The following is a 288,358-nucleotide window of genomic DNA, read 5'->3' as shown; positions in this document are numbered from 1 at the left end:
TAAACAAATTACACGACACATCAAAATAATACACATCATTTTAAAATCCACCTTTTATTCAATAGAAGCCCATTTACTGATTTATGAAAAGGAATATTTCAAAAATACTGGAAATATCAGTTACTCTATTTATTTCCATTGCATTTAAAGATTATTCAGCTGGCAGTTGCTAAGGGAACAGCCTTCATTTGTTTCAAGTGTTATCAGAACCAGAATGCTGCTCTGCAAGAGGTAAGCCTACAAAAAAAATAATAACATTAGATCTAAATAAATGAACAATATACATATATATATATATCTGATAACCTTTTATTGTCTTACTGAATTTTAAACAACCACATGGCAGTACCCCAGGGGTTTTATTTGTAGTGGTGTTCAAATCACACTCTACAACCAACTTACAATGTAAATATTTTATAAGCCATACTAAGAACCCTTTTAATGACACTGTATACTCTACCTGTTGGCATCATTTCTCCTATTTATATATACAAAATTGCAATTTTTCTTTTAAGGTAGTCTCCTTCCAGAAATAAGAGATTACACATATTGATTCCACACACATAATATAGATATATATAAATAATGATTTAAAAATATGAATTTTTTGATGGTAAGTATTAATAAAGAGGTATTAAGGACAACAGGGTAAAATTTTAAAATGAAGAGGAGATCTAGATTAGATGTTAGGAAGAAATTCTTTACTCAGAGGGTGGTGAGGCCCTGGCACAGGATGCCCAGAGAGCTGTGGTGCCTCATCCCTGGAGATTTTCAAGACCAGGCTGGATGGGGCCCCGGGAAGCTGATCTGGTGAGAGGCAACCAGCCCATGGCAGGGCATAAGAACTGGGTGGCCTTTAAGGTCCCTTCCAACCCAAACCATTCTATGATTCTGTAATTATTGCACCTATCTTTAGGTATGAAAAATTATTACAGAGTTTACTCAAGAAGGATTTCATGCCTGTATATTAAATAAAATTCCGTATTAATATTACAACTAAGAGAAATTTCATAGAATCATAGACTCCTTAGAGTTGGAAGGGAACTTCAAAGGTCATCTAGTCCAGCTCCCCTGCAATGAAGGGGGACATCTTACAGCTAGATCAGGTTGCTCAGAGCCTGGTCCAGCCTGGCCTTGAAAGTCTCCAGGGATGGGGCATCCACCACATCTCTGGGCAATCTGCTTCAGTGCCCCACCACTCTCACTGTAAAATACTTTTTCCTAATATCCAAACAAAATCTCCCCTCTTTAAGTTTGAAAAAAGTTTCCTCTTGCTATGTCTGATTCCAGTTCTACATCATATTATCGTTCCTGTCTAAATTACAGTGAAGTGCTATTACTCTAACTAAAAGTTCTACAATCTTTTGTTTTGCTCGGTGAATATACAAGCTGTGGCTTCCTCCAGAAAGTTCAGCAAAGTTGAGTCTGTAGCATAAAAATGCAAGGGAAGACTGAAAAATGCCAATATGTTATAACTCTGTTTCACAGCATTAATTCCTGGTTTGGGGATTACACAATTCTTGTCATAAAGAGTAATCTGTGGTCTATTTGTGTTAAACATTTTCTATACTCCGTAGTTGGCTTTACTGTCAGGAATTAATTAGGTCTACTTTCCAGGCAGATAATCTTTTTCAATCACCCATAAAATACAAATATGTCCCCTGCAGTAACAAAGAATGAACAAACGAGGAAGGAAAAATAAGAAAAAATTACAAATATAAGCTATACCTTCCTCACAGGAATCATATTTAAACACTGATAATGTCAAACATGGTCATGAAAATGCTCAGTGCACTTGCATTTGACAGTGTTGATGTTTCTGATGACAGTGAGATACAACCCCTAGAGAGTATTTCTGTAAAATGACAAACTTGTAGCCTTCACATGTACTGCTGTATTATGTGTTGTTCTTGTAAATGCATTTGTACTTTATAATTGATCCAGTGGTTTTAAGTGGGTTCCTCAGATATATTTTTTCATCTACATAAATAGAAAATAGCGAATTCAAAAAAATTAGTTCATAAAGTTAATTCCCTGCAAGGTAAAAAATATGAATAGAGCAAATGGATGATGTTAAAATGGAATTAAATTTGAAATTTTCTATAATTTAGAAAGTGAAGACTTCCTTACTATTCAAATTAACTCCTGTGTTAAGCTCTCTGAAGTGACTGCATTATTGCTCCATTTGTATTGATGTTCTTTGAGAGGTGGATCTTTTTCCACTATTAAAAAGACTGGAAACACTAATTCCAGTTCTTCAGGCATCACATATTGATATCTGCTTTGCTACACTGAATTACCATTCTATTTTTCACATTCTGGACTTTATTTACATCATAATTTATATAATTCATATCAAAACTATTCAACTGTTATTATTTAGAATTGACATTTCAGTTGCTCTGAGGCTTCCTTTGGGATTACAGTCTTATTCTGCTTCTTAGTATCAAAGCTAAGACAAAGGCATATCTTCAGATCATCATGCGTAGAATCATAGAATGGCTTGGGTTAGAAGGGACCTAAAGGATCATCATGCTTCAACCCCCCTGCTGCAGGCAGGGCTGCCAACCTCCATATCTAATACTAGACCTGTCTGCCCAGAGCCCCATCCAACCTGGCTTTGAACACCTCCAGGGATGGGGCATCCACAATCTCTCTGGGTAGCCTGTTTCAGCCCCGCACCACTCTCATAGTAAAGAACTTCCCCCTGATATCCAACCTAAATCTTTCCTCCTTCAACTTAAAATCATTTCCCCTTGTCCTGCCATTACCTACCCTTTCAAAGAGTTGACTTCCCTCCTGTTTGTAGGCTCCCTTTCGGTAGTGGAAGGTTGCAATGAGATTACCCCGCAACCTTCTCTTCTCCAGATCTAGACCACCTGTATCTAAAGCATAATATGTAACCTAGTACATAAAAAAATTAGCCACTGCATCCCAGAGTCCTAAGCAAGCTGACTGATGTGGTTGCCGAGCTGCCCTCTGTCATATTTGAAAAGTCATGGCTGTCAGGCAAAGTCCCCGGTGACTGGAAAAAGGGAAACATCAATCTCATTTGTAAGAAAGGAAGGAACGAAGATCCAGGGAACTACAGGCCAGTGAGCCTTGCCTCTGTGTTTGGGAGAATATGGAACATATCCTCCTGGAAGACATGCTAAGGTACATGAGGGACAAGTAGATGATCCAAGACAGCCAGTATGGCTTCACCAAGGGAAGGTCATGCCTGACCAATCCTGTTGGCCTTCCAAGATGGAGTGACAGCACTGGTGGACAAAGGGAAGGCAACTAATGTCAGCTACCTGGACTTCTGTAAGTCCTTTAACATGGTCCCCTCTCTAAATTGGAGAGATATGGATTTGAAGGGTGGACTATTCGGTGGATAAGGAAGTGGTTGGAAGGTCACAGCCAGAGGGTTGTGGTCAATGGCTTTATGTCCAGGTGGAGGCCAGTGATGAGCGGTGTCCCCCAGGGATCTGTCTTTGTCTGTCTTAGTTCAGGAAAGTCAGGGAACTTCTAGAGAGAGTCCAGGGGAGGGCTACAAAGGTGCATCTCCCTTGTAAGGAAAGGCTGAGAGACCGGAGACTGTTTAGCATCAAGAAGAGAAGACTGAGAAGGGAATCTCATCAACACTTATAAATATCCAAAGGCTGGGAGTCAAGTGGGTGGCGCCAGACTCTTTTCAGCAGCGGCCAGCAACAGAACAAGAGGCAATGGACAAGAACTGGAACACAGGAAGTTCCATACAAACATGAGAAAGAACTTCTTTTCTTTCAGGGTGACAAAGCAATGGAACATGCTGTCCAGAGACACTGTGGAGTCATCTCCTCTGGAGATACTCAAGACCCACCTGAACTCTTCCCTGTGTGACCTGTTTTAGGGAACCTGCTTTAGCAGGGGATTGGACTAGGTGGTGTCCAGGGGTCCCTTCCAATCCCTACAATTCTGTGATTCTGTGACAATCCAGACCACATTATGTAGGAGACAAAGGGAATTAGCATTTTAGTCTGGACTAAACTAACACTTCTGAAGCAAATCTTTATCATGCTAATATAATGCTCTTCAGTTTTCATCCTGGGGCAGTCTCAAAGCTCCCTAGTTAAACTAGTCTCCAGTGTAACTAAACCAGAATTTTCACTCCAGGACTAACCCAAATACTCTCCCTCTGCTGATGTGTATACAGGCCATGTGACCAAATTTAGAGCTACTCAAGCATAAAAAAAATATTCTCTAATCTTTTTCGCTCTAATCTCTCCCTGCAGAGTCATCCAGCAAAATCAACTTCCCTTTTGCCTGCTTCTTTATTAGGTTTCTAGGACTCACGTTCCTGGTTATATGGTTATTTACAATAACCATAACTCTGATTTACAGTGTCCCACTGCATTAGAGTCAGGTTCCTCCTTCTTTCCTCCCCCTCCTAAGCAACAATGTTCAGTGTCTGTTGCTATAATTTTTAACTACAGACTGACAGTTCTTCAGATCTGGGGAGGCTGCAGGTAGAATGCACAACTAAATTCTCATAATTACAGAGGATGTACTAGACCTGGTCCAGTACAGAAAAGCCTAGAAGAGACATGATACATAAATACAATGAAATGTAGCATGTTTTTTTGCAAAGGCTGCAGGGGCAATAGTTGGTCCATTGTTTGTAAGTGCTACCTGTTTTTGAAAAAGTATTTAAGTGGATATGTAATAGAAAATTGGAAGAGCAGGTATGTCATCAGGCTTTTCTTGTGCACATAGTTAAAGATCTAATTCCCACACATAAGAACAACATATACAATTGCCTATTATCAACTTTCAGGTAATCTTTTCAACACCAAGAAAATAGATCTGAAATTCAGCTGGCTGTGTTTTTTGGATAATGCTCTGCTTTACTTCCTGCTTCCTATGATAATATTTTGTCATTTAGTTTCATAGGAAACAACATGAAGCCAACTGTTGTCAGTGTAAAGAGCATTAAACATTCAACTTCATTACTATGCTTTGTGATAATACATTTCCAAAGCCAGTAAAATAGCTTCACGGAAATAATGCCTTGTCAGATGTTGCAAATGCCACAATAACTAGAGTAGAAAGACACTGAGAGAGAAAAAAAGACATCAAGCATCCCTGGGGAATGGAAAAAAAAAAAAACTACATTAAATGAGAGCTGAAACAGTAAAATCTAAAATAAAGTCAAAAGGGCATAAAGAGGCATCCAAGGGAATAAGCTAGCAAGCAGGAGTGTGAAATGAAAGACATTGACTTGGCAGGCTCTGGAAGAAGGCATCAAAACAGGCATCTGCCTTGTGGATGTATACAGTACAGCTTTAGGTGGCTCAAACACCGAAGAATTAGAACAGATCAGATAGACCAAGATTAGTGATATCGAACAGATTCATGTGTATGTATATTTATATATAAGTCTGCACAGAAGAACAAAAAATCCACTCAGTGTTTCATGTTTTAAATGAGAATGTTCTTATAACATGTCAAAGATTCTGATGTCCTGGTGTGTCTCCTTTGAAAGCACGATCCCTGTGGTTTATGACCATCTCACAGATAAACTGGCTTTTTTACTTCAGTTCTTTAATCTGTGCTTTTTGAATTGGAGGTCTAAGTTAAGTTCTAATTAAAATCTATCATATCAATGTTTCAGCTATTCGTGGATAGAATAATTGAGTCTTTAACCTCAGTGCGCCATCACAGATTTAATCATTTGTTCAAGATGTCAAAGGTAGCAATGCATGCAACAATGTATTTTGATAGAATTTTATAACACAAGTATTTATGTGACAATTACCCATCCTGCATTGGCAAGGACGGGAAAAAATGGAAAGACGGACAAGTCTTTGTCACACAGAGTGCCCAGTGTAATTATACGTAAAGCAGAAATTAAAAATTACCAATCAACAAATCTGTACCCAAAACTGCATGTAAACTTCATGCCCAGAATAAGAAAATATGAGAAAACATTTAAGAAATACGCTAGTTTATAAAGCATATTTTACTGCACGGAGTTGAAAATATATGAACTCCTATCTGCAGTAGGGACAAGGTATTGACATAAGAAAGGAATACATGGTTTTACTTAGGTGATTCTGTATACAGTTTTAGCATATTGCCATAACTCCTGATGGAGTCTGAAAAGAGTTATAACACAAAATAAACTTTAGACCCATCACATTTACACTCTGCTCCCCGTGTTGTCTGAGTGTACAGCTACAATCTATTCTTGCTCAGGAAAGTTTTCTGTAATCTTGGAAGTTAAGGTGATCACATACTTGACTTTTTTTAGTTTTGTTGTTGTTTTCTGATGCCTTGAAAAGCTAATTAAACTCATCAGTCTGCTTTTAGTTTCAGCTGCTGATGGTTATGTGTTGTCTGCCCCAAACACTTAAGCTGTCAGACAGTGCCGATTTTATTCTTTCCCTTTGTCTCTCATGTTAGCTGAATCAAAAATAGCTCCTTATTTTCATTGTTACTGTCAGAGAGGGGGCTGAATTTTGGTGATATCAAGTCAACCTTAAGGGTAACAAGCGTAACGCTACGTAGCAAGGAGAGATGTAACAACAGTATTTGAAAGAAAATCCTTCAAAAATTATCTTAATGAGGACACAGTGAGACAATTTTTCTAATGAACAGATGATACACTGACAGTGTTACACACAGAGCGGAGTTTACTAGAGAATAACTCAAAACCAGATGAACTAAAATTGTAGAACAAGACTGTCATTTCTTAACTATTTTTTTATTTCTCTTAGATTTAAGTTACTTACAGTATTGCTCTGGAAAAGGTTAATGTCCTAGAACAATATAAAGTACTATTGGCTACAAATGATGATGCAAGAAAGATAAATATATTTTTTAAGTATGTGAGTGGTGGGGAGAATGGAGGAGACAACTATGTCACTGTTAAAAAAGCAAAAGTTAACTGAAGTGAAAGGAAATTGAGGAAGAAATGTTAGATAATTAAACAACTGTGGTTGTATGACAACACTACTATGATATTAACTAACCTGGAAACATACAGGACAGTAGCCACTGAGTAAGAATTACTGATATGAGCTCTGTTCTCTACTAGTAGTTGCCAGATAGCTTGTGCATAAATAAAAGGGATATATGTTACCATAGGTCTTATGGTTTTATAGGATAGAACCATGGACAGTAGTTCTTAACATCAGATAGCGGTATCTATTCACTAGTGTACCTTATAATAGCTTCCTTGTGTAGCCAAAATTTCAGAGGTTGTAGTCTATTTTACTTATCAATGCTATAAAAAAATAAAAATAAAGGCATATATCTGGTAGATTAGAAAGTCCACAGTAATCTGACATAAGCATTCATCTCAAATAGGTGTTCCCAGATTGATTTTAATCACCATGAAGGCTGAATAGAGAACCTCTAATTCATTCATCTAAGCACATTCCCCATGCATAAGCATATAGACGCTACATCATTTGAGAAATAATCACCAGTAAGTAAAGCCCAGCAATAAATATAGGGATGTTATCACTCCCAATAGAATCCTGTTGTTTATAGCATATATATGTTCCTTTCACACAGTTGAATGTTCCTGTCCCACCAAATGTTTTTGCACATGTAAAATGAATCAAGGTTTTTCCTGATGATTCTTTATAACCATTAGAAAATTAAATATATATATTCTCACAACCTTTATATAATCACTTAAAACAGCAGAGAAAGTTCCTGATTCTCATTTGTGAAGAGGCCAATCACTTTCACCAACTGAACAGCAGATCACACACTTTACGTATCTCACAGTGCTTGACTGTGAGTAAGTAACTGGCAGTTTAAATTATGGACAGAGAAATAAATTTGAATGAGTGAGACTCCAGAAAAATGACAATTAGCCATTAAAGACATTAACAATCATAAAACAATTTCACAGCAAGAAAATATTGAGGGACTAATACACTTTACAATTTGAGAGGCATATCATAAAAATATTTATGGCTTAATTCCTATCTTGTACATCTTAGTTTTTTATCTGATAAAATTGTATGAAAGTGCTGTACGGGTACCAAAAACTGGTACAAGAAAAAAAGAAATAAAAGCTTGAATAAATGTTTTATTTTCATTGAAAATACATCTCAGTTTTTGATACAAGGATTCTATGATTCTGTGATTCTATAATTAGAGCTCCAAAGTTTTACAGGTTCTAAAATTCTGCTACAAATCCACACATTCTAAAGCCTTTTAGTGTCTCTGAGGCTGAATTTTTTTTCCTCAGTTTTCTTCCATGTGCTTCATCAAGACACAGAAACAGACTCCTATGCTGGAACGATCTCTAGAGGAGCTGTACAAAAAGATTATGTTCCTACATTAAATACATAAAGCTAAATGCATAAAGTTGATACTGTGAATCCATCTGCATTTTTGGAGTGACTCAGTTCTGCAGAAGAGGCGAAGACTCATTACGTCTAGAGAGAACTGCATGAGGGAGCAGAATTCTGCACCTTCAGGACCAGATTATTGCCAAGGAGGAAGAAAATATTTTTTCTCCATTAAGCACAGCAAATTCACTGATGAAGATGAGAACCTTCACCATTTTCCCCCACAGATTATTAACCTCTTGGCTAACAAGAACCTAATTAGGTTCTGAAAGGAAAGCACTTGAACCACAATTTGCTACGTTGTGAGTATGTGCAATGATTGCAATAGTCACTGAGCACTGACTCCCACAGTAGATAGGAAAGGCAGATGACAGCACTGCAGAAGGTGCTTGAAATAGGGAAGGGATGACGTAGCCTTGTCCTCAGCTTTCTTTTTATTAACTTTGGTTAGATAACAATCCCTCCCACCCATTATACTGACTTAAAGTAGTTCCCTTAATCTCTTCTGCATCTGACTTGAAACTTCAATTTTCCTATTTTCTATAAAAAGCCCATTTACACATTACAAATAAGTGCTGCCTGCAAATAGTTACATCCCACTAAATAGAGAGCTGAAAAGCTGAAGTCCTTTGAAATGCAAATCCTGGCAAGTTGTCGGTGAGACTGATGCCCCAGTTTCAGTCACATCTTTTAGCATTAGGGATTTGCTTATACTCCCCGGTTTCCATTTTCTTAGTATTTCTTATATGCTTGATAGAAATAATTTCCATTCATTTTAAAGTAGTTCTAACAAGGGTTACACTTTATGGCCTGAAACAGCTGATGGACATTTAGAGAACAGAAAGAAATATACCACATTCACAATTTACCACGCTCACACTGTATGAGGATTTCTCAGGGCCACTTTCAGACAAGAAAGACTTTCTGAGTAATAACAAGGAAAGTCAGTGAAACATGAGAACTTCACGCCCACTGTGTTCTTCTGAACATATTTTGAGAAGTTAAATTCAGCTTTGATAAAAATGCCTGAAGCTCTCCCTACTTTCACCTGCAAACACTAAGGTGAGTTTGTTTCAGTGTTCTGAAAACTAAACAAACAAAAATCAACTTTTTTATGTTTAAAATAATAATGTAGTCTTTAGACAGCAACCTGCATGAAGGCTCAGCAAACCTCTATTGCATCAGAATTTGGAAGATTTGACATTTCAGGGGAGTAGCCTTTTTCTTGAAATTTGTTTGTAAAAGAGGAAGAAATGATCTCTGATATTCTCCGTGGGCACCAGTACCTCCAAGCTCCTCTGCCTTCTGACACATAAAGGGAATAGCTTCCTCCACCTGCTGAACAGAGCCAGGGGGTTGCAATAGGTTCTTCCATGGGATCTCCCTCCACAAAAATACGCAAGTACAAATAAAATCATCCATGTGACACATCCAGATATTCACTCAGGCAACCATCTCAGACTCAGTCATATACATTAATACATTTGCATCAACTGCAAAAGAACCTTTATGGAGGAAAAATCATTTCCAAAAAATAAGTTGTTATTTTTTTTAAGGGCTGCACAGAAATATATGGGGAGAAACAGTCCACAGACTTCTGAATAAAATCTAGTATTAACGTATCATAACTCTGACATTCTCACAGACATGCAGATTGCACTTTGTAAAGAAATATAACTACCTGAGTGAGCATTACCCAACTGCCAACTTTTTCAAACTTCAAAAGGAAGATTTTGTTCCTTTTCCTGTTGTATTACAGTACAATGAAACAACTAGGCAAGAAGTTTTCTGCAGAGAGGTGGTTGGGTTCTGACAGGTTTTAAGGAGTGTGGAGTCTTTTCCATGGTGCCATGAAAGTCACAAGTGCTCACAAAGGAAAGTAAAACCTGGCAGGCCCTGCATTTTTTATTTTGAGGGATAAATATATATATAAGTAAAGAAGGAATAATGAAGTAGACCCTGTAGCTGAGCACATTTTATTTCCTGTAGAAGTTTCTCTGCTGTTGGAATCAAAGAGTGAGAAAGTAATAATATTTTCTCTTCCTGATTACGATAAAACTTCATATACCAGTGAACAACCTTTAGACAACACAAGTCACAGGATTTTCTAGATGAAATGAAAGATAATGATTGGAAAATGCAGTCATGCATCACATTAATTTAACACTTGCTCACAAGCTGGTTTTACTAGTGTTCCAGTTTCTTTTAGATTAGTTTACCAGATTTCTGAGAAGCCTAATTGTTGTGTATATCTTTTTAAGGTTCCACAAACCACAGTGAGTCATCTGCCACATGATAGAAGGCGTCTCAGAATAGGAAAACCATATTAATGTGATCTTTTCCAAAATAACTTTCTATTAAAGTAAAAATGTCACTGTGTAAATTTACTGCAATTCAAAACTTATTACTTAAAAAATTCCATAGCAATCCCTGAGTTGTAAGTAAAACCTATGACTTTCAGTAGCAGAGCAATCAAAGGTTTAATATGTATTAAATGTAAAATTACATTAATTCCAGTCAAAATGTAATTGTAGACCTCAAACTTGAACGAACCAACAATATACTCTTTCACTGTGAAAAATCCAAAGACCTGTAAGAAATAAGTAGCGAGATTTTTTTATTATATTTTCACTACTAGGGTTAAAAATAAATGTTAGGTTAAGTTGTGTAAATGTAAGAATGGGATGTATAAGTTAATATTTCTTAAGGATAAGCAATTCCAAAGGAACAGTAATTGAAGATGCGATCGGACAATTAAATTCAGATTCATTCCGTGTCTTGATTCCCATGTGTCTTCCTTTCTCATGTGTCAAAAATATGTAGTCTTAAACAAAAAGTTTTGTTCATAGACGTACTGACTTATTTCTTACTTACCCAGTCCTTCTGGAGTTCTATTTAACATTCCATAGAAAACTGACTTTCACTGCTTATCAACACAAGATTAGTCTCATGTATTTTCAAAAACATATTGTGCAGTTAAGACAATCTGCACCCTTCAATACTGCTATTCTTTGCAAATACATCAAGATACCATAGAAAAGAGAATTAGGGACCTGCCAAATCCCAAGCATGGAATTACAGAGGAGACCACAGAAATGAAACACTTTGCATTCTAATGTCTTGGCGTGAACAGAACATACATTGCTGCTGAATGTCAGGTTTTTGTATGGTGGGTTTACCAGCTGTGCATGTGAAAATGTGAATATGTTGTGAAATTATGTGGTAAAAAAAGAAATAAAACATAACTTTTAGTCAGCAGGAATACATCATGTCTACCACAGTGCACTACTAAATGTGACATACTTAATTATATGAGCAGTTCCTCAAACCTGTTTGATTAACTGTGTGTTAACCTTGATTTTTTTTAAGTATCTTCAGGTTTTCAATAGATTTAATTTTCTTAACCCAGAGACTTGTTGAAGAAACTGAGGGTTTGAAGCTATGAGAAAGCCAATGGGAAAATGAAGTTTTTCACAGATTTTTCATTGTATGAAAGAAGATCAGCAAATTAAGTTGATCTGAATGTCATGCAAACATTCCCTCTGCCATAAAAGCAAGCAAATTTCACAACTTGTCCATATATTATGATAGCTCAGAGAGAATTCTTTTATAGCAAGCAGCCTTTTCTGTACCAATTTTGGCAATGCAGATAATCATCTCTCTGAATAATCTCCTTGCTTGGGGAAAACAGCCTGATTAATTAAAAATGACAACAGTTGTCTCCCAGTGAATCCAGCTTCAAATGCAGACACAAAAGCCAACATACAAAAATGATGTAGACCTGCCTAAAAGCTTACACATACCAGTGTATAACCTGTCACAGTTTGGCCCAGGGGGTAACTGTTTCAGAAAGTCAGATAATTTTATATTTGAACATTTAAATGCTGTGAATCAGTCATAACATATATAAATTAGAGTATCCAACATGTACTTAGATATAAATTTCAAAATAATTTATCTATTCTTGATTTTGGAGGCACTCAAGATTAGCAAAAGTAAATTAATGCATTTATCCTGATTTTATCTCCCAGAAATAGGAAGGTTTGGTAGCTCACTAGATGTAAGATTTTTAAAGTTCATCATAGGCATAGCTATATATTATTGCACAAAATCTAAGATACCATTTAGTTTTTTCACTATGCTATAAATAATTTTTTTACTGTGAGACTAATTGCCAAACTAATGTGGCTCAATTACAGTGCTCAGTAGACCTTAACACTCAAAATAAAAATGCTCATATTTGAGCATCCTATATACAAAACTGCTCCTGGAGTACCAAATTTATATCTGCTACATCTCCACTGAAGCTATTGCATGAGATGGCTTTCTGCCAGGAGTCCTACACAGCTCCTTCACTTATAAATTAGGCTTTAATGGTTCATAGTCACTGACCATGTCAGTTTTGCTTTTCCACAAAGCCAAACAGATGCTGATTATCTCACAGCATTTGAGGAAAGGAACTTGTATTCTGACTGGCAAGTTCTAGAAGACTTCAGCAGATTAAGCTGGTTTGTATTCGTGTCCTAAGACCATGAATTGGAAGAGGTGAACCCATCCAGTTTGCTGCCCTGCTGTCTAGATAGTTTCATCTGGCAGAATGGCAAGTTGGATAACTGGAGTGATAACATCTTAAATCATCACAACTATATTTGTTCAAGATCAGTTATCAGAAATTGCATTACTCTCTTGAATCACAGAATCACATAACTGTAGGGGTTGCAAGGGACCTCAAGAGACATAGAGTTCAAATCCTCAGCTAAAGCGCGTACCCTACAATAGGGCACACAGGTAAGTGGCCAGAAGGGTCTTGAATATCTCCGTAGAAGGAGACTCCACAACTTCTCTGGGTGACCTGTTCCAGTGCTCTGTCACCATTATAATAAAGGAGTTCTTCTGCATGTTAGTATGGAGCTTCCTATGCTCAAGTTTTAGGCCATCGCTCCTCATCCTATCACTACACACCACCAAGAAGAGGCTTGGCCTCATCCATTTGTCTTCCACCTCCCTCTAGATATTTATGAACATTTATCAGATCCCCTGTTATGATGTGGAATACTGATAACAAAAATCACAAAACCACAATAGAAATGTTAATAATCCCAAGGAAAGATCCTGGATCATATTTTCACTGATACATCTATTCATAATTTCTTACTTGTTGGGCTGCGTAATATGAGATATATGTGTCATTAAAAACCAAGTGATGATGAATTAACTTTTAAGTCATCCAGGCCAGTTCCCAGACACAGCTTCCTAAAATAACATTGCCATTTGCCCTGAAGGACTGCAGGACTTCAAAGTATAGTTTTTACCAAGAGTTCCTATGAATACATATTATGGTTCCACTTAAATGATTGGAATGATTCAATACGTTATATTTATCCTGTGGGTATATTATATACTTAGGATAATTTCACTATTCATTGTCCTCTTATGAATATTAAAGGAAGTAAACTGATAAATATCGCAAAACTACAAAATTCAAACTTGCTCTTAGAATAATAGCCAGCAGTGCTGCTGAGTGGTAAAGTTTCTCTGGCCTTTTCCAGTGCTTCTCCATTATTTTGCTTGACAAACTCTTCTAGAAAATATAACCATAAATAACTAGGAGAAGTAACTAAGACCAGAGCAGTGGCATCAGTATAAGTTGTAGGATATATTTTTCTGATTAGCTATATTTTACGTATTACACATATACATATTCATATACTTTATTATTTTTATATATTTTATATATTTTTTCTGTATGATTCAAAGCAGTTTAAAAGTATTACTGAAAACAACATCTTTACTTCGTGTTATAAGCATTAATATTATGTCATTTTTCAGCTAACAAAAGCAAAGCACAGAGTTGTAAAGCTAAATATTTAGAACCGACATTTATACTCGGGTCAGAGGCCTAGAATGATACTCAGACATCATTTAAGTATTTGCTTTTCATTTGTATTACCACATCTCCCCCTGAATTTGGGAGCAACCAATATGTCTCAAAATCAGCCTTTTATTTATCTACCTACAACTAAGAATTTGGACCAGAAGTGACTTATGTAAGGTCACCTAGCAACTTCACGGTAGTGCAAAGAGTAAAGCAACATTTTAAAGTTCTGATCTTTAAGAGAGTCTAGACTGCTGCAGCCCACAAGGTAAATATCTAGCTCTCACAAATGAATGCACTGGATAGCTTCGTCCCACACATATAAACATATGCACATGCGTTTATAGACACTTTTCTTTCTCTGCTTCTTTGTATTTTACACATAAGAGTGGTAAGCATAATAGGTCATTGTTTCCTTTACTTGTAGCACTCAAGAACAACCAAAGTCCAAAACTATCATGCTCATGACCTATCAATTTTGTTGAATTGTACAGAGTATATGGTAGATTTAAGAAAGCAATGATACAGCCTTTTGTCTGATTTGAGATTAGGTGTCTCAGGAGACTTACACCAGTCCTTTTGAAAGTGAAGATGGATGACTAACAGAAATGAGAAAACAAGCTGAACAACTTCTTGCCAGTTCACTGATCAGAAAGAGACTGATATTTAAAATGTTTTTGGTGGGGTTTTTTTTGGCCATAGATTTGTCATTGCATGAATCAGTATGTCAAATGCCAAGCTAATCTCAAATCAGTGGAAAAAAAAAGACATTGTGAAGGATGGTAAGCAAATATAAATTAACTTTCTGTGATAGACTTACAGAAATAAGCTAGTATCTATTGCTCAGAGGATGGACAAGACTAGTTAAAACTGCAGCTCATGTTCAGCAGATTCTGTGACACAAACAAATTGTTGCAGCTTTTTTTTGTGAAACAAACTCATTTAAAGCATAATATAATATGTACTAAAGGTGGAGTTTTGTTGGTTAAATTCAGTGCAGTTGTATACTTTGAGTTTTTCATGGTTGTATATTTTCTTCCCTTTTTGTAAGCAACATCTTCCTACAAAGTATCTCATCTTTTCACAAAATAACAGAAGTAGTTTTCTGTTTTGTAACAATCGATATTGTTCTTTCAGCCTGTAGAATTTTAAACACACTAAAACCTTAATTCAGGTTCTGTGCCTCCTACTCCCAGAATATAATCTGAACTTTAATTTTAATTTACACCAAAGAATTGCATCCTTTGGCTTATCCACAAAATCTTTACTTTTTAACTATTATGCCATACTCAAAGAGAGAAAGAGTTATACCTTCTTTCTGGTGGATAAGTTTTGGCTAAGACCCAGATTTCCATGCAGCTGCTCACTCACTCCACAGTCTCAAAGGACACAAGGAAGGTGTGGGATGAAAAAGGTCATTTACTAACACAGGCAAAACAGTCTTAACATGGTGGAAATGAATATGATTTATCGCCAATTAAAATAGATTTTCGTAGTGAGAAAAAAGACAGAAGAACACTCCCTTTTCCCAGTTTCAACTTCACTTCTTCCAGCCTTCCCAAATCTTGAACATCCTCAAACCCTAGCAGCAAAGAGGTGATGGGATGGAGAGTTGTGGCCAGTCCAGAACAGTCCCTTTCTGACATTCATTCACCCTCACGCTTCTGCTCTGCTTCTGTGTGGGCTCTCTATTGGCCACAGCCCCCAGATGCTATGCCACATTCTTTCTTCTTAGTCTAAAAAATAACATCCTTACAGTTTTTTACTCTACCTTCCTAAGCTCTTGATGCCCGCAATACTCAGAAAAAGAAACAAAGGCATATCTGAGTGAAGAGAGGCTATTTAACCTAAAACATTACCATATTTAATAAGATAGCGAGCAACTGAAGAATATTCATAATGTCTTAGTTATAAAACACTATCAAACAATATTATCATCTATAAAGACCTAATTTTAAAGATGCTTATTGTTTTTATTTGAGTATAAAAATGTCTAGACAACTAACTCAGATACAGATGTTTAGACATTAGATGTCTAAATGCACAAGTTGACCTCAGTGTTATGAACACCACTCTCTGATTTTTCCTCCAGAGACAGTATCTTTGGTTTTAGAGGAAAGGTTTTTGAAGGCAAGAGCTCACTAACCATTTGTTAAAATTATACTTCACAAGAAAGATAATAGAATTTCCTCTAGAAGGAAATGAATGAAAGATTCATGATTAAATAGCAAAAGTAGTTAAAGGCAAAAAAGAGGTTAAGATCAGGTGTTTGACATCCAGATAAAATCAGAGCATCAGTAATGTACAGCATAGCCTCCTAATGGAAGCTAATGTATGTTAGCAGAACTTTGCCCTTCGTTTAAGAGTTACTACAGCTGAAATAAATGGGCCATGCCAGTGCTCACTCCCAGAAAATTAGCCTAGTTCCTTGGGTTATGTATGAGTGATGAATTGCTAACACTGAACTTGAGTATTCCCAGTTTCAAGAAATGCTTTGAACTCTTCATAGGTAAATTGAGTGAAAAATCCTTTCAGATTCAAAAATAATTTTAAATGACTTGAGAATATTTTTCATGAATCTTTCACAAAACTTATAGGTAATACGTCATGCTACAGTTTCTGAATTTGATCTAGGACTACTCAAACAACATACTTTTGAACTAAGGAAAATTCCTTTTTGCTTCAGGGGAAAGACTTTCTGTTTCGTGTTTTGTATAGTGATGTTCTGGGTAGTAATATGTGAATATTCTCAAAATGGAACTCTTTGTTATGAGTTAAACTAAATTAGATGTATTTTCCCCTCAGTTTTATCACTAAAAAAGCAGAATTGGAGACAGAAAACAGGCTGACTGTCTAGAGGGATCATCCAGAGCAGCTTGTTTCCTCCTTGGAGTATTTTAGTGCCTGAATTCTGTCATCAAGCTGTCACTAAGATGGGTTCAGACCTGATGTCCAAAGGCAGCCATGCACTCAGGCACATCCCATTAAAGTCACCAACATACCATGCATCTTCTGACACTGTACCAGTGCACATACCCTGGCCATCTATCTGCTCTCATCATTGTTAAATCTGAGCATCTAACAGTCTTCATGTATCAATGTTTACTTTGTCAGCTCAGACAATAATGTTACTTCATTTTACAAATGAGTTTACAAATGAGGAACAGGCAAACATACACAGAGGCAGAGCTCATTTCAAAACGTAACATCATCTAACTTACTGGACCATACCAAGTTCAGTGCAACTCTAAGACGCACCTTGTTTTTGGGGTTTTTTTGTTTTGTTTTGTTTTGCTTTGCTTTTGGCTTCACGTTGACTTAGAGGTGGAGATGATGTGTGAAGAATTGCAATATGAATCCAATTTTGAAAGTTTATAGATATCATGCAGGGCATTAAAAGGAAAAAAATGGCATTTATGTTCAGAATGTAACATACAAATACATTCCATATAATATGATAGCAGAATTTTATGTTTAATGTTATACTGGAGAAGATATTAAGGTATATATTCAGAAAAATATCACATTCCAAGCATAAGAATTAACTGACATGCTCTTGGTAGGTGTTTTCCATTTCCAAATGTCTCATTTACCATCCAATTTTGTTGTCAGTGTCTTGTTTCTTTTCTTTCTTCCCAAACTCTGTCTCTTTCCTTTTTATGACTGTTTCTTAGTATCATCCATTTGTTCTTTCTTCCCCACCATACAATACTATCATAGAACAATTACAGTGAAATAGTATTCCTTCCTTCCAAACCTCATGTGTAGAATAATTCTTCATTTGTAATGCAGGAATAGCAATGTTACTGACTTCGAAACAGGTGACACTGGCACAAAGGATAAGAACATCAAAACTATGTGGATTCTGTTAACAGTTTGCAAAGAGTAACAGTGAATTCCAATATGGAAACAATACATTCTGCTATCTGTGTTAAAAGGAGACAAAACAGTTGCTTTGATGCAAATCAAAGGTACAGAGTACTGAGAATTAAAATAATTTCATAGCAAATATCCAGTGTTAGTTTCTAGCTGTCTGATGGATCTTTACAAACTGTGTTCAATACATAATTTAAAAACAAATGATAAAATACTTTAGTAAACAATTTTGTAAAAGGCAGAAAGACAGTACTGCTAGACTTTACTAAAATCATGTCTGAACTTGGTTCTTTTGTAATAAATCTTCTAGTTACAGGTACAGCACCTATGTCTGAGAAGCAAAATAACACAGGTAGTAAAGACAACAAGGATTATAGAATCATTAAGGTTGGAAAAGACCACTAAGATCATCTAGTCCAACCATCAACCCATCACTACCATGCTCACTGAGTCATGTACCTCAATCCCACATCTGCCCTTTTCTTGAAAACCTCCAGGGACGGTGACTTCACCACCCTGGGCAGCCTGTGCCAACGCCTCACCACTCTTTCTGAGAATAGATTTTTCCTTATATCCAAGCTAAAAAAAAAACCTCATCAGAGTACTAGTGGTAGTAGTGTCTTCATCAGTATATGATTTGAAAGGTTGGCAATTGTACAACAGAATAAAGACAATTATTTGTCCATAGCAGAACAAGCCTTCATCCAGAAGAACCAAATATTTACACTTCACACCTATATCCAAGAAGACACTTATTCATGCATTTGTCTTTGATTACATCCTTTCAATTCATAAAATTAAGGGAAAAGGGAACATGCAATGTAACATGACCACTACTGGGTTTCCTGCTGTTTTCAGCAAAACTCAAGTGGTTGATTTAGAAAGATATCTAACACTGATCTGAAGATTACAAATGTTGGAGCACTCCCTCATCCCTAGGTGTTTCAATGATTAATCATCTCTACTGTTTAAATGGATACCTCGGTTCAAGTCAGGATTTGTCTGAAACAAGCTTCCAGCTGTGGGATTTTGTTACACTTCCAGTTTACAGATTAAAGAGACTACTAAAAAGACAGCAGTCTTCTTTACTCCACATATTTATTTTTAGGCTATCAAGACACAGACACATTTTAACTTTTCCTTCAACAACTTAGACAGGCAAAGGTACAATTTAATGTTAATCAGACACTTAAACACTTTCTTCAGCAATGACATTTTCCTAGAATGATTGCTGAATTTTCTAGCAGAAGAATAAACAGTGAATCAACCGCTATGAACACCATATCCAATCACTGTGTTATGTGGAAAGAGAAACTTAACATCTGTCATATACACAATCATATGTTTCTCTACGAACAATGCTGTTAAGTAGTGTAATAGACAATCCTACTTCTTTCCACGCTGCGGGTAATTAGAAAAGGAACCATTTGCATTTTCAGGGAAATCAGGAAGGAAAAGGAAAAAGTCATTTCAGAACAGGGTGCAGAAAAGGTGATTTTTTGGGGAGAGGGGGGCAGTAATTTGGAGGCCAGATTATGTTATGTGATTAAAACTGATACTGTAGTAGGAGATATAAACTGTAATATGGGCACTTATTCTGAAATTTGTCCATGTACTCTAGATGAACATGTTTTCATTCCCAGAAAAACTTAGAAATTACAAAACACAGTATGTAACAGCGGCCTATCATTTTATCTACATCAAAGAAAGACAATTTGCTCCTGGCTGACTGGGCTTCTCAGGGACGTCATGAGGCACTGCCTGGCCTTGGAGTAGTGTTAACAGCAGAAGGCATCCTTCATTTGTGTCCAGAGAAGGGTAATGAAGCTGGTGAAGAGTCTGGATTGAGTTACTAGAGATAGGATGAAAGGTAACAGCCTGAAGTTGCACCAAGGGATGTTCAGGCTGGATATCAGGAAAAATTTCTTCAAGAAAGAGTGGTAATGCATTGGAATGGGCTGCCCAAGGAGGTGGTAGAGCCACTGACCCTGGAGATTTTCAAGAAACTTGTAGGTATGGCTGGAATAGAGTTAGTTTTCTTCTCAGTACCTTCCATGGTGCTGTTTTGGATTTGTTGACCAAAGTAGAGGTAGTAACACCAATAGTCTAGTTGTTGCTGAGCAGTGCTGCACAGAGCCAATGACTTTTCTACTTCCTATGCTGCCCTGCCAGAAAGCAGGCTGATTGTGCATAAGGAGCTGGGAGGGGACAGAATCAGACCCAAACTGACCAAATCTCAGTGTAGGGGAATGACCAAGAAGCTGTGTGAAGTTTAGCTACTTGCAAGGGTTAAACAATAACAAAACCTTACTGTGGTCATCTAGGAATACCCTTAGCAAAGATATTCACGCTATTTGATTTCTTCAATAATAAAACAATATTAAGGTCTTTTTGGGGGTCAGGACACAACACAACCTTCCTATTTTCTCCTCTCCAACAAAGGCTTCTACTTTTTATCTTGTGTTATAAAAAGTACAGAAACAAAGCTGAAGGGTGATTTATATTTCCATTGGAACAGAAATCCTGTTTTAATTTATATCATTAGAATTATTAGTAAAGTACCACTATATATAACTTTAAGTATTATAATATATGTGCATGTACATTTTTAAAGTCTGATTAAAAGCATTGTTTATAATTCCATTTCATTACTTTTATTAAAAAGGAAAAACTATGGATAAAATACCTCCTATAAAAACAGACATAAGACTCTTACTGAGTCACAAATTTTAATTAAAAAAAAAAAAAAAAGCCTGTGAAATACATCTAGACACTTCCTGTTAAAAATCTTCCACTACTATTCTAGCTTCATCTGACCTTATTCACAGATGCAAAGTCCAGAATGGTGGTGGTGTGAAATTTGCTCTTGAGGAGAGCTGCAGAGTCTGACTTACTCTATGTCATGGTTTTGTGATTTTTTTTTTTTTTGGTTGTCGGTATTCCACATCATAACATCATGTAAAGCACAGGCAGTTAAAGAGTTAATGCCCCAGTATTTCTGGGGACTGCCTTTTTTGGGTGTTTTTGTTCTCTAAGGGGCAGGAGAGGAGCTGCACTGCCCAGGGGTCTTTGTGTCTGGAAGGGCTGGTGGAGCTGCCTGGTGGAGCTGCCTGGAAGACCGAGCTCTCTCTCTCTTCCTTCCTACCCGGCGGCGAAGCACATGGTCCCTGCAGCTTACGGTGCAAGAATCTCAGCTTGTAACTCTCTCTGTTTGATGTATTGGCCTCAAATTTGATGTAATATTTAGTAAATTAACGTTCCTCCTCAGATTGGTGCCGCTGTTTTGTTTTACATCCGTCTACGAGTTCTTTACCTTTCCCCTTTCCCCTTTGTTTTCCCCAGGGCGGGTCCGCCAGTCCCCTGCCGCATTACTCGCTGGACCAGTTCGGGCCGGCCCCTAAATCGCTGGCAGTTTTTTTTCCTTCTTTCTTTTTTTTTTCCCGGGCCTGTCGTCCCCCCTGTCATGGACACAGATCCTTAGATAACGCCGTGACACTCTATCACAGAATCAAAGATTCATAGAATGGTTTGGTTGGAAGGGACCTTTGAGATCATTGAGTTCCAACCCCCCTGCTACAGGCAGGGTCAGCTCCCACTAGACCAGGTTTTTCACAGCTCCATCCAGCCTGGCCTTGAACGCTTCCCACAAGCTCTCTGGGCAACCTGTTCCAGTGTCTCACCACCCTCACAGTAAAGAACTTCTTCCTAATATCTAGTCTAAATCTACCCTCTTCCACTTTAAAGCCATTTCCCCTTATCCTGTCACTACATACACTTATAAAAAGTCCCTCCCCAACTTTCCTGTAGGTCCCCTTCAGGTACAGGAAGGCTGCTGTAAGGTCCCCCCCGGAGCCTCCTCTTCTCTAGCAGAGGAGCCCCAACTCTCAGCCTGTCGCAGCTGGGGAGGTGCTCCAGCTCTCTGATCATCTTCATGGCCCTCCTCTGGACATGTAGCGACAGCTCGATGTTGGAGGATAGCCCAGGGATATAAAGAACACATTTCAGCTTGAAGTAACTATGTAACATGTATTCAGTATTTGAAGTTCAATCTGATATACAAAATTCGTGCACACTCTTGAGGGTAAAAAATGAAGCCCTAAGATTTATTAATGATTTACAGTCGTTAGGAAGATTAGTAGACCTTCTCAAAGAGTAGAAGTAATGGCATGCTGAATTTCAGAAATCTAATCCAGTATCCTAACTCCAACACCTACCAGTATTGGCAATTTCACAGGAAAATCCGTAACAAAATTTTCTTTATTCAGCAACTACTCAGTTACTGAGAAATCTATATACTGCATAATTTTCCTTCTCTATACCAGCTGTACTTAGGAAGCAGCACATCTATTAGGGGTAACTCATACTACAGTTCTCTGTGAAACGGAGCTGTGACTTTGTGCTGCTACTGCCACTAATTTGCTAGTTAGTTATGCTTCAGGGTGAATGTTCTAAGCTGTTAGCAGTCTTTTGCTGTTCTTTTTTATGTTTGCCAATAATTTCTTAAGTCTTTCCTTCATTTCCCTGTCACAAAAACATTGTAAGAAAAGCTGCAAATTCAAACCTTAAAAGAAAAAAGTCTTTTGAACTTGTTCCCTTCATGATTTATTCTGTTTATTTCAATATACAGCTTAACAGACTGACCATGATTACGTGCATCAGCTTTCAAAAATGGCAATCAAAAGTACAGCAAAGATATTTTCACAACCAACCACATAAAGACCAGAACAACAAACAAATGGCATGTTTCTTTGAGTGTCTGTTTGTATAAAATAAATGTAAGCTCGAGATAGAAGAAATTTGATGTAACCTTTTGCAGGAACAATTTATCCTGTATTTCAGCCTATGAAATATGAAAGAAGTAGGCCAATTATTGGGAACACTAATATCAGCCAGGACAAATACATGTTTCTTTTCTTTGCCCTTATCCATCCTACCATCCTTTTACTATGTTTCCAACTTTTGTTGTGTTGTATTCACAAAAAAAACCTTCTCATATTTTGCCCTATAATTCTCTGAAATTCTCTATAATCTCCCTTTCATGTTGTTCCAGACCTTAGTAACAGAAACCATTCTAACATTTGGTCCACATGCCTAAGTTGTTATTAGACCCAATGGCTAAGAAGATTACTTTGTCACTGTTAACAAAAAGTGATGTTGGCCTTTAAGATGTCTGATTATACAACAGTCATGCAGAACAGCAATTTGATAGCCCATCTGTGTAGACTGTTAATTGTACCTACGTAGAATGTGTTATCGTGTTGGTACATTATCATTATTATCCTGGAATACCATCTATTATTAGGCAGATGAGTGTGCAATCAAGAACACAGCAAACAAAACATACATTTATTCTAACTGTGAGTCACAATGCAGAAAATATATCCACATTTATATTAACAAAAACAAAAAGCAATTCACAAGATCCACGTAAACCCTGGAGCTTACTTATCTTTCCAAAAAGAATTTATTTCTTATTTTTCTTTTAATAGGAAGACACGCTATCTTACTACATTTTAATAATGATTATATATATTGGATTTTGTTAGAAAATGAGCATTTGTATGGCTGTCATTCTAATTTAGTTAGTTTCTGCAATGAAAATTTTAATGGCTTTGCCCCAGGGGAGCAATGTTGTCTGCTGAAAATACCTTCAGTGATAACACATAGAATCAAAAGATTTTGCTGCAAATCAGTAGGAGGAAATCCAGTCTGCCCAACTAAGATGTCTCCCTATTTGGCATCTTCTTATAGACCAAATTTAGCATCTACTAATTTCACTGAAAGTCCCCATTACAAACAAGAGCTGGAGTACTCCTGCTAGAAAAACAAAAAGCTGTTTATTAGTTGTGATCACACATTGTTGTGGAAACAATAATGTACATGTACCTAAGTGTCGGTGCTTGGTCCCGTTACAGAATTCCCTCAGTCAGTGTGGCATCAGAATAGCAAGTCCTCTTTATTGTGTTTTACACACACCTTATATATCCTTCACTCGTAAGCAGTAAATCCACTCACGGTTAATTGTCCTTAAGTTCTTCACAACAACATAGATAACAAACAAAGGGTTGCTTAACTGTCCCAGAAGTGACCACATTAGCTGTGCATACTAAAGAGTATTCTGTTTACACCTTAGCCCTGTCTCCAGACTCCGGAGGCCTCACAGAGATAAGATCTACCAGAGTCTGTTGAGCTCTTTGTTGTCTCCCCCCACACCTAAGCAGAGAAATCACAGACCACTAAGATAAGCAGGACTGCTCTTGCCATCAAAGCACTATTGAAGGTCCTCACGTGACACTGGTGACATTGCACTCATGGAAACATTTAAGTATAGGTTCATCAGAATGAATTACATGAATTGAAAATATCTACAGACAACGCTGGGGCTTGAAATTACTTGGAATATGAGTATATTAATTTACCCTTAAGAGCAAATGATGAAATGATGATAATAGGCAAATAAACCAAGAGAAAAATTCATAACAGATTAGATGCATCTTAGATTTTGAATATTTTAATCTGAGCTGCTCGGCAGATAGTCCCACACTGCACTTGTGCAGTTTCATATTTCTTATTTTCTATTTATATCCAACAAAGAACATCCATTATAAAACTAGTCTTGAATTACATTCAAATTAAAGTTAAATGAGCATATTTTAACTTTGGAAAAGTCACTTCAGTAGTAGGAAAACTTCTGTATTTCTGATTCCTTTCTGTGCAGGAGGAGATTTCAAGGCTCCACAGACGAGAAATTGGAGTTATAGTCCCATAGTGCTTTCTGGAGATAAGGACAAGATAAGGCAGAAATATTGAAATGCCAGCAGAATTTCCCACAGGTGACAGTTAGGAATCCATTGTGTCCATTCTGGTAGCCAGAAGTTCAACAGAAGTTCTGTGAATTATTTGTTACACTTTTTTTTCTTTTCTTTTTTTTCCAGTTCTTAGCACATAGTCTGTTAAATCTGTAAACCGCTGTATGGAAGAAAAGCACAGCAGTTTAGTTTCTACAACAATATCCAGGTACAGACATTTTATATCCAGCTATTATCTAACAGAAAGGAGCTCCCAGCTAACCAGAACTAAATTCATATAAATTAAAATCTGTGTAATGCCAGACCAAAAAAAAAGTGTTTAACCTATAGAGTGCTCTATGTGATTGTGCCCAAACATGTTTTGCTTGGACTATTATTAAGTGATAAATTGGGAAAGGTTATCTTAAATTTACTTCCTCAGAAGGTAATCTGTGTATCAATATCCCCAGCATAATCATTTGCATTATCAGCTCTGGAAAGAGCTGATATGTTTTTGAACTATGCAGCGCACCACAATCAAAATCTACCTCTATGCAGGATATTTCCCACTGAGAAAATTCTACAAATCATATCTATTTTTATAGGTTTAAGACTTAATAATGTCATTTTGTATTTGAATACAGTGCTTATCTTGGACATTGAGTTATGAAATTCTGATGTGCATTGCATACTCAATTGAATAATGTGTGAAAGGTCCTTGCCTTTAAAAAGACAGGAAAATTAAGATTACATACACATAAAGCATAGTTTGAGTGATTTAGTCACAGATTTTAGTGGGAATATGTATATTTTAAAACTTTAATCTTGATGATGGCAATAGATAAAATTAAGAGAGCGATTCATTTTTAACTCATATATGTTTCTGTTACATCTATAAAATGTTTGTCCTCTTGAACTGCTATATAAATCTTATCTAATTCCTATATCTCATAGAAAGATTTGTTTCAGATTTTTACAACCACTTTTAGATTAGAGAACTATTGCCACAGCACCTACAATATTCGTTTCGCAGGCTATTCATGGCAATTCATAATCAACAATATCTGCATAAATTCTATCCTTTTACACATAAAAGTCATCATCTGCACTGGATACCTTTTATTTCTTCTAGGACAGTCACTCTGTTGAAGTACAACCTAATAATTATATTCTACAAGCTGAGGTTTGCACACAATGTAATTTATACTATATTTCTTTTACACTGTGCCCAAGCAAGCGAAAAATGTATAAAGACCATGGAAAAATACAGGTACCCTTTTCTGAGAAAAGTAGGAGGTACATATTTTTATGTCCTCAAAACTACATTTGTAAGTACTGTAATGGTTAACAACATTTACTTTAAAATTATGACACGCCATAAGAATTCAGTCTTTAGTTATATGCCTAAATAGCAGACTTATTTTTAGTAATATATAGCAGCTCCTATTATTTTCAAAGGGGACTATTGAGTGGGTATTCGTTTCTAGCTCTGGTTGTATTTGTTCCAAACGCTTTTGAATTTCTGAGATATTCACTAATCTGTAACTCCATTTGCTGTATTTTTTGGAAAGGCAACTATATGAGATGAAATTATGTTTTTCTGAATTTTAAATCCTATTACTCAATATCATTTAAAATATGACCTCGAAAACACTGCTAATTAAACATTTATCACCAATATTTCATTCCTTACTATTCTTCCTTGATGTTTGGCTGAGTGTTTATTTCTACTGTTTAAGTGCAAAATGTTGTTATTTTGGAAGTTTAAAGCATACTGAAAAGACTTATTTTTTTCTCCATTATCTTCATTGTATTCAAAAGACTTTTTGTCTTTGTATCATTCTAAAAAATAAAGAAGAAAATATCCTTTTAGATGACAACTTACTCTCTAACTGGGTTTAATAGAACCATCTATCTATTTGCTTCTAGCACTTTGAATACATTTTTATGTGTTGTGCTGTTATGCATGAAAAAATGCTGTAACTTAAGACCAGAAAATGGTACACTTATCTCACTGTGCTTTATGTTATATAATTGATCCAAATAGAGAAGCACTCTTTTTTGTTCACAGAAATAGACAAATGATTTAACTTTTTAATTAAACTTTAAAGCTTTTAATTAAATGCCTAAATTGCAAAGAACTATTTCAGTTTGAATTGTCTTTAGATTGCTCGATATGTATTTTCCTATTGCATCTCCTCTGACCTGGAAAGTAACAAAGAGCAATAAATCACATTCGCACTTCTTAATTGGTACCATTAACACTTCTTTAATTATCCAGGCAGACAAGCACTGATTGTGCAAATGCTGCAGGTAAAACAGAAACTGATGCCATAAACCTAATTCTGTCACTAATGTGTTTCAAACACTTTTAAAGTAGCCACTAACTGAATAACTTCATTTTCTTGTTTCTCACACTATTCTCATACATATCAGTGTTTCCAGTACATCTCCATAGGAAGCAATATGGCCCAGTAAATAAACCACAGCTTCAAAGAACTCTGCAGTCTCTTTTCCTTTATCATCAATCTGAGGCGACCTTGAGCTTTCATTTTTTGCATTTTGGACATTTTTGTACTATGCCTGTACAGATGGTAGAGTCTTATATATTGACTGTTTCTGAATCTATGCCCAGGACTTCGTGTTCATGACCACGGCAAGGGATTCCAGACACCGCTGCTGTGCTAGAAGTAAGAATAGTATAATTACACCAACATCCTATCTCTTCAGTGGGTTTCTATTGTCTGGGGAGAGAGTCTGCAGCTCTTACCTGTCAATACAGTGTCATGGGTAAAAATATTAAACTGTAAAAATTAAATATATCAAAGATATCTACCCAATTTCATTGTTGTTCTGAATCTCAGCTACAAAGGACACAAAATTTATATGGAATATCCATATTTTTCTTACATGTTATATACTTTGAGAAAAGTCCATGACATAAGTCCAAGGTCCATTCAACAAACGGGGCTGAACACAGAGCTCCCTAGTACAATCCAAGCCTTCTTCTGAAGACAAGTCCGTGTCTCTGAGGAAAAAGAGCAAGTTCTCACAACATTCTCACTTTGCAATTTTCTAAAGAAAAACAGTTTTATTCTTCCCAAAGTGTTTCTGCTGCTGATGGCCAAGGAGAAGGCAGCTGTCAGGGAAACTGAGGAATACTTCTTAATTCTTTTGTGATGAACTAATCTCATTTGATAAGTGCTAGGAAACATTGACCGAGCATGCTCCATTTCAGTTGCCAGAGCTGGATTTCAGGAAACATTGTAGAGCTTATATCTAACAGAATTCCACTCTGTACTGGATGCCTAAATCAGTCACTGAGGTCCTCTATTTTAAACAATGATCTCCACCTTTTAACCGAGTGTTAAATATGAAAATCCTTTGGGAATGTAAAATATGTTAAGAATACAGACATGATAATATGCATAATAAAAACTGATTAGTTTTCTTTACAAGAAAAACATAGCTATGATGCTAAAGCAAATTTAGTCAGCTTATTTTTATGTGGAGCACCTGATACAAAGAGAATTTTTCTTGCTTCAGGTATATTCATGAGGGAGCTGCCAGAATGATACTTGTCAGATTAAGAGTGAAGAAAATTAAATTATTAGTTTCTTATTCTCTCCCTCTGCCATTTATTTATTTTTAAAGTTCTTTCAGTCCATAACACAAAATGTCAGGAATTATAAAGATGTCAACTTGGTACAGATACTACTTTACATTTATTAAATCAGTAAAGGTATTTCATGAACACTTGCTCTTAAGTCAGTATATCACCTAAGAAATAAACTAACAAAACTATGAATCCTGGAAGTCCAGCTTGTGTTCCCAAAGAGTAATATTATCCTACATGTTCTATCACAGTCTCATGTTTGCATTCCTATAATGATAACAGCAAATTCACGGAGAAGTTGGGTGGGCACGTAAGCAGTGGCAGTGGTCACAGCACCAAGCTGATGGAGTATGAGAAGCATTTGGACAAGGGCCTCAGACATAGAGTTTGAATGTTGAGTGATCCTGTGTGAAGCCAGGAGTTGAACTCAATCCTTGTCAGTTCCTTCCAGCTTGGGATATAATTCTATGATGGTTCACTTATTCTGCTCTTTGTTTAAAGCACCAGACAGGATTAAAGATGACTAAAAAGTAAAAGAATATTACTTAGATAATGCAAAAGTCAATCCAAGATAAATCTTACCTTTTATTCTAGTACTATAAATGTTTTTATATTTCATTAAAAATTTGGTGTTAAATTTGTGTTGCAGAAAAATACCATCATCGCCAGGGGAGATTTAGGCTGGACATTAGGAAATTCTACTTTTCTGAAAGAGTGGTCAGGCGCTGGAACGGGCTGCCCAGGAAGGTGGTGGAGTCACCATCCCTGGAGGTGTTCAAGAAACGTTTAGATATAGCGCTGGGAGACATAGTTTAGTGGGGTTGTTGGTGGTAGGTGGATGGTTGGACTAGGTGATCTTGTAGGTCTTTTCCAACCTAGCTCATTCTATGATTCTATGATTCTATCATAGAATCAGCCTTAAGAGGAAGAGGAGGTGACAAATTTTCATGTTTTCCACATGACCCTGGGAAGGATAAGGAAGCTTTACACTTCTCAGATATTGACCTGATGAAGAACATCATTCATATACTTGAATTATATTAAGCTCACATGTTCACTCTAGTCAAATAAATGGCTGCCTTTACGTAAAAAGGAAATATCCTTGATTTAAAGGAAATACAATCAAGATTTCATGCAACTTTAATTTTATGAAATAGATAAAAAATAAAATAATAAAATAGATTATCATGAAAGAATTTTGGTCATTGTAATTCTTGAAAGTTCTAAAATAATAAAATAAATGTTTAAAACCTTTGATGTTAATGAAGGAACTGATCATAGAAGAAAGCGAACAAGATGACCCAGGTAAGAGAGGCAGTTACTCTTCTGCCAGTCCTAGCAACTTGAAGAAAATCAGATTTTGTATCTAAATGAAGGACAAAGATACATCAAATACCAGTCAGGATCATTTTAAGGAAGACTGAACTTGTCAAGCAAAACTATTTTAACCTTTAGGTGCAGTCACAAGGTTGGTCCACAAAGGTTGTTGCATACATTAAAATAGCCATTTTGAAAGTATTTCACTTAGCATATTCTGTTCCACTTAAATAAATAAATAAATAAATAAAGCAGAATATTTACAGTGTTGATAAACATAATTTTAAGAAAACATGGCACAATTCAAAAATTATTGGCAATGTTAAACTGAAAGGGAATGGAGAATGTTGTCATTGAACACAGGATGTTTTGTGATTCTCTAAATTCTCTTCAATAGATTCAGCAATCATTTAAAATTAAAGGGAAATTAAGATCACTGAAATGATAATGGTGAGGCCATGTAGTAATATATCTAAATAAAATGGATTACTACCCACAAGAGATCTCTGTACTCAAGCCCAGAGTTTTATTTAGAGTACTCACAGTATAAATTCACTTCCTCTCAGAATGAGGTAAAAGGCTTCCACAACTGAGAAGACCAGATCTTTGGACAGGAGAAAAGCTAAGCTGGCTTGTATCCCTACAGGTGTGATCTTAAGGCAGCTATTCACGTGAGCTTTCTTATTCCCCGGTTACCTCTCTAGGTCTCAAAGCTGTTAAATCTTCAGAAACACAACTCCTGTACCTATTCAAATCAGTTCATGATTTTCTTTTAAAAACTCCCAGTTGTGATCTCACTCAACTTAGTGTAAAACCAAAGAAAGGAAAGGCAAGTGGGAGCAGTTTGCAACGCTTCTGGGAGCACAGACTTTCTTTCTCTAAATATCCATATTCCAGGGTTTTTGTTGTTGTTGTTTTTTGAAGAGGAAAGAGATCTTGAAACTACAGTTCCATCTGGAAGGCATTCAAATTGACTTTCAAACACTTTCTTAATGTTTCTTTATCATCATTCTATACATGCAAGAAGAAAGACTACAGTTACAAGCCCTGCATAATCTTAGCAGAGTCGATACATTCATATTTCTGAAAATAGTTACTCATAAGCCAGTGAAAAAATTGTTTACTGTATTTACTTATGTTTATTTACTCATGCATAACAGGACTGGGACCCGGGGCAGGGAACTCATTGTAATAACCCAACCTTTGCTTGGAAATCTAATGCATATGTGAGCAGCTTGTTCTTTAAGTATCTGCTTTTCTTGTCATCCGCTGTGCAGGGTATGAGGGGATGACCCCCCCTGCACCCAGCATAGGTATGCAGCACTGAATAAACATACCTGCTTTATAACTACTCTGTAGTTATAGTTTGATTCCACACATCACTAAGTACACAGCAATATATATTAGTAAACAACACTAGCACACACTGGCTCTCTTCCTGGGATGTACAATTCTAAAGTACATAACAAAGGTATTTGGACAATCTGTTTTATACAGCATCAGAATTCTTCCTGAATGAAATTCCAAAGTACATTTTAAATAAGGTTTGAAGGCTATAATATTGAAAGAAATGGTGACTTGCATAAGCAAACATAAGACTAACTAGGTCTAACTTTGGATAAAACATTCATTCTGATTAGAAGAAAGGCAGGGAAATGATTTTAGTAAAAATACCACAGAGTTTAGTGTTCAAAACTGGGCAGGTTGCTAGGCAAAAGAAGAGAGTTTAAAAAATAAAACAGAAAACTTTTTCATTCAATAAAGACTATCTTCATGGTTTAGGACCAAAATATTTTTAATTCCCCAATAATACAACATGTGATCTTTTAGGTTCCTGCTGTGAGTGTTGTGAAATGTTACCCTTGGCAACACTAATAAACAGTAATAGAAAGGTCACATTTACTTGTGGGGTTTTTTTTGTGTGTGTCTTTACACACATCATTTTGAGAACTCAATTGTAATCATTCCATGGGTTCTGATTCTCTTAACCTTTAATGAAACATGACTGCAGATTGAGAACAATTATTTGCTCTTTAGAGTTTTTGCTAACTTAATGAAAATAACCCTGAGGAATCTGGACTTAGGTACAAGTAACATTATGTCCAAGCAAGGTACCACAAGGATATCCCATGAAATAGGACACAAGGCATGAAATAAATAAGTCAGACAACAGCAGCAAAGATAAAGGAGGAAGTTTCAGACCTGAAGAATGATTTCAAATGATTTTCAGATTTATTCCATCTCAGGATATTTATGCCATTAAGGACCAGATTAGTCCTTGGTGATCCTTGATTATCTTCAATCTTGTATGCAGTTAACATTTTCTTCAGCTGCAAAGGAAGCACTAAGTTCATAGCAAGCCAAATTTTAGGAATCTATTCTGTCTTTAGGCTATGCTGCCAGACCCTTTGAGGCTTATATGTCTTTGAGGAAGAATAAAGATTTTCTAAAATGAAAAATGTTCTGAAGATCTATGTTAAACAGATCATAGAGTCACAGAATCATAGAATGGCTTGGGTTGGAAGGAGCCTTAAGAATCATCAAGTTTCAACCCCCATGCCACAGGCAGATTTGCCAATCACTAAATCAAGTTGCCCCCCACCAGGTCAGGGTGCCCAGGGCCCCATCCAACCTGGCCTTAAACACCTCCAAGGATGGGGTATCCACAACCTCTCTGGGCAACCTGTCCCAGCACCTCACCACTCTCTCAGTAAAACACTTCCCCCTGATATCTACTCTAAATCTCCCTCCCTTTAGTTTAAAGCCATTTCTCATTGTCCTATTACTATCTATCTGTGTAATAAGTTGATTTTCCTCATGTTTATAAACACCCTTCTCTTCCCCAGGCTGAACAAGCTCAGTTCCTTCAGCCTATCTTCATAAGAGAGGTTCTCCAGCCCTCTGATCATCTTTGTGGCCCTTGTCTGGACCTTCTCCAAAAACCTCCAGATCTTTCCTCTCTTGAGAGCCTCAGATTTGGATACAATACACCAGTTGGGGCCTCATGGTGGCAGAATAGAAGGGGACAATCACCTTCCTCACCCTGCTGGCCACCCCTCTTCTGTTGGAATTCAGGATTCCATTGGCCTTCCAGGCTGCAAGATTAAACAGACTTGTTTTGCAGCTGTTGACAGTGAACACAAAATCAGTTTTTCAATTACAAATATTAGTTAATTGTAGTATTTTGTACAAACTATTCCTATATTGTGATCAACAAATATAATCGAAAAGGAATATTTTATTAGAAGAATTAAAGTATTAAAGAAAACTATGCAAAATGAATCTATCACTTTATTAATAGCAGCTGGAATACTGTGCAAAAACTCTGACTGGATTTTAGCGACTGACCATAGAATCATAGAATGGTTTGGGTTGGAAGGAATATTTAAAATCATCTAGTTCCAACCCCCTGCTATGGGCAAGAATACCTCCCTCTAGACCAGGTTGCTCAAAGCCCCGTCCAGCCCGGCCTTGAATGCTTCCAGGCAGGGAGCATCCACAGTCTCACTGGGCAACCTGTTCCAGTGTCTCACCACCCTCACTGTATAGAATTTCTTCCTAATATCTGGTCTAAATCTACCCTCTTCCGGTTTAAAACCATTTCTCCTTGTCCTGTTGCTGACTGCCCTTACAAAAAGTCCCTTCCCAGCTTTCCTGTAGGCCCCCTTCAGGTACAGGAAGGCCGCTAAAAGGTCTTCTCAGAGCCTTCTCTTCTCTAGGCTGAAGAGCCCCAGCTCTCTCAGCCTGTCCTCATAAGGGAGGTGCTCCAGCCCTTTGATCATCTTCATGGCCCTCCTCTGGATAAGCTCCAACAGTTCCATGTCCTTCTTGCGTTGGGGACTCCAGGAATGGACACAATGTTCAAGGCAGGGTCTCATGAGAGCAGAGGGGCAGAATCACCACCCTCACCCTGCTGGTCACGCATCTCTTGATGCAACCCAGGATACAATTGGCCTTTTGGGCTGCAAGCGCACATTGCCAGCTCATGTTGAACCTTTCATCAATCAGTACTCCCAAATCCTTCTCCTCAGGGCTGCTCTCAAGCCATTCTCTGCCCAACCTGTATCTGTACTTCATATTGCCCCAACTCAGGTGCAGAACCTTGCACCTGGCCTTGATGAACTTCATAAGGTTGGCATGGACTGACCTCTCAAGCCTGTCCAGGTCCGTCTGGATAGCATCCCTTCCCTCTAGCATGTCAACTGCACCACTCGGTTTGGTGTTGTCTGCAAACTTGCTGAGGGTGCATTTAATCCCACTGTCCATATCGTCTACAAAGATGTTAAATAACACCAGTCCCAGCACTGATCCCTGAGGAACACCACTCGTCGCTGCTCTCCACTTGGACACCGAGCTGTTGACCACAACTCTCTGAGTGCGACCATCCAGCCAATTCCTTATCCAGTGAGTGGTCCATACATCAAATCCATTTTTCTCCAACTTGGTGACCAGGATGTCAAGCGGGACAGTCTCAAACACTTTGCACAAGTCCAGGTAGATAACATCAGTTGCTTTTCCTTTATCTACTGACACTGTAACTCCATCATAAAAGGCCACCAATTTGTCAGGCACAACTTACCCTTGGTGAAGCCATGTTGGTTACCACAAATCACCTTGTCTTCATTTTCCATGTGCCTTAGTAGGGCCTTCAGAAGGATCTGCTCCATTATCTTGCCAGGTACAGATGTAAGACTGACTAGCCTGTAGTTCTCTGGATCTTTTTTTTCCCTTCTTGAAAATGAGGGTTATGTTTCCCCTTTTCCAATCAGTGGGAACTTCACCAGACTGCCACGACCTTTCAAATATGATGGATAGTGGCTTGGCAACTTCATCCGCCAGTTCCCTCAGAACCTGGGGACAGACCTCATCTGGTCCCATGGACTTGTGCACCTTCAGGTTCTGTAGATGGTCTCGAACCTCATCTTTACTTACAGCAGGTAGATCTACCTTCTTCATGTTCTTACCATTGCTTCCTGCAACTTGGGTGGTGTGGCTAGAGCCCTTGCCAGTGAAGACTGAGGCAAAGAAGTCACTGAGCACCTCAGTCTTCTCCGTATCTAGTTCTATGTCTTAACAATCGAGTTGCTCAAATATGTTTATTTAAGGATATTCTGATACTCTGTCTTCTGAGCAGAGATCCAGGTCAACCACTTCTTAAGCAAAGCCCTAGAAGCCTGTAAATCAATCAGGACCTTGGATGCACAGGAAATTCTGGTGAGACCTGCCATTTTTCTTTGTCTTGTCATGATGACTTCTGCTGTAACGTAAGTCTTGCTTTCTTGATATCACATAAAAAATGGTGAGAAAGACAAAATACGGTGCAGCACAGAGGATCTTTTAGAAACTCCTAAAGCGTTGGTAGATTTGTGTTGCCTATTTAGAAGAAGCAACTTTGCAACACACCGACTTACTGCTCCTCCTTCTGCACGACTGTCTTCCCTGTTCATATGGAAGGACGTTTATTTGGAACTATTATTACTCTTTGCATATTTAAATATAACATCCACTTTTCTAGATATTTCTAACTAAATCTTCAAGACAGTTACACACTTTAGATGTTGCATATGTTAGCTTTTATGAAGCAGTGTTCATTCAGCTTGCTAATTTTGCAAATAATTATGGTATTTAATATTATGCACAAGGTAATTAGGAAAAAAAAATTAATGGATTAAAATGGTAAACAGCCAAAGTCAACACAACCCAAGAATTTATAAACTTTATTCGTGGTACACTTTTTAGTTAGCATTGCTAATACACAGTCAAATTAATCATGTCAGTAGATGCCCTTGGATCACATGCAATTAATCCACATAATAGCTAGAGACTGCAAAGTTTTTTAGAAAAGATGTATTTTATTATTAAATATACAGAGGGCTCTCTTCCCCATACTCTTCTTTTATTTCATTTTGATTGTGTGTATATGCAAATGCTACATGCTTAGTCTAAGATCAGTAGTTGTTTTATCTCTTCTCTATACACTATGATCAGGTTACTGAAATAAAATAACAAACACGAAGATGAGTGAAATGGATATTTTCCAAAATAACTTACAACAACAGAAATCATTAAAAGTTTATCATAAAATAAATAAAATTCCAAACCCAGCTATCCACCATTTTGTGATCTTAGCTACTTTGAAGAGCTTTTATAAGTGCTTTCCTTATTGATTTGTTTGTCCCCAGGAAGAAGACAATAAAACTACGAAGCTGGTCTGAAAATTTTAACACCTCAAAACATAAACTTATGTATCTCATAAGGACTTAGGCTTTTAAAAATTTGACATTTTATTTCTGTTTCTGCACTGGAGTTGTCTATTCTGAGACATGAACATGTAAAAATGGAAAATACTTGAGAAACAGGGTTTCTGTTGATGGTGGCCAAGAGGAAAAATCTTTCATTTAACTCCCATTTTATACTATTTTCAAACACTCAGGACCTGAATTTGTTGCCATACAGACATATATTTTTTTAAGTGGTAATCCAATGAAAATAATGAATTTGAAATACACTTCCATTTTAGGCCCCTTTTTCCTGGTACTCAATCCAGAACCAGTCTGAGGGTTCCCTATGCAATCTGTAGAATTAAAGCAGAACTGGTAAAGAAATATATTACTTTTATTAGACCAGACAAGGACAGATACATGAGCTATCAGGCATGTTAATCTCATTATATAAATCAAAATAACTCATATGAATTGTACCATCATTTGTGTTGGAACAGGCTTTAAAGATCATCTAATTCCAATCCCCTGCTCAAAGTTCCATCCAGCCTGGACTTGAACAGGGATGGGGCATCCATAGCTTCCCTGGGCAGCCTGTTCTAGTGCCTCACCATCCTCACAGAAAAGAATTTCTATCTTATAACTAACCTCTTTTAGTTCAAAACTCTTGCACATTGTCCTAACATTATAATTCCTGATAAAGAGTCTCCCACCACTCATCATTGCTCTCCACCTTGGACACTGAGCTGTTGACTACATATCTTTGAACGTGACTGTCCAGCCAATTCTTTACCCACCAAGTGGTCCATTCATCAGATCCATGTATCTTGATTTTAGAGACAAGATTGTTGTGCAGAACAACACAAAATACTTTGCATAAGCCCAAGTAGATGACATCAGGCGTTTTTGCGTAACTTCCTCCTTGTTTGGATGCATTGCTCCTGAGTGGAAGAACACTGGAACAGGCTTCCCAGAGAGGTTGTGGAGTCTCATTCTTTGGAGATATTCCAGACCTGTCTGGACATTTTCCTGTGGGACCTACTGTACGGAACCTGATTTAGCAGCAGGTTGGACATGATGATCTCCAGAGGAAACTACCAACTTCTACAGTTCTATGATCCTGTGATCTTGCAGAAGGCAGTTCTTGAATATTAGCCAGCTTTCTTGGGCCCCTCCTCCTTTGAGGACTTTATCTACCAAGCAGATTCCTGAAGATGCCGAAGTCTTCTCTCCTGAAGTCCAGAGTTGTGATCTTGTTGTGTGCCCTACTTGCTGTCCTAAGAATCTTGTATTCATGGCCATCACTGGCTGCCTTTGACCTTCACATTCCCTGCAAACCCTTCTTTGCTGATAATGAGGTCCAGCATAGCACCTCTCTTCATTGCCTCCTCTGTCCCTTGAAGAAGGAAAATATCACCAGTGTTTTCAAGAAACGTCCTGGATTGCTTATGCCTTTCTGTGTTGTCACTCTGGTAGATGTCAGGGTGGTTGAAGTCTCTCATGAGGACCAGGGCTTCTGAACATGGGGCCGCTGCTATCTGTCATTAGAGGGTCTCAACTTCTTGTTCTTCCTAGTCAGGTGGCCCATAGCAGACCTCTATTATAATGACATTTAAGTTTGTCTTCCCTTTAATCCTAACCCATGATCTCTCAGTTGTCTCTTCATCCACCTCCAGGCTGAGCTCCTCATGTTGCAGCTGTTCATTGACACAGAGAACAGAATCGTTCAAAAATAATTCAGAATGTGATAATGCCTTTCTTTGGAAGTAATCCTGTGGGAATCCTAACAACACTTAAAGCTTTGCCCGTGGGCAAAATTGTACTATAGACCATATGCAAAAAAAATTGAAGTTACAGAAATATAACAAGGTATTCCTTAAAAATAAGGCATGTAACCTACTCTTCTTGGCAAGCACTGCTGACTAGACTGCCAGGACTCTAAGAAACTCTTTATTAAAATGTAACAGCCTGTGAAAGCAGATTTCTGGAACATCAACTCTAACTGAAACAATACAAAGCTTCTTCTAAAAGAACTGGGTGAATCTAATTTTAAATCACTGTAAAAAAAAAAAAAAAGTGTATTTTAATGGCCAGAAGCTGACAAGAAGCAATTTAAGAATAAAAAGAGTCATAAAATATTCAAGGAGGCCAGAGGATTAGCACTCAAAGCAAATACCAGTAATTATGACTTCTAAGGCAGAAAAAATTGCTGATAGACCAGACATCAATTAGCAGAAATTGCTCTGAGCCAGGTTTTAAACACACTACATGAAAACAATAATTATACAATGTTATATACTAAGAGATGACACAGTTGAGATCAAAGGTTAATTCTACAATTGCTTATAAACTTGGACTGACAAAATTCTCAAGAATGTTAAGGCCAGCAATGAAGGATTTCTTTGTCAAGGCAGATAACAATAAGGAAAACTGGGCACACGTTTTTCAAAATAAAATAATGCAGCACTAATGAAATCATGCCTAGTATTAGGCTTACAGATGGAAGATCATCCTTCCCACTCACTCATCACAAAGTAATCAGGAGCCTCAAGAAAAGGGATAATGCTCCTGCACTTGAAGAGAACTTATCTCTCCCCCTCAGTACATCTGTGTGTTCAGATGGGCTGATGTGAATTTATGTGCAACATAAATAAAAAGCTAACTAGAAAATAGTTTTCCACTCTAATAGAAAGACGATATGCAGCAGTAGCCATGAAAACAAATCAAAATTTGGAGCTACAGCATTTGGATTCACAGGAAATTACCATTATTATGATATGGATTACTTTCTGCGTGACACTACTGTACATTACAACAGCTACAATAGTGTTCCCAACAAGCAGATCTAAAATCTGAATAAATAAGAGAACATAGAATCTTGTCAAGCATTTTTTACTTCATTTTGATATAAGATAGGAAAATGAAAAATACAGGAAAACTATGTAATATCAACAAACAAATTTAATTTGTGGCTCAAAAACTCTTTTCACCAGAAAGTTATGGATTTCCTCAGTTAGGATAAAACAAGAATAAAGAGAGCAGTCACTGAAGAATTCCTAACAAGTCTTGTAAAAGTACAGTCACAAAAAAAAAAAAAGCTAAAAATCAAATGAACTGCATATTCTGACACCTGGGCTGCCAGCCTGAGGAAGAGGTTGAGAGGCGACCTCACTGCTCTCTGCAACTCCCTGAGGAGGGGAAGCAGAGGAGGTGCTGAGCTCTGCTCCTGGAGCTGATGGCAGGATGGGAATGGCACAGAGTTGTGACAGGGGACAGTCAGATCTGGGTATTTGGAAACATTTCTTTACTGTGAGGGTAGACAAACACTGGCTCAGGCTACCTAGAGGGGCAGTTGATGCCCCACACCTGTGGGTGTTCAAGAGACATTTGGATAATGTCATCAGTAACATGCTTTAACTTCTAATTAGCCCTGAAGTAGTCAAAGAGTTGGACTTGATCTTTGAAGGTCCTTTCCAACTGTTTTATTCCATTTTTTCTCTTTTTTTTCCCCAAGAAATTATGAAGCTCAAAAATTCGACTCAGCAATGAACAATATAGTATTTAATTTGAAAAAAAAATTACAAATAAGCAGAACAGAGATAACATAGTTAGTATCAAAGGTGTACCAACTTTTTATTGATACTAAAATAAGTGAACTAAAGTAACAGGCACTGTTCATATCAATAATACCATACATTCACCAATTATCATTCTTATGCATAAACATCAAAGAGAGAATATGAATGCCAAAACACTCTTCTCATAACCTTATTAAATTTTCAGAATGTGTGCCATGGCCTTCACTTGAATTAATTAATTAATTAATTAATGGTAATTCATTCCAGAACACAATGAAATATAATAATATGCCAACAAATAATTGATGTCATTAAGACATGAGATTTTATATTCAGTCAAGATAACACACTCAGACTAAGCAGAGATGTAAACAAATTGTTCATCATAATGTCCACTGGTGTCAAGAACAGATCTTTCCAGTTTGACATTATCACTTACTTCATTTTGAGAAAAATCTGAGTTAAGGAATATGGAAGGAATATGGAAGAAAGTAAATGTGGGTAATAAAATGGCGCTAGAAAGTAATGCCTTAATCAACATTCAAGGAAGAATCAAAGTAAATAAAATTGTTTCACTTTGTACATATTGAAAGTCCAAATTCTTTGTGGTCCTACACTTTTTTTCATTGCTTTATCTCATATTCAGTCTTGAATATATTATCAGTTCTTTTTCCCATAAAGTCAAGGATGAGCATAGAAGACAGTCATAATTCAGTCTGTTCTTTGTAGGTGTTTATTCTCTTTTCAGGGACATTTTAGTCTTACTCATGCTCAAAAGGAGCCAGCAGTTATTAGTAATAGTTATGGAAAGTTTATTATTTCTTATCTTCTTCTATCAAGGAAAAAGCATTATAGTCACATACAGTTTAATTTTGTTGATTTCTTATACTATAGTGTAGCTTTATTACAATACAGTTCAACAATTTGCTATGTGAAAATAATGATCTATCCAAATGTATTCAATAGAGTTTTTAGAAAGACTATTTCTTATTGATCAAGGATTAAATACATTATTAAAAACACTACACAAATCAAAATGGAAAACAATTTTTCCTTACACGCTTCATCCAGAATAAAAGGAAGAAAAGAGAAAAAGAAATATTTACTACGTCTCGGTCCAATATAGAAAACTATTTGAACTTGTTACCAGTGGTCTTATTGTTCTTGTCATTGGGGCACAATACAGAACTCTGCAGAATACATAAGATATTAATGAAATATATTCGTGATGGGTGGTGTGGAAAGAAAGAATATGTTAAGACCCCACACACACATCTTGCCTCTGCATGAGTGCTGGAGAGAGAGAACATGTTATGAATTATTTCTATATAATAAGGAACAACATCTTGTGCATACAGGAAATTTCAGATGAGAGTTCACAGGACAGAAATAAAGAGTAACCTACCAGTAATGGAAAACCTGGTAAGAGGCTCTCTTACTGTAAGACAGACTGTGCTTTTACTGAGAAAGGTATACACATTGGTATGCATTTTTATTCAAGAAGAAACAAGTAATGACAAGTGCTTTGCATAATTCAAGTTCATCTTCACAGGGTTCAGCTAACACTCTGAAATTGGAACCGTTCATCGCACACTGCTTTTGTATCTAGCTCCTAAATATTCCATTATTTGTCCATTACACATTTATATCCACTATCTTTTATGAATTACTCAGATTTTACCTTAGATGTTTTGTCATTTGAGGGCAAAGAAGGAGCCACTGTTGCTAGCATTTTAATTTTAAAAGCCAGGAAATAATGAAAATGCAATAAACTTGAAACATGTTGTGTTCGCCTTCATTTTATTTGTTTTCTTTGCTGGATCTTTTGCTTTTGAAATGTAAAATAATTGCATCTATGTTAAAGAAGCAACACCTGATCATACCTGACATGTTTTTACCGACTCTCTGACACTAATTTATCAGCATTACAACATTAGAACATTAACATTACAAATCACCTTGAATTTGAATCAGTATATAATATTTGCAGTTTATTTCCCAGAACAATTGCTTGTGGACTTAAAGAACTCTTGCAGTTTTCCTAGGATTTCCTATTTGAAACCTGATTTAGTCTATTATCTTGAAATGGAGAAAAGTATAAAAACTTCTTTGATTCAATAAGATATACATTCTCATTTCCATGTAATTTATGTTGTTGATGCAAATGTTAAAAAACAATAAATATGCTTCATAACCTAATTAAATGTCCATTGTGAAATTTCATTTTGAACTACATTGAGCAGATGAGTGGTATCTGTTTGAAGACCAAAACTAAACACATTTGGTTTTGCGTCTAAGTGAAGAACTAAATAAAGAAGCATATAATAGCAAGATTCAGAACCAAGAGAAATAAAATAACGTGCACTGTCCTTCTGCAATCCCAGGTTTCATCTCATGCTTTTTTAAATTTATGCACTGAAATTTGATAATACTGGTCTTCAAATTCCTACTTTGAATGAAAATTGCCTAAACTAAATGTCAAAGTGAAGGACAAAATATATCCTATCTGAATTTTGTGTCACAAGAGTCCTTGATAAGTGAAAGCTTCTAAACCTACCTCCATAAAGTTGAAATCGACCTCCATAAAATTGAAGAAGTGCATTTTTTTTTAATCTTCAAAGGACTCAATTAGCATAAATTAGTCCCCAGATCACTGCTGCAAATTATAGTGGGAGTAAACTATTAACCCCCACTTTCAAAGTGACTAAGGAAGGAGTGATAACACAAAAAGATTCCATTGACAGTTTTATTTTGAAAGCATGCAGTGTAATTTTGATTGGTGACATCTTTTGGGTACTGATATACTAAAATTAAAAGAAAACACATATGGTGCACTGAAACGATGATTCAAAATTTAGTCTTGGTAGATACTGTGTGTCCTGTTATTAATCGGTTGTAGAGGGATGGTTAACCTGCAGATCTGCTGTGGTTTCCTTCTGTTTCTTTGCAGAGGATGTGAGGTATCCCTTCACACACAAGAGTCCTGCCATTATTTTTACAATCAAAGATTTTTAAGGAATAAATACCTTTGTACCCAAAAGATTATGAAGGAGAAAGTGGTAGCACTGAAATAAGTTTATCATTCTAAAACCTCTAGCTGTCTTCTGTTCCTACTGAGGTAGATTTCCAGCTGAAGTGTACTTTCAATGCAAAGAACAACACAGTGGAATGCTGAGAAACGTTCACCTTTTCAGCTAAAACGAGGAATACCATTGTAACTAGTTGCTTACACTGGCTGAGTGCCCAGCATGATTAATGATGCTTTCAAACTGGTTTTAGAGGAGCACTTAAACTTGCCCTTATGAATCTCACGTCTGTCAGTTTTCCAGTGCTTTGCCTCTTTATTTGAATGTTTTGTTGCTCAGAGAAAAACAGCAGGCTGAGACTGAGGAAATTTTGATTTATAAACTTTTATGCTGTTACATGGAAAAAAAAGTCATATGAGAAGGGAAAAATGTGAATATTAAAACTGGAAATTAGCGTCCTTAGTGATAAAATATGTTTACTGGATATTGGTTATTAGCTGCATTGATCAATATATCCATGGTATACACAATGTCTCTCTGTGGAATGTCCTTACTTGCTTTCATAATGTAAAGTAAGAACTGGAGATGAAGACAGGTGGGTAAACTAGGAATTAAGTCAGTGTATGCGTTTATAGCTCTCCCTGAAATGGTACAAACTTTAAAAAAATAAAAATAAAAAAAAGAAAGAAATTGATGTACAATTTTTTTTCTTAGTATTATTCAATTTCTTCTGCAGCTGAACTATATACTGAATATAGTTCAATGTAATGAACTATAACGGAAAGTTAAGTTTCCTACAACATTGAAATTAGGCAAAATTATTCTACATGATAAATTCTGCCTGCTAAGAGGAGGCAGACAAATGCATGCCATAGTTTTTAATTTCCTCCTTTTAAAAGATAATTTTCCCACTACCTGGGAGGACATTACCAGCAGAGGATCTTGGGCTGAGCAAGCAAACAGCATTCTCTCCACAACAGCAAACAATAACTGATAGCTTAATGCTTCAGCACGAAATCCATTGTTTGTGGGCTGTTTTAGTCTTGGAGGATTGAAAATGCTCCCAAATCTGTTTAAAATGCATAGACTTGACTTTAAATAAAGAGGCAAGCTTTTTCTTGGTCTCTGTTTCCGTAATTCTTAATCATTATAATAGCAACTTTCTACCAGTTACTTCAGTTATCTGGGAGAGAGGCTTGATACATGTTTAATTATTTCAAAGACTGAGAAGTAGAGATAATCAATACAACATGACATACAGTGGGTATATTTCAATGATAAGAAGAAAAGGAAATAAAATAATTGCAATTATAATTCTGTCCCTCCTTCCTGCAACTCAACCACTGTCCCCCCCCAAAATAAAAATAAATAAAAATAATAATACCTCATTTTATTTTGGTCAAATCGCTTTCTAAACAGAGAATAAAAATGTTTTATTGATGCAACTGATATATGCAACTTTGTATATATTTCATAAAATACTGCCATTTTAATTGAGCAAAATGAAACACTGTTGTGTTTTCAAGTTGTTACTGGAGACTTCTACTTTTTTTTCCAAAATAACAAGAATTTATCTGCTAAAATTTTAAAATTTTATCAAATGTAGATGCATCGTTAAGAGAAAAAATGACACTGAAAATTTTCAGCTAGCTCAGCAGCAACACAAATAGCATTCAGCAATAAGATCATTCAGGTTGAACAGTGTGTGCAGGTGTGCTCCAGAAATTATTAGAAGCAGGTGATATATACTCTGGCAGAGAAAATTTATCACTTGTTAACAGCTAATTAGCAAATAGCTAATCCCCAGTAGTTAATTCCTTCATTTGCTCTAGATCTACTGGGATTCATGTGAAGTTTTTATACTGAAAAATAAAACCCTTTGTTTCACTGACTTATTTTATATTCTGAAGTTTTAGGAATGAATAACTTGCTGTGTTTTAGGACTCTTTTAGCTCTTTTCTAAATGACAGGGGAATATCCACTAATCTATGATCCTATTTATGGCAGATATTCTAGCATCAAAGAGAGGATAACACCAACACTAGACTCCCAAAACACTGAGGAAGGGATTGAAACAAGATAATTTTAGGTCAGGATTAAGTCCAGTCTTTTCCTAGCAAGTTGATAAATGAAAATGAAGTCATAAATCAGGGAAACAAAGAAATCTTGACTTAATTACAAAGAGAACACATTAAAAAGATTGTGTTGAAGAACACAAACTCAGTATTGATAATAGACCTGAAAAAGAAAAAAGAAAGTAAGTCAGAGCACTTTCAAATGTTGCTTCATTCATAAGAACTGAGAGGAAAAGTACAGAAGCAAACAAAAAGTACAGCAACATCTCAAAGTATTGATCACTTGTATTTGCATTAAAAGACCAGATGAATTGAATTTCTCCATAAAAATCTTGCTTCAGAAGGGAAATGTTAACTTTCTTTACAAAATGAAGGATCTTGATGAAAGCACTCACTCTGAAGATCATAACTTTGCAAGATGAATGTAAGATTACATTGATTCAAAGAAGCAGTGTCCATAAATTCACTACCAGATACACAGCCTATAAATCAAGATAAAAATTGGATGTGTGGCCTCCAAATTTGCAAAAGACAGACACAGTGAAAGAACTTTTTATTGTTTTCAGATTTCCATGGGAGAACGTATATTCAATGGGAGAAAAATTCTAATCTAAAAACAGAAAACAGGCTTTTTTATTAAACGTGGCACTTAAAGATGCAGCAGATTCCTGCACATAAAACGCAAGTACAGACTAAATGTTTTTCAGAAAGGACTGGAATTTGTAAGACAAGTCCATGCAGCATACGATTGCTTACACTTAAATACAACCCATACAAAAGGAGTTAAAAAGGAGAACAGCTACAGACTGGGGCTTTTCTGTACTGCACTAGAGTCTGTTGACATCACAGGGATTTTATGTATCAGAGTAAGACCTGTCTCTGCAGTAAAACATCTCTTGTTGATCTATCAGCGTGGGAAAATTTCAAAAAAATCTGTTACTGAACACACAGAAGTCCCAAAGCCATCTAACTGGTGAGTAATCTGTCTTTATCTTGACCCACAAGCTTTTCTATTCCCTTATCCTGCTGTATTGAGGAAGGGAGTGAGAGTACAGCTTGATGGATGTCTGGCAATGAACAAAAGAAGTTACCCCACCACAAAAGATGTAAGGTTTCCAAGTCTTTTACCTAGTAGGCAAGATGATGACAGTAGATTTGGTAAGTAAAGTAAAACCAAGCAGCAAAGCAGAGGGTTTGCATTTCTGTTCAGACCTGTTCAAGATGAAGAAAAGATCTCCTGGCCGCCATTGTGATTTTTAGTGCAAGTATCACAATATCAGATGATTTCCAGATCTCAGACATAGAACTGAAAAACATATTCATTATTCAGGTTGGCTATGGGGATAATTATTTTCATTTAGAAGAGAACTGAGTTCACTATCTCCCTGTCTGTGCAGTAACCAGTTAATAGCTAAAATAGCTAATAGCTTTGGATTCTGAAAGCTTTGGATACTCAGACAATGCCAGTGTTTACGAGTACAGAAATTAGTGCTACCAGTTGCCCACAATAAAAATGTTTAACTAAAGCCTTTTACATTATTCCTCCAAGAATGCCAGCAACCACACGATAGCCACAATAGGAACATACAATGGGGTGTATGAGACTGAAATAAATCACTAGAATTGATATCCTGGAACTGAGACTTAACTGGTAGACAGCTTAATGTGAGAATTGAATACTACCTGATACAGCTATCTGTCGTTTCTTTTATATCCATAATTTTCACTGTCACTAAGGGACCTGAAATAAGTGGATTCTGTCCACATATCACCATTCTCAAAGGTGAGCAAGTTTGCAAAAAAACCCGTCAATATCTGCTTCCAGTACTTTACTTAATGCAGTCCAGGATATCATTAGCCTTCATTGTAGCAAGGGCATTTCTCTGACCGCACAACATAAAGAATTCAGGTCCTCCCTACTCCTCATTATTTCAGCAATCCCAGAAGTACACCATAACCACACTGGGGAAGGGAATGCATCTCTAGCAGATTGGTGAGTGCCAACGGTAAAACTCGTTATTTCCTCCTAGGTACAATTTTCTTTCTGTTTGTGTTAAACTTTTTGATTTTCATCACTCCTCAAGTTTAGAACATCAATATGTTAGAGCTTTCCATTTTTGCCAGAGTATCTCTTATCTTCAGTAATGTTTGTGTCCAGGAATGGGGAAAGAACAGGTGACGTCAGCTAAAAGTGCTTTAATTCCAGTTGACAATATTATTTTTCCTTAGAAACATGTTTAAAAGTTTAACCAACACTAATTTTTTTTTCCGTTTTAAACTGTTTCATGTGACACAATCATAAATTTCCAATGACCAATAAACGTATTCCTTCAAAATCCATAAACCGTGGCAGATGTAACATATTTTGACATCAGGTTTTCCAAGCTGACTTTAGCCTTGCTGGATGCCAGCTGACTATGACCAGTAGAGGGCATTTTAGGACTGAGTTATGTGAATACAAAATGAGGAGCAGCACCTCTGTCAAACCGTAATTCACTGGCAGTGGGGAAGTATATGTTTGAAAAGCATGGAATATATACTCAGATATTTATTGCTTTCAAATAAATATCATATTCCTAGAATTTAAGTAAAATGTTATATGCAATACTTACCTTATGAAGAGCTGAACTTCTGAAATTACTCTTGTTTATGGTGCCTATACAGAAATAATGCAGAATTGTCATTTAGACAGTTTAAATGTATAAACAGATAAAAACTTCATACCAAAAATGCTTACAAAGCAGGAAATTTTATATTGAAGCCAATGGCTATAAAATCACATTTTAGTGAGCAAAAGGGCCCGTTTTAGCAATATTTACTGTTCAGTTACATGTTCATAGAATATCCTGAGTTGGAAAGGACCCACAATGATCACAGAGTACAACTCCTGGCTTCATAAAGGACCATGAGAAAAAGAGGAATAAATACATAAATATATAAATATATACACATATATATGTAAATCAAACCATGTGTCTGAGAACATTGTCCAAACACTCCTTAAAATCAGCAGGCTTGGTGCTGTGACTACCTCCCTGAGGAACCAGTTCCTGAGCTCACCTCCTCTTCACTTCCACTTTGAGATTCCTTTCAATATCAAGTTTAAACTGTTTTTATATTGAATGATTAAAAGCAAGTCAGAAACTTACCTTTTCTTGAAAGATACATTTCTTCAGCTAACCTTGTTAGTTTCAGATGTAGTTCTTCAAAGTGAGCAGAAAATCCGTATAGAATAAATATGATAATGTTTAATTTCCCAGTTCCTGCCGGTTTGCACAAAGTGGAAAAAGTGCTAGAAATGCAGCATTGCTGGCTGGCATTAAAAGTTGTACAACCAAATCTGCTTGCATAATTATGTGCTCAATTACACAAGCCAGGCTTTTCAAACATGGATATCCAGTTACATACCTTGATTTGAGATTATAATTCTGCTAATGGTGCTTGTACAAATTCATATGGTTCAATTTGAGACTTGAGCTACAGTCTTAGTCAGCCATAACAGTGCCCAAAATATTTCCTTGGGTTATGGAGTTTCAGTTTGTAAGGGCAAGTGACAGATTTTTCCACAGTACTTGCCAGAAGTTCACAATGAAAACAGAGCGAAGAGTTCAAAATCAAGGTGATTTATGTGCTCTCAGTGCACAAAGACATTCTCAGTTGCCAAGACATTCTCAATGATATTTGAAAAGCCATGGTGGTTAGGTGAAGCCCCTTTAAAAAAGGTAGAAAGAATGACCCAGAGAGCTACTGACCTGTCGGCCTCACCTGTGCCAGGGAAGATCATAGAGCAAACCCACCTTTAAGCTGTGCTAAAGCACATGGAAGAGAGGAACAACCAGCATGGCTTCACCAAGGGCGGGTCCTGACCAACCTTGTTACTTTCTATGATGGTGTACTGGCATCAACGGACAAGGGAAGAGCCACTGATGTCATCTATCTGGACTTCAGCAAGGCCTTTGACATGGTGCCCCATAACATCCTTCTCTCCGAATTGAAAAGATACGACTGTGATGTGTGAACCTTTGGATGGACAAAGAACTGGTTGTGAGATCATACCCAGAGAGTGATGGTCAGTGCCTCAGTGTCCAGGTGGGGATCAGTGATGAGTGGTGATCCTCAGGGGTCAGTACTGGAACCAGTGCTCTTTAACATCTTCATTGGTGACATTGGCAGTGGGATCGAGCGCACCCTCAGCAAGTTTGCAGATGACACCAAGCTGTGGGGTGAAGTTGACGCCCCAGGGACAGAGGGACCTAGACAGACTTGAGCAGTGGACTCAGGAGAACCTCATGAGGTTTGATAAATCCAAGTACAATGTCTTGCACCTGGGTCATGGCAACCCCCACTATCAAAACAAGCTGGGGGATGTAATGATGGAAAATAGCCCTGCCTGGAGGTACTGGTGGATGGTAAGCTGGTCATGAGCTGGTGATGTGCCCTCACAGCCCAGAAAGCCAACAGTATCTTGGGTTGCATCAAAATAAGTGTCACCAGCGGGTTGAGGGAGGTGATCCTGCCCCTCTGCTCTGTGCTGGTGAGACCTCACCTGGAGTACTGCATCCAAATATGGAGTCCTCTGTACAGGGGAGATGTGGACGTGTTGGAGTGCATCCAGAAGAGTGCCACAAAAATGAGGGCCTACAAGGACTGGCTGAGAGAGCTTGGGCTGCTCAGCCGGGAGAAGAGAAAGCTCCAGAGAGACCTGAGAGCAGCAGTACCTAAAGGGAGGCTATAAGAAAGAATCATAGAATCAAGAAGGGAACAGACTCTTTAGCAGGGTTTGTTGTGATAGGACAAAGGGGAAATGGTTTCAAAGTGAAAGAGTGGAGCTTTAGATTGGATGTAATGAAGAAGTTTTTTACAATAAGGATGGTGAGGCACTGGAACGGATTGCCCAGAGAGGTGGTGGATGCCTCGTTTCCGAAGACACTCAAGGTCAGGGTAGATGGGCCTCTGAGCACCAGATCTAGCTGTAGGTGTCCATGTTCATTGCAGGGGAGTTGGACCAGATGGCCTTTAAAGGCCACTTCCAACTCAAACAGTTCTATGATTCCGTGATTCTAAGGATGCTGTCAAGTAAGCCCTGGGACAAGACATAGATATGGACAAAGGTACCTACCATATTCTTTCTTTAGCCATCTAACAAGACTTAGAAATTACATTATCTTCTTTCCTGTGACTGTCAGCTTCCACTGCATGAAAAGTCACTCTGTCAGAAGAGTATATTCTGAATCATTCAGAGTTTAATCAATGTTTCTATTATCCTAAACACAAATTCCCATATGCAAAGTATTATTTGGGGAAGAAACAGAATTCAAGTCACAAATTTTCTTAATAAAACTGCTTTTTCTTGCCCTGCTATACTTTCCAGAAGCCAAAAAAAGGAAAATTCATTTTTAATCTTACTAGTTATATTAAAAAAGCATGTAAAATCAGATGTACAGTGTCCCCTAGGGAGAGAAACGGCTATGGAACCATATATGCTATATGCTATCCACAGCCCTTAGTTGCCCCCTGTCTGGCAATCATTTGGTGGAATAGAAGTAGCTGCATTTAAAAAAAAAAAAAAAAAAAAAAAAAAAGAGGTTTTGAGCCTGCTGGATTTTTCTATTAAAATAAAACCAACACTTTTCCAATCTACATATTTCCAAACAGCTTACCACCAAGAACCTGAAAAACCTGTTCTCATGTAAATCTGCCCTGAAATAATATTACTTTTGGCAAGGCACACTCCTGTGGGAAATTCCCAGTCAACTGAGCAGAGTGATACTGATCTAATGAAAACCATAACGATAATGACAGGAAAAAAAAAAAGTGCAAATGGCTACTCAAACAATTAGTACCTATGCCTGACTTTGCAGAAGGGATAAAAGGAGGGGGAAAAAACACCAAAAAATACATTTCTCTCAGGGTAATCTGACTAAATGAGGAACCTGCTTAAGGTCACCTCCAAACACCACCTAAGTATTTGCTAACATTTTCAAATCTGTGCCTGCGCTGTGCCCTTAAATCACCAGGACAGGAAACTCAATATGGATTTTCAGTCACTTCAAATGACAAGAGACCGTGAAGTTCAAAGAACAGGATGAAATAGTTGTTTTCTGAAGCCAAATCCTAGAAAAATTCTTCTGGTGAGAATACAACTTCTCAGGCATAAGCTCACCCCACATCCATCCAGCTCAACTCCTAGCTTCCAGCAAGAGGACATGTCTTGCACTTCTGCCTATACTGGTTGTGTTTCCCTCACAATGGGCCTGAGGACCACCACAATGCCAGATGGTGAGCTGCAGTCACACTCTCCTTGGGGGGAAGCAGCAAGGGCAGCAGGCCTGCCTCACAAAATAAGGACTCCATCCCTAGGGGATGCTCAGGCTGGATATTAGGAAAAGATTCTTCTCAGAAGGAGTGGTAATGCACTGAAACAGGCTGCCCAAGGAAGTGATGGAGTCACCATCCCAGGAGGTTTTTAAGAAATGTGTAGATGTGGCACTGAGTGACATGGTTTAGTGGGTGTGGTTATGATGGGTCGACAGCTGGACTAGATGATCTTAGTGTTTTTTTCCAACCCTAATGTTTCTATGATTCTATAATTCTATGACATCAGTCCTAGGCACAGCAAGATGACAAGGCAGGCCCATCCAGAGTTAAGCCAGTCAGAAGCACCAGAAACAGCACCAGAGTAGAGACAAGCTAAAAGGTCTGTAGCCCATCCAGAAGACATCACCAAGGACAACCAACCTATACTAGAAGTATACATCTATCCAGAAAACAAGGCCACAGTCTACAAAACAGCCCAGCAAGATCTGATTGTGCAAGCATGAGCTTCAGAGGAGCTTCTAGATCAATGGGCAGAAAGGGTGCCTGAAGGTCCCAAGTGAGGCTGTTCAGGGCATATAAGACATATTAGATCTTGCAAGGTGTTGACATTTTCATCATGGTAAAATAAAGTATTAAAAAGGAAGGTGCACAATCACTCAAAACACTTGTGATTGTAAGGATAGGTTCATAGAATCACAGAATAACTTGAGTTGGAAGAGACCTTAAAGACCTCCCATTTCCAACGCCTTGCAATAGGCTGGTTGCCCCCCACCAGTTCAGGCTGCCCAGAGCACCATCCAACCTGGCCTTGAACACCTCCAGGGATGGGGCATTCACAACATCTCTGGGCAGCCTGTGCCAGCACATCATCACTCTCTAAATAAAAAATTTCCTTCTAATATCTAATCTAAATCTCCCCTCTTTTAGTTTAAAACTATTCCCCATATCACTATCTGCCTGCGTAAAAACTCATTTTCAATCTCCTTATAGGCTCCCTTTAAGATTGCATTACTTCAGTCTCCTTAGGGTGTTCACTAAAGAAATGCGCTTCTGATTTATAAATTCTCTCTTAGAGGATTGAGTTGGTGATATTTTCCTAGCCTCTAACTGCTGAAAATGGTGGCCAATATTGATAACCCGGATGCCTCCCACTAAGATTTTAGGCAATGATTCATTAGAGAAATACTCACAACGTGCACTGATTTATCTCCTGATATCTGCAGGCAGATTTTGCCAGATGGAATTGTGCACCAGAGTCTCACGTCAGTGACTGGAAAACATGATGATAAGTCTACAGCTTTTCCTTACTCTGCAGTTAGGAACACAGTAACAGACACTTGCTTTGTTAAACTTGAAAAATATGAGTCTGAGAAAACCTGAGTAATTGCCATAAAGGCAGCAGTTCAGTATGGGCAGAGGACTTAATGGAATAAAGATCTTCTGGGAGGATGTGTGTCTGTCTGTCTGTGCTTGAGTTGAGAGAAAGAGACATTCTTGTAATCTGAGAAAGGAACAAACAACAGGTGACTAGACTACAATTAGGATTTTTTGGATATAAGTAATAATTTTCAGAAAGACATACTAGAGATAGAAGAGCAGAGATGTCTGGAATTTAAGAGACAGGCTAATGGTTTTACGTTGTATTTTAGTGGATCTTAATTTTCACTTGAACAACTTCAGGAGAAAAACTAGGAATCATGAATTTCCAAGAAAAAAACTAATCGATCACCCAAGATGTCAAGTAGTTCTGTGTAATGGTTGTGACCCCCAGAATGGTGAGATCATATTTCTCAGAAATTAATAATAAAAGTTTCCTACCATGTGGTGCATAATTCTAACATTTTCAGCAAAGAATGCAGTAGCTATCTAGTTCAAGAGGAAATTCAAATCCTCTTATTTTGATCCATCAACATTTTCCTCTACAATTCTGGAGAGGCAGATGAACAAACCCAGTGAGAAATATCCAGTCTTGCTTGTTGTGGGGAAATATATAAACTGGAAATGAAAGCTTTGGAAATGGTGCAGATATTACAGGAATAGAAATAATTAAAAAAAAAAACAAAACAGGCAAGCTAAAATTCTTCAATGAATCAGACTTCTTGGCAGTCTCCCACGTAAGTGGTGAGGCCCAGGACTGTTTATCTCATAAGACAGCAAGCAGATAAGGCTGCATAAGTGGTGATTAAATATATGAAAAGCCTGATATGCGATGCCAGGAGGGACAGACAAAAGCAGCCACTCTCAGTGTGACAAAGAAAATATAAGAATCCTAGCCCACACTGAAGCGTCACCAAACTGCCAGTGGTACATCAGGTCTGCACAGATACAGAAAACTCCAGTGGGACTTCATTTCTCCTTGTGTAGGAATACTTCTTTATATTAAATAGTACTGGAATACCAAAGAAAGCAGAAAATGTTAAGTGTGTAAACCAAAAGCAGCAAAACACAGCTGTCCCACACGTTTTATTTTCTAAAGCTACAAAAATTTGTTAGTGAAAACAGCTGGAAAACACGTTGCTAGACACAGAGGTTTTTTTTATGATGTGCTTTAATTTTACAGTTCTAAACTTTTGGTTTTCCATGGTAAAGATTATAAGAGAAAAACACTAAAAAAGACTTCTTTATCTGGTGGAGGTTTCTCTTTACTAAATTATCTGACATTTTTCTGAAAATGTGAAAAACTTATTTTTTTTTATGATAAGTGATGTATAGATCCAAAGTAAAATCATATCATTTATTAACATCCCAAGAAAGGATGACACTCACCTAACATAGGTTGTGTTATAGAGACCAGTTGGAGAAGGAAAATGTTCACAATGTAAGTTACTACTTGTTCATAAGTGTCTGCTGAATAAGACAGGGAATAAATGTTCAAATTAATTAACATCAAATTGAAAATGTTTAATATAAAATCAATAATGAATCAATCAGAAACTGTAGATTACAGCCTGAAGTTAAAGTAATAATAAAATGAAGAAGAATCATGAAAAGGTGGTAGAAGGGACAGAAGATCCACGGGGAATACAGAGGAATTGTCTGAGCGTGCAGGGACAGAGTTAAAGACATGAGGGACACTGAGAAAGTCCTCTACAGGGAGCTCAGCAGGAAGCCAGGGGAAATGTGGGCCCACTGTTGATCAGGTCAGGATCCCTGGTGACAGTGGACATGGAAAGGTTGAGGAATTTACTACTTTCTTTGCCTTGGTCTTTACTGTCTTCCCAATTTGCCATCAGGAATCCCAGAGCTCTCAGACCAGTGGGAAAACCTAGAGCAAGCAAAACTTTCCCTAAGTGGAGTACAATCAGGTTAGGGACTATTTTAACAAAACAGACATACACAAGTCCATGGGATCTGGTGGGATGGGTTGGGATAGGATCGGATAGCATAGCATAGCTGGAAGAGACCTTCAAAAATCATTGAGGTCATCTGCCTGACCGCTTCAGGGCTAACCAGAAGATAAAGCATGTTACCGTGGGCATTGTCCAAATGTCTCTTCAACACCCATAGTCATGGGACACCAACTATTTCTCCAGGAAGCCTGTTCCATAGTTTGACCACTCTCATGGTAAATATTATTCTCTTATTGCCCGGTCTGAACCTGGTCCAGCTTTGTGTTATTCCCATGCGTCTTGCCACCAGTAGTCAGGAGCAGAGCCCAGTACATCCCTCTGAGGTTCCCTTCTTCAGGGAGTGGTGGAGATGTGCCCACAAATCCAGGGAGAAATGGCTGATGCCACTGCAGGACCACTATGGATTTCTGGTGATATGGATTTGGAGCCTGGAGTGGAGCAGGAGGGCATTTCCTGAAGTCTGAAAGAAAGTACATGTTTATAAATATTTGGTAGGAGTATAAAAAAACAGCACCAAGCACTACTCAGTGGTGTCCATTGGCGGGACAAGAAGCAATGAACACAAGCAAAGACAGGAAATTCCTCATGAGAATAGATATTTTCACTAGAACAGGTTTCCCAGAGGGGCTGTAAAGTTTCCATTTCTGCAGATATTCAAAATTTGAACCAGCTCCCTGAACAGCCGGCTGTAGCTGACTGCTGTAAGCAGGGGGCTGATCTGCAGAGCAGCCTTCCCACCTCAGGCTGTCTGTGGTTGTGTCAAATGTACTCTCAATGTGAGGTCCCGGGCTTGACCTATGGAATTCTAATGCTTTTTACTACTTCCAGAAGATGGCCTGGGCACCTCAGCACATCTGAGTTTATGCTGCATGCCTCTTTTAAAGCAAGTGAAGTGAATCCTCTGATACCTACATCAGAGAGAAATGTTAGGATTTCAGCTAGGCAAACAGATAAATTGTTTAGAGTCAAAATGCTCAGACGTCTTCCCTCCAGTTAGGACTCAGTTAATGTCAGGTTAAGGCGTATCCCTTAAAAGTGTTCCTCTGAAATCTCAATAAAATATTCATTGATGCTTGCACCTGGTCTTCTATGATTTTGTTTTTTTTTTTCTCTACTCATCTGTTGCTCATATGAAGTCAGAAAATTAATAATTACAATGTCAATATCAGAAGTTTACATTAAGTGTACACAAAGCTGGTGTATTTTTCATTGAAATAAACAAACAAAAAAGAACATGTAAGATTGGTAGAACAGATCTTACATTAAAATAAAATATCCCAAAGAAATTTCTTTCAAAGTTTTAAGAATATTAGTCTTTTTTTTTCTTTTTCTTAAGTCTTCATCACTTATGAAATGCATTTTGCTCCTGTTTACATCATTTTTTCAGTAGGACATTTCTGACTTCACTTGCTTCTAGAGTGCAGGACAGGACAGCACAGACAGCCCTGAACATGACTATGACATCTAATAACAACTCTCTGAGCTTTCTTCTTTGTAGTCTTTTCCATCTGTCAGTTTTTATGATCATAGAATCATAGAATCACCAAGGTTGGAAAAGACCTACAAAATCATCCAGTCCAACCATCCACCTACCACCAATATAACCCTACTAAACCATGTCCCTCAGTACAACATCTAAACGTTTCTTGAACACCTTCAGGGACAGTGACTTCTCCACCTCCCTGAGCAGCCCATTCCAGCACCTGACCACTCTCTTGGAGGAGAAATTTTTCTTAACGTCCAACCTGAATCTCCCCTGGCACAACTTAAGGCCATTCCCTCTTGTCCTATCGCTAGTTACATGGGAGAAGAAGCCAACCCCTACCTCACCACAACCTCCCTTCAGGCAGTTGTAGAGAGTGATAAGGTCTCCGCTGAGCCTCCTCTTTTCCAGACTAAACAGTCCCAGTTCCCTCAGCCACTCCTCAGATGGCCTGTGCTCCAGACCCTTCACAGCTTTGTTGCCCGTCTCAGGACAAGTTCCAGGGCCTCAATGTCTTTCTTGTAGTGAGGGGCCCAAAAGTGAACAAAGTATGCAAGGTGCAGCCTCAACCAGGGCTGAGTAAAGCGGGATGATCTCACTTCCCTGCTCCTGCTGACTGTGCTATTTCTGATATAAGCCAGGATGCCATTGGTCTTCTTGGCCACCTGGGCACACTGCTGGCTCATGTTCAGACGAGTGTCAACCAATACTCCCAGGTCTGTTTCCTCTGCACAGTCTTCCAGCCACTCTGCCTGCTACAAGCCTGAAGCATTGCCTGGGGTTGTTGTGGCCAAAGTGCAGGACCCAGCCCTTGGTCTTGTCGAACTTCATCCCACTGGCCTCAGCCCAGTGATCCAGCCTGTCTAGATCCCTCTGGAGGGCCATCCTACCCTCAGGCAGATTGACACTTCCTCCCAACTTGGTGTCAGATATAACTATGTTATATATAAACTATCTTTTACAAAGATTCTAATTTTCACCAATTCAAATTCTTCATTACAAAATAGAGACCACCAGCGATTCCTGAGATGCAAATATGAAAGTGGCAAGAGGGAGCCACATCTTTAAATCACCATGTCAATAAAAACTTATTAGCTGTGATCTTCTCTCTTTTCACATACTTTATACAGCAATATGCATTTATGACCAAATCTTGGAGATTCTATTCAGCTTTTATCACTTCTGCAAATTTAGGTACTTTTGAACACAACAAGAATTTAATCTAGGAAGCACTTCATTCCCAACCCACACTCCTAAATCTACTCAGAGAAATATATTTAATTCAGTAGAAGTGAGCAAATTAATAAATATTCACTCAGTATGGCTTGTTGTTGCTGAACAGAATCCTTTGGGATTTAACCCTTGTGGATTCACTACAGAACTTGTAAACATTCAAATAAAAAAACATCCGAGATATTTGTGTGACCGAGGTTTGCTTTATCTCTTTGTTTTGAATTATGTTTGCAGAATTTGGCTGTAAAGCAGCTTCAGATGTTATGGTGTTGCATTCATTCCAAATGAAATGACATATCATTGATGCTGATACATGTAAATGAAAAATGTTCCTTAATACAGCAGTTGAAACAGCCATGTTCCTAGTCTTTCTTGCCCAGTTGTCATCTTTTCTACTTCCTTGCATCAAAAGATAATGATTTTCTTTCCAATTATTGTGAACGATTGTCTGTATTCAGTTGTTAAATTTTCTTCATGGGTGATCACTGGTTTGATACGTGCTGGCCAAGCTGATATACTTCTACTACTAAGTATCACATTTAATTGAAGGAACAGAAAAAATGCAGACATCCATAATAAAAAGGATTACCTGAAGCACTGAATCTAATTTAGCAGAATTATATTTCCACCCTGAACTTTGTGGGTAACTGTCAAAATAGCAATAGTACTAAAACTAATTTCAGGCACACAGATTCTTTATAGGTTTGTCTCATTATTATGGCAAAATAAGAAGTAAACTCCCTAGAATTATAAAATCACATGATTCTCCAACAGCAGCCTACAGTTTTTACAGAATATTTTAGTATCCGAGTCCTACAGCACAGTCCTCAAAACTCTTCCCTAAATTAGAGCTTACATTTCTTTGAGTAACATTTTCCGGGGATTTCTGGTGTGGTTTGTGCTTGTACTCAGGCTGTCATCATTTGGCTTGGTAAAGCAGGCCCATAGCTGCTTCTGTGCTAACTCTTATGGAAATAATCAGTAATGTGTTTTATAGCAAGCAACACAGATTGTTGGTTCAGCTAAATTAATGCATTACAGCACTCATACTTTCTTTCTTTTCCCCACACCTTTCCCTGGCACTAGTGCCACCATTGTGTGGTTACTTCTGCATTAGTGAGCCTTACCTGATCCCTTGGGGTCAGGTGAAGGTGAGGGCAAAGGAAAGGGCAGAGTGATGCAGACGTGGGCAGGGAAAAGCACTGAACTGCCCCTTCCAGTAGAGCTAGCTGTAGTTCAGGTTAGATGTCACGTTAACTATACTTGTGAGTAGCACTGTAAAGACACATACCAGATACAGACCAAATCAAATGCTGAAGGAAAAAAGTAAAACTAGACTTTTCAAAAAATAAAAGAAGGTAAAAGAACTAACATTTTTTATTTTCTTAGGCAATAGTTCAAACCAACAGAATATTTTCTGGAAAAGACCTCCACACCCTCCTCAGTATAAACCGCTTTAAACTTTTAACTCTCTCTTCAGGAACACTTCCTAATGCAATTCTTCCACCTTCCTGATGCAGTTACAACCCCGTTTCACACACACAAAATTCCATACATCCCCTACAAGGGGATTTGATGATGACCTACACTCCATCATGTTCTGTGCATTGTTTCAGTGCTGCTGCAGCATTGTTGTTTCCTTTTTTCCCTGTATTTAAGATGGGATCTATGAAGAAACTGAAGGTTGAATCAAGGTTGAATACCTTAAGCACTCAGCTGTTAACTTTTACCTTAGGAAAACTTGAGCTACTTTTTTTAGCCTGAAAGCTTTAGAAGAGTGGGAGTCATTTGGGTCCATTTGCTCTTCAGAGTTTCTGTAGAAGAATGTGAACCAGAACACAAATAAGCATTTCTGAATTTAAAGTGCTATTGGAATCATCACAAAATTCACTATCTATGGGGTAAACACTAGCATGATTACCCCAATTCCAGCAGAATTAGATGTTTTGTAAGCATATGATAAAGTAAATGTGTTAAATCCAGCGTTGTTGTTTGCTCAAAAGATTGTGGCACTTACTGCCTTTCTCTTATCATGAGCATCCCACACACATTCACAACAAGGATACAGTCCTTGGCTGCAACAGTCTATAGCTAGTCAAATTGGTGCAGTGAGAACAAAGAGATTATAGACAACAGCTGTGGAAATATTAGTCTATGTTGTTTAGTTTGCCTGGGGAGAGTTAACATCTACCTTGAAGTACTGTCATTCGAAATATTTTAGATATGAAACTAAACCCTATTATGACACAGATCCACATGAAAAAAAAATTGAAGATGCAGCTGTGAAATGAATTAATAGTAGAGGTGGGCAGTGATATACAAAGAAGTTGGATAGGATGAGAAAGGCAGACAACAGCTAGAAATCAAGAGATCAGCAGGCGTGATGCTATTGCTGACTCAGCATTCTGCTTCCCCACATTTAACATCTCCAATCCAGAGAGTAAATCCTAACAAAGCCTACAACATGATTGTGATCACACCTCAGACAAAGATATTTACGTGTAATGAAAACAGCTGTTTGTGTGTGTGTGGGGGGGGGAAATATCAGTGTGAAGGAACTTACCTTTAATGAGTTTCCTGTTAAAAAGGGAGATGGTGTGACCTACTTCTGCCTAATAAGTTTCCAATTAACATTTTATGCTCCAGATCACATACCACCAGAGACCAAGCCCAGGATATCTCCTACAGTTGGAACCCTGCACAGGGGCTCTCCCTGTGAATTAAGTGAGGAATACAGCCTGTTGGCTGAAGCACTGCAGATTGGCTCATTTCTTCTTGATCTGGGCACAGAAAACTCTGGTTTTGTTCAGACTCTGTCATGTCTCTCTGCCTCAGCAATTTGAAGGCATAAGGCTATCCGTTCTTCTGAGAAGACCTAAATTATGTGGTTAGAAGATTATTCTACTGCCTAGAGGATGTTGTTATATTGTGGGGATTACTGTTTTACTCAGGCCTCAAACTGGTTTTCCAAGTTTCTGTTCACACAATTCTGTATGACTACAGTTATTTTCATTAGCTTTATACACTACATTTTTCACAAAATAGATCGCATTTGACAATGCAATCAGTTTAAGTAGTTGAATGAAAACTGTACTATTTATCCCTAATACTAATCTCTTCACACAGAACTCAACAACCACTAATTTTATTCAACTGTCCAAGAAAACAGGAGAAAATAACGGTCTAGAAGCTGTAATTTTAACCTGAACTCAAAAAAACATAGGCTAGCTCCATCCTCTGTCACAGATATCTAGTAAGACTTTGAACAAGTCATTTAAGTCACCGGCCTCAGCTGTCTTTCAGAATGATAAATTACTTCCTCACAGTACTGATACGGCAAAGCTGCGTCTGTGTAAGCTGACAATTTAGTACAGTCACCGTTTCTCTTCCTAATACCCCGCATGACAGATACTATCACAGCACAGCAGTCCATCTTTCAAAATAGAGCCTCCAAAACTCTAAGATCCTCATAAAAGACACCTGAAATTACTACACAGTAGCTTCTGAGAAATTTTCAGAAAGGAGCTCAGGGTGAAAGAGCCATTCAAATATTTGTGTTGTGCAACGGAAAGATATGCTGGTCACTTATATACTGGGCTGCTTGGACGTGATCCTGGGCATCCTGTTCTGGGTGTTTCTACTGCAGCAGGGGCTGGAGCAGATGGACCCAGAGGTCCCTGCCAACATCAACCATTCTGTGATTCTGTAATTACTCTACATGCAGAACAAAAAAGAATATTAAAACTCTTAAAATCTCTGCTGCTAGATATGTGAAAAAAGGGAAACAACCATTTCCCAAACTATACATATATAGATAATGTTTCAATATATTTTCTTTAAAAAACAGACATAGTTTGCTATTGTGAAATTCACTGACTGTATGAAATACAGCTCTTCTCATGAGCTGTGAACTTGACCCTAAGCTCAGTAGGACAAGATTTCTTCTGAATCATGGGCCCTTCTCCTTTGCATCAGACTGAGATGCAGAAGCTGAGTGGTAAAAACAGAACAGTATTTTTTTTCTAGCTCACTGAATGAGACAGATATATATCTCTGAAGTGGTAAGGAAGTGGGAAAAAGAAACTTACTCATTTCATCTAGATACATAACATTAAGTGCTCACTTTGATAACTCAGTAAAAACCTCTCTCTATCTTGGCAGCCAACTGCAATGACACAGTTTGAAGGCTTGTCTGTAGCAGCTTACATACTTGGAACAATGAGTTTGAGGTGTTTTCCCAATAGAAACTTAAATACTTGAAAGAAACATTGAAAAAAAAGTCTTAGTATCTGCAGAAAATAAACTTTTTACTTCAGTAGCCCAGTGACTTCAGTTGATATTCTCAAACTAAGTCATCTTTTGATAAAGACAAGTTACTCATAAGCATTTGCGGTTAGAGTGATAAAACCAAAGGAACAGATGTTTAACAAAGCTAAAATGATTAGATTCAAAGCCCCATGAAAATAATCAGAACCTCTCTTGACTTCAGTAGGCTTTCAAGTAGGCCTAATTAAGCTCAAACTTTGTGAAGATGGGTAGAAATGTGGATGGCCAAGACCTCATAGCCTTGCAACACAGATGTTAGGTTCTCAATTATGTTTTCAATTCTTAAGGAATTGGATAAATTCCTCATTGTGAGGAACTATCAATATCACAGAATCATAATAGAATAGTTTGGGCTGGAAGGGACCTTTAAGATAATCTAGCTCCAGCCCCTCCCTGATATAGACAGGGACACCTCCCTCTAGATCAGGTTGCTCAAAGCCCCCTTCAGCCCGGTCTTGAATACTTCCAGGGAGATATGAGGCAATTCAGAGAGAGGATATAATGTAGAGACATCATAGCCTGAAAAATGGAAGCTAAGAGAGATTGCTTGAGAAATTTTCTACTTTACATACAATTGACATCATTTACGGACAAGTATGAACCAGACAATTTTAAAGGGAAAAAAAAAAGCAAATGCTCTATTATTCATAGCTTTTAAGAGTAAATGAGCCACTATTTACACGGTTAAGTATTTTTATCATTAGTCATTTTTTTCCTGGTTTAAATCTCTGATGCTGCAGTTTTAAACAATTACCTTTTGTCTGTCTAAAGTGAACATGGAAAACAGACACTTGCCTCCTCTTTGAAGCAGGCTGGTATCACCACTCGGTATTCTCTCTACATGCAATGAATGCTAACTATGATGTTCAGCATTTCTTTTTCTTTCCTAGATCTCTGCTCCATGTTTCCACATCTTTCTTGAAACACCGTACCTGAGAACAGAGCAAAGTAGCCCAGCCCAGAGCTTCCTGATATAATAGAGTTGCTACAAAATGTGCTTTTAGCAATTATATAACATTGTTAAGTAAAGTTCAACTTGTGAATCTGCTATATCTGCTATAATCTCTAGATCAATATATACAGTTTCTACAGGAATAGTTGTTCCTTATTCTGTATTTGCACTTAAGTGTGCTAGATATTTTGCACTTGTATTTATTGGAAAAATAACTTCTTCCAGGACTTTTTTTTTTCCATGCAACTTCTTCATTGAAACTACAAACTACACCTCAATTCACCCATATTTAGTGTTACCTACTAATTTAGTAGAAATATCAAAAGGTGGATTCTTAAGTCCTTTGAATACAACAGTGACAAATATTACTTTAGAAAGTAGTCTCTTCCTTCACAGCAGTACTTCTTTTAGATATGGTTCTGACTAAGCGTTCCATAGGTTGAGGACAGATTTAAACAGGTATGTTCTTCCTTCTCTTTTCCCAGATATGAGCAATGCTCCATTTTATGTTACTGATACAAAAATTAAAATCTGACCTGGATGTTTTTATATTGTAGCAAACTTATTTCAACATTTCAACATTATTTTCCATTCTGAGTCTTTATCAATTACATGAAGAATTACTAAGGTTAGCTATATTCATGGGTTTTACATATTCGTATAAATATATTTATATACTTAATATATTTTGTGGGGTTTTTTTTAGATGAATTGCTTATTTTTAAATATTAGTAATGTATTTGAAATGAATATAAATCCATTTCTGTTCATAAATTCTATGAAAGTGATATTAATAAAAGTCAGTTACAACAAAAATGTGTAGCTTTTTTTTTCCTTTCAAGAACTGCAAAACCAACAGGATTTTAACTCAAGTTATAAGGAAACATAGCTATTCCACTGTCTACAGGAGGGATACCCTGTTGTTCCCTGAGAGTAATGAAAACAATGAATTAAACAAAAAAATGAAACACTAATGAAAAAAGGACAGAGTTCAAAAAAAGTGCACATTTCCTTTGATCACGTGAAGATCTATTGTGCATTCATAGATGTAGCCATGAAAAACAAACTTCACTTACTATTTGATTTGTTTTTTATAAAAAAAGAAGCACTTCACTACTTTTTGGTACTAAACACTTCAGTTTCTTGGAAATTATAATATAACTTACATATTTCAGAAGAAGAAGGGGAAAACACACCTCAGAGCAGCTAATTATATAGTAAATGTAAAAACTGCTAAAAACAGAGCTCCCCAGATAAAAAGTGTATTTAGCTAAAATATTCCTGGGAAGTTTAATGTTGCATTGTGTATTGTCTATGCATTAGGAGATACACTAAAGTCCTCAAAGGGACACTGCTATTCTTTGACAGGTCTTTCAGTAAGCTTCCAAGTGTAGACAAATTTAATGAAGAAACTTCCTTTGGACACATTAATCTGTCTCAGTTTTCTTATCGATAAGAAAAATGTATTTCATTCTATGTATTTTGTTCTAAACATTGACTTGCACAGCCAGCACCACAGACTGTGACTTTCTTGCTACAACTGCTACTCAATGGCATTTGCATAAACTGATTGACTCATTTTTAGAGAACAGTGGGACTGGAACCCATCCTCATAGCTTTTAATCCCTAGGCATAAAAATTCTTCTGCTCTTATTTACATTAAGGATTGACTTGTTCCTGGATTTCAGCAGAACTCAACGACGAGCTGAACTCAAAACTAATTTGCTCTAGACATTTCTCAGCATGTACAAAAGCAGAGCTATGAGGTGTTTAACTCATCCTAAGCACTGAGCAGTTCTCTAATGGTTATGATGCAAGCGTCTTACAATCTCTGACATGAGCTGGGGGGCTTATATCAGAATGGCTGGTGAAGTTCCACTGCTGTGCTTTTCCCCCTCCTATCACAGCAAAGCAGTCAGATTTCCTCTGAATCATCGCTGATTTCCCAGTATTTTAGAGTCCAATAGTGCTGCTTTTGGCTTGCCAAGAGAAAGAACAATTTCACAATCTCTGATGTTGACTTGGCAGATGCAAAGCAAAGGGCTACAGCAGTAATTTTGTTAGCCATTCAGCCATTCCAAAGTTAAATAACACCTAAGTAGAAGTGATTACTCAACAATACCATAGGTAGTTACAAAGGCATCAAGATAAACAAATTCTTGATTTAGTTTCCGGTTTATCTGCTTACGTGAACACGTATTTAGATCAATGAAAGGAAAAAATATTTTTTTCAAAAAAAGGCATTTGATTGTTAAGTATTTTCTCAATTGTTCATTGCACTACTTTCTACATCAACTTTTTTGTAATTAATGTTAACTTTGGGGGCAGAGATAGCTTTTGGTGAATCAGTAGTTCACGTGTGACCCAACATTTCTATCAGTGTTTAAATTCACATATATCTTTTGGAACTGAATCCAGCCTTTTACTTGCTAAAATGCTTTTATGGCATTATGACTGCCAAGATGCTTATATGACTTGCAATTTTAGGTGGGCATTTCAACTGTGTTCTGCCCACACAAGGGAACAGTAGTGATGGGCCTACCTTACCCATTTGTTGCATGTGCCCATTCCAAAGAATTATTACTGTAGTCAGCTTTTTTCCCACCCTTGTTCTGCAAGGGCAGACCTAGCAGATCTCACAGCTCTCAGAAAAACTAAACGATACTGTAGCATAAAAAGATTCCCTGATCCCTTTTTTCCAGTTATCCACTGAACAAATCTAAATGCAAGTTAAGTGTTAAAGAGAGAAGAGGACTAAAATTGTCCAGTGAATGGCAACTAATGTGATATATCCAGGAGCTCTTAGCCCTACTGACTCTTGTGTTACATCTTACTGACAGACATAGCAAGAATAAATTAGTCTCTTTTTCAACTGAGTTAACCATAATGCAAATTACAATCACTACTTTAAAACTACACATAGTGAAGTTTGAACATCAGTCAAAAATAAACACCTTTCCTTAAAGATCTCATGCAACCAAAAGTCATAGAATCATAGAATGGTTTGGGTTGGAAGGGACCTTTAAGATTATGTAGTTCCAATGCCCTGCCATAGGCAGGGACACCTCCCTCTAGACCAGGTTGCTCAAAGCCCCATCCAGCCTGGCCTGAATGCTTCCAGGGAGGCGGCATTCACAGCACCTCTGGGCAACCTGTTCCAGTGTCTCACCACCCTCACAGTAAAGAATCTCTTCCTAATATCTACTCTAATCCCATCCTCTTTCAATATAAAACCATTTCCCCTCATCCTGTTGCTACTTGCCCTTATAAAAAGTCCCTCTCCAAAATCATATGATGAAATTACTAGTTGTAGAAAAATGATGCCACCTCACTGTCATGTATTAGTAGATCTGATTTTGCTCCTGAATGACACAAAACATAGCAGTTTCCTCAACCAGTTTCCATCTATTTATGCTTATTATTACTACAGATGAAGTAAATCCACAACTACAACCTAACTAGTTCTGCACAGCAGAGGATGTCTGTCCATTTTCTGTTATGTGCTGTGCTTTCTGTTCTGTCCATTCTACCACAATCTTCCAATGTGACTGAGCTTCCTTCAGGAACTGTCTCTCTCTGTCTATACAGTCAGCAGCAATCAGAGAAATCCAGTTTGATCCAAACGTTGTAAAGGTGTTGTAAAGGTGTCAGAGCTGAATATATCCTGCATTTTAGGCAATCTAGCACCAGTTCTTATTTGGTGTGAATGCGCATCCTGTTGACTAACAGCAGGACTAAAATTTGCTCACATCTGACTATGTTCTTTTTCTCCTTTCATGTTCAGCCAAAGTGATAGAAATGACAAATCTATCAAGAGTGACATCCAGTTATGGAACCAGATTCTCCATGTGAAAGGATGATTTTGGATAACAATGTTAAAACTGAATTTTTTGCTTTTCACCTTGATTGTGATGATTAAAATCCCAATTGGTTACTACCACAAATAATGTATGTAAGTTACCTGCATGGTAATACAGACATGAGTCTGTAACAGTCCCAGCAAAGGGCAAAAGGATAAAAATTCAGTTAAGATGTTACATCTTTGTCCTCTTAGATGCTTTGCTTTCAGAGCAAGAATTAAATATGAGGGTAGTTCTCCATAGTATACAGACACAGAGAGTGATCCAAAGACTTTCCATGCTGAGTACAGCTCCCTAAAGCTGTCAGTAGGAAATGTCGAGCAAGGAGTTGTCTGAAGACAGCCTCTTCTAGAGATGGACACAGAGAATCAAGACTGCAGGAATCTAACATATAGCTTTCCTGCTTTGTAGGATAGTATTTTAGCTACTAAGAGGAAGCAATAGGTGAAAGTTGTACTCCTGTTTACCTTGCTGTGATTTTCAAGCTGCCACATTTACTGTTTTTTATGTAGTATGCTGAGTAGCCTTCACCTGCTCAGTCTCTTGTACTATATCAATCCCATTTGGGATTTGGGAGATGCTAGTTCAAGTGTCTGAATCTTAATTGGATTTAGACTCTTATTTCTTCAGATACAAGCCATTTTGAGCATACCACAATGCCTTGTGGTATGGAACCACAGTCAGTTAGGGAATCTGCACGTTCAACAGAGAAGTACAGAGATGCTTAAGCAAGTACTGCATAAGAGTCAATAAGCATTATTTTTTTTTTCGAGCTGAATCAGGGGAAGTTTAGATTGGATGTTAGGAAAAAGATTCTTCCTCAAAAGGGTGGCTGGGTATTATAGCAGGCTCTCCAGGGCAGTAGTCATGACACTAAGCATGCTGGAGTTCAAGGAAGGTTTGGACAGTGCTCTCAGAAATATGGTTTGAATTTTGGGTGGTCCTGTGTGGAGCTAGGAGCTGGACTCAGTGATCCTTGTTGGATCCCTTCCAACTTGGAATATTCTGTGATTCTATGATTTTTAATTTTAGCTTTGAACTATGCTGTTTGAAGCTTCTCCAAACCACGTGGAATAAACTCATACATTAAAAAGACTGGAGATTTTTCAAGAAATATTATGGATCTGTAATTTGTGATTGAAATCTGAAACACTGATAGGAATTCACATGCAAGCAGACCTTAGTGCACAGAGAGTAAAATCTTATGATATCATCAGTCAGTACATACAAGATTTTAATTCTTATCTATGGTTTTGGCTAACCAGGCTGATCACTCCTCCTCTGACAGTGTTAACTTGCAGAAAGAACAACAAAAACTTTGGTAGCTATATCATTTATCAATCAGTTAACAACATGCAGATTATATTCCAAATAGAGAGTAGTATCCCTTTCAGTTCATACATACAAGAAATTATGGAGTGTAAACTTACTTCTTTGGTTCAATTTCTATTTATGTTCAATTTTTTTTTGGAATTTATCACTGCTAGCCAACATAAACCTAACATCTAGAATCTTAATTTAATAACGAGAATCTGAAAACTTTTAACAGCATTTTTACAAGCAAGTTACTGGGAATCTTGACAACTCCCATGAAGAAACTAATGGAAAAGTTAGATAGTATAAGATCATTAGAGAAGCTAAAACAAATTAACATTCTCTGTAAATAATTACTTGAATGGGGTTTTTAATTCTATTAATATTTTCTGTCCTATATAGGTACAGAGCTTATCTTATATGCTAAAGCAACTCAAGGGAACTCACAAGCATCACTGCCCTAGCATTCTTTTGCCTATAATCTTTCATGCTCTCAAAGGGAAGCAGTTGTTTTCAGAAGAAAGAGCAATATCATACAGCTCTGTAAATAGTTTTCCCACAATTCTGTATACTGAGGCAGAAGAAATTATGAGCAAGTTGGCAGAGTTTCTTTTTTAAAATATTCCCCTGTAGATGAGAGTCACTCTGTCCTTAACTACATTAACTGCTAAACTAACATCTAACAGAACTAGATTGAATCATAAAATTGAAGGTTGTGCACATAGACATTTACATATTGTGTGGGTAGAAATATTCACTGCAGTAACACCCCTCCTTCTTCAACCCCAAGCTAATAGGAACATAATAAGAATATGCCCTAGGGACCCCCTAGAGTCAGAGATGGGCCATTTACTGGAAATTTGAGCTTAGTATTTGCCTTTAAGAAGATGAAGCAGAAATTTACAAAAATTGATTTGACCTCATTAACATGTAAGATTTTAGGACAAGCTTAGAATAATAAACATAGAAGTGGATGAAACAGGACAAAGTTCCTCAGGGTTCAGAAAAAAAAATCTCACTTTTCATCCATCTCTTCACAGCTAGTGATAACATCAGGCTAACTCATTTACTGAAGCCTCCTACTTAAGAGACCCATGCTTCTGAGGTGTCTAAATGCGGTGTCTTTTAGTAGAGTCCACTCTGTTCTAGCAACTGTTAGTATTCAAGAAAAAACCTTTTTCAGTATGTCTAGGCTCCTCCCCAGTTTCTCTTATCTTTTGAAGTCCTGAAACCTGGTGTTTCTAGTAGGAACCTTTATTAAAATCTTCTTGGGACAAGGAAAAAAAAAACAAAAAAACCAAACCAAACCAAACCAAACAAAAAACGAGAACAGAAATATATTATTTCCTGCTGACTATAACACTTGGAGGTTTTAGACTTCCCAAAAATATTTTCAAGTACCTTGTTTTCTTTAAAGCTCCCCCTAACTCCCACATAAAGCAAATAGTAAGACTTATCTTTCTGTCAAGATTTTTGTTGTTGTTGTTCTAAGATAACCTCTCTGTAGGTGTGCCAAATAACTCATTTATCTGATCCTCCTCCAGACACAGGCATAAATGTTCGTTAAGCTCACGGGTTAGTTATAAAAGTTTTCTCTGCTAATGAAGGATAACATAGGGTTGGGTTTACATCTGCTCAAATATAGCTGTATGAAATAAAAATCGTTCTTAACTAATACATCTTCCATAAAAATAACATTTTTTTTTTCTCTGAAAGAAAAAAAAAGGCAATACATATGAACAAATGAGATTTTTGCATAGTATTTGACACACTGCAAGTTAGGAAATTCTCAGTTCAGCTAAGAAAGATGGGATAATTCTGAGAAACATATGGAAATAGTTAGAAGGATAACAGTAAGTTATGTGGATGAAGGATGCCAGGCTGGAGGGAAGTTCCTAGTAAACATTGCTGAGGACTGTTTTAGCCTTGGTCCATTAATATTTCCATTCATGATCCTGATACCAAAAGTAGAAATGTGGTTATGGAACTTTTGAAGATGAGAACATTATAGAGAAAGAACTGAATCATCATGATTACTGGAATAATTGCTCTGAACTAAAATGCAAAGAACTTATTTTTGGGACCAGCGAGCTTTTCTGCTTTATCTTTGGAATCTGGTGGATGAAAACAGTTAAAAAAAGTGGATTAGTGTCAACGTTTTATGGGCGTTAGGCCTGGTTCCGTGATGAATGGGATGGGGGACCCACGGCCCACCCCCCGGGAAAAGGGAAAAGGGAAAAAAGGGTAAGGAGATGGGCCTGAGAGCAAAACAGTGGCAACAATCTGAGGAGAAACAAACTAATTTAATAAATAAGATATCAGAATGCAAAACAACACACTATAATACAATATAATTACAATTTAAGCTGATAAATTCAATACAGAGAGAGAGAATGTCCCAAAATCAAGCTAGGCCTTACTCTACTACTGACGATAAGATGGCTGGAGAGCGAGGTGCTGCCAGGACGAGAGACAGGTGCAAAGAGAACGGACGAGGTCTCGTGATCTGCGAGTTTTTATCTTTTCCCTCTGGCTGGAAATGGTAACAGAGGAGCAAAGTACCCTGGGGAATGTAGTAGTCCTTCTGTTCTGAGAACCAGGTACGTACACTACATGATGTTATGATGTGGAATACCAATAACCGAAAATCATAAAACCATGACAATTAGTGAATCTAAGAGGCATAATTTGGCCATGAGAGACAAATACATTCTTAAAGAAAAGGTGTAGTGCAGTAGTGTAGTCATTAATCTGGTTGAGAAAGGCCTCATGTATAATTACAGCAGACCTTGATCAAGTAAGATGAAATCAAATTTGAGGAGATCTAGGCAAGAACTATGAGAATGAGGAAGTAAATCAATATTTTATTTATGACAGAAAGTTTTGATTTATTTAGCTATCATATGGCAGACTTAGAGACAGTTGTACAATTTGCTGGGTGAATAATTGGCTGGATGGTCAGGCTCAAAGAGTCATACTGAACTGAATTAAATCCAGCTGGCAGCTGGTCACCAGTGGTTTTCCCCAGTGCTCAGTACTGAGATCAGTATTGTTTTTCATTTTTGTCAATGATCTGGTGACTGGGAAGTGGTTGTTCCATTGTCCACTTGTGACAATGCACCTAAAATATTGTGTTCAGTTTTGGGTCCCTCGGTGCCAGAAGGACATTAAGTTGCTCAAGCATGCGCAGAGAAGGGCAATGAAGATGGTGAAGGGACTAAAAAAAAAAAAAGAAAAACATGAGAAGTAGCTAGAGGAGCCAAGGTTGTTTAGTCTGGAGAAAAAGAGGCTGAGAGGAGACCCAATCTCTCTCTACAACTGTGTGAAAAGACATTATCGCAAGGAGAATGTTGGTCTCTTTTCCTGAGTGACAAGTGATGGGATGTGAGGAAATGGCCTCAAGTTGCAACAGGGGAGGTTTAGCTTTGATATCAGGCAGAATTTCTCCATGTGGAGAGTGAGCAAGCATTGGAACAGGCTCCCAGTGAAGTGATGGAGTCCCCATCTCTAGAGGTATTTAAGTCATGTTTGGTCATGGTGCCAGGGAACACGGTTTACTGATGGGACTTGGTGATCTCAAAGGTCTTTTCCAACCTGTGGTCCTATATTACTCCTTTCTATAATTACATCAAAGAATAAACATGGTGAAAGACAGTGTCTTTCCAGCTATTGGATGATGCTGTAGGAATAAAAATTGTGCCTAAAACAACACTATGAACATGCAAAAATTAAGTTTTTAATCTTCAGAGAAGATTCTATTTCAAACATCCAGTAGTTCTAGTGGATAGGGTTTGTTAGTTTGCAAGTGAGAATAGCCACTACTGCCTGAAAAAGAAAGGTAACAAATTTCTTAACTAAATATTATTTTCCAGTCTTATTAAAAAAAAAGAATTTGTCCCAGTCGCACACTGATGGGCACAGTTTTAGGGTGAGTATGAACTGTAAGTCTTGACTGGGTTTATTAATATAAACATAGACAGCTAATTTGGAGACTGTCCTGTAGGCAGTTTCAGCCTATCAAAAAGAGTATAGTTACTTTTTTCACTTTATCAAATTCTGCAGGCCATATAGTTAGAAATTATGGGCTCTCCTTTGTATTTCCAGTATTCACAAAAATATGTTTTGAATACAAAAAAGTGAGTTTTGACAAATGGTTAAGAAGTGTGAAGAACACAAACTGTATAAAGGAGCTACAAAACACAACAGCTTTGAGCTGTCTTATTTTCACTGTTGAACAGTGTAAACAAGAAGGCTGAGAACGATTTGGAAAGGACAGCATGTGGACAACTAACAGAGAAGTATCATCTCCTCAAAGGCAATTTCTGGCAAGAGGTAGGTTGTGCTGAAGTAAAGGAACTTTTGTGACCAGTGTTGATGGTTGTTTCCATTGGAGTTATTGCTAACTTGAAGGTGTGTTTACAGACAGCTCTCCTTGAAACCAGGTACGTGCATTGTGCATTTGTATACATATTTGTGTACTGTCACAGTATGTATGGAAGAATTACTCCAGATAAACATACAAGAATCACCAAAATTGCTTCTGAGATAAACCCACTAGCATACTTGAGAAACACCACTTTCTTTTAGTAACTGAGCTGGCAGTTTCTCAGTCTTCCCCTTCAGGATGGAGTTGGCTCAACCACACACACAAACAAGTACTATGGCAGAATATGGGCGTTCCCAGCTGTTGTTTTGTACTTCCTTGGCCCACACCTCCCTCCTTTATCCTTTGCTGCTCTCTTTTCTCATTATCCACCTCTGTGGGAGTGTTCCTGCCACTGGCCCACACACGCACACCAGGCAGGCAGGCCGGCCATGCCCATGCTGGGTGTCACAGGAGATCCCTGTGTAATGCCAGCATGCTTGGGATGGCTGCCTCAGGCCTCAGCTCCTCCAGCTGTGGCAGATCCCCTTTTTCCCAGCAAAAGTGGCCTGCACTCCTCCACCATAGGCTGGGCGCTCTGCTGAATAAAAACAGCCTCCTTTTAGCACATGTTGTTAAATATCTATTGTAAATGCGTAACTCCGAGTTCTCCTCCAGTTATCATAGAATCATAGAATGGCTTAGGCTGAAGGGAACCTTAAAGACCATCTACTTCCAAATCTCTTGCTATGGGCAGGGCTGCCAGCCTGATCAGATTAGGCTGGTCAGGGTCCCATCCAACTTGGACTGGAACACCAGGGATGGAGCATCCACAGTCTCTCCAGCTGCCCTCTGAGTGAAGAATTTCCTCCTAACTTCTAACCTAAACCTTCCCTCTTTTAGTTTGAAGGCATTCTTCCTTGTCCCATCACTATCTGCCTGTGTAACAGGTCAGTTCCCCTCCAGTTTGTAAGCTCCCTTCAAGTACTGGAAGGCCGCAATGAGGCCTCCCAAAGCCTTCTCTTCTACACAAGGAACGTTATCCCTAGGCCTCCCTAGGTGTCCCCAAGGCGCACCCTCCCAGTCCTCCCCTGGGTCTCCAAGTAGTTCTACGTAAAGTACACACCGCGCGCCCTGCCCGCGCCGGTCCCCACAGGCCGTACCCACTGCGGGCCGGCCCCGCTGGAGGGCAGAGCACGAAGGGGGAGGCGGCGCGGCGCGAGGGGCGGGCACTGCCGGGGCCGCGTCCCTGGCGTGTGAGCATGCTGCGGCAGGAGGAGGGTTTCCTCAGCCGGGCCGGGAGAGGTTCGGGCTGAAGTTAGGGACGGGAAGAGAGGAAGAGACAGCGCTGCCGGAAGCGGCGGAGCGGCGGCTCTGGGAGCCCCGCGGGCAGCATGTAGCTGGGTGACAGCACGCAGACAGCCGCCGCCTGCCCCGCCGGGCCGGGAGCCCCTCCTCAGCCCTCGGCTCCTCCGTCTCTCCTCGCGGCTCTCCCTCGGCCGCCCGTCCGCCGCTGCCATGGGGCTGCCCACGTTGGAGTTCAGCGACTCGTATTTGGACAGCCCGGATTTCAGGGAGCGCCTGAAGTGTCACGAGATCGAACTGGAGAGGACCAACAAGTTCATCAAGGAGCTGATCAAGGACGGCAGCCTCCTCATCGGGGCCCTGCGGAGTGAGTGGGGCGGCGGGGCCGGGGGCGGGCAGGGCAGGAGCTTCTTTTGTTTGAATGGGCGCCGGGAGCGGGCTCCCCTGCCGGCGGACGGGGAAAGAAAACCTCTCGTCAACTTTCTGCCCCGCTTCGCCTCGCCTCGCCTCGCCGGGACCGGGTGGGCGGCGGGGGCGGCCCCGGGGCTGCGGCTGAGGGCTCTGCCGCGCCCTGCGCCGAGGGGAGGGCGGCTCTCGGGGCCGGGCTGGCGGCTCGCGTTCCCTCGTTCAGCCTTCGTGTCAAAACCTCCGTACCACAGATCTTAATAATAAGGATATCGCCGTATTTATCATGCGGATAAACGAAGAGATAATTATTTTTATTAACTAGCAACGTCACTGTTAATCGCGTCTCCGGTAAGCGAGCTGGGGATGAGCGCTTCCGTCCTTTTGAAGCTCCGAGAGGTGAGCGCTGGGCGTCCCGTAGTGTGGAAGCGGCCCTCGAGCTTTGAAGAGAGTAAAACGAGAGCCGAGGGCTGCGGGGGCACTGCTGGGCTCGGCAGAGCTCCTCTGCTCTGGCTGTTGCCACCTACTTCTAGGTTTTGCATCTCTCATCGGTTGCCCAGGGCTTTCCTGCACGTACAGTGACGGCTTGCAGCTCCTTGTGCTGTGAATTGTGGTGTTCGAGGGAAAAAAAGTCACTTTAAATAATCCTTAAAGCATCTGCCACACTGACACGTGCCAGTTTTATAGAGTTCAAGAGTAGCACTGTTGCTCTTTATGTGTCCAGGGAACAGGTGTTGCTACCATCTCCTTAGCTTCAGAGGAAGTCTAGTGGATGCTAACCCTGAGTCTGAACACAAAGTCTGTTTCACTGGCTTGAACAGGAGGTCAGACTGTGAGGATTTTGTTCAGCTGGCTGCAGGATTGGGCATTAACTGTACTTCTGCACGTCCCGTGCTTTGTCCCATAGCTCATGTATGGTGTTCCAGTTAAATAAAGTAACTGCTGGCTTTTTGAGACATTTCTCATAGAAACGCAAGTGTTTCCGGAGTCATCTCTGTTTCAGGGAGTAGCTGGATACATGTCTAACATCTTATGTAAATTTGAAATTTGTATTAAATTCCTGTGTCCGTGCCCAGAGAACAGGAGGTGATAGATTACACAGAAAATCTCTGTGTCTGTATACGCATATATGTCCATATATATAAAAACAGGGAAAAAAAAGTGCTACCTTTTTCCTACCAGAGCAGAAAAAAAAAGTTTGATTCTTAGGTTTTCTTTTTTCTAAAAAGCTTTCTTCGTCAGACAGGAACACTGAGTCTGTTCAAAATGCTAAACATGTTAGTTTAATAAAAATTTACTCCTACAAACCTGGTTCTGCAAGGTGGTGTGTGCTAGGAGTGAGGACAGGAGTGGATACTGCATGGGTACTCGTTTGGCCCTGGAGATTGACTGCTTCTTGTATTGATGTTTGATCTGGAACATTTTCTTAAGTCATCAAAGAAAGAATACTGAAGGATGAGTTTTCTTTATGAGAAGTAGTTTCGACCTTGATTTTGAAATGAGTTTTCCCATTATCTTTGTGAAGACCACTTGAAAATCCTTGCTAGATTCAGATAACAGTTCTGTCCCTCTTCAAGGACAAGTGCTGTTTTTGTTTTACGTAATTACTACTTAACCTCCAAGTCCTCTCAACTTCAAAACTTTTTCATTCAAATGTTACAGTGGCAGACACAATGCTTATTGTTTTCTATATGGAACTTTTAAATGCTCTTTTGTAGCCTATCACATCTTTTAGCCTTAAGAAAAAACAGTCTGCTCTTGCATAGTAAGAAATATTTCTCCTTTCATTCACTTCAAATCCCTTAGTTTCGTGACCACACATTCCACAGAACGCTGCCTTGGTCCCTGTGTTAGGACAACTAGGAAAATACCAGGATTTTTCTCAGTAAAGTAGAAATCTTTCTTTATACTGTACAGGCTCCTTGCAGATGCTGTGCAGTATTCATGTAAGTAGAACTATCCTAGGATTTCTAAAGTAGAGAACCTTTGACTCGTTAAAACACGCTATCCCTACCTTAGCATCAAAATCAGTGGAGCTTAAAATACTTGTAATTTTAAAATATTTAAAGTAATTTTTTTCCTTTTTTTTTTTTTCTGGAAATCTAATCAAACAGTGTAGTAACTATTTGATTTCAGTGCCAAACTCTTGTGCCCTGGTCCTTATGGTTTAATAACCCACAGGCCTTGAAGAACAGCAAGCAGTACTTACCATGATTCGTCTCTTTAGGTGATCTAGGATTTTTCCTTTATGTATCATTTGGAGGATAAATTCTGTTAGGGGGAAAAATTCAGACTCCTGTGGAGATTTAGTGGAAATGAGTTTTGGAATATTTCCTTCCTAATCATGACTGAGGAGGAGACAGTGATGCTCGCTTAATGCAGTTAGAAAATAACATCATCTCTCAAGTTGTTTAAATGTAAGATATTAATTAAATCTATGGTGTAGGCACAGCTTTTCAGAGCTAAACTTTTACATCAAATAACAGTTTACAGGATATTAATTTGTTCATAAATCAGTATATAATCAATGATGGTAAAAATGCAAAGTTAAAAAATATGTCATAGAATCATAAAATTAGCAAGGTTACAAGAGCATCCAGTCCAACCATCCACCTGCCACCAATATAACCCCACTAAACCATGTCTGTCAACACAAATCTAAACATTCCTTGAACACCTCCAGGGTCAGTGGCTCTACCACCTCCCTGGGCAGCTTATTCCAGCGCCTGACCACTCTTTCAGAAAAGTAGTGTTTCCTAATGTCCAGCCTAAGTCTCCCCTGGTGCAACTTGAGGCCATTGCCCCTCATCCTGAGATGAGGGGAGATGTCATGAGAGAGTTGACATAAATTGAAGGTAGAACAAATATACTTAATGTAGCTTGCAAACATTTTGCATTTTAATCGATGGAGTGACCCCAGGATGAGGTTTATTTTAATGTGGTTCTGCTACATTGGTGCTGGAGCATCCTTCTTTCCAAAGGAAGACATAGAGCACGGGACTCGTAGTGCGTCCTCTGAAGCGGCAGTTGACTGTTGTGAAGGCGGCGAGAACAAATAATGCTAGGATTGATGTCAGATCCTTAGCAGCTTTTCCCTAAGGTATTTTGCACTGTCTCCTTATCTTCCTAAATATGTGAAACTTCTGCGGAGTACTGTAAACGAGCACAGGTTGTATGCTCCAGGTTAGTTAGGTGGTAACTTCACATTTGTATGGCTACCATGCTTACTTCAGCCTTATCCTGCAGTATGTATTTGCAGTGATAGGCTGCATTTATTTTAACATTAACTGAGGTGTTCAATGTACTGATCTTTCTTGAAAAGCTCATTTTATGCATATAAGATATATGTATGCTGTCTTAGAAAGTTACGTTTCTACAGAGTCTTAACCCCTGTATGTAGGATCATATATTTTTATTTGATGCATCTGTAGGAGGGTTTTCTTGTCTTGAACTTACAAGTTAAGGGGAAAAAAAAAAAAAGAAACCAGCAACACACTTCTTAGAAAAAGTAATCTTGTTGGCACAACTGGCCTTCTGATCATTATTAACAGTTATCCAGCTGCTGATTTTGTAATTTCTTTGGGAACCTAATTTAAATCTTTCAGATGCACGTTTAAACTGCTTATGCTTAAATGCTTAGTTTAGTGAAGACTTTCTTTAGCTGGACTCATGAATCAAAACTGAAATTTTTCCTTTTCCTTGATTCTAGCTCATTTTCAGTTAAAATTCAAGTCTGTTTTTCTTGTATGTTTTTGCCTGTAGTACACTTTGGAATTTCACCCCTTATCATTAGTTGCCATTTAAAAAATGCAGCCTAGTCTGGGGGGTTGTCATGTAGGTCACATAGAACATTTTGTTATATGTATGCTTTTAATTTCTATGTTAAGGCCCACTGTTCTACCAAAGTTTTAGTGACTGTTGTATCAAACAGTCCAAAAAAGTAGCCTGCATTTTGTACAGCTGATCTCATGGCTTATCTCTGTGCAGAAGCCTTCAGCTTTACCCTCTGATTTTTAAGGCCTTCTTTCTCCATCTTAATTGCTATTTTAGCTGCAACTTCATGCATTCAAAGATTTGAGCTGTGTAAGTTTTGCTTTAAATTGTCAGAAGTTCAGTGTATCTGTGGTTGATTTAAGTAATGCAATACCTTCTAAATTGTTTTAATTGGTAGTGCAGAGTTGTAGTGTAGGATAAGTAAGATTTAACAGATATCTTCAGGAACTCATAACTACTTGCAGTCTTTATTTTTTGTTGGAGTTGTCCCATTTTTACTAGGAGAATTAGTAACTTGAAATCCTCAGTTTTGTTTTACTATATAACATATAGAGAAATAGGGACAAGATGGAAATTTCTTCTTTTGCAGGGGACTGTGTTTCTTTTTATCAGTGCTTTTATATAAATTCCACACAGAAAAGACTCTCTCACTGAGCTGTTTGGACAAACAGTGTTCAGGAATGATTTTTTTTCTCATAAAACTAATTATAAAAGTACGGCGATGAGCTTCTCTGTATACACTGAAACCTTTGGGCTCAACTGGCTAGAAAAAAAATGAGGACAAAATTATAGCATAAGAACCTATGATCTTGTTATCTATCCTGGGAATTTTTTTTCATGTAAAAAAAATCTTTTGTATCTTTTCAGAGAGATGCATTTTCCCAGCTATCTTGGCCTCACATGTTTTCATGTGATCATATCTTTAAAATGTCTTTTCCAGATCCCAGCTGGAGCAGGAGTGAGTTCACTGAATAATAACTGCTGAATTTCGGTAGCAGTCATTCTCATTTATGAACTTAAAATCTAAGTAAAGCAACCAATGCTTCATATTCCACATGTGATATTATGATGGTGAACACAGAATATAGATGTATAGCTTCCTCCTGAGAATTTGAAACATAAATTGCACCGCCTTTGAGAATGGATTACATTACAGAATGCTTAAGTCACCTTCCATAGTAAAGCTGGGCGAGACAGGGCACAACAGTTTATATTTCTTAGTCTCTAAGTAAGTGATTAATTCCCTTCCAAATGGAGGAAAAAGTATCCTGCTAAGAAGTTAAAACTTGGTAATTTGTGTTTATGTTTTGAAGTCCTGCTCAGCTCCTGCTGCTGTTTCAGAGCGGTCCACAGATTGCGGGCGTAATTCTTGAAAACAGTTTCAGCAGTGTTCAGGCTTTCTTGCAAAGATACCAGCGATAAGCTGGTTCTTGGCCAGAGAAAGAGCTTAATTGCTTCCTCTAGTGTTTAAAGCAGCTGCAGTCTGTATTGCATTATATTATCTTTAACAAATATATATGGAGAAAGCAAGCACTGGCGTGTAGTGGTCTGTTACAGAGCAGAGTATTTTCTGTCCATCATATGATGTTTGATTTTGAACCAAGAATGCCTGCAAGGGAATTCCCATGCTATCAGTAACCACTACTGTGTTAATAAAGCCCTTAAGTGACTTGGCATGGGTGTTCTTGTGCCTTAAAACTGAAGCAGGTATTCTTTAGAGAGGCCTTGTAATTGGATGATGTCAGGTTACCAGAGGAGCAGTTTAGAGTTTCAAATGCCATATGAAATGCTGTCTGTGTTATAAGAAAATGCTGTACAATTTATTTATTTTTTTTTAAACTAGGATTTTCAAACTTTTAAAATGATTTCCGAAAAGAGCAAATTTAATCTGTTTCTTAATGGTCCGGTTGGCTTTTTGTCTATGACATGCTTCTTTTGCTCTGAATAAGAGTAATGTATTCTATTAATAAGAAACCAGCTGCTTCATGAATATTGTCTTTACTACAATGGAAAATATGATGCCGTGGTTACTGAAATTATATAGATCTCTTGGGATTTCGTGGGCAGAAGCGCTACAGCAACTTGCAATTTCCTGTAATAGTAAATAACTTAGCGTTTGTCCCCTGTCAAAAATATAGAGGACAATACAATCCTTTTTACTGAAATGGTATGTGAAGCAGTTCTGTGGCATTGCCTTTATATTTTGTTCCGTAGTCTCAAAACTGCCATTATACTTACATTTGGAATATGGGGAACTTAGACATTTAGGAGCACAGATTTCTTTGTTGTTAAATTCAATCTCCTGCCCGTGTTATATCAAGTAATCCGTACTTGTCAAACTCCATTTTAAAAATACTTTTTATCCTTACTGTTTCCGCTGGAAGATTGTTCTAAAACCTCGTTACTCTTGAGGGTTGAGTAACTTAATAAAAATAAATGTAATCTGGAAATTCTAACTTGTTTATGCTCATTTTGTTTTCACTCAACTCTTCTGCACTGTTGTTTATTTGTATTTTCCTGTGGAATAATCATATCCTTTGCCAGATTGAACAAACTGTTCCTGTCCTCTCTGCTAAGAGTTTCTGTTGTTTCTTGGTCATTTTAGCAGCTCTTTTCTAAACCTTTTTGAAATTGCTTTTAAACGTGCAGGGGAGTAGAATTAAAAATAGAAGAAACAAAAATAGTATAGTAATGTGATGTATACTACAATAAAGTAATCAAAAGGTTTGATTTTTGTTGTTGTTGTTGTTGTATTCTGTGAGTTATCAGTTCATTAATTGAAATCATTGTTTGTGGTCTTCTTTTGACTGTGTGGAACTATGAGTTCATCAGACATGATGAAAGGTGAAAGAGTTTTGGGATGTTATAAGCAGTACCAGTAAAGTAAACATTAAACTTAAGAGGAATAGCCTCACCTTCTTCCCTATTAATATGAATTGGCGTACTGTTGGGTAGTAAGCTAACCTCCCTTTGATCCCCTTTGAAGTGCAAATAACTTTCATTAGAAAGATAACATGTTTCACAGCACGTTATGAACCCTGAGCTATATTATAGTATGGTTTTCCAAATCAGTCACATGTTATCAACTTAAATTGGTTCCCTGTCCTGAATTATGCAAACTTAACTTTCGCAGGACACCAGGAGCTGCAACAACATATTGCGGTAGTGTTTTTCTTAGGATAATTCAGGCATGGGAAAAGAGTGTGGAAATTCTGCATGCCTTCAGAAGTCTTATCTCCTTTTAGCTTAAAATTCAAGCAGGATACAAGGTGCCACAACATTGTATATCTGATATTTTGCTTCAGTGTTGTATATTTGATATTTTTCAAGGTGCTTAAAGAGGAGAGGTTTGTGTGTCAGGTGTGCATTGTACTGTCTGTAAAGGTACTTCTGTTCACTGAAAGATAAAAGTAAGTGAAATTAGGTTATCACCAATAGGATTATTCTTCTTCTGTAAAAGAGCCTGTAAGAGAAGTAAGCATAATGGGGGGGGGGGAGGGGGAGAAACCAATCAAATAACAGGTAAAAATAAGATTCAATATGTTGTTCTTGTGGAATTACAAGGACAAATAAGACTCTTACTTTAGTTATTCTTTGTGCTTTAGGGAAGTCTTCCTTTCTCCCTCTGGTTTCCTGTAGTTGGGGATGCAGTGAAGTTTGTTCATCTATTTTTTTGCCTCCAATCAGTAACACAGGTAGTCATCATTGATCAAATTTATTTTTTGTATCATTTGCTGTTGTTTTTACTAGTTTTTCTTAAAGCAAATTGTTAATGTGTATAATCAAAACTATTTTCCTTAGCTATGCATTTGAGCTTAGCTCTTGTGGAGCCTTAAGCAGCTCTGCTAATATTGTTTCATGAACACTGAGGAAGTGATTGACTTATTTTGTTCATTAAAGTTCTTATGCATGAGATGGAAGATTCAGGCGTATGTTGATTTAAAAACAGGTCAGCAGTGCTGAGTGAAGTTTGGAATTTATCCTCCTGTCTTCTAAGAGCATGTCTGTAAGTCAGAAAAGGGGATCTTTCCTTGAGCTCTTACAGTAGACAGCTGAAATAGAGTTCGTTGGTTAGGTATCTGGCTGCATGTTGATAAATCTTTCTCTTTGTTTTCTCCCAACACGCTTGTGTGACTACATATTTCTTTGATATCTAAGAACTGTGTGTTTAAACAGCTCATTTCTTATATATGTTTTGCTGAGGATCAGGCCATCTCAATTGGGCTGGTACCAGTTGGCAGGAGGATGTGTAGAAGAAACAAGAGCTGCAATACTTGTGTCCTTCTTTGTTATGGCAGGTGGCAATCAGTTAAGGAAGGCTGGTTCTTCCTGTGCCATTCTGTAACATTAGGAATGGAGATTCAGACAGCTTCCCCTGTTAGCTGTGTCACGGAGTATATAAATTCCATCACCTGACCTATCTGTATTCTCTATATCTCTTGTCCCAGCTTCTTCCAGAAAATAGCAACAGCAAGAAAAAAAACAACCCAGCAAACCATCCCAGCTACAAAAGAAGCACCAGCCTTTTAAGGGATGTCCTTCTAGGGTATTAAACTTAATACCAGGGGATATAGGGCACTCACTGACAACATCAGTAACCATACACTATGCTGTTAATACATTGTGGAATTGACTTATTTTTTTTGGGGGGGGGAACATTCCTTTTGTGGCCTTGGAAAATATCAAGTAATTACATTTTTCTGCCTGGCTGTTTGCAGTGAAGTCTTTTCCTAGCTACTGCTTTATCTATAGAGTTTCTGTACAAGTTCTCATCTTCTCCAGTTAATTATCAAGCTTCCATTTTAGCTTGGCATCATGTACTTTTCTGGGGGCTAGGCAGATTGTAAGTATTGTGGGTGTTATATGTATTGTGAATTTGTAGAGTTTTTTGGGGGGAGGTCTTTTTTTTTTTTTTTTAACTTTTGCCTTCTGTGAGGCATTCATTGATCTGGTGAAATTTATTTGATAAATCTGTGTTGCTTTTTGCCCAGTTTTGTATCAGTGTCCATGCTTTTAATTGCTCATTCATTTAAACAGTGTTTGAAATTGTTTGGTTTTTAAGGTCATACTAACGGAGCTTTCCTGTTCACAGAATATAGAATTGCAGGGGTTGGAAGGGACCTGAAAAGATCATCGAGTCCAACCCCCTGCTAAAGCAGGTACCCTACAATTGGTTGCCCAGATAGGTGTCCAGCCAAGTCTTGAATATCTCTGTAGAAGGAGACTCCGCAACCTCTCTGGACAGCCTGTTCCAGTGCTCTGTCACCCTTAACATAAAGAAGTTCTTCCACATGTTTGTATGGAGCCTCATGCGTTCAAGTTTTAGGCCATTACTCCTTGTCCTATCACTACCACCAAGAAGAGCCCGGCCTCATCCATTTGCCTCCCACCTCACCTTAGATATTTATAAACATTTATCAGGTTTCCTCTCTGTCTTCTCCTCCCCAGGCTGAACAGACACAGGTTACTCAGTCTTTCGTCATGGGAGATGCTCCAGGCCCTTTATCATCTTTGTGGCCCTCCCCTGGACTCCACCCAGGAGATCGCTGTCTTTTTTGAACCGGGGAGCCCAGAACTGGACACAGTATTCTAAATGTGGCCTCACCAGGGCAGAGTAGAGGAGGAGGATCACCTCCCTTGACCTGCTGGCCACGCTTTTTTTAATTCACCCCAGGATACCATTTGTACTTCTTGGACACAAAGGCACACTGCTGGCTCATGGCCAACCTGTTGTCCACCAGGACCCCCAGCTTCTTCTCTGCAGAGCTCCTCTCCAGCAGGTCATCCCCCCAACCTGGACTGATGGATGTAGTTATTCCTCCCAGGTGGAAGACTCTACACTTGCTCTTGTTAAACCTCGTCAGGTTCCTGCCCAGCTCTCCAGTCTGTCCAGGTCTTGTTGAATGGTAGCACAGCCTTCTGGTGTGTTAGCCAATCCTCCCAGCTTTATATCATCAGCAAACTTTCTGGAGGTGGACTCTATGCTTTCATCCAGGTTGTTGATGAAGATGTTGAACAAGACTGGACCCAGAACCAACCCCGGGGGAGCGCCGCTAGTTACAGGCCTCCAACTGGACTCTGTGCCGCTGATGACAACCACACCCTTATCTCTAAATTGGAGAGATGTGGATTTGAGGGGTGGACTATTTGGTGGATAAGGAATTGGCTGGAAGGCAGACAGAGGGTTGTGGTGAATGGCACTATGTCCAAGTGGAGGCCAGAAACAAGCGGTGTCCCCCAGGGGTCTGTCTTGGGACTGGTACTCTTCAACATCTTCATCAATTACATCAATTACGGGCTCGAGTGTACCCTCAGCAAGTTTACCAATGACTCCAAGCTGAGTGGTGCAGTTGATACGTTAGAAATTATCCAAAGGGACTTCAATAAACTTGAAAGGTGGGCCCGTGTGAACCTAATGAGGTTCAACCAAACAGTTTTGCACTTGGGTCAGAGTAATCCCAGATAAGTATACGGACTGGGAGATCTCCTTGAGCGTAGCTCTGTGGAGAAGGACCTGGAGGTCCTGGTGGATAAAAAAAACTGAACATGAGCCAGCAGTGTGCTCTTGCAGCTCAGAAGGCCAATGATATCCTGGGCTCCATCAGAAGAGGAGTGGCCAGCAGGGATAGGGAGGTGATCATACCTCTGTACTTTGCCCTCATGAGACCGCATTTGGAGTACTGCGTCCAGATCTGGGGCTCCCAATACAGAAAGGATGTGGAGCTGTTGGAGCAGGTCCAGAGGAGGGCCAAGAAGATGATCAGAGGTCTGGAGCACCTCTCCTATGAAGATAGGCTGAGGGAGCTTGGCTTGTTCAGCCTGGAGAAGAGAAGGCTCCAAAGAGACTTTATTGCAGCCTTCCAGTATTTAAAAGGGGATTATAAACAGGAGGGGAATCAGCTTTTTACAGGGGTAGACAGTGATGGGACAAGGCGAAATGGTTTTAACCTCAAGGAGGGAAGGTTTAGATTGAGTGTCAGGGGGAAGTTCTTTACAAAGAGAGTGGCGAGGTGCTGGCACAGGCTGCCCAGAGAGGCTGTGGATGCTCCATCCCTGGAGGCATTCAAGGCCAGGTTTGGTGGGGCCCTGGGCAACCTGGTCTAGTATCAGATCTGGAGGTTGGTGGCCCTGCCTTTGCAGCAGGGTTGGAACTTGATGATCCTTGGGGTCCCTTCCAACCCAAGCCTTTCTATGATTCTATGACAGCCCTCTAAGCTCTGCCAGTTAGCCAGTTCTCAATCCACCTCATCGTCCATTCATCTATCCCACAATTTCTAAGTTTCATAACAAGGGTGTTGTGGGAGATGGTGTCAAGCACCTTGCTGAAACCAAGGTACACAGCATTCATTACTCTCCCCTCATTTACCTAGCCAGTGCTGACATCATAGAAAGCTACCAGGTTGGTTGAACATGATTTCCCCCTGGTGAATCCATGTTGACTACTCCTGATAACCTTCTTCTATTCCAATGGATGGGAGATGGCATTTGGAACAAGTTGTTCCATCAGATTTCCAGGGACAGAGGTGAGAGTGACTGGCCTGTTGGATCACTCTATTTGTTTCTTTAAGATGGGTATGTATTTCCTTAATTATAAGAGTATACTCCTTAATTTTATTAGTTTACCAACCTTGAGTACCACAACTTCCCTTGTTATCGGCTTCTTTCTTTTTGTTATTCTTCCATTTAATTTTATACTAAATGAGTGTGGGATTACTTAAGTTGTCAGACAGGTTTTTGTCAGGTTACATATTCATGAAACTTATTATACAGTAACCTTGATTATTCATTTATTTATTTATTTATTCTGTATCTCCTCTTCTAAAACTTTAGTCTCTGCCCTCTTCCATGAGGAACAGTGATGAGTGGTTCAGCTGTCCAGAAGTTGTCCCAGAATTTCTAACCAAATGAGGTTATTAGAGAGCATCCTTCTGAAGTCACATCTTGATGTGTAATTTTTTAGCCAGATCTATTGCTAACCAAACAAACTTCAAACCTTCAGAGCCTGTCCCTGCTTCTTTTCCTACTCTCAGACCTTGTTTCCACCCCCTCTTGGCCTGTAAGTGGTATTAGCATTGCTGTTTATTCAGCTACTTGCTCCACTGAATCACAGTACTAAACTAACTGCTAGTCTTTACAGAATAATTTTTCATGTGTCCCAGTTCTCTGACTTGATTCATTATATATATGTATGGAAGTGCTCATGCTGGCAGAGAACAGGGAACCTGAAATTTGAAGCAACTACAAAAGTTGGTGAGTAGGGGAAGAACAGTGACACAGCATGAAAATATTGTTTGGTGGCAGTGACAACTTGCTTGCACTTCAGATTACAGCCACAGTTAATGTACAAGTTACCAGCGACAGCAAAGGTTTGTTTGCATGGCACATCTGTCATATATTCTGTAATAATTTTTTTTTTTTTTGGAACTGTAGCTATGTGACTTTTGAGCTTTGTTCTCTCAGAAAGCACTCTTCCAGTGATGGTATGCTGAAGTGCATTCAGTTACTTGTTATTTCAGCACTGAATTACAGCAACAAGTTTATGAAATCAAGGTAATATATCCTAATATCCGATCCTTAAATGCAAAATTCAATAAATCCTAGATGGATTTTATGGAGATGAAGATTTATGAGTCTAGAACAAGTTCTTCATGCATTCGTGATGCTTTTTGAACTGCAGCATTTCACCTAGTTTTACCATCAGACTTGAACATTATGCTGAAACTGAAAAAATACGTAGTAGTAACTATTACTTTCGAGAACAATATGTGTATGTGGTTAATAAAAAAAATCTAAATATGTAAAATATATTAAAAATAGGAATAAAGGTAGTACTGGTTGTCAACGGTTTATGGGCTGGTTCGGCCCAGTTCTGTGACGAATGGGACGGGGGACCCACGGACCCATGCCCCCAGAAAGGGAAAAGGGAAAAAGGGTAGGGAGATGGGCCTGAGAACAAAACAGCAGCAAACGATCTGAGGAGAGACAAACTAATTTACTAAATAAGATATCGGAATGCAAAATAACACATTATAATACAATATAATTACAATTTAAGCTGATAAATCCAATACAGTGAGAGAGAATGTCCAAAATTAAGGTAGGCCTTACGCTGATACCGACGGTGAGACGGCTGGGGAGCGAGATGCTGCCAGGACAAGAGACGGGTGGAAAGAGAGCAAGGTCTTGTGATCTGCGAGTTTTTATCTTTCCCTCTGACTGGAAAATGGTAACAGGGGAGCAAAGTCCCTTGGGGAATGTAGCAGTCCTTTGTTGTAATAGGCGGTTGCGAGGATACGAGGTGTAACGAGAAAGGCCCCCTCCCCGAAGGAATAGGGACTAGTTGACCAAAGAATGTACCCGTGATGCAGGGAAACCCGGGAACGTGTGTATGTGTTTACAGTCCTTCTGTTCTGAGAACCAGGTACATACACTACATGATGTTATGATGTGGAATACCAATAACTGAAAATCATGAAACCATGACACTGGTGAAAACTGGTAGCTGGGCTTTTAAATCGTGTTGGTTCCTTCTATCTTTACCGAGGCAAATTTTCAGTCTACCATCAAGTCTTGAAGTTTATATTACTTGAAGATATGAAGAACTTGGAAATTTGAGGAGAATGCACCCTGAAGATGTTTTATAGTTCAGGGCTCATATTTTATGATACTTTCAAGAGAGGCCTTAGGTGGTTCTTTCTGTTACTCTCCTTACTTAGTGTCATTGCTGTGATTTGAAAAGGAGGTGTTTTGCTATAACAACCATCTTGGTTGCTTGCTGTTTTTTTTTTTATTATTCTTTATTGTTGGCTTTTTTTTCCCCTCCCTATTACAAAGCTAAGCCGCTGAAGATAGTGTTACTACCTTTATTTCCAGATGTACAGACACTAAATAAATATGTTCAAGTTGCTATGCTACAACCATGTAAAGATAGCAAAACTAGCATCTTTAAAAGATCTTTACTGGGAAAGTGGTGTTACAAGCTTGTCTTGCTAGCCCATTGAGATGCAGTTTGTCTGAAGTACTTTAAACATCTTGAAAGTTCTCATATTTTGTGTACATACATTGTTTTGTCATTTGCTACCATGACTGATTTAATCTGAAGATAGACAAGGTGATCTAAAAACTAAGAAACACATCTCAAAGCAAGATGTTCTTTGCACAAGTGTAAACCTTGACATTAGGCTTCATGAAGTCTTCTCCCAGATAAAGTCAGCGTGGTTGGCTTTTTGGTATGTGAGCATAGAACTGCTGCATCTTTGTGTTTTCAGAATCCTCAGGTCAAATGACAGATCGAAATATTTCATTTCATGAAGAGAGGTGTAGGCTTAGAAGTACGCTTCCTGTTTACACAGCCAAATCTCCTTTGGATGCTGATTTCTTGATATACTGATCCAAGATTTTTCAGTTTGCACTTCATGTTGTAATTATTTTTGCCTACCTTCTTGATAATGCCCCCACCTGCACCTTAGCTGGTATGACACAGCCCTTTTTTTTTTTTTTTTTGTGGAGAAGGGAATTGAGATTATCATAGAGTGGTTTGGGTTTAAATTAACATTTAAGGATCACCTAGCCAGATCAGGCTGCCCAGGGCCCCATCCAACCTGAATCTCCCTTCTTTGTATTTAAAACCATTCCCACTTGTCCTGTCACTATCTGCCTGTGTAAAATGTTGGTCTCCCTCTTGCTCATAAGCTCACACCCCTTAAGTATCGGAAGGCTGCAATGAGGACTCCCCTTAAACTTCTTTTCTTCAGGCTGAACAAGCCAGGCTCCCTCAGTCTTTCTATGAGGGAGAGGTGCTCCTGCCCTCTGATCATTTTCATGGCCCTCCTCTGGACCTGCTCCAAAAGCTCCGCATCTCTCTTGTGCTGGGGCCCTGGCCTGGGTGCCGTGCTCCAGATGGGGCCTCGTGAGGACAGAATAGAGAGGGACAGTCACCTGCTTTGCTCTTTCTTCCACCCCTCTTGATGTAGCCCAGGATACAGGTTATGCATGTGCACTGCTGGATCATGTTGAGCTTTCATCCACCAGCGCCCTCAAGTCCTTTTCCACCTGTGACCTTATGTTTATCCTTATAGTATAGAACTGAAGATGAAAACATGAATGTTTAAGTCATTTGCTTAGCTTTTTTCTTTCTTTCTTGTTTCATTGGGAATTGAAAAAAAAGCAAGTCTTATATAAGATCCTGTTTGCTCATCCTTTTTCCCTTATATCCCAAGAAATGAGTTCTAGGTGGGTTCTCTGGTGCAATTAAACCTAACCCACAAATCATAGGATCCGCTCTTTAGTTCTTTTAGCTATCTTAGTTCTCCTTCACTTGTATCCTTTGGTTTGGTACAAACAGAAGAACTTATAATTTTTTGTATACCTATCAATAACCGTGTAGATAATGCTACTTTTTCTGTTGAGCGTCTTCTGTTTGAAGTTGAAAGATGGCAAATTAGAGATCTGATGGTTCTTACTTTATTTACATTGCCACAGCCTAGCAATGATGTAATTCCTTGTTCTGTTTATTTAGTTCTTTTTAATACAACGTGTCCCTAACTTCCCTGGGAGTGGTAATCATTGTAAATTTGCAAGAATAACGTTGCCAGTCACATGTATTTTTTTTTTACCAGCTTTCTGACAGTTTCCAAATCATTTGGCAGTAAAATACGCATTATACTCACTGTCAAAATTCCTGCAGTCATTGGCAATCCAGAGCCTCTTTGATGTGTTTTCTATGCAAAGCTCCAATTTTCACTACACCTTGTGACTAAAAGGCTATTGCACAATAAAACCTGCTTTCATGTCTGCTTCTGTCACTTGTCTTCAGCAGTTATTATGAAGCACTGTGAGCAATGAGTTGCTGGATAAAAAGTCAGTCTTGCAGTATTTTCTTGAACGTTTAATGTACCCCAAAGAATTTCTTGCTCTTTTGACAGATGTTTCTCTTGTCCCTTTGTAAACTGAAGAGACACTTAGAGAGCAACATTAGTACCAATGGAATAAAATGCCTGATGGCAGTGTTTTGGTTTTTTTTTTGCACTGAATCATAGTTTGTTAATGCTGTTAGTAGTACTGTTCATGGCAGGAATGTTGTTTTTTTTTTTTTGTTATTGCTGTTGTTTAGTTTTTTGTTCTTTTTTTAATTTCTAAATATTTAAGTGATTCAGGTCTCAGTATTTTTTTTCCTTTGGGTGATATTGAGGGGTCTCAGTACAGTGCAGAGGGATATGGGCTATGTGGGTCTATACTCTTGGGTTGGAGTTTGTCTGAATCAAATTCCATGTCTGAATTCCTGGCAAATATTAAAAATGACAATGGTTGTATGTCCAGTCCTTATTGTCTTCATGTTTCAGTAAAATAAAGACAATGGTTTTGGAGGTTTTATCTTCTTTAGCTTCTGCTTGTCTCTTTCTATGCAGATAGTAATTAAGTATGGCCTATATTTTACTGTATGCATGGATTTATGGGGCAGTTACGTATTGTGAGACATTTCATTTCCTTGTCAGTTCCCACATATGACTTTAGTTTAGAGTTAAAAAAAAAAAGTCACTATAAATGCATTAAATAATGTTTTTTAAAGTTGTTTGGATTTGTTTTACTTTTGGTACTTTTTAAAAAGATTTTTTTTTTTATTGTGTGAGGGAATGTTAAAATGGATGTTTTTACTGTACTATTTTTTTAATACAATAGCAAAACAGGAGTTCAGGAAATTTCTGTGAAGCTCAGAACTTATGATAGTGTTGTATGCCATAGTGTACGGCAAAAAATTTGTCATACTGTTCGAGTTAACTTAATTGAAATTTAAGTTGGCTTTTTTTAATGTGAACTTTTGACACTCCTGTAATTCCGGATTTGTTACAATGTAAGGATTTTATCTGTGTCTCTTCGCATTTTTACTGTTAAGAGAGAGCCAGAGCTCTGGTGTGGAATTTGGTCTCTCCAAGAGCTGATTTCTGCTTCTGTAAGGATGTCAAGTCAAAGGATGTCAAACAAAACAAATTAACAAACCAAAACCTTGCACTGATAAGACACAACAATTCTACCACTTCTGCAAAACGTGAATATTTCCCCGTGGAACATATTATTCACTCAATAATTAAATCCTATTTTTATTAAAATACAAGTTTCCGTTCTGGGGAGACTGTTTTACTTAAACATGTACATTTTTCAGAGAAGCCGTGCTCTATGTCTTAGACCTTCAGAACAAAACGGGCCAGTTGATGACCCATGCTGAAATAGGACAGAGGAGGAGGACTTCTCCATTACTGTAGAATTCTGCTACAGTTCCCTTAAGTGCCTTCAAATAGCCCTATTTCAGGATGGTATTTATCTAACCTGCTTTTGAATCCAGCTGTTCTGTTGGACTCCACAGCAGTCTGTGAGAGTGAGCAATTAGTTTTGTGATTTAACTGTGCACTGCATGGAGGAAAGTTCTTTTGTCCTATTCCAAATGCTCGTCCTATGTCCTATACTTGGTTATTTTATCTGGTGAAAGCAGTCCTTGTTCTATGAGGGAAAAGTAGCTTTCCCTTATGCATTCTTCTTGGTGACTGTATCCTTTTTGATAATGTGTATTACTGTTAACGTTTCTAATGTATATTCCATTGCTGTGTGGATGTAGTTGAGATGATTTTTTTTCATGTGCATTAGTGTATGCTTCCTTCATTTTATTTTCCTCTATCTTTGCACTTCTCTGTTAATTAAGGTTGTGTCATCCTGCTGCTGCTTTTCAAGACAGGAAAAAATGAAAGCTGATTGAAAGCATTGCTATCAGCTGCAAAATGTTACTTGCTGCTGACACCCTCTTCCTAATCTGATCTCCGGAATATTTTTTTTTATTCTATAAAATAGTAAGGCTTCTCTGAGATCCAAAGATGGATTCTTTGCATGAAAGAGAAATGTTAATAGTGATTATGCAGAAAATCTACTAAAGCTAGATCTCATTAAAAGAAGCTGCAAACAACTGAAGTCTTCGAGCACTGTCAATTGCAACACCAGTCCAGTGGGCTAATTCTGTCAGATTCCAGATCCTTCAGTATTTTCACAGGATCACAGAATTGTAGGGGTTGGAAGGGACGTCTAGAGAACATCGAGTCCACAGTTCGCACAGGTAGATGTCTAGGCAGATCTTGAACATCCCCAAAGTAGGGGACTTCACAACCTCTCTGGGTAGCCTGTTTCAGTACTCTGTCACTCCTACAGTGAGTAAGTTCTTCCTTGCATTAGTATAGGTCTTGTATTCTAGTTTGTGCCCATTGCCCCTCGTTCTACTGTTGCTCACAACTGGAAAGACTCTGCCCCCCTTCACTTGTCTCCCACACTTCAGTTGCTTATAAACGGTGATGAGATCCCCTCTCAGCCTTTTCTTCTCCAGACTGAAGAATCCCAGCTCTCAGCCTTTTTCTCATACAGGAGATGCTCCAGGCCCTTAATCATCTTTGTGGCCCTCCCTTGGATTCTTTCTAGGAGATACCTGCCTTTTCTGAACTGAGGAGCCCAGAACTGGACACAGTATTCCAGATGTGGCCCCACAGGGCAGAATAGAGGGAGAGGATCATCTCTCTCGATCTGCTGGCCATGTTCTTTTTAATGCACCCCAGAACACTTATTGGCCTTCTTGGTCACACTGCTGGCTCGCAGCCAACCTGTTGTCTACTAGGACCCCTAAGTTATTCTCTGCAGAGCTCCTCTCCAGCAGGTCATTCCCCAGCCTGTACTGATGCATGCAGTTATTCCTCCCCAGGTGCAAGACTCTACACTTGCTCTTGTTGAACGTCATCGGGTTCCTCTCTGCCCAGCTCTCCTCCAGTCTGTCCAGGTGTTGCTGAAGGCTGGCACAGCCTCCTGTTGTGTCAGCCACACACTTCCTCTTTTTGAGTCACCTTGAGAGTGTCTTGGTTTGGGTATCTGCAAATGTATGAAAGGTTAACATCAAGGGGAAAAGTGGCTTTGGAGCTGTTATTCTATGTTGTTTGAGGGATTTTCCTACTTGAATTTAACAGTTCTGATGGATTTCTTGTTAAACTGAAAATTATAGATGGGCCAGACTGCTCCATTTTTAAATTATTCAGATGAGGGCAATAAAAATGGTTCCTGTGAAGAGGTATTGACCAAGCAGGTGTGTGCTAAAGAAGTAACTTGACCAAGCATAGGAAACTTACTTTTTTTTCTTTTACCTTTTGTATATTGGAGAGATTTTTGGACTAACATAATTTTTCCCGGAAGTCACAGAGAGAAACTCAATAGTAGTGCTAGCATTTGAAAATGGAGAAATATTTGAGAGGATGATGTGGGAGGTGTTCAGGAGGAGAGGAGATTCTGTGGTGGTTCTAAGCTAAGCAGAAATTGTCAGCCCAGATTCAGTCTTCAGGGACCCATAGACAGGGAAAAGGAAGAAGCATCCTGCTTCAAAATTCGTTCCTGGGATTTGTTCTTTTCAAGATGTACTCACGAGGAAGAATTATACATAGAATCATGAAATCATAGAATGGCCTGGGTTGAAAAAGACCTCAAAGATCATCAAATTTCAACCCCCCTGCTGAGTGCAGGGTCGCCAGCCACTAAACCAGGCTGCCCAGAGCCACATCCAGCCTGGCTTTGAATGCCTCCAGGGATGGGGTATCCACAATCTCCTTGAGGTTATTATGCCTTTTTGGAATCTGGTTCTATTAGAAACTAAATAGCATTGCTCTTGTGTTTATCTTTTAAGGTCTAAAATTTCATGGCAAAAAAAAAATCCATGGAACTCTGTGAAATCTTATTATGATAGTATGGAAGTATTTATCAAAGTCAAATTTCAACTTAAGTACACAATTTTTTGTATTGTGAAATTGTTCACTTGTGCATGCTCACTTGTGCATGCTGATTGCTGCCATGCTTAACTAAATGATCAAATGCTATTTTTAAAGGCCAAGTAATAAATAACTCCTCTATCACTTTTTTATGCAGACTATGTAGCATGCCTCTGATCTCTGAGTTTGTTAGAGCTGTCTTCATTTTATACATTACTTCCAGTTAATGCTAGGTGTGTCATTCTGTTATTGTGCAGTTCTTACTGAAGGGAAAAGCTCTATCTTGTATTTTTCAGATTGTCTCTTGTTAGCTTGAATGCTATCTGTGTTGCGTGGCCTTCTGCTTTTAATTCTAAAATAACCTGTGTCAGTGATAAGTTTTATCCGGCAGGGGTTTAGCAGGGCCTTTTGCAGCCATGCAGACGACAGCAAAGAGGAAATGTTCAGCTAACTGTATTGTTTGATGCTATTGCACTGTGTGTACTGTTATTTAATTCTTCTTGCAATAGTCATTCACACATGCATTTGAAAATTATCAGAACTTCAGCCTAGAAGCCTCTAGAAGCCAAAATCGTCTAAATCTGTCCTGCTTTGCTTCTCTGCGAGGAGATGATGAAAACCAGGATCTGACTTTTATGCACACTCTTAAATTTGTTCTGATGGTTTTTTTTTTTTTTTTATTATTCAGTAGCAAAAACCCATGAATTTTAAAGTCACTTCCTTAGGAATATTTTTGGGAAGCTATGTACAGACTTGTAAAGTTAGCAGCTGTATAATCTGTTAGCCACTGGAAAACTCAGTTGAAGGCTTCTTAAAGTGAAAACTTTACTCTATTTTGTTGCTAAGGCAGAATTTTTGAGGGTTGTTATTGTTTTTCTTAAAGGGAATTTTCATTTTTCGTGTTAAAAACTGGAGGAAAAAAATAAAGGCAGCCTGAATGTCATGAGAGTTTGGTACTGTAAGTCACTTTTTATTTTTGTTTTGAGTTAATTTGTGGTTTTTTTCCTAACAACTGTGTATGTTCCTTGGTGTCCTCCAAAACCAACAGGAAAATAATGTGCAATAAGTGTATGTCGTCCTTCATATTAATTCTCTGATCCATACTCTTTATGAATTACTACTTCCTACTCTAATGGTGAGCACAGTCTTTATCCAGGTTATAATTAATATTGTACAGTTAAATATTTAACTTTCTCATCCAACCATTACAGAAATTGACAGCAGAACACACAAGATTAATTTTTATATTTGGCTTGAGGGTACAAATACAAAAGTTAAACTTACCAGCTCTTTGGCTGCTAAGTAATGAGCGTGGCCAGTTTGCACTGAGGAAGCTCTGACACCCACACAGCACAGAAGTGCTTCCGGTGTTCGAAGGGAGCCTGTTGTGTTCCAGTTTGTGGCCACTGCCTCTTGTGCTGGCACTGAGCTCCGACAAGAGTCTGGCTCTTCCTCTTTGTGCTCTCCCTTCGGGTTGGACACTGTTGAGATCCCTCCTGAGCCTCCTCTTCTCCAGGCTGAGCAGTCCCAGCTCCCTCAGCCCCTCCTCATAGGAGAGGTGCTCCAGTCCCTTCATCATCTTGGTGGCCCCTCATCGGGCTCTTTCCAGTATGTCCACATCTCTCTGGTACTGGTGAGTCACACCTGGACACAAGACTCTAGGTGCAGCCTCACCAGTGCTGAGTGGAGAGAAAGGATCACCTCCCTTGATCTGCTGACGATTCTTTGCCTGATGCAGCCAAGAATACCATTAGCCTTTTTAGCAGCAAGAGCACATCACAAATGAAGGGATTAAAAATACATAAATTATATTTAATCTGTTTAATGCTATATATTTTTCCTCAAGCAGCTGATATTTTAATGTGCTCTGTTTACTTACGTCAGTGAAGCTGGGATGGATGTTTTAGGAAGAAGATGTTTTACTTGACTACTTGTGTACTCTCCTGAGTAATGCAAAAAGTTGTAGGCTGTTCATTGATTAATATTTACGTCCATGTTCAGCTGAGGTTAGAACAGCATTGCAATAGATACACAGAGCAGACTGAAAGAAGCAGCCATTGCAGTTAAGCATTTCACATGCTGCATTTGGAGAATAAGCTCCAAAATCTAGACTATCATATTTGCCCTATAACTTCAGTTCATATTGCTCACTGGAAGCCATAAATACTTCCTAGACTAAATGAACAATTTTTTCCCCTATAGAGAATTCCAGTCATGTTTTCAAAAGAACTGATGACTTCAAAATTGCATCCCATTGGAGAACTTTTTTATAGTCCTGCTCAGGTTTCCCAGTTTTTTTTGATGAAAGTTGTAACTTTGTGAAAATATTCCCACTTGGATTAAATTGAGGATAAAGAGGTCGATTTATTAAGGACTGCTGGGCTTTTGAAATGGAATCTACAAGTCCTTTAAGCTTCTTTTCACTGAGGAAAGAGAGAGAAGGGCGTGCTGTAATGGAAATGTAACCAGCCAGTGAGCTGTGAGACACAAACCTTATGCTCCAAGCACAAGGTGTTATGGCATGCTGGAGGGAAAATGACTTTATGGTGACAACAGGGAATTTTTGCAGTCTCTCTTTGGGTAAAAGTACAGTCTTAAGGTTCAGTGCCAAATTTTGCTTTATGGATACCTTAATAACAAATAAGTGGTTCAGACTCAAAGTATTGCTGCGTTACTGTTTTTTTCTTTCATCCTCCCAGTGACTTATTGACTTACTGAAGCTTTTCACTATGCGTGTAAACAAGATGGGTGGATATTCTCCCAAAGCATCATTATCAGCTATTGGGGTTTCATTTTGTGCCTGGCAAGAAGTAACTTTTACCTGGGAGAAGACCTGACCGGGCTTCCTCTGGAACTAGTATGCAACAAAAGAAACACGCAGTTTTCTTCTTGATTAGTGAGATTAAGCTGTGATGAGATTACAGACTGAAATTTTGCAGGTAGTGGGAGTTACTGTGATTTTGAGAAATAGAATTTTTGCGTATTTCTCTGCTAAAGCTATCTAAATGTAAACTGTTCCAATTAGTAAACATCAAAGTTTAATTGTGAAAACCTTAATTGTTCTGTCCTGTGTTTGTTCCAGTTGTCTTTTTTTTTTTTTTAAAGATGCTTGAGCTACATGTTAGCAAGTGACTGTTAAGTGAGCTTGTTTGTGTGTGTTGTGTTCTTTGTGTTCTTGGAGACTGACTTGAAACAGAGTACTGATGTTCTGTAGGGGTTGTGTTAAATGGATCAAAACGAGGCTTTTTATTTTGTTTTCTTCTTAATGAAGTTAGAGGATTCTTTTATCTATTCAGTATAAAACTTATTTTTTTAATATTATGCCCCTTTGGAAGAAAAGAAGTGACATCTTTCATGTGGACAGGGAGGTGTGAGGAGCTGCATTCCTTCTGGCTCTGGTTTGTGTCTCCTGCTCTGAAGGAATGGCATGTGGAGCAGTGGGCATGAAGCAGGGGCCCGGGAGGGACTGCCTAATCACCAGTGTGCTGTGTGGCCTCAGGCAATCTTGCTTTCAGCATCTCCAGCTGTTAAACAGGGCAATGATGGTGCATGTTACATAGAAATACATTTATTTTGTTGTCTTTATAGACTTGGCTTGCATGAAAGATGAGATAATTCCGTATTCATTACAGGATTTGGATGGTATGCAGTAAGCAATACAGGGAGGAGAAGAGGATTGAGGAATACTGAACTCTGAGGGAAAAAAAACAAGCGTTGAATAGCTTTTCATTTGGTGATGGCCTTCATGCTGAGAGCTAAGTTACGAAAAGTTTTGAAGGAAGAGGGTAAAGAAAATACATGTATGTAAGCACTGCGGGTGGCAGGAGCACAGCTGGATGGGCAGTGCTTTCTGGCAGCCTTCTGAATGCTTAATTGATAGCCTAAATCAGCTTTTGTCATATATTTATTTACTACCAATACATCTAGTTTTACCACTTAAAATTATGCTCTAAAGCACAGATTACTAACCAAGCTTCTGCTGAACAATTACAGGCTTATAACATAACTGAAGGAATAGCAGAGCACTCCTCTGTCTTTGGAGCAGTTTAAGATGATACATCTTCCATCCATCCATCATCACTTACCCCCTGAAGAACATCTCCCACAGTTCAGCCAGCAAGGTGGAATATCTTCACAGTCCTTAGTGTCACAGCGTTAACTTAGCTTCTCCTCCCTCGTTGTTGTCTTTGGTTAAAGGAGGTGACCCTGCATGGAAACAGCTAAAGAGCACTTACTTAACCATAGCAGTGAGTTGGCTCGGCCGTGGGAGCGACAGCCTCCTCCTGGGATGGTGGTGATCAGCTGGTGGCATCCTGAGTCACTCAGTGTATTGCAAAACGTACGTGTACAAACCTTCCTATGAAGAGCATAAGGACAGCCACGCTGGGTCAGGCCCGAGGTTTATCTGGCCTTATATCCTGTCTCTGAATATGAGTAAGTGCTGTGCTGTTACATTTTTTTTCTGTCACACAGAGCACTGATGCCTAGGCTAGGGTATAAGACAAGGCCAGAATGCTGTGACACTTCCTCTGCCTCCAGTGGTTTGTGGCTTGAAGATTTCCTGAGCAAGAGGTTATGCCTTTAATAGCTCTCCACGGATTTTTCTTCTGTGAACTTCTCTAGTCCTTTCTTGAACCCACATAGATTTGTAATATCCACAGTATCCGGTGGCAGAGAGTTAAGTGATTTAACTACACATTTTAAGACAAGCATCTTCATGTTGTTTGAGCTTGCTTTTTGCTTTATGAAGTAGTTTTTTCTTTTTACTTTCAAGAAATGGCCACTATTGCTGTACTGCTTCTGATTTTGCTGGAGCTCTTATGACTCCTGAGCTGTCTTTTTCAGGCTGATGAGTGTTAGTGCATTTCTCTAAGAAGATTTTCCTACCATTTTTTACCCTTGTCATGTATCTCTGTGTCTTTATCAGCAGTTTTAGGATGGTGTCAAGGAGGAACACCAAACACATGCATAACACTTCAAACGTGGGCCTCTCATGGATTGATGGAGTGGCACTATGATATATCTGTCTGTTCTTTTTTTCCAATTTCAAGTAATTGCTGATGTTTTACTTGCTTTTTAACCAGGCCTGAGTATGAAGTAATAAAACACTTGAGTTGTTATTTAGATGGTTTAATGACAAAATCTCGCTTGTGAGCGATAGTAGTTAGTTCAGAACTCATTATAAATGCCATAATGTAAACAGTACTAGCACTAATGGATACTGAGATTATTAATTGAAGGCTGTCTCTCTACCAGAACGGTAACAAGAGGATGTTGTCATATGTTCCTAAATCTTTTAATGGCAAGAAAGTGAAACAAAATCCTAGAGAATAAAAAGTTTTTAAAAATAAAAAATCCTGCAAATGAGATATGTAAATGCCTTGTTGATGCTTCTTAGAAGTGATTTGACTGGACAAACTTTGGCAGAAGAGATCATTAGGGCTCCTTACTTTGTTTGAGAAGTACAAGATTCCTGCAAAATGCATGGGAGAGATCCTTCTTTTTCCTGTGAAATAGGAAGAGCCTATTCCTTGAAATATTATTGTACTTTGTGAGAAACTTAGATGGTTACTGCACTTTATGGGGTTTCTTCCTTGCCCTCTTTGACTGAATGCAGTAAAACTGGAAAGTACAGAAGATACAGAAACTATTTCTGAGCTGCGAAGGAAATAGCATCACATGCAAATCGGGGTGAACTGCGGGCTTCTTGGGAACGCTTGATTCCTGTACTCACAGGAGCTCACGCATGAGACAGCTTCATGGATGTGTGTTTTGTTATTTAAAGAAGCATGTTTGGTTTGGCTATTCTTCCCCCATTACTAAAATGCAGGGGTTTTTTGGTAACTGATTTTTACAGTTCTGATACTATGAATGATTGAGTTTAAATTCTCATAAATGTATCTTTAAGGCTTTTAAGAACTTTCGTGACTCTCATCTTTGCATTTTTCTGAATACTTTCCATATTTGAAAGGTAGAAGAGGGCTTTAACAAGTGTATTGAACTTGTCTGCTGTATAAATCTGATGTTTGCTATGCATTCTCCCTAAGTAGTGAGAAGTAGCTCAGTAGTGAGCCAGCTCCTCATTTGATTGAGTGCAAGAAACTTCTTCAGGCCAAATTCCATGGAGACATTCAGCGCCATTTCAATTCACTGGTCAGTTTGGTGTCTCAGCTCTGTCCTCTCTGTCTGGAAGTGCATATCTGAGTGTGTAAACAAATGCTGCTTACATCCATGTGTGTTTTTGCAAAAAATAAATGTGTGCTGTTCTCTGCAGTACTCAAGTTCATGTGGCTGTGATATTAGTTGTCTGATCAAAGGAATCTCATCAAGCCTTGTATTCCTCAGCTCCGAGAGCTCAAAAGAATTTCATGCAGAAAGTGTTTCATTTCCTTTAAAGCGAAGTGGTAGTATTTTTTCTTTAATGAGCTAAATATACACATTTTAATTTTTTCCCCTCTCCTCCTCCTCTTCTTTCAAAACGTTTTACTTTGTTGCCCAAGTGCAGAAGACTTTGCCAGGAAGAAGGGTGAGCAAAGCTTCTGTTTCCCATGACCCTCGGCTCTCATGTTGTTCCAAGAGCTCGCTGCTCTCAAATGCCTTGATAAGTGCTTTCATGCCTCCAGCCCTCCCCCGCCGGCCCCGGCCCATGCCGCTGATCTTCCTTCCAGCAGCTGTCTTTACAGAATTGGAGGAACCTACCCAGTGCAAGAATCGTGGCACATATGAGCCCTTAAAGATATACTGGAGAAATTTTTGCTGCTAAAAATCTGTACATTGATGGAGTGATTGCTGCAGTGATTTATTCTTGGTTTGCCTGGAAGCAGTTTGTTTACAGCTCCATGCTCGTACTAGATCTCCACAACTCTATTTTTATTTTTTCCCTGAATGCACATTTAGTAGGGAAGATTCATCCATGCAAAATGAGATGCAAATGGTAGAACTAAGCTTGCCTGCGTACTAAGAATTGTGGCTCCTTCTGAATGCGTTACAATAGCTTTAATTATATTATGAAACTGTATTATCATATACTGCTTTGTTTTTTGCTGTCTATAAATAGGCATTTTTTAGATTTTTTCTGGATTCATTATTAGATCAAGAACAGAGAAAACTCTATATTTTAAAATACTACTGAAATCAGACCCTAAAAGTATATGGGCCCATATCTTACACTGTGCTAGGGATCTGGGAATTCCCATGTTTTCTCTGGCAGCTCTGGGGTTGCTAGACAGGAAGTCACTTTCTGCTGTTTCAACCTCTGGCAGCATCTGGTCCTAGTTTCTGTGCTTTTTTTTTTTTTTTTTTCTTTTTTGTGATAGTTCTCCGCCTGCTTTCATTCTCTGGGATGTGCCAGGAGTGAGAAATGACAGCAGCAAGCCCGATAAAAACCATGCTTCGAAGAAAGAGATTGGGGGAAACAAAAGACTGGGCCGCTGCTCCAGCTCACTGGGAAAGGCTGACACTGCTCTGGGAAATAAACAAACATCTGTGGGGTGGAGGAAGAATGTGGAAGATCATAAAAGAGCGTGTAAAATCCCCAGAAGGAGCAAGAGAAAGTATGTTGAGGGTCAAAGCAGAGTTGCAGGGAAGAGAGTTTAAGAACCTGGGTAGAAAACTATGCAGAAGTTCATGTAAAATGATGAGGAAGAAAATATGAAAAAATAACAACAACAAAATTGCAGGGCAAAAAAGTTAACATCTTTGAGCCTTTTCCAGCCTTCTAGGTTTTCGGTATAATCTTATGTTGGCTGCTGCTTCACGTTGCTTGTCATTCAAGTAATTGTTGAAACAAAATGGCAATTAATTGTATTTGAAAAAAAGGAGAAAAATAAGATGTACACAGTACATGAGCAGCCCTGAGTTGCATTAAGTTAACTAATCTGCTGTTGTGCAAAGCTCTTACCCAGTATTAGCATCAGTATCTTTTTGTACCGTAAGAACTGGTTTATGAACAGAGGATCTGCTCATAATGTGAATAGGGGTTTGTGATGTGGGTCAGCAGCATCTTGGGGTCACCACAGCCAGGCTCTTTTAGCCTACGTAGTGAGAGGCTGTCAAACTGCAGCTGTCTGGAAGGCATAGCAACATGTAGGGAAAGGCAGCATGAAGTGTCCATAAGCTTTCTACTGAAGCGAGCAATGTGAATGTTAGATAAACCTGTAAACATAAGGAGGGTCAGAAGCAATTATTTACTATGTGCTGTAAGCAGATACAGCGTCTTTTCAGGAATGTTTCATGTCATGCTTTCCTGAGTGGTTAAATAGTTAGATTCGGGAGTTGAGATCTTCTGATACAGAGCAATGGAAAATAGCTCTATCAGTAGGTGCAAGGGAAATACTGAATAAGTGCCAACTTTCTGTAATTTTAGAATGGAAAGAAGCAGGGGGGTGTACTTATATTCAGGAAAAGCTTTGTGTACATGAATACACAGTACCAAAAAAATAATAATTATTGTTCTCTCTCATATATGGCTCTGCAAATGCTGGAATCCATCCTGTGGCTCTTGGATGAGAAGTTCATTGAGTGAAAATGGGTGTGTTTGCAAAACTGGCATTGTATGGAAATGTTTTGTTTGAGTATAATTTAGAAAAATAAAATATTACACTAGCAATATTACTAGTTTGTACCCTACAGCCAATCTCTATAATTCAAGAAGTAAAACGAAGCCAAATGCATTCTGAAACTTCTGGTCATATTTGTGGAAAATATGCAGAAAATTACTATTGGTAGTGAAGGACAATTTTGCTTCCTGCTTTGAACCTTATGATTAGTCACTTGTAAAGGTTTTATTGTTGCATTAACTCTGTGGATTTGGTTGTAGGCTTGGAAGGCTCAGAGCCCGGTAATTCCCTGTGTAGTCAGTTTGTTTGCTAATCAAATACTGCAGTGTTGTTGAACATTCAGTCATATGAACAAAAGTACTGGGAGAGAGGGGATTTTGTAGAAGTGAAGTAACAAGAATTAAAATGCAAGGAGGTGGGAATATTGAAACAAAACAGTTACACCACTTAATATAGCGAAACTGTCAAGATTTGTCTAAGCCTAAACTTCAGCGAAGAAGATTTGCAGAAGGTACTGAATGGCGTCCTGTGGATCAGAGCTCATGGTACATGTTCACTAAAGGCAAAAGATTTTAGTCGTGTTTTCTTTTTTTCATGTTTTTAACTGTGGAAAGTCAAAAGAGTTAGTCATGTAGACTTCATGGCTTTTACTTACCAAATTAAAATTCTTTCTGCTCTTCTACTTAGGTGGATAGGGTTGGGTTTCCACATTTACAGACAAAGAGAACTGAGGTGAGAAGAGTAGAAAGAGGGATGGAACATGACCAGTTTTGTCTTTTAACACTATAAAATTATTTGGTTGAAAAGTTATACTGCTCGGGCACTTTAGTGTGTTTTTATTGAGAGTCTATTTCAGTAAAGTGTAAATGTGGCCAAAAAAATATTCTGCCTCATTAAACATCAGCGTTCTGTTCTTGGGGTGTCTTCATGAATGTGTTGGATTTAGCACTTCATCAGAAGAGAAATGTTAAGAGTATTCCAAGTGCTTTGGAAGCCTCTAACATGAGCAAGCTGGGTTTTAAAGAAGTTGTAGTAAATAGCTGTAAATGGTGTTGGAGATACAGACTTTTCGATAGCTCTTGCATCACAGTGTTAAGAAAGTAGGGATTTTGCTGCATTTGATCAAGGGGATTTCTCAGCGTTCAATAGAATGAGAAAGTAAATTGTGCACTTTTCTCATGGAAATATACATGAATAAGAAGATGACATTGAAAAATTTTGAACTGCTGTAGTGCTTTATTTAACCCCAGGGGAATGCAGCAATGCACAGATTATGTGCTGACATAGTCTGATGATGTCTTTTCCCTGAAGGTGATGAGAAAGAAAGCAGCTTCCCTGAAGTTAAAGAGCAAAACATTGAGCCGAAGGTGGAAAAGCAACATGGGATTGTTGGGCTGGAGGGCTGTTTATTTTAGTTGCATTGACTTGTTTCCCGAATAGTAAGTTGGCAAATAAGCTAAAAACCAATGAAGACGGCAAATAGAGGGGATAAAGAGTTCATTGACAGCAACAACAAAACTCTGTGTCAGTGCAGAGCAATGGCCCTTGTGCTACAAAACCTTTGGCTCTGGACACTGGGCTCTGTATCCCATTGTGGTCTTTTCTTGTGGCTTCTTTAGAAAGCATTATGGACAGTGGCCAGCGTGATCTGCATGTGCCCTGCAGAGAGGCTCTCTGCTGTGCCAGCCTGCCCTGGCTTTGGCTGAATTAAATGCTTCTGCAGAAATTTGGAAAAAATGCAGTTCCTCATAAGAGGATTGTTGTTTGTGGTGTGGTTTTATTTTTTTTTTTTCCTATGACAGTCAGGAAAGTTCGCTCTGAAAATTAATTTGACTCAGCTATGAAGAATAACAAATGTATTTGTGTGCATGGAAGTGTAAATAAATTCATCAAATTCACTTCTCAGAATCAAAGAGCCCCAGGCAATACCCCAATGTGCTGGGAAAGACTCCAGTGATGGAAGTCACTTAAAACCAAAGGTGGCAGAAGCTATTTCAGCTGGTTTTATGGATTTATGTTTGTATTTTAAAGGAATGTTAGCATGCTTTTTAATTTGCTTTTTAACTGTAGGTGATGTGGGTATGTCCTGGTGTTACAGTGCGGATGTTTTATTAAGCTGGGATTACCTGTTCTGGCAACAAAACCCAGAATTCTTTTAACGTGTACAGTTGAGTGAATTAATTGCACTTTGGAGATATGTGACAATGTCCTTGTGGTCAGCACTGCCTCTTTGGATGAATTTACAGCTCCTTAACAAGTCCTCTTGTTTGGGCTGACCTGCTGTCACATGCATGAAATCGGAAAGTTTTCTGTATGTGATAGTTACCTTGGCAGTTGGTTTTCATTATTTTTTTTCATTTTAAACCAATAGAGAACTATGAAGAGCAGAAAGAGGTTAAAAAAAAAATGCATTTTAATGCTGTTTTCTGAATTAAGATCAACAGCTGTGAAGCTGGAATTTCTAATGAGAAAGCCCTCAAGGCGGGAAAGAATGTGAAATATAATGGTGATAGACACAAACTTGTATGATCACTGCTTTTAACTGCTTAATCATTCATACTGCCTAAATATAACGGTGCTGCCAGCTGCTGTGTTTGCAGTCTGTGATGTGGAAGAAGTTGTCCCACTGTGACTTGTTCTAGTTACAATCAAATTGACTGTAGCAAACACAGAAGCTGTTGAAGTTCAGCGCTTCTCAGTGGGGTGTTCTTGTTCCTCCAGCTTATTTCTGGCTGTTGATACAGCTTGCCTGCTTGAAGTTCTGTCTTGTATGAAGTAACAAAACCAAGGCAATTCCCAGTTCATCTGCACAATAAAGAAGCATATCATGAAGTATTTAAGGATACATGTATCTCACAACTATTTTCTTGGATAAATAACGTTTAAAAAATTTGTATTTGTAATACTGCCCCCCCCCCTTCTTTTTCTCTTACTTGCATAAATGATTAAATGTTTCCTTGCTTGTGTCTTTTCATGCAGTAAGAATGCTGCAAATCATGCTCATTGCTGCTGGTTCACATTAACAACGTCTCTATTATAAATCTCCTTTTTCAAGTGTTTAGATAACTTAGCCAGAATAACTGTTTCTAGGATGAGAATTGCTTATGGAATAAATCAAGAAAATGAATATATATGTTAAGCAATTAAAAAACAAAAAGTGAATCATTCATTTTCAGTTTCTGAGAAGGAGTAAAAGTCAATGACCTCCATAAATGGTTCTCTATATCTTAGCATGCCATTTTATGAAGTACTCTGGCAATATCATTCAGTTTCTGCAGCTTCTTTCACATATTGCAGTTGTTCCGTGCTCTGTTCTGTTTGAGTAACTCAGGTTCTATTGAACCTGTAGGTCAGTGCATGCCAAATGGGAGAGCTCATAAAGAGCGGCCACCCAGTGCTTCTTCAGTCCTACCTAACAGAGGAAACAAACATCCTAGAGGCTTGAAACACTGAAGCTAGCTCTGCTCGATCTCCATTCCAGTCTTCAGCTGCCCCAAAATGCAGCTGACTGCTGACTTGCCCTCGATGCCCCGCTGCTCAGCCATGGCCCCTTCCCTTCTGCTGCCTTGGGAGCCCTACAGCAATAACTGGCTTTGTGTCGGGTCACCAGAGCTACTGCTGTTACTATTTTAGCCGATGTCTGCTCTTTGAAGTCCAACTTGCTGCATTCCTGCCTGTGCTCGAGAGTTCATTTAGGCATCTTTAATCTTCTTGCTAGGTTTCAGCTGCTATTTTTCTTTATTAACCTGGTGAGAGGTACTGAGTTTTTCCAGGATGACTGACATCAGTCAGGAGGAATGACGTTTTTTGGAATTTCATTTCTGAAGGAAATCATCTTTGTAAGTAAACAAGTGAAGAGACTTTGCCCTTTGATGTGTGTGCTCAGAAGAGTTTGTTGTAGGCTGTTACTTGGGCAGGGACATGGGCTCTTTGCAAGCCCACCAAACCTCTGCTCTTGGAGCTTTTTGGTCTCCTGTGTGGATGGCATGAGCTTGCTACTGTTCTTCCAGCTGACAGACTGGCAAAGCCAACCAACCTTCACCCCAACCAAAAAAAATCTGTGTGCTTACCAACTTAACTTGTAGAAATCTTTTCAAGTTTCGTTATCTGTGGAGCTTAATCTTTGTTGTGAAAGGCTGTGCCAAAACTCACACGCTCAGTCTTTCATCTTTCAGGTAATGGTATCCATCATTTCATCACTTTGTTGCAGTATATTGCCCCTTTTTCCTCAAGGCTTTGGGCAGTTTAATATTTTAACAAATCTAGGATAAGAAAGTTGAAGAATTATAGCATGCAAGTAACTCTATCTTAGTTTTATCTTACTATTCCCAGCATCTCAAGTTTTAACTGAAGCCTAAAATAAATTATTAATAACAGTTGTTATTTAGATGATAGATTATCTAAAACCTAAAATATTACAGCTCAAATTAGATCCTCCTATTTTGGCAATTTGAAAAAAAGTAAATCTTAAATAAACCTGACTTCTAGTATAATGCATTTTTTTTCCCATCTTCTTTTTGTTACATATGTATTAAGATAGATCAAGAATATGCAAGTGTCAAATTCAGGAAGAAGTGGTTTCCAGTAGAGAAATGTGTTTCCTGCTTTCTCTGTGACATTCCTGAATAACTGATGGTGTCTACTATTCTTTTATTAGTGTCATGGTACTGATATTTTGTATTCTATATATCTGTATTTAACAGTGCTATTGTATTACCTTCTTGTGGTTAAGCTGTAATTATCCTTTCACTGTTTCCAGCCACATTCTGTTGTGTGCCTTTGAGTACTTTTCAGTACTACCTCTGAGCAAACTCCACAAACTCCCCTGGCTGGTTGGCTGACTTGATTCAGCTCTGCCTAAAGAGTCAGCTTCACCTCAGTTACCTTCTCCCCTAAATGTATCAGGGCGCAAATGGCTGCTCTGGACTACATACACCACTGCTCACCTGATCGTAATCCTTCTGTGTGACTGGGGAGCACAGGGCACATGAGGTGGGTGAATACTGCTGGAAAAGGAATGTGAAGGGTAGCTGAACGTGCCAGTTAGCAGCTCACTCCTGTGGTAACCAGGGGATATTGGAGTGTATTCTCATTCTTTCCCTGGCACCCAGGGAGTATGCACTGAGTGCCTGTAGAAGAGCAAGGGCAACAACACTTACGTTATCATGGAGACTTTTGAGTGACAGTCCTCCCTTGATAATAGACTTGTATTGTCAGTTACTGCCAGTCAATAAAGCTGATGAGGCTTTTGTAGTAACTTGGAAGATCAGCAGACTTTGCTCTGAAGAGTTTTCTATCCTTGACTAAGTGAAAAATTCTAGTTCATGTGTACTCCACAAAAAGGGGAAGATGGCTGTTAGGATCTGCTTACTAGAAGATGAGAAAGAGTGACTCTTGCAATGCTACATGGCTTGCAGATCATAAAAAGCCAATTCGTATAGTGTGGTGACTGATGTTTCTACATCTGCAAGGAGTAGAATGTATTGAGATTTCTCAATGACATTAAGACTCTGGGATGTATGGCTATAAATGACATCCTGTAAAGCTGGACAAGGTCTGTGCACTATCTCTTTTCGTTTTTTTCATGGTATTATTTGCCTCTCTTGGACTGAAGAGGCAACATCTCTTAAATCGGGTTTAATTCAATTTTGAATTCTTGGATCTGTGACAGACGACCTGCTTATTTCCCAGCTTGTCCTTTTGCTGGGACCAGATGAACAGGTAATAGGTCAAAATGATGATGTGTCTAAGAAAGAAGCTGATAAATAGAAATGTAGTTGCACTGTTTGGTCCAGTTTTGGTAGCTTATCTGCTGTGTTGAGCTTTGAGTGCTTACAGAACCAATTCTACTGCTGCCTCTCGGAGGTAAATCAGTAATTTTCCATAGAATAATGTTTAATATTTTCAGGTAAAATGTACAGAATCTCTAAAAGACGTGTCATAAGAAACCTCTGACCTTGGAACTTCATTTAGTCTTTACAATGCAGCTCTACCCTTAATACAATATCTTCAGAGATTTCCAAGCTATTAGAATAGGTCTCCTTTGGAGTCAGAAATCTCCAGCTAGTATCATTTTGGGTGATTTGAGCAAATTATCTAATGAGCCATGTGATTTTTATTACATTTTTCTTAGCCAGCGTTTTAAAGTTGGATTAAACATGTTTTCTTCAGGTTCAAAACACAGAATAACATTAACAGTCTGATTTACTGACACAGTGAAAGATCAGCAGCTGTGCATGACTAATCTCATGTATAAAATGGAGACTCCACCTCGTTTATTTTTACTATTTGTTTTCCTTTCCCTTGACATTTGTTCCAGTGAGCATTGTACATGGAGAAGAGTGATAGGGGAGAGTCCTTACTCCCTTGTTTCCTTTCTGTGAACATTTAGTAGATTGTCCAGAGGAAATAAATCTGCATTCATATTAGTGATACTTAATTTTTATATTTTCATAGAATATCTTGAGTTGAAGGGACCCATAGAGATCATTGAGTCCAATTGCTGTCTCCACACAGGATCACCCAAAAATCAAACCATATTTCTGATAGCATTGTCCATCCTGGTAGCGCTGACAGTAGACCACCTTTTTTGTTCATCCACCTTAGGACTATATTATTCCTTCCAGCACCAATTGCTGTGCAGCAGATTTAAAGAATTATTTAGGACTCAGTGAAGTGACTTGGTGGGAGAGCCAGGATTACCACTATGGTCCTTTAAACTCAGAGCAACATGTTGCATACCGACTAAAGTTTAGGTCTAACGGCTGTAGAATAGTTAGTTATTTAGATATTAGAGATACTGTTTTTGCATAAAACACAGAGTGCTTAAGCTTACAGAAAGATTTATTTTGTTTTCTTCCATAGTAACTGTGGGAAACACTTCGTGTTTAGCTTTTAAATTCTTAATGCAATGAATAATAAAATTTTCATGTACAGTAGGAAACGTTCAGTAAGGATGCAGTAATTTAATTCCGCATGGCTTTTAATGGAAAACGTGGTATATTTTGTGAAGATGTCAGGAAACTATAGGTGAATTTGCATGATAACTAATTCTGTTACCAGTATCGGTATGTGAAGGACAGTGTCTCTCATGAATAAAAACAGGATTTATAGAGAAAATGATGGAATGCAGGTTTAAGGAAGCTTTATCAAGCCAACATGTTTTTATCTAAAGAAAATACAAAAACTCTTTCTTTTGTTCCATGCCTATAAATGATTAAATCTTCAAAATGCAGTTGCAATATACATATATATGTAAAGGAAATATGTATTAAATTTACTGTGCTTTGACTTTCAAATATTCTAAATAATTATGAAGCAATTCTTACTGTTACAGTTCGCAACTTTCTTTTAAAGGATGGATATTTTCTACATTTTTTGAAAGAAACAATCAACTAGGACAGATATTTAAAAACTTCTGTGGTAATCTTATGTTCAATTATTTCTAATCTTTTAGCAATTTTAAGTATTCAGGCAGGTACCAGATGTAGGTTGAAGGAGAGGGAGCACCTGTCCTTATTAGGCGTGAGAATTCTTTCCTTTGTTCTGTTCTGTTTATCAGTAAGACACAGAATTTGTTTACCCATTTCTATACATCCTAGCTATTTATCTGGTATAACCATACATGGGCTGACGCACTCTGTAGAATCATAGAATCACCAAGGTTGGAAAAGACCTCAAAGATCATCCAGTCCAACTGTCCACCCATCACCAGTATTTCTCACTAAACCACATCCCTTAGTACCACATCTACACATTTCTTGAACGCCTCCAGGGACAGTGACTCAACCACCTCTCTGGGCAGCCCATTCCAGTGCCTAACCACTCTTTCAGAGAACAAATTTTTCCTAACATCTAACCTGAACTTCCTCTGGTGCAACTTGAGGCCGTTCCCTCTAGTCCTGTCGCTAGTTATGTGGGAGGAAAGGCCGACCCCCACCTCACCACAACCTCCTTTGAGGTCATTGTAGAGCTACAAGGTCTCCCCTGGGCCTCCTTCTCTCCAGACTGAACAATTCCAGTTCCCTCAGCTGCTTCCCATAAGACTTGTGCTCCAGACCCCTCACAGCTATGTTGCCCTTTTCTGGACGCACTCCAGGGCCTCAATGTCTTTCTTGTAGTGAGGAGCCCAAAACTGAACAAAGTACTTGAGGTGCGGCCCCACCAGTGCTGAGTACAGGAGGACCATCACGTCCCTGCTCCTGTTGGCTGCTCTATTTCTGATTCAAGCCAGGATGCCATTGGCCTTCTTGGATGCCTGGGCACATTGCTGGCCCACGGTTAGCCAAGTGTCACTGAGCAAATACAGGGGCAGAGCAAAATCCTGATGGGAACTGTGACCTTTGATAATGGTTACTTTCAATTATAGAAGAATCTTTGCTGTTGTCTTATTGCACGGATTCTGATTTGAAAGGATTTAGAAAGGTTTTCATCTCTTATTTTGTTTAGGATAGTGGCACAGTTTTTATTGTTGGAGATATTTAAATCTGAGCTGTGTGTGTGTATGTCTTGATTTCAGACATTAGGCCAATATCTACATTTATACACTAGAGTGTATTCATGCAAGAATAAAATATAGCTTGCAGTTTTGCTTCAGCTTTAAGGGTATTGTGTTAAGGTTGGCAGGGACCTCTGGGTCCATCTGGCCCCAAGCCCTGCTCCAGCAGGGACGCTCAGAGCAGGGTGCCCATAACCACACTCAGGCAGCTTTGGAAGATTTCCTAGGAGGGATACACAGTGCTTTTGGAACAGAGTTGTGACTTGTCTTTAGTTCATATCTTAACCTCACCGTGTCTTTTGATTAGATTTAGTGGATATCAGACTCTTAACTGTAAATTTTTCTAGCTTCCAAACTGATACCATATATATGACCTCAAGGATGTGGATAATTTTTGCTGCTTTTCTGGTCTCATCTAGGCTGATAACATTTTCAAATCTTGGCTGAGTTTCTTCTTTACCACATTCATTTCTGCATTTGCCATTAGTATGCCTAATGAGGGAAAGAACAAGTGTATGTGGTTGCAGTGATATTCTGTTCATGAACGTTATTTCTTAGAATGTATAGAGTTCTAATGAATTTTTATGCTATAAGCTTTGAATTATTTTGGTATTTCATTGAATCTTAAGATCCACTCTGTGTAATACAGTGAGAACAGTGCTGAAAGACCATGGACCCTCTACATAAATAGCAAGCACTTTTTTTTCCCTTTTGATTTTTTCACAAAACCTTTTGTGTAGAATTATACAATGTTGGTGTATTAGAATAGTGAGAATGTAATTTTTTTTGTAATGTCATGCGTAAAAGAAATTTTTTTTGTTTCAATCTTTGAACTAATCTTGCAGTATTTTAAACAGTGGTAGTCTATTTACATCTGTGATATACCACTAGACACTGATTTTTTTTATAGTGTTTTTCAGGAATTACAACAGTTCTTCATTTATCAACAAAATATATGTGTACAGAATGTGGTATCTAGCATGTTTCTGGAATATATCAAGTAGTTTGGTTTTAAATGGTGGTATGAATTTTTAAATGAAGTTGCTGTGCAAAAAAGTGTTACTAGAAAGGAAAGTTTGTAAACAAGATAAATGAAGCATCGCTCCAGTGAAGCTGTGGTGTAGTAATACTGATTTTCTTTTTTCTTTTTCTTTCTCTTGAATTTTAGATTTATCCATGGCAGTGCAAAAATTTTCACAATCCTTACAAGATTTCCAGTTTGAGTGTATTGGAGATGCTGAAACTGATGATGAAATTAATATTGGTAAGTATCTCCTGCAATACTTTATAAATTCTTATATGTTTATTATACTGTTGTTACAATGAGACAATTTACTATTTAATGGTGCACATAACAAAAAATTGAAATGTCTCAATAAGGAAAGATTGTAAAAGTAATTGCCAAAGAAAAAAACCACCTATGTCTTTGTGATGTAGCTCAGTTCTTTGTAGTTTGAGGAACTCAGCGTAAGTTTGTCGACTGAGACAGCTGTGAATCTTCTAAATCCTGCTGCTGTTTTTAATTTGCAGTTTTCTTTGGGATACTAAAAGGTATGCAAGTTTCCCATGAGCTAACCTGGGTCTGCAAGAAACACTTAAGTACCCAGTAAGACAGAGGAAGTGTTTAAGGATCTAAAAACAGGAATATATTCTTTACAACTTGTGCATTCCTAAGTATATAGTTGTCTGAGTTTTTGCCAGTAAAATTTACTAGCTGCTTAATGTTCTGTCTCTGCACACCCAGAACTTCTGCACTCACAAAACTGAACAGCTCAGCCTGCCTTGAAAATAAGTCTCTTTAATATCTTCAAAATATTCTTTCTTCAGTAGACAGAAGACCTAGTCCTGGAAACATATCTGGCATTCAGAAGTCCCACTGCTCTTTATTCCAGAGCACTGCTGTAGTTACAGCGATGCTTTTGGTCAGCTGGAGTGCTTCTGTTGGTGAGAAACCTGGATACTGATCCATCTTCAGAATGCATAGGTTCCATATTGTGAGTCTTAGATACCTTGTTCCTCCCATGTCTCTCAAAACAAATGGGAGCTAGTTGTTAAACAGCTGCTTCTAAAAATAAGTAATTTGGCAGTACAATAGGGAATGAAGGATTTTTAAATTAAAAAGAATCTACATCACGTAGAGGGGAAAAAAAAAGTATTTGCTTGCTTATTGATGAGGTTACATTTTGAAAATTTAAAAATTGTTTTGTATTTACATTAAATATTTACTTTGTGATTTCATTCAAACTGATTTCTAAAATATTGGTACCTAATACTGTAGTACACACTCGGAAATTGATAGGGAAGTGTGAAAAGGGTGGAATTTAGTAATTTAGTGTGAATTTTATTCCTCTGTTGATTTTTAAAACATTCAGAAAAGTAGAAGAACATTTTTGTCCAGGGCTGTGAAGCACTGTATTCTAATTTACTAAATACAGTACTTCATCCTCTGATTTCTTTTTTTTCTGATTTGTTAAATACACATATACTAAAAGGACTCATATGTATGCACTTTTTTTGGCATTCTGTGTATTATTTCTTGGCTGCTAAAGTTAGCGTGTGCATATTTTATACATTTAAACTAAATCTACAGTATCTCAAAGTTGTAGGCCTTAGGTTTGGTCCATTTTTTTTTTTAAGACATAAATTTTGCATTTAAAATGAGGTGACTGTGGACAAGGAGGACTTTCGTTTTACTTGCAGCCTAAATGTAGAAAAGACATTTTATTGTTTAGACATTAAACAGGCATTTAAAACTATTTAGAAAAAAACAGTTCATGAAGCTTGACAGCTGATTTATTTCACTTGGAGCTTCAAAGAAGGGATTTCTAGCTTCTAAGGCAACCATTGCCTGATGGATTGTCGTGTGCATCAAAGAAGCTTATAAGAGTGAAAGGTAAACTGACAGGAATCAAATACAAGTCTAACAGAACGTTACTGATACTGTGTGCTTTTATAGAATAACTCAATTTTTGATCTCCCTAGAGCAGTGAGCTAGAATTTGTTCATATCTTTAGAGTGTCCCAGTGAGCTCGATGTTTTTTTTATCATCAAAGACAGCTTTGTGTAGAAGAATCCTGCTCTCTGTGACTCCTTCTGCCTCCGCCTCCTTTAAGAAAATCTATGACTGTGAATGCGGCTGGGAGGTTTTACTTCAGTTTCCAGTGATACTCGAACTTGATGAGTTTTGTAGAAAAATACCATCTTTGTGGGGACTACATTCTGCAGATTTTAAAACACATTTCTATTTCAAGCATCGTAGTAGAAATGCATGCTAATATTACCTCCCAAATAAAGTTTCTTCTGACAGAATGTCTCAGTTTTTTTTAAGTTTCTACTTTTTTCAAATATGGAGTATAAGGGATTTTTTTAAAAAACTATAATAAATATTGGAACTGAGTTGATGGCTCTGTGAACTTTTTTTTTTTAAAAATGAAACTGGAGTTGAAGGTCCCTGGTTGATAGCTTAAGTGCACTTAATGTAGGCAGAATATCTTCCCCTGTTTTGAAACTGACATGGCAGCATGTGATCCACAGTGTTACAAAGGTCATATAGTTGATTAATGGAACATGAATATTAGCTTCAATGACGTGTGATTCAGCCAAGCACTATTTTTTCTGTGTGATTGAAATTTGTGCAGAAAGTGGTATCTGAGAACTAAAATCATTAATCATTAACACTATGAAGAAGGCTTGATACAGTTCGATCTTAAGCAGGAGAGGTTTTCATCTAACTAATTGCGCATTCCTCAGTATTAAATAATGAATGGCAGTGTAAAGTCTTGCCTCTTAAAGATGTATGGTAGTGTACAGTGTTTCTGCCTGATGTGCAATTAGAGAATACAACGAGAGTTTTGTGCAAAAAAATGTGTTTTGTTTACAAGCTTCTATACTTTTAGGTAACCTAGACTCAGATAAGTGCAAAAACTGTGTTTTTAATGGACAGGTGTCTTTTTTTGGTCATTTTACAATGTGCAGACATAAATAATGCAAGAACAAGGTTCTCCCAGCTCCTCCTTTCCTAATAGTATCCAGCTTATATCACCTAATTTCCTCTGCAGGAATCTCTCTGTTCTTGTCATCCTTTCTTCTGTTTGTTATCTGTATTGAAGCTAATACAGACAAAAATAATTAACAGTTGAGTAGAATTCTGTCATTGATCTGTCTTGTTTCTTTAACAAGTTCTTGTCTATTTTGTATTGAGATTTATCATAAATTAGTAGGATTTAATATCAGCAGTGTAAGACTGTGTTCTTTGGAATTAAAGGAAACCAAGACAAATAAATACATTATGTTTATTTATATGTTTAGGCCCTTCACTGACACTTCAGGGTAAAGCCAAACTTCATCCATGACACTGGATGCCATTTTACTTTAGTATCTGTTTTATGTTAGTGTGTGCTATTTAGGAAAAAGCACTGAAAGATGTGTGCTGTGTGCCTAGTGATTTTGATATATATATTTTTTTACCCGAAGACAAAAATATTTTCACAGGTTTATATTATGAAAAGTGTTTCAGGTAGCATCAGCTGCTCAGCTGATCCTGTCTTAGCTGATGCTAATAGCTGATGCTATCCTATCCTTAAGATAGGATGGTGATGGTCTGTAAAATGTATTTAATTAAGGAACAAGGAATAGGTCAGAAGTTCTGAAATTTGCTCTCTTTTGTTGCGGGAACAAAAACATACTGGAGAGGAAAAACTTTTTAAAAATAATAAAAAGAAAATAAAAGAAAGAAGGAAAGTTTTAACAACAGGTATTTGTTAGACCCCCATGCTTTGGTCTTAAGACTCTCTTGTTTTGAGTTGAGCAACCATGCCACAAGCTCAGTCTTCATTTTGCTTTTACTGGGCAATCATAGAATCAGCTAGGTTGGAAAAGACCTACAAGATCATCCAGTCCAACCATCCACCTACCACCAATAACCCCACTAAACCATGTCTCTCAACGCTAATTCAACACAGAGCTTGTCAGCAGACAAGCATCCAATCATTCGAAGCAGCAAATAGATTTGCATTCAATAATTTGTGTCTAAAAGTAACAACAAAAAAAAAAAAGTTCAGGATGTTTCCCTCCTCCCATCTCTTAAAGCAATGTAAAAGGTTACTGACATTTAGACAAGCCAAACTGAATTTTTAATGGTACAAAGTGTGCATACAGTTAAAACAGAAGAAAAGGAGAATCTGTAGGAACTTTAGGCCAACCTAAAGTGTGTGAAAGCAAACCCTGACAAACCAATCTGTGGACATTGCAATCTTCTCATTATGATATGCTCTCTTTTGGAACTGCTTAGAGCTCATCAGGGCATTCAGAAAGCTGACTGAAAGCTCTCCAGGTAGCCATAATTTTAAGCCACTGTATTTCTATTGTATGTGGCATGCAGTGGCCTCTTGAATTAGTCTGTTTCAAAATTAATTTTTAAACTCAGTGAAGTCATCTGCTGTCTGAATCACTCTGAATATCACTGGAGGTTAACTTGGAAGTTCAGAAAAGTTCTTAATAGACTTTATAATAGTCTTCCCATATTTCACTGAATTGACATCTGTAACCACATTTTTGAATGACATTACCAAACATCAAATAAGTCTAAAATGAATTCCAGTGTCTCTAGTATACTGCTGCCTTACCCACACCAAGGAAAGAGGTAGATTTTGCCACCGCCTTGAAGGTGGAGTTTCTGGGGGTGGATTTCATTACCATAGACATCATCTCAATAATGTTCTTACTGCTTGAATTTGTTGACCTTGTGGAGCGTTAGAGACTTGCATATTTACTAAAGGCATTTTTTAGATGGGTGTGGGAAGGGGTTGAGTCCTAAATTAGCATAGAAAACTATTTGCGAGTCAGTGTATTTGCATGGAGTGAATGTGTGCTGTTTTTCCACAATTACCTGCCAAGATTTGACAGCTTTTTTTTTTCCTCTGGTTGGAAGAATGACTTTTGAGATTAACTTTTTAAGTGATCTTTAAAAGCAACTATGTGCCAGATGTGAATCAGAGGACAAAATTGCCTTACTACTTCTAGTGGACTATTTTTATCTGCAAATGTTAAATAGTAACTAATTATGGGAGGTACTTGGCAAAATCAGGTTGTGATGGGCCTGAAGTATTTGTTTAAAATCTGTTTCTACCATTATTATTATTACCCTTTTTTTAATCCCTGTTGCCTGTTTAAACAAACGCCACCTGCTTTCAGAACACTCTTGTTTACTGACTCCAAGGAATGATCTTATGCTAGGGTTGGGATCCCATAGGGTCTTCAAAACAGCAACTGCACCAGGAAGAAAAGGTTGGTTTTCTGTGGGTCTTACGCACAGTTCTTGCCCTTGCTTGTGAAAAGTACAATGTATAAGGCAAAGGAGTAGAGAAAGTAATGTTGGCCTTTATCTCTGCAGGAGAAAAAGGTAAAATAAGATCAACAACATGGACCTTGTTTTTTCTTCTTTTCCAGAATACATATCAGTGTGTTGCTTCATTCTCTCTTAAGATATTTATTCAAATGAGAAATTTTAGACTGAGGTGGCTGATGCAGATAGCACCCTTCCTATCTGTCCTACTTTTCTTCTGTGGCAGGAGGAGCTGGATTTGAAGTATGGGATCTCCTGAGCCATTGCAGTTTACATCCTGATGTGTTAAGCAAGTCTGAATTTTTTTACTGTATTGGATTGCAAACTGTGGTGTCTCAGACTGTCCCTTGCCATTGAGCAGATGCTATTTACAGGGGTTGAGGCTGGTGATGAATAGCAGTAGCTTTGGTTGTCCTGGTGCATTCTGCTAGGAAGTTTAAATGAGACATTAAACCAGAACAACTGAGTAGACAAGTAGAAAAGTGTATGCCACTTGCTGGTCAAGATGGGGCATGTTTTGTCCCTAGTTATTAGGTTAAACTTCTGTTCTCCTGTAAATGCTTTCCAGTTTATCATCCTCATTCCATGACTTCACCGCACCTCTGTCTCCCTCCTTCCTCTCTTTGCTATGTTAGTGTCCAGCTCTGCAGTTATTTCTAGACTTGGACATCCCAGTAGAAGTTTCATGTAGTGAGTCTAAGTGCTTCTGTGGAGATAGTTAGTCTGAGGGCTAGAGAATTCCATTACAGAGATGGTTTGAAAATAACTGGCATGTACTGTTGCTGCTCATAATACACTTTTAATAAAAAGGTATAACAGTTGAGAGTTGTCGAGTTATTGTGTCTTTTAAACAACAGGCACTCATTTTAAAAAAATGTAGTGGTTTGATCACCCGGGCTGAGAGATACTCACCTGCAGGCTTGAACAAGCAAGGTGAAGGAATTTTACTTTCTGAAATAAGAATCCTTAGCAGAATTTGGAATTTTAAGAACAGGAAATCCTTGATCACTTTGTAGGCCTGAATTCAACAAAGCAATTATGGCAAACCTAACATTTGTTTCAGTATTTGTTGATAATTTTTATAATTTAAGTGCACTGAATTTTACAAATAGAAAGAAATGTAGTAATGATTCTCAGCTGCATTCTGAATATATTGCTTTTCTTATTACTTCCCCTTAATTAATTCAGCATCCACATAGAGCCACATGCAAATAAGTTTTATACAGCTGGAAAGATTGAAATACCATATTTTTCCCCCCTCATTTGAAGTATGGATGTATGTCTGAAAAATCAATGGCTAGGAAGACAGAAATGTAATTATAATTACTTGTAATTCTCTTGTTTATGGAATGCTAGGATTGAGAATAACTTCCATAGCTTAATATGTTCTGTGTTGCTCCATTTGGTTTTTCCACATTGCCATATTATTTAGCTGTTTACAAAACTTGAGAAAAAGTAGCAATTTTATTCTTAATATTATGGGTTTGTATTCATAGTCAATTTATATCACGATTCTTTATTGTGAGAACTTGCAGAGGGGAACCCAAAGTAAAGCAGGAGGAGATTGAAGGAATTGCTAATTTAACCGGAACCTACCTTTTGATCTTAGGTATTCCTCAATATTCTGTGGTTTTAAACTTGTGCTTCTTCTAACATATCCTGGGTATTAGTCAGCTCTGGAAAAGTCTAATCTGCGCAAGTCAAAGGTTAATGGCTAATTTAGTTAAGTTAAAGATTAATTCAGGCACAGTGGACTTCTGCAGTGTAGGAAATTACGTCATCTAGGTAGCAGTGACAGGACAAGAGGTGATGGCCTTCAGTTATACTCGGGGGGAAGGGTTCAGATGGGGTATTAGGAAAAATTTCTTCTCAGAAAGAGTGGTGATGCTTTGGGACAGGCTGCCCAGAGAGGCGGTGGAGTCACTGTCTCTGGAGGGTTAAGAACTGTAGAAATGTGGCACTGAATGACATGGTTAACGGACGCAGTCTCTTCCAATCTTTATGATTTTATGATTATTTTCATTGGGGCCAATTCAGTCTCCAAAACCTCAGCTTGTGGAAGCACACTGAGCTCACTTCATTCTGCTGGACCAGAGTTTACACATGAAATACTGTTCCATGCCCCACTGAACTGTGCAGCAAAGCACCTCAGGGCTGCCGTGTGTGTGCCTCCATCAGGTGGAAATAGGCTTCTCTTTGGCAGATGTAATCATTTTAAACCCTAATTCTGGCATAGAGGTGCAGTCTTGCTTAACGACCACTTAATCTAAAGTGGTTACCTCTTAATTCCCTGAGAACACAATGAAAAAAGTTTTGCTGTTTACAGTCAGAGTCTGTCAATACCTTGTCAAGTTGGTGGCTGATACCAGAAACCTCCACTTCCTCCAGCATAGAAGGAAGGGAAAAGATGAGAAAAGTGATACACCAATGTGTGAAATAGTTTTGATAGTTTATTGTGTGAGCAAGTGACGTGTGGGATTATCCATTCAGTCCCATGTTCCTAACGAACTAGAATAAATTGCTTAGATGATGTATAATGTTTCTGCTGCCACTTAATGACACCATGGTTTGGGAGAGATGCTGTAAGCTAACCATCTAGATACAGCTTTTTATACCAAAGCCCTGCCAGAGCTGTAGGTGCCAACTCTACTGCTTTGTTGGGGGTGAACCAACACATACTTGTTCTTTTATTCTCTGTCCAGCCCTCTTGGTCTACAAACTTACGGGCCATAGAAAGTGTTTCAGATTGTGTTTGTAAGCTTCACCACGGAGAATTCCATTTGAGGGACAAAGCCTGTCTACATGCAATGAAAGCAAAATTTGAATAGCTGGTACACAGAGTCTAGTCTGTCAAGTGTAAGGCTGAGCTACTGATCTTTGGTATTAATTCACACTTCAGAAAACAAATCTTTAAATTGAATTACATATTTTCCAAATATTTACTATTTTCATAGAACGCTAATATGGAGTAGAAATATTACAGGTGCTTTTTAAATAAAGTGTTATAAGTGTAGTGGTAGTGCTTGAGTAATAATTCCCTTCCCTTTCTTTTCCTTTCCTCATACCGTGGTCTGGACTGTCATTATAAACATCAACAATCTTTCAGGGCTCTAGGAAATGTTTTGACTTTATTGATCCATTTAGAGATTTCTACTTGTTTTTGCTTTTTAAGGTTTAACGTGAGTAGTGGGACATGTCAGGTTACTGTTATTAAGTCAAATAATTGGTTGATTTATTTAAATTGTGTAACATTGCATGTCTTAAGATTGTCTCTCTAAGTACTGTCTTTGAAAAGTGCAGACGTGGAAGTTCTAGATAACCTGACATTCTTGTGTACTTAACTAGTACTTAACTAGTAAATAAACATATGTGCACTTTTTTGTTGAATATTGTTGAAAAGAAGTAGAGTGGAAAGTGTGAATGTCTTCGCTGAAAGTATTGTTTTCAGTTTTATCAAAAACGTATTTTTTTTGTTTACATATTTGTGACACAGTAGCTACCTTTTATAGCAAAAAACTTTCAAGTATGAAATTTATGGCTGGCTTGAGATACGTAACACTACCAAAGGTTGGTTTCAGTAAAATTCTACATTGAGGAAAAGGATTTTTACTTTTAATAAAGGCCCTACATTTTATGCTTTACATATGTTTAGAAAAAATAAATCATTACATACCTTGATATATTTATTCATTAAATTTTGCAAGATGAAAATACTCATGAGTTAAAATTCCAGTTGCCTAGTACAGTATGCACGTTACACTGCGCTTTCAAACGCATCTTGAAGAGTTTTGGGCTTCGGTGAGGCTCAGGTCTTGATTCATTCCTTGATTTGGTTTGATTTAGATGTACATGTCCACCATGCTCAGTCAGGAGCTTCCATGTGCACTTGCTAGCTTTCTCTGCTGTTTTTTTTTCAATTTCTAGTGTGACCCGAACCCAGAAGAATGCTTGACCTGGTAGCCAGCCAGCAGCAGAAAGGCTTTTAAACATCTACGTGGAGAATGCTCTCTTAAAAAGTTATAGGGATTCAATGCCATAAACCCATGGAGGTCAAGCAGTGGGAATGTTACTAGATCTGTGAAAGTTCAGTTTCTGTTTTTGTCTTCATGGGGAATGTGGAGCGCCTCTGTCCAGTGTGCTCCGAATTCTGATGCAGAACAAAATACCTGCACATCTACTTGAGACAACAGTGCTTTAACTCAAATTAAATAGAGAAAATCATGTATATATTTTTTTGTTTATTTACATTTGGTTATACAGATTTTGGTAGCTGTGCTTTGGTGAGGTTCTGTGCTTGCTAGTGTGTAGTGAAAGAGGTTGTCTTCTTGAAAGGACAGCATGTAGTCCCTGAAGCATAACTTCAAGCATAGGTCTTCTTTCTGCGCTCATTTTTGTAATATTTTGCTGAAGTTTAATGAAGCATAATTCATCTCTCTGTGTATCTCTTTCCATTCTTTCTTTTATTTTCCGGTATATAATGGTTTTGTTTGGCAAATTCAGAGTTGTTTTGAAAGGTAGCGCACTTATTTTCAAGAACTGAGAAAAATTTGACAAAATACCTTTCCCCACAATTCTGAGTGGAAATGGCCACAGGAAAAAAGATTACCACTTCAACTTGTGCTCTCTGGGAGGACTGAACTCTCAAAGCAATTGCTGCTATTTATTTTTCTTATGGGCATTTCTGTATTAAGTCACAATAAGCCGTCCTTGAAATTGGGTGGAATCTTTTATTTTTTGTTAATCACAGTGAAAAATTCCAAGTCTGTGTTAGTTAGAAATTACTTCAAAATCTGAATGATGAAAATAAAAATAATGATATTAATTGATTAAAAAAATCTTCGGGTTAAACTTTCACAAGTTTGCTTATCATATTAAATATTAAGTGGAGAGTGAGAACGTTCGTTTATTAAGTCTGAAGTTGTGTCACACTGTCCATTCTTCATAGGTCTTAATTCTGCTGGGAGGAGTACAGAGCAGGTCAAGTTGCCCATAACTTTGTGCCTGTTCCCATGATGGAATTCTTGAAACATCAGAATTTCCTGTCAGCTCGAGAGTGTCTGTTAGTATTTCCATGTTGTTTTAAAACCCGTACACTTGAATCTTTGCTTCAGCCCATATCTTTGACTATGAGAAGTACATTTCTTTGTGTTATGGGAAGACACGGATAGCATTGTTTCTGTTCCTTTGGAGGCTGTGGTAAATGTAAACACCGACTGGAGGAATGCATGAGGTCCTTATTACAGATCCATTAGATCTGATTCCCAGTTTAGAGCAGTAGGAGAAACCAAATGGTGGATAAGGAAGCTGTTCCAATATTGCTTTTCCAAACTTGAGCAATACTGAAACCCCATGAAGAGATGAGCCATTATTTTGCTGTTCAACTTTCTTTTTTTTCCCTGTCCCCTTCTCAGTGGAAACTTCTGATGTAACTTTTGACACCACTTCAGCTAAAAGCTAAAACTTATTGGACATGCTGTTAGGTTACAAACTGAAATTAACATAAATACATAAGCAATATTACCTTAAGCCAAAAGAAAAGAAAGCAATTACTCTGTTTCTTCAGATATCTGGGGAATGAAACCCAGAAAACAAATTAATAAGAAAAACAACAATTTCAAATCCCTCCATCTTGCCCCTCCATCCCCTTCGTCTTCTCATCTCTTTTCCCAGTAAATGTTATTTATGGTACAGATCTTAGACTTCTGAAGTTTCTCCAAAAAATATTGCTACTTTGAAAGTCAGGGAAGTGTATACCTGGGGTACAAAAGTGGCAGAAGAAACAGTAGCAGTCATTGCACAAAGGATTCTTTATTCAGTGAGTTTGCAAACTAAGGTGCTGATCCTGCAGCGTGTTCCCTTTAGGCTAAACTGCATTTGTAATTCTGTTTAAAACTGTAGGTAACTGTAAGCTTTCAATGTTTTATAGGCTTTATTCAGAAGAAAAGAAAGTGTGAAAAAGAATTCTTAACCAATCAGTCCAGGTTATGATGGTGCTAAAGGAAATCTCTGCCCTCTAAGATAGAGGTCTATTTAAATGCATAATCAACCTATTGGAAAATAAATTGAATTTTGGGCTTTGGGGTCTGTACTTCAGGACAGCCCTCCTTTGGATTTGCCACAGTGGTGACATTTTGAGACATGCAGTTTTGTTTCCTTCGGAGAGATGCTACATATCCCATGTGGCTTTAATGACAGCCACAGTTCCTGTTGTGTATAAAGTACTGAGAAAGCAAGTTATTGAGTCTTTATTCCGGATACTTGTGGTGGCTTCTCAGTATTAATCTGAAATCTGTGATTTTTGGTTTTTTTTTTGTGTCTGCTCAGGAAACCATCTGTTGCTTCCCTTATCCTACATTCCCCCTCCCCCTCCCCCACGCTTTTTCAGTATGGCTTAAAGCCACAGAAAGAAACATGGAAATTTTATTTGATGTTGTGGCTTTTGAAAAACTGCTTGAAATAGCATTTGTGTCTGCAAATAAGACTTGTCATTAAAAGCTGTGGAAATACTTCTGTGAGACATTAACTATTTAAGAATACATCTAGTTGCATTTCAGAAGTGGAAAAGAAAGTCTTATCTCCCAGCCCTCCCACCTACTCTTACGTTCGTTCTGATTTGTCACTGAAGTCTAGTAAACCAGTGTTAATCCTTAGGAAATTTCCTTATGGGTCTAATGTCCATTTTGTTTTCTGATGTGGTAATATATTACTGGGAAAAACTCCCTTGGAGGCATTAGTTGGTGCTCATACTCAGCAGGAGTTCAGAGCCTGCTCTGTGTCTGTGCTAGAGGTGACCAGTCTTTGGGGGGCATGCACTTAGCTGGTCCTCCTGCCAGCAGGGCTGGGTGCAGGGAGCTGGCATTGCCCCAGTTGGTTCATGAAGATGTAAATCTCTGCCAGCCTTGCACATTTTTTGCACATTTACTGAACTAGATTCTCTCGATAAGTAAAACATACAGCACAATGTATTTCTGTCTGTATGTTTTCTCTATCCTGGCATTCACAAACCTGAAGATAATGGTAATAGATGCTTGAAATACTATAAAATCTTGTTTAGTGTGTTGTTTAGAGTATTTGAATATTGTCTACTCATTATTTAAGATAGCCTGTATAACAACCATAAGTTAAACCAACTGTCCATTTCACAAAAAAGAGTATTTATTTTAATTCTGTCTTCCACAGTAACTTTCCATTCTATCTCGGGTTGAACATTACCTTTCAAACTTGACTTTATATCTTTGAGTTCACTTTGAGTTAGATTTTATACCAAGTTGGATTATATACTGAATATATAGATTATATATTGAGTTGATTTTCAGCTAGGTTATATAACCTTATATACCCTTCACTCATTAAATATGGACAGTATCAAACCTAACGTGTGTAACATCTAGCAGTGCAGCTCAAACTGTACCATGGTATTAAGCTAATTATTGGTAGAGTAGCTTCAGTAATCTCCCTAAACATGTTGTTTCCAGGTGATGCATTCTCTACACAAGTATATAATAAAAGATGCATAAAATTTATTGTTTTCCCTGTGGACCTCAGGGTTGATTCTAATACAGTAAATGAGAATTCTAAATCATAAAGGAAGCATATTCTTAATAATACCTTTAATAAATTCAGATAAAGGAATTTTTATCCTCTTTCTTCTCTCTCACGGTTCTACACTAAGATTAAGTTCGCTTTTGAGTATGCAGGTGGACGTGTTTGTAGAGCTGTATGGTACGCGTGAAATGTTCAGGATGAAAAAAGGAAACACAAAACACACTTAATTTTGAAGAAGAAAACATTGTTGATCTTTGCCATCTCTCTTTAAGCTATTGATACTGTTAGTTGCTTCCTTGTGAAGCAAATGATTTAAAAGACTTTAAAAATAAAATAGTAGAATCTGCTTCTCCTGAACAAGGAAAATTTTGCAACAAATTATTGCTGGGTTGAGAACACTCCAGAGAAAACAACCGGTGACCTGTTTTAATCGTGATGAATGAGACCACAAGTATAGAGCAGGGTAAATATACAATTGTTTTTACTTCTTGGGCGTTGGCTTTTCACAGACAACATTTCCGTCATAATACCAAGTGTATCTTACAAATCCTTTGAAAAACCCTTAAATAAGAAGCAGTCTGTACAACTGTTTGGATTATGTAAACTGATGATTTGGAGGGAATAACATGTTACTAAGTTGATTAAAGCTGCACTTTGTGTAACTTAAAGCATCCTATCAGTAACAACTGTTTTGTGAAAATAATTGAAATACCTTATTATAAAAGATGTTAGTTTACGTATTGTACTCTACATTATCAATATGTTCTCAGCATTTATTTCTTAACAGCATATTCCCATGGCACTTCCTCTTGTAAAGTAATTTGACTCTTCCTCCCTCCCACACCCTCTTGTATTTACAAAGTTCACTTTAATTCCTCTGAGCATATTCTGGTTAAAAACGGCATGTTGTGGTTATAAGGAAGGGTTGTGACGTTTGGGTGGAACTCATGGACTTTGTGACAGACAGAAATAGGCCATGGTTAACACCCATGATTCTGATTTCAAAATCTTCTATTTTTTAATTACACAACGTATCTCATATTATTATTGAAGGAACATTTGTGAGTCCCTCGTTCACTGTGGAGCTAAGCTGCTGAGCTCTTCTCAGGATGCCTGCCTGCCCCAGGGCTAGCTGCTCCTGGGAAGGTCCAGCACCCTGTATTGAGGGCTGCGTTGTTCATCCCTCTGTTGTCCGCCAGAGTGCCAAAATGAGGCAGAATTATCACGTATATACAACGAAAGGAGGTTTGTACAAAAAGAAAGAAGAAAGAAGGGAAAAGCAGCAGGGGACCTCCCGCTGCCTCAGACGCAGATGAAGTTGTCTGAGGACATACTGTGCTTATAATGATATCGTACATCCTATGGAAAGAAGGGTGTACTGATACAAAAGATTCAGAAGTACTGCAATACTGAGTAGTACTGTAGGGTAGCTAGTGGTGGTAGGTGGTGCTTATGCAGTGCAATTGCAAGGGCAGAAGAACCACAGAAGCCACCAGAGACATGACTGTTGCTGAGCTCCATCTGTGTACAGGCAGTGCATCCTTCAGTACTGTCTGAATTACACAGTGTGCTTGTTATTTTCCCCTGTGTACCTCCTGTGCTGGAAAGGGATGCTCAGCAAAAATGAAATGTGTTTGAGGGCTGGGCAGTGTAGTCAGTACTGATGTGAAGATGTCTCCGCAACAACAATATTTCTAGGATCAGAGACATACTTTGCTTTCGTGCTGCTGTAGAGTGTGGGTTCTGTGCTCCTAATGAAACTTTGACCTTTATAATCTACCCCAAAAATGACGCAGTGGGGAAAGGAGGATGTCAACAGCTTCTCAGTCTTTAACTGAGTCATTGTATAGGGGTTATGTTAGTAACTTAAGATTTTGCTTGATGTATATCATATAGATTTGTACACCTACAGAACGCATTTTTTATACTTTTTTTCTCCGACCTGCTTTTATTTACATCCTATGCAAAAGTTTTGACTTAGAAATTAAAATCCCTCCAGTTAAGCCATAAAATAAGAAAGCTGCATCAAAACCTTGTCTTACTGCTTTAATTTTATTTTTTTCTTGCCATCTTTCTGCTCATTTTCTAGTTCCTACTCTTCATTATTTACTAACTTTTTGAACTTTAAACACTGAATGTTGTCTCACTAGAAAGCATATTTTATTTCTTCTCACCTACATTACTTATTTTTTTGTCTGTTCCTAACCTTTTCCATGTGATTTACATATATTATGGGGCTGGGAGCTGGCAGTATTTGTGCTTGGCCAGTAGAAGCTGTAAAGTGTTAATGTTCTCATTACAGATGATGCTGAAAGAAAATTTCAAGAGACTTTGTTGTAATAAGGATGGTTTTAATGATATGATTAGAAGCTTAAGTGAAGAGTACCATAGAGTTTGATGTGGGTAGGGAAAACTGTAATTTCGGTAAGTTTTGGGTCTTGTGTCCTCATGAAGATATGATGCTAGGCATGATAATTTCTCTTTGAAATATTTCTGTCATTGTAAGTGACTCCACAATAAAACACAAAAAAAGGAGAGGGGTATGGAGTTCTAACATGTGACTGCAGTAACACATCATCTTGCGGTTAAAAATGACCAATTATTTCACTAAAACAATATGGAAACAGTTTATCTTGCTGGCTTTACTAGAAATGCAGCTTTTTTTCTGCAGTGCATCCTAGTTCCCTGAGTAGGTAGTAAAACTCAGACAACATGTTTTATATAGTTTATTCAAATATATATATACATTTTTGTGGTGGGTGAAGAATCGCTCTGCCACAGGTGTAAAGGAGAAGCTGGCTCTGTCCTGTTTTCTGCAGGCAAGGATAGTTTCTCCTTAAATTTTGGAAGGTGCTAACATAAAAAAACAGAAGGTAATTTGTGTGTTTTGGTTGTTGCTTGTTTTGGTTTTAGGGTTGCATAAATGGGAGCATAGATACTGTACATGATAGTAAACTGATGGCACAGAATCAGAGGATCATATAATGGTTTGGATGACCTTGAAGCCCATCCTGTTCCAACCCACTGCCATGGGCAGAGACACCTCCCACTAGATCAGGCTGCCCAGGGCCTCATCTCACCTGGCTTTCAACAGCTCCAAGTATGGTGCATCCACAACTTCTTTGGGCAGCCTGTGTCAGTGCCTCACCAGCTTCAGCTCTCCTTATTTATTTCTTCTTCAGGTGACTTAACCAGTCAGTTAGCTATTTCTTTATTTGGCTTTGACAGGTGAGATATTATGAGTTGACTGTAAGTGATCAAGCTAATTCAGTGGACAGCAGACCAAGGTCTCGATGTCAGACATAATTCTGAGCTAAAAGGCTTGTACAGGAGATGTAGAACTTCTCTTACTGAAAACGTGCCAAAATTTATTTTCTGGCATTTATGGTCTGAAGGAAAAGTCTTATGGGAAAAGGTTTGACATTGAACAGGATGACTGTCTAACTCACCAGGTGTATTTGTGCTGAACAGGGAGCTTATGAGTGATGATAGGAAGGATTTGTCAGCAGAGAATGAACTGGAGCGCAGGATGTGCAGGTATAACGTTATAGCTGAAAAAATAAACGATGTGAGGTCTTGGCAGAAGAAACTGGAGCAAACAATAAATGGTTCTTCAGCTATAAAAAGTTAAAAGAGAACAAGAAGAATGCAAGGGTGACCACTGCAAGGTTTTGTTGGGATAAAGCAGCAGTTTGGGGATGGTCCAGCAATTTGCGTGTGCTCAAAATACACCTATGGCAAGCTAGATACTGATTCCATTTTAGGAAGTAAGAGAATACAGCAGATCCTCAAGAAAATTTACTTAATCAAGTTTTTCAGGGATTGAGCCATATTATTAGAGTAACAAATTTGGTAAAAGCACTTAAGAAGATGGAAAAAATAGCTTTGGTGGTTTTACATTTGATAGACAACTAAGATTCATCACTCTGCTCTCTCATTCTCTCTACTCAATGGAATAGGGGAAGAAAATATAATGAGAAAAGGCGTATAAGGACAGGGAGATCACTCACTAATTGCCTTCACAGAAAGAAAATCAGCCTCAGCATGAGAAGGATTTATGTAGCAGGAGACCATAAGTTAACAGATTAAGGTATTGAGTACCAAAAGCAAACTAAACAGGTCCCCCATGAGCAGCAGCTCCCCCAGCCCTCCTGCCCCACTGCGGGCTCCAGCCCAGGCTGCTCCTGCAGGGGTATCCATGGGCTGTGCCTCCTTCAGCCCTCATCCACTGCTGTGCTGTGGGCTCTCCCATGGCTGCACATGGAGATGTGCTCTGTGCCCTGCCCGCGGGCTGCAGGGGGACAGCCTGCTCCTCCATGGGCCTCTCCTGGGCCGCAGGGAACTGCTGCTCCACACCTGGAGCACCTCCTGCCCTCCTCCTGCGCTGACCTTGGGGGCTGCAGGGCCGCTTCTCTGCCATCTCTCACCCCTCTCTCCCAGCTGCAGTTGCACAGCACTGTTTCCCTCCCTCCAATTTTCTCTCCCAGAGGCACACCCAGCATCACTCATGGCTCAGCTCTGCCCAGCGGTGTGTCCCTGTGGGAGCAGCTGGAGCTGCTCTGCTCTGACATGGGGCACTGCTGGGCGCTGCTCACAGAGCCACCCCTGCAACTACCCAGCTACCAGCACCTTGCCACCTAAAATGCAGTACAACAGTAAAGAGGACAGTAGTTTTGTTAGCATACCCTCAGAATCTATGAAGAAGATTTTTTTTTTTTTTTATTCCTTTCAAGCCTGTTCTTTCAAAAAAATTCCACAAGTTTTGTTGCCCATTTGTAACCCCCCCTTTATTACCGCAACCCGCTTAAAAAGGTGATTTAGATCATCTCAAGTTTGTTGAGGGAAGCTCTCAGGAGAAGGTCAGAGGAGCTACTTTGCTTTCAAATATTGATTCTCTTCTGACATTTTTGTCTGTTGAGCAGTGATGCTGAATTCTGAATAACCCATATTCCCTTGAAAAGTAATATATATAAGAGTTTTGTAGAGAGGTTTGTGCTGCATGTTTCATGAGAATGAAGCCTTAAGACTTTTTGGATCATTTTCCATTTTCTTGCCCATTTTTATGGGCCCTGACTGATACTTGAAAGCAATTTTGAGGAAGGCTTCTCACAGTTCTAGCAGAATTATTCTGAAATCTTGACTTTCAATTTTTCACCTAAATATTTAGCATTATTCTTTGGAATTTTTGTGGCGGCACTGTAATATGAGAAACTCAAGATTTTTCTTTGCAGTCTCTTCTGTCTGATGTTGTGTCTGAATGTAAAATTACTTGTTTTGAGACTGGTCTTGGCATCTTTCAGAATAATCAGTTTGCCACATTCCTTTCAAAACTTTTTTTTTAAACACCTGACAGTGCTCAGATTCCTTTCCTTTTTACCTATTGCTGACCTGCTACTCACTTCAGTCTTTGCTTCATTTACTGGATAATGACTGCAGGGAAGTACTGCGTAAGAATTGTATCTTACACTTACAGCATCAGTCCTGTTAACAGATTTTCCTGGTCTTAAATCTCATGGTGACCCTTTTTTTTTGTGGTTTCCTTTTCAGCTCAGTCACTGAAAGAGTTTGCTCGGCTCCTGATTGCTGTTGAAGAGGAAAGGAGACGACTGGTAAGTTTGCTAGCAAAAATGTTTTGCATTGGGCCTCCTTTTATATAAAATAGGCCTTTTTCTATTCCTCTTGAAGTGCATTTTTAATTTTTTTTTTTTAATTTGTGCTCTGAGTGTTAAATTTTTCATAAGAATCATTTGAAATTGTGCAAAGGCAGAAATGTGCTAACTCAGACTTCAGCAGTTTTTAATGAGTTGTTCAGCCAAATACTTCTACACCAATCCAAAAACTGTTTTCTATTTTTTTTTTCAAAATAGGCTTTTAACGCTGTTGTACCTTTCCTTTTCCCCATCCTGCCAGTTAGTCACAAGGCACAATAAACAAACTGTAAACAAATATATTGGAATGGGAATCAAGATCAGTATTCCTGTTTAATGAAATAATTCTTGCAGTATTGACCAGAGAATGTGCAACAGTGATCAAAATATGATGTGTTAAGAAGAGAAACCAGATTTATCACCTCTGAGAGACTTGTGCACAATATATTATAGAACAGACCTGTCAGATTTGTCCTTTGTTAAATTATTTGTATTCCCTTTGTTTCCATACTGATGAATCTGCAGTATGCATTCATTTACATTTCAGATGTAGTTTCGTTAAAGAAGTTTGAAATGTATTCTCTTACAAGGATTTTTTTTTTTAAAGTTCCACGTAAATCACACAGCTACACTTTACTTCCATGGAAGTCAATCACGAATAAGGAAGTTTTAAGGATTAACTGCACTAGGGGGATTTTTTTTAATATTGTGAAAGATGAATCATCACAAATCTGTCCACTGATTGTGTCTGTCCTTGTTTCCCTTTCACTTACAAGTACTTCAGGAGGTGAAAGAAAAGATTTTCTGACTCAGATTTGGGGAAATTTATTAATCCAGGAAGAACCTTACTTAAGGCTCTCTTGTTCCTAGGAGTATAAAAAAAACAGAGAGTAAGTCTCCCACCACTTCTGCTTGTATAAGTACTCTAGAGTGGCAAAATGAGAAATGCTCATATGGTGGAGTTACATAGTTATTATTATCTAAACTTGGGTTTAGAAAAACTTGGGGCAGAATTTTTGGTTGATGAAAAATTTTCTATTGATTTTTAATCCATCCTCAGTATGTGGAACAGAGGGGGATATTGGGAAGGTGAAGGTTCAGAACTGCCACCTTAAAACATGTTTACCACGATGCATATTGATGACTTAGTTAAGCAGCTTTTCAAATGAATAATTTTCCCATTTGAGTTAATTTTGAGCTAGCAATTAGAAGAAGGAAAAGCAGTGAAAAGGTGAAGGTTTTAGTTTTCAAACCGGTTAATCTTTCCCAATAAATGTATGTAATTTCCCATGACATCATTCTTTTCTTTATTTTTTTTCTTCCTTCAGATGCGTCACTTTTTCACTTTCAGAAGTTTCTGGCCTCTCTGTGTTTTACAATTTGATATCTCAGTGAAATGTTTTACTTGTTTATCTTGTAGAAAGACCATTAGAGGGGAAACAAAGCCCTTAATGTTCTTAAGTGAAAAAGGAACAGTCAAATAGATAATTCTCATATTATTTTGCTGTGAATTCAGTGAGTATGCATGAATTGAAGAGCTGAGCTCTTGGATCCCACTGCAGGGTCAGAGACTTGTATGAGATTTCAGTCCTGTGGAAAAATATTTTGCATGTTGCTACAAATTTAGTAGAATGCAGTCATCAAATCACTGTAAATCAAGTGGGAAATAGTTCCCATATAGAGACTGTACTTGGTGGTAAATCATTCACATCCAGCATTTTGAAGGGTTTGAAAACAGTACCATTCTTTTTCTTCAGACTGAATGCACGTGCTGAGATCTTCATGGACATACAGTTATCATGTCAGTGATGCTTGCATAAGAAAATTCAGCAAACAGAATTTGTCAGTTTTTTAAAAGTTTGGTCATCCTATTGCTGGAATTCACTTAATTATTCTTGCAGTGAATCTTCCTAAAATAGTTAGTCATATTAGAGCCGAGTGGAAAAATGAGAGCCTGAGGCTTGAGAAAATAACACGCAGGATAAAACCATATTGTCCAGATCACTACACAGTTTTTGCGCTCAATCTATTCTTCATGGGTAAATTTCATAAGAGGAAAGGTTAGTTTCTTCTTTTTTGTTTGTTTATTCATTTTCTAAGTTTACGCTCAGCATCAACTGTGATGACATTTACATGATAGAGATATTTTCCACTGCACGTAGTATACCTGGGCTACATTATTTGTTGTTCTGCCCCTAGGTCACCAAGTTCTAAATGCTCTGCAGAAATAGCCAAAGCATTGTTGACATACTGGCAATCAGGAAAGGGCCACCTTTGTCCAAGATGCTTAAGATATTTGTGATTCTCCAGATCTCTTCTTACTGCGGTTTTGTGCATCATGGAATCCAGAGGTCTCTGTTAGGATAGTGTGCCATGCTAGATGCTGAACAGATAGCTTATAATAGGAATTTTCTTCTTCAGAACTTTATGATTTAACTGTGAAATCTTCAGAACATTTCTTAACTATTTCTGAGGAAGTCTGAAGCAGTATGTGTACACTTCGATTCCATTGCTGGAATCCCTTTCAGCCAGCCAGCCTGCAGTCTAGTGATGATTTCAGAAAAGGCTGTCAGCTGACTGGTGAGCTTGAGCCAAGGCATGCGGGACTTTTAGCACTTGATTTCCTTTATTTTTGCATAGAAAGAGAAAACGTGGAAAAGTAACTAGAAATACGGTATCTAGCTTGTTCTTTCTGATGTTTTTTGGAAAAGAATTGGAGTAAAACAACTAGCCGGAGTAATGACAAACTTATTCATGTCATTTACAACTGCCTTCTAATCCCTGAAGTGTGCAACAATAAAAGACAGTGTTCTATCAGCTCAGGCTGAATGTAGGGCAGTATGGATTGACAGATGTTAATTTTACTTACTAACTAATGATTTTGTTTCCTTACTTCAAATTTGATGTATTTATGATTCTGGCAAGTGTGTGTATAAGAGTATAAATTAGATTTGAATGTGGAAAGTACAGACTGATATGATTAGTTTATTTTTCATCTGAATAGCTTTGGTAACTGTCTGTTAAATTCTTCGGAGATAAAATTGGTTTTGTTTCAGTGAATGTGGAGACTGCAAGTGTTGGAATGCTTGCCCAGTGAACACAATTATTTCCAATGGTCTAGAAAATAGTTTGAGAAACGCTTAGCAACTCTTATTCCTTCTTAAATGAATAACAGAAAAGAACTTGGTTTTGTTTTCTTTGGAAGAAGCTAACGAAACAAGATAATATGGACAGTATTACTGGGAAAAAACATTGAAGTGTAAAATGAAATAGAACTGTGTCTTTTATAAATAAATGTTCTGTTGCCTAAAGCTTTGCAGCCATTATTATTGGCAGCAGTAATAAATTGGTGATTATTATGGGTAAATATCTCGTGTCCTTGGTTTTATTTGCTGATGCAGAAGAACTGCAGTCTTAGAAATAACAGTGTTTGTGCACCAAATACTTCCTCTTAGAACATAATTAGAGGAAATAGCAAATCATAAGACAACTTTTATAATACACAACATTGGTATGTCATTCCACATTGTTAATTTACTGATGCTGTTGGCAAATGCTGGATTCTGACTTCTGGGATTTACAAGCAGTGTACCAATGGAATAAAAAGTTAGAGCTATCCCTGCTGCCTTTCCAGTGTCTTCAGCAGCAAGCCACCAGGGAGGGTAAAATAATGGCCTCTATTTCCTAGTGATTATTAGGGAACAATAGAGATTTGCAGTAGTTTAACTTCATGCGAGTGTTTTCGTCCATATCAAGGGAACATAATTAAAATAATTTCCTTCTGCTCTTGTTGAATTTGCATTGTTTTTGTTTAAATAAATGATACACTTTTTTATTTTAGGTATTCAGGCATTATTTATGTTTCCTATTCATTTGATTCTGTTAGTAAAATATGTAACAAACAGAAATGGACTGGGAGTAATATAAAATAATAATTCCTGTTTCTGTCATAGAATTAATGCTGTTTTGGCACTGTAGATGGATTGGTTCTTGTTACTGGCTTCCTCTTTCTTGAGATCCCTTATTAATTTGAAGTACTGAATGTGTTATCTTGAGTGTTACGTTATCTTTAATGTAGCTCTGTGGTTGTTTCACCCTAATGGGCACAGCTGCTCTCACCCCTCTCCCAGCTGCTGTTTACTTCAAATTCTGCCACAGAATCACAGAATTGCAGAGGCTGGAAGGGTTCTCAAGAGACTGAGTCCAACCCCCCCTGCTAAAGTATGTTCCCAACTATAGGTTGCAAAGGTGGGCATCCAGGTGGGTCATGAATATCTGCATAGAAGGAAACTCCACAGCCTGTTCCAGTGCTCCAACACCCTTTCCGTAAAGAAGTTCTGCTTTCTGATCTGAGTAATTTACAAATATTGTAAGAAATGTTAGAGAAGACAAAAGAAAAAAAAACCCTTCATTCTTAAGTCTTCCATTACTGAATATATTACTGGGGGCTTTATTCTGTGTTCAGGGTAGAGTTACCACTGCCAAATTTTGCTGTCTCTGCAGATGTCACCATATTTCCATGCCTGGAAGTAGACTGGAAGGGTGTATGTGCAGAGCAGGATGAAAGCACTGCATCAGCAGGTTATGTCCTAATCCTCTTGTGCCATTGAGGCAAGGGAAGTTGGTATTCTAAAGGATTAGTCTGAGGGAAACATCTACTTCTGAGAGCTTAAAAGCTCAGTAGTTGCCTGGACAGAAGAAACTCAAATCTAGAACATTTGAGTAGAGCTGTGTGTCAGAGTGTAAAGATGGGATGGTTACTGCTTCATCCTTCTTACTGTAGCCTGTTCTTGGAAGCCTTTGGATAAGCCATAGCTACTTCCTAATGTTTGGAGAGTTTAGCAGATTATCTTCAACCTCACTACCTTCATGCCTTCATCCTCCTGGAACTGGTCTCAGATCCCCAACTATCAGAATAAAACACAACACCAGTTAAGGGCTTCTTGTGACTGGTAGGCAGATTGAAGCACCCCGCTGTAACAAGTCTGTTGTTCAAATAGCATCAGTCAGTACTTCACCGCAGGTTTTGAAGTCATTGGCCTGGTGAAAGAAGAGATCTTATCTCACAGAGGTATCATTCCATAAATCAGCATAAAGCAAGAATGAGCCACGTTCATATCTGAAAAGTTTCTGCAGCCAGGTTAGGGAAGATCCTGGATCTTTTGTCTGTACGGGTGGGATTTGAATAGCCTATGCTTGTTTGTACACTGTAGCTGTATTTTTCCAGCCTGGACTTGTGTTACGAAATCTGTGGAGAGAAATGCACGCTTTTCAGATACGCTGTAGGCAAAAGTAGGCATTTAAAAAGGAACTGTCAAATAACGTACTGACATTATATGTTTCTAAGTTTTTACCTTCTAGATTATTCAGGTGAATCTTCAGTTTTTGTAGAACATGCTTATTTCTTCCGTTTTAGTTTAGAGATTAACTTTTTGCTTACATTTTTCATCTGCCTCTTCTGAAGAAAAATATAATGTGTCCTTAACATATATAATATTAATTCTAATTTTTAAAGCATATAATACTGTGTTGTTCAGATTTTTGCCTCTGAGCCTTGGGATTTGTTGCTGAAGAGAAAGGATGTGAACATCAGCGATTTGTAATTTTCTGCTGTTTTCACTGTAGAACACTTGGAGTAACTGCTACAAAAACTTCTCACTTGTGAATGGCGCTCAGAACCAGATTTCAGCCCCAAATCTGAGTCAGCTTCCTGTCTGAACTACTGTCAGTGTAAAAAATGGGAGGGAACTGGAGCAACACCTAGAGAAATGCTTTTGTGTTCATACTATTTTAGTATTTGTAGAGTATTTCTTGGACCATTTAAGAAGATGTCAAGTCTTCTCTGTTGAGTTGGTTCAAGTGCTGGTCTGACTGTGTAGTGAGCATAGCTGGAGAAGTGATCCTGCTGGAAAAATAATTCCTTCGACCTTGACTTTCTATCAACTACTTACCCTCACTTCAGCTCACTCAAAGAAAATGACTTTCTGGGCCATTATTGCAGTCAAGGAGATAGTAATTCCTTAGATGTAGTTAATATGAAAAAGGATAATATTTTAACTATTCAATTGTCTACATGCATTATCTGTGATCACTGTAACTGAAAATGAAATCAGAGAGAGTCTTGTTTCTCTCCTGCAGGCTTCCTGGGGGCAGATTTGCAATATGATCTCTAGTTTGCTCGTCAGAAAGAATTTGCTTTGCTGCTTTCCGTCTTGCTGTGTCTCAGGCTGTTGTGATTTAACTCAGCAGGTAGTGTAGCACCACACAGCCATTCGCTCATTCCATCTCCCAGTGGGATAGAGAATTAAAAAAAAAATAAAAATGAAGTAGAGCTCATGAGTTGAGATACAAAGTGTTCATGAGGGCTGCTCTGAAAGTAATGCCTCCTTTTATTATGTTGGCCCATGACATCAGAGGCAGATGTTAGTGGTATGGCAGTGCAGGTTGAACCTTCCCAGCAATGGTCTGTTCCATTTTGTTACTGTGTGACAGATGGAGTAGAGGGGCAGTCTGACAAATGGCATCTGGCATGGAAATGCTTATGAAGCAAAGGTGTGTCATTGAATTCTTCCATGTGGAAAAAAAATGCACCTACTGGCATTCATTGATGCTTGCTGAATGTTTCTGGAGACCAAACAGTGGATGTGAGCTCTGTGAGGTGGTGGGTGGTGCATTTCAGCGGTGGCAACAGTGACCGGGAAGACAAGCCACTTTCTGGATGTCCATGCAGGCTCTTGTTATGGCTGGTGAAAATGCACAGCTAATGGTGGTGACTGTGTTGAAAACCAGTTTTGTAGCTGAGAATTTGCTGAATATTGAGTAGTGTTATTGTACTCTTTGAATCAGTTGCATTTTCCATGGAAATAAATAGGAAGGTTTGCTTTCAGACCACCCTATAAACTAAGACAGAAAAGGAAGATGAAAAAAAAGATAATAGTAGTGATAATTGTATAATATATAAGAAACAAGTGATGCACAATGCAGTTGCTCACTGCCCACTGACCAATATGCAGCCAGTCCATGCCATTTTTCAAGGCTTTTTTCACATGATGTCATATGGTATGGAATATCCCTTTGGCCAGGTTAGGTCAGCTGTTCTGGTTCTGTCCCCTTCCAACTCCTTGTGCCTCCTCAGTGGCAGGACAGTATGAAAAGCTGAAAAGCTGAAGTGTCCATGGCTCTGTGCAGTACTGCTCAGCAGCAAATAAAACATCAGCGTACTGTCAACATTGTTTTTCTCTTAAAGCCATCCGTAGTGTCATACCAGACACCGTGAAGGAAAAACTAACTCTGTCCCGTCTGAAACCAGGATACAGGCCAGAAGGAATCCTCTTTGCTGTCTTTCTCAACACCACTCAAGTGCAAAAATACACATGTTCAGTCAATGTTTCTTAACATTTGTGCTCAATTTAAAAACAGAAGTGCAATTCAGAGTAATAAAAGTAAACAGCTCACTTTCTGTCATCACTAATGTTGTTTAACATTTAGCATCTATGTGTACACGTGGATGTTTCTGAATTTTCCGCCACATAAAAGACACATATTTGGAATTAAAATTAGGTGCTCTTCGTGCCTAATTAACTGGCTCTCCCAGATGGTAGTGTCAGCTTCTGTAAGTTTCTCAGATATTAATGGAATATGTTAATGGAATACATATGGAACTCTTAATGTTATTTTTCAGTTGCAGAATTGGTTAGGTACATTCCTAACTTTTTTAAAGTATATTTCTAAATTTCTGTAATCATTTTCATTCTTTAGAATTGTTGACTGCAGTATTTATGTAGAAATAAAGTAAACATGAAATCATCCTGTGACTTTTGGTGGTAATAATGTTTAAAAGCTCAAACAGATCTCACTAGAAAGTAGTTTTAAACAGCGCCACCTGTAACTGCTGCCCACCTGCAGACTTCTGGTGTGAAAATACAGGTCTCCGCTTAAGCTTGCAGAAAGGACTCTGGAATACAGGGTTTCCTCAGACTTTTACTGTTGTGATGAAATAAACAGAAAACATACTGTCCAGACCTCGTGCCGGATTTCTGTCAGCTTTCCTTTTTTCTATTTTCTTTGTGTTTAAAAAATGTAATTTCTTCTCAGTATAAATGTATGTAGTTAAGAACTATAGCATGTGCAAAGCCTTTTGCACCTGGTCCTGCTCAGCTTGGCCCTTGCTGACACTGTTGTCTCCTAAACCTACCAGCTGAGGAAGAAAGCAGCCCGGCCATTTTTTCAGACAGACATTGCTGTGTTCCAAGATGGGTGCCATTGAGTTTGAAGCATGACATAGTTATTTTCCTGTAGCAAACTTTTTTTTTTGTCAGAGATGCCAAAAACTGTATACAAAGCCTGAGTAAGAAGGCTTTGATAATTAACATCCTTTTAATATTTGCTCTTCTTGAGAATGGAAATTGAGGAATTTCCCTTTTTGTTTATCATGATGTTTGTCGCAGGAGTACTACACTGAAGATGAATGCAGTTGTTTCATTTACCTTTTAAAATTTCTCCTCCTTTCTTTCTATATTTGAGGCCCGTATATTTGCAATTACTTCCCTGTATATATGTAGCTAGGAAGGTGCTAGGGTGATTTCTGCTTATTGCAATATAAAACGAGTCTTTAATCTTTGGACTGTGGGGCATTTTATTAAAAGATTTAACAGCTGGCTGTAAGCAACCTCATGATTTTTACAGTATCCTAGTAGGCTGGCATGGTGCCTTAGTAGCTTTTTTTGTGCATTGACTAACCAGCAGTGACTACAGATAAGAATAGGAAGTGGTTATTGAAAATTGTGCAGTAAAACTGTAGCTCGTGGCCAAATTTCAGAGAATTTCTGGTGTACTTTGCAGCATTTTTCAATTAGGAGAGAACATTCACGAAATAGCATTTCTTGTCCAATTTTGAAAAGCCCCATTCAGAGACAGACATGAAGTCCTTCAGTCAAATTGCAAAGTGAGTGGTTAGAACACTGCTTGGTATTTCTCATTTTGTAAGTTCAATCTGTTCTCGTTTTCATATACTCATTTCATGTTCTCTGTGTTTCAGTGAATGTGATGTTGCTTTACAAGACAGTAACTTCCCAAACTGCTTTGAGAAGCATTTACTGAACAGTGTCTGGAACGATTATACTGTAATGACATGTTAGTGTCTGCAGTAGTTCAGATAGTTGTGAGTTCATCTTGTAGATGTTACTAACCGGTGTTTGCACTTAGGAGTATTTCAAAGCAAGGAGAACTTTGCTAGACCGACCAACCCTCCAGCAATGAAGTTATGTATTATTTAGCGTGTGACTGTGGAGAGGAACGGAATGGATTTGCTCATAGCAGAGGGCATGTGCTGTACCCATTACAACTCTCTAATAATTTCAGAACACACTGTTATCTGACCAGCTGCACTTATTTTTTTTTAATGAACTGCAATTTTATCTCTACTTCTCTCCGTGGTATGAGAAAAGGTACTTCATTCCTATGAACAATTTATTTGAGAATTTTTCTTAATTTAATCTGCTCTCTGGAGTAATCTGAAACCCACATACTTACTCCTCATCTTATTCAGTGTCTTGGTAGAGGTGATCAAAAATGGAAAATGATGCAAGTGCTTTATGTACCTAAGGATACATACAAACTAAGATGCCTTTATATAAAAACAATTCAACTAACAAACATCTTTTCAGAAGAAAGCTAGTCAATACAGTTTTTTGTCAGCGTTCTAGTTTGGGGAACTAGTGTAATCTGCATGAGCCCACAGCCATGGCCCTGCTAAAGATGTTTCATTTGAAGTTTTCTCATTGGGATGTTGTCTTAAGGTTTGCAGAACACTTAGATTGCTTTTTATGTTTTCAAGTGTCCATAGAAGCTCCAGTTATTCTTACTTTGAACATCTCTTTTAGATGCCTGTCCCTGAGCTAGTGCTCTTACTTTGAATTAAGACTGAAAGTGGTGAACAGTTTTGTTTACTCCCCCAGCAGCTGTGCCAGTTTATGCACCCACTCCAGAAGAATGACCTGGCAGAGAGCAAAACAAAACAAAACTTTTCACTGGTTGTTTTTCAGCCACATTGCCAAAAACTGTTTCAGCATCACAAGGGAGGGCAAAGGAGAAGTCAAAGAGAGCTTAAATAAGCAATGCAGCATCAGCAAATCCTGCTTAAGTTAGCATGACCACCGAAATCAATGCCAGTAGTCTAGCTCTCTGTGCAGCGTTCATTGCAGCCCTTCTGATACACCTAGCTGTGGTCAAGGGAAGAAGTTGTTTTTCTAGTGGTTAAAAGAGATCACAGCAGTACACGTGGAAGGTTTCCAGTGATAAGGCTGCAGCTACAGCCTCCTATAGCCTTAAAGATTAAAAAAGTGGTGAGTTCTGTTTCTTTGGATACCTGATCTTTAAACTGCCTTTAAATACAGAGCATGCTACACCTTTCTCTCACTCTGAGCTGGCTCTCACACTATGCTGGCATCTCTTTACAAGTTAAATGAGAGCTTTCTACATTGGTTTCTGCTATTAGTCACATTCCTATATGAGCAGAAATAAACAAAGAACGGAACTGTTTCTAGCCCTTTTGCTCTAAGTGTCTTGTCACAGTAAGTGCTATCCCATTTCCTGCACGTCTTTCATAATCCTGCATCCTGTTCCCATTTCACTTATTTTAAACTTTCACCACAGACAATTGGCAGAACCTTCTAAATTATAACTGTTCAGCATTTGAAGCTTAAATAACTCCTGAGCAGCTTTGAGACTTGAATAACCTCAGCTGTCAGTAAACCTTTATACATATGCAGTTGTATTTCATTGTATGAAATCAATTTAAAATTATCTATAACCTTATAGATTTTTTTTTCTTTTGGTTTCTTTATCGTTACACCTCTTTTTAAGGAAAATCATGACCTTCCCCTGTGGTTGGAAGGAATTGCCTTTAGCAGCTACATTGTACTTTTCTAGTCTGCTCTTGAAATTTCTGTTGGGTACAGGAGGGTGAGGTATGCAGAATGAGGTAGTGCTTTCAATAGCATGAACATAGCAAAATATTTTCCAGGGATTAAGCACATATAAAAGTTCATTTATCTCTGAATTGTTCAAATCTGTAGCTAACCTACTTTTCCCTTGAAAATACCTTATATGTTCTTACACGTGCTTTTTGTTTCCTGAGAGAATACATGCTTACAAGCTGGGAGTTAAGGGTTCCTGGGCATAGGACCATTACAAACACTGTGGCTGACTTTGGCTTTATGCCTGGACGTGTTCATTCATGAATACTTGTTAAAACAAAATACAACTTCCAATTGCATTCGGATCTTAGAGTAATGAGTTTCCTCAGCTTTTTTTTTTTTTTTTTTTGGACAATGATTTTAGAGGTTCATTTATGTTGATTAGGTCAGGAAGCAGGCACAGCACAAAGGCAAAGCATTCAACCACCACGCTGACTATCTCAGCATTTTATTTTACAGCAGCTGTGCTGTATAACACAAAGTGATTCCTAGGTGGTGAAGGTTAGGAGCTTTTAACTCCACTTTTACTGTTACTGGAATTGACCCATTTACCCATGGTGACCCACGGTACGTGAGAAGGTGAAAATTCTTTTTCATACAGGACGGCAGGACAGATTGGTCAGATCATGACTGCAGTGCCAGCTACACCAACAGCACAACTCCATGTAGCTGCTGTATCAATTCTCAGCCTCTCTTGGAGCAGCAGTCAGGTGTTAAATGATGCCTCATAAACTGCTGCCTACTTACAGGGATGGATGCCCAACCCCTGGAGGTGTTCAAGGCCGGATTGGTTGCAGCTCTGGGCAGCCTGATCTAGTGGTTGGCAACCCTGCCTGCAGCAGAGGGTTGGAGCTTAATAATCTTTAATGTTCCTTCCAACTTGAGCCATTCTGTGGTTCTGTTATTCTACTTGCCTGGACCCCGTGCCCACCACTTATCTACAGATATGATGTTTTTTAACTTGGTCTGAATATACCAAGTGTCTATGTTTTTGTGCCACCTTAGGGATGACACAACCAGATTCTTCATCTCTAGTTGCCAAAAGGAAGTATTATTCAAGGAGAGTGTTGGAGGGACAAGCAATATACCAACGGTGAGATATTCCTATGGCAAACATAAAGGCTGGTGTCCCTGTGCTGAAAATACTTGGGTGCTTAAAACCATCAGGATGGTTTGCTGCTCTCACTTTCAAGGCATCCCAGATTTTGGCTGGTTGGATTTCAGTATTTTTTTTTTTTTTTGGCAGAGTCACTTGAATGTTACTCTGCATTTCTCAGTATGAGAGGCAAGATGCATGAGAGCTTTTCTTTGTCTAAACTTTTTTCCCTCACTGTGTTTGAGAAATGATCTTGTAATAAACACAAATTTCACTTAAAGCTCTTTGAATATTCAAAGTATCTCGAAAGACAGAACCCACTTCTAATATCTGAGCTCTGGACTATCTGTGGATTGGCAGGTATTTACAAAGTATATATACAGGTTCACTGATTTTGTATTTTGAGCAATAGTAGTGGTAACTTTCTATAAGATCCTGGTGAGGCTTCCAGTAAGGGGGAACTGCTACTCAGAAATTAATTTCATGGGCCTCATGAAATTGATTTCGTTTCATTTCATTCTTCATCTCCTCAAGGAGAGTTTTTTTTCTAAGGTACCTGTTTCCAAAATGACAATCCAAAAATAATATTTATTATGATAATGGCCTGTCAGCCTGACCTCGGTGCCAGAGAAGGTTGTGGAACAGATCATCTTGAGTAAGATCACACAACATGTATGGAACAGGCCCAGCCAGCATAGATTCCCAAAAGGCAGGTCCTGATCCAACCTGATCTCCTTCTGTGATCGAGTGACCTGCCTGGTGGCGAATGAGGAAAAGGCTGTTGATGTAGTTTACCTAGAGTTCAGCAAAACCTTTGACTCTGTCTCCCACAGTATTCTTGTGGAGAAGCTGGCGGCCCATGGCTTGGGCAGGTACACTCTTTGCTGGGTAAAGAACTGGTTGGAGGGTGGAGCCCAGAGACTGGTGATGGAGTTAAATTCAGCTGGCGATCGGTCATGAGTGGTATTTCCCAGGGGGTGGTGCTGGAACTTGTTCTGTTTAATATCTTTAGTAATGACTTGGATGAGGGAATTGAGTGCACCCTCAGTAAGTTTGTAGATGACACCAAGGTGGGAGGAGATATCAGTCTGCCTGAGAGTAGGAAGGCCCTTCAGAGGGATCTGAACAGGCTGGATCTCTGGGCTGAGGCCAGCGATGAGGTTCAACAAGACCAAGTGCTGAGTCCTGCGCTTTGGTGACAGCAACCCCAGGCAGTGCTACAGGCTTGGGGCAGAGTGGCTGGAAGACTGTGTGGAGGAAATGGACCTGGGGGTGTTGGTTGACATTCAGCTGAATTTGAGCCAGCAGTGTGCCCAGGTGGCCAAGAAGGCCAATGGCATCCTGGCTTGTATCAGAAATAGTGCAGCTAGCAGGAGCAGGAGGGTGATTGTCCCCCTGTACTCAGCTCTGGTGAGGCCGTACCTCAGGTACTGTGTCCAGTTTTGGGTCCCTTACAACGGGAAGGACATTGAGGCCCTGGAGCATGTCCAGAGAAGGGCAGCAAAGCTGTGAGGGATCTGAAGCACAAGTCCTGTGGGGAGTGGCTGAAAGAACTGAGATTGTTTAGTCTGGAGAGGAGGAGGCCCAGGGGAGACCTTGTAGCTCTTTACAGCTAACTGAAAGGATGTTTTGACAAGGTGGGTGTTGGCCTCTTCTTCTGTGTAACTAGTGATAGGACTAGAGGGAATGGCCTCAAGTTACACCGGGGGAGATTCAGGTTGGACATTAGGAAATAGTTCTTTGAGCGAGTGGTTAGGTGCTGGAACCGGCTGCCCAGGGAGGTGGTGGAGTCACCATCCCTGGAGGTATTCAAGAAAGGTTTAGATGTTGTAGCAAGGCATGTGGTTTAGTGGGGAAATATTGCTGATAGGTGAACGGTTGGACTAGGTGATCTTGGATCTTCCAACCTTGGTGATTCTATGAGTCTGTAATTATCACAAAAAGGAGCAAAGCCTCCACATCTTATTTTTTTTTTCATAAAATAATTGAGAACATAATGTTATTATGGTCTTTAACACGTAACAAAAGTTACATTTGCAACACGGTTGAAGAAAAGCTAAGTCTAGTATAACATCCCGAAAGTAACAGAAGCTATTATGGGATAATCAATTCTAGGAATATGGTCTCTCTTAAAAGTAGCATCTTAGTATACTGTGATAACGTAATTGGACTATCTGCTGTAATTTACAAGGTCCATTTTCCAAATCATCTTTAAAGCTTCTTATGTTAGCAACTAGAAGTCTAATGCTTTCTTCCCTACTGAGTATTAATGAAGCCACAGCTAGAGTGATGAGTCAAGTTCTGGGCCCTGCAGGTATTAGGGAGACTTGGACATACTGGAGTGAGTCACAGAATCACGGAATGTCAGGGATTGGAAAGAACTTCAAAAGATCATCTAGTCCGATCCCCCTGCTGGAGCAACAACACCTAGTTTAGGTCACCCAGGAACATGTCCAGGCGGGTTTTCAGTGTCTCCGGAGAAGGAGACCCCACAACCTCTCTGGGCAGCCTGTTCCCGTGCTCTGTTTCCCTTACAGTGAAGAAGTTTATTCTTGTATTTATGTGGAACCTTCTGTGTTCCAGCATGCACCCATTGCCCCTTGTCCTACCATTGGATGTCACTGAGAAGAGCCTGGCTCCATCCTTCTGGCACTCACTCTTTATGTATTTATAAATATTAATAAGTCCTGCACAAGGCCAAGGGATGAGGGGATTGGAGCATTTCTCCTGTGAGGAGAGGCTGAGAGAGCTGGGACTGGAGAAGAGGAGTCTTAAGGGGATTTCATCAATGTCCATAAATGCCTGAAGAGAGGATGTAAAGAGGATGGAGCCCTGCTCTAGTCAGTAGTGCCCAGTGTCGGGACAAGAGGCAATGGGCACAAACTGGAACACAGGAGGTTCCTTCTGAACACCAGGAAGCATTTCTGTGCTGTGCAGATGACAGAGTGCTGGCACAGGCTGCCCAGAGGGACTGCAGAGACCTTGGAGATCTTCATAGCTATTCTTCAAGATGAAAACAGCTTTCTAACTTTTGACTCAGGTTCACTGCAAACAGATAAAGGTTTATATACATATAAATTCTAAATAAATATATAATTTAAATAATTCTATATAATATATTCTATATAATTCTAAATTAAACATGACTTCTGTAAACACTGGCCATTTGAATTGTTCAAAAAGCTGGGGATAACTGAACATGTATATAGATAATATATGCATAATTTGCCTACTTCTGTTTGTGTATTTATCCTCATACATAAGGATTTTCAGAAAACAGTGAGCTGATACAACGCTTTTCAAATGGTCTCTTTTGCATTTTTCTGCATTAATTCCTGAAAAGAGGGAATGTTAACTTCTTTTGCACTTGATGAGTACAACTGTTGTTTCTCTGTGTGGAATGTATGTGCACTGCTTACATCATCTGGCTAAGAAGAGGCAGTCATCTGACAGGAAGAAATTGAGAGAGAATTTACGCTGAATGTCAGGAAAACTTCCTCAGGATGAACTACATTGTGAAATGCTGTGCCAAGGAAAACAGAAGTGTCTAAGGCACAAAATGAGGCTGAGCCCAGTGCAAAATGTAATATAGAAGAAGAGTGAGTACTTTCTATTGTTGATGTAGTGAACATAGATCTTTCTTAGCCTGAATGACAGTTAATCAGAATGTCATGAATTGTTTACTACATTATTTCAAAGGTGTCTGTAATGATAACGAGCGGAGAATACTGTACACTTTTCACATAAGCATATGAAAAGTCAGCTTCCGGATTTCTGACAAACTTTTAAAATAAATGCTGTGCTGAGTCTGACAGCTCGGTATCCCTTAAGGGATAATGTGTGGTAATTAGAAAACGTTGTTTTTACTTTTCATAGTAAGTCAGAAAGTTCTTGCTTAGGATAGTGTTTATTTGTTCTTTTATTGATTTCCAGCTTTCCCTTTACATAGTAATGGACCTCACAAGGAGTCTGGCTAGTGTGCATTTGCTGAACTCTGGAGAAGTTTTGTTGACATCTGCGCAGTGAAGAAAACAGCATTTACAGATCAGGACTTGGAAAAGCAGAGAGACAAAATAACCATGCAGAACTTATTTGGGGTGACATTTACCTAGCTCTAACAGCCAGCATGAAAGTGACTGGGAAGGTCTGAAGTGGGAACCTTGTAAAGTAAATCTTGTTGCTTATTTGCAAAGGTTTATCTTAATCATATAATTCATGAAACCATTAATGATTTGAATTTAGAATAAAGTAAAAATAATAATTAAAATAACAAACAAACAAAGAAAACCCACCACAACTCCTACACTAAAACAGACATTCCTACATTTCTTAAATTAGAAATTTATCCTCTGGTACAAGAAGGTTTGTGGGGTTTTGGTTTTGGTTTTTATTCATGTGGAAAAAATAACTTTTCTTGAGATACATTTAAGAGGTGAAGGATATTTTTAACATAGTGAAACAACTGCACTTACCAAGTGTCCTCAGTAGAATAATTTACTATTAAAAATATTGTGAAGCATAGGTATATATGAATTACGAGTCTATTTTTCTTATTTAGTTTGGTGCTCCAATTATGCTATTTCTTGTGTTTATATAGTCACTTCTCCCATTATAATATGCAATGTAAACATTCAAGCTGAGGATTTTTTTGTTTGTTTTGAAAGCCATAAGGGGAAGAAAAAACAGAAAATTTTTCTTTCCTCTGGTTTTCTGAAATGGCATTCTCAAGTTTTGCTTTCTTTATGGTTTGAACTCTCAGCCTAGTCAAGAGATGTGGACTGTTTGTATTAGAGGTAGTGATAAAAAGATAAATACCCAAACTTGCAAGTACACAGTGGAGCTGTTTTTCCTTCATTGTGGTTGTGCTTGTGATTACTTTGTCTTTCACAAATTTCACTGGGACAAGCCATAGAGTAAGCCATAAACAGAAACGGTATTTTTCACCAGATGCTTATCCACCTACCCTGACTTTATCTGTTGCTGATTTATTTCTGTCTGCTAAATATTTTCAGGAGGATGAAAGCAAGCTTTGTTTGTTTGTTTGTTTGTTTTTCTTTAATGCCAGGCAGTGTTCATTTTGTTGAGGGACAGAAATTTATAGTTCTGTTGGAAAAACAAAAAGCCAATAGGAGAAAATGCTTCAGACATCTTTGTAATTTTTCACTGATAAAAGCATTCTTCAACAACCTATAAATTGATCTCACTTATGTAGAAGGTTAGAAATAATTCTGCAGATAGAAATAAGAAGCAAGATGAAGAAAGAGAGAGGAGAGCGGAAGCTCCCTTGGTAGGGAGGTGGGCAAAGCTTCTTGCAGTAAGTGAGCGCAGTAACAAACACACTACGCTCTTGCCTACTGAAGGAAGAAAAGGAATGTAGGACACACACAGAACAATATCTTTTTGTACAATGAAGGAGTAGGTGGCATGCACGTTCCTGGTTAACTGAAAAGTTTTTTAGGAAGAGAATCAATGGAACATCCTGAAAGGAGTAGAATGAAAGCATGGGGAATACAAAGCTACAGCCCCAAATGTGTGCAGCAAACTTGAACCAGTATATTGTCCTCTAGTGGACTCTTACAATTAATTACACGGCAGAATTTAGTTGTGTTTTTTTTTCCCTTTAATTTTTAACTTGTTGGCCAGTAGCTTCTGTAACTTAAAATTCATAAAGGGTGTTGTGGTGGTAATGGCCAGTGTTGTGTTATGGTGAGTCAATTTGTACGAAACGCAACATCAAGGAAGTTGGGAAGAACCAGTTCATGCCTTTTCACATTTTATTTCTGAACGAGCTGAAGATGAGGCTCTCCAGTGCTTTGTAAGATCTTAATTGTCAGGTACAATAAAATTTAAATCAAATTTAATTGTAGGTACAATAAAAAGATTCTTAATAGTGTTCATGTGAAGTTTTCCAGTGGATCAGCACATCCTAGACAGGTTTGAACATCTCACCCTTTATATTCCTGAAGCTAACTCTTTGAGCTGAGCTGAAGGAATGATTGCTGTCCCTCTGTATGCACTCTCCAGGCATGTTTGGTATTTTCATAATGAGATAACTTGTCCTGGGTTCAGTCTTATTTTTGAATGTTTGGAATCTTTGCCTTTAGGACACAATAGTAGTTCTGTAAGTTACAGGAAGGGAAGCCTGTGGTGTTATGAACCCTCCAGCTGTTAAAGATTGTTGCCTGTTGTGGACAGGTTTGTAGCTTGTCCTGGTTTAGACTGAATTCCTCAAACCACGCTATTGTGAACATTTCCTAAAATGGATTTAGGTGCCCAGTTGTACGTGTACAGCAGTGGCCCAAGAACCTGAATTAAAGAGAACTTAATAAGGATATTATTACAGGAACAAAGTGTACAATTCTGTTGATCCACATCTTCCTTTAGGTAGATAGGACTTGCTTCTTTTCCAGACTGGGTCAGTGTCAGTAGTCAAACGCCATTACAAAGATAGTAGTCCTCAAAATATCAGCAGGGAGATTTGTGAGCAACCCTGAATTACTCCCAGATGTTTTCCTGGCCATAACCACTAGGCTCAAGACACAACAATACCGTAAGAATACCTTTTTACGCAAAAACTAAAAGGAAGCAGATAAAAGAAAGAGTTTAAGCATGAATACTTACTGCAGAATTCCTTCTCAAGGCATTCCCATCTGAGCCAAACATGTCTGGATAACCACTGTGGATGTGCAGTGCTGGAGGAAGTTGATATCCTAAGCTTTCATATCAGTGTTTGGAGCTGCATCTTTGTTGCTGTTCCTGAAGCAGGAGCAGCAGCCGACTCAGGGATGGTCTGGCTCTGGGGCTGGCTTGCTTAGCCTTCCTGGCAATCAGCAAAGTGCCGGTAGCTGTGCACCCTTTGGCAATGTAAAGTTCAAGTAGCACTTCCATTCTCCAAGCTTTTATTACTAATGAGAGCCCTTTATTCAAATCTGTTTCTTGGCAGGGCGTACTGCGAGAGGGATGAAGTCAACTTTGTTAAAAGTTACTGTGGGAGAGCAGTAACAGTATTGTTAAATCCCATGTCTGGGCAATTCCTCAGTGCCTCTCTTTACGTCCTAATTTCCTCATGAAGCCTAATTAACAGCATGCCCGAGTAATACTTGGGATAGTATTTGCCATTTGAATAGAGACTTGACGCATGAGAAGAGAAGAGCTTCCTTTTTTACTATTTATATTCAGGTTACAAAGAGAGAAGGGGAGAAATATAAGAAAAAGGGATATAGGGAACAAGCTGAATTTTGAAGTGAATGATTTTCATATTACATTCATTTCTGCCTTTTTTTCCCCGATCACTTCAACTATGTTATAAAGCATAACTTCTCTGAATGTATTTAGGCTCCTTTTGTACACAGATGGTTCTCATGGAGACTGCTTCAGCAAGCATAGGATTCCTTTGCCAGTGTGCGTCTGTGAGTGAGAGGAGTGATGTGCTCACTCTGCAAACACTTTGAAGTGTAAGATCTGATTTCCTTCAGTTTAGCGCATGTAACTGCTATGCGTTTCTTAATCATCGTAAAATTAGTCGTGTTCTTTAATAAGCCAGCTGGATTTTTCTTCTTAATACCAAACTCTAGTATTCACTTTCTTGAGAGCATTATATATTGCTATGCAATCTCGGTTTTATTTTATAGAAATCTCATCAAATGCTGTTTTCTGTCAAGCAGCCCTTTGTTTGCTGTACCGCTGGGCTGTAAACAGAAGGTGACCACATTTTACCTTATCCTTTGTAAGAAAGATTTTTCATCTGCCCATTTCCCTGTTTATCTTGTAAAATTTAGTTTGTTGCCTTTCTTGAAGGTTATTTTCATTCATATTTATATGAGTTGTAGTTAATAATGGCTGAAAGCATACGTTTTGTTATGTTATTTTAAAATGTTTTAAATGTGAATTTGTGATATAGTATAATTTTTATAAGAGCAAATATATTTCAAAGTCTGCAGTAGATTGTTAAAGATGCTTTTAAAGTTAGCACTGTCTCCTTTTCGTATTGTACTTTCAGTTCATAAAATACTGTTGAAACTGATGGTAGCAAGAAGATATGATTTTACCTTCTTTGGGTCAAATGTTTGAGCTGTTTAACCTGTCTCTTCACTTTAACTGTCTGAAAAGAAATTAAATCTAGTATTCTTTTGAAAGTGACAATAAAATGAAGAATTTTCGGAAATTTTTATATATAAGTTTTTATTTATACACATATATGTATAACGAATATGACTGTTTTCAGTCATCCATTTTTTTCAAGCATTATTTTGTGCTTCTTGAAGAGGTAAAATAGAATAAATGTAAGCATTTATAGGAATTTCATTTCAGCAATTTAGAATGCTTGTGAGAGGCAGGGATGGAGTGCCCCTCAGAGAGCAAATCTACTTTCTGCATGCAGATGACATTATATGGTGTAAATAATTTTTAGGGCTGCCAATAAAATGTACAAGACATCTCATTGCCACTGCGTGTTACCAGAAGCAGCATTCTTGCTGGGTACATGGCAGGTTTGTAGCCCCTGACTTACTGCTTGTTGGGGTGATGGATAATGTGCATCTGCTGCTCAGCCCCGGCTCAGCAGGGCAGCCTGAGCCTCAGCTATCAACCTGTCCTCAGCTGCTAGTACGGTTTGTCAAAGACTGATGCCTCTAGTAGAAGCTGATTACAAAAAATGCTATTTTTGGCCCACATAAAAACAGTAGTAATTGAGCAGGTTCTTCTTGGTGGTGTTTAAAGTTGTGCTTCAAGTGTTAGTGATGTGTCAATATTAGAGAGTCGTGTGTTTATGACTGAAACAGATTGGTATACAGACATTAAAACTTAATTACTGTAAAATAACAACAATTCTGGGACTTTAAGTATCATGATATTTTCTCTTCAAATATTTTTTAAGGTAACAAAGATGTTTAAGCATACTGCAAATTCGCAAAGGTGGAATTTGAAACAGATGGAATGAGTATTTAGCTTTTCCCTCCAGAGGCATCGTGAGCAACGAACGCATTGAGTGAGCAAGATAGTTAAAAGGAAATAGCATTAGGAAGAAGTATTATATGAACACAAAGCAGACTTTATCCTAGATAAGACGAAACACCATTTTTTCCATCTTTAAAAAAATCATCTAATACATGGAAGTTTTGTAGCCAACTTCAGTCTCCTTTGCCTACAGTGATAAATTCAGAGAGGACTGTTGAGATGTATGTGAAGGTTTTTGGCATAACTTTATGGTACAGTTATTCTCATCTAAGAATGTGTTCCTCTCTGTGTGTCCTGTCATTCACTGAGGAATGTTTAAAATCAGAGTCTGGTCATTAAATATAGTCTGTTGTGGTTGCTGTTCTTGAAGAGATGAAGAATTCATTAAGAAAAGTAATCATAAAATGTTTGAAGTAACCGACCACTCTCCGTATAGTACTGTTAAATACTTTTTCTGTTAGGAACCTATCCTCTGCTTGTGTAAGACCTTGCTATTAGATATGACAATAATGTTAAGATAGAATCACAGCATCATAGAGTTGCTCAGATTGGAAAGGACCTTCAAGATCATCATGTTCAACCGCAACCTAACCATACTACCCTAACTCTTAACAACCTACCACTAAATCATGTCCCCGAGCACCACATCCAAATGGCTTTTAAACACATTCAGGGATGGTGACTCAACCACCTCCCTGGGCAGCCTTAACAACCCTTTCTGGAAAGAAGTTTATCCAACTTAAACCTCCCCTGGTGCAACTGGCCATTGAGGCCATTTCCCCTTGTCCTGTCACCTGTCACCAGTGAGAAGAGACCAGCCCCGCTCTCACTGCAATCACCTTTCAGGTATTTGAAGAGAGCAATAAGGTCTCCCCGCAGCCTCCTCTTCCCCAGACTAAACAGCCCCAGTTTCTTTAGTCTCTCTTCGTAGGGCATATTCTCCAAGCCCTTCACAAGCCTTGTTGCCCTTTTTTGGACCTGCTCCAGCACCTCAGTGTCCTTTCTGTACTGAAAGGTGCCCAAAACTGAACACAGTACTTGAGGTGGGGCCTCACCAGTGCTGAGTACAGGGGCAGGGTTACTTCCCTAGTCCTTCTCACCACACCATTCCTGATCCAAGCCAGGATGCCATTGGCCTTCTTGGCCACCTGGGCACACTGCTGGCTCATATTCAGCTGACAGTCCATCAGCACACCAAGGTCCCTTTCCATCAGGCAGCTTTCCAGCCACTCCTCCCCAAGCCTGTAGGGTTGCCTGGGGTTGTTGTGACCAAAGTGCAGGACCCGACACTTGGTCCTGTTGAAACTTATACGGTTTACCTTGGCCCATCGATGCAGTCTATCCAGGTCCCTCTGTAAAGCCTTTCTACCCTCCAGCAGATCAACACTCCCTCCCAACTTGGTGTCGTCTGCAAACTTACTGAGGGTGCACTCAATCCCGAAGATGTTTCTGTGAAAGAGTTAAGTGCATGGGATCAGATGGTAGGAGGTTCTGATTTCTGAAGACCTGGGTTTTTTGTTTCCCTGGGTCAGTCTTGTCCTTCTCAGACATGCAGCAATTGCCATATCCCAAAGCCAGCTGGGGAGTGGGGTCACTTCATACCTGTCAGTGACAGAGATCCTGGGCAGCAGGAGCAGCGTGCAGCAGCAGGACCCCATGGTGCAAGGCAGAACACTCATTTCTGAGACTGAGTCATCTTAAGAGAAGTGATCTGCAATGGCAACCTTGGACTTTACCATGCAACATGGCATAAATCAGACAGGAGGTTTTGAATGTACCTGATTCAGCTTACCACATATATATCAAATGATGCTATCTGTAATAACTACATTGGAAATTAAATAAATGAAATGAAATCGAGATGTATAAAACCACTTTATTTTGTGCTTAAGAATTAGCTATATTCTATGTTACCTAGTATACTTTAAAAATTTTTAATTTGCATAGGACCCACTTAGCCCCTCTTCGGAGAATTCTGTTAAAATTGATTTGACTGTTTTTTTAATTCCTAAAGGAAGTCATTTGTTACCTTGTTTCATTGGTTGTAGTTCTTTGGTAATTTATTCTTGATTATTTGGGGGTGATGACTGCATCTGTTGCTCAGCTGTTGAGTTACATATTAGACATGTATTACAACATGTACCATTGTGACTGTGACTTTGGACCAAGCGTTACTTCACAGGAACCCTTATGAATCATGTAATGTCTGTGATGCTTATGCTGGCTCTGCTGAATCTAGCAGCTTTCTGCTGAGCAGTGACTCTTCTGCCTTGGCCCGGATTTCTTTGGGGAATAAAACTTGAAGTGGGTTAGCAGTATCCCCTGAGTAGAAGCAGTCTTCAGACCCAGTGGCCCAGATACTCATTTGCTTTCTTTTGGAAACAGCTAAATAATAATAATATTTAGGCTTTGTACTTCTACTCAGAATTACCTACTAGGAAGTGGAGATACAGACTGCTGAGTTTGGTTGCAGATAATCCAGTGATGTGATGACTTCCTGTCTTTAAGTTGTCTGAAGGGGAATTGTGTGCTTCTTTAACTCCACTGACTGGAAAGGGAAGTTGTATGCTTGTATCAAGTGCAGACACTGTGTGTCTGATGCTGAGTGAATTGCATGGGAACTCCTTGAGACTACTGGTACTGGTGTTGTGTTATGGAGATGGAAGTGTCCTCTGTCAGAGGTCATTTCCCAGACTTTGTGAGGGAGCTGTTACAGGAACATATAAAGACTTTCCATTCTCAGGTCTCTTAATGCCAGCCCTTACAGTTCATATTTCTCTGTTATGGTTTGGCTCCAAGAAGGTTAACCAGTGTTAGTACAGAGAATTCTCAGGTGCAGGTCTTCAAATCTTAGAAGACAAACCTCATCTTCTGGGGGAAGGAAAGAAAATTCTGCTCCACAGTCATTGCACATGAGGACGATATTAGTTCCTCCACTGCAAGTGAAAGAATCAGGTTACTACTCCTGCTGGGCACTGAGGTTTGGGAGTAGCTGAAGGACCGTAAATGTTAGAGTTTGCCATGGGGATCGAGGTACCCCCCCAAAAAAGGCAAGACGCTTGAGAGTGATTGTGCTTTATTTGATAGGTACTCACTACATCTCCTGATATGATGGAAATATTTTAAACAATAATTTTGTATTACATGCTGTGCTCAAAACAAACAAACAGAAAAACTGGTTAGATGGAGTATTTCTGAAAAGATGTGTACTCAATCACTTCTGCCAGCAAGCTCACAAAATGTGTTGATTGTGAACAGTAACATTTTCTTCTCCACCTGGTATTTGAGAGAAACTAAGGAAACTGCCAAATGGGAGCAGAATCACTGAAGGATTTTTATATTCTCTTCAGTCTATGGAATAAGATCACATCTAGTTAATGAATGATCACAAACTTTGTCACAAGACTCTCTGAAAGGTTGGCTTGCTATATACTGCATTAAGCAATCTTAGCATGAGCCAGACAGTTGATTCTTTTTTTTCCTCTTCCCCATCCAAGTGTGATTCCGGAAGTAATCCTTGAATTGCCTTCCCTCACTGAGGTCCTTCGCTTTTCTTTGTTCCATTAGTACAGAAAATGGTGCTTCTCTCACTCTGGAGGATGATGAAATGTTTCCCTTTCTTCTCAGCCTAGGAATCTCATTTCCTTCTTTTAGTACTGCTGACATTGTATTCCCCACCTGATGTGCCCTGTAGCTTACTTGGGCTGCAGATTGGCAGGGGAAGAGTTAAGATTAATGCCACCTTGGTGGACTGTTAATTTTGTGGTCTCTTATTCTGCATGGAAGCAGAGTGAGAAGAACTAGGAAAATATGCAGGTTTTTAGAGAGCAGTATTATTACTGTGACGTGTGAAAGATACATTGTCTTGCAGTGTACACAGTAATATAAATTTCTGTAACAGCTTACTTGAACAGAAGGGGTTAACAGAACTTTATGTCTGAGTTAAAAAGTAGCTTTTTGATCTTTACTTCCCCTTCTGTTTCTGTTACTGCAACACACACCTTTTAGAATTTTCTTTTGCCGTTCTGTGGTAGGCGAGGACAGTCACATGTCTGGAAGGGCAGCAGGGCACACTGAATGCCTAATTGTTGTGGGATTTGACTTTACGGGGGAAACAAACTCTGTACAGTTGGAGGTCTCCCGCTTGGCTGGAGTTGCAGCATCTTGAAGGAGGACAGAGGGAAAAAAGTGAAGACTTGTGGGATGCAGACCTAGTGCCTGGGTGGGCATTAACTATTGCCTCCAGTGAGGCACTTCTGCAAAGGTGGGGATAAGGCACATCTGAGTACTGAGGCAGAGAGCTCTGGTGGTGTCAGGATCATTCCTGGGGTCCCCACTGGAATTTTTTGCATTCCAGAGACATTTGAGCTTTTATGTGAGGTTGTAAGAATTCCATCAGTCTGGATAAGAGAAGGCTTCGTAAGGACCTTATAGCGGCCTTCCAGGGATGGGGCACCCACAGCTCCCTGGGCAGGCTGTGCCAGGGCCTAACATTTGAAGTTCAATTCCTGTTTCACATTGTTCTTTGGAGGAATGTTTTGTCCTCTAGTGTTTTAAGAGGACACCATAAGAATTATCTTTAAAACTGTAGTTAAAACTTTGTGATCTCTTGAGCCTGTGTTAACGTTATCTGAACTTCAGCTTTGCTTGAAATAACTGGTACTGGTAGTGACATTTTTAGAAAATGATCACAAGCTTGAATATTGTTTCTGTAAAAGTGAGAGGGATTAAAATAAGCTTCAAATATATTATTTTCTTTGTATGTGATTTGACTGTGTACAGTTATCTGTACAAGCAATAAAAATATTTGTCCTACGTAGATCAAGTAGTAGGTACAGGCACTGAAATGCACGTTATTAAGTTTATGCAATATTTATAGTTTTTAGCTTTCAGAATAAAAACTGAGGTGTTAAATACATGACTAGTGTTTCACGATGACATGTTTACATACTTTGTAGCATGTGAACCTGATCTATAACTAAATTATGTAAATGCCTAGTTGTCTGTGTTTGGTCTCTGTTGTTGCATTTGAAGTTGTACTGATTAGGAGCTGTTGATACATGCCACATACTCAAAGAAGGGTGTTTTGTTTTTTTTTCATCTGATAGATCGTGATGTTGGGAATTATTAAGATGTAGGGAAATTATTCCAAATTCTATTATTCATTTCTTGTCAAGAAAAGCAATACATTTCTACACTGGTAATGCATTACTGTGAATATATTTGCTATTAGATTTGTTTTCTTGTTTGAATGATTTTAATTGGTATTTTCTAAGAGCCTTATACTAACATGAGTCAAACCAGTGTTCGTCAGCATTCAGAACCCATGACTCATTCAATATTTAAGAGAAATGTGTTTTTTATCCAGTATGCCAGCATGGTAATTCTGTGTTGTAGTGAAAAATACTTGTAGGAGATTTAAAGTTACAGTATTTTTTCACCGATGCAAAATATGCACATTTTTTCTTAGTTAAAGCATCCTACTGTAATTCAGATGAACTGGTGTAATTATTTATTCTGTCACTCAGAATTGCCTCACTTGATATTTTTGCTGCCTTTTTTGGTCCATTGGGAATCCTGTTAGTTACTTCTCTCTGTAAGCTACTTGAAGCCTTTAACCCTACAAATACAAATCTACAGCTTAAGAGGAATTATTTTTACTTGTTCTACTGTGATTCAACATTTGTAGTTTGCTAGGTGAAGTTCAGGGTTTGTTACAAACTTCAGAGTTTAATATTTCTGCATCCATATTGCTAGTACTGAATAATGAATAAGCAGCTGTGTCAGTGTTTCAGTGAAATTTCTGTTTACATCCACTGGTCTCAAGTAAAAGATAAAGAAGACTAGTGGAAGAACAAACTGCTAGTTTGACAACTGATAGTTGTCACCAACTATCTAAACTTAGAGCTAGAGTTGATTCTGTTCTGTTGAAAAGAAGACCATCAGCCCTTGGTCCTACAACATTGCCTGCGTTCATTCACATTCCTTGAGTGGCTGCAGTATGGCACAATTGCACTCCCACATGGCTCAAGTGGCTCATATTGCAAAACCATAAGTTGCTGTCTCTTGGCTACCATACTTTATATTTAATTGAAGAGTAGCCATGTGCAGTGAACAGCAATACACAGGAGGAGGAGGAAGGCAAATTAAAACCAAAGATTCCCACTTGATGTAAGGAAATCCCACCAGGAGTGTGCTCGAGCGCTAGAGGTGGCTGCCCAGAGAGGCCAGTGTCTGTCCTTGGAGGGTTTCAAGACAAATCCTTGGACAATGTGGTTCACATTCGGTACTGAGTGGAGCTTGAACAGGGGTGCTGAACTAGAGAACTTCCCAAGGTGCTGTCAGAACAAAATGTCCATGTCTTTCCATGGGAGATGGGAAAACAGGAGTCAAAAAAGTTAATTTTATTCACAGTGGTAAAACAAAACAAACAAAAATATTCAGTTCAAAGAATTCAATGTTTTATAAACAGAAATCAGAGGCATGATATGTTCTGCTATAAAACTTTTTATTCGTTTATTTTGAATTACTTGCATAAAATATCTGTGCGCAAGAAATCATCTGTCTCAAATACAAATTTGCATAGTGCTTATTCTGTAGTGCTTATATTGTGTACAACATACAAATTTGTGTTGAGACAAATACATACAAGCAAAATAAATTCAAAATTAGACAGAAATGTGAGTTATGTAATGCAATTTATGTAATACAGTATGCCACAGAAAACTGGTTAATATCATCTTAAATTTAGGAAAATCTAAGACTGGAAATGTTCAGGTGTATTTACAAAATATTTTCTTCACTTTCTAACATGTTATAACAATTCTGATTTCTGTGTGTCAGTTGATGTTGATTTTTGTTTTTCTTCATTCTGTTGATGATTGACACTTCTAGTGAATCACAGAATCGCAGGGGTTGGAAGGGACCTCTGGAGATCATCTAGTCCAACCCTCTGCTAAAGCAGGATCCCTAGAGAAGGTTGCATAGGAAAGCATCCTGGCAGGCTTTGAATATCTCCAAAGAAGGAGACTCCAACAAAATCTCTAGGCAGTTTGTTCCAGTGCTCTGTCACCCTCAAAGTAAAGAAGTTTTTCCTCGTGTTCAGATGGAACTTCCAGTTTGTGTTTCTTGCCCCTTGTCCTGTCCCTGGGCACTACAGAAAAGAGCTCCATCCACTTGACTCTTACCCTTTAGCTATTTGTAAGAATTGATAAAATTCTGTCTCACTCTCCTCCCTTCTCCAGGCTGAACAGTCCCATGTCTCTCAGCCTTTCATCACATGGAGATGCTCCAGGCCCCTGATCATCTTTGTGGACTCCCCTGAAGACTTCCTCCCCTGGACTCTCTTCAGAAGTTCCTGTCTTTCTTAAACCAAGGAGCCCACAACTGGACACAGTACTCCAGATGTGGTCTCACTGGGGCAGAGTAGAAGGGGGGGAGGGATCACCTCCTTCGATCTGCTGGCCACAGTCTTTACAGTACACCCCAGGACACCATTGGCTTTCTTGGCCACAGGGGCACACTGCAGGTTCGTGACCAACCTGTTGTCCACCAGGCCACCCAGGTTCTTCTCTGCAGAGCTCCTCTCCAGCAGGTCAGCCCCTAATCTGGATTAAAGTATGCAGTTATTCCTCCCCAGGTGCAAGACTCTACACATGCCCTTGTTGAACCTCATCAGGTTCTTCTACTGCCCTACTCTCCAGTCTGTCGAGGTCTCACTAAATGGCAGCACAGCCTTCTGATGAGTCAGCCACTCTTCCCAGCTGTGTATCATCAGCAAACAGCAGGGTGAATTCTGTCCTTTTATCCAGGCCACTGATGAAGATGTCAAACAAGAGTGGACCCAGCAATGACCCCTGGGAACACTGTTAGTTAGAGCTTCCAACTAGACTCCATGCTGCTGATCACAACCCCCTGAGCTCTGCCAGTCAGCCAGTTCTCAATGTACCTCACTGTCCCCTCATCTATCCCATAGTTCCTAAGCTTCATTACAAGGATGTTATGGGAGACAGTGTCAAACATCTTGCTGAAATCAAGGTACACAACATCAGCTGCTCTCCCCACATCTACCCAGCCAATCATGACATCCTAGAAAGCTACCAGATTGGTTGATCATGGTTTTCCCTTGGTGAATCCACACTGACTACTCCTGATAGCCTTATTTTCTTCCAATTGCTTGGAGGTGGCATCCAGTGTAAATTGTTTCCTCACCTTTCCAGGGATGGAGGTGAGGCTGACTAGCCTGGAGGTTCCTGGCTCTTCCTTGTCCTTTTTGAAGACTGGCGTAACATTGACTATCCTCCAGTCCTTAGGCACCTCTCCTGTTTTCCATGACCTCTCAAAAATGATAAAGAGTGGTTTGGCAATCACTTCTGCCAGCCCCCTCAGCACATGTGGATGCATCCATCCTGTCAGGGCCCATGGGTTTGTGTTCACTGAGAAGAAGAATAGTTTAAAAAATTGTTAGTCAATAGTGTTCCCAGGTATAGGTATGGACTTTCACTGTGATGTGTGAAAATAGCAAGCTTCTTGAAGGAAAAAGGAATAGGTTGGAAAGATAGAAGAAGAGGCAGCTTAAGGTGATTCACCGTGTTGGCTCGAGGGGTGTCAGAGCTTAGTGAAATGTTGCAGCTATCCTGACTGAAGATGACCTCAAAAATTGTCAAAGCTGGCTGAGAAAAAGTATTCAAATTTTGAATGGTTCTTTTCCAAGTATTTTTTACAAATTCAGTGTGATTTTAGTGGTACTTATTTTAATGCTACTTTTAGCAATAATGCTAAATGGAAGGATTTATATGTAGCAAAGTGAGAATGTTGATTTTTTTATAAAAAATCAATTTATTTTTTACTAGGTCTACCTAATGTAGTTTTCTCAGTTGTCAAAGTAACATTTTTTATTGTGGCTGTCTACTATGTCTAGCATCTTAATTTAGAAAAAACTGCTGAACTGATACTGAGATTCTTTTTCTTTTCATTTTGTCTTTTTTTTTTTCCCATGGAGGAAACTGTGTGTTTTACAAACTAGAGAAAGTAGCCCATTATTGAATTGACTGCTGTATGTTAGCCATGTGGGCAGATGGAGCTGTGCACCATTCAGTAATTGCACTGGATCAAGAGAGTATAATTTCACTACAGGTGTGACTAATCTGAATAAGCTTTTAAGGAAAAGATCTGTATTTTAAACACGGCATGCATTTCTGAAGTTACTATTTACAGAAACCATTATAGACTTTTTGGCATGGTTTCCCTGTTCCAAGTGTCTGTGATTTCAGCCTGCTACAATAAGAGAGTAAGAAAGGGATTGTCATCTTGGCAGGAAGAAAGTTACTGTATTAGAGACACACAGGGAAAATTCCAGATTTTCTAAAGTAATTGGATTGTTACAGAAATGGTTGTGGGAAGATTAGATTCCAAACTTTAGTGGGTTGGCTTTAGTCAATTTTTAATGCTTAATAAGTTAACTGATTTACAGTAACTACAGTGAAAGAAATCAGTAATGAAAATAAATGAATAAATAAATGCATGACGCAAAAAGTATATATCTTTCCCCTGAATTTGTAGTTTCCAAAAGCGAGGCAGAAGCTGGTGGCATTTGACAACAGTCTTAGTGTAGTGAAGCTGGCAGTGCCGTGTGATCCAGCTGATGAGATGCAGAAAATCTGTGCAAATCTGGCACATACCTCCCACATCAACCACCCACCACTTGTCTAGCTCTTAGCTTTGCCAGGAGGTGACCTGCCACACCAGGCTCTGGTCAGCAGAGGCTTCCAGCCAGGGATGAACTTGCAGCATGTTCTGTTGATGTGGCTAAGCACAGACCCTGACTTGTAGAATCATGGAATTACAGAATATCCCAATCTGGAGCCCACATGGACCATCAACTCTAAGCCCTGGCTCCACACAGGACCACCCCAAATTAAGACTATATTTCTGAGAGCGTTGGCCAAATGGTTCTTGAAATCTGGCAGCCTCAATGGATGTGTGACTTTTAATTACTTCTGTGATCCCCACTGTCCACTCATAGCCTGCTTGGCACAGGTTTCTCCTTTCCCTAAAGGTTTCATTCACTTTGCATGAGAGTTGAGTGAGGCTGGTGATAATCATGTTTCCATCACTTCAAGGCTGCCAGGGAGGCAGTATATGGCATGGAGGCTGCCTAAATACGATAGCTTCAAGTGAAGTGAAGAGGTGAATTCAGCTCTGCTGGGAGTTAGTTTGGAGTGACAGTGACTAGCTGCAAGACTGGCAATGGCTGATGCCATCTGTAGTAGTGATTCAGTAATATGAATACCTCTTAACTGAGCAATGAGATAGTTACTATATTGTTGGTGTGTATAGGAATTACTCTGATAGTGTAAAACCTTACTTTTGTGCATTAAAAGAAAGAAAAGATGAATCCATACTTCTGCCCCAGTGACTCCAGTGAGCCTTTGTGTAATCCAAAAGCCATGTGCATGGTCTGTGAGCTCTTAGAGCTTCCAGCAGCTGCTTCCAGATGTGTGCACTGCAATTCCGACTGATAGTGTGCAAGTCTTTAACATTTTTGCACCCTGATAATTTTAATCTGCCTTACTTATACAGGGATCCTTGGGATAAGAGTTATCTTCTGTTAGGTGCATGCACTTTGCCTTGTAGAAAGTGTTGAGTCTCAGAGAGATAGTCGTTGGCTGTGAGTCTATATATTTTTGGGAAACGTCAGCTTGGAGAATGATGTAGCCTTGCCATTTGTTCCAGTCAGACCAATGGAATATGTTGAATACCGCAAAAACTCACTGAAGCCATCTTGCTCCTTATCCCCAGAGCCTGATTTTTAATCTTAACGTAGCCCATTTTGATCACTGCATCATCAAACACACCATGTGTTGTCTGCACTGTCTTGGGCTTAGTTACTTCAGGACGTCAGAGCGAGTCCTGACTTCCAAAGCTCTGTGATTCTGTAATCTTCCAAATTGTAACTTTAGGTTTGGGAGGAAATAAAATGTGTTTTGATGGTTTTGTTCTATATGTTTATTATTGCAGCCCTCTGGGAAGTTTTCCTGCTCTCATGACAATGTAACTTATCAATTATTGGAAGAGCTACAAGAGCTTTATTCATTCACATTTGGCTTAGATACACATACGTTAACTTTGCCCAGACCTCTAGACGTGCCAAAACCTCAGCATGGAATGTGAGGAGTGTGGTGAGGACTGGATGGGTGAGGAGCAAAAGAGCTGCTCATGCAGAAAGCCTGAAGTTAGTACAATAGAATATTGTCATGTGTTTTATTGTGCTTTATTTCTGATATGTTGGCAGTTTTCAGGACGCATGTATGCTTGTACAGAATGAGGCGTTTTTGGGGAGATGCGGTTCTTTGACTATGAAGCTGGAGTAAAAAAAATAGAGAACTGTTCTTCCTGAAAGGTAGAAAACTTGTGTTTATAGAAGAAAATGCTGATAATAATGATACATATAAATATTTATTGTCTTCAATACAATAATAAATGGGTAGAAAATTGTTTTAAGAAGGAAAAGAAGGTGAAGACACCCTTTGTAGAGAGGGTCTAATGCTGTGTGACTCGTGTCATAGTCACAAAGCCTGGGTTGCATGTAATGTTTCTTCTCATTTTTCTTGATAAAATCAGTTCATTTGACTGCTCTGTCATTCTGAAAAGGCACAAGGTTGAGTCAAGCTGCATTTTAGGGTTAGGGGCACAGTGGCTTGACTGGCATTAGGATTGTACTGCCTGTGCAAGGCCTGCCCATATGGCCAGGAACCATTTAGGGTGGTCAGGACTGTGAGCAATCTTCAGAGAGGCGTTCACTGGACTAAATTTACACTAAATACACAAAAGCCAAGGGGAAGATTGTGATTCATGAGTAATCCTGGTTCAGGTTAAAGTAATAAAAATAACTGCTGGACATCTTAATTTAAAAACTAGTAAATAACAGTATCCAATCTGGAGTATTTTTAAACTGTCCACTTTGCTTTTTAGAGCTATCTGAGCTACTCTCCTCTGTTCAGGATAACTAGATATATAATCCAAAGAGATAACTGAAAAGTTTCAGCTGTCAAAGCTTCATGTTCTGTAAACATAAGCTTTTTTAGGAAATAGTGTCATTCCTATTATGTTTGTCTTCTCTGCTCTGCCAAGACATGTTCCTGGAAGTTTTCATTTTCTGATTTTAGGCAAGATGCAAGAAGTGGAAGTAAAATACTGGGAAACCCTTTTTTATGTTGCAGTTAAACATATTACATTATTCATTACAATTCATTTCAGCATCGTAGAATCTTTTGAAATGGAAAGGACCTTTAAAGGCCATGTAATTCAACTCCCCTACAATGAACAGGGACATCTACAGCTAGATCACTTTGCTTAGAGCCCTGTCCAGCCTGACCTTGAATGTTTCCAAGGATGGGGCATTTACCACCTCTCTGGGCAATCTGTTCCAGTGCCTCACCACCCTAACTGTAAAAAAACTACTTCCTTAGATCCAGTCTAAATCTCCCCTCTCTTAGTTTGAAACCATTTCCCCTTGTCCTATCACAACAGATTCTGCTAAAGAGTCTGTCAACTTCTTTCTTATAACCTCCCTTTAAATGTTGGAAGGCTCCTCTCAGGTCTATCCGGAGCTTTCTCTTCTCCAGGCTGAACAGCCCCAGCTCTCTGAGCCTGCCCTTGTAGGGGAGATGTTGAATCCCTTGGATCGTTTTTGTGGCCTTTCTCTGGACACGCTCTAACAGGTCCACATTTCTCCTGTACTGAGGACTCCACATTTGGACATAGTACTCCATGTGAGGTCTCACCAGCACAGAGTAGAGGGGAAGGATCACCTCTATCAACCTGCTGAGCACGCTCCTTTTGATGCAACCCAGGATACGGTTGGCTTTCTGGGCTGTAAGGGCGCATTGCTGGCTCCTGTTCAGCTTCCCATCCACCAGTACCCTCAAGTCATTTATGGCAGCGCTGTGCTCCATCCTTTCATCCCCTATCTTGATAGTGGGGGTTATCATGACTCAGGTGCAAGACATTGCGCTTGGATTTGTTGAACCTCATGAAGTTCAACTGGGCCCACTGCTCAAGCCTCTCTAGGTCCTTCTGGATAGCATCCCTTCCCTCAGGTGTGTCAACTGAACCCCACAGCTTGGTGTCATCAGAAATCTTGCTGAGGATGCACTCGATCCCACTGCCAATGTCATTGATGAAGATGTTACAGAGCACCGGTTCCAGTACTGACCGCTGAAGAATACCACTTGTCACTGATCTCCATCTGGACGTTGAGCCTTTGACCACTACTCTCTGGGTGTGATCTCACAACCAGTTCCTCATCCACTGAAGAGTCCACTCATCACATCCATATGTTTCCAATTTGGGAAGAAGGATGTTGTGGGGGAAAATGTGAAAGTCCTTGCTGATGTCCAGATAGATGACATCAGTGTCTCTTCCCTTGTCCACTGACACAGTTACACTATCATAAAAAGTAACAAGGTTGGTCAGGCAGGACCTGCCCTTGATGAAGCTGTGCTGGTTATCCCATATCACTTCCCTCTCTTCCATGTGCCTTAGCATAGCTTCCAGGATCTGCTGCATGACATCCCCTGACACTGAGATGAGGCTGACAGATCGGTAATTCCCTGGGTGATTTTTTCTACCATTCTTAAAAGTGGGTGCTACATCACCTTTTTTCCAGTCACCAGAGACTTCATCTGTCCGCCATGACTCTTCAAATATCATTGAGAGTGGCTTGGTGACTACATCAGCTAATTCCATCAGAGGACTCTGGAATGCATCTCATCAAGACCCGTAGACCTATGGATGTTCAGGTTCCTCAGGCTGTTGCGAACCTCATCTTTACTTACAGTGGGAGGAGCAATGCTCCCCCTAGTTCCCACCTTCAAACCATTCACTCAAGGGCTGTGTGTAGAGCAGTCACTAGTGAAGACTGAGGCAAAAAAGTTGTTGAATACCTCAGCCTTCTCCTCGTCTGTTGTTACCAGCCTGCCTGTTTCTCACTAGGGAGGGTACATTCTTCTCTGCTTTCCTTTTCCAGTTGATGTACCTGTAGAAACCTTTCTTATTCTTCTTTGCACCCCTTGCCAAGTCCAGTTCCAGTTGGGCCTTGGCCTTCCTGACCCCATCCCTACACAGCCTAACAGCATCCTTATATTCCTCATAGCTTACCTGTCTATGCTTCCACTGCCTGTGCATTTTCTTCTTGCTCACCAGTTTAACCTGCAGGTCCCAGTTCAGCCATGCTGGTCTCTTGCCTTCTTTTCCTGCCTTCCTACACTTGTGGATGGAGAGCTCTTGTATCCTAAGGAAAGTTACCTTAAAGATCTGCCATCTCAGCTCCACTGTCTTGTCTCTGAGGACAGATTCCCAGGGGGTTTTGTTGACTAACCACTTGAGGAAGTGGAAATCGGCTTTCCTAAAATTAAGCTTCCAAAATTCCACAATTGCTCTAGTAGTTCAATAAAATGTCACCTAACAGACCAGTGAGCACATATGCATTAAGTTTTATGTAAAGAAGTTAACATTATTTGAACTCTATCCATATGCTGTTACCAGGATGTTATGGACATGGATTTTTCCATCTTGTACATTGGCAGAAATAGAGTGACTCCAATTTCTTCAAATGCTCTATATTGAATAGATATGCTTTGTGTTTAACTTTTCAGATCCAGAACGCGAATGATGTGCTCATAGCACCACTGGAGAAGTTTCGTAAAGAACAAATAGGAGCAGCAAAAGTAAGTGGTTGTTGAAAGAATTCTTTTTAATTTCCTGTTTATTTTATGAATATGTTTTGAAAGCTGGACTGAAGGCAGGCATATGTATTCAAATATATTTGATGCCATCCTCATAATCTCTAGTAAATTTGATGGAATTAGTTGCTTCAGAGAAGGAGATAATTTGGATTTGGAGTTAAAGACTGAGCATATGCACAGGGCTCAACTCTTACTGTTTACTGTATTGCACATTCTTATCATCTGAATTTGGGTTTCTTTCTTGATGTCTGCATTTGTGTTACTTTACACCTTGAATATCGCAGAACCACAGAGGATTCAAACATTTGCCATGGCTGCAGTGACCCTGACGTGGATGCTGTATAACAACCAAGAGAAATTGCTGTGCTGTAGACATACTCTTTGCATCTGACTTCTCTCTCCACCTCACACAGCTGATGCAGCGTGATGATTGCTATCTGTATATTGCCCAGAGATCTCCCCCTGGTGGAAGTGCTGCAGTTGGTAAATTGAGCCAGTTCTTATGTGTACTAGTCAAATAGTGCTGACTGCCTCTATGAGGGTTCAGAAGTCACAAAATCTGATGTTACTGGGGAAAAAGATGTCTGAATAAACTTAGACTAGAAGAGCTATTTTCAGTCCGATGCAGGATTTTTAAGTGGTTTTCTGTGACTACTTTGATCACAGAGATGCAGAGTCTGTGATAGTCAATTAGAGGTATGGCTAATAACCTTTCCTTCTGTCTACATAAATATGCTAGTTCTGAAGCATTTTGTATCACTCATAAAATGTTCTGGGAAGCTTTCCGTCTGTAAGGTTAAATGAAAATCTTTGATATTGTAGTTGAGGTTGTGTCTGTGCTGTGCTAAAGCAGCCTCAGAGGGAAAGCAGAGATGTTGGAGAGACTGAGGCTTATGCTTTTTGTACTGCTGATACTGCTGATGGGAATGTGTAGGAAACAGATGAAACCGCTTCCACACAGGAACTAAGTAAACGTTTGAGAAGAATTTTCGCAGTGAACTTGAGGTCGGCTTTCTCTGAAATTGATGGGTTTTAACTTCTTGCTTGATGTGTTTTTGTGTACAACAGCATTCTTTTCTTGTCCCACCCTGCTGCTGTAAGAAGCAGGGGTGGGAGTTTGTTTACTGCACTGCACAAATCAAAATGTAATCGCAGCACAAAACTATTTTTAGTTCTCAGAAGGTTGTAGTTGCGTTGTTCAGCTCTTTGTGCTACCATTTCATTTTGTATTCCTACAGCTTAAGGGATGTCATTCTTCTCTGCTGAGAACTCTGTTTGAATCTTAACCTGCTGTGCCGTTGATGGTCCTGGTACATCAGAAGGATCTGTAGGCAGATCTTCTTTCTGTACTGCAGAAGTATATATGAGACACTTCCATCTCCTTAGATTGTATCACTCAGTAGATATCAGAATATGTTAACAGTCTAACTGAAGATGACTCCTTTGTTTTTTGAATCAACAATTGCTCAAGATTAACTCCAGAGCTCTACAGAACACACCAAATCCTCTCTGTTCAGTTTATCACAGGGGTTAGTTTCTCCTCTCTGTATCCACTCCAGTAAAAGTATGGACATTGACCCATTTTATAATATTTGGGGAAACAGTTTGATTTGTCAGTGGTCACACAACAGTGTACTGAATGAGTACAGGAGAACCTAGGTCTGCTACTCGCTCTCCTTCCCATGCCTAATGGGCATTTTATTATTCAACACTATGTGTGCTTTGTGTGCTGTAGGATATTGTCTTGACACATCAGTACCATACAGAGACCTCTTGCAGCTCACTGTTCTATAAAATGTCAAATAAACTATTTGCTTTCACTGCTCATGGAACTCAATTTTCAAGTTTCAAGTTCATGAGAGATTCAGGCCACCCACAAAGAATCATAGAATCATTAAGGTTGGAAAAGTCCACTAAGATCGTATAGGCCAACCATCGATCCATCACCACCATACTTACTAAATCATATCCCTCAGTTCCAGATCTCCACGTTTCTTGAACACCTCCATGGGTGATGACTCCACCATTTCCCTGGGCAGCCTGTTCCAATGCATTACCAGTCTTTCAGATAAGAAATTTTTTTAATATCCAACCTGAACCTCCTCTGGCACACCTTGATGTCATTACTGCTAGTCAGTTTCATACCTCTCAAGCAGTTTCATACATATCCCTCTGAACTGATTTTTACCTACAGACACAAATTCAACACAAAGAAATGTGTGATCAGTTACATTTAATGCTGTTTTTCTTGTGATTTTCTTTTTCTGAGAAATAGAAACATACAATCTAGAAATAACAAGACCAGTTTGAAACATAGAAGAAATTCAAGTTTTGTTGAAACTTGCTTTTAGTGAAATAGAGAACATGGTCAGAGTATTTACCTCTGTTGCTTTTCACTTGGTTAAAACCTTGAGAATTTATGAACTTGTGTATATACAGGACGAGTTCAGGCTGCTATTTATTTATCTGCAGTTATGAAGACTTGTGCAGAGATACAACTCTGAACTCCTCTAGGGTGATGTGAATTGGTAACAAACAAGAAACTTGAATGTGTTCTTGTTATTTGGATTTCAGCAGCAAGTTTCACAGGATACTAAGAATGTCATTTTTTATTTGAGATCTTCTCTAAATGCGTCTTCTCTAAACAAGTGTTACTTTCTGCTCTATTATACCATGTTTGGGCTTGCTTTTCCCCACTATTAACTTAAAACAGTGCAGAATTGTATAGCGAAAAACAAGTACACTTCTATTTCTCTGCCATCTCTCTCACCCTCAAAAAGCCCCAGCATTAGATCTTCCTCGAGTGGTGAATTTACAAGTAATTTGCATTATACCATCTCACAGACTGACATTTTAAGAGATTTGGCACACAAGAATAGGATTAATTCTATATAACTTTGGAATGGTGATTTCAGCAGTTAGAGATGCAAGCAGTTGGTCTTTGTGATCAGCCTTCCATTGCGAGAGCATATTTTATAAGCAGTAGTGAGCATTGTATTATTTCTCTTGAACTGAGCTTTGAAATTATTCATTTCTGTACTTTGTTAAGTTGTGTTTCAAAACTTCTTTTAAGGCAAAGAATTGTTAGCTATCTTACTAAAATGTGTAGTAAGAAATGATGTTAGGTGTCACTTTCAGGTTTTAGTAAAGGAAACGTGAGGAGAGAGAGTGCTTTAGAAGAAGGCTTTCTCAGCTTCTTTCTTTCTGAAATCCTAGGTAAGGCTCAGCTGGAGAGAAAAACAAGCAGTCCTCCCTTGCTTCCCCACCATACAAATGCACACACACACACAAGAAAAAGATACTTAATAATGACATTTTTCACTAAGATGATCACCATTTTATCATAATAATGAGTAACTTTGCAAGATTTTTGCTACTGTAAATGCCATGTTTAATATAAGGAATGAAAATATTATATTCCTTTCTCAAAACTATGAGAAGTTTAGGCAAAAAATATGATTGCAGAAATCAAAGAGAATATGGAGTATAAAATATATCCTGTAGACAATACAAAGCTATACTTCAAATACAAGGACAGCATAAACTCAGAGTGCAAAGTTCAAGTGTTTTAGAATGCCACAAGAATAACATTGAAGACCAATTATCCAAATGCATTTCACAGAGCTGAAGGTACACAGCAAATTTGAGAAACACTTCCCGTTAAACATTAGTATTCGTAATCAAACTAACAATATACAAATCTGCATTACTTGCTCTTCTCAATTTATACTACTTGCTCCTCTGTTTTTATTGCACATATTTCAGTTCTTCCTTTTCTGTACACACTCAGTTTAAGTAAAGCTGAGTTGTCTCCAGAGACTACACAAACGCGGCTTTGCATTGGATAGCCTGTTGATTTACTCCATCTGAGCATGAAAAAAAAAATGACCTCTGCAATTATTGTACAAATCCTAGCAAAAGCCTGGTGAGCTAACTGGGAAAAGATTTCAAGCACGAAGCAGTTGGCCTTTTTTGGTAAATGTGGTCTGCAAGTCCCCAGCTGGTAACGGTGGTGAGATCATTGTGTGATGGGCTGTGTGCAATAAAGCCAAACTTTCATGACTCTTTTTATTCATCCAGTACAGTATTTAGCAATATTTCTTCCGATGTTTGTTGACCTTTAGAGTAACTTAAATCAGATCAAAGGAAACAGAAGCAATTTTGTTTTTAAGACTTAAAAGAAGCATTTTGTTTCTTCCTTACAGTTCCATTTGTTTGTTTCATAAAGTTATTTATTTTGGCCTGAAGGGTTATTTTTTTATTATTATTTACTTTCATTCATTCATTCATTCAAAGCTGTGAATTCCTTTCTACTTGGGAAACAAGTCCACATTTATTGCTAGATTAATTTTCTTGCATCTGTGTTTGCCTCTGTGCTCACATGATGTAGTTGTGCAGCCGCTGCTTCTTGCATGTATGGTCTCAAAGTTGAGGAGCATAAAGCAAAATACGTATATATTTAAGTTTGTCAGATCTCTGAAAACAGAGTTCTAGATATCCAAGATCTCTGAGATATGCCAGAATGTCCATTTAGTGAACTGTTTTCCTTGATACCTAATCAAATGATAGCAATTGTTGGAAATCCCAGCATTTCTTTCATGGGGAAAAGCAAATGACCTTGCTCTAGTGGGTAAGGCAGAATGTGTTTCATTACAAGCCACATCTGCTGCTCGTGGGCTGGTGTCCCTTGGTTTTGGAACATTTTGCTGTCATTCGAAACTGGAGAGGGAAGGAGACTGGGAAGGAAGCAGGAACACAGCCCAGGCCAGGAGAGCTGATGGCCAACTGCCTTGAATTGATATGCAGAACAATTTTTCAAAAATGGTTTGTGCCAGAGTTACCTGATATCCTTTTTGATAAAATAACTGATTCTGCGGGCAGGGAAATGGAGTGGATTAAACCTCCCTCTGTTTCAGCAGGGCATTTAAAGCAGACTGCCTGAGACAATTTAGCTTAGATAGAGATTAGTATAAGAAACATGATATGTGAAAGGAACTGGCTAATTGAGGAAGGGCGGTGAGTCTTGTTTGTGGGGGAGATTGTCTGGTGAGAAAGAAGTTAGTAATTAGAAGATCCCAAGGGGCAACTTGAGGGCTTTTGTTTTACTTTCAGTAATGGACAATACCAAATCCAGTTGTGCTTGGGATTGCTTTAAGTCGGGGGTATTGCCAAAATAAAGGAGAACTACCAGACTGAGAACAAAGTGGAAGAAAAAACTAGTCAGCAGGATGAACTGAGGCTACTAAATGATTGCATGCAAAGTTTGTCTTAATAAATTCTCCTAAATGCATTCTTTTTCTTAAAAATTAGTATGGCTGGCTGACTAAAAACAATTTCTGAAGCTGTAATTTTTTATTTTTTCACTTTAAGAAACTTCTGATTTGCAACCAGAAGCAGACAGATTTAAATTTAGGAAAAATACATTTCCTATTTACTATAGAGGGATGATTTAATTTTGCATATTCTGCCATAATATTTGCAAATTAAGACTTAAAATAAATGTATTAATCAGTGAAATTAAGTAAGTATGCAGTGTGTTTTAATTGCCAAAAAGAATAACTGATTTAAAAAATGTACGGTTAGTAAAACAAAACTAGAAAACAAGAGCTATGACAAATAGTTAAGTAAGTTGAAGCTGTTTAGCATGGAGAAGGGAAGGCTGAGGGGAGACCTCATCACTCTCTACAACTACCTGGAAGGAGATTGTAGCAAGATGAGGGTTGGTCTCTTTTTTCAGATGAAAAGCGATAGAATGCGAGGAAATGACCTCAAGTTGCCACAGGGGAAGTTTAGATTGGATATCAGGAGGAATTTCTTCACAGAAAGGGTGGTCAAGCATTGGAATGGGATGCCCAGGGAAGTAGTAGAGTCAGCATCCCTGGAGGTGTGTAACAGATGTGTGGACATGGCACTAATGTACGTGGTTTAGTGATGTGACTTGGTAGTTCAAGCTGATGGTTGGACTTGATGATCTTGAAGATCTTTTCCAACCTAGATGATTCTCTGATTCTGTTTACGATTTCATGAAAGAAAATGTAAATGTAGGTAGCCTACATCAGACCTTCTTTTGAAAACTAGCAAGGGAACATAAACACATAAGCAAATATGCAAGTTTTCAAATTAAATTAAGGCTTTTTCCTTGCTAATTTAAATCAGCCCACAGTAATCGGTGTCACATTGAAGGATTCAGGGAGGTTGCATCCTGACCCCACACGGCTGCTGTAATCCTGCTGCACTCCTCCTGTGCAGTGATTAAAAGTACAAGCAAAGGCATCTATTACTGCCTCCAGACTTAATTTCCAGTTCACAGGGGAACCAAACCCCTTAATCAGAGCTTAGATGCAGGAAGGATTTGGCAAATGTTTTCAATTAAAAAATAAAATAAAATTTTCTCAGTCTCAGTAGGATATCTTGGCTAGGCTCATCTGTTATGTCCTTTCTTCCCTTGCTCCTAGCCTGGAAGTGGGCGCAGTAGGGAGGGATGACATTCTACACCTCTGAAGGTTAAGGAGGAAAAACAGGTCTCTAGGTTGGGTTGCGAATGAGAACCCTCAAGAGTCTTGAGGAAAATTTAAGGGAAATACAGGAAGTGTCCACTTGCCCATGTCCTGTTGCCCATGGCCTGGAGCAGGACAGGACTCAATTAATCTGTTAATCTAATTCTGTTATAAACTGTGGGGTTTTTGCAGCAATCGTAGGGAAAATGAAGATTTCTTTCTCTGCTTCCTTTTCTTCTGTGGATTTTTTAAGATAATAGCATAAAAATACTTCTATTATGTTTGGGTATTACTCACATGAAGTTGAGTCTATGGGTCATTACTCCACACATATGGCAGAATAATGTTTTACATTCTAAATGGAAACTCATTTTATTGACACACTTGGCTGTGTTGCCATGGATTTCCCTCCATGCTGCATGTTTTTGTGTTGTTTTTTGTATCCAGGGTTTTGTTCTCTCTGTGGAGCAGGATCTGCAGGGCTCTGGGCACTTACTAACATGCACTCTTTTACCATTTGTAGCAATTCCACTTTTCACACAGTGAATATAAAATAGGTACCCTCCAAAGTGTAGTGGTAATAACAGCTGGAAAAGTGGGCATAATTATCTGTGACTTTACGGTCTCTTGATGTAGATATGGGAGGTCCAGTAAATCTTTCTGCCATATGAACCAACTTTATTATTTTGAATCACAGAATCATAGAATGACATGGGTTGGAAGGGACCGTAAAGATCACCTAATTCCAGTCCTCTGTCATGGGCAGGGTTGCCATCCACTAGATTAGACCTTGAACACCTGCAGAGATGGGGCATCCAGAACTTGGCCCTCTGGGCCACAAGCACAGCTAGCTCATGCCCAGCTTTTCATCCACCAGAAGCCCCAAGTCCCTTTCTATTGGGTATCTCTCAGTGAGTACTTTTCCCAGTTTGTACACATATCTGGGATTGCTCCAACCCAAGGGCAACACCTTGTGTTTGTCCTTGTTGAACCACATTAGATTCAGGTCCCCTTGGATGGCATCCCTTCCTTCAATTGTGTCAACTGTACTACTCAGCTAAGTGTCATCAGCAAACTTGCTGAGGATGCACTCAATCCCACAGTGCAGATCATTGATAACCGCCACAGAACAATTTGTGCCTGTCAAGCTGGCCAAGAAAGGGTCACTCCAGATGGATGCTGTGGTCCAAGAGATTGTCCCTCCCTCCAAAATAAGCTGAGCACGCTGGCTGAATTTAACTTTGGCGCTGGGGAGGGATGGCTTTTCCCCCCAAAGTGAGAGTTTGTGTTCCTTTATCAGTGTCGCAAGAGAGACTCAAAATAACTGCTTTTAAAACAAAACAAAATCACTTCTGACATTAACCCCAGACTGTTTCCTTTTTTTTTTTCCATAATTTTCTCATAACATGCCTCTGGTTCTCCTCAGATAAGAGCTGTGGTCACGTCGCAGTGACGTGGTAAGTGTCATGGGAATGCAAGCAGGGTTGAACATGTGCTGCTGCCTGGAGGTCAGGGATGTTGGCAGATCACTTGACACAAACAGGAGAGATCCCCAAAGAGTGTTTAAAAACAGGAATGACTACTTAAGAAAAAGATATTTTTATCTTATACTTTTAAAGTAAAGCAATACATGACGTTGTAAAATATAGTCTTTCAGAATCCATTTATCTGCATAACATTACATTCTTTGCAGTTTTTTTGAGGGTGAAATGGTCTCTTTGTACACTTTCAAGATTGAAGACAATACAAGTGCATCAAGGCACTGCTGAAATACACTTTATTTGTGAGCTAATCTAGCATTCCAGCTGAGGCAAGAAGAAATTGACACAGCGTTGGATGATAGGGTTGTATGGCGACTGAACTTGAAGGGCCAATATCTGGCTGCCTACACCTTGGTAAAGCTGAGAGGTTTCACCTTGCATAGACCTGTGCTAATGTGGAAAATGAGAACAAAATCGGAGCTGCCTGTTCCTTAGGATTGAGACTGGTTCACTTGAGTATTGTCCTTTGTAAATTTTTCTTTTCCTCTGTTCCTGTGGACATTTGTGGCACTTTGAGCCAGTCAGCTCATCTGAGCTGAGCTGAATTTTGTGCATATGCAAATGAAGCAGAAACAATAAAAGGCAATTTATGCTTTTAATGACTCTAGGAAACTCTGTATGTCCATACCTGAACGAGGTGATGAGAAAGACAATGCTACTGCTTTGTACTTGGGCAGAGAGCTCCTCTCGAGTCTGATCTTGTAAGCATTAATGGTAACAGAGTTATCTGAGTAGGTGCCATTGTGAATATTCCAAATCGCAACATGCGTTATTGCTAATTGCTTTTTATTTTTGAAGATGAATATGCCCCACATCTGAGCTCATTCCTTTCCTTTCATCACAGAAGTTGTATCGTTTGGTGTAATTTCTAATCAGCATATGTACTGGTATTGATTTGTTTAAAAATATCTGTATTGCTTATAACACAAACAGCTTATACCATATGATTTTTGATAAAGTGTACAGAGTTAATTCAAGCTTCTTTTCTGAATTCCTAAACAGCTTGGGTAACTCTAAAATTATTTAAGGTTGCTAGGTTTTGGCTAGGAATTAGAGACCCTCTTTGCTATTATATTAAAGTATTTTCAACTTCAGAAAAGTCTTCTAAACCTGCTTAAGAGTTTTAAAAATCACTTTCTGCTTTTCTAGGAATCCTTGTAACGGTATTCAGTAACACACTGAATAATAACCTAAATATGATACTCTACCAAAATACTTTGTATTTAGTAGACAGTAAAAACAATAAAACCGAATTACGTGTGTAGACTTAGCATGTCCTGCTGTTTGGGCAGGAATTTAACAGATTCCCAGACATCTAGCAACTACTCCTGGAATAGACAAACGCCAAATAAACTCACGGCAAATCTGCAGCTTAATAATAGGGGATCTAATGTGTCCTGCTTTGTAACCTGCCAGCATTGGCAGGTTTGCATGTCTTTTCACAGCGGCGCTGGGAACTTTGAATATTGTTTTTCCATTTCAAGAGACATCTTTTTGGAGAGAAACAAATAGCTTCTTACAAACACAAGGCCAAACGCTTATATTTGCTCACTTAATCGTAGCTGCATCATAGTTTCAAAAGATTTCTAGATTTCATCAAACTAGTGTTTTTTTTCTTCTTTTAGTTTCACCAGTAAGGATATTCTGTCTACCCATGTCTGATGTAATTAAACAGAGTATTATGAAATGGCTGTAAGATTCTCCACTTGCAGGGAAAACATTGAAAACTACCTGATAGTGGGATCTGTCAGTACAGAAGACATCACAAAAGAAAAAATTTCTTCAGAACTTTATGAACCTGAAAATTAATTCTCTCTCTTAGCTCACCTGCTGGAGAGGAGCTCTGCAGAGAGGGACCTGAGGATCCTGGTAGATGATAGGTTGGCCATGAGCCAGCACTGTGCCCTGCTGGCCAAGAAGGCTGGTGTCATCCTGGGGTGCATTAAAAAGAGCACAGGTCAAGGGAGGTGATCCTCCCCCGCTACTCTGCCATGGTGAGGCCTCACCTGGAGTATTGTGTCCAGTTCTGGGCTCTCCAGTACAAAAAAGGCAGGGATCTCCTGGAGAGAGTCCAGTGGAGGGCCACAAAGATGATAAAGGGCCTGGAGCACCTCTGTTATGAGGAAAGGCTGAGTGACCTGGGTCTGTTCAGCCTTGAGAAAATAAGACTCAGAGGTGATCTTATTAATGTTTATAAATATCTTAAGTGTGGGAGACAAAGGGACGAGGCCAGCCTCTTTTCAGCGGTCTGTGGGGACGGGACAAGGGGAAATGGCCACAAACGGAAGCATAGGAAGTTCCACATGAATGTGCATAGAACTTCTTCATAGTAAAGGTGACGGAGCACTGGAACAGGCTGCCCAGAGAGGTTGTGGAGTCTCCTTCTCTGGAGATGTTCAAGACCCGCCTGGATGCCTACCTGTGCAGCCTGCTGTAGGGAGCCTGCTTTGGAAGGGGGGTTAGACTCAATGATCTCTAGAGGTCCCTTCCAGCCCCTACAATTCTGTGATTCTGTGATTCTTGCAGGGTTATTCAGTGTTTCACGCAGATGTGAGTTCCATCCTAAGCTTAGATTAGTCTTGGGCTGCTTAAAATATACCGGTAGTTCTATGCATCTCATACCTGATATGAAATGAAGTTGTTTTTTAAACTGGCAGTTTTTAATATCTATCTTTGTAGCTTTAGTGCTGCTGAACACTCCTGTATTTCCTGTTTATTGCCTTATTATTTTTCATAGTGGCAATATGTTCTTTTTATTATAATTATTTGTGTCTTACACACCATATTGCTTTCTGCATTTTCATACTTTGCATATGGTTTTTTTTTAGTAAAGACTTGATCTAAAGACTTATAGTTTCTAGGTAATTTAATTTTTTACATGATGAAATTGGCTTCAGTTTGAAAGATTTTTCACTAGCGGTTATGAGTAACATAAGTCAAGGCTTATGGCTGTGTTGACCGTATTTCATATTAAGCAGAAATTGCTTCTTTATAACTATGATATGGCTTTGTTTCACTTTATACTATCTGCTAACAATGCATAAATAGATGCTCTTTAACCTCGTAGCTTTCTCAAAGACTTGGAGAAGCCCTGCTCCCTCATTCTAGTTGTGAAGAAGAGCAGGAGGGAAAAGGTTTTGAGTGCCCTTTTTACTATTCCTTTTGGCCTTGGCTGTGTGAGTATTCACATAACAAACCAAAATCTCTATTAGAAAGAAATCCTCCCACCTGGACATCCAAATGCAGTTGCTGTTCTTTGATGCCTATGATAATTACTATTTTATTTTAAAAAGAAAAATGCCATACAACCTTCATCATCCATTAGGTTTCTAAGGAAGACCTAAGGCAATATGAAATGAAGATAATATAATTTTCTTCTCATACATTTAAGACTTGAACTTTATATCTCCCATGAAATCTATACGATCTAAACTCCTATCAGTCTTTTCAAGATTCTATTTACTTTGGTTTGCACTCTGCAGTTCTTCTTTTCTTTGTCTAGTTTACAAATAACTGATGATCACCAAAATCCCCCACTCCAAACAAAATACCAATAACTTTGTAGAAAGACACTTTGAATTTTTGTTTATAAGGTAATGAAAAAATAGATTTGAAGTCTTAAGATCCAAGCAGTTAGCCATCTCCAGTGTTCCATATTATTGACATTTTGTAGTTCTTGTTAAAAATAAAAGGAACAAGGCCGTACTGAATTCAGGAGAATGAACTGATTCAGCCATTGCCTTCAGTTTCTTTCACTGGCAAATCTATCAATTTTGTCTAGTCATGGCACTGCTGCACCATTTCCAGCAGTTTCTGCATCTCAACTTGAGGTGCTGAGAAGCGTGTACCCATTGTGTGTAGGAAAAGAAAAAGAAATTGCTGCATCTGTGTTTCATGTTTGCTTGTTTTCTAGTTAAGTAAGAGATTCGCACTGAAATTTTTTCTTCAAGTGGTTTCTTTGTGATGTTTTCTCATTTCAATTCCTTTTTTTTAAAATCCTTTTAAAAATCACCTCTTACAAAACATGTTTATTTAATGGTTACACAAAGATACTGCTATTGAAAATGAGTCAGAACAAATGTGCAGGGTTTCTTTACATTTTAAAGATCAGCATGCTAAAGCTAAGTATGAACTCTGGGACAAAGAGAGAGTAAAAATATTTTATCTAGGAAGAAATCTAAGATCAGCCAAGATATGCTAACACCAAAAGTCATTGCAAGTAGAATAAATTGAAAGAAAAAGGAAGGATGGCAAAAGCTTTATGAAAAATAAAGAGGAATAATTTATATGGGAATGTTGGTGGTAAATATAAAAGTTTTGACATGAAGTACTGGACATGGAATAATGGCAAACTTAGTCCATTAAAAAAAGAATCTTGACATTCCCACTGGAAAAGTGAAGTCAAAATATAGTATCTCCTTCTGTTTCACATCCAAAAATGCAAGTTGTGGTTAAAATTTGTGGGAATAATGCCAGTGATTAGTTGCATGCCTAGATTACTTACAGCACGGGATCAAAATCTTTCTGAACAGGAAGGAAAACCCATGACTCAGTTGAATCCCCTTATTGACAATTTACGTACGATCTTTTCACATCCATAGATTTTTGTAAAGTACGAGTGATTGAAGAACATCTCTTGAGTTAAACTTCTAACTGGAACATTTATAATTGAGCAAAATTTATTTCAAAAAAGATATTTTTCACCTTTTGGAGATTGTTTAATCAATTTCCAAATGAAGCTATAGTGGAAATCTAAGGAGAAAGTACAAAGAAGTAAAAAAGGAAGGAGAAGTAAAAAGAAGTAAATCTGGATCCAGCAGTATCCAACTTGGTTCTGTCAAGGAAGTACTGGATGTTCATGAGACTTCCTCACATGTTAGAAGCTGAGTGACTGGTTAAGGGCTTTCCTAATAATGTTGCTGGAAATTTGAGGCACTTAGAGCTATGTATATATTTGTACTGATTTAAGTCATAGTGACCTGACCCACCAGAGAACAGTTAAATAGACACAGACAGACCCTTACAATGCATAGATTCTGCAGAACTTGATCTATGCAAAATGTATTCGTAACATATACATCAATCTAAAATGTAACAAGGAATACTTTTTTTTAATTTGTCTTTTTTGTGCGTGTTCTTATAATTTTTAATTGCACCCTCTGATTTATCTAGAATTGTCTGAATTGTCTAAGTTGTCTATTTTTTAATATATATTTTAGCTAATATTTTGCCAAAAGAGATTGCTAAGTTCCCAAGTCAGAGAGAAAGTGTAAGGATTACTAGCAGGAAGGATGTGCAAGGAAGAAGGGCAGCCAGAGGCATGGTGCTGAGGTCAGCAGTAGCATCTCCCTGATGGCCACATACATTATGTTTTGTGTTATGGCTGGTGCTGGCTGTTCCGAAAACAGGACAGCGTGAGCTTGCTTCTCCTGCCACAACACTTTGCTCCTTGGAGTTTGATCCAAGGTGGGATCTCCTGACAGAGGCAGTCCTCCATCTCCTAAATTTCAAGGCAGTAGCTTCACATGGAAACTTACTTCATAAACCTCCTGGTTTGCAGAAAAGCAGGATTGTCAGTCTCACAAGCACAGACTGGAGGGACCAGGACTCCAGTGACTCATTTGGGCAGCTGCTATGTATGATGGAGTGTTTTGAGAGTTGAAAAATGAGAGGCTGGAGCGGGAAGGAGAAAAACCTCTGACTTCACTTGGGATGCGCCTGTGTGCTTGTGAGTCACTGACTGAGTGTGAGGAGAGAGTTCTCTTGGCATGAGCTGAAGTTTTCTTCTCTTCCAGAAAATGAATCACCTGCTTCTGAGTCTTATTTTTTCTTGTTAACATTTATGAAATAAACAGTTTGCAGAGCCTTCAGTACATTCAAATATGTATTTTTATTGGCATGTAGGAGTCATAAGGGATCTCACTTACCTACTTCTCCCCCTTTGAGAAAGGCGAACCCCATCCGGTGCCCACAAACCCAATGCCATGTAGGCTAATTGGTTGTCCAAAGAACAAGATTAATGTTCTCACATTTAGAGCAACACCATGTTGCTAGACATGGTGATCTAGATCCATAATCTTGGATTAACTGTTGATTAGAAGGTCCTGGATCTTGAATATTCCCCCCAAAACTGGCTGCGGAACTGATCTGTAATTTCGGTCCCATGAAAGTTGATTTTATGGGTAACTGGTCTTTTGACGAGTCTTACCTTGTGTCTTCTCTCTTTCTTTTCAGAACACTTTTGGAAAAGATTCTGGAGAATAATCATATGCTCTCTTTTCCCTTCTGAGGCAAAATGCAAGATTTTTTTTTCCCATGCATAGCTGCAATTAAATATAGAATGGCTTTGGGAATTTTACTGTATTTCTTGTTATTTAAGATTTTGCTGGGTCAAGTTCTGTCTTTTTCCTTTGGTTAGAAGGTATTTGAATATCGTTCTATGGTGAAGTAAGAACGCTAAATTGTGCATATTTTTCACACTAAATATATCTGTTTTTTTTCAGAATGTAATGTTTTGGATCTTTTTATAGCTTCCACTGTGAACATTAGTTACTGGAACTAATCAGTAACAAGTTGCTGTTACAGCTAGTTGAGAAGTTTTCATTCATGGCATTAAGTTTTTTCTTCTATCTCTTATTTCTCAGGCTGACCTGACTTTCACATGAAATGTCAACGAAAAACAGGGCCAACCTAAAGTGCCAACCTAGTTGTTTGTTTAGTTCTTAACAATTTCTAAGGAGAAAGGGGTCAGGTGAAGAATCAGTACAGCTTTGATTATGACCTGATGTTACTGTTATGTCCAGTAATTAGTTTTTTCACCATTAATAGCTTTTGCGTATGTGTGAGTGGGACTGGTCACGTTGACCTTTCTTTGTTTTTTCAACATGTACAGCTCGGTCACACTGACCTTTCTTTGTTTTTTCAACATGTACAACTCATTAGACACTAGAAAGAATCATTAGTTCTTACCTAAGATTGTAGAAGTGACTGGCAGAGGGTTGCTTTCAATTAAAGGATATACATTTTAATAGTCCAAAAATATATTTTAATTATTAGTAATCATATATTTGCTTTAATTCCTCTTCTTGTTTCCTGAAATTTGGCACTTTAAAAAAAAGAGAAAGCTTCTGAGAAAGCTGTCTTTTTCTTAAACTTCCTTGAATATCAGATGTAAAATTTCTGAAGTGTATATTGTAAATTAGATTACAGAAAATAACGTATTTCTTAATTTACTTATAGCAGTAGCTCTCTTTTGTATCGTCATGCATTAAAGAAGACTCGTAGTGAAAATATGAGGATTGTCTGCACGTGGTGAAAAGCTTAAGAGGACTAGGAAAGGAAAAAGATGGGATAACTCTTTTAAATGGGACAAGCTTAAATATTCAGACACATCAAAAATTATTGGAAACAGACTTTTGGACCAGTTTCTTTTTGCAACCACATATGTGCTTTTCCATCATCCACATATTTTTAAGAATGTGGGTGGAAAATAAGTATATATTAGTCTTAAATACAGATGATAGGCCTCTATCATCATCACATATGTTATACTCACCTACCTCGTCTACAAAGACAATATGAGACAGGTGGGTGTATTTAAGCTTGGAAGAGATGTGCTTAGCAAAATACCCCGATATATATTCATTATGGGAAACTATGTAAGTCTGTTGTGTAGGTTTATTACTTATTGGAAAAGACCTGCTTAATACAGCATTAACTAATTAGATCAGTCCACTCTCAATTCAGAACTGATCAAAATTGTTTTATAATCAAACATATTTTTACATCTGTTCTTTATTTTAATTTAAGTTAGCTGTTATGCTTAATCAAATGCTTTACTTGACAATGTTTTGTTTTTCAGGATGGGAAGAAGAAGTTTGACAAGGAAAGTGAGAAATATTACTCCATCCTAGAGAAGCACTTAAATTTATCAGCAAAGAAGAAAGAATCTCATTTGCAAGATGTAAGTTCTTAGATTTATAGAATGGCATGAGTTGGAAGGGATCTTGACAATCATCTATTACCCAGTTTCCATTACCTGGTTTCCAGTCTGCACAGAGATCATGACATCATTTCATTTATATGAAATGTGATGGTTTCTTGTAGTTATTATTGGTGTGAACATAAATTCCTGAGTGAGATTAATATGGTTTTAATAACAGTTAAATATTTTAATAAGGAAATATTCTACATGTCCAACTGTCTGTACCTTAAATTGCAAAACTAATGTTTATTGGTTGCAACAACATATATGATTTATATTACTACAATAAAAATGTGACTTTTATTTTATAAGGTATATGTGGAGTACTTGAAATTCAAATTCAGTTGCTTTTTTTGCTGTTTGGTTTATTACTCAATGCAATTATGTTTCTGTTTCACATAAATTTTAAACTGAAATTGTTTTAATGATGCTTTTTATGCTTCTTTTTCTTTTTTTTCACCTTATTCTGAGATTGCATGTCTTGAAATGTTATCCACAACTTCAACTTTAAAGAGTCTGTATGCCTAATTCTTACATTTAAAAAGAAAGAAAGAAAGAAGGAAGGAAAGAAGGAAAGAAAGATGTGAAGACTTCTAGTCAAGTAGGAGGATTCCAGGGTTTTTCTGTATCCTGGCAGAAATAATTATGATTTGGCTTTGAGGCAAATTGCACTAAAAATGCCAATTTGATCTCTTTTTTTTTTCCCCGAAGAGTAGTTAATAGTATTTTATTTTGATGGTATTACCAATACCACGTTGACTCTTCATCCTGGGGATAATTGTGCTGATGAAGTTTTCACAGAATATGTGACTATCATGCAGTCACAAAATATAGATTTTTTTCATGTTTACCACATATTCTGTAATTTGAATTAAATGAAGTTTAGTGATTAAAAATTTCTAATGATGTTTATAATCCTGAATTACCATAGCAGTTTTTTTACAATCATCAGCTTACATTGGACACTATTTATATGGGATTGGTTAATTGTTCCACTCATATATAAAAGATTTGTATATACAGCTTTCATTTTTCCTAAGTATTCTTTGTATAGATGAAGAAACAGTTGTTAGAGTGTAAACAGCACAAAAGAAAAATACAGTTTGTTACCAAAAATGTGGAAAAGTGAACTTAAGCACTGCTGTACTCAAATAAAATATTTTGCTCTTGAGACATGAGAATGATTGCATTCTAAAAACAGAAACTAAAGTGAAAAGTAGCAATTCTGAATCTAATAAACTGTGGTAGAATAACAATGGATTTGGCTCAAGTATGTAAACTAATGGAAAATCAGAGTAAATTTTTCCAACGTGACCCTAAGTGACATCTCTGGATTTAAAATTTCATACAGAGGCTGATGGCTTTTGCTTTTCTGGATACCCCACTTGTAAAGCTCATAGAACATAGCTTGTCATTTCTATCTTCTTCAGTTTTATGCAGTGTGTTGAATCAGCAACACAGACCTACCATAAGCAGAAGACACCACAGAAAATCAATACCAAAAATGGTAGAATCATAGAATCATTAAGGTTGGAAAAGACCACTAAGATGATCTAGAACAACTATCAACCCATCCTCACCATGCCCATTCACCATGTCCCCCTGTGCCACATCTCCGTGTTTCTTGAACACCTCCAGGGACAGTGACTCCACCGCCTCCCTTGGCAGCCTGTTCCAATACATTACCAGTCCTTCAGAGAAGAAATTTTTCCTAATACCCAACCTGAACTCTTCCCTGGCACAAATTAAGGCAATTACCTCTCACCCTATCTCTGGTTACCTGGAAGAAGAAGCCAAGCCCCACATCCCTACAGCCTCCTTTTGGATTGTTGTAGAGCCTCCTTGTTGACCAAAGAGATGTTTGGACTGTACCCATATTGTAAATAAAATGCCAAGCACCAGTTCCTGGCCCAGAAGCCAAGTGATATCTGTTGACTCACACCCAGAGTATTATCATACCAAAAATACTTCTTTTTTCAGCCCACTACACATTTCAATTGCTCAGATTTCTTGATACCTCTTACGTTCTGTGGGTTGATGGGTGGAGGGATATGAAGGGCATAGTTCTAATGCTGTTTTAGGCTGTTTTACATCTCTCACTCAGGTGCTGTTGAGAGCACCTTCATTAAGCACCTGAAGTTTAATGGTTTGAACATACTCTTTAGAGAGTGGTTTGCATGTGTTCATGTAATTTAAATGTACTGGATGTTTTAAGAGCCTACAGAACTGTTGACACAGTTTATGTAGATGATTAATATATTTTTTTTCCCTTAGCATCAAAAAGCAGCTTCAAAATGCTGTTGTTTCACTGCTGTCACAGAGAGCAGAGCTCAGCTCCCTGTGAGGAGCTGCAGCCGCCATGAGGCCTCCCCTCAGCCTGCTCTGCTCTGGGCTGAGCACACCAGGGACCTCAGCCGCTCCTCATATGTCTTCCCTTCTGGATGCTTCACCATCTTTGTAGCTCTCATTATGATTTAGTACCTGTATGGTAATGGTGTTCATGGCCGTAATTTAGGAACCCATCCATATTTGAGATAGCCTTGAGTTATCATAAGTACCAGTACAGAAGAAAAGAAGAAAAACAGTAGCTGAAAGCACTATGCAAATGGTACGTGACAGTTAATTTTGTGGTAAAGCCCTCCGTTCTTACTATTTTGAGTGTTTGATTTCTGTTTCATAATAATAGTATTTTTACTCCATTTCCTGATTTGCTTTTTATAGGCATGGAAAGGGAATGCTGGTACTGAATTACTTGAAAGATATTGTTAAAGCCCGTGCTTTAAAATAGTGCTCATGGTACCGGGGAAGTGGATACGTATTGTTAAGAAGTCTGTGCATCCAAATCATGATAGTAGCATTTCCTTAACTAAGGAAACAGTGTTAATTATGTATGATGTTATTGATGACCAAGTTCGGCAATCGTACTCCAACAAGTAATAACCTCTTTTTTGTTAGGTTTCTTGTTTTAATGTACGCTGTCAAGGGAAGACAGTACCTAGCTTTTTCACTTTTCCCATATTTGTTGTTTTTAATGCCAGAAATAAATTAGAAAATGTACAGAAGTACATGGATACACATCAAAAATAACTAAACTGGTTTTATACATGCGCTTGAAACTTGATTAAAATCTCCTTTTGACCCAATTCCAAAACCTGACAAACACAGCCCAAAAGAGATTTGCTTGAGAAAATGATTTGTGAATTTAAAGGGGAATTAAAGTGGAATCTGCATCTCTTCTGTAAGCATTGTCCACATATTACACTACTTGTCTACTCTGTTCATTTCTCATGCTTGTTTAAGTTGAAGGTAAAAGCCTGTTGTTCTTTATCTTCTGGTAAGAGTTAATCCTTCAGCTGTAAGCAGAATTCTTTGTTTTGGACCTGAGTCTTCATGTTGAGTGGTATTATTTAGGCATCTCTGGCAAATTTTGCCTTGTAGCTCTGTCACTTGAAAATTAAAATGTGAAAAATAATTGATATATGAGAGTGAGGATTTAAATATATTTGTATTCCCAGAGCATGAGACATATGCTGTGAAGTAATGTTGCGAGATTTCATTGTTAAAGATGCTCTATCTAAGAAAATAAAATCGTAGAAGGGATTTTAAGCTGAGAAATAGATAAAGGTTTGGTTCCTGTGATACTCAGACATTTCAATAGAAATATTAATATTTTGTCCCTTCTTAATTACTATCCTGTTCTCTTCCTCAAAATTCTCTGTATGCCAGGGACTGAGTTCCTGCTGCTGCCTTTGTTTCTTTCCTTCCAAATTCTCCTCAGAAGTAGAACAGAAATGTGCAAAAAGAAAGAGGAAAACAAAAAACACCATGGAAATCACATGAGACAAAAATGAGTAGTATTTCCTCCGTAGCTTGCATTTAGCTATTTTAAGTGGGTATTCTATTTTTCAGGGAAAAAAATGAAAGCAATCAAGGTTGTAAAGTAACCTTATGGAAGATGTGTTCACTAACAACAAAATCCAATTTTAAAGCAATCATGAGAGGGTAAACTAACATTGTTTGTATTTCATTTTGTCTTTTAGGCAGATACACAGATTGACAGAGAACATCAAAACTTTTATGAAGCATCACTGGAATATGTGTTTAAAATTCAAGAAGTACAAGAGAAAAAGAAATTTGAATTTGTAGAACCTGTAAGTTTTATGTTTTATTCTTTCCAAATTTAGAATGCACGTATTTAAAGATGAAATTTTAATATAAAAATTTCTCTCTCTCTTTTAAATTGTGGTTACAGTTCATTTGCTTATAGACAGGCATTAAGATCTTGGCTTGGGCATTTTCCATGGTTATTACAGGTTTATGTAAGAGTATCATATCTACTGTGAAGTGAAATGCCAGATGGCTTGGAGTGTGCATAACATTTTAGTGGGGCAACATGTAATGTTTTACCTGTGCAACATACACTGGGTATTTCCCAATATCATGGTTTCATGGCTGAAAAACTGAGATAGGTTTTGGATTTTAAATATTCCCTATAGGCAGCATACGGATCTATTTTTCTAATTTATACATGAAATAATGTGAAAAATCAGTTATTCTGTAGGACAAGTGCATGTATTTCTTGTTGATGGAGTCATTTGCCTTTAGTCTACCGTGAATAAAAAGAAAGCGTACCTTGATGTGCCAAAAAAAGGGAAGATGAAGTTGTGCTCTACACTCCTTATATAGATCTGGGATTTCCTCCTGGACCACATCACAGCCTTGAGATACTTGCTGGGATAGTCAGAACCAGAGGCTGTTCAGTGTGATGTGCTAGCATATCTCTGTAGTATATCAGTAGTAATCATACCGTTCATGTCTTGTGGGACTAACTTGCCTCTTGCCTTAGTTAGCACCTGTAGCCATTGACAGACAGCTTCCAGTGTCATCTGTCTCTTCCTGTTATGCATACTGAGCAGAGCAGAGCATCTTTTGTGAAGGAGGATCATTACAAGCCATAACTTTTCCATCCAGCCTCCTTGTAACTAACCAAAGCTGCGCTTTTGACTGAAACAGGTTGAATTGCATCTCTAACACCCAGTGTCATCAAGAAGAGCTCCTCAGATGCCTTCTTTCTATGAGATGAGAATATATTGTATATTGAATGTTTGGCACTGATGCAAGCTAATGAAACTGGTTTCAGCTTCCAGTACTTACAGAAATCTTCTCTTCATGGCATACAGCTGCCAAGTCTTTGAGACTAAAACTTTGCTTGGATTCCTAAATAAGAGCTTTTTTCTACCTGTCACAAATTAATCCAGACTGTCTCTCTCTGTCTCCTTCTGTAAAACTCTCACATCCTGGAAAAAACTAGCAAATCCTAACCTAGTTCTGACCCCGGTATACAAGACTTTATGCTCCTTTAAATTAATAGAAACTTGCTGTATTGAGAAGAAACTGTCATCAAAAAATGCTGTTGTGCAATTGCATGTAGTTAAAATAGGGCATCTTTCATCCTATGTACTAGACAGACAGGAAAAATAAATTTAATTATGTATATTATAGCTTGAGATATTGAGCTTTATCCTTTTGTCCAGGAGTTGTCTACGTGCTTGGTCAGCCACCACAGCAGCAGCTATGAATTACCAAAATGAAGAAATGATTTATTGGTACATCAGTGCTGATACTGAGCAGGCAAACAGGGGAGGTTGATGATAGACTCCGTGTTGTGGATCTGGGTATTTTTCTCACCAGATGTACACATCCAGTAAGGAAAATTTACTTGGAGTGGATCAGTTGCTCTCCTGTGTCAGATCAGTGGGCTGTTCGGTGCAGTGGGCTGTTTGTTGCGTACAGTCCATTACTGGATGTTCCAGATGAAGGTATGGGAAATATCATGCTAACTGGGTACTGATAGCCCTTGCAAGAAATGTCTTCTGTGCTTTTTATAATCCAACTGAGTATAAATAGTGCTTAAGTTGTAATATCAGTCATAAAATTTTGAACCTCCAGAATTCCTATTTTTTTTGTTTTAGTCTGTTTCATACAATATCTTGGAATAAAAGTATTTACTAAAACTCATAAGGCAAAGTACGCCAAGTGGAATATAATAAATATAATGGTACAAAGGAAAAAAAAGGCTTTAAAATAGGCTTTCTAAAATGCCTGGTTTATGTAAGTGATGTATGAAAGATAAGCATTTGCTCCTAAATGCAAGTAGATAAGCACAAAGTCTAACATTTTAAAATCAGGTATAAAAAAAATTACTATATTACTCATCTTCCCTTGTGTGCTCTAAAGATGTTCAAATGCTAGAAAAAGCCTAGTTGTGTGTACATATATTCCTCCTCATGAGCTTTGCTGGTTGTGGAATGTTCTGATGCAAGGAAAAGGATCTGGGAGTGTTAGCTGACAGTTGTCTGAACGTGAGCCAGCAGTGTGTCCAGGTGCCTAGGAAGACTGATGGCATCCTGGCTTGTATCAGAAAAAGTGCAGCCAGCAGGAGCAGAGAGGGGATTCTCCTTCAGTACTCAGCACTGGTGAGGCCGCACCTCGAGTATTATGCTCAGTTTCGGGCCCCCTTGCTACAAGAAAGAAATCAAGGCTCTGGAGCGTGTTTAGAGAAGCTGTAAAGGATCTGGAGCACAAGTCTTACAGGGAGTTGCTGATGGAGAAGAGGAGGACCACGGGAGACCTTATCTACTACTACCTGAAAGGAGGTTGTGGCAAGATGGGAGTTGGCCTCTTCTCCCAAGTAACAGTGATAGGACGGGAGGTAATGGTCTTAAGTTGTGCCAGGGGAAGTTCAGGTTGGATATTAGGAAAAATTTCTTCTTAGAAAGAGTGGTCAGGCATTGGAACAGGCTGTCCAGGGAGGTGGTAGAGCCACTGTCCTTGGATGTGTTCAAGAACTGTGGATATGTGGCACTGAGGGACGTGGTCTAGAGCAGTCATGGGTATGGGTTGATGGTTGGCCTAGATGGTCTTGAAGGTCTTTTCCAACCTTGGCAATTCTATGATTCTGTGATTCTAAGTGTCACTTAGGTCTAATTTTCAGCTCAGTGTCATGTCTCAAGGTAGTTCTCACTCTGACTTGTTGAGTCCTGGAAGGAGATTTTGACAAAATAAAAGAAACACTGTTAGTGTGAAAGATGAAATTGTGATGCCGGTGTGGAAGAGAGATAAGTTCATTACATGAGAATAGAACTTGAAATTATGTGCTGGTGATCCTTCCAACTTCTTAATTTGCCTGTACCAAAAGATGAGGATACTCTGGGAAGCAGAGTGGGAGAAGCAGGCTGGCAAAAACTGACACGTGGGTTAACCTAGAATAGTAGAAGTGGTAAGAGTGCAGAACATTCCTTCCTGGAGGGCAGTGGGGAGGGACTGTGAGGCAAAAGGCGTTAATGTTTCACTGACATTTTACATGGGTAAATAGTTACAGGACAAGGAGAAATGGTGTAAAACTAAAAGAGAGGAGATCTAGGTTAGGTAATAAGAAGAAATTATTTACTCAGAGAGTGCTGAGGCACTGGCATAGGCTCCCCAAAGAAGCAGTGGATGTGCCATCTCTGGAGCTGTTCAAGGCCAGGCTGGATGGGGCCCTGGGCAGCCCCATCCCCACAAAAGGGGACTGGAAATGGATGATCTTGGTTGGTCTTGAACTGGTTGGTCTCTTCCAACTCAAGCCATTCTGTGATTCTTTGAAGAGATGGCTACCTCTTTATGATTCTCCTAGATTTTCGACTTTTCAAGGAAGGATAGTAAGCTTTTTATAGAGATTATGAATTTAGATTTTTTCTATCTCAACACCAAATCAGTGTTAAAATTTACCTTGCAGCAAGTTAAAAAATAAAAAAGTGATAGTAGTCTCTGCTCCTAGCTTTGCCCGTGTGAGCCCAGAGCAGCTTGCCAGAAATGGTGCAGCTTCATGAGGATGCTGCACTCATTAAGAGAGAACCTCGTGCCCAGAGCTCTGCTCTGTTCTGTGATAATGGCAAGACTTCGCTGGCCTGGAGGAATCAGGGCACAAAGTTCATAAGCAGTAAGTTATCTGAAATGAGGGGTGGTCCATTAGCTGTCACAAAAACACAACATTGTTTTTTTAAAGAAAAAGATTAATTTCCTATAATTGCATGCAGTTCCATGAGACTTCAGTTTTAGTCCAGAGAGACTGTGGATGTTAAACTCAATTTCCCCTTCCTTAGATTTTCTACATCAGTAACTACATTCATTTTAATCTGATAGAGAAGTACCTTATGGAGCTATCTATTTATAAATAAAATGAAACTGAGGAGACAGGGACTTCTGGCTGATGTGCTGCAGGCCAGAGGTTAAATTCCTCTCCTATCCGAAACATAAGCACAGTCTCCTTCCTGTGAGAATGAAATGACCAGGCAGTCTTGAGGTCACTGGCTCTACATAAAAATAAATAAAGTCTCAAGAAGTGGCTGGATTTTGTTTCAGGTTCTGTGTTGAAATCCTTGCAGCCCTCGAATAGTGAGTAGCATTGTGTTACTGAGCTCAGGCTTCGCTTTTTGTTTACGTGACTGATTAGGTACTCAGAACCAGGTTACTGTAAGGTATGTGTTGCCTTTCAAACTGATGATGTGAACATTCTATGTGATGGTTGGTGAAACAAGTCACCTCCTAACATGTGAAGACCACCTTGAAGTACATTGGGGGAAAAAATAAAAAAAGGCTGATTTTTTTTTCCATCATTTAAAACAAATACCTTTATAAGTTTGGACTTAACAGCAGTGCCTCTTGTAACATCAGCAGGAAGAAAACCCCACTGTGACCATAAGCCTGGGGCAGAAGTGCTTGGCTTTTAGATCTCTTCCATGCAATGCTATGCCAATGCCTGTGCTGATGGAAGTGGTTAGGAGAATGACTCAAAGCACAGGCCTGCTGCGTGCTTTTTGTTCCCCTGTCCTTCCACATACATCTGTAGAAGCGAATACCATTCCCAGTATCAGTTATTTCAACAGAACTTGAATAAACTGGAATAGAACTTGCTTTAGACAAGCACATTTTTACTTTTATTATTCCTTTTTTTTTCTTTTTTTTTTCTAGTCAATCAAAGAGTATTAGACCAGGAGATTCTCAAGTCCAGGTGCTCTGCAATACACAACTGCCAGAATTCCTGAACAAGACTTAAAATATATTCAAACTTTCCTGGTTTTTTTTTCCTGCTTTTTTTTGCCTTTTTTCTTTCTGATAAATTCAGCTTTGCTGCCATCTAGTGTTAAATTCTTTGTCCCCAGTATTTCTTCATGCACTTGTTAAAGCTGTTTGTATAATGGAAGCTGGTTTTCTTTCAGTATTCAAGCTGAAATTTAAATAGTTATAGCTGTATTCTTCAGAAATGCCCTTTAAATTGATCTTTACAATTCATGCGTGAGCTAGCATACTGCAGCACTAGGTTTTTCGTTGAAATCTTGTTGTGCTTTAATGTTCTGCTCTGTCTACAGTTTTGCTGGATGCTTACAGTATTCCTGCAATTCTTCTTAAGCTAGAAAGGCAGGGTTGATCAGTAGACTCCTGCTTACACATAAGTTAATCCTCTTCCTTTTTATTTAAACAAGGTAGAGTACACACAGGAGTAGTTATGCAGCTCTAGGAGCTCTAGTTGGGGATGGAGATGAGTAACTGGATCTAGACTATGGACAGGGCTTTAGTTATAATTTGCATATTTCTTTTAGACTTTATACATTAGAAAAGGAAAATTGATTATTTTTTTTGGAAGAGTTGGGATTATGTTATAAACCTTAAAATTATGGAACAGCTATTTACATAATTGGAACTTATAAATAGTCGTATTTGGACCTTCTTCAGAATTCATTAAATAACCAGTAGGAAGCTTTCAGATCTAAGTCGTTGGCTGAGAGAATGATTTCAGATGGGCAGGTGGACATTATAAGCTAAGATAATTTACACAAGCTGTGCATCTCTTTGCTAGATTGCCTTCATTCTTCGGTAGTGAAATGTGGTTCAGGAATTCACATCCGTTGTAGACAATGCTTGGCTTTTATGCCCAAGGATTTTCTCAGTTCTTTAGGCTCTGTGACTAACTTACTGCTTACCCATGGTTAACCTGGGGATTTCACTATTTCTGCCTGATGTCATAAGTTTATTTGATCCTACAATACCAGTAAAAAACAAGGAAGAAGTCCCAGCCATGCATTCACATTTTTATTTACGACAGCACCGATGTCATAAATAAAAAAAATAAAATAAAGCTTCATAAAGCTGAAGCTGATTTAACTTACTAATGTGGCAGAAGAACTCACTTTCTGAGTCAGAGATGTTCACTGAAGGGCTCAGTGATACCAGGGCACAAGGATGTGAGGGATGCATGATGAAATCATCGTGTTAGCTCCTATGCCCAGATAGCTGTGTCCTTCACCTTTCATCTGTCAAACTGTGGTAGTTTATAGTGGGTGGAAGCAAGGACAGGTAGCCTCAGAGGAATGCAGAGACACTGTCTGAGCAACTAGGAATCAAGTTTGGAAAAGTAAAGCCTATACATAACTGAATCTGGCCAAGGACATCATGGGTAACAAGGGCTTCTGCAAGTATCTCAATGACAAAAGGAAGACTAGGGAAAATGAGGGCCTTCTCCTGAATGAAACAGGAGATGTGGTTAACTGGGTCAGTGAAAAGACCAAGGTACCACATACTTTTTTTTGCTTCAGTCCTTACCAGCAAGACCAGCCTTCAGGAATCCCAGGTCCCAGAGGCCAGATTGAATGGCCAGGGAAAGAAAGATGAACTTTTGGTGGAAGAGGATCAAGTCAGGGAAGACAGGAGCAAACTGGAAATTTTCAAGTCTATGGGCCCTGCTGGGATGCAGCCACAGATGCTGAGTGACCTGGTAAATGTGATTGTGAAGCCACTCTGTAATCTCAGCTTGATTATGGCAACTGGGAGAAGTGCCCAAAGACTGGAAGAAAGCAAATGTCACTCCTGTTTTCAAGACGGGCAAGAAGGAGGACCCTCACCTCTATCCCTGGAAAGGGGGATGGCATAGCTCATCCTGGAAATCATTTCAAGGCACATGAAGGGGAAGAAAATCATCAGACATAGTCAGCATGGATTCACCAAGAGGAAGTAATGCCTAACCAAGCTCACAAACTTCTGTAATAAAATCACCAGGCTGATAGATGAGAGAGGAGCACTGTATATCATATTCCTGGGCTTCAGTAAGGCCTTTGACTCTGTCCACTGTAAGATCTTATAGAAATGCTGTTGAACTATAGGCTGGATGAGCAGATAGTGGGGAGGACTGAAAACTTGCTGAACAACTGGGCCCAGAGGATAATGGTCTGTGGTGCAAAGTCTGGTTGGAGGCCGTTAATGAGCAGAGTACCCCAGCAGTTGATACTGGGTCCAATCCTGTTTAATATCTTCCCTAATGATTTGGATGATTGAGTAGAGTGTACCATCAGTAAACTCATAGGTGACCTGAAACTGGAGGGAGTGACAGATACAGTAGATTGTCACAATGCCATCCAGAGGGATCTTGACAGGCTGGAGAACTAGGCTGACAAGAATCTCCTTAATCTTAATGAGGAGAAGTGTAGAGTCCTGCACCTGAGGAAGAACAATGGGTCATACTGGGGATATCCACCTGGAAAAAAGTTCTGTAGAAAAGGACCTGGGGGTCCTCGTGGACACCGAGGCTGAACATGAATCAGCAGTGTGCTCTTGCTGCTGAAAAGACGGTATTCTTGGCAGCCTCAGGGCAAGTATCACTTGCAGGTCAAGAGAGAGTGTCACCACTCAGTACCAGTACAAGAGGCAATGGACACAAACTGGAGCACAAGAGGTTCCTTCTGAACACCAGAAAGCACTTCTGTGCTATGTGGGTGACGGGACACTGGCACAGGTTGCCCAAAAAGGCTGCAGAGTTTCCTCCTTGGAGATCTCCCAAAGCCATGTGGACATGGCCCTGGGCACCCTGCTCTGGGTGTCCCTGCTGGAGCAGCAGTTGGGCCACATGGACCCAGAGGTGCCTTCCAACTTCACCCATTCCTTAATGTAACAATTTAGTTACATTTCTACAAGTGAGGTTGATTCTAAACTTTAAATAAAGTATAAACACAGTAAAATCTGTATTGTTTTAGGATCTTTCATTTTTAGTCCATAATAAAAAATTAAATGTTTGTAATACTAATAGATAGGACAACTTACTGAAATGTCTAAAAATTTTAATCTGGAAAATAATATCTTAAAACTTAGTAAGTGGTAGAAATGCATTAACTAATAAAATAAGTCTTCAGAAATTATAGTTGCATTTTTTTATAACTTATACATTATTTTAGAATAAACTTCAAAGAGAATGTTCATCTGGATCAGATGAACAGACTTCAGCTGTTCTGTTGGAGTCAGTCACAGATGACATACCAGATAGAATTCACACCTTGATCAGAGCAGGAAGAAATATTTGGATTTCTTGTGTTGTATTAAGCTGCCCAAAACTTATTTTCAAGAGTCCCATTTTGGAAAATAGGTCATGGCCCACGCAGTTACTATGAAGAAAGTGAAAAAGTATTTCCAAGAGTAACAGAAGAAAAAAACATCGATCTCTGATAGTATGGGCTTGGAAAGTGCACACCATCAGCTGAAATATTTGACAAAATGACTGGGACTGTGAATTAAATTATTATAAAAATGACAATTTCATGAGGCAAAAGCCTTTTTAACACCTCTTTTTCTTAAGGTCTGACCACAGATTTCTTGCTCAGCAGAGCATTACCACTGCAAGTAATGAAAGCTCAGAGTGTTCCTGGAGTTAAGAAGCAGGATGTTTTTGATGAAGGTTTGCTGTGTTTTCCTGCTGAAAACAAATGGAAAACCAGCTGTGCTTAGGTTTTGCTTTCTAATACTTACCTGAATAGATAAAGTGTTTAGCAGCTAAGAATTTTTCACTATTGCAGTCAATGCCTATTCCTTATCTACAAGTTGTATACGTTCTGTTATCTTCATGTTATTATGAGTATTAAGAGTGCATTTTAAAATCAGTAATGCTTTTCAATTTTACCTTTCCAGCTCTTGGCCTTTCTTCAGGGATTATTTACATTTTACCATGAAGGATATGAACTGGCTCAGGAGTTTGCACCGTACAAGCAGCAGCTTCAGTTCAATTTGCAGAATGTAAGAATAATAAGTATTTGCACCATTTTGCTTGGTAAACTAATTTCGAGATACTAAAGTAGCCTTGTCGTACTTTATGGTAACTCTACATCTTAAGATGTTTTAGTGAGCTGAAATCAAATTAAAATATGAATAGATGTCAGTTATTTTTGTAAGGCCAATGTAGTGAAGCTGCCAGTCAGGAAAGAACTTTGGAAAATTTAATTTTCATGTAGTTAATTTGTGATTTGCAAATCATAAGTTGGGGAGTTAGAACCAGAAAACCAGAACAGCAGCCAAGTTTCGATTAAGAACACAGTAGTTCAGATATGCTTCATCGTGTGTTTTCTTGAGAGCGGGACTTATCTTCTGAAATAAGTGGATCCAAGAGCTTCAGCTCGTACAGAATGCTGCAGTTTATTTTTTTAAGATCACAGATTGCCAGTACCTGATGGGGGCCCTACCAGTACCTGACAGGGGCCTACAGGAAAGCTGGGGAGAGACTTTTTTACTGGCATGTTTCCTCTGTAGCTCCTTCCTTTTTGTGTCTGTTGATCACATATAGATATAGATTCCATATAAATTGCTTCTTGGGGAAATCAGGCAAAAGTTCCTACATTATTAAACTTCTCCTCTGGGTTCAAAATGCAAGCGTTCTCTGTCTGTGGACCTTCCCAGACCCTTCTTGCAAGTTTTCCATTTCTTAATTTTGGTTGCTGCTGAGACTCTTTTAGATGAAGGCACAAGGGGTCACTGTTGTTGCACAGCGCAGTTTCAGTGAAAGGATGAAAAATGTGCTTCAGTCCAGAGGCTGATGGAAGTACTGATAGGCACATGAATCCACAGCACAGACCAAAAGTAGCATTGTAAGTCTGCGTCTGTTACTTTGCGCTATGCACGTATCAGTAGAAACAGAATTATTAAAGGATTTTCTAAATTTCTATGTTAATTAAGAAATAGGTAAACCCATTCTTTGTTAAAAGTACTTAAGTACTGCTTGAATATGTAAATAGATTGCAGAGGTAATGGTAGATGCAATGTTGGGCAGAAGGAACAACATATAATATTTTTAATTATGTTTATATATCAGACAAACATATATATGTAGTGCAGATAGAATTACCACTGCTACACAGAAATTTGGAATCTGGCTCCCGATCTAGGTCCTCATCTGCTCTTAAGTCAGCTGAACTATCTACTGACTTGTCACTCAGAGCATTACCCAAACTCAGAATGAGGTGAAATATAGGGAAAGATGAGCTGAGGATAGTCTTCAGGGACAATTGTGTTCAGGCTGTCTTGTAGTTGTCAGAGGTACTCCTCTTATTGCACTGGGTTTTAAGGTCTCGCAGTCTTGCAGAACTGTTGGTCTGATCTTCTGCTTCTGTTCTTAAAACTTTTCTACAGGTTAAAGTATCAGCAGTAAAAACAGTAGGAGTAGCAGAGGAGTGACAGACCCCCAGCTCTTAACAGGTCACCGTGTCTTAACACAGCCTGGTGTCAATTCTGCTGTGTCAACAGGCCATTGGCTTACTACAGATGTCACTTGGACTTTGTTTTCTATAATTTCATACAAAGGCCTGGCCACTTAACAGAGTTAAGACCTTAACAGACAAACAGAGGTAGGCTCTTAGTATAGGAACACGCCTCCATTCTGTAGCGCAGTGTCTGGCCTAAAGCCTTTCAAGGGCTCAAAATGATCTCAGTTAAATTTGGTCTGAAGTTTGGCCCTTCACCCCAAAGATGTCATTGACAAGGTTCAAAGCTGAATTTTAGCTCCCCTTCTGTTTAATAATTAATTAAATTATGTTTGTCTTCAAGGGAAAGATTTAACATGCCTTATTACACTACAGTGCATACCCATGAATGGCCCACTAAATGGGAAAGTATTCACCAGTATATAAAGTCCAGACAATATCTTTCTGTCTAGTGGAGATTAGAGACCATAATATAATTTTGCAAAATGACTTTGCAAAAACATTACAGTAATCTTTATTTTGTTGCCTTTAGGAATAAAATGTTCAACATCTGGTACGTCAGTAGCAATTTGTCAAATCTGTGGCACTTCATAATAATTCTCCTTTACTACACCATGTTAGCTATGTGGAGGGAAGCCCTGGTCCCACTGAGTTCACTAGAAAAAATATTACATGTACATGCACACAGCCATTAGCAAATATGAAATACCCACCTTTGTACTTAATTATTCTTCTGGCCAGCTGCTTGCTTGTTTACGCACATGCTTTTTAGGGCAGACACAGCATTTGTTTCCATGATTTTGGCACACTTCCTCCACTTCTGACCTGGCTGTTACCTAACAATTAAATCTCAACTGTGATGTTTGTGTAGTCCTGTCAAAAAGTGTTCATTACCATGCTCTGACTACCCTGAGCGTCAGCATCCACAGTGTTACTGTGAGTATGGACACAGGCCTCTGAACTATACTGCTTCCACGTGTGGAGAGTCCGTAGCTGTCTGGAGACATAACCCTGGCATTGACCCAAGCCAGTGTATTCTGCACTTGTTTTAGTGGTTTAGTGAGGCTTATTACTTCAAGTTTGGGGTTGTGCTGTCAGCACCTTCTAGTTTAGCCTGGCTTCTGTCTGCATATTCTAGAGTACATTCAGAAGAAGAATGCATCTGTCTGCAAAATACTGTGTAAGCGTACCTGAAAATATGAGGTGGCACTGTTTCTGTGGTTAGTGACCTTCAGACTTGTGTGCTTAAATTTAGTTCTCCTTTACTGAGTTATTCCCGGTCTTCTAGAGCAAGAAATAGTATAATTCTGGTGTTCATTTCCCTTTTATGTCTACCACAGATGCTTCTGTTGGTCTCTTTTTGATGCAGTCTTGCTCCTTGGCATTATTAGTTCCTCATTTAATCATTGTTTTTGTACTTGCATGTGGTAACATGGGTTGATCTGTTTGTTTGTGTCTTTGGGGGTTATTAGACCCGGAATAACTTTGAAAGCACAAGGCAGGAAGTGGAGAGACTCATGCAAAGAATGAAGTCCGCCAACCAAGATTACAGACCACCAAGTCAGTGGACAATGGAAGGCTATCTCTACGTGCAGGAAAAAAGTGAGTAAAGCAGATGTGCCTTTTGATTTGATTTGAAAGACATGGCAAAAACTACAAGGATGAGAAAATGGTTTAGCTAGCAGGATAAAACAAAAACTCTATTTTTGAATGTCCAGAGATTCTTATTTTTGCTTCTCTAAAGACGGAAAATTTCTAAAGAAAAGTAAATGTTTGACTCTTCAAAAAGCACTCAAGGCAGCTAAGGCTGGAGAGAACAGTGAGCGAAACAGATGTAAGCACCTTGTTTCTTGCTCCCTGCATCCTTGCGAGTAGGATGCTGCTTGGGTAGGACCCTTGTGGGTGCATCCCCCTTAGCAGGAAATATATTTTTTTTTAACTCAGAACTCCTTCATTTTAAAGAGTTAAAAGGTCCAGATGTTCTAGACTCGTCAGTCTCTTTACACTCTCCTCTGGCTGTCTGCTTTTCTCCTTGCTGCAGAAGCTGCAAGCACTCAGGTCTCTGCCAAACCCTGCTTTGTCTTGAACTTTCTCTGCCTGAACAAGCTCCACAGTTCACCCAGGAGGAACAACCTCCACCTTTTAGCTGTGGGCTTTGCTGACTCAGCCACCTTAATGAGCATGAATGGAATAATAATAATAATTATTATTATTATTAAATAATAAATAATGGAATAAAAGGGTGGAAGAAGAAGAGTTATCTACGTACAGTCTGCCACAATTTTAAGATAGTCGACAGTTTGTACCTAATTATTATTCATGTCATGAGACGTAAAAATGAAGCGATGTCCAAAAAGAATGACGGAATAGAACTAAGGCTGTCATCTGTGTCTGAGAATATGTGGCAGAGCCTAGTGATACATCGTGTTATGAATGAAAACAGAGCCAGGAAATTTGTGAAAAGTCACAAGAGAGAATTCAAAGCTATATGTGATCAGAAGTATCTGCTGTCACTGTTTTACACTCTGAAAAGTATAGACCAAGCCCAATTAGCTGCATTTGGCAAGGATCATTCAAAACACTTAGTAAAATAGTTGTCATTGTGTAGGTTAACCAGATTTATTTATTCTTTTCTTTGTTATGGAATCGACCTGATGCTAGAAAAGTATATAGCAGTGTTTTGAAATAGTGGATATGTGCTGTGTTCATTCAGAAACTATTAAATACAACTTTGCACTTGATTTCTCAGTCTAAAAATAAGTAGAAGGCATCTTGATGTAGAATTCCCATGTTAGACTTGGCCCAACTCAACGTCAGTTTTGAGAATATCTCCTTCTCCTTCACTGTTTCTCCTTTAGACAATAAGTTGAGATTACATGGAGTTATTGTTGATTGATTTTCTACATGACATCATGAAATCAATTTTTATTCCATTATGTGAGCTAAAATAAAGAAACCTTAGTGGTTATCATAGTTAACCTCAGCCACTTTTACCCTCAGTAGCACTGAAAGCTTGAAAAAGACCCTCTGTGTTTTAACTGTGTAATAATGATAAAAGAAACCTGAATTAAGTGGAAATTGTACTGAGACCTGCTAATGGCGGAGGGAGAAAAGGAGTGAAGCATTGGGCACATGCTGTGCTTCATTAAATAGTGAGAGGCCAACTTGACATCCTCTTACTGAAAAGATGTTTGTTCATTAGTGTATTCTGGAGTAAGGGTAACAGGATCTGTAATCTATGTGTCAGTAAGGAAGGTACTAGTTGTGTATTCCCTTGTCATGCAGGTTTACTTTCCTACAGCCAGCATCCCGTAGGCAAGAGACAAATTAAGAAAAACTTACTTAAATGTTTGCTGTTCCTGTAAGGAAAAGTAAATCCTGTACATATTTATTACTAATATTTGTGGTTTGTAAAAAATGGCTGCTTATAAACTGCTTTCATTTAGCTATAAAGTCATGAGCAACAGAACTGAAGTTAAAATGTAGGTGTTGGCCTACAAGAACAGATGAATTCTAAACTCATCTAAAACTTCTTTGAGATGACTCATCCTTCTAAAAAAGTTAATGGTGCTATCTGGGGAATATTTGAATTAGAATTGTGCATTTTATTTTGCTATGTGAAAAGAACAGAACAGCTGACAGAATTCTGGGGGTGGGTTAACAAGTGACTGGTCAGTTCATTCTGCTTCTTCCCTGCAAGGAGTTTGGGAGACTTTTCTGTGAGTTTTTATGATAGCCCCTATGGCTACATTTTTGGATTGCCAGGTATCTGACTGTTAGGGCTGATGGAAACTTTCACTTTTCCACCTTTGTTGAAGGCTGCATTTAGAAGGCAAAGTCATTGTGTATGTAACAAAATTACTAGGTTTGTTTTTAACAGCTTCCATTTTGATTTAACTGTTTACATTTAAAAAATACACAAAAGCCGTAAAATATATATGTATTTTTTAACTCAGAACTCCTTCATTTTAAAGAGTTAAAAGGTCCAGATGTTCTATACTTCAGAAGATCAATATCATATTTTTCCCAAGTGTTACTCCTATTGAAAGGACTTGGAAATTCATATGTGGGTTGAAATGCTATTCTGAATTTACATTACAGTTAAAATGCTTTATTTTATCTATCTATCTATCTATCTACTTATTTTCTTTTTATGCTGCGTTTGAATGCCAGTTTCTGAAGCATAATGTTTTCCAAAAGGAAATACTTCTTTGTACCACGTCACACACCTCTTGTTTCACCTCTGAGTACTCATAAGTTGTGTCAGTGCTAGTAAAATAAATGGGACTGCACTCTGCTACTGCAGAAACTTGCAGAAAATATCCCACCCTATCTGCTATATTTCCTGTCCCGAAAAATCAGTCAGTCATGTCCAAGTTATCTACTGACTTTTTGTTGCCTGTTGACCTCCTGTGCTCCCAGTACTGTTTCGTGTACCAGTGCCGATACAGCCATTATGTTCTGGACCAAAGGAGCAGCAGTCGCACTGCAAAACCTTAAATTATCTGTCTTGTCTTTGTCAGGGCAACACCCCTCTACATTTATGTGTAACAGTTAGGAAGCTTATCTCGTTCTCAGTGCTATTTTAAACAGTGGAGTTGTTTTGCTTGTTTTTTTTTTTAGAAAAACATGGGAAACCCAGGCGGTACTAGGAGAGAATTCTGGAAATGTGTCCTTATAGCAAAGAATTGTAACACGGGCCTTATACAAGGCTGTAACAAATCTAGGTTAGCAGCCACAGTTTAAAGTACCACTGAGCTTAAATTCAAGAGGGTTTTCTGTTTATAGTCACTGAAGATTCATAGCCAAAGCAAAGCTCCTTGTAAGCCAGGGTTCAAAATATCTTCTGCATCAGAAATCCTATATTTTGTAGTTGAATTAAGGAGTAACGTAGTGTGACCTCTAAAGGGTATACAACACATCCACTTCTTTGGGGATCATTGCAGATTTCATGTATGGATTTCAAAGTCTAGTGTATTCTGAAGAATTTTATATAATGATATTGTTAGCATGTATAATTGACAGTTTGTGAGTAGTTTTGACTATTTATTGTTTTCATTTTTAAAAGAATGGCTCTGTAGCCCTTTTCTCTGAGCATGGCCAATTGTTTTATGGATGAGCCTTCTTTTCAGACTCAGTGCCACTGGTATACTCACCTCTTCCCTGTCAGAAAACCATTCCAAGGGATAAAAGGCCGATGTTTCTTGCTGAAGGTGCCCCCTCTGCCATTCAGCATTTTGTCCCTCATCTCTAAACCACTATTGTGCTAGAGTCCACTGTTCCTTTTCTTCCTGCTATTCCTATAATGAAATAATCTAGTGATCAACTACGTAAGATTAAATCTATCTCTGAGTCATTGCCATTTTACTCTGCATCCTGAAGATAACAAGTAGAGGAGTAGAGTTGCTGTGATGCTACCTAATGATGGGAACTCTGAAAGTAAAGAGAAATGCATTCTGATTTCATGGCTTTGTCTAATTTTATGAGTCTAGTATAGATATAAGGTTTTCTTCAAAAAAAGAATTCAGTACTGAATCCTAGTGCTTCCTTCCATTGATAAAAATCTATAGCTGTATTTCCTAAGCAGAGTAATCCTCAAGATCTGCATTTCCTATTTCTCTATTGTAACAGAATGCTGTTACCCATCTAATTGCTAAAGAAAATCAGTCCACTGCAACATCATGTTGAGATATATGAAAATTAGACCCGTACATGTTCAAATTCAAAAATGAGAACTTTTTGATTTTGTATGCTACATGTGGACACTTATGTTTTATCTCTCTACTGTACCTAACTCCATCTAAAATAGTGATAAAATGTCAAAATAATTATTTCTAACACTCTTGTTTTAATCCAGGACCACTTGGATTTACATGGATAAAACATTACTGCACTTATGATAAAGGAACAAAAACATTTACAATGAGTATAGCTGAAACTAAATCTGGTGGAAAAGTGGTGAGTGTTGCACAAACTCTAGCACGTGCATGAACTCTATATTCCATACTTTGCAGTAACCATTCAGGAGGTGTTAAAATAAAAAATTTGGTGGAAAAAAAAACTGCTTTCAAACATGAAGCAGTGTATGTTTTTAGAAAGATACATAATGTGTCTAAATAAAAATATTCATTATATAATATATGAAATACATATTAAGTAACTTCTCTAAGATGGTGGTTACAAATACATGGGAAAGCAATCGCAGTCATAAAATGGATAAAATTTGAAAGAGAGCTCTGAAGGTTGTTTAGTTCAATCTCCATGCTCAGTGCATGTCCAGAACCAGAACCGGTTGCTCAGGATCCCCTCCAGTCAGGTTTTAAGTATCTCCATGAATGGAGACCCCTACAACCTCTGCAGGCAACATGTTCCATTATTTGAGCAGTCCCACTGTGAAAACGTTTTTTTTGCATTTAAATGGAATTTCCTGTATTTCATTTTGGGGCCATTGCCTTATGCTTACACATGGCGCCACAGAGAAGAATCTGTCTCCATCTTCTTTAGTTCTTCCCACAGCTATTTGTAAGCACTGAAATGATCCCTGGGAGACTTTGTATTTGAACAGTCATAGGTGTTTCAGACTGTACTCATTTGACAGGTGCTCCAAGCTCTTAATCATTTTGGTGGCCCTTCTCTGAACTCACTCCAGTATGCCCACGTCTCTTGTACTGGACAGCCCAGCACTGGACACAGCACTCCAGATGAGTCTCACCAGGGCTGAGCAGAGGGGAAAGTATAATCACCTCCCTCAGTCTGCTGGCAGCACTCTGCCTGATGCAGCCCAGGGCTGTTAGCCTTCTGTGCTGCAAGAGCACATTGGTGGCTTATGGCCAGCTTGTTGCCACCAGAGTCTGAATGTACAAGCTATGCTGCTTTCCTGGTGCCTGGGGTTATTCCTTCCCCTCTGCAGGACCTGGCATTTCCCTGTGGTGGACCTTATAAAATTTCTTTTAGCCCATTTCTCCAGCTTTTTGAGGTCCTTCTTACTGGCAGCACACCCATCTGGTGTGTCATCTGGTGTATGTTTTGGCACTGGTCATACAGTTTAATTTTTGATGTGTCACCTATAACAACATATTGCCTGTACTAATTTTCTTTTGTTTTGTTTTGTAGAATGGCCTTGTCACAAGCTCACCAGAAATATTCAAGCTAAAATCTTGTATCAGGAGAAAAACAGACTCAATTGACAAACGCTTCTGTTTTGATATTGAAGTATTTGAGAGGTTTGAATTCTTTTTATTATCCTAACATATTAAAAATAAGAAATTTAAAAAAAACTTGCAAATAATATATAATAATTGCACTTGTAGTAGGGATACATGTCCCTATCTAGACAATCTAACCAGGCCTTCAAGACCTAGTCCTTACTGGTTCAAACCTGTTTTTCTAACAAAATTCACAACGTTGCGTATGTATTGTCTTAAGTATTTTACAGTTGCATGCAGACACAATGTGGATCCTTACAAAACTTGTGGCAAGTTTTTTCTTTGTAAAAGTATTTATTTTTTCAAGGTTAGGAATAAAGTGTAAGTACTGAATGAAGTTTTCCCTTTAACTGTGATGGAACACAATTCCTTTTCTAGTCTTTCTCAAAGAAATATTTTGTGATTGTTACAGTCCTTTAAATTTCAGTACAAGTCTACTGTTTCACATGTTAATTATGAGGTTACATTTGGTACTTCTAAACATATTTTTATAAGATAGTCTTTTGAGTAAGTTAAGATTTAAGAAGCAGAAGTGTTATTTGAGCTTATTTAGACAAATTGATATCTTGGAAGCTTGAACTGATAGCTTACATTTGAAATTGGTAGTTTCTTCTTTCTTCTTGTTAAGTAGAATTCCATACACCAAACAAAACTGTGGTAATGTCATTGTAAAGTATTCATAAGTGGATGTTGTCCCTTACATGTCCTCTACTCTATTAGAACAACCACAGCTCAACAGAACTGTACTGAAAGTTAGTACTATCTGCAGTTCTTTAAGTTCTCTACAGAAATCGCTGTAGGCACTGTTTATATATCATTTTATTCCTCCTGTACGTTTTGATTGATTTGAAATTGCCTGTAAGTAAATTGCCTGTAAGTTAAAGGCCTTCGAGAAACCAGGACAAAATATTGAAAGATAAGTAGAATGCAACATTTCTTAGTCACTGCTATGAGCATATACCTTTCATAAGTTGATAGAAAGTTGGCTCCTGCAGCTTGTTTGATATTCAGCAGGGAGGTAGTGAATTCTTGTGTGTCAGCAGAGGAGATAAAGCCCAGCCAGCAAAATACCTAGAAATATTTGGTGGGAGTTCATAAACAAGGGCAGCATTAATTTCTTCTGAATGTCATGTTGGTAAAGCTTGGTTTCTTTTTCTGTGAAAATAAAGATAGTGTGGTTGTTATTAATGTTGACAATGACACAAAATGTGAGTAAATACATACAAATATGGAAACAGTATTAAAATACTGATATTTCAACATGACTAAACTTAAATTCAAGACGCATAGTTGTTTGGGCATCAGCTGCAAAGTACAGAGAGCCTTTAAAAATAATTGACATCTGCAAAATTTCCTTAGCAGCATAAGCATACATCTTTTTTTTCTGGGAATTAGCTCTTTTTTGCAAATAAGCAGCTACAACAAAGTCTTTAAAATTCTAGCGTAAGATTTCATGGGTAAATTTTGTCTCCAGACACCATACGGTGCTAATTCTCTCCCTGTGTTATTGTATGAAACACTGTATGAAACATTACTATACAAAAACATAGGAAAAACATGCAGACTGATGTTCACGTCTCTTTTCAAAGAAGAGCCATATTAACTGAAAGAAATGATGTGAACTCCTAATGGGGAAGACACAGCATGATCCTTGCTAATTAGCACAATTAATTTGAATCTACTTAGGTGTTTTTCACACCTATGTCCAGCTCAGATTTCTTGTGAAAACTGTTAGTCAGCATCTAATTTGTATTAGAATTATATGCAAAGGTAACATCATAAAGTGTTTCACTTTGAATGTCATTTTATTCTTTGTGAAGATACCAAGTTTTTCACCCACCTGTGTGAGTGCAGCATATCTGATATTCCTCCAGCTGATTTCAATGAAATCACTGCAATGATGATCAGAATTTCAGTTGGACAGTGTAACAATGTAGTACTGAATTTTGTGAAGGTTTGTGCATAAGCAGTGAATATACTTGTTGCCATAGGTTTAGAAGTTTTGTATAGATTTCTTTTGTGTTTATCTATGTTTCAAATTACCTATACTTCTTCACATTCTAAGTAAATAGTGTGCTGAGACTAGCAGAACTTGCAGTGGTAAGGGGTTGTTACATCAGTGTGCGCTGATGCGCCTAACATCTTCTTCCACTGGAGTGATAATAGATTAAATTATTAATAGGAAAATATTTTGGTTTGGTGTATGTGTGTCAATACATTATTTTGTATTTTCCAGTAGCTTCTCGCATGTTTTCTAAATAGAAGTTTAAAATGGAGGTCTTTGGGGAAGGTGGAAAAGGGTTGTGGTTTATTGTTTATTTATTTTTATGTTGGAAGATGAAAGATTTACTGTTCTTTATTGGTGAACCTACCTTAGAAAATTACGGTTCTGGACAATGTGCTGAAAGTTTTGAGCAGGGATGCACTACACTGGTGTGGGAGCAAAACTTTTTTAAATAGTCTGTCTCTTGGGCACTCTGTTAGCAAATGAGTGAATTAATATCATACCATTTCTTAAAGAACTCATCTGTGATCACAGGTTAAGTTGATTCTTTGTTTTTCCACATCTGTTCATATACTAATTCCAAGAACAAAGATTGAAACTGTTTCCTCATCCATGCTCTGGTTCCAATGAATCTTTTTCTATGCAGTGTCAAAGTTTCATCAACAGAGAATATATCATTTTTGACCTTTTAGCATAGCAGTTAGAGCCAGTATGCCGAACAAACAAGTTTTTGAAATCTCTAAGGTAAAAAAATATACCTGCACCATGGCAGTACTCAGCAAAACTGACTTCAATCTCTATACCTGCTCTTTCTAGGCAACCCTTTCAGAGGGTCCATTTTAGGATTTGGTGAATTTAACTTCTCTCTGTCTCTTATATGTATTTTGATATCAATGTGTTTGGATTTTGATTACTGTTTGGGAAAAAAAGATTAGTAATTTCAGTGTATGTATATGTTCTTGACAGACCTGGAATCATCACACTACAAGCTTTTTCAGAATCCAACAGAAAACTGTGGCTCGAAGCTATGGATGGAAAGGAACCAGTAAGGATATTTGTCCTTTTATCTTTATAGCTTTATGACACATATGTTAACGAAAGAAGCTAGTATACATTTCAGACATAGAATTAGTTACAGTACAGTATAATAAAGGCAAATGTAGCTCTTCTGTTCTTCATAAAATACAAATGCAAATGTGCAGTGAAGATAGGATCTAATTAGTGAATTGGAACTACTGGTATTTAAACTGAGAAGTTTTGTGGGCCTGGGAGTTTTTCTTTTTTGATATTTTTATGCTTAGTGTGATAGCCTGTTGTCGTATAGGGTTTGTGCTTCAGAAAAAAAATTGTGAAGTGGTAGTTTCTGCACTGATCACGACAAACCATCTCTGGGCAGCGTTGTGGAGTAGTCAATAAATACTGTCTTGAAAAATCACTGTGGAGAGCATAAAAATGTGCTGAAAGCTACTAAGAGACAGGCTTATCTCAGATTTCTTCTCACTATTAATCAGCTCTTGACATCGTCACTGAATAAGGTGATGCCAGTCCAGCATCCAAGGGAGAGAAATGGTTGATAGATTTTATGAGATAAATAAGTTTTTTTTCAAAGATTACTGCTTGACTGAAAAAGTGCAGAAATGAAATCACTATTTGTATTAATATTTAACCCATTTGCAGTCTTCAAATCTGGCTTCTAATGCATTTTATGTGCCTGTAAACTCATTGCAAATCCCCAGGCAATCTATAATCTCAAGGCCTGAATAGGTTTTTGAGACTTGTCCTGCTGGCTGGCTGCCTTCTCCCTTGCGGTGCAGAAGGGCTGTGTATCAGAGTCGAGCTGTGCGCTGTTGCCCCCTCCAGCTGCTAACCTGAATGAGTGCTGCTGGGATTAAACATTGAGAGGAGATGAAGGGCTTGGATGGTTTTCCCATAGTAGCTTATTACATTAATATGCAGCATATTACGGATGGTTAAGAACTATCAGCAAACCCAACAATAAAGGCCCTAAGCTGCAAACATTGACCTGTTGTGTTTGTTTTTTTTCCAGATCTACACGCTGCCAGCCATTATTAGCAAGAAGGAAGAAAGTAAGCACTTTAATAACACAGAGATGTGAAATATTCCTAGGTTTCTTTAATGGTCTGGTTTCTGGATGTGTGTCTGTGTGAGAGACATTATTTATGTTTTCTTTCCATCACTCTGAATAAAGTATCGCTAAATATTGTTCGATGGATTACATAATTGAATTACAGCAAAGCACATCCTAAATTATGTAAACTGTGAGAAAGCCTTCAGCTTCTGTGTTACCATCTAACATAAATTGGAAGAAAAATTGAGTGGTCCCAAAATGACAATATATTTAACAAATCTGCAGATTTCCATCGACAGTCTTTATACTTAAATGTAAATGCATGCCTATGTGTTGAAATATCTCTCTATATGGATCACTCCTTTTCATTTGTAGGTATATATACACCTATTACACATATGCAGAGTAATAAAACGAGTATATTTAGAGATATTCTGACATATATCTATGTGTAATTGTATTATGGTAACGTTTGTAAAAAAATGCAATAAAATATTTAAAATATGTTTGAATATATAAAGGAGAAAAGGAGATATGTGTCAGATATGCACAGGTGTCTGCACAGGAGGTAAATCTGAGAACAGAAATCTAAAATTTAAACCAGTATGTCTGTTTTGTTGGTTTTTTAATGATATTATTTTAACAGTGACACATATGCTGCTCTAAAATCTCTGTTTAGCTAATTAGAATGAGCGTTGAAGATCCAAGAATTAATGTGCAGTGCATTCACTGGAAATAATCTTAATAACAAAGATTGTTTTGCTATGTTAGTATTTTTTGAGCAGTTATATGCATGTGCAAGAAACAAGAATCTTGTTGTATTAAAACCATTAAAAATGTTCTGGTCATTATGTTAAGTCTTGAATTCTTAAAACCATTTCCCTCAGCAGAGGGAAGAGAGTTCAGTCATCTTGTAAAGCAACGACCTTTCAACTCTGTGTGGAGCTATTGCTAATAAAGGCAGTAGAATGTTCTCATAGTCATGAGAGCATTGTATTTTTAGTGCTAACTGTATACCTATATGATAGTCTTACAGAACAAGTATCATAATCTCATGAATAAATGTATATCAGTCCTTTATGACTGAAACGTGGTTATAGCTAAACATGGAGATTTTGTGTATTGATGAGTTAAAAAGTTATTTTTTCCTTCTCTTTATAGTGTTCTTAAATGAAGCAGGTTTCAACTTTGTAAGGAAATGCATCCATGCTGTAGAAACAAGAGGTGAGTATTAAATCACAGATGATGTATTAGATTACTATGAATATTTTTCTCAATCAGCGCTTTGATTCTGCGTATTTTAAAGCGCTGTTTTAGTGTATGTCCATCATTCAGTCTGTACTTTTAGTCTTTCATGGATGTGCTTTATGCTTAAAACCATTGCCACAAATTCCAGCAACAGCACTTAGCTTATCATTTAAGTGTGGGATTTTTGTTTGTTTGTTTTGATTTTTTTTGTTGTTCCTCATAACAATTTCATGTTATTTAGACAGCTTAATACACTGTTGCACACATGCTTAGTTTAGGTCTTTTATTTGCATGCACTGAATTGTGCTTTTGGTTTCTGGCATGAAACCTAAAGACCAAAAAGTACATGGTATGAACACTCTCTGCTGGAACATGTTTGTTGCTGAACCTGATCCCCCATCATTTCATTCAGTCATTTTACACATGGTTTATCCATTAAAAAAAAATAAAAATTATGGAAACCGGTATTTGGTAGTGAGAATGTACAAAAGGAAAGTAATTGTCTATTGATGAGGTGGTATCTTGTAACTCACAGTAAGCTGTTTGACAGTTTCCTTTCAAACAAAGAGATACAGCTGCATGGTCTTCTGTATCAGAAGTGACCTTTTCTTGTCCATGCACTGAGCTCTCTGAATGCAAGTCGCTTCTAATCCAAAAGCTGTACAATCATTCCGTGCAGTGTTGAGCCCAGCGTGATTCCTCTTTCTCAAGCAGCAGTGTTGTGTAGCTTTTGAATCATTCAGAGTTTGCATTGCTCTGTAAAAAATGATAAATAATAAAAATTAGTAAAACAATAACACCTGCAGGTCATCTAACAGAGATCAGATGTTAGAATATTTTGAAATGAAAAATGTACAATTTCAAAACAGTACACCCTGAGGAAGGAAGAAGAATGTATTCACGTACCAACATTAAATCTACTAATTAGGAATTACAGTATAAAGTTGACTCTTATGATGCCTAAGGAATAAAGGAATAAACTGTTCCTGTTTTTTTTCTCTGAGTCACACAACCAGAGTAACTGAGCAGATTGTTTTTCTATGTTTTTCCTGAGATGTCAGTACAACAAAATAGATGTGTGGAGAGAAGAAGAAAATATCACGTCAAAATTTGCATTCTGCTTTGAACTTCCAAGTGAATAAAAGTTAAAACAGTAAAATTATTATGATTGGAATATTTTGAGTGTCAGACTTCAAGCACTATTTGTTAGTATCAATGGTATTAAAAAATAGAAAACTGAAACCCACAGCTAGATTGGAACTGAGTTTTATTTTGCTTGGAGATGCATACATAACATAAATTCTGAACTACGATGTCCTAGTAGTATACAATATATGGTTTTATTTTGGGCAGAATTGTTATCTCTCCTGAGATAACACCTTGTTAACCAAGCTTTAGTTGGAATGGTCAATGTAGATGCATAGTATTTCCACTGAAATCTGGGTAGGACAGATTTGTAGACATGTAACACATTCTAAGACTGCATTTGGGTGTTATTTTTCACTTTCCCCAGTCATTCTCTGGATGTTTTCTGATACGGGTTATTCCAATGCAAGGACTTCTGTTAACGTAAAATTGTGACTAGAGTATGGCATGGGCTGCATTAAAAGAGGAGTGGTCAGCAGGGAGAGAGAGGTGGTGGTCCCCCTCTACTCGGCTCTTGCGAGGCCCCATCTGGAGTACTGTGTCCAGGCCTGGGGCCCCCAGCACAAGAAGGACGTGGAGCTCTTGGAACGAGTGCAGAGGAGGGTGACCAAGATGATCAGAGGGCTGGAGCACCTCTCCTATGAGGACAGGTTGAGGGAACTGGGCTTGTTTAGCTTGGAGAAGAGAAGGCTCCGGGGAGACCTCATTGTGGCCTTTCAGTACTTGAAGGAAGCTTATAAACAGGAGGGAACGATTGTTTACGAGGGTGGATAGCGATAGGACAAGGGGGAATGGTTTTAAACTGAGACAGGGGAGATTTAGGTTAGATATTAGGAGGAAGTTTTTCACACAGAGGGTGGTGACGCACTGGAACAGGTTGCCCAGGGAGGTTGTGGATGCCCCGTCCCTGGAGGCATTCAAGGCCAGACTGGAAATGGCTCTGGGCAGCCTGATCTAGTGGTTGGCGACCCTGCACTCAGCAGGGGGGTTGAGACTCGATGATCTTTGAGGTCCTTTTCAACCCAAGCCATTCTATGATTCTATGATTCTATGATTCTATGGTGTGGATTGTGTGGAATGCATTTATTAGCATCCCAGAAATAACTTAGTAGCATAAAACAGTACTTGATAATGTAATTTTTTAATTTTCCATAAATAAATTTAGGTGATTTGAAACCATAGACAAGGGATGTGTGAGCGTAATTGAAACAACCATCTTTTCATTGTTTTCATTGTATTGCTTTAACAATATAGGCATTACCATCCTGGGGCTGTACAGAATAGGTGGTGTAAACTCCAAAGTGCAAAAGCTGATGAATACCATATTTTGTAAGTATCTTAAGCATACCTTTATCTATAGTGTGGAGCATCTATACCATGATCCTTTGCTGTTGCACCCAGAAGAGCATGTCTTAATATCTACAATTTCATATGTACATTTACTACCACTAAACTGACTTTGCAGTCTGAGTAGTCAATCTAACTAGATTCTTGTGTACATTATTATTCAGTTTTCTACATGGAGTCATTGATATACATGAGGAAATTAGTGCTAAAATACATTTCTTCATATAGCATTTATATTTTATTTATTGGTATCTATCTTGCATTTTCCAGAAGTGTTCCAAAGCTTAGTTCTGTAACACATCATAATTCAGTTTAATGGCCAGTTATTGTATTTCATGCTTTTTGTTAGTCTGGCTATCTGATGCTTGTCTTTCAATGTCCAAGCCAAGTAAATTATGAATTCTCAATTGACTTGGTCTTACTTTTACTCTTAGGTATACTGCATACATTTACTGTTTACAGTTACTAAATATGAACGCTAAATTATTTTTATTAATCCTCTGGCAGAGATTAAAATACTTCAAATTGATCAAATTGGTAGTTAATCTGACTGTTAAATAATCATATGAACTAAATGAATAATCTCTTAGCTTCTGTTTGCTGCTTTTCTAGTCTGTGTGTTAGTCAAACTGTAACAATCATAATTCAAATTTCTACCAGCCCCTAAATCTCCTCCTGATATGGATATTGATATGGAAATTTGGGACAATAAAACAATAACTAGCGGACTTAAAAACTACCTCAGGTAAGTATGATGCTATGCATATCTCAGTATTCCTTTTATGGCTCATTAATCTTTTGCTTGTAAATATCATATTACATTTCTTTTACCCATTAACATGGTAATAATTGAGTATATTATCATCTTCCCTAATATCCTTATTAATCGGTGTAATAATCTAAAATTTGTCACACACTTTTCTGCCTTGCTTAGCTATAGATTTGGCAGAATGGAATTAACTGCATGCTTTTATTTAAAATATTTTGTGTAAACTACAAAGCATGTTTTGCTGAGCCTTCATTTTCTGAATCCCTTGTGTACAATGATTTTTTGTGGCATCATTGTTGGAGCAGAGTAAATCTCCACAAAAATGTTAATACTCTGTTTTTATCCTATGATGTTGGTATCTTCACAAGTAAGATATTCCTCCCACACTTACCAGTTTCTCTCCAAATTTTTTGCTATAGGCAGAATTTTCAAGAGTGATAGTATTTGTGACAGAACTGTTTTTGAAAGTCAATATACAATTTTGAAAATAAGCATAATAAAAGCATAAAACCCAGGTGATTGTTCTTTGCCTTCTTAAAAAATGAATTTCTTAGACTGGTCACCTAGCAAAGGGCAGCATCAGAAATCCCTGGAAAATGTTTATGATTTATAGTAAAATGTGCATATAAACTTCATTGAAAAGATTGACTTTGGCTGAAGAAATGGATTTCTTCAGAAGCACAACTCTCTTGTAGAGTTTCATTGTGAAACTAGGACATGAGCTAGCAGTAGCTGTGTTCTTGTCTCTCTAAGACAATTCACAGGTTACTTTCAGAGGTGGACTCTTCCAGGATCTCTCAGATTAGATTTTTAGTATAAAGTTTCTTAATTTGTTTGCCTTTGTTGGGCAGAAGATTATTTCTGCAGCCCACTGTGCCATGTTCTTCAGTAGTATTATTCCTATTCCATGGTATGGAAGTCCGAACATAGTGAGTCTCTGTGATACAGCGCTGGTAATGTTTCTCTTATGAACTTCCATGGTGACTCCATCTTCAACTCAAAGAGATTTTCAGACTTTGTACATGACTGAGTTGTATACTGTGGTAATCAGTGGATTGGGTTTCCTTGGATGTACCAATATACATTGTGCATATATTGACCGCTATCATAATGACAACTGTAAAACCTAAAAAGACTCTGAGTAATGCATTTTTTTTCAAATGTCCTTTTAAATATTTTTTATAACCAGGTGTCTTTCAGAACCGCTGATGACATTCAAGCTGCACAAAGATTTCATTGTTGCTGTTAGTAAGTAAAGTAATTTATACACTTTCACAAAAGTAATATTTTTTCTAACCTTTAATCTCCTCAGCTGTTATCCTTGTTGTTCTCCTTGGTGTAGTATTCAGTTATTCAGCCAAAGATCTCAGTTTTTCTATTTCATGGCATAGTGCCACATGAAAGCCCTCAAAACAGAGAAGTCATACAAAAAAAAGCTGTTCAGTGGTTTGTTCTGACCTTTTTAGAGCTTCTGTGTGACTACTTTCTGCATGAAATTTTTAATCTTGATTTGTTTGTTTGATTGTTTTATACAGGCTGATAATTATTTTATAGCATTCCTCCCCTATTTTCCCAGCTTGCCTTGCAAAATTTCAGAGGGATGGTAATAGTCTCCTTTTCATAAATGGGGTAATTAGATAGAGAGAAAAACTGTGTTTCTAACAACTCCAGTTTAGAATTTGAGTTTATTTCCCCATTTGCTCTTACCTTTTTAAAAAGACCCTCAATAATTTTAGATATTTTAAATAGCAAGGGATAAAATCTTGGATTCCACTCAAGCGCAACATGGAGTCAAAATTGCCGCAGATTTTGTTGGCTTTGGTACCAGCAGTAATTGCTCTTTGCAAGTTACAAGAAATCCAGATTCCATAATGTCCTTGGAATAAATAGAATTGAATTGTCCTCATCATTTTGAAGGCTAATTGTGTTTGTTTAACTGCAGTGCATTTGTGTGTTGGCATACAGGCAATTCTGCCATTTTTAGTCTCATTTTAGCATGTGTTCTAATTTGTCAATCATTTCTGTTTTCTGTTTAATAGAATCAGATGATCAGAATTACAGAGTTGAAGCAGTGCATGCACTTGTACATAAATTACCAGAGAAGAACAGAGAGATGCTGGACATCCTTATCAAGCACTTGGTCAAGTAATTCTTTTTGATTTTTCTGTTTTATATTACTACAAGATGTGATCATTTGCACATTTTAATTTATCAGTGTTGCCTAATCCATTAAAGGAATTGCGTGAAGACAGTGCCACTTGAAATCGTATTTGATTTCTGAAATGCAATTTTCGATGTTGCTAAGAATACTCATCATAGAAACAAAATAAAAAAACACGGTGAAGAGTCCCCAAGATGACTGATAATGTTAGCATATAAAATATACTGATATGTTTTCATTCACCGTTCCTACTTATTAAAGGAATTGGTACTAATTAAACTGGAGAAACATTTGAGACTGTGCTAAGGTTGTTGATAAGAGAGTTTTATTTAGGTCCCAAAACTGTTTAAAAAATGTAGACTAGAATAGTATAATTTATCCTTCATGTTTGATCTCTATTTTTATCTCTAATAGTTCTGAGGTCTAATATGTTTTGAACATTCTGATTTAAAATGTTTTTATTGGTATTCTAGATAGCTCTATAAATGTCCGAATCCACATTTGAGTCTCCCTAGATTTTTCAGGTTCCCCGAGTTTTAATTGAATGTTACATGGAAAAGATTTTTTATCTTTTTGAAGTGATGACCTTTTGTCTCCATTGAATTACTCTTAACGTGCCCTCAGACAAAAAAAAAAAGACAAGCTTTTCTTCTATTCCATCTCTCGATCATTAGCTATGATTACGGCTTTATTACATCATTATATATCCCTTTTTCATCAAACATTTTTCACTAGATTTTGCTGAATATTTAAAAAAAACATTATTATTTATGAGTTGAGATGCTGTATATTTTTTAGTATATTTCTCAATGATCATGGAATGTGAATACTGAAACAGAGGTTGTTTAGATAGGGCCCACAACTGACGTATGTAGAAGATGTCATAAAGGTCTCCACGTTGTTTTTATTCCATTTGATACGTCCCCACCATTTTACTCTTTTGATCACAGCCTGAGCTGTGATCACAGCACCTTTATTTGGTGGAAATTATTTAGCCATGGTAAATTATTTTTAGCTATTTGGGGAAACCCAGAGAACCAGATGAAAGCAAATTTTGTAAAAGTTTCCAACAGAAGAGCTGGATTAGCTAAAAGTATAGTATTTGTTGCTTTCTGAGAGCCTAAGAGGGTAGAATGTGTAATTATGAATTAATGATTTTGTAAAAGCTGCACTTTTTGGCACCACAGTACAAAAAGGACATAGAATTACTAGAAAGTGTCCAAAGGAGAGCTACAACGATGGTGAGAAATCTAGAGGGGAAGACATATGAGGAGCGGCTGAGGTCCCTGGTGTGCTCAGCCCAGAGCAGAGCAGGCTGCGGGGAGGCCTCATGGCGGCTGCAGCTCCTCACAGGGAGCAGAGGGGCAGCGCCTCCCCGTGACAGCGACAGGGCCCGAGGGAACGGCATGGAGCTGTGTCGGGGAGGGGCAGGTGGGGGTTAGGGAAAGAGTCTGCACCAGAGGGCAGTGGGCATGGAACAGACTGCCCAGGGCAGTGGGCACGGCCCCAAGTTGCTGGAATTCAAGGAGCATCTGGACAACACTCTCAGATATATGGTCTGATCTTTTGTGTGTTCGTATGTGGAGCCACAAGTTGGACTCGTGATCCTTGTGAGTCCCTTCCAATACTCCTTCAGGATATTCTATGATTCCATGATTTTATAAAGCAATTGAATTATTTATAGGCACAATTAGTTTTAGGCAAACTTTCTTTTTTGTCCTCATTCCTGGACTCTTATTCTCACAATTACCTCAGATGCATTTCCAAAGAGAGCATGTCTGCAGTATTCCTTTCTTTAGTTGTTCTCTAGTTCTTGCCTGTCTCAACTTTGATGTAATTCTCATTTCTGATGAATTGAAATCTTTGAGACTTATTCTGAAAACTTTCCGTTCTTCTCATTCCAACATTCAATTCATCATTTCTAATTTCTCATATAATTTGCCAGCTGTTGTTTATGCCAGCTACTCTAATGAGATGAAGTTCAAAATTAGCCTTGTGATTAGCTGTCTTCTTTCCTCCTCTTCTTCCTACCCCTGTGTGGAGTTTTTTCAAGGAGTAAATGATACACAAAGTATATAACTTTCTTTAGATGGAGAAATAATTAAAAAAATCATTTTTCTTCATTCTTTTGTTTGAAATCCTTGAAATACTTGAAATTGTTTCCTTGATTTAGGTCTTACGGCCTTTAGTTTTCTGCCTACCTTGACTTCTTTGTCACTGTGCACAACTAAATAGAATCTAGTTGCTGGGGGATGGAGATCATGGTATGACATTTCTCAGACATGTGCAGGCAATAGGGCTAATTGACAAGTAGCCCTGGCAGTGAGAATTTATAGTAATATAATTTGTATTCAATAAATCTAATTTGTAAGAGAAGTGGGACACTGAGGATTACTAATAGATAATTTTCATTTTACTGTCTGAAAAATTACTAGAAAAACTAAGTGTCTAAATTCGACATTAAGAAGAAAATGACAGAAATGGTACAGTAGGCAATAGCAGAATATACAGAAGTACAAGATTAGTGCATTTTTAAAGCCATAAGGTATAATTATGATCATCTACTATTATCTATTCCACAGAAACAATGACATTGACCCCACTAATCTTATACTCTGGAAATATTAAGAGATCTTGTTACAATTTCAGTGTTTTCAGTGACTATATTTATTTCTTTGGCATGAAAGCTAAGATATATAATTGAACTCTGTTCTCACCTAGTACTTTCTTTTGTTAGAGTATTTAAGTTCTTGTATAATTATTGGAGGCAAAGAGGTGCCTGTCCTATGGCTCCTAAACTTTAGATGGGCTGGATCTCTTTGTAGAGACCTTCAAAGAAGATAGTTACTTTTCCCTATCAGTTATGTTAGAAACTTAGATATTTACTGTAGGAGGACTTGCTTATTATCCATTAAAGTAGTGTAAGAGTGGAGCCTTAATGGAGATACAGTAGTTGTTCTGCACTGCATTTTAGCTCTCATAAATGTGAATGTTTTTAAAATGTTTTAAAAGGGAAAGCGTACACGTGAGCCTTCACCCCTTGGAATTGTAGTTTAGTGCAATTATGTAACTGCATATTGTTTGTGTTCATTTAAAGGGTATCATTACACAGTCAGCAAAACCTTATGACAGTATCCAACCTTGGTGTTATCTTTGGACCAACTCTGATGAGAGCCCAAGAAGAAACTGTGGCTGCTATGATGAACATTAAGTTTCAGAATATCGTCGTTGAAATTCTTATAGAACATTATGAAAAGGTAGTAGAAGATTATCTGAATGTTCTATTGATGAAGCGAAACCAAGATCTCATTTTCATTGTCATCATTAAGTTCTTAAGAGTGCGAAATTTAGCATTTGTAGAAGGTTATTGACTGAGAAAAATACTTTGTTCTCTCCCCATGCTATGGATAAGTATTCCTATCAAGGCTATGCAAGGTACAAATCCAAGGTATAACCTCCCATGCTTTGAAGAAGTTGCTCTGAATCTTCACTAGCTTTCTGAAGATTTCTGCATCCTTCTCATATCTAGAACCAGAATGAGAAGGTCATACGTTGCTTCTTTGCTCTTGCATTTCTCTCGTGTGAGCAGTATATTGAGGTTCAATCTGGGTGAACATATGGATTCTCCTCTGTGTGTACTTTGTGCATCAGGTCAGTGTCTTTCTGACAATTACTGTCCTTTGAGAATATGTCAGCAGGAGGTCAGTGGAGGTCCGGTCCCACCTAATGGCATGAAACCTCAACCATGCTTCACTTCCTCTTTCTGCAAGCAGCATTAATGTGGATTCCCAACACAATCCCTAATTCTGTTTGCTGTACCATTTTTCAGATGTGTAGACACCAGATCAAACATGTAAAAAATAATAAATGTTTCTTAGAGAAAGTTTTATTCCTAATTACAGGTTTTTAAACCAACAATCTTTGTGATTTAATAGTTCTTGAATACTCTGTAACATGCAACATGGAAGCAAGATACTTTTTTGCTTTCAACAAATATGTATCTGTGACTGCCAGGTTTATTTTGTTTTCCCCAAAGAGACACGAAAGGAAAATCTCATATTCTTTATGGGAACACTAAATAAGAACTTTTTCAGGACTTGAGAAGAAAATCCATGAAATCATAAAAAGTTACTTCAGTCACTTTCATTGCAGGTATCATAGAATCACCAAGGTTGGAAAAGACCTACAAGATCATCCAGTCCAACCATCCCCCTGTCACCAATAACCCCACTAAACCATGTCCCTCAACACAACATCTAAACATTTCTTGAACACCTCCAGGATCGGTGACTCAGCCACCTCCCTGGGCAGCCCATTCCAGCTCCTGACCACTCTTTCAGAAAAGTAGTATTTCCTAATGTCCAGCCTAAATCTCCCGTGGCACAACTTGAATCACCTTCACTGAAAAGTTTTCTCAGTTGTCTTTGTTAGTGGTGGTTTTTTGCCCTTTAACTATAGAACCCAGCAGAACAGTCAGGACCTCCTTTACTTAATCATCAAAAGAATTAGTATTTGGGGGATATTTTGTTGATGTATATCACCTTCTCTGATGACTCACAAAACAAGGTGAAATAAGTTTGATTTTATTCCATTTACTCAGATGTGGGGCAGTTCCTCGTCATTATCAGGTTCCTCTGCAATGATTGATCAGTAATTACTGACAGTACTGCTTGATATCATCAGTTATATTTCTCAGGAACTCCTCAAAATTAGTATGATACTGGTAGCCCCCATGCATGCAGCTCCAAAACGTACTTATTACGTTTCCAGCACTGAATTTCCCCTCCAGAAACTGGCAGTTTATTCAATACATAGAACATGGCTGCACAACCTAAATCATCCTTGCTCTCTTTCTCTGTCTGCAGACATGTTTTTGCATCAATGTGCTACTTACTAATTACTAATATGGTTTTAATTTATTTTAACAGCATCTCAAGACCTCATTTAAGGTGTTTTCTACTGTCTGAGTATACATCCACTTTTCCTCCACTTTTTAAATAGCATGTAGTTTTCTTCTCATACCTGAAAAAAATAAGGTTTTCTATAGCAGTGCAGCACAAAATTGATCACTGGTCACAGTGGTACATGAAAGATAAAAATCAGAAGATGCTCCAAACCTGAAGATGATCCTCATCAGGCTTGACTTGTTTAGGAAAATGAACTGGTTTTCTGAAATCCAAAAGGGATTTCATCTATGACACCTCTCTGTAACATACAAAATCTCTCACAGGAACACAGAGAACAAAATTCCACCTTTTCATAATATTTGGAAATATATAATTCTTGGGTAGGTGTTAGTAGTAAGCACCTACTGTATGTTTCACAGTTAAGGTTCTTAAGCAGTTTGTAACTGGGACTAGAAGATAAAACTATTTAAAGAAAAATTTTCATGGAATTGGTATGATTTTTAAGTACAGCTTGTTGTTCACTAACCCATTCTTGGATAGTAAAATTGAAGCAGAAGATACTCTGTGAATGTGCTCTTTTATGATGTGTGAGACTATTACAACATTTAGGTGCAGTGATGAGGAAAACAAATGTATTATTAATGGAAGCGTAGGAGTACCTCTGTTATTTATTTCTTTTTTTTTTCTTCCCTTTTGTTTTAAATCATGCAGATATTTCACACTGCACCAGACCCCAATATTCCTCTTCCCCAACCTCAGTCCCGTTCGAGTTCGAGAAGGACAAGAGCAATTTGTCTCTCCACAGGTCCTCGTAAGCCCAAAGGAAGATATACACCGTGTCTAGCAGATCCTGACAGTAAGTTTGTTCTTGTTGACTGGCTGTCTTCCTTTTCATGCCTTGGCCTTTTGATACTCCTCAACAATGTGCAGTAAAGTACTGTATTCCAATAAACATTATAGGTGGTGTTTAATCAGCTTCTTAACCTCTGTGAGTCACAGCTGTACTGCTGCATGACTGCATTCCTTGCTTCTCTCAGAGGAAGAAGGATATTTGGTTTTAGACACGTCTTATATTAAATACAAAATTCTTTTAGAGTAGACTTTAAATTCTAATCTGAATGTAGCCTGCCTTGAAACTCTGTGAAGTTCACGGTATGACATTCCCCTCATTGTTAAGGTTGAGAAGCTTTAACTCAGTCAAGGTCAGGAGATCAAAAACATTACTTGGCTGTTTTCATATGCATGAAACTGCGGTCATTGGTTCAAAGCAAACTGCTGTCTAGGGTGCCAAAACCACTGAAACTTTATTAGTTTTACTGGAATAGAAACAAACTCCTATTTTGTGAGTAACAGTGTACTCAGCAGATGATTTGCTGTTTAACAGCATGGAGTTATGTTTGCAATTACCTGCTGCTTAGAAAACTTTTTCGTTTACATGTAAATGCGATTTTCAAGTAGTGTGTTAAAAAGGTGCATTTCATCTGTTTTCATCAACCTGCTTTACCATTAAGGAGTATGGAAACTGCAGCGATGTCTAAGTTGTTAACTACTGCAGGAGATTTCCAAAAGAACTTCTGTGTTCCCCAGTTCCTCAAGGAGACTTACATGAAACGGGTACAGTAAACTAATGCACAGCAATACTGAATGAGAGCAATAGCTCCCTACGCTTCGATTGCCAATGTGAATGGCATAGGATCCTTAGTTTAAGAAGTTATGGATGAACTCTCAGTTGCATTCTCTAGAGGAGAAACTGAGCAAGTTTCAGCTGTTTTTCACTGTGTAACTAACTGCATTTCTGTAGGGCAGTTCTGTCAAAGTATTTTGCTGGGCATATGCAAGCACAGGCTTCTTAATTCACTCATAGCTTCTGCCGACAGCTGGAACGAAGCTAGGTCTGACCCAGGAGCTCTCCACATGGAATTTGCTTGTTGGCTCCAGCTCAGCATTTGCTGCACAAGTTCCAGTTAAGATCTCGCTTGTGCCTGGAAGGCTGAGTCAGGAGCAGAGGTATGCTCCTTGCCAAGTATTTCTAGCTGTGCCAGAGACAGTCAAGAGAGAGCCCTGCTTTCTGGCAGTAGCTCTTTTTGAAGCACTAGATGTTTTTATGTCATCATTTAAATGAAGAACAGACACTTAACTGTATTTCAGAAAGTTGAGGAACTCTGTATGCCATGAGAAAATGAAATATAGGTACCAAACTTTAGAGAATGCACTTGTCAGTTTTAGGTTCCAGCCAATCTTACAATTTTCAAGAGACTACCGATCTGTAAGGAGTGAAATGGTGCATAATCTAATCTGGAATAACCTGAATTCTGTCCAGAAGTGGATAGAAAATTTCGGATTACTGTACCAGCAGCACTGCTGTTTTCATATCCAGTAGGCAAAGCACCAGTATATGAGACCTTATTTTTAGTATTCTGTGTGGCTATCGTCACCTGTTTCCAAGAATACTGAAATGTGGAGGCAAAATCACCTGTATCCACTTGGTATCTTATAAATACTCTGTAGTTGAAAAATAGACATTCTCTCCTTGTGAATTTTTTTAATTATGTCCCCTAGCTATTGGAAAAAAGATATTACTAAAATCTAACATATGACTCACTAGACCTACTGCATTTTTATGAATCCAGTCTAAAAGATATCTCTGCTCTCACTAATCTGTAGATCAGTCCTTCCTCAGTTCTGGTACGTGTTCCTTCTCACATATCATCAGCACATTTCTTGAGAATATTTCCACCCTCTATAGGACAGGTTTGGCTCGTTGGTCTAGGGGTATGATTCTCGCTTAGGGTGCGAGAGGTCCCGGGTTCAAATCCCGGACGAGCCCAACTTTTCTTCCCCTGAGCACAAAGTAGGCAAGGGTGGAATTTTTCTGTGCCTGGCGATCATGGAGCAGATCCTCCCAGCCTTACTGAGGCACACGGAAAATAAAGGCGAGGTGATTGGTGGTAACGAACACAACTTCACCAAGGGCAAGTTGTGCGTGACAAACTTGGCAGCCTTTCATGATGGAGTTACAGCATCAGTGGAGAAAGGAAAAGCAAGTGACGTCATCTGCCTGGACAGTTGACACTGTCCCACATGACATCCTGGTCTCCAAGTTGGAGAAAAATGGATTTGGTGGATGGACCACTCACTGCATAAGGAATTGGCTGGATGGTCACACTCAGAGAGTTGTGGTCAACAGCTCGGTGTCCAAGTGGAGGCTGGTGACAAGTGGTGTTCCTCAGGGATTGGTGCTGGGACCAGTGTTATTTAACATCTTTGTAGGCAACATGGAGTGGGATGGAGAGCACCCTCAGCAGGTTTGCAGGTGGCACAAAGCTGAGCGGTACAATTGACATGCTAGAGAGAAGCAATGCTATTCACAGGGACCTGGACAGGCTTGAGAGGTGGGGCCATGCCAACCTCATGAAGTTCAACAAGGCCAAGTGCAAGGTCCTGCACCTGGGTTGGGGCAATCCCAATCACAAATACAGACTGGGTGGAGAATGGCTTGAGAGCAGCCCTGAGGAGAAGGATTTGGGGGTGTTGGTTGATGAAAGACTCAACATGAGCCGGCAATGTGCACTTGCAGCCCAGAAGGCTAACCATATCCTGGGCTGCATCAAGAGAAGTGTGACCAGCAAGTTGAGGGAGGTGACTCTGCCCCTCTACTCTGCTCTTGTGAGACTCCCCCTGGAGTACTGCATCTAGCTCTGGGGCCCTCAACACAAGTAGGACATGGATCTGTTGGAGCAGGTCCAGAGGAGGGCCACGAAGATGATCAGAGGGCTGGAGCACCTCCCCTACAAGGACAGGCTGAGAGAACTGGGGCTCTTCAGCCTGAACAAGAGAAGGCTCCAGGGAGACCTTATAGCAGCCTTCCAGTACCTGAAGGGGCCAACAGGAAAGCTGAGGAGGGACTTTTTATAAGGGAAGGTAGTCACAAGATGAGGGGAAATGGTTTTACACTGGAAGAGGGTAGATTTAGACCAGATATTAGGAAGAAGTCCTTTACTGTGAGGGTGGTGAGCTCCTGGAACAGGTTGCCCAGCAAGGTTGTGGATGCCCCCTCCCTGGAAGCATTCAAGGCCAGGCTGGATGGGGCTTTGAGCAAATTCATCTAGACGGAGCTGTCCTTGCCTATAGCAGAGGGTTTGGGACTAGGTGATCTTAAAGGTCCCTTCCAACCCAAACCATTCTGTGATACTGTGATACCATTGAAAGTAATTATATCAGCATAAACATTTCTGTGTAGACAGGTTAATTTCGCTAATATCAGTCTAACTAAAGAAATGCATCAAATGTTCAATGTTAAAATTGTAAATAAAGGAATGAGTTGTCCTTCTGCAGGATAGATATTTCATGAAAGACACCATGATTCAGAAAACGGGACAACTGTAGATAGACTTTTGCAGACTCTTACTGAGACTGCAAAAATCCTCAGCAACTTGGTAATCAACGTAAAACTGTCAGTAGGGTCATACATTTCAGAACAGAAATGGGACATGCACTGCAACACTTGCCTTGTGGTCAAAATCCAGTAAGGTATTTGTTAAAAAAGATATTGCAGAATTGGAAGTGTTTAATTTCCTTGCAGTATTTATATTGCAGGCAGTTTTTCTTGAAAATGTAAGATTTATGTGAAATACTTTCACCTGCAACACATTGTGTTCATCTGCTCTAGAGAAATGTCCACAAAGTGCAGCTTTTCCTGGTTAAATATAGGAATGTATGAAACGTAGAGCAACTAAATTGCTATTTTGTCTTGAGAATGACTGTCCCTGAAACTATGGATAATGGCTAGCAAATTTGATGACAAGTGTGGTACGGGGGCTAAAGATGACATGAGGAAAATGCGCGTGGTTAGACAGTGTAGTTATCTTATTGTTTCTTTCTTCTCCCTTCCCTCCTGCCTAGGTGACTCGTACAGCAGTAGCCCAGATAGCACTCCCATGGGCAGCATTGAATCTCTCTCCTCTCACTCCTCCGAGCAGAACAGCACCACCAAATGTGTGCCCTCTCAGCCCAGGGAGAAGTCAGGAGGGATTCCATGGATTGCCTCTCCCCCTTCTTCAAACGGCCAGAAGAGTTCAGGCCTTTGGACCACGAGTCCAGAATCCTCATCAAAGGAGGATGCAACAAAAACAGACGTGGAGTCAGACTGCCAAAGTATAGCTTCTGTCACTGGACCAGAGAATGCCTCTCCACCAACAGATCTGACCAAGAAGAGTTCCTATAGCCTGTCTGGCCTGAAGAGATCTTCAGGTTCTTCCCTCAGATCAATTCCATCAGCTGAAGGTAATTTCCAAGATGTTTTGTGACATAAATGAGTTATCTGTGAGGCTTCAGAAACCAAGAGGTGCATCTGAAAGCTAATGTTACTGTTTAATTTTCTTTCTTTTTTAACTTTTGAGGTATGTTATTTCACTTTTCAGACGGGATCTGACACATTTCTGTTGTCATCTGTACAATTCTCAATACCAGTGTTCCTCAGAAGTTAGAGTACTCTCTATCCTGCAATGCCTCACAAAGGCTACTGACTTGTAAGAAGATTTCTGGCTTATAATATAAAAGAGTTGGTACCTATGGTTATTACAATGTCAAAAGAATGAATGCTTGCAAAATTATTGTTAATAATCAAAGTTAGCACTTAAATTTAGAAAGCCCTGGGCTTAATATATCTAGTAACAGCTTTGCTGCTTCTTGTCTGTGACATGAAATGTATGTCTGAAATTCTCTTCACAGATTGGATTTACAACTTTGTAATCATTAGTTCTTTTTTTTTTCATTTAAAAGTTTAATCAAGCTTCTGTGAATACCAAAATATTAATTATTACAAATTAATGCCATCTCATTTCATAGCAAATACTACTTTTAGCAGGAGTATGGACTATGTGACTGCTAGAGATCCCATCCAACATGATTTTTTCAACAGTTATGTGCAGTATAGTGCTTTATAAATGCTAAAGGTTTTCATCTTCACTTTTTAATGACTGTACTATCTAGCCATGTAAGTGCAATATCATTTTTTAGACTACACAATTTTAATGTTGTTTCTTCATCCCTGCTGCTGGTCCTTTTCTCCTGGCTTTTTTCCTGAAAGTCTGTTTCTTCTATCTCTTAGTAAGTACTTTCTCCCTAGTTTACTTCTTTAAAAAAAATTGCTTTGCATGTTGCACATGCTGTAAAATATCTTCAGATCAGCTTTAATATTGCCAATTATTTGGTTGCTTTCTTTAGGCAACAAAAGCTGCAGTGGATCTGTACAGAGCTTGTCTTCAGCAGATACAAGAGATACACCAAAGGCTCCACTAAATCCTGATTTGCCTCCCAAAATGTGCAGAAGATTAAGATTAGATACTGCATCAAGTAATGGCTATCAAAGACCAGGATCTGTGTAAGTGAAGACCCTCCGGAGTTCTGAGTTGTTACAATATTGTCTTCTATGAAGTGATTGCAAAGAGCTGTACAAGTAGTTGAAAAAGCATTCATGAGCACCTGATTTTAAAATGTCTTTATAGTGACTTATTTATCTTACTTAATTAAAATTATAAACAAAGAAGGCACTGGCAGTCTAAAGTCAATTGAAAGGCTCCCATTTACTTCATTAGACTGTAGATATGGTCTATAATGAAGATTTGGATATTTGGAAAGTGATTAGTATTACTATCTCTCATTCTTCTGGAGATTAATGATTCAAGGAGCACAATTGCAGCTTACTGTCCATGCTGTTATGTGATGAAGATCGTCACATTTTATTTACGTGAGTCAAAAATTGGAGCAAGGTTAAAAAACACTTCTCTGAAATTTCTTCTGCTGTTGCAAACCAGTGGTTGAGATCTTTGTTTTTTTTCTTACAGTATTTTTATGTCTTGAGAAGAAGACAGTTCTAAGCAACAGAAGTTAAAATTTAGCTTGCTGAGATTTGGCTTTCAAAAATGTTTCTTAATGCTTATAACACAACCTTAAGAATGCATTTCTTAAAAATGTGATTTTGCTGTAATCCTGACTCTGACCCAGACTTTATGTGTTCCTGTCAGTAAGTGATTTCCAGAACAGCAGAGCACCAAGAAGTTCTCCAAATACTAAAGGACTCCATTCAGCCTCTGCAATTTTTAAACTGGGAGACATCTCTGTAGTCATTTCACAGATTGATATGTCTTAGCTTTTCATCTTAACAGAGAATCACCTGCACTGCTCAGAGTTCAAAGCAGACTGGCAGTAAAAGCGCTTCCAGTGTATCTCTATTGGGCATTCAAGACTATATTTTTATACAGAGAACGATGAGGTTTTCCTTCTTGCTGGCTCAGCGAGGCTCTGGAGCATGTAGAATTCAGTGGCCTAAAATAGGTTATGCCCATAAAAATTCTGCTAATTAAAAACTTAAAGGAGCATTTGAATTTTCTCTAGTTTTTGAAGTGAATACTTGCAACGGTCTTAAAAAATAAGATGTTTCCATGTCTTTAGATGGTTAAAAGTAAAATTAGCTTGTGACTTTAATTAATAGGTAAAGTATAAAGCAAGCTACTTCCTTATTTTCAGAGTGGCCGCAAGAGCCCAGTTGTTTGAAAGTGCTGGTTCACTTAAACAAGTTTCTTCAGGACGGTAAGTGCTTCTTACTGTTAAACAAACTGTAAAATCCTTTGTGTTTTCCTGGCTCCAGAGATTGCAATAGAAGTGCTGGAGCTTTGTTCTGTGTCTTCTGGACAGCATCATGTGGCGCACAAAACCTTTGTGATTTTTTAAACTCACCCTTCTTATGGAAGAAAACTAAACCTAATATATAGTAACAACCTTCCTGGCTATTCTGTCCCCTACTGAAATTGCCGTGAGAGATGCTCAGGTTAGTGATCTGCTTAAGGTCACAGCTACAAGAGAAAACTAACAAGATGAGGGCACTTTACTTATTCTGTACAGCTATTTGTTATATACATGCTTTCAGCAAAGTAGTAAACATGCTAGTTTATGATAATTTGCTTGTGTGGTCAAGTACTGAATAACGTCTGCTTTAGAAAGCTCAGGATTAACTTAATCAGGATCCCTGTCTTTCCCATCACACGTCCCATCCCTCAGTACCTGTCTGGAGAAACAGTTGCCCTTTGTTCTTGGTAGTCTGGAATTATTTACATTTTCTTCGTAATCGTATGCATTTATTCAGTGGATTTGATCCATTCCTACACTGGATGAAGCTAGAATGTTCTCATAAATGTTCATCTGGGAAGCAGTAATACTTTCTATATTGCTAGGCAGCCTCAGTTATTAGACTAAAGTCAAATAAATGTGCGTGGGAAAAGTTCTGTCTTTGCACTCTCTCTGGATCTCAAATCTTTTGAGACGGAGTGTATGTTTTGGTCCATCATTTTACTCTGATATGGTAATCTTACTGGAACTGCTGAGCAACAGAATAATAAATAAAACATAGTATTAATCCACGCATCTATAGATAGTAATAAAGTAGCATAGCTGTAAACAAAGATGCCCCCATGAGCTGAGACGTGCAGTAGGGGAATCCGACTGTCTTCTCTGACAAATCTAGCAGAGAGAAAGAGAAAGCGGACCTGAAAAGACCCACTGGTTTTGTTCAAGAGAAACAGTTTACAGGAATCGAGGCTGTTCTTCTTTCTGTGTAGCAGATGAACTGTGAGAAGACCAAAAGAGCGTGGCGGGGAGAGAAACGGGATGAGAGGAGGAGGGCATTAATTTAAGGAAAAAGGATACAAAAAGAGACTGGAATGTTCGTGGGCCAGTGACCTGAGCCAAGAGCAATGACTGCATCACCAGTGCTGTATCATTTCACTTCCACCTTTGCTCCTTCTCTTATTTTGTATTGCTCCCTTCTTGTAAACTCTCTCCTGACATTCCCCTAGAACCTGTGTCATCTCTATCTATATATAAAGAGCATGTACAAAGCCAAAATCCAACAAAGGAAAAATGTAGCAGTTGATAATGGATGTGAGGAGCAGATAAGATAGCAGAAAATACTGAAAGGCTTAATAGCTCCTCTACTTCAGCCTTCCTAAGAAAGCAGAAGAGCAACAATGGAATGGAAAATGAGAGGTCAGCAGGCAAAATGAGGAAGAAATAAAAGATAGCTCTGCTGTTCTTGTAATGCTGCTCAAGTCTGACTGAGATTTTGCAATTCAGAGCCAGCTCTTATTTGCCTTTCATGCATGCTATGAGCATAAAGACTGAATTAAGTCCTTAGGGTAGTCTTTTTTGATCTGAAAGCATGGTAATTATATTTGATCCATACAGTAGACAGGCCTTCTGGATTCCTAATGCTCCTATGTAATGAATATATGCAAGGTAGACTGTAAGACAGAGAAGCTGTTTTTTTGCTGTCTCATTTTATATCAGAAATATTTAAGTGAGCACTGTGATGACCTCTGTGCAGGGTCAGTTTGCCCTGCTATAACTAACTGATTTTGAAATGTATAGGTACTTCTTACCTATCTAAGTAGTTTCGTTCTGACTTGAAGCACATGTTGCCAGAAACAGGATTTCATAATCACCTGTACAGATCGAAAGTACCTATAGAACTTTGCAGTCTCACATTGGCTTATGTATTCCAGCAGATAATCTCATACTTGATGCTTCACCACCACAGTGACCCAGATTTCCATAATTCATTCTTCCAGGCAGACTTGGCACCACCTCTTTCTGACTTTGTATAATGAGCTCTCTGTACTAGGAAAGTTGCATCCCTGTACACATTTTACTATTTTTTTTTTTAATGCTGGGTCAGTATTTGAGGCAGCTCTTATCTGTCTTGCTATACATCAGTACATGCTTCCATAGTGGCACTAATATGAAAAGATTTAAGTTAGACAGAATGAGAGACCACTGTACACTTTAGGATTGGACAGGTAAAACTAAAATTTTATGCCCTTCCCAGCTTGTGCTCTTTTTTTTTTGTCCCAGAGTTGCTTTCACTTCTCATTTTTCCCATTCCTTCCCTCCTGACATCAAGTTTATTAATCATCCGTCTCCCAGACTGTAGCATGAAGGTACTTCTGGCTTCTGTCTGTGTCTTTGTAGATAAAAACTTGTTAGGGCAGGAACATAACTGTAAAGCTTATTTATATCTTTTAAAATAGGTTACTAAAAGTATCTCAGGTGTTGCTGACCATGTGTATTTAGGCAAAGTAGTTTATGATCTGATGAGTGCCAATCCTTTGGCCACTAGTATAAATTTATCATTATGGGCTCCGATGGGCTCATTATGGTTGGGCTACGTGGTCTTAGTGATCTTTTCCAAACTTAATGATTCTATGGTTCTGTGAAAACAAACATAATAAACGGTTGCAAAAGGGAAGAGTCTATCCAGTAAAATCATGGAAAGGAGGAACTTGCAGGAAGTGTGGATAACATTTTGAGAAGTTTTTTTTTCTCTGAATTTAACAATATGAATCACATTCTTCTGAGGTGTTTAGCGTCATCTTAAAAGAGCCGTAATAGATGGTCATGATGTCATCACATGCTTTTTAACAAGCAGCCTTATTTGTAGGGAGGAGAGTATTAACACCATAAAAGAGAATATTCTTTTCATAAGGCACACTAAAAGCTGCCAAAGAATCTGTAATCCTATTTCCTTGCTATGCTTCTAGCTAGATCGGGTTGAAGTGAATAATGAGTAATACAAAGAACCTAAATAATCAAATTAAGTGTGGAGGGAATAACCAAGGCCTTGAAAATTGCTCCAGAATTATGAGTAAGAATTCTTAGATTCTGTGTCAGGAACAAGGTAGTGGGAAGATGATGTGGAGAAGCTGATAATTCATGTGCTTTTGAGAAGGAGATTTTTTTGTACCTTGTGTCTCCATATTTGTGTAGTGTCAAATTCTCCATAGTTTTCTCTTTCCAGAACTGAGCAAGACAGAGTCCATGTTTTCTTGTCTTACATTTACTTTTAAAATGAACATATTTGGATCACAAAAAATTAGAAGCTAAAAGCAGAATAGCTTAGTAAACATACAAGCATAAAAGAGAACATTTCATTTTACTGACTTTTTCTAAGGACATGAAAAAACAGCCTGCTTTGTTTTGACTTAAATAATTCTGCCTCATTCAGATATTGTGATTCTGCCTTACAGTTGCCTTAGATGTCTTTTATCACAGTATTTCTCAGATGTTCCCTTCTTAACATGGGACACTCGCTTGATAGCCACTAAGTGGTGGAATGATTGAAGTTCAAAATCATCCCTGTGTTATAGTAAATTCGTTACTGATTATCTGCTAATCATTGCCACTGTGTTCATTGTTAACAGTAATTCTCCTGTTTTGTGTGTATAAAAGTGGATGTTGCGTAGTTTATTTTTTTAATTGTGAGGATATTTCAGTGGTGCTAAATAAAAAAGGACCAAGACATAGTTCTTGACATTGAGGTCAAGTGAAATTACTGTCTTATGTGCACACTGCTTAGAAATGATCCTCTTCCTCTCCCCTACCAAAGTAAGCCAACCGTATCCAAACCCATAGCTCCATATGATGACATATGCAGATGTGCATAATTGCTATTTTGCATGCCCTTTTTCATTACACTGAATGTAAAATATTGCTAGGACAGTGTTGCATCCCACCGGAGCAGTGCTTTTATGGCATGAAACAGAGGAAGTACTTGTATATCCTGGATATACAAGTCATATATATACATATCCAATATGGGGGAATGTCTTGGGTTAAAAGCCTTCTGGGACGTACTGCAGGATAGAAAGCATCAACTGGAGGAAGCCAAGTAGGATGGCATCTTTTCTGAATTGTGTCGAAACAGACACTAAACGGAGCAGTCCAAACCATCCAGAAAGCAAGCTAACAGTGAAGCAAAGTAGACAGTGAGGAGCCCAGGGCTCATGTCATTTTGGTTAGCAATAGGGATGTACCTGCAATGACAGTATAGAGTCAGAAATGAGAGATAATCAGAACATCCTAAAAATAAAGTACTCTTCTCTCATGAGAAGACTTCACGACCTCTCTGTGCAACTTCTTCCAGTGCTCTGTCACCCTCAAAGTAAAGAAGTTTTTCTTTATGTTCAGATTTAGCTTACTGTGTTCTAGTTTCTATCCATTGCTCTTTGTCCTGTTGCTGGGCACCAGCAAAAAGAGCCAGGCCCCATCCTCTTGACACCCACCATTTACATACTTCTTCTAAGTATTGATAAGATCCCTTCCCAGTCCTCTCTTCTCCAGGCAGGACAGTCCCAGGTCTCTTGGCCTTCCCTCATGGGGAGGTGCTCCAGTCCCTGATCATCTTTGTAGCCTTCTGCTGGACTTTCTGCAGGAGTTCCCTGTCTTTCTTAAACTGTTGAACCCAGAACTGGACTTCAGATGTGGCCTCATCAGGGCAGAGCAGAGGGGGAGGATCACCTCCCTTGACCTGCTGGCCACGCTCTTTTTAATGCACCCCAGAATACCACTGGCCTTCTTGGCCACAAGGGCACACTGCTGGCTCATGGCCAACCTGTTGCCCACCAGGACACCCAGGTCCTTCTCTGCAGAGTTCCTTTCCAGCAGGTCATCCCTAATCTGTACTGATGGTGGTTATTCTTCCCCAGATGTAGCACTCTACACTTGCTCTTATTGAACCTCATCAGGTTCCTATCTGCCCAACTCTCCAGCGTGTCCAGGTCTCAGTGAATGGCAGCACAGCCTCCTGGTGTGTCAGCCACTCCTCCCAGCTTCGTATCATCAGGAAACTTGCAGAGGGTGCAGTCAATCCCACCATCCAGGTCACTGATGAAGATGTTAAACAAAACCAGACTGATGTGGCACTATCATTGTATGATCTATGACTGTTATCTCACTATTTTGGGAGGAAAGAAGAAGGAGATTACGTGTCACTTGTGTATGCATACTGCTAAAAAATATGTCAAAAATTTGAAACTTCACCAAAGGTCATGTTCTGAGTCACTGAGATAAACTCTGGCTGGAAGGAAAGTTGACTCAGCATCAGTTGATCTCCCTATCACATCATTCAAAGGTGAAATGATCAACAGCTTCATCTTTGCATTGCATAATGTGGTTTTCCAGTAATGGAACTCAGAAAAGCTGGTGGATCATATAAAAATTGCTTCCAGGGTATAAAATTAAGTCAGTTGTTAGAATTCTAGATGAAGGAGAGGAATCTAGTGAGAACTCGTAAGTGAGATAACTTTATGTTCAGTCGCTTATTTTGTGTTTTGTAGAATCATGGTGCTGTAAGTCTTATCAAACCAATCTGTCCTCTTGCTCCGGAACCAAATCGTGATATACCTAATTAGTTCTTTTACAGATGTCTGTGTAGTGTTGCTTTTTATTATTATTATTGTTTTCTTAATGAATCTTTAGTAACAAGAATTCTTCAGAGATTCTCCAATCGTGGCAGTTCCAGTGCGTCTCTATTCTGACCAAGAATATGTTTTTCCAGCTGTAAATTAAGACATAAACTGTTTATTGTTCTATTTAAGAAAACATGCTATTGAATGTTTCGTTACAGGCAGTAGAACCTGGGGAGCCATTTGTTGCACTCTCAAGTTCTACCAGAGCAGAGCCCAGACCTTGAGAGCCAGCTGAGCTGGACATGTAGCTCATTTATAGATAGCTGAAGTAGGTGGCTTAACCTGAAACTCATCCATGACACCTCAGTCTCTGATGCTGCAATTTAATCAGCCTGGAGGACACATTACTCCTTTTTTTGTCTCATATTTACCTTACATTTATTATTTTCTTCTGTAGACTAATCAACTGTATTTTCTCTCAAATCCTCATTTTGAACCTTTGATGACTTGCTGATCTCTGTGGAATTCTCTCCAAGCAGTTCATCACTTGCTTCAAGCAACTTGTTCAATTCATGTACATATGAAGGATAGTTTCAAGTATCCTTCAACTATTTTAACAGTTATGATGTTCCAGTTTAAGTTTCTAAGTAGGATGTATGTCTCTTTTCTACAGTAACAGTCAGTAAATTATTGTCTGCTGTAATTCTGCTCCTCTGAACTACTGTATAATGAGTTGTTACCATCCTGTACTTCTGCAGGAGATTGTTCCTACATTTCCCAGGTTTTAACTTCATTTTTTCATGCGTTTTCTTATCTTTTTTCTTTCAGACAAGCAAAAGCCATGTATTCCTGTAAGGCTGAGCACAGTCATGAGCTGTCTTTCCCACAGGGGGCAATATTTTCCAACGGTAAGATGGTTTACATTCTTTGTTTACATTAAATCCAACAAACAAAAACAAAAGCTGAACTATATCCACAAGATAAGAGTGTAATTCCCTTTTCAGCTCTCAGTTTTTGCCTATTTTTTATATTGCTCTTGAATAAATGCCATTTAAATTAATATATGAACCACATGTAGGATCTGTTGACTGTAAACATTTATTATGAATATGTTTTGCTTTGTTGTTTTTTGCAGTGTACCCATCAGTGGAACCGGGCTGGTTAAAAGCAACTTATGAAGGCAAAACAGGACTCGTTCCTGAGAATTATGTTGTCTTCCTCTAGTAATCTTTAGTGGACAGCAATATCTTCATGGTATCCATGGTAACAAATAATAAGCACTCTGATTTTTTTATCTGACACAGATATGGGATCAGCCCGTTAGCTGAGAGTGGTAGATTTCCTTCAGATACTGCAGCTGCAGGTTACATAGCTCCCTCTCAACGGAACAGAATGTAATGAAACAGTTAACAGTTACTGTACTGAAGACGGTACTCTGTTTAAATAACTTCCATTGTTTGCAGAAGGTTGTCCTGTTCTTCTTTTATGGGGAAGGAACACTAGAGCAATAAAATCAAAGAAGTCGCCATTTAGCTGCAGACCGTCAGGTCCGAGGATGTTGCTCACAGAAGTGTGAAATTTAGAGGGAATGCACTCTTACGACATTTCTTGGAATCTATATTTTTTTAAATGAAAATGTTCATAATGGAAGTGATACATTGTGATCTGAATGCTCCCTTAGAAAATTTGATTCTGAGAATAGTCCTAATCATTTCAAATAAGAAATGGGTCTTACATAAATCCGAAGTTTGAATTTCTGTTAGTCATTGAGATCACAATACGGTGTAGAATGTATGTAACTGGTAGTGAAATCAGATTTCTGCCTGAGCAGTAAATGCTCGTTCAAAATGTGATGTTTAATGAATGTTTCGTTCAGCTACTTCTTAGATTTATTTCCTCCTTTCTGTATGAATATAAATAACAATTACTTGTATTTCCATGTTACCAGCCAGGTGGGAGATAATCTCAATGTATCTCAGAGCACCAGTTGTAGAGAACAAGGAGATACTGCATCTGGAATGACTGGTAGATACCAAGTTAGCAATGAAAAAGAGTGACATGTTTTCAAACCCGAGATAAAATGTAACTGAGTCCTTTTCAGGTTTTTCCATTGTGAATAAGACAAACAGCCTGTGAAGTAGCAGGTTTTAAAAGCTCTGGATGCCAAAATCTCCATATAGCAATAGAAATATTTAGCATTTTTTTTATCCTGACTTCCACTGAAGTATTTGGCAAATGTTTCCCCCATTCCACAGAATAAAAAAAACTTAGCTACTGAAGTTTTTGTAAATGCCTGTCCTTTACTACTGGTGGGACTGGGAAAAAAAAAAAAAAAAAAAAAAGAAAATATAAGCAGCTTTCTAAATTGGAGCCTCTTTCTTGCACACCTTGATAGGAAAACATGCAGTGCTTAGCTGGCTGGTTACTATGCGCTACTGAGAAACAAGGGGCTTCAGCACTATATGAGCAGTTTTTCAGCATTAGCAGTACAGAAAGAATTCTTTGTTTCATAGAGTCACCTAGCCTTAGTTCTTTGTCCAGTGACAGTAATCAACATATAAACCTTTGATTGATTTCTAAGGTGTATACTGCTTCCAGAAAGTTTAAGGAAGAACTGTTAGGACTAAAACCAGCAGTAATCTGCTGGTTGCTTCTTTTTTTCTCCATAGTCTTTTTCTAGTTTAAATTAGAATATAGTTTTAGTGCCAGCATAAAGGAGCACATCAGAGCCTTCTTTACTTGTACATAGAGTGTAATTTTTGCAGAGCAATTCTTTGTTGGAATTCAGGCTGGTGGCAGAAGCCTGCAGGACCCTTCTTCTTGCTTGTTAAGGTATTTGTGATACTCCGTGAAGGGGAGAGCCGAGAGGAGCGTCCTTCTGGTATTTCAGCTGGGGAGTCTGTGGCATTAAGCCAGGCTAGCATGAGTAAAGCTGACTGCAGGCAGGTGAGGACAAGCAGCTTGAATTAGTGACAGACCCGTCCTGGTCCTTTCCTCACTCTAAGGAGCTTCACAGGTGAGGGTCAGGTTGGATATCAGGAAAAGGTTCTGCACCAAGGGCACTGGGCATGGAACAGGCTGCCCAGGGCGGTTGGCTCGGCCCCAAGCTGCCAGAGTTCAAAGAGCATCTGGACAGAGCTCTCAGACATACAGTCTGATTTTTGGGTGGTCCTGTGTGGAGCCACGAGTTGGACTTGATGATCCTTGTGGGTCCCTTCCAACTCGGGATATTCTGTGATTCTATGGTTAGGTCCCAAAGCTGTGTTCAGTACGTTGTGATGAAGAGTTCATCACAGGCAGTGGAGGCAAACACATGTGAGCTCGTTGCATCTACCCAGAGCAGATGTGAGAGGAAGTGAAGAATGATTTCTATGATTCTAAATTTTCTCATCAGACTGAGCCTTTCTTAATTTTAAAGCAAGCCAGCATTTCTTTTTCTAACCTATGCCTGCAGGTGCCTCTGCCCTGAGAAGATCGAAATGGGTTTGGTTGTGTCTTTGCTTATTTCACAATCCAAAAATTGCAGGATGCCAGAAAGCTTACCCCTGTTGACCTGCCCAGGAGCAGTGCTGCTGCAGGGGAAAGGAACAGGAAGGGAGACAGCTGCAAGCAGAGACTCGAAGCCCCACATGCATATCCCCCATGTGGAGAAATGCTGTGCTCAGGGTCTGTCGATTGTACCAGGCAAACTGACCTCTTCTGAACATCGTTTTATGAGCTCATACCTCTTAGGAGGAATTTAATTGTTAAATTCTTGAGGAACAGTGAAATAGGAAATTCTTGCTCTTACTTGCTTTGCTTCAGTCTGTGTACTTTGTTTGGGTGTTCTCAGTAGTAGGTTCTGAAGCCAGCTGATCTGTGTGCAAGCTAGAGGACTCAAAGATGCTAAGTCCATATAACACAAAAATAAAAATGCAAAGTTCAGTTACAGATTAAGTAAGTAGAGCCTGTAAGCACCACGGGAAATGTTGTAGAAGTACTGGTAGGAATCCCTGCAGAGGAGAGCTGGGCTGTTCCCATGCATTCATCTCATGTTAGACACAAAATTCAGCTGCAGAAGAGAGCTTCATAAGAAAGTGGATTTCATTAATTCTGCTACGCACCGAACAGATCTGTCTTCTCCTCTTTAAGGCTGGGCACTTTTTCAGGCCCTTCTTCTGAACCAACCACGATGATCACATAGATAATTTGAAAATAGCTTAGATTTAAAATGGCATTTCTATCTGAAAATGTTACATCCTTTTTTAATTACAGTTAATATTGATATTAGGGTTATTCTGTTTCTTTCTTCTACGGTACATAACAGTCTTTCTGTATCACCACGCTGCTGGGTTGTGGATGCCTCAGCTCTTCCCTGACTTTCCAGAGGGAGTTTTTCTCCACAAGAAGCTGCACTGTGATCTGGAAAGTTAAATCATGGCGTCCACAGACTGGAATGAGAGAGAGCAGCACCGTGGCTCATCTCATGATCCCTGGCCAAATATCCCTTCTCATAATTGGAAAGGAGCAGAAGTCCATATAACATTTAAATGAAGATACAATACTCAGACAGTGCCTTGCCAGAAAATTAGGCAAGCTGAACTAAATTAGTTCATTGTATTGATTTACTGTTTTTTTTAATTAAAGTCAGATTCACTCTACAAGCAAAGTCTAATTTTTTTAATTTTCTTTTTATTCTCCTTCCTGAAAGGATGTGGCAGTTTTCTCTGAATATCACTGTGGAATTTAAGGTAGATAACACGTGATGGCTGTTTGTCTTGTGAAAATGTCTGTACCTGGATTTTATGTAATTAGCCATGTTTATTCTATGTTAAACTTCTGGTAGATGTTGCAGCACAACATGAATCAAGTTAATAGTGTGAAGGACTGATATGTTGTATGATAAATATGTAAAGTATATTAATATTTTATATTCACACTTCTTATTAATGATGATAAAGATGAAAAATTATTTTTGATGTAATTTCTGTGAGTTCAGTATTATAATGTTTTTGCCGTATGTTGGCATTTAGAGTTCTATGTAACAAAACTCTTAAATTAAACCATAGCTGTCTTAAGTCCCCACCTAATCTATAAAGTTCATTTGTTTTATTATTTCTGGAAAAAATGACACACAGATTTGCTGACAAGTGCTACTCTGTGATAGTGATAGTAACTTATTTTCCTCTTATATATATATTTGTTGATAAACTCTATTCTTCACCTGTAATTGGATTTGTTTTAATATGACTTGAGGAAAGATTCATTAGGAAAAGAAGTCGCAAAATTCAGCAGTTCAGAACAGTAGTTACCACAACAAAGAAAGCATTATGTGGCAGTAATTGGATTTTTGCAACATTCTTCCAATCGTCTGTTTTCTACTTAATAAGATAGGAACTGAATAAATGATGAACCCCAGAAGTCCATTGTTCTTCATGCTTCTTTTCCGAAGGCAACAGCTGGTGCAGTTGGGATTGAGCAGTGAGAAAGGCAGCAAGGGAGCTCGTCCTCAGGTGGGGGGATACCTCAACTGATGGAAGCTCTCAGAGCTCTAGGGAACTCAAAGATAGACCTTTGGCAATTTGTAGTGAGGTTTTGCTGGCCAGAAGCCCTCCTAAAATAAATTGAATATTCTGCTGATGGGAAAACGTGCTATGGCTTGGCGTTACCCTTTTGTTTTCAGCAGTGCCCTATGCGAATCAGTTTCCAGATAAGAAGCAGTTATCAACATTCAGTCCCGCGCTTCGTGGTCATGCAGCCACTGGTGCTGCAGCCCTTCCAGTTGCTGTTTGTGCAAAAGTCAGACTGTTGATCAGGCTGTGTCAGCACAAGTTGGGAGGTCTCTTTTTGCATAGGATTTTGCAAGGGCTTTGGGAGCTTGCTTTGTTTTGTTTTAATAAGGTGCTTGGTATCCAAACAGCTACTAATACAATGTTGTAATTCAGTCACTGAAGATAATAGCATTGTTTTCCTTGTCCTGTATGTGGCAGTATTTAATAAGCCACTGGATAACCTTTGTTATTTTAACTATAGAGAATGGTGCTTTAACCCTTGGATGTCTCAGCTGAAAGCTATTCTGCAACTGAGCTTTTGTGAAAGTGTTGCGTCAAGAGTTGTCATTGAAGTTCCGTCGCTAAAGGCTGCAAAATGATCTCAGCACTACAAGAGTTTATGTTAGAGCAAAGGGCAGAGCAGCTGGAGAGGGCAAATAGATAGTTTCAATTTTCCAAGCATATTTATGACAGTTTTGGAGGTATTAGAGTTTATAGGGGTTACTTTAGATACTATATGGTATTTTAATAGGAAAGTATATACAATCAATTACTATATATATATATTTAATAAAGTCCTACTAAATTATCTTATTGAACTCTCTGTTTATTTTGTGGTGTGGTTTCAATAATTATCTGCACTCTGTATATATCTACATGTAAATAACTGGCATGACATGCATAAGCTGACTTGCAGACATAATTCTATGTTGTACTTTACACTGTATTTCAAAAATTTGATAAATGTTTTTAAAAATAAAAAGCCTTCCTACAGAGACTGGTTTCTTTGTTATTTTTAAACTTGGACTCTGATTCAGCCTATTTTTCCTCTTATTCTTCAAGGAGTTGTGGTCAGTGGCTCAGCATCCAGGTGGAGACCAGTAACAAGTGCTGTCCTTCAGAGCTCTGTACTGAGAATGGTACTATTTAGTGTCTTTATCAGTGACATAGATATGGGACCAAGTGCACCCTCAGCAAGTTTGCTGATGATCCCAAGCTGAGTGGTGCAGTTGATATGACAGAAGGAAGGGATCCCATCCAAAGAGACCTAGAAAAGCTGGAGAAGTGGGTCCAGGTGAACCTAATGACATTCAAAAAGGCCAAGTGCAAGGTGTTGATCTTGGCACGAGGCAAGCCCAAATGTTTGTACAGACTGGGAGATGAATGGATTGAGAGCAGTCCTAAGGAGAAGGAGCTGGGCATAGTGATGAATGAATAAGAACTTGCAATGTGCTCTTGCAGCCCAGAAAGCCAGTCACATCCTGGGCTGCATCAAAAGCATGGTCAGCAGCTCAAGAGAGGTAGTTCTCCCGCTCTATCCTTGAGAGACCCCATCTGGAGTACGACATCCAGCTCCAACCCAAAGCACTATATGATTCTATGACCTGATCCTCTTTCACCAATGATATCAAGACATCATTGATGAGGTCTTTGCCTCTGAAAATTCTCACTGGATGGCCAGCTGGAAGGAATTGTGGAGATCCAAAGCAAACAGTAGTGCCTGTAAGTGAAGCAACATGAGTGATGATGTGGTTTCTGCAAGTTTCCTTGCATTATCTTTTCCAGCATTTCTCCAGAGCTTTTCACCTCAGGGACCAGTGGCTTTTCTAGCCCTAGGAAGGGAGTTATTCCCATTGCCACCTGTGCCAGAGCCAGGCAGAGTTTTGAGGTGACCTTCCTAGCCTCCTCCTGACAGGACTCTGCAAAAAACTAAGTAGCTTTTTAACTCCTTAAAGGCCAGGCTTTATTAGGATATTAACTAAAATAGCAACTTTTCTTTAACAAGGATACCTCAGAAATTCTTAAGGAAGATATAGAGCAGTTTGAGATCAGGTGAAATAAACTGGTCACTTTTTCTGTGAGTTTTCTGCCCTCTCCCACTGAGTTGCAGACTCCTTGGCTTTCGGGTCCTCGGCTCCTCCAGCATGATTACAGCCCAAGGCTGGTGTCTGGGGCATCTTCTATGCCCTAAAACAGATCTCATCACTCATTTTTCCAGTGTCAGTGTCATTTTACTTGGCATCATAGGACAACTGTAAGATTTCTCTCTGAGAAACAGATGTTCTTGCTTTCTGTATTTTGACACTTCAGTGAGCATTTAAACATTAAAAAACAAACAAAAAAAAAAAAAAAAAAAAAAACCACCTTACATTCCTGTTAAACTAGCACAGCATTACCATGTCATCACCAAAGTGACAACTGCCAAGGCACTGGCAACGCAGTGCGTTTCTTACAAGAAAGTCCAGGGGGACTTTGTTATTTGGTTGCATTGAGGCACCTTGCAGCCTCCTGCCCCGCAGACCTGGGGTACTTTGCTGCTTGGAAGCGTGGCCTGTCAAGCAGTTGGCTTGTGGAACATTAAAGTGCGAACAGAGATGCTCAAGCACAGCGGTTCCAAGCCCTGTTGGGTTGGGCTGATGGGAAGTGGATAGAAACTGGGGCCAGCGGTGCATGTGGACATGGATATGGACTGAGCAGGCTGCAATGGTCTGAGCTGCAAATGCTTTCGTGTGAGTTGGTGTGATTCACACCCTCAAAACCCAGCTTCCTTTCTAGCATGAACATTATGCTCATTAAACATGATAAGCGTGTATTTACACTTTTGCTTTCTATGATTTCATTTCACATTCATAAAGCTATGTCATTTTGATTAAACACTGATATGGAAAGAAAAGTATTGAAAGATATTCTTGACATTTTTGCAATGGTTGGCTGGTTTTCCATTGTATTTATGGCAACAAGCTCGAAAGCTGAGCTAACCTAGAGCAAGTGCCTTTGCCAAAGATCATGGTGTGCTTTTTTAATGTAAACATGCAAGGATTCATGGGAACGTTCAGTGACCTCCACGGCCGGCACAGAAAGGAGCCTTAATTCACTTGAAAGTAGTTTGGTAATTGGAATACATCTTTCTGCCAGTATAATTGAGTAGCTGATTAGTTAGACTTACCTTTCATGGGTATATTTCATTTAAAATTAGCGTTAATGGCTCTCAGGTGCCCTTATAAGGGATTAGAGTCTACTCGGAATGAAAAGCATTAGCAATTTATTTTTGTTGATGAGCATTGCTTTTGTCTTCTTACAAAAAACACATTCAAAGGGAAATATGCAGCTTATCTTGATGGTGGAGATTTTTCAAACATGATTGGAAATCGCAGGGTTTGCGTTCTGGCAGCGAGGGGCTGTAGCCTGAGGGTAGGTGGGGACACAGGGAAGAGAACTGAGGTCTGGCTTCTGCACAGTTCTGCAGGGAGCAGAGGGAGGAGGAGGACAACAATGGCAGTGGTGATGTTGAAGAGGATGGCGATGATGATGAAGGTGATGATGAGGATGATGATGAAGATGCCACTCCCAGCGTGACTTTGAGCAGGAGCTGCAGGACTTCAGCCCACACTTACATCTTTTCTAGAGAAACATAAGCATAGTCTGTCTGTAACCAGATGAGATAGCTGTACAGCCCCATGAGAAACCTTTCAGGGGACAATTCACAAACGCAGGCGGAAGAAAGATAAAGAAACCTGAGCTTGATAGATCTCTCCAAATAAATTAATTTGTGTGCAGGATACAGCTGGTTCCCAGCATGAAACAAGTGCTGCTTGCAAGGACCTCACGAGAAGATAACGAAGATTAGGATTTCTGTGTGCCTGAACAGTGACGCTGAGCACAAAGCAATGGAAACAGAGGCATTGATAACTGTGGGTCCTGAATTACCACAGAGCAGGCAGAATTCCTATTGGCAAGGAAATTCCACAAAAAAAAAGAACAAGTGGAACAGATCAAAAGCACTCTGGCAGCACTTCCCAGGGCCATCTGAGAGGCACCAGGAAAACAGCAGAAGACACCATAGAGATTTAGGTGAAATTAAGTTGTATCGGGCACTGCAATACAAATACAAATGCAAGTACAGCCTTACATGAACGAGCTTTAACAGTCATTCTGTGTTTGTTCTTTTTGCATGAGGGATGCTGATGTTTGCTCATAAGAAATACTGTTCTACTCTGTAATTATGAACAATTGTGCTGCCTTGAACGGGAAAAAATGATCATTCTGCACAATTTCCATCCTCTCTGTTACAGGCTCAGTATAAGGCATCCCATCAGGCTCTCTGCTGAGAAATTTGCAGTGAATGCTGTATGGGCATTTCGCTAAGCTGTCCTGTCTGCACATAGTACAGACAATGTAAAACAAATGAGCACAATTAATTTTACACTCGGAGCAACACAGAAACCATCAAGATCTACCAAGAGGTTAAGGCTCTGCTACTGCTGAAGGCTTTCCTTAATATATTGTTTTTCTCATCATTGTTTGAGATCACTTGAAGTATTTCCTGGATAAACGAATTCAGAAACCTAACGTCCATATATCTGCAAGTGCATCAGAATGAGAAACTCAGGTGAATGTTGCTATGTGTCTTACGTAATGCAATTAGCTTTGCTGGACAGTTTGTATCCAAAGAGAAAATGAAGAAAGGGTGTTTCTTTATCACGGTGTTATTTGTGTATATCCCTCATACAGAGCCATCTCACTGCAGCAGGAACGAACACAGCTTTTGCCTCTCCACCATTTGCAAGGCACTGCCCCCATCAGCCCTCACCCTGTGGGACACATAGAAAGGTGCAGCCAGCAGCCGCACTGCCTAAGGACATGCAACCCTCTGAGCCTCCTCAGTGGGTTGGTGCCTTCTCCATGGCCCCAGCCTTTTTACCACTGACACAGAAATCATGGTTTGTGCCTGCATTACTTCATGCTAGGGCTTCTGATACCTTGCAGGGCCATCCTCATTGCCAGTGGCAGGTGATAAGCATAAGAACCTAACTGTGTGTTTAAGTGAAAGCTCACCAGTGCTGCACAGAGATGAGTAAATCCCCACAGTACCTGTACAGTTGCAGACTTAAACACAAATACCTCACATCGGCAGGCTGTTAACAGCCAAAGGCTGAAGCAAATGCTTCTGCCTCAAGAGGCTCTCACCTCAAATAATGGGTTAAATTCTCTAACTCTCATAGATTCTCCATTACCATGTCTTGTTAAAAAACAAAACCCAAAACCATTTCTGAGGGAAATGATAAGCGTTCAGACTGAAATTGGAACATACACAAAGAAGAAATTGCACTCAGTCCAGAGGAGCATCATTGCTAAAATAATTGAGGACCTACATAGAGGTGCCAGTGCAAGCGTCCCTGACTGAATGCATATTTTGTAGGAAGAGGGATACATTCAGAAACAAAAATAAAACATCACTTTCAAGATGTGCTGTACTATGTGAAAATAACATGGAAAAGTATCACTGTTGATGGTATGGTCAATGCTTCTTGGAGAATCATAGACCCATGGATTGGCTTAGGGTTGGAAAGGACCTTAATGGCCACCCAGTTTCAACCCCCTGCTATGGGCTGGTTGCCTCCCATCAGATCAGGCTGCCCGGGGCCCCATACAGCCTGGCCTTGAGCACCTCCAGGGATGGGGCACTACAGCTTCTCTGGGCAGCTTGTGCCAGGGCCTCACTGCCATCTGAGTAAAGGATTTCTTCTTAACATCTAACCCAAACCTCCCCTCTTTTGGTTTAAAGGCATTCCCCCTTGTCCTATCACTATCAGACTGTGTGAAAAGTCACTTATAAGTCACTTAATAAGCTCCCTTCAGGTACTGGAAGGCCGCAATGTGATATCCCCGGAGCCTTCTCTTCTCCAAGCTAAATAAATAGCTTGAGTTGGAATGAACCCTAAAGATTATCCAGTTCCAATCCCCATTATCATGTGTCCTGAGCAAGGAGTGACACCTAATTCACTAGTCCAGCCCCAAAACAGGGAGGCAGCAAGTGCGGGCTGGGGCCAGGCCTCTCCGGGCACAGGCCCGGGGCCACCCAACAGGCCTGCAGGGTCAGTCTGTGCAGAACTGGGGCTCCTGGCCTTTATCTTCCATGTCAGTAAGCAAAGTAAGTTCCAGCTAAAGTCAGGCTACCCAGGCGCTCCGTGGCACCCTGTGAGCAGCAGAGGCTCTTCCAGGAGCCTCAGAGCCTCAGTGACTCAGTGACTGCCAACACACCTCTGGTCACTGCAGCCAGATGCCATTTTGCACTGCTGCTTTCAGCCCAGCGGTTATTGAGAACTTAAACAGTCCTCATGCTGTGAGCACAGTAAATCTCCAGTTTATTGGCCGTGACACAACATAGCTAGACAGCACCTTTACAAAAATACTTGGAAGCTGTGTCAGATGTACAAATATAGAAATGCAAGTTCCCCTTCACTGGAAAATACAGATATCTTATACAAATCTCCTTTTTTTTTTAAAAAAAAAAAAAAGAAATGAAAGAAACCATGAATTATGTCTTTCACTCTCCTGAGTGTTATATACAGAGAAATGCTATCACCAGTCGAAATATGCCTTGAACTTAAGAGTTATTTAGCTTTCTGCAGAACTTTCCACCCAGGATTACACCGCCTCCACCACGGGCTAATGCACTGCCCAGCCTCGTAATCCTTGGGATAGAGAGTACCTTGGCTGGGGGAGGGAGAAAAAACATTTTGTAATAATTCAGTTTTTTAATATTTGACAATAAACATTTTCCAAATGTGCTTTATTTATTAAAATTAATGGCTATCTTCAAGGAAGGCTTTGAGGATACTTTAAATGACTTCCTAAAAGAATATTTTCCAGCTTTCAGACTTCCTTTTTTTAAATACCAGGTGTTGATAACCTTGCTCTGTGATCAGATACAGAGCTTGGCTAAGGGATGTGTTCCTCCCTCCCACCCAATGTAAGGTGACTGCAGCCGTCACTGCCAGCTGCAGGGAAAAGCAAACCCAGTGCCGACGCTGCTGTGTGCAAGAGTAGGAAGAGAACTGGCCAGTGCACAATGTGACAATACTGCAAAGCTCTGGGATACAACATTTCCAATTACATTTTTCAGTGAAAAGTCTGGTGACCCTTGGTGGGCCAGCCCATGGTGCGTGGTGCCAGCGGCCCCAAAGGGATGTCCTCGTTGCTTGTGTTTGATGCTGGCCTGATAGACCCAGCCCGGCTGCAGTGCTTCAGCCACCCTATGCCGACTCCTTGGGCATTTCAAGTAATGTGAAGCGTTTACCTAACACTGCCAGCACATTGCTTCTGTTTAATAGTGTTTTATTTTTAGTAAGAGTGTCATACTTTGCCTACAAAAGAACGTGCTAACGTGGACTAGTAAAATCCAGATCCTACTATCACAAATGTTGCAAGCATCTAGGAAAATGGCTGGGAATGTATTCTTTCCTCTTCTGAATTCACTATTCTGAAGGCACAATGCCACAATCCAGAGATAGTATCTCCAAATACATCTAACAAAAGGAGAGCTCCTACTGGTAACTGACCGTGAGCCACTCCTCTCTGACATTTCAGATCAATAAAAGTTGTGATCTTAACTTTCTCTGAGCTACAGTGAAAACCTGTGCATTTAATTCATAATGATTCACACAAAAATAAATAATTTTGTAATATGTATTTATTCATACAAAATATAAGATATATGGACTTACAGCAGGGGCCCTCCTCACACACGCAGTCATACATACAGAAAAAGACCTCACATAACCAACGTTCTTAACTTGAGGGCTTTGTAGATGACTAATGTTTCAGACTGGACAAAAACAAAAGTAACAATATGAGGTGTAAAACCATTACTGTACTTTTATCTTGTGTATGAGAAATGGCAAATATGAAAATGGTACATCCAAGAAACAATGATCACGTCCATAACAGTCTTACCTGTGTAACACAAAGCTCCCTGCACTGGGCTACCCAGTTATCCCTGACAAAACTCAGTGGCAAAGACATTTATTGTGCCCACCAGGTGCTTTCATGCAATCTGTTCCCTCTCCATACAAAAGTACACAGTCATAGAGCTCACTGATGTGGAGTCTGGGATTCCTGGAAATTATACATTTCTTCTTCCTCAGCACAACAAAAGCAATTTCTAGTACAAGCCTGGATGGGCGGGTATTTCAATTGAGCTGTGGGAAAAATGCAGTAGAGTGAGACCATGTAAATGACATTGTGAGAACCTCCTCACTGATCTGCCTGAATGCTGGACTGAAGGAACTATTGTACATCGTGAGGTGAGAGGTTAATTTAGTTTCCGTGGTCAGAAAGACATGATCTGTGACTAACAGACTTGGGATGGTGCTTTCATAATGAGCACACCTCATGGTTGCAAGAAGCCAAAACGTTGCCAGCTTTAAATAATGAACTAGAATTCAATGACATTTCACCACTCCTTGACAGTCTTTAGATAGACACTGCAGTCTTTACACACCTTTGTGCAGAGTACCATGGGCCCAAACCATGAAAGAAAACACCTCAATGTAAGCAAATAAATACATGTAATAAAAAAATGCATGTATTTTTGTTCATTTTGTATTTAAGAACTTGAGTAGTACTGGTCATATTCTTAGAAGTTCTGCAGCTGCTGCATTAAGGACTTCAGTTCCAACACACTGGAGCCTTCTGAGGGTGATTTTCTCTCTAAGGACTACAGACAGCTAATTTTTAAGTTATTATTACTCACGCAGCCACCTTTTACTGCATGTTTCTGTCCAAGCATCTGAAAAGCTACAATATCATTCCACATGCAAATAATGTCAATCTAACAAATGAATAGCATGCATCTAAAAAACAACTCATAAATTTCAATATGAAAACATCTAAAACATGACTTTTTTTTTTCCTTTTCATCTTCCAAGGGGGAAAAGAGAACTAAATGAAAAACAATTCCTCTGTTCAAGTCAGGTCACCATGACACAAAGCAGTACAAACCAATAAATCCAGCCGTGCTGACAATCCACCCTGGCAGTACATACACACAGGCTTTTGAGCCATGGAAGTTTGGGAGAGCTTTGGCCATTGGCTCTGTGGCTGCAAGCTGACTTATCCAAAAGAAAGGGAGGTCAGCGTGCCATGACTGGCACACGAGGCAAGAGGCACGGGAGGAGGGCAGCTCCACACCCTCCTGCTTTAAGGTCAAGCTAATCCAGCCTGGGCAGGTGGGAGACATGGGGAGGATCCTGCAGATATTACCATATATAATAGATACAGTAATCTAGACATCACCTTTATCATATATATGCTATCAATAACTGAAACAAAAGCTTCAGTTATTAATAATGGAATTATTAGCATAATGTCACAAAACCACAGGAAGTTTTTAGGGGAGCTCTAGTTTTAGAAAGCCCTTAAGGTTAATTATCACGACCTGTCCTAGTGCCTGCAGGACTGACGCCTGCTCTTCCAGTTTATTTCCTGTCATTCTATCATGTCCACGCTCTGTTCACACAGTAGATAACTGAGAGAAACATACTTCTGTACTTTATAAAAAAAATGCTAAACAGTGCTAAGGTACTAACGAAGCACTGGCTGGTCAGAAAATGGTCTACAGAAAACTGGCCTGTGAAAATATAGAGCGAAATCTCAGCTTCTCTGTTTTACGTACAACACCAGGCAACAGAACTGCAGCACAGCTGAAGGAACAGCCGGAATTCCAGAGCTTCAGTTTATGGTGCACGCACAGCCAGAGCACTGCCAAGCCCCAGGAAATCTGCTGGAAGGTTCTCAGACTGTTTGCCTCCATCCTGAACAAACCAACTCAGCTCTGTCCTGCAGAGAACTGCCACTCCAGGCAGTTCGACACTCAGAACAGTCTTAGAAATGACAACACTTGAAGCATGTGATGCCTCTGCAAAGCTGAATGACAACATTAGGAACCAAAGAAAACAGTGGACTTCATGCTTGTGTTTGCTTGCTGCACTTAAGTAACAGCAGAAGGCAATGCTAAAGGCTTTATGTCAAAAACATAGATATTCTGCATAATATGAGGGTTTCGGGCATAGCTGTCATTATTTAGTGTAAGATAGATAACTTTTGGTGTCACCTAGACAAAAAAAAAAATGTCTGCAATCTCCAGAAGGTGGTAAACTTTGCAATTAGCTCAAAATACCTTTTAAAAGGTAATCAGGCACCTCCTAAGAGCCAGAGAGCAGAACACTGTCTGCTGAAACATCTTCCTTCTAGAACGCAAAATGCAGCGTAAGATCCAGCCTTCCTATGACTTATTCAATGCAGAGAGAAGCAGCATAAATTGCTTTGTTTACATCTACTTGTAAATCTCAGGTAAAAAAAAAAAAATCTTAGTTTTTAAAGAAAATTAAATTAATTAATTAAATTAAATTTCATTGCAATGAAATATAGGCAACCTCTTCATCTGTAAAAAAATCTCAAAGAAAAAAGGTTTGCAGGTGACCCTCTGGACAACAGTGCAGTGCTGAAAAGTCACAGTAGATGAGATTTCTATGGGAAAGGAAGTAATCTTGTGTCTTGATTACTGTTAACTGCATCTGTGTAATCTGGAGCAAATGACGGCATCAAAAGGGAGACTACTGGCTCTTATATAAACTGTTCAGAACTGAAAGATCTCGAATTAAAACACTTTTGTCCAACTTCAGACAATCAAGTAATGAACACAAAATTTTCAAATTAAATAGCAATCATATTTAGCCAAACTTGTCCTGTGTTATGCAGTGCATAATTTAGCATGACCATGATTTCCAGGATTTTCTTCTGTGAGTTAGAGATCTTCAAGAAACACCATTTGAAAATGTGGTAACCTGTTCCCAAAAGACACCTATTCTTCCTTTTTGGATTATGTCTTTGAGACAAATGTAGAGCATTTCAAACTAATATGCTGTGTTTGTGGGACAGGGGCACAGTAGACACTTGGAACAAATTTTAGGGCTTGTACAAAGGCAGATGTTGATTTATCTACAGTATTCCTAAAGCAAGCAGAATGCCTGCTCCATTTTCTGTATTCAGAATTAGGGTGTTCCACGAGCCAGCAGTGTGCCCTTGTGGCCAAGAAGGCCAATGGTATCCTGGGGTGCATTATAAAGAGTGTGGCCAGCAGGTCGACGGAAGTGATCCTCCCCCTCTACCCTACTCTGGTGAGGTCACATCTGGAGTACTATGTCCAGTTCAAGAAAGACAGGGAATTTCTGGAAAGAGTCCATGGGAGGATTACAAACATGATTTGGGATCTGGAGGAGCGTCTTCCTTATGAGGAAAGGCTGAGAGATGTGGGACTGTTCAGCCTGGAGAAGACTGAGAAGGCATGGGGCCAGGCCTTTTTTGGTGGTTCCCAGTGACAGAACAAGGGGCACCGGGCACAAACTGGAACACAGGAATTTCCATCTGAACATGAGAAAGTCCTTAGTGTGAGGGTGACAGAGCACTGGAGCAGGCTGCCCACAGAAGTTGTGGAGTCTCCTCTGGAGATATTCAAAACTTTCCAGGACGCTTCCATGTGCATCCTCTTGTAGGGAACCTGCTTTAGGAGGAGTTTGGACTGGATGATCTCCAGAGGTCCCTTCCAGCCCTTTTGATTCTGTGATTCTGTGTTGCGGAACCACTTTTAGTGTGGGAAGTTTCTGATAACAGTTTAATCTAAACAGCAACACAGAAAGTCTAGTTATTAGATGGAAAATCATATGGCAATGCTTAAACCCCCAAGGACTGCATGAAAATACTGTTGTTATACAAAAGAAGAATGGTGTAAATGGACAACTGTATAACTGAATGTAAATACAAAGAAAAGTAAAGAAAACAAAACTTTGTTATGTAGAAACAGAATTTTGTGTTATTTATTAAAACACAATTGCTTTAAGGATCACAGATAACAGTCAGACTGTACTGAATAAGTAAGAAATAGCTTGTTTGGGGGCAGTTAAAAGCTATGAACCTAGCAAACAAACACAAAAGTCTGCTTAGACCATTCTACCTTGGGTCACTTCTTTGCCACAGCTCCAGTGGGTTTTGTACTACTGTGTGGGATGCTTTTATTCCTATCTGCTATGTAACTTCTTCATGATGGGCCTTTGCTTACCTGACAAAGATATGTCCATACATACCATGTTACACAGCACAAGCAGTATGCTACCACAGTGGATGCATCCAGTGTCTAATGGGGAAGACCAATAGCACATGGCCAACAATTATTCAAGACTCGCAATCTCCTACGCTGATTGCTAGAGAAGCTGGGTATCATTTTTAGTGACTGGCAAAAATTTGTCAGATTTTAATAATCTAAATTCTTCTTGAGCTTTATCCATTTCTGTTTGTTTGAATATATCAGCAGTTTACTCAAATTACTCTCAAATACGAGTTGCTTCGTATCCATACTAAAGGAACAACAACATTATCATTTTTTAGTCAAATATTTCATTTCCATGAAAAGCATGACGTTCCTCTTGAATGTATAATGCTAGTTTAGCCCAACTTCTCATACTGTTACTCCAACTATAATAATAGCATGCCTTTAAAGTATAAAATATGTAGCTTCACTAAATGGTATTAAGATGAACTTTATGTGTATCAAAATGTTTGTAGTCATACTTTCCACTTCTTTTTGTTTTTGACCTCTCTAAAATTTGATGGTACTGGTTGTTTGAGTATTCAACACTGGAATTCAAAACATCAAGATTATTGAGAGTTGTAGTCAGGGAAAACATTTCTATTTAAAACTTCTGAAATACATAACTTTTAAGTTAAGTTGATAAATTTAAGATTACAACGATGTGTTTTAGCTTTAATAAGTGCCAAATTTTTAAGGAAAATAACACAAACCGAAGCTGTGTGGGTTTCCATACATGTTACTTCCGGTGTAATATATACTGAAATTTTCCTATGCTTTCTGATTTTTGAAGGAGAACTGCACTGAATGATGCAGAAAAAAGCAAGCTGATATCATAGTTTCAATACAGCATGAGCACAGAGAAGAACATGAATCCGTATTTACATATTTTGTGGAGAGCACTTTAGTTACTCATATTGCAGCAATCTCTACTTAAACTTGAACAGTTGACTTTGAAAGAATATTTCTGTGAAGCAGATTAGTAAATAAAAAGTCAAATATCCGTGAGAAAGCGTGGGCAATATACATTTTAATTCCCTCAAAATTTTTAGGACCATGCACATGCCCACATGTACACATGCACACACTGTATTAAAAAGTTTACACCATGTCATATCAGAAATTCGAAAGTGCGTAATATGTAAGAAAAATGTATAAGATAACTGTTCTTAGAAATCTGAAAACTCTATTCATTGTCATTCTTATGCATATCTAAAAAGCGATCTACCCAAGTTTACAAAACATTTCTTATGACTGTTGTGATTTTTGCAGTTAAGGAATCAGGAACTCATAATATGTACATCAAGCTTAAATGGCTTGTGTATGTTACAAGTATAAAGCAGTAGGCAGGGTATGACAAATACACTGAAGTCCTGACATTGCAAAATCCTGACCAAAATAAACAAAGAAAAACTGACCCAGAAATCATCTCTATGATAAGAGAGAAGACATTTCACTTCTTGTGAAAGAGAAGAGGTTTCACCATCCCTGCCAGAATCTTGGGCAGCTGGGCAGCAATCACCTCTGACATCATCTCGGGGAATTCAACGCTCAGTGCACGGGACTGGAGAAATGTGTTCAGACAGAAGAGATGGAGCTGTTTCACTAGCTGGATTTGATAAAATACAAACATAATAAATAAGGCTAACAGCAGTGCAGCCAGATAAACATGCTATCAATCACTTAGCTCACACAACCATCAGCTAACATCATTATTATATCTTAATGTTATTCCTTGAACCAATAATGAGTATAACTTGCTATTCCCTACTAAAATATAATCCCAACGCAAAAATCATAAAATATACCCAAATGACGTGTCCTAAAAAAGGCTGACTCACTAGCATCATCCTCACTTATTACATGTACCATGAACAATGGAGCATTCCAGCTTTCATTTTATATTCAACATAAGTCTCAATGCCTTGTTTACTAGATGATATTCAAATATTGCCCTGAGGATAGCATTTTCTATTTCTTTTTGAGGTTTCCCATAGCTCTGATATGATCATATCTGGATACGCTGTTAATGTTAAATTTCATAGGCCCTTGTTCCTAGAAAGCAACTGCTACTACATGCACCCTTTCACCTATCTTCCCTAGGAAGTTCCAATTTTTTAGCAGTTTTTCTTTAAGACCTGTGACCTTTATGTTGTCTAGTATCCTATTCTTACTGTTATCCTGGGCTTTAACAACGTGTAGTCCCTCTGCTGCAATGGCCTATCTTGTACCATCTATTTCTCTCAGTCTGAGCTGAAACAGGGACTTGCACTCAGACACTCCACAGACCAAATACTACCCCAGCCATCACTTTGCTGGATGTTCCACTGCAAGCCTCACTCACTTGTTTCCACGTGGCTGTTTTACTATGTTTAAGTATATGAAATGAAGAAATAGCTCAGTACTCAATTCTTCTCCGGATGCTGTGAGATCCAGACTGAAAATTCTTATTCCAAGTAAGGCAGGAAGGTCTTTTATTCCAAGCAAGACAGATGCAAACATCAGATGACAGATTCCTTAAGCACTGGTAGCATGAGTAGTCTACTGGCCAGGAACTGTTTTTGCAAGTAAAAGCTGGCTGACTGAATTCCAGAGAAGGGTTTAGCACTGACATTCCAAATGATGATGATTTCAACTACCACTATAACTTCTAGCTAATCTCAGTATCCTCCCTTCAGAACATTCTGTTGTCTAACTTTGTATTAAGGATGATTAGGGCAACAAAGATGATACAGGGCCTGGAGCATCTCCCATATGAGGAAAGGCTGAGAGACATGCGTCTGTTCAGCCAAGAGAAGAGAAGACTGAGAGAGGATCTGATCAATGCTTATAAATATCTAAAGTGCAGGAGGCAACTGGACGAGGCCAGACTCTTTTCAGTGGTTTGTAGTGATAGGACAGAACACAGGAAATTTCACACAAATGTGCAGAACTTCTTTACAGTGAGGGTGACAGAGCACTGGAACAGGCTGCCCAGAGAGGCTGTGGCATCTCCTTCTTCGGAGATATTCAAGACTTGCCTGGATGCCTACCTATGCAACCTACTGCAGGGAACCTGCTTTGGCAGAGGGGTTGGACTTGCTGATCTCTACAGGTCTCTTCCAACCCTTGCAATTCTGTGATTTTCATCCTTGTCCCATTCACCTTTTGATGGTATCTGAGAAGATGTGACAGTTTAATGGTCAATGTGATTTCTGTGGATAGCAAAAGTTGATGGAGAGGTCTGTGCAGTGGATCAAAGGATTCCAGACTACCCAGTGAACCACATTATTATCAATATTGTTACCTTTCTTAACCTTCATAAATGGGATCTTCAGTTTTTTTCCCTATTAGATGGAGGAATTAGTGACAAGGAAAGTTTTATATGAAGAAATGAATTTATTTACAAAAAAAAAAAATTAAAATTAAATGCACGTTTCCTAAATGCAAAAGAATACGAAGACCTCATCCTTCCCTGAACTCACTATGAGCTTGTCACAGCCACAGAATTCAAAATCACCTCACTTCTTAAAGTATCTTAGTGCCATTCCACCAGTCCTTGTTCAAGCGGAGGTATGGCCTCGTATTGCAGTTTCTTGCCTCTCTTGAAGATATACACAACATATTACAAAACATTATTCACATGGGTAATTGTAGGGAATAACATTCCCCAGTTTTAATGGATGCTAAGCCCATAAGATGCATGCTGGATTTTCAGGGATCTGTAAAGTATTCAGATGCATCTTTTAAAACACTTATGAATTTCTAAATCAGTATTAGAGATCTCCAAGATTAATCAATTCCAGAATATGGACTGATACTGAAAGAAACAGCATACAATATATGTGTAAAATAGTTGAACTGATGCAAAATCAATCTTGGCTTTCTTACAAATTCCCTATTCTTTGCATTCTGTAAATATTTTCACGAACATGTACAAATACATGTAAACATACATGTACAAACATACAGACACACACAGCTCTACCAACAATCTTAACTGTGCTAGATACAGAAATAATGTAGTGGTAGCATTCAAATGCCTTTTCTCAAATACTTAAATCTTGTATCGTAGAATCATAGAACCATAGAATGGGCTGGGTTGAAAAGGACCTCAAAGACCATCTAGTTTCAACCCCCCTGCTGAGTGCAGGGTCGCCAACCACTTGACCAGGCTGCCCAGTGCGACGTCCAGTCTGGCCTTGAATGCCTCCAGGGATGGGGCATCCACAATCTCCTTGGGCAACCTCTTCCAGTGCATCACCACCCTCTGCGTGAAAAACTTCCTCCTAATATCTAACCTACATCTCCCCTGTCTCAGTTTAAAACCATTCCCCCTTGTCCTATCGCTATCCACCCTCGTAAACAATCGTTCCCCCTCCTGTTTATACTCTGCCTTCAGGTACTGGAAGGCCACAATGAGGTCTCCCCGGAGCCTTCTCTTCTCCAAGCTAAACAAGCCCAGTTCCCTCAACCTTTCTTCACAGAAGAGGTGCTCCAGCCCTCTGATCATCTTGGTGGCCCTCCTCTGAACTCGTTTCAAGAGCTCTGCATCTTTCCTGTACTGAGGGCCCCAGGCCTGGACGCAGTACTCCAGATGGGGCCTCACAAGAGCCGAGTAGAGGGGGAGAGCCAAGCAGAGGGGGAAGTGTATACAATGTGTTTTGATTAATAAATATACAACTATCTATTCACACATTGAAGGAGAAGTGTAGTTATATTATTTTTAGTTTAGAAATGTTAACTAGGCATTTTTCAAAAATTTACTTTAAAGAAATTCAAATTGCTTCTGACTTAAAAAACCCCCACAAATTAATAAGTAAACTTACGTCATGCATGGAATCCATCAGTTTCGTAAGCTGATAGAAACGCTGCGAGTTAGCCACGACACCTTTCTGCCGCAAACCAATGGCCTTCACCAGTTCTCTAATGTAATTCGTTCTCATCTCATCAAATTGGCTTTGACTTCTTAGACCTTCCAAAGGAACTAAAAAGACAGCAACATTTGTTTTGCAATGTATTCTTAAGGCAAAAAGAGAGATTTAAAGTAAGGGAACAGTTCATAGTGCATAGTTCATAGTTCATACTATGCAGTGTAATTTGTTACTATATGCCAGCTACTTCTTCCTGTACTTCTTCCTGTTAGTCCGTTTCTCCAGAAATAATCATACAAAAAGGTCAAAGGATGTATCAAGAACAGTCAGTTGTGCTAACCTCTGATGTCTAGAAATAGGTATAGATGAAGTTTAAGGCTATGAGCTGAAAGAAGATGGCCAAAAGAACTGCTCCTGTCCTTAAGGAAATATCTAATGGGCTGGCTCATCTTACACTGCCAAGAGCCAGCCCTTCCTAGAGCAAATTTATCCTAGATCTAGCTGGAGTGCTTTGAAATGGAGTCATGGAATGAAGTAACAGTTCTTAAGTAATGCAGACAGTAAAGCATCCAAGGCTCAAGCTTCCTGTTTAGACCTCTTTTACTCAAAAGAACAGACATACTCTCAGAGTCTTAAATATGAATATTTTTTAGATAAACTAGCAAAGGGAAGCAAATGGCTCAACTCACTTTTCCCTTACTGGTCTGTTGTTAGGATCAAAACGAAGGCATACAGAGAACAACAAAAAATGAACCTGTGAGTGACTCCTAGTGATAAGATCATACTTGAGCACTGATTCTAAATTTAGGCAGCATTGTAAGGAAATGTGCATATGCTCTGAACACTACTTTCCTTGACGTGGAAGCATGTTATATATAAGTCCTATAATTTATGTTGTTGAAGACAACTACAAAATGAACATTTCAAAAAATGAAACTTGAAAGAATATTCCCAGCTGACACTCAAATCTAAATCCTTGCTTTGCAAAAAAAATCATATACTGAAATATAATCTGGTTTCAGAAATACTTTTTTTTTGAAAGAAAAATTCCTTTCCCCTTTCTTTTTTCTTTTTCCAGTGACATTTCACACTGTAATGTCACATTTAACATTTCATCTTCTGACAGCATGCATACGAGGAAGGACACTTCACAACATAGGCAACTCCATCTTATCTAGTTACCACAGCTCCCTGAATTTTCAGTGGAAAAAATCAGGTAAATATAGGGCACACAACATATTCACTGTTGTATAAGTAGCTTTAGAAAGACATGAATTACACTGTGGAAATGGTTATTTTTCTCTATGGACTCTAAAAGAGTCTTGTGGGCAGTAGCTCACATAATTAAATAAATTACATGCTGGGTATGTCGTGTACCTTCAGTCTGGTATCATGCCATGGCTACTATCTGGCCATGACTGAGTTCATTTGAATCTCTAAATATATGTATGTATTTACAAAATAAATAATTTGAAGTTTGGTTCATGATGATATTGAATTATTCAACACTGTAACACCTAAATTTCGGGTGATTTGTTGCTTTCTGGAATTAAAGAAAATACCAGTGTGCTGACTCTATAAAATGCACAATATTATTAGATACCCCAGAGTGGAACAGAAGCCACCCAAAAGGAGACAGCTGCACAGGGGTTGGACCCACATCCATTCCCTAAAAGGGAATCAAGTGGAAAACCCTTTACTCTCTCCAGAAGCCATAAACTCCACTTTGAAATCAACTGCCTAAGTCATGTTTGGCTCCTCAGGAGAAGGTAAGGCAGATAAAGACATTTGAGGCAAGTGGTAAAATTAAGATCTTTCCTCACCTTGAGCCCAGAGAGAGCTGACAAAGCAAAGTTCAAATCTCTACTCTACTCTGAAGCACAAGTCTTTTATTTCATGGGAGACTGTCCAAGAGAGGAAATGACCCAACTTGACATTGATCGCTCATGTCAGCATTTCCTCAGACAACTGAATGTCTGGAGGGAAGGAGGGAGACATATATATATATACAGAATAACAAGTTTGCTGTACAGACAAGTGTTTAAGCACTGAGCTGGGCTATGGAAATCACACTCTGATTCCAACCCAGATCTGAATTTAAATAAAAACAGACAATAGAAATTGTGATTGCTTCCACATATCTAGTAATAGTCTGGCTTTTAGGGATGACATGTCACGTCTGATTCCTTTTGGCAGCTGATAAAGATGAAATACTGGACTAAGCGTGTTGTATTCTCCACAAAACAGTCCTACTTTCTTAGATCATATTCTTTCTGAACTATTCACAGTATTAGTTCCTAGATGTGTGTGGCCTCTGTTGTGTGGAAAACTATTTAGAACTTTTGAGTATTAATGCAGCATAGCATATAACATATGTCTGCACGTAAAACATGTAATAAATAAGGAACTAGAAAATCGAAACAACTGCAGGAAATAAAAAATTGGTCTACTTTTTGCAAAGACTAATTCTACTTTTGAGACAGTTTTAAAACTGTCACAAGTACTGTAGAAAAGAGAAAAAGTCTAAGCCACAGTAAACTCAAAGGAAAAAAATGTAAAATTGAAAATAATGTTAAAACTAAAGCTGGTGTTTCCATTCAGAATTAGAAATGTATTGTGAATGATATTTAATTATCTACAATACAAATCACTGTTTCTTTAAAAAGAAAGTAAAGCTAGTTTGTCTAAATAATAAATCAAGTAGAGGATAGAATGAGAGACTGAAAGATGAGACATGATTTACTGTTAGTATATGAAGGTTTGAAATGCCCACACTCACATTTGAAGAGCATGAAATAGAAATACTCTCAAAAAGCACTTTATAGAACAATCAGGTTATACAGTTTTCTGAACACTGTTTTGTGGAGAGTATTGTCTTTATACAGTACCAAACACTTACTAAATGTCTCAGCAACAATGGTTAGGTGTGTTCCTTTTCCCAAAGATCTGACAATTTTTTTTATCCTATAAGACAGTAAGTGCAGGAGTGACACTGAAAGCAAAACTCATCAGCATAGGCAAAAATACTTTCATATTTTTCAATTAATTTCTTGCATACATATAAGCACATGATCTTAAAAATGAGTTTATATGGGAAATGCAGTAGATAAAGAATGGTGGCTTAATGATTACTGTTAAACTGATGCACTCATAAGTGAGAGGGAGTGGACCACTGCAGCATGTTTTTTTATTATTTCATTTGAACTTAATGGTATGGAAGGTTCGAATGTCATAAATGTATCTAAGCAATTAAATATTTATATATTTATATATTTCTAATCTCTTGTAGGAGATTTTCATCTGTGTAGAGTCATCTGGAGTCATTCTTCCTCACATTAATATGTACACATTTTGAAAATGTATAATACAGTATTCCAACACATTGAAAGAGATCCAACATTTCTCCAGTGCCTTTATACAAAATAAAGACAATGATGAAATGGATTATTTGTTCCTTATAAACATTACAAACACATTTTTAGGTCTTGAAGTACTAACACTTTCCTCCTGAAGAAGCTTTCCATTTGTTAAGCCAGATAGCTCAGCAATTGTCAAGTTAAACAACACTGTTCAAAACAAAGATTTTACTAGCGGTATGTTAGAAAGAAATAAAAGAACTTACTTGTATTGAGAAGCAGTAGTGCTTTCATACATAGGAACTCTTCTTGGCTAACTTGGAGTCTGACAAACTCCTGCGGGAGTTGCCACATGGATAGACACAGCGAGTAGAATGATGATTCTTTCATCCTCTGTCTTACACCCAGAAAAGGTAAAAAAAAAAAAAAAAGAAATAAAAAGCAAAAACATGAAAATAAAGAAAAGGAGCAGCTTAGTTACTAATTGTTTCAAGGAAGTGCCTTCTTAGCAATGTAATTATCACATAAAACTGAAGAGGCTGAAAGTTAATGGAAACTTGGTCACAGGTTTTGCAGAAATGTCTATTTAATGCACATCAAAATTTTTTGTTGCAAGTGTAAAATTTTTCTGCTAATAGCAACTGAATTATTTTGTAGCATTTTGTGCCATTACAGAAACAGTTAAAGTATTAAACATATATCTATTAAAAAAATATTTTAAGTAAAAGAAGACATTAAAACAGCCTTATCTAAACTCCTGCAGCAGTAAATAGGACATTTCACGGGGAAATACATCAAATTATCTATTCTTTTGCAGCACTTTGATCTCACTTTTTTCTTTGAGATATTGGTGAAGTGAATAGATTTTATTGCATTTATTTATTAGAAAGGCAGTTTTTAACAGAAATTATGAAAACAATAGCATTTTAAAGTTTGTAAACTAAACTGAGTTCATTCTACATTCACTGGAAGATGCAGTACCATGGAGTTATTTTACAAAGCTGCATCCTTGAATTAATGATGTACAGTTACAACCTGATAAAAATATGCTCCCCGTGAGACCAATGGAGTTTTATCACTTGTTACAATGGGAACTGTAACTCTAATAAAGTTCAGACTAGTACTCCAATCTGTTGTTCCAAACAACAGAAATAGAAGATATTTTCCATTAATAAGACTTTTCTCAATGCATTGAGGTTTTTTTCTTATGTTATTTGAAGTGTTACTGTTATCTTAAATGAAATGTTTTCAGTTTTGTTCCATATCCGAAATTTTGTACCAGCTCTTCAGTGATTCAAACATATCTGCTAGATCTGGCTGGATTTGTTATTTCCATATCCACATTAAATCTCCCTTTCTATTCCTTTCATAGAATCATGGAATGGTTTGGGTTGGAAGGGGCCTTTTAGACTATCTAGTTCCACCGCCCTGCTATAGGCAGGGACACCTCCCACTAGACCAAGTTGTTCACAGCCCCATCCAGCCTGGCCTTTCTGATAGTCCCTATTCATAAACAGCATCTTAGATGAGTGATAGCTTTCAAAGTACATTACATGCTGTTCATAAGGATATTTTCAGAGACTGCAAAGATTAAGTAACAGTAAAGCCTTGTAGTGTTTTTATACGAGTCCATGAAACCATTGTCAACCTCACACTGTTCACTCTCCTGGTCTGAAATCGATGCTACTGAGCAAGTCACTCTCACAGAGCATTACAGTTCAGTTGCAGACACATTCAGTAAATAACAAACTGGCTGCAAAACAATCTTTGGACTGTGGTTTCATGGTCATTTTGAAACAAACTAAGTGTGTTTGCCACAGTAGATGGAATTTCCATGATCTTTTCCCACCTCGAGGTGTGCACTCTTACTCTTCTAGCATCAGTGCCTTCCTGCCTGCATGGTGAGTCAGATCAGGGATCAGCTTAATTGGCAAGTTAATGGTATTTTCCTGAGGTATTTTTCAAATACATCATTTCCTTATCTGTTTTACCATGCAGCCAGATAGCATTTGATCCTGCTTAAGTGAAATTTTAGGCATGTATGACCAGGGCAGGGAGGGTTGCCATTTCTGCTGGCATTCAGCAGTTACCTTTCACTGATCTAAAAGTTAACTTTTTTTCCCAGTAAATAGTGGCAGCTATGATTTAGTGTAGAGTTACTCTTCATGCTTAGCTCTCTGTTACAATTTTTCTGACACAAATCTGATGAGATGTTCTACAGCTGAGAGAATTGCATGTGGTCAGTCCACCTCTTTCTCAATGTAAATGGTCTTGAGCTGCAAACAAGAAGCCATCTACAAGGAATTATAAGCAGGGCTCATAAATCTCAACAATCTTCTGGAAGAAAGTACTTAAAGTCTTCTTCATAAGGCATGCAGTGGAGAACATGCGAGGTAATACACCAAGACATACCATTACTGCCTAAAGCCATTACTGTGGATTTCTGAATATAATCATGAGATACATCCCAGAATACAACAGGGGACACAACAGAATTTGAAGCACTCTGAGTCTTATCCTTGCAAAGAGTTTCAATTTGTACAGCACAATTAATATACATGGGAGATGAATTTCATCTACCATCTCACAGTGATTTACAGTTCATCTGGAAGAAAAAAGATCAGGAACTACAGAGGCTGCTCTACTGAACATTTTGTATAAAGAACATCACTGGCAAAAACCTGGATGTGTATTGATTTCAAATTCAAAGTCTGGAAAAGACTGAAATGAAGTATATCTGAATTCATCAACATAGTGAAGGAAAATCCAAACCAATAATCCTGCTCCAAAACCAGAACGAAAGAAGAGCCTATTCTATCCCTGACATCAACTCCTCCTTGCTAGACTATTACAGTTCTATAACAATAAATGTAATTCTACAATTCAGAGTTTTAGCAGATTGTCAAAACTGAGCATTTTTGATTATATGCAAACTACTTGCAAAACCCATCCAATCAACAACGACCAAAGAAAATCCCACTTAGTTCCATTTACTGAACATGAACTCTTGTCTTATTCAGTTGAATTCGTGTAAATCTTCTGACAGCATCATTCTAATCCTTTTCTCTTAGATAATCAAAATAATATTTGAACTCATTTTGTTTGGCCACGTCAGTAAAATATTTGGGATTCCCACACAATCCTTCCCAAAGTTACTGAATTTTATGTCATCAGTGGACTTTGCTGCTGATTTTGAAACAGAACAAATAATGAATGAAACCTTGGTCTCAATGAAGTCACGTTCCTATTGACAAAAAGAAATTCAAAATATCATTCATATTGTGCAGCAGTAGAGTCTACTTACTCATTTAGAATCAGATCTGGTGCAAAATATAACATCTGACCACTGACATGTTTGTACGATCTCCATCCCATTGCAAAAACCATTAGACTCATCCAGGAATACTGGATGAGAGTTATCTGATCATCAATATGTAAATTCCGAAATCCTGGAAATGAAATTAAATCACACAATAAACAACCACCTATGAACATCTTGAATGCATTTAAACCCAGAGAACATCAGTTCTGTGTTTGCCTATGGTAACTTTTGCTCTTCTACTACTTTAAGGATTGCAGCAAAGTATGAGAGATGATCTAACAGCTCCCTGTCACCAAAAACTGTTCTTTATTAGCTGGTCCTGTTACCTCCTTCAAGCAAGCTCTGGCATTCATCCTATGCCTCAGTGAACTGGTTCAGCTCATGAAGCCAAAAGAAAAATGGACTCAGTAAAAAAGTATTTGTTTTCTTCTCACTTAATGAGAAGAAATACCACAGAAACATAGAATCATTAAGGTTGGAAAAGACCTCTAAGATCGTCTAGTTCAACAGTCAACCCATCACCATCCATTTACCACATATACCCTTTTCTTAACACCTCCAGGGACAGTGACTCCAGCACTTCTTCGGGCTCATCACTATTCCTGAGAAGAAATTTTTCCTAATATCCAACCTGAACCTCCCCTGGCACAACTTAAGGCCATTTCTTCTCGTCCTATCACTAGTTACCTGGGAGAAGAGGCTGACCCTCACCTCACTATAACCTCCTTTCAAGCAGTTGTAGAGAGCTATAAGGTCTGCCCCGAGCCTCTTCTTTTCTAGACTGAACAATCCCAGTTCATCTAAGAGGTCTGACATTTTCCTGCAGGACTGAAGTGTCAGCTGAGCTCAAATGAAACCACATTTCTAGGCTTTCAACTTAATATATTAATTATACTGATTTTTATAGATCCCAGGACCAGGCCTCTATTGCTATACAGAGAACACAGATATAAAATCATGACTTTTTTTTTTTAATTCTTGGTTCCTCAGAAATTCAGTTGCTTCTCACTCATAGAGTACTCGTGAGCTGCTTAGCTAGAAGTATTTATTGCAGTTTTTCCCTGTTTCTTTTAAAAATCTTTTCAACAAGAGTGAGAATGAAGAATATGCAGAAAAGAAAAATATATATATACCCACAGTATGAATAGTAGAGTAGGAAGGGTTAGGATGGAAAGGTTGCTATAATAATCAAGAAGAGGAACACTCCGGACTTCTGTTGTTTCTTTTTGGAATAAGTATAAACACACTTTAATTTACAAACAGCTTCCCATTAAAATGCATTTGATTAGTGCATATATTATCTGATGAAGTGGAAACTTAATCCTTTAACGATTCCATAAGAATTAAGTAACATGCAGACAATAAACAAGCAATGTTCTCTTTTGACTGCTTGTCTTATGATATATTTGCTTAACTAGAATTCACAACATACAAGAATTGCTATTACCTGGTAGCAATTTTGACCACTTGACTACACAAAGAAGTTGCCTCTCACAAAGATGATTTAGACTGGTCAGCAAGGAACTTGGTGTTTCAGGTTTTGTATTGTCATAACCGGCATAGACAACTTCTGGCTCAATGCCTCGCAAAACACTTATCATTGGGGGAACAAACTGTATTTCTTGATTTGGAGAAAAGGACAGCCTCTGTGTTAGAGATTGGCTTTCATCCTGAAGGGCTGCTTGCTGCTGGAGTGCAACATCTAATGTCCTCACAACCTTAATTTTGTTAAGCTTTTTAAATTTTCGACCTGAAAAAAAAAAAATTGCAGATCTGTTAGAAAAGTCTAAAAAAAAAACAAAAACAGAAACATCAATATTTTCCAGTAGTGCTAGATTACACTTTCCATTTACAACAAATAGAACTGTCTTCTAAATTTATTTTTTGACTACTTATATAATTAAGAAATAATCATGGAAAATTTTTAGAGTTTATCCTTCCATAACCTCCTCCCTGCACTGCAAGATGAATGAACCCACCCACTAAAGTTATTGCATGAATTCTAGGTTACTGTAACCTCATAAAGTTTTTTCTGGTTCAGTTCCCACTGCTCCATCTGACAGCCCAGCCAGCTGGCTCTACAGTTCAGTTGCTATTCAGTGTTAATTAAGGACACAGTTTCTTTTTTCTCACTAATATTCAGAAACAGAAATGCAAATAAGTAATTATTAGGCACAAAAATTCCTTTTCTTCAATTCCAGAAAGGCACTTCAGTCTCATATCTAAATTCTATTTTGGTAATCGTTAATGTAATATTTTCCCCTTGTTCACAAGAATGAAAATAGAATCCAGGAATGACTGAAAAGTCAACATATACTGTAAAATCATGTTAACTCTTAGAAAACCCTTCACTTTCTAGAGTGCAGTGGTTCGGAAAAAACTAATCAGAAAACAAAACAAAGCAAAACTTGAACTGCTTTCCCAAAATAAACACAAAGAGACTACACCTGGTATGGTTATGTAAACATACAGAGCTGTAGGTAGCAACTCTTCCAAATTCTTTCATGGCAGCATGCTGGAGGTGCACCACATGGACACCAAAGACCAAACCTTCAAGGGCTCAAAGACAACAACACTCAGTATCTAACTACAAGTTTCAAGGAAAAGTTATATCCATGGCTACATGGAACACATTCACTTTAAACAGACCCTCAAAGGTAAAAACTTGTTGTTAGATCACTAAACTTCTCAGTGCTGCCAAACAAGTTTTCCTTAGTAAAAAATGTATGTCATAATAAAGAAGGTGGTACTTGGATCGATATAGATGACAGTGAAACCATGAAAGTGATGCAGGATGAGAGGAAACATATAGTAAGTCATTCTCTCAAGAAAATTAAGACGCTCACATGTTTCAATCTTAATGAAAACAATAAGGAAGGAGAAAGCTCTGTTCCAAAAAAAAAATATATATATATATCAAACAAACAAGAAATCATCTTGATATTTTTACTTGTTGAGGTGTTGCAAACTTTAAAAAGTAGAAAAGACATGCAGCAAATTTCATTGGTGGAAAAGAAAATCCCTGCCTATCAAATTGCTGAGCTATTCAGAAATTGTATTGCAAAAAGGCAAAATGCAAAAAAAAAACACCAAAACACTCTAAAATAAAAGAGAAGAAAAGTAATAAAAGTGTAGCACTATGTATGCATTTGGTTGAAATAATGCATATCAGATTATCTTTTGAAAAATAGTATTTTTCTTTATAAGTGACATATTTGACAGGGGAAATAACACACTCTAAAGAAATCTGACAGGAAGATCTGTCTGTCTGTTACTGCCCTCTTTTTGTTTTAGTCGAAAGTACTGCTGCACTGTCAGAATGTAACCCATGCACCAAAGAGACTCTAGGATACTGGAGTAAGAAAGCACACTTTAATTTCAGTATGAGCTATGAATCTTTTCTCAGCGGGTCACCAAAGGAACCTAGAGACACAGGCAGTGTCAGACTCATCTATCACTTTCCTTCTTGGAAAGTTCCTGTCTCCCAAACCACATATTAAAACAGAAGGTTTCAATAAACGTGTGTTTACTTAGGAACATGTCTATTCCCTTTTCTTCAGATGCTCCCACATAATAGAAGTTAATAAAATTTATCAAAATCCTATGTCTCCAGTTTGGAATATCTAAGATGGATGCTCCAGAGACTTGCACTGACCTTTTCAAAGCATTCATTAGTACATTAATGTCACAGTATAACATCAAGGAAGATTAATACATCAAACATGGAAAGATTCCTTTTGTTCTTTCTAAATACTTAATACAGACAAAATTCTATGACTTTAATTACTCTTGATGTACACTGGCATAGCTGAAGGCAGAATCAGTCCTCTTGGTTTTGAACCAGACAGGACTGAGTAGATGAATGCAACTGAAATGATAAAATTTGCTTAAAAAAGCAAAAGTTTTTTGTTTTCCTATCAAAAATATGAATACTTAAACATTTCACAATCAAAAAAGAAAGCTGTACACAAAAGCGCAAAACTTCCATTTAAACTAGAACAGTATTTAAAATCCAAAGGGAGCATGCAAAACAAAATTTCAAGAAATACATAGAACGACAGAATCACTGAATGGTTTGGGTTGGTAGGGACCTTTAAGATCATCTAGTTCCAACCCACCCACTATAGGCAGTGACACCTCCCACTAGATCAGGTTGCTCAAAGCCCATCCAGCCTTGTCCTGTCGCTACCTGCCCTTCTAAAAAGTCCCTCCCCAGCTTCCCTGTAGGCCCCCTTCAGGTACTGGAAGGTAGCTAAAAGGTCCCCTCGGAGCCTTCTCTTCTCCAGGCTGATAAGCCCCAGCTCTCTCAGACTCTCCTTGCAGCGGAGGTGCTTCAGTCCTCTGATATCTTCATGGACCTTCTCTGGACCCACTCCAACAGCCCCATGTCCTTTTGTGTTGGAGGCTGCGGAACTGGATGGAATACTCCAGGTAAGGTCAAACGAGAGCAGAGTAGGGGGGCAGAGTCACCTCTCTCGACCTGCTGGTCACACTTCACATGTTATTAACAGTATAAATGTGAAGGATGGGTCCTTCAGCAGCAGTCATTATCCAATGATGTCAGAGGCAGTACTCCCACTAACCTGTGAGGTCAATTAGATCTGTATCAAGTTCCGTGTCCATCTTATGCTCATTTTATCACTTGTAATAACGATACAAATATCCCTGATCAGTGACTCCTTAGTAAAGAACCCAACACCAACTTACAAATTATCTTACATCTGAATGAAAAAAAGCAAAACAAAAAAACCACCATAAACAAAACCAAAGAAGAATAGACACTTGGACCAATTTCTACCATAAAAAATACATACATAGTCCTAAACATGCTGGGAATTTCCCACTAACTATTGTTTAGGCATGAAGGAAAACAGGGAACAATACCTTTGGTAGTTCATAAATAATGATTTCAGGTATTTTGTGAAATAATGGCTTCAGATACTTTTACAGTTCAGAGAACAAGTAAAGAAAGAAACCAGGCAGAGTGCTTATCACATGGAAATGTGAGTAGTTAATAAGTACCCACGTTTCCAAGTGATTAAATGTATCAGAATTAATGTTGCACTGGCTTGTTTATTTCTAATTATGCTGCTTAACAGCTAGCAGTACAACAAACCCACTTCTTACCTATAGGTAACTCACAGTAAACTTTCTCATCTACCACATGGGAACCATCTCAAATGAATGCAAACTCTTAAGGACAAGGGGAAAACAACAAAGATTTGACAATAACAGAGTTTTTCAATTGTAGCTTACAAAAACATTGAAATAATTTCCTGCTTTAAGGTAAACAAATGTTTCTACTAGGTCCTATAATGTGTGAAGGCTCCTAATCCACTCTGGCAACTATGTGCCTTTGTGTAAGGCCATTCTGTGCACATTTATACAGCACACCATTTCTTTCGGTCATTTTCACTCATTTGTTTTAAATAGGATTGCCAGGCGCTCAAGCAGCTTCCTGGTACTCACAGTTCCCCTGATTTACTACAAAGAGCAAGCGATATAGCATTTGGGTAGTATGTGTACTTAGAAGACAAAGTAATAAAAAAAATAAAATCTACATCATCTCAGAATCAAATACACTGTGATTTTCCCCATTACACATAATTCTGTATTTTAATATTCTTTTAACTAGCTATACCGAGTCAAACAGCCAATCAGACATTACCGATAGTGATAATTTTGTATTAAAATGGATCAATTTCTAGTAAAAAGGTCTAACATCTCACTGTTCTTCCTCATACCCTGCAATCACTCTAATCAGGTGAAAAATGTCAATGATTTATTATTCTTGACAGAACACTGTGGCTCTGACTTTAAGGTCACTCTGCTCTTACGTTTTGTGTAGGAGAACAAACTGTGTACACCCTAGGAGGGTGTATACAAAATAGAGGAACAAAGCAGCAAAGCAGAAGTAATACATCTTGATTTTAATAAGCCCTCTGACACTACCTCATAAAATATTACCTGGAAAATTAATTAAGATTTGTCTGCATCTAATCATTGCAATGAGGACTGAAATCTGACTGAAACAATGAATAATGTGATAATTTAGCAGTAGAGCAGAACAAGGAATCAATGATAGTCAGCCTGGGAAAATCACAAATCCACTGACAGGAAATAAAAAGCTGAGTATTTGTTTATTCCAGGACCTGACACAGCCTTCTGCTGTCCCATTAGGTTGAAGATTAGAAAGGAGATACATTAACATGCACAGTTCTGAACCAATAGAACTTAAATTAACATTCCCACAGAGAAGGAAAATTTAGGGCATTACGAAATATTTCCTTTATTAATATTTTCTTTGTATATATCAAGAAATAAGTAAAACCTGTTGCTAAAGCTATTTCTTGCTACTATGTAATGCACTGACTACAATTCCTTTTAAATACAATGCAGATTCATTTAACTGCTGTGAATTAGGAGCAGAAAACAGAGCTGCTGTCAACATAATATACTACTAATCTATATGGTTGCCACTCAGTAACATTCAGTGGAAGATAAGCGTACTCCCAACAGTAAGATTATTTATTTGGAATCTATAGTTAATATTCTGTAAAATCTTACAGCCTTTCTCACCTTGATTAAGTACTACAGAAGGTCTTTGCTCAGTTACAGAAGGCTAGCACTAAGAAAACAAGTAGAAGGAAAAGAAGAGAAGGATATCTATGGAAGTTCTGTCTGAAGGACAGAAATCACAAAATGCACAACATTCTTAAAGGCTGTAAACACAGAAAAAGATTTGAAGTACTGAAGAATTCCGAAAAAATAGTTCACAATGTATCCAAGTATACCATTTTCTCTATGAATTGGGAATTTGCTTATGGACACTTACTCCCTGAGGATAATTATCTAAACAAGCAGAGCAGTACCCCCATATATGAGTCATGCTGAGCTGATGAACACTGTGAGAAGTGTGTAGGTAATATTGCTCATGTGATGCAGCAAATGAAGTGCAAAAAAAGGTAGAAGAGCAAAAGTAAGAAATACGAGAGTAGCAAGACCAATAGTAATGTAGAGGGGATTTTTTGTTTTCAATTTTAAATCCTCATTCACAAGTAATATAAGATCAATTCAGTTTTCCTCTTTTTTTTTTTTGCCTAAATTTGTCTCTTCTGCTTTTTTTAGCATTAATTGCTCCACTTCAATCTGTGTAGAGTAATTATCTTCCTACACTCCCCAGAACTATTCACATCACTAAGAGCACCTGAAACACTACACTCAATCTGAGCCAGCTGAGAAAAAAATAGAGATGCCACAGTCCCGGCTCCATTTGATATTTTCTTTATTCCACTGCATCACTGCTCCCTTCTTCCTGTTTGCTGCCACATCACTGGAGTAGGTAGAAAGATGCAGGCAGAGACCACAGGCTCCTCCAAGAATTTGAGGAACTGGACTGGAACAGCCTCCTCAACAAATGAAAGACAGCATTGTTTAGGTATGTTTAGAAAAGCACTAAATACCAACACAAACTGGTTAGATAGAGCTACCTAGCACCAATTACAAAGAAACTATTTACACCTTCCTAGTACTAGATTGGAAAAAAAAGGTCACCCAAAGAGAATGAGCAAGTTTATATTCTCTCAATACATGATGGTAAGGAACAAAGTCTTGGAGCACCTTCATTATCAGATTCTGTTTTCAAGTATGAGGATATAAAATCCTCATATGAGGACACATTAATGAAGACATATTGTTTCATCAATATTGCTAGCGAAATTGACCAACATTTTTACATTTTAGGAACCTACACACTGAGCAAAATGTATGTTTGTTGCATCCTGGGATGGTCAGGTTGAGTATTAGAAAAAAATTCCTCACCAGAGGGCGGTGGGCAGTGCTCTCAGAAATATGGTCTGAGTTTTGAATGGTCCCATGTGGAGCCTGGGGTAGGACTTGGTGATCCTTATGGGTTCCTTCTAACTCAGGATTTTATACGATTCTTCCCCAGCTCTACAACAACACCTTTCCCTGAGAAAGATCCAAAGGATGTGTAGTTTTGTGTTGAAAGGTTTCAGAAGTGGGAAGACTGCTGGGATGGCTCTGGGAGAGAGGACTGAAGGGAAGGAAACAGTGCTGTGCAACTGCAGCTGGGAGAGGGGGGTGAGAGATGGGAGAGAAGTGGCCCTGCAGCCCAGAAGGTCAGTGCAGGAGGAAGGCAGGAGGTGCTCAGGGCACAGAGCAGGAGTTCCCTGAGGCCCAGGAGAGGCCCACGGAGGAGCAGGCTGTCCCCCTGCAGCCCACGGGCACCGTGCAGAGCACATCTCCACGTGCAGCCATGGAGGAGCCCACAGCACAGCAGTGGATGAGGGCTGAAGGAAGCACAGCCCATGGACACCCCCTCAGGAGCAGTCTGGGATGGACCTGCAGCCCATGGAGAGGAGCCCACAGTGGAGCAGGAGGGCTGGGGGAGCTGCCACCCATGGGGCTGTGCTGGAGCAGTGCCTGAAGGGTGGGCCCTGTGGGATGGAGCCGTGTTGGAGCAGTGCTGGGAGAGCTGTGGCTGTGGGAAGCCCACACAGGATCGGTTTGGGAATGACAGCATCGCAGGGGAGGAAGCCATGTGGAGCAGAGGCAGAGAGTGACCGTGGACGAGTGGCAGAAACAAAGTGTTATGGGTTGACTGCAGCTCCGTTCCTGATCCCCACCACTGCTCAGGAGGAGGAAGTAGGAGAGGGTGGGAAGGTGTTGGTAGTTTGCTTTTAATTCTCACTGCCTCGGTCTGTTAGTGATAGACAAGAAATTAATCTCCCTATGCTGAGTCTGTTTTGTCTGTGATAGTCACTGGTTAGCAATCTCCTTGTCCTTATCTCAAACTAGAGCTTTTTTTTTTTTTCCATCAAATTTTCTTCACCTGCACTTCTGAGGAAGGGAAATGAGAGAGTGGCGTTGAGGTACTGAGCTACTGTCCAGCTACTGTTCATCACATGTTCTCATTTTGCCCTCTTTCCCCAATCTAGTGCCACCAACATGCTTGGCAGCTCTGTTCTTTCTACCAAGAGGAGGCCAAAAAATGAGCAGCAAGTAGGGATGGCTGATGGCTGTCATTACTCTCTGTATCCCCAGTGCTGTGAGGTGAGAGGGACGCAGTTTGGAGAACAGGACTCCAAGAAGCTCAGGGACATGACACAGAACAGAGCCCACCCTGCAGCACTGCCTCTCCCTCTACTCATCACATGGACTACTCCCTACAGCTGCAGCACTGTCTCTTAAGGAGGCTGAAGACCAGAGAGGCAGCAACAGCTGGCCTCTGATTGGGAACTACTGATTTACATCACTAATAAAAGCATAAAATGTAAGAATGACACAATGGCCATGTGTGCAAAGTACTGGAGCAGCCAAAGGATATTACAGAAGCTGAAAGCATACAGCTGTGCAATCAAACTGTCAGCATGAAAAATACATACTCATTTTAATTCATGAACGGACACAGACACAACAAAATAATGAAATTACCAACTGTATATAATGCCAGTTCTTCTTCCAGGGCAAAAAACGATACAGAAATGTAGAAAGAGAAATATTTGATTCGTTAAAACACACTAGAAAAATATCTTTTTTGCCCACTCCTTTTTTTTTTTTTTTACTAATTCCATTTGAAAATATATTCCTTCTTGCTTTCTATCACCTTTCTATCATCTTCAGCCTTATATTTCTTCAAGCCTTGTGCTGGTCTAAAACATCATACAGCTTAAGTTCTCATGAAAAATACACAAAAAAATAGAGGACAAATATATAGCATTCCTGCATATTAGCACAGCAAAACTTGCCAAGTAACTACATGATCTTATACCATTTACTCCCTGTGCTCTTGAAGACAGAGGACTCAACCTAGATTAATGTTCTGTTAAAAAACAAACCTGTTACAGCAAGGTATAATATGAAGACAGGAATTCCCAGCACCTACTATGCAAAAGTCCATAGCGTTGCTGCAATCATCACTTAAGCCCTTTTGGTGGAAAAGGATAAAAAACTGTTGAATTCTATACAAAGCATCTATACAAAGATGGAAAGCATAGCAGAAAAGAGAAGGGATAGTACTGATTTCCGGTTTTGTGTTGATAAAGAAGCAAATTGAGATCAAATTTTCTGATTTAGAACTATTAATAAATAAACAAACACCAACAATACAATTCCTCCTGTTTCAAGAAAATGAGTGTAAGGATACATTATACATCACCAGTTCATACAGAAAGGTATTTCTGCTCCAGGATTTCCAGACTTTCATTAAAGAAAAATTACAAGGAAAGATTTAAAAATATTTTAAACATAAGGAAATCCTTCCAAAAATACCATTTTAATGTGGTTCTTTCCTTCACAGCATCAAAGCAATATTAAACTCAAGAAACTGATGGTAGTGTTCTTGACTGCCTATTTCTCCAAGTGAAAAGATGTGAAAAGCAGCTCACCTCCCAGGACCATTCCAGCTTGGCAGCACTTCCTCAAGCGACACGCTGGACAATTCTTCCTACGTATTTTATCAACTATGCAGTCATTTCTTCCAGCACATAAATAGTTGTGCTGCCCTACAAGGAAGAGAAAAGCAAGATTAATACAATGCTTTCTAACAGGACAAAATTATTTCTGTGTAAAAACATTCCAAAGTAACAGAGAATTCAAAAAAAGTGTATCTGACCCATCAAAGGATGCTTTCATTCTACATTAGCTTTTAAATAATCACCTGAAACTATCTAAATACAATAATTCCTTCGATTTAAGACTGGCATTCCCCATCTACATAACCCCAAAATAATTAACAGGCAGTACAAATCACTTAAAATAGAAAACTATCAATACTTCTCATGTAAATCAAGGAAAATGACAGATTTGTTTCTGTCAGACCTATTTTTTTTTCTGTTTTACATTATTGTTCCTTATGGTAAAGTACTTAAATTTTCTTGGATTGATAACAAATTTCCTACAGACTGAACAAAGAATTCGGGCATTACACAATACCAAAAAAAGCAGAGCAAATTATCCCTGCTGGAGAATCTCTGCCTAAGACCTGCTGACACACCAGTCAAACAGAGGCAATAAGAGCAAAGAGAAGAAGGCTGTAAATTTTTGGGTTAGGTTAGCTTTCAGGAATGGCATCTCTAGTTATACTTCTGTTCTGAGGCACTTAGTTAGGAAGAGGCTATCATTAGTGTGTTAAAATGGAATGTTTTAAATGAAATTAGCTTCTAGCAGAGCAGTCATTTTATTAGCAAACCATGAAATCCAGCTGGTATACTAGCATTTTTCTCAAAACAAGCTTCAACAATACTTTCAAATTTCTGCTGTAGAGAATTAAAAAGTATATTTTTATGCTTGTTTACAATACTGATGAATGACCTCTGTGACTCATTTTGATTTTGCATGAGTAAACAAAGCTGTAATAAGAAATTAAAGCAAATCTTCACATTAAGCCTGAGTTTATTCCGTAAGGTTTAACTTTAAAGTCCTTCCTGGTTTTGCACATCACCCTCTATTCATTTCTATATTTTCTGTTCCTGACAAGGAAGCATAAAGAAAGATTTTTCTTTCAGGAGTAATAAAATGGATCAAAAAGAGAGATAAACTACAGGAAGTACCAACACCAGAGATGCTTCTCCATGGAATGCTATAGAGTGGACCTCCAAATGTAAAAGACAACAACAGCACAACTTTCAGATTTGTACTTATTTCTAGATTGGTACGACTCTGAGTCAGCCATCTGATGTCCCCAGTAGCAAACAAATCTGAGGTGATTATCCTGCTCAGTTGCTGTTACTGTTTTCTTTATTACCCTCTTCCATTCTTTATCTGCATGCAGTAAAGTAAGAAACTGTTTCCCAATAAGTCTTCCAAATAGGAAAGAGACAAAAAGAAAATGAATGTCTCAGATGAAAAATCAGGATACAAACACAACTCTGTTCTAACAAGAAGAAAAGATGTGGTGCTAAACCACGTGAAACAGAATGTGTTTGCTTCTGTGGCAACATCTTTTCAACAATTTATTTACTTCTTACCTTGACTTTTAAGAATAACTTGTCTGGTTTTAATGAAAGAAACCTAATTGCTTGAAACTCATTTTTATAACAGTTTCTTTTGTTTTAGAAAACAACAGGTAAATAAAAGCCTCACACAATGCCTGGCATTTTAGATGTATTTATTAATGCTTTAAATCACAAGACGTTCTCATTTAATTTCTCCCTTTACTTCTAATCCTCAATTCCTTCTTACAGGAAACATTACCAAAATTAACCAAATGAATACAAATCTGTCTTGCTTTTGGCAGCAGACCAGGAACAAAACACTTATTTTGAACACATCTTCCTTGAGATTTATTTGCAGTCTTTCCCTCATCTTACTTCGCCTTCATTAGCTACAAAAGCACTCAGTCTTCTGATAAGCAACAACAGCTTTAAGCCTCTGTTACTTAACATAAAATCTATGAAGCATGAGATTATCTCTGCATTATCACATTCTGATGCTTTAATGGACAGTTAATTTCCAAAGGAATGCTTAAATATAAGGTTTAAGTTATGTTTGTGAGTGTTTTATAGCTTTGTTTGGCTTTTGTTCTCTGAAAAGCATCTCTTCTGGACATTTTTGTTTGGGAACTTTTTCAATTTACACATGGTCTGAGTGCATTTAGCCCACATCCAAGACCAAAAGTAGATGATGTATTTCCAGTAAATGCTCACGAGCAGCTCACGATGATATAGGCATTCGAGTTTTACTCTTCCTCCTATACTGACACAAAAATGCTGATCTACCAAAGCTAGTGTAATATCATGAAACATTACACTTCAAATACTCGAAGCGTTCACATGTTCTAAAATGAGCTCAGTATGTAGAATATGCTCTTGATTCCAGTATGTGGTACGCATACTCAGCATTCTACATGCATGCTCTCGCTGCAAAGAGCCTAAAAAGCTTGGATGGAAGCAGTAATGGCAACAGAAGTTAATAGCATGATTTATACTTATGCACATTTAAATTTAATGCTGCTAAAGAGTGCAATACATTGTAAAACTTAAAATTCACTGTTACACACATTTAAGGTTCCCTACAGCTCTTATAAACCTCTTCACAATGGAGGGTTTATCAACAGATCCAACTTCCTCTTCAACTGAAAATGCAGGAACAACTTTAACACTACATAACAACTCACCAACTGCTTAATATAAATCCAAAACAGAACACATTTTTCACTTCTGCAGAACAAACTGAAAATGAATGATAATTATGAAAACTGCTCTTGAGTGTTTCTGTGTTCCAGTGAATATGGCACTCCATATTCGAGCTGAAGATTTGAAAGGATTAAAGAATCCCCCTGTCCAGTGCATACCGTGAAATAAGAACTTGCTTTGACACTCAAAAAGTAAGTGTTATTTCATGGCCATTTAACACATTGTATTTGCAATCTAGTGAAGACCAATGACGCAATCCTTACTATATGTTTACCTAGTTTGTTTCTTCCATTAAGAAGAAACCAGCACTAAAAAAAAGAACAAAGGAAAAAGCCAGCACCCTGTCCACTAAACCCCCTTGTGAGACTAAGGAGATAAAATCATGAGTTTTAACACTTGTCAACCACTTCCTTATTTGCAGGCTATAAAGAAGACACAACTACATCCTGAGTTTGAATTATACTTCACATGATTTTCCATTCTGCTCACCGCTATCTAACCTCTCCCTCAGTACCTCCCACCTTTAAGTGCATTCCACTGGTTCTGATTTGGAACACGTATTACATTCATTTAGTATTTTCCATAGTTTCACCTGTCAGGGCTTTTTTAGTTATCTCAGTCATCTGGCTGGATCTCATACAGACAGAAAAATCTGAATAAATGATCTCATCTGAAACTGTATCTGTTGTCCAGAGCTGGATTCTAAGAAACTGTTACTTGCTCGACATTACTATTTAAGCACTAGCAACCATCTGAAGGACTGACTGTGTAGGAAATGGGAAACGTGACAGATAGATATTTGATTAATTTCCAAAATATGGTATTTAGGATCACCTATATATCAATTGATTCACTTTACTATATAGGTATTGCAGTAATATTAGATACATGTCCTGATGAAGTAACCAAAGATCCCAGTTAAGACAAAATTCCTGTTCAATTGGTAGCTTGTCACTCAGTATCTTTCATGTCATTTTAACTGGGAAAGAAAAACACAAAGACCAAGATAGCAGTGTAATCACTAGAGCCCAGGTCAGAAAATAAAGATTTAAATTTGCGTCTCTTACTAAAATACTCATCTAAAAACTCTCTGGCAACTATCTCTTCCTAGGAAGTTTTCCCCCGGTGTTATGTTTCCAATACACGTTTATTTTTCACCTGTCCTTAAAAGTGTACATTATAGTTTTCTCTCAACCTCTCAACCCGTCAGCTTGTAACTTAGATATGAAGAAAACACGGATATTTCATCTGTTACTCATATGCTCCAGATTGTCAGAGGATAGCACTCTTCTTAACCCCATCTCTGTTCATTTATGTAACAATGGAAGTCCTAATGCAAACAGGCAACTACATCTGTAAATCTGCACTAATAATACAGTGAAATTCTGCTTGTACAGAGTCTTTAAAAACTACAGTATTAACTTAGTTGACTGACATACCTTAAGTCACTTAAAATTATTCGAGTGAACTAATGGAATTGCTGAAATTTTGCAGATATGCAAAATATGGAAAATGCACCTGCACTGGGAGAATCACAGGCAGGCAGGCAGTTATTTATGTGAGCACATCTGTGCTGAAATGCTGCCAGTCTGCACAGAAGTAACACACTTGTTTGAGAACTCTCATTTCCTCCTGTCTGCAAACAAAAGCATTTTCTCTTATCTTCTCTCTCTCGTAGCTGATTCTGTTTCCCTGTCTTATAGAATGAGCCCATAACCATCACTGAACGACCACTGTTCACAACACACATCACAGTGTTTTATTTAATCTCTTTTTTTTTATTTCTATCTAAAAACAGCAAATATCTACCACATCTCTTTTTAAATTATTTTATTGCCAGACACTTCCCAGCATTACCTTTTGCATTCCTGAGAACCAGGTTCTGCTCAATAATTTACTCCCAATATGCTCTTTACCTCTTAAAGTATTTTTCATATCATAAGAACTATAAAGAACCAATTAAGAAAGTAGATTTAAAAAACAAAGGAATTAGTTGCTCACCAACCCACCATCAGGGGTTCCCGTGGACCACAAAAATGGTTTCATAACAAAATGAAAATCAGATGCACCTCTGTGTACTAAACACAATGGTCCAGATGAAGTTTCTGAGTATAGCTTTGACTCCTAAAAGCGAAGCTAATATACTAGGTAAGGATTCATCTGGCTTTGGGCTGACTCTATCCATATTTTCCATAACCAGGCAAACAGTGTAGGCTAGTTCCTCATCAGCAATAGGAAAAACAGCTAGTCTGTTTCAATCTGATCTGAAACTACCACTTTTACACTGTTCTCATGTGCAAAACAGCAAATGTGTGCTGAGCTTGCCTCTCTGTGTGTGTTTACGAGCATGGGTTTCAGACAATTCGGAATCTATACTACAGAGTTTGTCATATTGAAAATATGCCCCTCGCGTGCCCCTCTACACCACTGCAATCTTCAAGATTTCACACACCTCAAATAATACTTCTTAATTATTTAATACCAACTTCTGCACTGCGCTAACATTTTCTCTAAAAGATGAGACTGAAGTGAGACTTAGTCTCTAACTACTTAAGAAGAAACCACACCTCTCACTGACCTTACCATGCATAATCTGTTTACAAAAAGCTCAGTGCTCAGTGGGGGACTTTCATTAAATTCTCCTCTTTGACCATCAGAATCAAAATTCACTTTTCCCAAATCTTAAGCAGGTGTCCTGACTATAGCTCTACAAAGCACCTTTATTTGCAGACAGGAAGAAATGAGAGTTTGCAAACAAGCGCACAGCTTCCGTGTAGTCTGGCTGCAGTTCAGCACAGATGCACCCACACAAATAATCAGCTGCTCTATAAGGACTACAAAGTAATATTAAAGACTTGCTACTGAAGCGGATCTGCTTCACAGCAAAGGACTTAGGATTCAGTGGACCAAAGAGGGCAAACAGTGGATAGAAGAGTAAACTGGGAGTATGTTCCATCCTGGAGTCTTTTCTTCCCCCCCATATCAGTATAGCTTAAAGCAAAAATAGCGAGGAGTGACTGCAGTCCAAGTCATCCAACAGCCTAGAGGTGTTGCAAGGACAGAAAGGGCTGTTTGACTCCTTCAGGGATCAAACATGATGGACACAGCTCTTATATCCTGTGTAACTGCCTTACTTCTTCTAAGCACTCAGTGATGGAGTTTGCAAGCATAGCAGGTACCAGCAATCCCTTTGTGAAGTTAGTCCTTCACTGCTGTGCCTTAACTACGTGCGATGGAAAAACAGGCTGAATTTAAATATTTTGTTTCAAAAAGAAAGCAAAACCATAAAATGTCCATTCCTAAGCCAAACCTAATATATCTCATATTATACCTTACTTTGCTGAGCAGATTGACAGATCAACAAACTTCTGGTACACGTCCAGTCCACTGCCTGTTGTTTATGCATCTGTCAAATTTTGTTTGCTAAGTGAACAAAACAAAATGTGTTTCTTTAAAAGGGAAGCTCTATTTTCAAAACCACCCTTGCTTTTCTTCTCTTCAACGAAACACTTCCAGTATTTGCAACACCTTTGACTGACCCTTTCCTTCTGCTTTATCCTGATCTGAAGATCTCCCTGCCTTCTGTTGTGAACACTGCAATGCCACTGTCTTTTTCCTTCCAAAATTCCTTCTCTCGACGCTAACATACACACGTTGTTTTTATCTCCAAAACAGAACACTTAAGTGTAGCTACCCAGTTTTCGCTCACTTCTAGACAGTTAGAAGTTATATCCCTTTTTAAAATCTTTTTTATTTCTCCACCTATTCCACCATCTACAACAGAAAAAAAAAGAAATCCATTATATTAACCATTAGAAACTGCAAAATCAGGATTACTCTTTCACATTGATTTTAGCTGCTTTTTTCAGGTAATATCCTGAGAGACATAAAGACTGTCTAAATACAAAAACTGATAGTAGTAAAAATTCTGCATAGCCAATATATTTCAGAAAATCATGGAATCATGCTGGCTTCTACAAGTCAGCATCTCCAGTTTGTTTTATGGCAATGTGTCACAGTTGTTCCATGGTCACCATTTTTAAATGAACTACATCACTGGTAGAAATATGTAAAATGATAAAATTGACAGCTTTTAGTCAGTGAGGGGTGTATTTCTTATAAAACATAGATCATGGGATTGAACATGCAATCTACTTTAAAAACACTTTGACTGTTTCAGACATATGCATCATTACAGTACTATTTTTTTCTTCTTCTGATCCATGACTGCTGTAGTCTTCTACCAACATAGGAAGCATTATATGAGAGCTGCTCCAAATGTAATGCCTTGTTTTTAATGGTATTGGCCCAGAACATCAGAGGCAGACGTTGGTGTATGGCAGTAGAGGTTGAACCTTCCTGCTAGTATTCCATTACATTTTGTTGCTGTGTGACAGATAGAAGCGGAGGGGCAGTGTGACAAAATGGTGTCTGACATGGAAGTGCATATGAAGAAAAGGTGTGGAACTGAATTCCTCCATGCGGAAAAAAATGCCACCCATTGACATTGTTAATGGAGACCAAAGAGTGGATGTGAGCACAGTGAGGTGCTGGGTGGTGTGTTACAGCAGTGGCAACCGTGGGTCACAGCTCTACTGATGCAGATTTCTTACAAGCACAGCATGCAGGCTTTTGTTCATTGCTAGCAAAAAAAAAGCATAGCTAATGGTTGCGACTACGTTGAAAAATAGTGTTTCATAGCTGAGAATTTGTTCTATTAAATGGTATTATTGTGCTCTTTGTATCTGTTGTAGTTTCCATGGAAATAAACAGCAGACATTACTCCCAGAGCAACCTACATATTTGCATTTCAGTCATCCCAACATTCTGATTTCAGTGAAAATATTACAGCATATTGCCTTAATGAAGTCTTCAATATGTACTTTCCTCTTATTCTTTGACTTGTCCTACAACTGAACCTGTGGGATAGGGTCACTCACTCTAAGAGTAACAAAGACAGAAAAATAGAAACATTAATAGCAGAAAGGAACAATGTGCAAAAAACAGATACTGCTGCCCCTTGGACAACAAACTGCTGAAAATCTTGAAGAGAGGATTCATTTGACTAATTAGATTCTCATGTGTGGACACCCAGCAAAAAAAGTAATGCACACTCCATTCTTGGGCACTAGAGGAAAAACAGGTACTTCAGAATTTATTTTAACCTTGAATAGATGTCTAAATTTGGGTTCTTTAATAGTCTCTCTTCAAAGGATGCTTACAGTGATTAACCCAAACGTGGATGTCCACACTGTAAACGCCTGCAGCTTGGCGCAGCAGTTCTCACATAAAACATTATCTTTGCAGATAATGGAAGATCATGTAACTCATTGACAAGAATAGGGTAATATTCTCCCGCATCTCAGTGTAGCATGTAACTCCTTCTACGTTTTAACCACAGTAGATTCCAGACTGTTGAAACACACTCAGAGTTAAGGGATATTAAGCAATAGTCACCTGTCAAAATGCAGGAAACCTCTGAAGCACAACCATGTATCACTGTGCACAATGGCAGACTAACAGAGAGGATACTTCGTTAAGTCTTTCCATTGGTAGCTTCTAAACCACTCCTTACCAGTAATCACCTGGTTTGCGGGACAGATCTACAACATGAGAAGACATCGTCAAACTTAAATGCTTGTTTAGTAACTAGTAGTTTGACTAGAAATAGAATCACAGAATGGCTTAGGTTGGAAGGGACCTTAGAGATCAACAAGTTCCAGCCTCCCTGCCGTGGGCAGGGCTGCCACCCACAAGATCACACTGCCCAATGGTTATTTTAAATAATTGTTGCATCTATTATATAGTTTAAAAATGTATTTGCTACTTTGGTGGTGTGGGTGGGATTCATAACACCAAGTGCAGGCTGCACACATCATCACCTGACACTGCCTTTATGCTCAATGCTGAGAACAGTTAGAGTACTGTCATTTTCAACCTAAGTAGACATCTGAAATAAGTCAGTGAATTACTTCCTAGAAGTTCCCACTTCTCTCCATTCACTATAAAATGAACTTCAGATGAGCAACTCAGGTTACTCCTATTGTGCAGATCTGAAGTTAGAACAAAGCAACCTCAGTAGTACAGAGCACTCAGGTGCCGGTGCTCTGTACAGAAGGTAGTTTTACAATAGCTGAAATAAGTGCTATTCTACCTGAAAAGATGCAATATTCAGTAATGCTTCTAAACACACTATGTAAAGTCAAGCCCAAAATTTGGCTAATTGACATTTCTGCAGCTGATTGCATTCTAAGCTATCCCTATCAGGAAAGCAGCACGAAGGCATAATGAGAACAGCAAGCAGCCCGGCATCACTTAGCACCAAAACAAACACGATCCTAGCACACGCCGTCGTTGTGCTGCATGCAAATCAGCAAACTGCTGTCTGCCAAATGGTTGAGCAACATACACTTTTATATGATGAAGTTATAGTTATGTATCAGCACAGATCTTATTTCTCTTTTCATAAGGCAAATTCCTTGCTCTCACAAGTGAGATTATCCAATTGATTTTTAGGACCGTCATGGAGGCAATTTCAAATGTTTGAATTTGAAAACACATTTACTGTACATTATCACCTTTTGGTCACGTGCAAAATAAAAATGTTTAAAAATACTAAATAAATTAAGTGAAAAACATCTGTATCTCTCAACATGCAGTATGCCTGCCTTCTCTGCTTCATGCAGTGTTCACTGCTATCAGGCATACAGTACACACTGCACCAAATACTGACCCCGAGAGCCTGGAAAGTGAGATTAAAAAAAATGGACACCGCTGAAGACTTAAGAAAATGGGAACTTTTTATAGTTGCCACCTTAATTTCGTAGATGAAAGGGTCTGTACAGTACGGCACTTCACTGCCTTTCCAAAGAGGGCTTTCTATCAGTGGCTGGCTTGTTTGAATCAATGTTTGGCTGCCGTGCTGTTTTTTAAGCTATGGAAAAGCACAACTGTAGCAATACTCCTTATTTTCAGTATTTCAGTACGTATGTAGTGAATCACGTTGCCATCATAAGCTGCTTGTACGCAACACAAGTCAGATAAACCTTATCAGAAAGGCTGCTTGAAACAACGATCAGCCTTTTCACTGATGTAGCTGAGCCTTAACTCAGCACTCTCCTCCACCCATATGCAGAGACAGTGAAAACTCACACGGAAACTACATTTTATCCAGCAGAATTTGCCAAATTTTGGTCTCAGAGAAAAGTCTACATTTCACCAGCCAAATGTTGCTGCTGCTGTGGCTGAGCACGCTCCCTGACACTGCTACTCGTACAGTGCTCTTACCCTGAACTTGAAGCACCCACTAAAACTAGACTAATTTGCTATATAATCTGTAAGTTGTAGTAGGGTTCCAGACATTTAAACAAACCAAGAGTTAGTTCCTAACACATCGGTTGCAATGCCATGTATTTATGTCGGCCTCAAACACTTCTGGTTCACACAGCCACTTGTCGCTCTATGTCAAATGGCAAAAGAAGGCAAATGCTTTTATAAATACGAAACAAAAATTAACAGCATGTATATTTTTTTCAGGATCTAGGTGATTTTTATCACACAGTTTTATGTGAAGTTATCTACGCAAGATATTAAAGACCACTTGTCAATTTAGAGAAAAATAGGAAAAGTTCACTTCTTAAACTTCATTTTCCTATAAGCTCTGCTGGCAATATTATACCTATGTTTTTGCGAACATGAATTAGGTGTATTGGTAGGACTTGAAAACTATCTGACCATCAACAGCAAATTACATACAGTAATTGCACATACAGTAATTCTGCGTGCTTTAAAGCATTTTAAATCTTAACTCTGAATATTCTTTGACTGGCAACTTCAAACTGCCCATCACCCTCAGCTCACAAAAAGGAACGATACTACCCCATCAACTAATTGAATTCAGCTTTGTGTTTTCAGTTCTCTAAGTACAAATGAAAGTAACTTATACTATTTTCTTGATAACTAAGTAGGATCTTGGAGTATTTTTAAAAACCTCTGTAATTTGTTTGTACAATAATTGAATCAGTGGATTCATAAACCAATCCTTTGCAGGTAACTAACCGAAAACGACCACCTCTGAACGCAATGAAGTACATCAAATTGCAAGAGATAAACTTCCTAAAATACTGGTATCTTTATTCTTTATCTGCATTTTCCCCTCCCCACCTCCAGGACTACCTTTTTCCAAATCTGTTCTTCTACATTCCCCTCCCCACTAAAAGACTTACAGTTGGGGTTAACTGCTTGGGATTCTGCTTCAAACAAAATATACTTATCATACTGAGACCATCATTTTATTTATGCATATAGGCACATCTAGGGAGCTGGGAACCCAAATAACAAAATCTTTGCTAAATCTTATACAGAATTTATAAATGCCAACATTCTAAAGTAATTTAAATCTATATTCATCTTAGTTATCCTCAAACAGCTCTGGCCCACTGTCACGATATACAGGTACCTGCTAGCTCTACTGAAATTAAATCATACTTAGCATAGAAACTTTTCTACATTCACTTTTACAGCTTCAAATGGGTATTTCAAAAAGATTAGAGACAGGAAAATGGAGTTTTCTCGATAACATAATGGTCAATTTCATCTCAAAGGATGTATTTATTTAATACTGTACTTCCCACACACTAGGAATAAGTAAAATGAATGGTGTGTGAGCAGTGGGTTTTGTTGGGAAAAAAAAAAAAATGCTTTCTATTAGATTTGAAATAGCCAACATATCTGAGATTACATAATTAATTGAAATAAAAAATAGGCATTTTCCAATTAACCCAATAGCACTGTATTATGTCCCTTGTTATGTATGCACTTGACAAGTGTGCAACAATATGAAAGAGAAATGTAAATATACAAAATCCACACAGGTAGAAAAAGTAATCTATTTTGAACCATTTTTTAAATTTCTTACGGTGATCAGTACTTCATGAAAGTATAGAAAAAGTAGAGCTGTGATCATAAATTTGCACTCAAAAAGTTTAACACCTTATTCACACAAATAATTCTTAAAGAAACATCTAGAGTAGTATTAAATTTTTAGAAGGTAAATAAAGCATTCCTGCTCCAAAAAATGAGGGGAAGAAAAATTCTATAAGAAAAACTTCTCAACTGAATTTATTAATTTGTCTCTGTGAATTTTTAAGCACTATTTTCTCTTGTATTTAAAATTTTCTTTTTAAAGAGGAATAATTTGCTACCTTTTTTCTGACTAGAAAGAAGTGAAGAAGTGCTTTAAATCTCAATGAAATTAGAGACCAATCTATAAATGGGATTATTTCACTGCTAATAATTATATTATGCATTTCAGTGAAAATAAAGGACTTCGTTGTTTAAACAACTCCTTGCAGACTTGCAACTAATGTATAAAACTAGAGAACTCAATTTGTTCATCTTGCTCATGTTTACTTGTCATTCTTTTCTATAAAACTTAATCTATAGTTCCTGTTGTCACAATTCAGCTTTCTGAGGTTGTTGTCCATCCTTTTAATATTCTTACTAAAAATGAAACAAAGAAAAAAACCAACATATTTCTTCACCATAGGATTGATCTTTGGAAAAGACTTTTTAAAAATGGTAGGTATGAAGAGGCTAGGTAAAACCCAAGCTTTTTGTGTGCCTAACTGTACTGACCTCTTATGCCTCTGCACGTCTGTATCAATGAGTAACATTCTGCTAATACTGCTTTTTCATAAATATTCAAGGAAAACAACCTTAGAACATTTCCACCAGAAACCCACGTGACCTCCTAATATTTATCATTACAGTATGTATGCTGAACAGTAAGAGGATATGGTTTTGAGTTGCTTTACCTTCTGCACAAATACAGTTGGATATGAAAAGCGAGAAAAAATTACATATGACTTCAAAAATTGAATGATGCCAAAATAAATTACCTGCCTATCATCAGTTCATACTCAACATTTTTGTTTAAATCAGATTTATGCTTTTTAGAATTTCTGTAATGCCAAAGATTTTCATGAAATTCTGCCTAAAGATTAAATGATAAACAATAAACAGCCAACAAGGAAAGTAAAAAAAAAGAACACTAGTGAAGTCAATGATGAAATAATTTAGTTAGTATTCACTGTAATACTTAAATAGAGCTGCCAAAACAAAAAAAAAACAACAGTAATCATGTTTTCAAAGATTATGAGTCAGGGTATGTTATTTACAGAACCTAGACAGGACTATTTCAAATAATTAGGAACAATGGTACGATATAGTACCTTCCATTGCCCTTTTAAAGAAGACTTTACAGCTTCCACAGGTGAGTACTCCGTAGTGGCAGCCAGAAGCCTCATCACCGCAGATGAGACAAATCTTCTGGGGTAGCGATTCAAAGCTGTACTGGGAACTTTGGCTGGTTTCTGTATCTGGCCTTGAAAAGAAAAAGAAGAGAAATGAAACATCCAGATTTGCAACATTTAGCTACTTACCCAAAATAATCAGTTTTACAATAAAAACTTCCTCTATAGAAGAATAAGGAAAAAAAACAGCACTGCCTTTCTGCTTAAGGGTTTCTCTACACCAGCATAAAAGGCACATTACATGTCTAGTCATTGAAAATGGTTTCAATAAAAAGGTACAATTTGGGAAACTGTCAAAATGTTCCATCTTCTTCAGATCAACGAGTCTTCCGAGCAAAGTCATACTGACATATCTTTTCCTCAACACAGAATGATAGGGATGGAACCAATTAGAAACCAACTGAATTTCAGAAGCCCGTTCACATGGGAAATAACAAAGTTTTGTCTTGGTTAGAAAAATCCTCAATAACCAGCTTGTCACCTCCCAGTCAGCTGCAGCTTTTCATCAGCAGCCAATTCTGATGGGCTGGTTATGGCAAGTGAAAAGTGAAAAGGAAAAAGTGAAAAGTAAAAAGTATTGCTATATATCTTGTCAAGAAAAAAACAAACAAACTAAAAACAATCTACCTAATCAGTAAGATAAAATCCAGGTATTTCCACTGAAACGGCAGCACTGCATACAGTTATTTTTACAAGTATTTCTAGGTAATGCATAATGCCTTGGCATAAAGTAAGCCATTTCATTCTAGCAAATCAATACCCACATTCAAAATGTTTCGGTTTTTATGTGAAATTGACTACCTTTTCCCAAATCAGAACTTATTCTGAAGAATATTTGGGTTCTTATCAACACTGTCCTCCTTCCAGTTCAGACATCAGCAATACTGATGCCGTCCCTCCCTTCTTTGGGGCTGATGACTTCCTAAGACGTCTCACTGAGCAACCATAACAGAAGTGCTGCTTTTCTCAGACTGTAATTGCGCCCACAAGATCATCAGCTGCAAAATTATAAAATTAATATCCCCGCTGGCTTCGCACCAGCCCTGGCATCCCCCAGCACGCATCAACAGAAGAGAAAATGGAAATACAGCCACAACGACCGTCTAAGCACGGAGCCCAGGAGGTGAAACACCGTCCCGACGTGCCTCGGCACCTGCCTGACTTCCAGCGCCCCACAGGAGCACCTCCGCGGCCGCGCCTCGCCCCTCGCTACAGCCTAGTTTCGCCGAGGAGAACCTCGAATTCTCCGCGGAGCTCAGCCCCGCGCCCTTACCGCACGTAGCCGAGGTAGGGCGGGCACAGCTGGGGCAGGCCCTCCTTCAGCACGGCCGCGGGGAAGCCCAGCGGCGGGTGGTGCCCGTTGAGGCCCAGCGGCGGGTAGAGGCCGGGCGGCGCGGCCGAGGTGGAGGGCAGGCTGTCGGGGGCCGCGGGAGGCCCGTACGCGCCGGGCAGGAGGGGCGGCTCGGCCTTGTAGAGGACGCACTCCAGCGAGGGCTCCTGCCCGGCTCTCGGGGGCTGCACGAAGTCGGCGGGGGCGGCCTTGGCGCCCAGGAACGGGGGGGCGGCGGGCAGGCCGACGCCCTCCTCCTTGATCTTCAGCGCGCTCTGGAAGTCGCCGTAAGCGAAGGGGCCCTCCTTGCCGTCGGGCGGCGGGTAGCCGTACTCCGCCAAGTCCGCGGCGGCGGCGGAGGGCGAGGAGCGCGGCCCGAAGGCGCTGCCCTCGTACGCCGCCTCCACGTCCAGCAGCTGCCGCGTGCGCGAGGCCAGGAAAGCAGAGTTGAGCGGCAGGATGGGCACGTGCACGTAGTCCTGCCCCGCGCCCGGCTCCGCCGCCGCCGGGGAAGCAGCCGGGGCGGGCGCCGGGCCGCCGCCTCCGGACCCCGCGTCCCGCTCCGGGAAGCCGCGCTCCTCGGCGCCGGGCAGCCCCGGGGCTCTGGCCTCGCCGGGGCCCTCGGCTCCCGGACGCGCTTTGACGGCGACGCTCAGGGATTCGCCGCCCGGCCACAGCGGATCCCCGGGTCGCGGCTGCGAGGGGCCGGGAGCCCCCGGGGCGGCGTCCGCTGCCTTCTGCTCGGGGTCGCGGCTCATCGGGGGGACGGGCACCTCCGGCACCTCTGGCCCGAACAGGGACCAGGGCGCGGCATGAGCCGCGGGCGCCAGGAAGGTGTCCAGGACGCTGTCCAGAGAGTCCTTGGAGATCGAGCCGCTGCCCAGCCGGTACGAGGGGGAGTCCCGGTCCTCCTCCTGCTGCTGCTGCTGCGGCTCTTCCTCCTCCTCCTCCTCGTCCTCCTCCTCCTCGTCACTGCTTCTGGGGTAGAGCAGCCCGTCCAGGGCGACGTCGATGCTCTCCGCTTCCCCGCGGCTGGGGGGAGCCTGCAGCAGGACCGCCCCGTCTCGGGCGGACGAAGGCGCTCGGGGCTCCTTGGCCTTCACCTCGGTCATGCTGCCCGGGGCAGCGCTGGACGCCGTCAAGCCTCCGGCGCGGCTCCTCGCGGCCCGGACGGGGCTCCCGCTCACATGGCGCTGCGTCCCGAGGGACCCCGGCCGTGCGCTGCCCGCCGCCGGGACGGTCCTGCGGAGGGGAGAGCGAGCTGAGCGTCTGCCGCCTTCCGAGGGGCAGCGGGCGGGCGGGGACGGCGCCTCGTCCCCCGCTGCCCGCCCCGCTCCGCTGCCCGCCGCGCTCCCCCCGGCCGCTCCCCGCCCCGCCGCCCGTACCGCCTAGCGGGGCCCGAGCTCGCCCCTCCCGCTGCCCCCGGCCGGCAGCCGCCTCCTCGCCCCTTCGGCGCTCCGCTCTCGGGTACCGGCAGCTCCCTCCAGCAGCTCCCGGCACGGCCTGGCCCCTCCTCCGCTCCGCCTGCCCCGGCCCTCCCACCGCTCCCGTTCCCTCCCGGCTCCGCTCCCCGCCGCCCTACCGCATCCACCCTTCGCAGCCCCGTCTCACCCCGTCCCCCGGCTCTTGCAGGTGTCCGTCCTGCCCGAGGACTGCATCCCCGGCTGCATGCAGGCTGGGCAGGTCGCTGTTACGGAGCGCAGAGAGGAAGACACGTCTTACCTCCAGAGTTTTTCACCCTCCCCGTCAAACTTTCATTTTCCAGTATCAAAGAGACCAAGGCACTGTACAACACTTTACATCATATTATGGGACCTCCAAAATACCCTACAGCAGAGCAAGCAAAAGGGTTTTGGAAGAAAATACCAGAAAAATTGAGGCATTCTGTACTTCTAATACTTTAATTACATTGTTGAAGTGAAGAAAGGACATTTTGAATGGACCTGGGGCTGGCCTTGCAGGGCTGGCTGGCTGCCTTGCATGCACCAAGTTCCAACCTAGCCTAAATTACTTAAAACCATGAAGTTGTTGCCTGCTCATGGCTGTTCGTGTGAAATGCTGGCTTGGTGGAGGAACCTGTTCAGCTTGATAATGCTATTACTAATTCAAATACATACGCACACATACACA

General features: G+C 38.8%; 3 protein-coding genes, 4 long non-coding RNA genes and 1 other non-coding gene across 13 annotated transcripts; 3 read left to right on the top strand and 5 right to left on the bottom strand.

The window, feature by feature from the left end:
- LOC110390129 lies at nt 24,173-48,199 on the bottom strand. 2 transcript variants are annotated; one of them, XR_002433586.1, is made up of 4 exons: nt 47,855-48,199; nt 47,318-47,361; nt 27,794-27,900; nt 24,173-25,053 (listed from the first exon to the last, which is right to left on the bottom strand). It is a non-coding gene; the product is annotated as an uncharacterized LOC110390129 (long non-coding RNA). The 2 variants fall into 2 exon arrangements; XR_002433583.1 differs by having other exon boundaries at nt 25,008-25,053; nt 27,783-27,900.
- LOC110403998 lies at nt 53,780-73,424 on the bottom strand. Its single transcript, XM_021407891.1, has 2 exons — nt 73,031-73,424; nt 53,780-54,833 (listed from the first exon to the last, which is right to left on the bottom strand). The coding sequence occupies exons 1-2, from the start codon at nt 73,422-73,424 to the stop codon at nt 54,604-54,606; spliced, it is 624 nt and encodes a 207-aa protein (XP_021263566.1). The 3' UTR covers nt 53,780-54,603.
- Nucleotides 73,150-238,749, top strand: ARHGAP42 (Rho GTPase activating protein 42). Of its 2 annotated transcripts, XM_021381312.1 has the most exons (25): nt 73,150-73,576; nt 111,391-111,486; nt 129,658-129,719; nt 165,443-165,514; nt 181,432-181,533; nt 185,595-185,705; nt 194,545-194,649; nt 197,579-197,708; nt 201,964-202,064; nt 203,220-203,329; nt 206,283-206,361; nt 207,364-207,403; nt 208,567-208,629; nt 211,054-211,128; nt 211,807-211,891; nt 213,105-213,163; nt 213,955-214,060; nt 217,174-217,333; nt 219,695-219,839; nt 223,886-224,266; nt 225,209-225,365; nt 226,511-226,573; nt 233,050-233,129; nt 233,357-233,484; nt 236,528-238,749. In XM_021381312.1, the coding sequence occupies exons 1-24, from the start codon at nt 73,423-73,425 to the stop codon at nt 233,443-233,445; spliced, it is 2,625 nt and encodes an 874-aa protein (XP_021236987.1). In that variant the 5' UTR covers nt 73,150-73,422; the 3' UTR covers nt 233,446-233,484; nt 236,528-238,749. The 2 variants fall into 2 exon arrangements, with proteins under 2 accessions (XP_021236987.1, XP_021236984.1); XM_021381309.1 differs by having other exon boundaries at nt 233,357-238,749.
- Nucleotides 103,024-118,650, bottom strand: LOC110390123. The gene is made up of 3 exons (XR_002433578.1): nt 118,162-118,650; nt 105,796-105,987; nt 103,024-104,530 (listed from the first exon to the last, which is right to left on the bottom strand). It is a non-coding gene; the product is annotated as an uncharacterized LOC110390123 (long non-coding RNA).
- Nucleotides 204,113-213,940, bottom strand: LOC110390116. The gene is made up of 3 exons (XR_002433574.1): nt 213,213-213,940; nt 209,187-209,409; nt 204,113-204,466 (listed from the first exon to the last, which is right to left on the bottom strand). It is a non-coding gene; the product is annotated as an uncharacterized LOC110390116 (long non-coding RNA).
- TRNAP-AGG lies at nt 221,739-221,810 on the top strand. The gene has a single exon. It is a non-coding gene; the product is annotated as a tRNA-Pro (tRNA).
- Nucleotides 245,428-287,901, bottom strand: PGR (progesterone receptor). 4 transcript variants are annotated; one of them, XM_021381278.1, is made up of 9 exons: nt 287,840-287,901; nt 286,172-287,470; nt 284,818-284,969; nt 271,838-271,954; nt 262,876-263,178; nt 261,411-261,555; nt 258,373-258,503; nt 254,706-254,863; nt 245,428-251,506 (listed from the first exon to the last, which is right to left on the bottom strand). In XM_021381278.1, exons 1-9 carry the CDS (start codon nt 287,896-287,898, stop codon nt 251,351-251,353), a joined length of 2,520 nt encoding a protein of 839 aa, XP_021236953.1. In that variant the 5' UTR covers nt 287,899-287,901; the 3' UTR covers nt 245,428-251,350. The 4 variants fall into 4 exon arrangements, with proteins under 4 accessions (XP_021236953.1, XP_021236954.1, XP_021236963.1 ...); XM_021381279.1 differs by lacking the exon at nt 287,840-287,901 and adding an exon at nt 287,614-287,766; XM_021381288.1 differs by lacking the exon at nt 245,428-251,506 and having other exon boundaries at nt 254,724-254,863; nt 258,373-258,510.
- On the top strand, nt 265,616-270,738 carry LOC110390108. Its single transcript, XR_002433548.1, has 2 exons — nt 265,616-265,859; nt 270,389-270,738. It is a non-coding gene; the product is annotated as an uncharacterized LOC110390108 (long non-coding RNA).

The sequence above is a fragment of the Numida meleagris genome, chromosome 1 (assembly GCF_002078875.1).
Source record: "Numida meleagris isolate 19003 breed g44 Domestic line chromosome 1, NumMel1.0, whole genome shotgun sequence".
Taxonomy (NCBI): Eukaryota; Metazoa; Chordata; class Aves; order Galliformes; family Numididae; genus Numida; species Numida meleagris.
This window is presented reverse-complemented; position numbering and strand designations above follow the sequence as displayed.

Excerpts from the sequence above, each read along its gene's own strand:
- LOC110403998 (XM_021407891.1), bottom strand. The coding sequence starts at position 73,424 with ATGGCAGCGGCGGACGGGCGGCCGAGGGAGAGCCGCGAGGAGAGACGG. Across the intron at positions 54,834-73,030 it reads CGGCGCGGGCAGGGCGCGCG|ACTTCAGGAAATGCCCTCCT; the intron begins GTGTGTACTTTA and ends ACTTTCTTTCAG.
- ARHGAP42 (XM_021381312.1), top strand. The coding sequence starts at position 73,423 with ATGGGGCTGCCCACGTTGGAGTTCAGCGACTCGTATTTGGACAGCCCG. Across the intron at positions 165,515-181,431 it reads AACAAATAGGAGCAGCAAAA|GATGGGAAGAAGAAGTTTGA; the intron begins GTAAGTGGTTGT and ends TTTGTTTTTCAG. Across the intron at positions 224,267-225,208 it reads ATCAATTCCATCAGCTGAAG|GCAACAAAAGCTGCAGTGGA; the intron begins GTAATTTCCAAG and ends TGCTTTCTTTAG.
- PGR (XM_021381278.1), bottom strand. The coding sequence starts at position 287,898 with ATGCAGCCGGGGATGCAGTCCTCGGGCAGGACGGACACCTGCAAGAGC. Across the intron at positions 271,955-284,817 it reads CTTTAAAAGGGCAATGGAAG|GGCAGCACAACTATTTATGT; the intron begins GTACTATATCGT and ends TCTTCCTTGTAG. Across the intron at positions 254,864-258,372 it reads ACTACTGCTTCTCAATACAA|TTCCTTTGGAAGGTCTAAGA; the intron begins GTAAGTTCTTTT and ends CTGTCTTTTTAG.